Below are 288,358 nucleotides of genomic sequence, written 5' to 3' on the forward strand. Positions count from 1 at the left end.
CAGTGGCCATAGTTTCCATGGCAACTCCAGAAGGACATGTTGCAATGGCAACAGGGACATCTGCTCAGTTGTACTGGTGGCACCTCCAGCAGCTCAGTGGCAAGTGAAGGTGCATGGGTTCCTGCCCAAGGCAGTAGCCGCTGCCTGGTCGTTGGGTACCACTGCCTTACCCCTTTTGTCCTCTAGCCCTTCCAACACCTAGCAGCTTCCTGATCTCGGGGAAACACCTCCTTCCTTCAGCTCCTTCAATGTCACCTAAACCTTCTCTGGTTGAGATATCTAGAGTGGTTTATGTTTTTCTGACTGGACACTGACTGAAACAGAAATTATTTTAAAAAAAAATTTTTTTATACTTATACATATATCTATATCTGTGTCTATAGCTCTGTCATTTTTATTGGCTGCAATGTATGACTGTACTGTATTTAATTAACCCTAAAGATGCACATTTAGACTCCTTTTAATCTCTTGCTGTAAAGATAAATCTTACCCATGTCAGGCGTATCTGCAAGATAAATTTCTAGGAGAGGAGTTACTGCATCAAAGACTATGTGAATATTAAGTGTGGATACTTATTGTCAAATTACATTGGAAAGAGGGTGTGCTAATTTATATTCCCTTCAACAGTAAGAGAATGGCTATTTACCCATAACTTGGACAACAAAATCTATTACCAAAATTTTTATTTTGACCGTTTTATAGATTAAAATGGTACTATATTAATGTTTAGATGTATATTTAAAGTAAATTTGAATATCTTTTCAAATTTCTAAAAGCCATTTGTATTTCCTTTTCTGTAAACTACCTATCATGCCTTTTTCTATCCTGTAGTTATTTGTTTTTGACTTATAAAAATTCCTTATATACTTAAGGATATTAGTCTTCTGTCTGTCACCTATCCTGCATAATTTCCCCTAGTTTGCCATTTTCTTTGGAATTTTTTCCTTGAAGAAAACTTTAATATTTATGTAGTCAGTCTTTTCTTTACATAATGGATATTTTCTTTTATAACTCTGAGTTTTGTGTTTGCTTTAGAAAGACCCTTCAACTCTGAGATTCTCAGGTATGTTTTTCTTCATGTTTGTTATTAGGCTTTTTATGGCTTAATTTTTTCAAAATATGAATGCCTTTGATCCATCTGGGATTTATCTGGTTTGAGGGTGGGGAGTAGTGTCTGACTTTATTCTCTTTTCCAAGTAGTTAGCAACTTGTGCTAACATAATTCACTGAGTATCCAATATATTTCTTCACTGATCTGAAATACTACCTTCATCATAAGCTAAATCTGAGAACACATTTGAATATATAGCTCTCCACTGTGTTCTGCCATTTGTCAGTTTGTCGTACTGTTGTGGCTTGCATGATGCTGTGATGCTAGAAGTTTTTGCCACCAATATTTCAAATACCAGCAGGGTTACCCATGGTAGACAGGTTTCAGCAGAGCTTCCCAAAACAGGCTAGGAAGAAAATCCTGGTGATCTCCTTGTGCAAATTAGCCAATGAAAACCTTACGGATCCAAAAGAATAATTGCCTGATACAGTGGTAGATGATGAGCCCCCTAAGTTGAAAGACACTACACAATACTTGCAACAATGGCTCAGACATACCAACAATTATGAAGCTAGACAACATTTTGTCCACTTACATGTAGGGCTGCCGTGAATCAGCTGAGTCAACGGCAACTAACAGCAACAATTCTGTCCCACGGAGTTGGCGAGTGATGTGCCAGTACCAAGCTACATACACTACTCTTTATACTATGCTTTAATATCTGATAGGTTTAGTCCCTCCTTTTGTTCTTCTTTTTAAAATTTTTCTTTTATTCTCAAATACTTATTTCTCTACGTAAAATTTAGGATCGCTTTAACTGGTTTTGTTTCATTCTTTAAAAATTGTTTTGGCATTCAATTTATCATCAGTTTGCAGAGAATAGAACAACTTTTGTATATTTCAAGGCAGAGATCTTAACAAAAGTTTTCTGATCACAAAGTCACCAGCTATTGCTACATAATGAAGCTATCATTGGTCAATCAGATGTAATAGCTAACATGGAATGAAAACTTAAAAATAGCTAAGTACCAGGCACTGAGCTCCGCATTTTACAAGCTGTATCTCAGTTACTCCTCATGACAGCTGTGAGTTCGCATTATTATTATTATTATTGTCTTCATTTTATAGATGAGGAGGCAAAAGCTTATAGCGTTCAAGCCTTTCTCTCGAATCCTGTACCTAGAAAGTGGCATAATGGCAGCTTCAGCCTATACCACAATCCTCGCCATTATTCAGTGCTGAAAACAATGCTGATGGGCAGTTGAGTGCCCATGTTAAAACAAAAAAAAATACAATTGTGACGGTAGTGACAGTACCGCCTTTACCCCTGTGGAGGTCATATTTAGGATGGAAGACATTTTTCTTTTCACTTATATTGTATACATAAGGAAAAAAACCTTAATTATAGGAAGATGAACTTAAAAAGGTGAAGCAAACTCCATATACAGGCGCCTAATTCTACTGTCTTGGGTTGGGTTCATTGTGCAGAAAGAGATTTGTCCGGGTCACTCAGTAAACTCATGGCAGAGTTGAAACTAAAGTCTGTTCTTCCTGACGTTCATTTTACTGCTTATTCTACGGTTACATTGCTTCTCTCTAGCATTGTAGTTACATGCCTTAACCTCGAGAATGGACTTGATATGAGTACAGAGTTTGTGTTCCTTGACTTGGTGCGATTTGAGGTTTCACAGGTTTGTCATGGTGGCAGAAAGCTCATTGTTAAAAAATCAGCCTTTTATATGAATGAGCACCCAAGAATTTCGTTTTAAGATGTAAATGCTCCCAAAAAGGCAGCATTTGACTACCTTTCCTGTAAGTCAAAGGGAGAGGTATTAGATAACATTATTAGGCAGGCATTAGGGAGCCCCGGTGATGCAGTGGTTAAGAGTTTGGCTGCTAACCAAAAGGTTGGCAGTTTGAATCCACCAACTGTTCCTTAAAAACCCTATGGGACAGTTCTACTCTGTCCTATAGGGTTGCTATGAGTCAGAATCAACTCAAAGGCAACAGGTTTGGTTTTTTGTTTCAGGGACCATCGAAGGCATTAACTTCCTTACCTGCTGGCTCTGAGGGAAAGAGAAGCAAGGCCACTAGGAAATTTCTTAAAAACCTGAAGCAAAGGTTGATTGTGCCCTTTCTGGATGGCTGCATTCCTAAGAATGGGGATGGGGGTCTGAACATACATGACTCCTTTTTTCTGGGTAGCTAGGACTCAACACAGGAACTCTTGATTCAAGAGCTGGAAAGAGAAGTAGTAGAGTCTCAGAGAGAAGCTTCCAGAAGTTAAAAATTTTGACTTGAGAACATGTTCTGTTGTTTGTTATAGGCATCCTCAGGCTCCTTGTTAAAACAGAGAGAGTTAAACTACTAAGTGTCTTTTCGCTTGGATATTACTGTGAAGGGTCTTTGATGTTTCTGTGCACTTGCTTTTCAGTGTTGTAGACAGCGTGAATATTTCATAAGATAGCCCCGGATATTAATAGCATTTGGGATGCTTACATAATATGACATTTCAGTGAAAAGTATTATTTTCTATGTGGCACCATTGTTCCCATATTTTGTTATATTTATGGAAGGCAGAGGAAAACGAATGGCATCCAAGAGAAACTGCCTTACCTAGGGAACACTGAGATTTCTGTATGTATTTTCTTTTCCTCTTAAGCATAAGCGTTTGAAGTATAAAAGGCTGAAGAGCACGAGGCACAGAGGAGTGACATCAGTAACTAAGGGTAGTTAATGGTCTGCTAGAACCAGCACAGGGCTCCTGATGGTGCAATTGGTAAGGGCTAAACGGAAAGTTCTCAAACTTTAATGGGCATTAGAATTGCCTAGGGCGCATGTTTAAATGCTGCTTCCAAGGTTCTTCCCCAAGAAGGCCTGAGTTAGCAGCCCTTGGAGTGAGCCAAAAATCTGCATCTTAAATACTTGCTTAAGGTAACCCTAATGTCGGCCATCCAAATCACACTTCAGCCAACAGTGAAGCACCGCTAAATTTTTCTCTCCAGCAAGAAATTTTATAGAATCACAACTTAAAGAATCTCAAAAATAGAAGGAGCCTTATGGGTCATCTCCCTAGCCCAGCTATACTCTTGTTCAATTTCCGTGATGAACATCTCAGTTGTACAGCTGTTATATTTTACAAAGTCCCTTCTTGTATTGAACCCAAATCCTTTTCCTTGTGCTGTTCAGCCACTGTCCTTGTGCTTTCAGGACTGTGCATAAGTTCAGTTCCTGTTTCATAAGTTAGAAAAGAATCTTCCTGACATCCTTGACACTCCCATCCTCTGTGCAAACATCCTGAGTTGTAAAGCATTCAGAGTTTTTCCCACAATGGTGAATTCCAGGACATGAGAAATAGTTTGTGCAGGTCTTTCCTCTGGCCACTCCTGGCCTGCACATCCAGTTGGGGTGCAAGATAATAAAATGCACTGATTGTTCAGTGACTGTAACCTTGCTAGTTGAATTGCTCCCAAACTGCCCTAGTCCAAGTCCTTCCCTGCAGTTCAAGGTGGGAAATATAATCACAAGGTGTAGTTGACTAACACCCATTTCACCCATTTCCTCTCAGGTCTGTATTCCTGAGCTGTCTGGCTGTGATGTGACAGGCAGTATGCTTGGTGTTGCTGATACAGCATCAGTTACAGCGGTGGGACAATCAAGATTGCTCACTCACTTGCATTCACCATGGAATGGTCTTTTTAACTACTTCCCCTTCCCTCTCTGAAAGGCAGAGGGAGGGGTAGCAAGGATATGGAACACCTTTATTTGCAGTACTTCTAAGAAGCACCTCTCTCACTTGTTCCAGGTAACTAGTGCCCCCAGATTAAAAAAAAAAAAAGACTGTTTGGGTTTGTTATGAGGCTTCACCAAAAGAATTCTCAAAAGGGGTGGGACATGATAAGCATGACCAGAGGAACAGGTGGAATGCAGATGGGGGAAAGAAGACGGGAGGTCTTGTCAGATAAAGGATGTAGAAAAAAGAGAAAAATCACAGAGCTAGCCTATGTGATCATGTGCTGGGATGTGTATATGTGTCTGAGGAGGGTAGAGGGAGGGTACTTCAAAGACTGCAACCTAGAAAACTGCATTTAGTTAGGAAACTCCTGTTCCTGTTACCATGGAGTTGATTTTGACTCATAGTGACCCTATAGGACAGAATAGAACTGTCCCATAGGGTTTCTAAGGAGCAGCTGGTGGGTTTGAACTGCCAACCTTTTGGTTAGCAGGCGTAGCTCTTACCCACTACCCCACCAGGGTTTCTGTAAACTCAGACTAAAAAAAAAAAAAAAAATAGATGTTATTCAGTCTTTATTGTAGCATAAGTTCCTGTGACTTGCGTATGAGTGAGTATATGTGTAAAAAAGCTGTAAAATATGTGTACATTGCTTTCTACAGTAGACTTTCTCCTATAAAGAAGTATATTTTTATAGACTGATGCAATCTTTAAATAATATTTAAACTAATGAGGGATCTTTAATGATATTCTGTGAGCCAGCACGATTAGTGGTACAAGATTAAAAAAAAAAAAAATCAGAAACTGCATTAAACCAAGTGGAGTTTCCAGATCAAGGAAGGTGATAGATCCAGTGAGTTCTGTACTTTTCTGGTCACATCGTTTTAAATTCTAATTACCCCTTTAAGATGGATATAGGTGATCATGCATTCATATGTGAGAGAGCTTTAAAAACGATTTTACATGCAGGGTTTTTAGTCCCAGAAGATTTGAGTAAAAAAAAAAAAAAAAAAAAAAAGAGTAGGAAGGATAATTATTTTGAAACATTTAAATAGCCGTGACATGATAGGGTATCTTCATTTTCGTGTTTTCCTGAGGCTACATCTAAGGCTGAAGAGTGACAGTTACAGAGTAGAAATAATTTTACAAAAATCAAAGCTTTCTAACAATAGATTAATCCAAAATAATGGTTGGATGATTATATGCCTCGTATTTTTATCTTACAGAAAAAATTCTTATGCAAATTTTGATGGGTGGTGAAAGTAGAAACCTTCTATGGCCTTTCCTATTACATACTGTTATTATTCTATAATATTCATAACATAGTAATTTAAATCTTTTAATAAAAGTGATACATTTTCAGAGTAAAATGTATTTCTGTTTTTACCTCTGAAGTTATATATACATTTGATATTCCCTTGTTTTTTATATGTGACATGTAACCATATAGAGATATATTTCTAAACTATAGTAATCAAATATTTATAAGTAGAGTTCAATACTTGAGCAATGCCATTATGAAAACAATATAATATTAAATTCCAAAATCAAACTTGCCTAGCCAGTATTTATTTACTTTTTTGTGTGATTCAGCAACAAAAGCTTTTCTGTGATTCAAATTAAAAAAAAACAAAAAAGGTTGAAGATTTAGAACAAACCTTAGATCTTTAAAAGATACTGTGGATTTTTTTTTGTACAGTTAATCATATGTTACCAGAAAATTTTGGTTTGTTGAACTGGAGCCAGATAAAATCTCCTTCCTCCTTTTCCCAGTGTCTGCTTATATCAGTCAATAACATGGAAACTTTGGGGGCATGGAAGAACCCAGGGACCAGCATGACATTCATCCTCCAAAGAGCTACTTGGACTGAGTTTAAAACAGTAGAATAGCAAATACATGGACTCTGGAGCCACAATACCTGAGTCAAAATTCTGATTTTGTTTCTTCAAAGCTATGTGAACCTGGGCAAGTAATTCAAGCTTTTATAGTCTCAGTTTTCTTATTTATAATTAAAAAAAATCTAAAATCTATCTAAGAATTATTTCAAGATAATAATAACACTAGTAGTGAACAGCTATTGAGTGACCACTGTGTCCTTGGCACAATTCTAAATTCATTGAGTATATTAACTCATTTAACCCCCATTACAACACTATAAAGTCAGTCATCCCTGATACCTTCTCCCCTCATATCTACCCTCTGTTTTCCAGGTGGGAAACTGAAGCACAAAGAGGTTAAGCAACTTACACAAAGTAGTAGTATTAACCTAAGCAATCTGGTTTCAGAGATCACATTCTTAAATAGCAGTCTCTAACAATATGAAGTAGGCCCTACGTTGCAGCAAAGAACTCTGTAAGTAATAGATTTATTTTTATTTTTATTATTGGAGTGAAGACTTAAGTTTTGCATGGAAGATTTGGTAAAAGTCTGGGCAAAGAGATGATGGCTGGAAGCTGGAAAAACTGATTTAATGATATCCTTTGTGAGATGCTAGACCCAAATGGAGCTGCTTTGGATTTCAAGTAAAAAGAGGGAAAGGTCATCTTCCTGTCTGTTAGGGCGACATGATAGGCAGTGGCAGTGGTGAGGCTTCACCAAGAGACTTTGTGAGCATACACAGTGAAGAATAGGGTGGAAAGTGCATGGCAATGGTGGATGACAGACTGGTTTGTAGTTATGCTTAAGGTACCACTTTTAAGACTTCTTATTATAGCCAAAAAGAGTCCCTGGGTGGTTCAAATGGCTAACACTGTCAGCTGCTAACTAAAATGTTGGTGGTTTGAGTCCACCCAGAGATGCCTCAGAAGAAAGACCTGGTAATTATTTTCAAAAAATCAGCCACTGAAAACCCTATGCAGCATAGTTCTACTCTGACACACATAGGGTGCTGTGAGTCAGAACGGACTAGCAGCAGCTGGTTTATTATAGCTACAAGATATATTAAGGTAAACTAGTTTTCATCAGATATGCCAGTGACATCTCAAGCTATTATAACTTGATTATGAAAAAATATATGTGGATTCTACCTCCAATGAGAGCTCAGGAACCTCCGGTCACATGGACTCTCCCTCAGATAACAAATATAAAATTTGGACAAAACATAAAGAACAACTACCTGAAGGCACTGGAGATTGATAAAAAGTAGGCTGATTTTAGAGGCAAGTTGACATTGGAGGGAATGCACTGTGTGAATTTCCCACTTCCGTTGTTGCTAGTCTGAAGGTAGGCTCCAGTCTGTACCATGTGGGATAGTAAAACATTGCAAGAAAATGTGCTGTTGTTTTGGCTTACAGAAACAGAGGACAGAGTTCTAGGCAACTATGGCTACAGGAAAATAGGGCAGGAATCCTGGGAAGAGAGTTTTAGATAGAAGGTCCTAAATGCAGTGTATAAGCTCTTTCTAATTATCTAGAGGACCCCCAAACTGTGCCTTTGTGTAGCAAACTGCAAGTAGCACTAACAAAGCTAAAAGGACTGAATTGAGATCTAAACTGTTACTCAGGAGACAGAGCTTTCAGTTTCAGGTTAACCAGGGTAATCACCTGCCGAAACAAATAAATGGCTCAGAAGGGGCAACATATGAGAACCCAGAGTCTCTACAACATTAAATTTATATGCCAGAATACAATCGAAAATTTCTCAACGTGAGAAACAGGAAAACGTGAATCATTCTCAGGAGAGAAGACCAGCAAGTCAAAAATTTTAAAGGAGGTATTATAATGATACTCAAAAGCATAAAGGAAAATATGCTTATAATGAGTGAAAAAGTAAAATGTTTCAGTTGAGAAATAGAAAATATTAAAAATGGAAATTTAGAACTAGAGAATACAATACCAGAAATAAATTCACTGAATGGGCTTGACAGCAAAATGGAGATGATAAAGGAAAAGGTCAGTGAATTTGATGATAGAACAGGAAAGATTATTCAATCTGAAAATTGGAAGAAAAAATATTGAAAAAAATGAACAGAGGCTCAAAGAAATAAAATTTGTTTAAAAATATATGGCATTTGAGTTGCAGGAAGAAGAGAGAAAAATATTTGAAGAAATAATCACCCAAAATTCCAAAATTTGGCAAAGACATAAATTTATAGATTTGAAAAGTTATAAAGTTCCAAGCAGAATAAATGCAAACAAAACTCTGCCTAGGCAAATTATAACTATATTTCTAAAAAAAAAAAAGATAATCTTGAATGCAGCTAGAAAAATTACACATTACATACGGGGGAACAAAATATTATACTTTGTGAAAGAAGCCAGAACGAAAGAGTATACACTGTATAATTTTAATGTGAAATTCAGGAAGGAAAAAAACTAATTTATAGTGACAGTGACAGGAAGCAGAACAGTATTTGCCTGGGACCAAGGGTAGGGATGACCTCAAAGGGACATGAAGAACTTTTTGAGATGACAGACATTTTATATCTTGATAGTAGTGGTATTTAAGTGGTTGTGTTGCTGGGTAGAAACCACAGGTTCTGCTCGGCGTGACTTATTATAGCCAATAAATAAGAGGTGAAGGTAGAAGAAAGGCACCTTTATTTCACTGAGCAAGGAAAGGAGCAATCAGGGCTATTGCCTCCAAGAGTGCTCACAGGCAGCTTGGGGAGGTGGGCTTTTACAGGGAACAGACAAAAAAATGCAAATTCACCATGAATATAGAGGATTGACCTTCACGTAGGTGCTTCGGGCTTGGGGATGGCTACGCATTTTCTCTAGACAAGGGTTCAATTCTCCAGGATGGAGGAAGAGGTTGATTTTCCTTTATTAGTATGTTAAATATCCACCCAGAAACAGGGTGCTTGTATGTATTTTTCACTTAATAAGCTGATAGGTCACTTGAAGTATTAATATGGTATAGAAAACCTGCTAAAACTGGTTGAAGACCTCTATGGCTGTTCTATAGTTATCTTGTCAAGGACAATTGCAGGAGAATGTGCAGCTTATTCTGTTCAGTGTAGAAGGATAAACCAGAGCAGGTGTCTCTTAGAAGGGTTGGGCTATGAGGCTGTCTGCTTCAGTTGCATCCATTTAGAAAAACTAATCAAACCGCACACTTAAATCAATAAAGATTTAAATAAAAGCAGTGTTTAGAAAAGTATCATCCTAAAATACAGTTGTACATCAAAGATCCTAATGGCTGACCTATGCTATTGCATTCCAAGGAGAAGTTTAGGCTAGGATAAGAAAATACACCTGTTAGCCAATATAGATTTAGAGGATGATAAGTCAAATGAAATGTCTATAGGAGTACAGAAACAGTTTCAGAGAACACAAGTTTGGCAGAGCAGGAAATTTTCTGATTTGGCTTCTATCAGCTTGTTCAGACATTTAGAAAATGTTTTTTTTTTTTTTTTTTGCTTTTCAACCTTCTAAATGTTTATAATTTGTATCAAATATACCTTCTTGAAATCACCCAGTATTGAGTTACAAGTCTTTTTCATATCTATAGCAGAATCTGTCCAAAAACATAAAATCCTGAGAGTTTATGTACCAAAATACCCAGGATAATATTTGTGGTTTTTCAGTATCTTACAGAATTAATATCCTAGGAACTATGAATAACACTTTGAGTCTGATTTCATTTTTATTGCTTCAGTCATATGAAATACTGAAAGCAGGATCTATGTGGCATTTTACCTGCTCACTGTAACTTTACATTTGAACTAGAATGTATTAGGATTTGCAGAATCATCCAGTTTGCTGGATTTTAACAAGTCTCATAATGTAATGTCTTTCTATAAAGCTTTGTCTTATTTTGGCCTATTAACAAAACCTCCATTTTGGAGGAAAATTAAAATTATCAGGTTAAGGGTTTATGTAAAATTTACACTGTACAGAAGCACTTTTCCTTTGTTTCTCCAGGGCAAATTAAAAAAAAAAAAAAAGCTATACAGCTAATTCCATGTTTGCATTTGGGGGTATAACTTAATAGGGAGGACATGAAAAATAAATTGAAAGGGGGCCATTAAGTATTACTAGCAAAATTTTTATTTTGCCATGTGAAAAACATACAGAATTACTGGTTAGCTTTTTCCATGTAAAAAGCACCCCAAACTTTACGGCTTAAAACACTAAGTATTTATTTAGTTCATGATTCTCGTGCTTAGGCTAGTCGACTCTTTGGGCTGGGCTCAGCTGGATGAATCTTCGGATCTGGGTTTGGAATCACTTCTGGGAGTTGGCTGCCAGTCAGCTGTAATAACTGAGACAACTGAGCCATGTGAATCTCAGTATTCAGCAGACCAGCCCAGGCTTCTTCACATGTGGTTAAGTAGGTTTTCTAGAGAGAAGGTAGAAGCAGGCAAGACCTTTATGCCTAGTTTCAGAACTGGCACAACATAACTTCTGTTATATTCTCTTGGCCAAAGTGTGTTCAAAGGCTAGCCCATACTGAAAGGTAGTAGATAAGTAGACTCTATCTCTTGATGAAAGATTTCAAGGAACATCTTTGTACAGATATCTTTATATAATTATTCATGCATGATAAATTCTTCAAAGTGGAAGTAAGTACATATTTCGGCACTCAGTATATGTTAGTGTCCCTATTATAGATGCTTGTAGTGGTTAAATGCTATGGCTGTTAACCAAAGGGTTGGCAGTCTGAACCCACCAGGTGCTCCTTGGAAACTCTATGGGGCAGTTCTACTCTGTCCCATAGGGTAGGACTCGACGGCACTAGGTGGTTTGGTTAGTGAGTAAGAGAGTCTCTGTCTGATCTCAAGAAGCATATAGTTTTATAAGGAGAATAAATGAAGTACACAAGTGATCATGGCACCAAGTAGGATTTGATAAATGCCACAAGAGATGGTGTTATGCCACTCGACATACTTTCTAATGCTTACTGAGGCACTTGAGCACATAATCATGGTGCCAGTGATGGTTGTTTTTGTTAGGTGCCCTTGAGTCGGTTTTGATTCATAGCAACCCCTCTGTACAACAGAACAAAACATTGCCTGGCCCTGTCCCATCCTCACAATCCTGTTTGAGCCCGTTGTTGCAGCCACTGTGTCAGTCCATCTTGTTGAGGGTCTTTCTTTTTTTCCACTGATCCTCTACTTTACCAAATGTGATGTTCTTCTCCAGGGACAAGTCCCTCCTCATAACGTCCAAAGTACGTGAGGCCATCCTTGCTTCTAAGGAGCATCCTGGCTGTACTATTTCAAAGATATATTTGTTCATTTTTCTGGAAGCCCATGGTATATTCAGTGTTCTTTACCAACACCATAATTCAAATGTGTTAATCTTTCTTTGGTCTTCTTTAATCACCGTCCAGCTTTCACACGCATATGAGGCTACTGAAAATACTATGGCTTGGGTTAGGTGAACTTTAGCCCTCAAAGGGACATTTTTGCTTTTTAACACTTTAAAGAGGTCTTTTGCAGCAGATTTGCCCAATGCAGTACATCATTTGATTTCGTGACTGCTGCTTCCTTGGGCATTGATTGTGGATTCAAATAAAATGAAACTCTTGAGAAGGCCAATATTTTCTCTGTTTTTCATGATGTTGCTCATTGGTGCAGTTGTGAGGAATTCTGTTTTCTTTAGGTCAAGGTGTAATCCTTAGTGGAGGCTGTAGTTTTTTTTAACCTTCATCAGTAAGTGCTTGAACTCCTTATCACTCTCAGCAAGCATGGTTGTGTTGTTTGCATACTGCAGGTTGTTAATGAGTCTTACTCCAATCCTGTATCCATGTTCTTCTTCATATAGTCTGGCTTCTTGGATATATGCTCAGCACACAGATTGAGTAAGTGTGGTCAAAGGATACAACCCTGATGCACACCTTCCCTGATTTTAAACCACACTGCACCCCCTTGTTCTGTTTGAATGACTGCCTCATGGTATATGTACAGGTTCTCCATAAGCACAGTTAAGTGCTCTGGAATTCCCATTCTTAGCAATGTTATCCATAATTTGTTATGATCCACACAGTCAAAGGCCTTTGTGTAGCCAGTAAAACATAGGCAAACATCTTTCTGGTATTCTCTGCTTTGAGCTAAGATCCTTCTGATATCAACAATGATATCCTTCATTCCACATCCTCTTCTGAATACAGCTTGAATTTCTGGCAGTTCACTGTGGTGCACTGCTGCAACCATTTATAAAGTATCTTCAGCAAAATTTAACTTGTGTGATACTAATGATATTGTTTAGTAATTTCTGCATTCTGTTAGATCACCTTTCTTTGAAATGGGCACAGATATGGATCTCGTCCAGTCAGTTGGCAAGGTAGCTGTCTTCAAATTTCTTGACGTAGATGAGCGAATGCTTCCAGCATTGTATCCATTTGTTGAAATTGTCAGTTTGTTGAACTGTGGTGGCTTGCATTTTGCTGTGATTCTGGAAGCTATGCCAGTGATATTTCAAATACCAGCAGGGTGACCCATGGTTGACAGATTTCCACGGAGCTTCCAGACTAAGACAAACTAGGAAGAAGGACCTGGTGATCTAATTCTAAAAAAATTGGCCAGTGAAAACCTTATGAATAGGACCAGAACCTTATCTGATATACAGCCAGAAGATGGGCCCCTCAAATTGGAAGGGATTGAAAATATGACTGGAGAAGAGCTGCCCCCTCAAAGTACAGTCAAGCTTAATGGCATGGGTAGAGTAGAGCTTTCAGGACCTTCATTTTCTGCTGTGGCACAACTTAAAATGAGAATAAACAGCTGCAAATACCCATTAATAATTGCCATATGGAATGTATGAAGTATGAATCTAGGAAAACTGGAGGTTTTCAAAAATGAAATGAAGTGCTAGAAGATAGATACCCTAGGCATTAGTGAGCTGAAATGGACTGGTATTAGTCATTTTGCTTCAGATAATCATATGTCCTACTAGGCTGGGAATGACAAATTGAAGAGGAACGCATTCATATTCATTTTCAGAAAGAACATTTCAAGATCTATCCTGAAGTACAACAGTGATAGCATGATAACCATACCCCTACAAGGAAGACCAGTTAATATGACTATTATTCAAATTTACACACCAACCACTAGGGCCAAAGATGAAGAAATAGAAGATTTTTATCAGCTGCTACAGTCTGAAATTGATCAAATGTGCAATCAAGGTGCATTGATAATTACTGGTGATTGGAATGCAAAAGTTGGAAACAAAGAAGAAGGACCAGTAGTTGGAAAGTATGGCCTTAGTGATAGAAACAATGCCAGAGATCAAATGATAGAATTTTGCAAGGCCAATGACCTATTCTTTGGAAATACTTTTTTTCAGCAGACTAAACAGCAACTATACACATGGACCTCACTGGATGTAATACACAGGGATCAAATCGACGATATCTATGCAAAGAAACATTGGAGAAGCTCAACATTATCAGTTAGAGCAAGGCCAGGGGCCAAGATGGGACAGACCACCAATTACTCATACGCAAGTTCAATTTGAAGCTGAAGACAATTAAAATAAGTCCACAAGAGCCAAAGTATGACCTTGAGTATGTCTCAACTGAATTTAGAGACCATCTCTAGAATAGATTTGACTCATTGAACACTACTGATTAAGGACCAGACGAGTTGTAGGATGCCATCAAGGCCATCACACATGAAAAAAGCAAAAGGTCATTAAAAAGACAAGAAAGAAAGAAAAAACCAAAATAGATGTCGAAAGAGATCTGAAACTTGGTCTTGAAACTAGAGAAGCTAAAGTGAAAAAAAGAAATGATGACATGAAAGAGATGAACAGAAAATTTCAAAGGGTGACTCGAGAAGACAAAGTAAAGACTTATAATGAAATATGCAAAGACCTGGAGTTAGAAAACCAAAACAGAAGAACATGCTTGGCAATTCTCAAGCTGAAAAAACTGAAGAAAAAATATTCAAGCCTGAAGTTGCAATATTCAAGGATTCTATGGGCAAAATATTGAACAACACAGCAAACATCAACAGAAGATGCAAGGACTACACAGAGTCACTGTACAAAAAAGAATTGATTGACAGACATTTCAGAAAGTAGCATATGATTAAGAGCTGATCGTGTTGAAGGAAGAAGTCCAAGCTGCACTGAAGGCATTGGTGAAAAACCAATGATTAAGTCTTTGATTTCTAATGTATTCATCTATCTTCCTCATAGGTATTGTCAATCCTGAATTACCTCTCAACCCTTCAGCTTTGCCTGGTGCTCTTTTATATAAAGTATATACAAAAGGAATAAGAATACAACAGACACTTTTTCCATTAAAGTTTAAAGTAAAGAGAACAGGAATGCCTTGACATCTGGGGTCTTAAACGCTAGCAAATGGCCACCTAAGATACATCAATTGGCCTCAACTCACCTGGAGCAAAGGAGAACGAAGAACACCAAAGACACAAGGTAAATATGAACTTGAGAAACAGAAAGGGCCACATAAACCAGAGACTCCATCAGCCTGAGACTGAAGAACTAGATGGTGCCTGACTACCACCGATGACTGCCCTGATAGGGAACACAACAGAGAATCCCCAATGAAGCAGAAGAACATTGGGATGCAGACCTCAAATTCTAGTAAAAAGACCAGACTTAATGGTCTGACTGAGAACTAGAGGGACCCCAGAGGTCATGGTCTCTGGAGCCTCTGTTAGTCCAAGACTGGAACCATTCCCGAAGCCAACTCTTCTAACAGGGATTGGACTAGACTATAAGACACTAGTTATAAGACAGAAAATGATACTGGTGAGGAGTGAACTTCTTGGCTCAAGTAGGCACATGAGACTATGTGGGCAGCTCCTGCCTGTAGATGAGATGACAAGGCAGAGGGGGACAGAGCCTGGTTGAATGGACTTGGGGAATACAGGGTAGAGAGCAGGAGTGTGCTGTCTCATGAGGCGGAGAGCAGCTAGGGTTACATAGCAAGGCGTGTATAAATTTTTGTATGAGAGACTGACTTGTATTGTAAACTTTCACTTAAAACACAATAAATAAATATTAAAAAAAAAAAAAAGAGGAATGCCTTGAACAGGAAGCTCCGTAACATGGATATGATTTAGTTCAAATCAGTGACTCACCCAGAAATGCTTTCTTGCTATTGCCGCTGTTTGTTTAAGTTTCTTTGAGCTGGCTTTTATAAATTATCCCTTAATATATGGCATTTTTTTTTTTATTTATTCTGGACAGTTTGCTCTAAGGAGGATGCTCACTTTTCCCAAGGAGCTAATGAAAATTCAGTGTTTGCCTTGCCTGTACCTCATCACAAAAATCAATGTCTGAAATACAATAGCTGCGTAGTGATGATGTGTGGCTTGTGGTGCCTTCGCAGAGCTGAAAATTATAGCTCACAAGGCAATCTTTCCTTCTCCCCTTTGAAAACCTTAGATCCACATGTCTGCTGCCTTCTTGACCCTAAGCTTTCTATCTTCTTACCAGAGAAGAGTGTTTTCTTCTTTCTTTTGTGGAGGGTGCTGGCTTTTTCTGGAAGCGAGGCCCTGGGGTGGGGGTGGGGGGGTTGCTTACCACACAGCTATAGCTAGATTTGAAATCTCCACAGTATCCCAGACCAAAGAACTGTACAGACTGAAAATTACAGAATAGCTTTCTGGCTTTTTAGCAATAGATTCTACATGCTGGTGTGAAAACACACAGCAGCAATATATTCTAGGCCAACGAAAACCAAGAGATTTGTTTCTTCTACTGGAGTTTGTGAAATCTTATCATGTTTGCTGAGGAAGGATGGAGAATGGCACTGGGGGAAGCAGGATAGAATAGAATTTGGACCCCATCTATTTTAATTTTTTAACAAAATAGTTTTGAACTGGAGGTCCAGGTAGGATTGCTGTGTTAGGGGCAAGACCTGAGACCAGAGATGGAATCCAAACAAAACAAAACAAACAAAAAAACAATTGCTGTTGAGTTAATTCCAACTCATGGTAACCCCAGGCATGTCAGAATAGAACTATGCTCCATAAGGTTTTCAATGGCTTATTTTTAAGAAGTAGATCTCCAGGCATTTTTTCTGAAGCACCTCTGGGTGCACGTGAACCTTCAACCTTTTGGTTAGCAGCCAGGGTATTAACCATTTGTACTACCCAGGGATTCCAGAGACGGGATTTAAGAGGTGCTTAATCCTGTACGCTAACTTTGGGTGTATGAGTTTATGAATTTGGGAAGACATTGATTTCATCAAATTTCAAAAACACTACCACAATGCTTAAGGTCACAGTCTCATTTTCTTTAAAAGATAGCTATAACTATGCGATCTGAAATAAGCCACTTACCTCAGCCTGTTTAACAAGTCCACAAAAGGAGTAATAAATGTACCCCATAAAAGTGCAAAAATGCTTGTAAGCATGAGGTTGACAGTGATGTTAGTGATAACTATTTTATTCTGTATAGAATAACCCTCAGGACAACCAATAATATGTAACCTGGAGAAAGGAAGATTACAAAGGACCCCGGTATTTATCTTCCAATATTTTAATAACTATATGGATAAGGATAAGCATTGTTTTGAAATCACCAAGAGGGAGAAGCTGAACTTTTTATGAATTTTAATGAGTAAAATTATTTCAAGAGGACCTTTTAAAATCAAACTTCCTGGTATTCTAGTGTCCAAAGATGGGATAGCTTGTTTCAGTTAAAATGGGTTTCTTGTCACTGGAGGTGTAAAAACAATTATTGAATAACTCAGAAATTATTGATAAACCTGCCCAACTCCATAGAGCTAATGAAAATCTAGGGTTATAACTTCAGTGTGACTGCTAAGCCCTTACCAGATTAGCAGGCTTCCACATAGTGGTGAGTCTCCCCTTACGTACTTCCCATCATGCCATGAAAGAGGTGTGTGTTTGCCTATAGGTGGCACTGTTGAACAGTTTGTTAAATAACATAATTGCTAAATTATTAAATATATTTATTCTCTCAACGTCATCAGATTTGTCTTAGATTCTAAGCACTCGGACTGTAATTTATTTGGACATGTCCAGGACAATGAATAATACTCCTTAAAGGAAAGGACCAAAAATTATTCTTATTCTTATCGTGGTTACTTTTGGATTGGCTGGTTCAACTCCTGTGTTTTAAACAAACAGAAGCATAAAGATCCATTGCCAATTCCCTCATTAATTGGTGAAGAAATGCTGCAGGTTCCCCTTCATGAAGGACATTGTTTCCTCCTCACAGCCTTCCATCTCTCCCTGTGGTGTTTGGGAACAGATAGCAGCATATCTAATCACCTGTTGTGTTGACCAAATTACCCTTATGTCCTGGTTGCCTGCTTATCTGCCAATTGAGTTCTATTTGAAGGAGACTCTTTTATCGTCAAGTAGAGGTGGGTGGATTGTTTTCTTCCAATTCTCAAGGAATCGTTCACCTTTGGGATGCTAAGCAATTACAGCATCTAATTCTAATGTATGTAACAAACCTCCTGTTCACCTCAGCAAAGGCTCATTATGTCTTGCAAGAGTGCTACATGTTGAATTTGCACCTTCAGTAATTAGTGCAGCTACTCTGCCAGCCCTCCTTCCCGCCTTTGCCAGCATTTCCAGGGTTAGCAAACAAGCATCAATCAACAACCTGATGAGCAAAATTAAGTCCTCTCAGTGTAGCTCAGTTCACAGACGGGACTGTAATTCCAGGCTTAAGAACTCACCTTTACAGACATTGCAACTAAACCGAAAAACCAAACCCACTGCCGTTGAGTTGATTTCCACTCATAAGAACCCTATAGGACAGGGTAGAACTGCCCCATAGGGTTTCTGAGGAGCACCTGGGGAATTTACACTGCTGACCTTTTGGATAGTAGCCATAGCTCTTAACCACTATACCACAAAAGTTTCTGACATTGCAACAGTGTATATAAAAAAACAACAATTAAAAAAAGTACCCATTGTCTGGGGACCATGGTTTCAGGGGACATCTAAGTCAATTGGCATAACAAAATCTGTTAAGAAAACATTCTGCATCCCACTTTGAAGAGTGGCATCTGGGGTCTTAAATGATAGCAAGCTGCCATCTAAGATGCATCAATTGATCTCAACCCACCTGGACCAAAGGAGAATGAAGAACACCAAGGACACAAGGTGATTACGAGCCCAAGAGACAGAAAGGGCCACATGAACCAGAGACTACATCATTCTGAGACCAGAAGAACTAGATGGTGCCCGGGTAGAACCGATGATTGCCCTGACAGGGAGCACAACAGAGAACCCCTGAGGGAGCAGGAGAGCAGTGGGATGCAGACCCCAAATTCTCATAAAAAGACCAGACTTAATGGTCTGACTGAGACTGGATGGACCCCAGTGGTCATGGTCCCCAGACCTTCTGTTGCCCCAGGACAGGAACCATTCCCGAAGCCAACTCTTCACACATGGATTGGACTGGACAATGGGTTGGAGAGAGATGCTGGTGAGGAGTGAGCTTCTTGGATCAGGTGGACACTTGAGACCTATGTTGGCATCTCCTGCCTGGAGGGGAGATGAGAGGGTGGAGGGGGTTAGAAGCTGGCGAAATGGACATGAAAAGAGAGAGTGGAGGGAGAGAGCAGGCTGTCTCATTAGGGGGATAGTAATTGGGAGTGTGTAGCAAGGTGTATACGGGTTTTTGTGTGACAGACTGACTTGATTTGTAAACTTTCACTTAAAGCACAATAAAAATTATATTAAAAAAAGTACCCACTGCTATTGAGTCGATGCCAACTCATAGCCAACATAATAATAGCTAACTTTTGTTGAGTACTTACTATGTGCCAGGCACTGTGCTAATTGCTTCACAAAGATTATTTCGTATAATCCTAACAAGAAGCCTAAGAAGCAGTGGTAGTGTTTTGTCCGTTTTAGAAATAAAAAATCAAAGAACAGAGAGAAAAATAACATGCCCAAGGCCATAGAAGTATAAAGTTTTGGAGCCATAATGAGATGACAAGCATCATCTGCCCACTCAGCATGAGAAAGTTCACTGTAACCCTTAGGAATCATAGCTCAGATCCACTGACTCAAAGCTGGCCAAGTCACCACTGAATCAGAAACAAAAAATTCAGAAAAGGAGTGAGGTGATTACATTTGTTAAATCAGTTGTCCTCCAGTCCATTCCGACTCATGGCGACCCCACATGTGTAGAGTAGAACTGTGCTCTGCAGGGTTTTCAATGGCTGATTTTTCTGAAGTAGACTGCAAGGCTTTTCTTCCGAAGTGCCTCTGGGTAGACTCAAACTTTCAACCTTTTGGTTAGCAGCTTAGTGTATTAATAATTTGCGCCACCCAGGGGCTCCAAGGAAAGTATAGTACCAGATCATATGCTATCAGAGCTAGAGGGTATCATGCCCCGCCCCATCCCTAGCCCTAATTAAGCATTTAGTAGTATGCGCGGTCTATCCATTGGGAGGTTGCCTCACTCATATCTAGAACCAATTCATCCCAGCAGGCAGGAAGCCCTATCTCCTGACTTGATAGCTTGTCAGGATGAAGAGGATATACACCAAATTGCAAATTAACATTGGTTGCCTTGAGGTATTGGTGTGATACCAGAGGGTTGCAGAAGAGATTATTATTTTTAATATATCTTTTTGTTGTTTTTCTATTTGACCCCTTTTCTGTCCGGGTGTCTTAGGAACGGGCTTCCCCTGCTCTGGGAAAGGTCCTGCCATGAACCCAACATCACCACATGGGTGGCACTTTTCTACGCTGTGACAGAGAGCTAGGATTTGGCAATAACAATGTTAATGCAAATGTTTTAAAGGCCTCAAACTGAGAATCTGTCAATGACCAAAACATGAAAAGTCTCCTAACATCACTGGTAGTCAGAGAAATGAAAATTGAAGCATCACTTTGGCAAAAGTTAAAAAGATTGGTTGTATCCAGCACTCATCAATTTGTAGTGAAAGGGACATTCTTGTATATTACTGATAGGAATGTAAATTGCTGTAAGAGTGATCTGGGTGTGCTAAGTTTTATATGTATATATCCTCTGCCTAATATTTCAAAAAGCTTCGGTACATAGGAAAATATGTATTAGCATATTTTGGGCACTCTTATTTGTACTTTCTGTCCTCCCTGCCTGTAACAGGCTTTCCCCAGATAGACCAGTGGCTCCTGCTCCCTTCCTTTGGGTCTTGGCTCACATGTAACTTCATAAGGGAGGATGGAGGCCTTCTCTGACCATCTTTGAAAAACACTAACCCTTCCTGTGTATTCCCTTCTTCCAGACTCCTGGGTCTTGCTCTTTGTTCTCCCTAATGCTCAACACCACCTGACATGCTGTTATTTTACTTGTTTATGCCTTTATTCAACCACTTGTCTGTTTGTCATACTGTGGTGACGTGTGTGTTGCTGTGTTGCTGGAAGCAATGCCATAGGTATTTCAAATACCAGCAGGGTCACCCATGGTGGATAGGTTTCAGCAGAGCTTCCAGACTACGACAGGCTGGGAAGATGGACCTGGTGGTCTACTTCTGAAAAAATTGGCCAGGAAAATCTTATGAATAGCGACACATTATCTGATATAGTGCCCTAAGGTTGGAAGTCACTCAAAATACGAATGGGGAAGAGCTGCCTCCTCAAAGTAGAGTTGACCTTAATGACATGGATGGAGTAAAGCTTTTGGGACCTTCATTTACTGATGTGGCATGACTCAAAATGAGAAGAAACAACTACAAATATCCATGAATAATCAGAACATGGAATGAAAATTGGAAGTTTTCAAAAATTAAATGGAACAGTTGAAAATAGATATCCTAGGTATTGTTGTTGTTAGGTGCCATCCAGAGATTCTGACTCATAGCAACCCTATAGAATGGAGTAGAACTGCCCTGTAGGGTTTCCAAGGAGCACCTGGTGGATTCAAACTGCTGACCTTTTGGTTAGCAGCCAAGCCCTTAACCACTGTGCCATCAGGGCTCTGTCCTAGGTATTAGTGAGCTGAAATGGACTGGCGTTGGCCATTTTGAATCAGACATATCGCTTACTATGCCAGGAGTGACAAATTGAAGAGGGATGGCATTGCATTCATTGTCAAGAATAACAACTCAAGATCTATCCTGAAATACAATGCTATCGGTTATAGGATAATATCCATGCACCTACAAGGAAAAGGCCAGTTAATATGAATATTATTCAAATTTACACACCAACCACTAATGCCAAAATGAAAAAAATTGAAGATTTTTACCAACTTCTGCAGCGTGAAGTGGATCAAACATGCAATCAAGATGCATTGCTAATTACCAGAGATTGGAATATGAAACTTGGAAACAAAGAAGGGTCAGTAGTTGGAAAATATGGCCTTGGTGATAGAAATTACTTCAGGAATTACATGATAGAATTTTTGCAAGATCAGTGACCTATTCACTGCAAATACCTTTTTTCAACAACATAAACTACGACTATACACATGGATCTCTCCAGACAGAATGCACAGGAATCAAATCGACTACATCTGTGAAAACAGACAACGAAGAGGCTGAATATCATCAGTCAGAACAAGGCCAAGGGAAGACTATGAAACAGACCACCAATTTCACCATACTATGTTGAGTCGACTGCTTCACCATAGTGTATGCAAAAACTTGTATGAGAAAGGGAAAGTTGCAGAAATCAAAAGGTGAATAACTTGGAGGCAGGGCCAAGATGGCTGACTAGGTAGAAGCTACCTCGGACCCCTCTTGCAACAAAGACTCGGAAAAACAAGTGAATCGATCACATACATGACAATCTATGAACCCTGACCATCAAACACAGATCTAAAGAATTGACCTGAGTGACAGGGGAGTGAAAAGCTACACTCTGAAGCAGTGACCGCCTCTGGAACCGGCGACCCGCTCCACAGCCTTGAGCCCTCGCAGTTCCCTGGTGCCGAGAGGTGGGCCTGATTGCTGCTTGCTCAGGCGGGGCAGACACGGGACACAGCCCTAACCCCTAACCCCCTGGGATAACCTCGGTAGAGACCCAGGCAACGCAAGCAGGCTGCACACTGACGTGGTTAACGAGAGAACGAGCAACCATGGGGAAGGAGCAACTGTTTTTGGAGCCTGGACCCAGTGTCCCAGTCAGAAAACCTTGGCGCCGGGCTTTGGTCTGGGAGCAGGGGAGCTGAGCACGGCTTCCTGAGATGGCACAAACACGGGATGCAGCCCTAGCCCCCTGAACTGACCTCAGGGGAAGCCCAGCCAGTGCAGGCAGGCAGCACAACAACACGGCTGACAGGAGAAGTCACTGGGAGGCAGCAACTGGTTTTGGAACCTGGAGTGCGGTGTCCCAGCCAGGGAACCTTGGTGCTGGGCTTTGGATTGGGAGCAGAGGAGCTGACCATGGCTGCTGAGACAGCAAAAGCACGGGACGTGGGTCTGACCCTCAGGGGCAATCTTGACCCAGCCAGCGCACACAAGCTACACGCCCACCGCCCCCCCCCCCCCCGGTGTGAATCTCAGATAAAACTGTCATCACCAAGCAAGATAAGTAACTTTGTCTATATTGCTGGGTGCTATGCTCTCCTATCTATCTGATCCCTCCCCTCCCTGCCCCATGTGGCTTCATTAACATTGGAATTTCCTGGGCAGGGAATGAAGTGCTCTGCAGTTTGTTTGCTCTGTGTTTTTTTTTTTTTTTTTTCCTAACCCATTCTCCTGGGCTGAAAGAAGCAGCTACTAAAAACCCAGGGACAAAAAATACTTCCCTGACTTCCCTAAATCATAATAAAAATACAGAACCAGCTCCAGACAAGCATATGAGATCCACAGTCTTTGGCTTTCATCCCTGCAGGGAACAAGGTGGCTATTATAATGCAAAGGAAGTTCTGATAGAGATCTGACTGTAAATGTCTGGAAAGAAAAAGTTTTCTAGGTCTGATATCTCTACCTATTAAACAGAGCCCTCACTGATCCACAGTGGGGAACTGAGGGCTGAAGCTCCACCCAAACCACCTAGCCACCTGCCAAAGAGGTCTGAGGATACTGACACCTACCAGTCTTTAGAGGTACATGCATTGGGTGCCTAAGGTACAGCTACAGAACCCACCCACCAAAGTGCTTTAGGAATAGAGACACACCTACCTCACTGGCAGGTGGGGGAAGGCTGTCAGCATCCTGCCCCACCTGGAGTGTGACCACCTGCTGTTACTAGAATCTGGTGCACAAAACTATAACCACTACTCCTCCAAGTTAATAGGTGACAGTCTACACCACACACTTGGTGACCCAAAATCAGAACACCTAAGCTGATTCTATTCAAGAATAGTGAACAGATGCTTAGGCTTATATATCTGGTAACAGCCCAAACCAGCTGGTGATAGGACATAAGTGATTCAAAGGCTACAACAATCAAGACAGCACAATCTAGTAGCCCGTCTGTGTATATTGAAAGAAAACAAAACAAGATAAAACTCAGTGAGCAAATATAAAATAAATCACTACAATGTCTTATACATGGCTTGGAGACAGCAGTTGATATCAAACCACATAAAGAAGCAGACCATGATTGCTTCTACAACTCCCCAAATTAAAGAATCAAAATCTTTCTCAAATGAAGGTACAATCCTGGAATTGCCAGATGCAGAATATAAAAAAACTAATTTACAGAATGCTTCAAGACATCAGGGATGACCTCAGAAATGAAATAAGGCAATCTACAGAAAAAGCCAAGGAACACACTGATAAAGCAGTTGAAGAAATCAAAAAGATTATTCAAGAACATAGTGGAAAAATTAATAAGCTGCAAGAATCCTTAGAGAGGCAGCATTCAGAAATCCAAAAGATTAACAGTAAAATGTCAGAATTAGACAACTCAATAGGAAGTCAGAGGAGAAGACTCGAGCAATTGGAATGCAGAGTGGGGGAGGTGGAGGGTAAGGCAATTGATACCAATATAGTTGAAGAAAAATCAGATAAAAGAATAAAAAAAAAAAAAAAAAGAAAGAAACCCTAAGAATCATGTGGGGCTCTATCAAGAAGAACAACTTGCGTGTGATTGGAGTTCCAGAACAGGGAGGGATAACAGAAAACACAGAGAGAATAGTTGAAGATCTGTTGGCAGAAAACTTCAGTGGCATCATGAAAGATGAAAGGATATCTATCCAAGATGCTTATTGAACTCCATATAAGATTGATCCAAAAAGAATATCACCAAGGCATATTATCATCAAACTTGCCAAAACCAAAGATAAAGAGAAAATTTTAAAAGCAGCCAGGGATAAAAGAATAGTCTCCTACCAATGAGAATCAATAAGTTCAGACTACTCAGCAGAAACCATGCAGTCAAGAAGGCAATGGGATGACGTATATAGAGCACTGAAGGAGAAAAACTGCCAGCCAAGGATCATATATCCAGCAAAACTCTCTCTCAAATATGAAGGTGAAATTAAAACATTTACAGATAAACACAACTTAGAGAATTTGCAAAAACCAAACCAAAGCTACAAGAATTACTAAAGGAAATTGTTTGGTCAGAAAATCAATAATATCAGATACCAACACAACACAAGGTCACAGAACAGAATATCCTGATATCAACTCAAATAGGGAAATCACAAAAACAAATTAAGATTAATTTTAAAAAGAAAAAAATGTGGAGGCGGGGCCAAGATGGCTGACTAGGTAGACGCTACCTCGGATCCCTCTTGCAACAAAGACTCGGAAAAACAAGTGAATTGATCATATACATAACAATCTACGAACCCTGAACAACAAACACAGATTTAAAGAGTTGAGCTGAATGACAGAGACGGAGAACGAACAAATATGGGGAAGCAGCGACTGTTTTTGGAGCCTGGAGCCAGCGTCCCAGTCAGGTAACCTTGGTGCTGGGCTTAGGACTGGACCCAGGAGAGCTGAACACAAAATCTTGTGACGGCGCAAACAAGGGGTGCAGTCCTACCCCCCTGAACTGACCCCGGGAGGGGGCCCAGCTGGTCCGCGAGGGCAGCGTAGTGACGCGGCTGGTGGGAGAAGTCCCCGGGAGGCAGTGACTGGTTTTGGAGCCGGGAGTGCAGTGTCCCAGCTGGGGAACCTTGGCGCCAGGCTTTGGACTGGGTGCAGGGGAGCTGAACACGGCATCTACTCACGGCACAAACACGGGGCGAAGCTCTACTCCCCTAAACTAACCCCGGGAGGGGGCCCAGATGGTCCGCGGAGGTGGCGCGGCGACACGGCTGGCGGGACGAGAAGTCTCCAGGAGGCAGTGACTGGTTTTGGAGCCGGGAGTGCAGCGTCCCAGCAGGGGAACCTTGACGCTGGGCTTTGGACTGGCAGCAGAGGATCTGACCGTGGTTTTAGTGGGCCAGACCCTCGGGGGCAATCTCCACACAGCTAGCACACATAGGCGACAGATAAAATAGTCATCCCAAGCAAGATAAGCAACTTTGGCTATGTTCCGGGGTGCTACTCTCCTGTTTTTCTGAATCCCCCCCCTTCGCAGGCAGCTTCATTAACATTGGAATTTCCTGAGCCAGAAGGAGAATGGCTCCGGCTCCGCGGCGGCTTTGCTTTTCCCTTTTTTTTGGGGTCTTTTCCTAACCCATTCTTCCGGCCTGAGAGAAGCAACCACAAAAAACCCAGATACCAAAAATCTTTCCCTAATTGGACTAAAAACACAGAACCAGCTCCAGCCAAGCATACATGATCCAAATCTCAGGCTTTCATCCTTACAGGGAACAAGGTGGTGGTTATAATCCAAAGGCAGTTCTGATAGGGATCTGACTGCATTTTTTTTAGCGGATTTACTGGAAAAACAAGCTTCCCAGGTCTGATATCTCTGCTTATTCAACAGAGTCCTAACTGACCCACAACAGGGAACTGAGGGCTGAAGCTCCCCTGAGACCACCTAGCCTCTTGCCTTAGGGGTCTAAGGAGGATGACACCTACTAATCAGTAGAGGTACTTACATTGGAGACCTAAGGTACATCTGCAGTGCCCTCCCACCAAGGTGCTATAGGAATAGAGACACACCTACCTCACTGACACTTGGGGGAAGCCTGTCAGCATCCTGCCCCCCCGGAGTGTGAAACCCAGCTGCTAATAGAATCTGGTGCACACAGCTATCACCACTACTTCTTGAGGTGGATAGGTGTTAGGGTGCAGCACACACTTGAGGACCCAAAATCAGATTCTACTCAAGAATAGTGAATAGACTCAGGCATATATATCTGGCAACAGCCCAAATCAGCTGGTAATAGGTTATAAGTAAGTCAAGGGCTACAATAAACAAGACAGCACAATCTAGTAGCCCATCCACGTATATTGAAAGAAAATAAAACAAGATAAGATTCAGTGAGCAATTACAGAATAAACCACTACTATATTTTTTTATATCTTAGTGATGGCTCGGAGACAGCAGTCGATATCAAACCACGTAAAGAAGCAGACCATGACAGCTTCTACAACCCCCCAGACAAAAGAATCAAAATCTTTCCCAAATGAAGATACAATCCTGGAATTATCAGATACAGAATATAAAAAAACTAATTTACAGAATGCTTCAAGACATCAGGGATGACCTCAGAAATGAAATCGGCAAACCGCAGAAAAAGCCAAGGAACACACTGATAAAACTGTTGAAGAACTCAAAAAGATTATTCAAGAACATAGTGGAAAAATTAATAAGTTGCAAGAATCCATAGAGAGACAGCATGCAGAAATCCAAAAGATTAACAATAAAATTACAGAATTAGACAACGCAATAGGAAGTCAGAGGAGCAGACTCGAGCAATTAGAATGCAGAGTGGGAAATCTGGAGGACCAGGGAATTAACACCAATATAGCTGAAAAAAATCAGATAAAAAAATTAAAAAAAATGAAGAAACCCTAAGAATCACGTGGGACTCTATCAAGAAGGATAACTTGCGAGTGATTGGAGTCCCAGACCAGGGAGGGAGGACAGAAAACACAGAGAAAATAGTTGAAGATCTGCTGACAGAAAACTTCCCTGACATCATGAAAGACGAAAGGATATCTATCCAAGATGCTCATCGAGCCCCATTTAAGATTGATCCAAAAAGAAAAACACCAAGACATATCATCATCAAACTTGCCAAAACCAAAGATAAAGAGAAAATTTTAAAAGCAGCCAGGGATAAAAGAAAGGTCTCCTTCAAGGGAGAATCAATAAGTTCAGACTACTCAGCAGAAACAATGCAGGCAACAAGGCAATGGGATGACATATACAGAACACTGAAGGAGAAAAACTGCCAGCCAAGGATCATATATCCAGCAAAACTCTCTCTGACATATGAAGGCAAAATTAAGATATTTAAAGATAAACACAAGCTTAGAGAATTTGCAAAAACCAAACCAAAGCTACAAGAAATACTAAAGGAAATTGTTTGGTCAGAAAACCAATAATATCAGATACCAGCACAACACAAGGTCACAAAACAGAACATCCTGATATCAACTCAAATAGGGAGATCACAAAAACAAATTAAGATTAATTAAAAAAAAAAAGAAGCCCATAACAGGGAATCATTGAAGTCAATACGTAAAAGATCACAATAATCAAAAAGAGGGACTAAATACACGTGGCATAGAACTGCCATATGGAGAGGGATACAAGGTGATATAGGACAATACAAGTTAGGTTTTTACTTAGAAAAATAGGGGTAAATATTAAGGTAACCACAAAGAGGTATAACAACTCCATAACTCAAAATGAAAGCCAAGAAAAACGTAACGACTCAACAAACATAAAGTCAAATACTATGAAAATGAGGATCTCACAATTTACAAAGAAAAACGTCTCAGCACAAAAAAGTAAGTGGAAAAATGAAATTGTCAACAACACACATAAAAAGGCATCAAAATGAAAACACTAAACACTTATTTATCTATAATTATGCTGAATGTAAATGGACTAAATGCACCAATAAAGAAACAGAGAGTCTCGGACTGGATAAAGAAACACGATCCGTCTATATGCTGCCTACAAGAGACACACCTTAGACTTAGAGACACAAACAAACTAAAACTCAAAGGATGGAAAAAAAATATATCAAGCAAACAATAAGCAAAAAAGAAGAGGAGTAGCAATATTAATTTCTGACAAAATAGACTTTAGGCTTAAATCCACCACAAAGGATAAAGAAGGACACTACATAATGATAAAAGGGACAATTGATCAGGAAGACATAACCATATTAAATATTTATGCACCCAATGACAGGGCTGCAAGATACATAAATCAAATTTTAAGAGAACTGAAAAGTGAGATACACACCTCCACAATTATAGTAGAAGACTTCAACGCACCACTTTCGGAGAAGGACAGGACATCCAGTAAGAAGCTCAATAGAGACACAGAAGACCTAGTTACAACAATCAACCAACTTGACCTCATTGACTTGTACAGAACTCTCCACCCAACGGCTGCAAAGTATACTTTTTTTTCTAGCGCACATGGAACATTCTCTAGAATAGACCACATATTAGGTCATAAAACAAACCTTTGCAGAGTCCAAAACATCGAAATATTACAAAGCATCTTCTCAGACCACAAGGCCATAAAAGTGGAAATCAATAACAGAAAAATCAGGGAAAAGAAATCAAATAACTTGGAAACTGAACAATACCCTCCTCAAAAAAGACTGGGTTATAGAAGACATCAAGGAGGGAATAAGGAAATTCTTAGAAAGCAACGAGAATGAAAATACTTCCTATCAAAACCTCTGGGACACAGCAAAAGCAGTGCTCAGAGGCCAATTTATATCGATAAATGCACACATACAAAAAGAAGAAAGAGCCAAAATCAGAGAACTGTCCCGACAACTTGAACAAATAGAAAGTGAGCAACAAAAGAATCCATCAGGCACCAGAAGAAAACAAATAATAAAAATTAGAGCTGAACTAAATGAATTAAAAAAAAAAATGAACAGAAAAACAATTGAAAGAATTAACAAAGCTAAAAGGTGGTTCTTTGAAAAAATTCACAAAATTGATAAACCATTGGCTAGACTGACTAAAGAAATACAGGAAAGGAAACAAATAACCCGAATAAGAAACGAGAAGGGCCACATCACAACAGACCCAACTGAAATTAAAAGAATCATATCAGATTATTATGAAAAATTGTACTCTAACAAATTTGCAAACCTAGAAGAAATGGATGAATTCCTGGAAAAACACTACCTACCTAAACTAACACATTCAGAAGTAGAACAACTAAATAGACCCATAACAAAAAAAGAGATTGAAACGGTAATCAAAAAACTCCCAACAAAAAAAAGCCCTGGCCCGGACAGCTTCACTGCAGAGTTCTACCAAACTTTCAGAGAAGAGTTTACACCACTACTGCTAAAGGTACTTCAAAGCATAGAAAATGAAGGAATACCACCCAACTCGTTCTATGAAGCCACCATCTCCCTGATACCAAAACCAGGTAAAGACATTACAAAAAAAAGAAACTTACAGACCTATATCCCTCATGAACATTGATGCAAAAATCCTCAACAAAATTCTAGCCAATAGAATTCAACAACATATCAAAAAAATAATTCACCACGACCAAGTGGAATTTATACCAGGTATGCAAGGCTGGTTTAATATTAGAAAAACCATTAATGTAATCCACCATATTAATAAAACAAAAGACAAAAACCACATGATCTTATCAATTGATGCAGAAAAGGCATTTGACAAAGTCCAACACCCATTTATGATAAAAACTCTCACCAAAATAGGAATTGAAGGAAAATTCCTCAACATAATAAAGGGCATCTATGCAAAGCCAACAGCCAACATCACTCTAAATGGAGAGAACCTGAAAGCATTTCCCTTGAGAATGGGAACCAGACAAGGATGCCCTTTATCACCACTCTTATTCAACATTGTGCTAGAAGTCCTAACCAGAGCAATTAGGCTAGACAAAGAAATAAAGGGCATCTGGATTGGCAAAGAGGAAGTAAAATTATCTCTATTTGCAGATGACATGATCTTATACACAGAAAACCCTAAGGAATCCTCCAGAAAACTACTGAAACTAATAGAAGAGTTTGGCAGAGTCTCAGGTTATAAGTCAAACATACAAAAATCACTTGGATTCCTCTACATCAACAAAAAGAGCATCGAAGAGGAAATCACCAAATCAATACCACTCACAGTAGTCCCCAAGAAGATAAAATACTTAGGAATAAATCTTACCAAGGATGTAAAAGACCTATACAAAGAAAACTACAAAGCTCTACTACAAGAAATTCAAAAGAGTTCTTCCTTAAAGCCCATTCTGAGCCGGGGCCAAGATGGCGGACTAGGTGGACGCTACCGCGGATCCCTCTTGCAACAAAGACTCGGAAAAACAAGGGAATCGATCACGTACATAACAATCTACGAACTCTGAACAACAAGCACAGACTTAGAGACGGAAAACGAACAAATACGGGCAGACAGCGACTGTTTTCAGAACTAGGAGCCAGCGCACCAGGCAGGTGACCTTCGGAGCCCGATCTGGGGCAGAGTCCAGGGGGGCAGACGGCACAGAAAGGGGGCCCACCCCTTCCCCCCCGAACCCATCCCGGGAGGAAGTTTAGCAGGTTGGCGCGGGCGGAGTAGGGGCGCAGCCAGAGGGAGAAGCACCCGGAAGGCAGTGACTGATCTGGGAGGGGGGAGAACAGCGTCCCAGCTGGGGTGCCGTCCCGCCGGGAGTTAGGCGAGAAGCCGACGGGGCGCGAGCGGGGGGGGTCAACTATATTTCCCTAAAGTGACCCCAGGGTGGGGCCCACACGTTCGTGCGGGAGAACGCACACCCAGTCCACGCGTGTGGCGCACCACACCAGAGGGAGAAATCCCTGGAAGTGTCTGATCTCAAAGCAGGGAAAGCAGCATCCCAGACGGGGAGCCATTCCGCTGGGATCTGGGCGCGCGCGTGTGCGCGCGCGGGCGGGGCATGAGCGCGGGGTCCATTTTCATTACCCTGAATTGACCGAGGTGGCGGGCCCACCTGGTCCTGCGAGTGACGCCCTCCCAGTTTGTGCGAGAGGTGTGGCACACCGGAAGGAGAAGTCCCCGGGAGGAAGTGATTGGTCCCGAAGCGCGGAAAGTAGCGTCCCAGACAGGGTGCCATCCTGCTGGGACTTGGGCGCGCGCACGAGCGGGGCATGAGCGCGGGGTCCATTTTTATTACCCTGAATTGACCCAGGGGGCGGGCCCACCTGGCCGTGCAGGTGACGCCAACCCAGTTCGCGCGAGAGGTGTGGCGCTCCGGAAGGAGAAGTCCCCGGGAGGAAGTGACTGGTTCCGGAACGGGGAAAGCAGCGTCTCAACCCGGAAGTCTTCCCGCTGGGATTTGGGCGCGCGCACGGGCGGGGCGTGACCGCGGGACCCAATTATAATCGCCTGAATAGACCCTGGGGGTGGGCCCACCCATTCGTGTGGGAAATGCCCACCCAGTGCCCACGAGCGGTGCCGCGCACCGGAGGAAGTCCCCAGGAGGAAGTGACTGGTTTCCGAGCAAGGAAAGCAGTGTCCTAGCCAGGGACTCGTCCAGCCCGGATTTTGGCGAACTGGGGCGGAGCGTGAACGTGGTGTTCAGCTCTATATTCTGTGGTGCTACACTCCTAGCTCTCAGATCCCTCCCCCACCCTCCCCAGGCGACCCCGTTAACATCCGAATACCCGGAGCCAGAGAGAGAATTCAGATAGGGATCTGACTGCATTTTTTTTTAGCCGACTACTTGGAAAATCTAGTTTCCCAGTGATGGCTCGGAGACAGCAGTCCATATCAAACCACATAAAGAAACAGACCATGACAGCTTCTCCAACCCCCCAAACAAAAGAATCAAAATCTTTCCCAAATGAAGATACAATCCTGGAATTATCAGATACAGAATATAAAAAACTAATTTACAGAATGCTTAAAGATATCACAAATGAAATTCGGATAAATGCAGAAAAAGCCAAGGAACACACTGATAAAACTGTTGAAGAACTCAAAAAGATTATTCAAGAACATAGTGGAAAAATTAACAAGTTGCAAGAATCCATAGAGAGACAGCATGTAGAAATCCAAAAGATTAACAATAAAATTACAGAATTTGACAACGCAATAGAAAGTCAGAGGAGCAGACTCGAGCAATTAGAATGTAGACTGGGACTTCTGGAGGACCAGGGAAACAACACCAACATAGCTGAAAAAAAATCAGATAAAAGAATTAAAAAAAATGAAGAAACCCTAAGAATCACGTGGGACTCTATCAAGAAGGATAACTTGTGAGTGATTGGAGTCCCAGAACAGGGAGGGGGGACAGAAAACACAGAGAAAATAGTTGAAGAACTCCTGACACAAAACTTCCCTGACATCATGAAAGACGAAAGGATATCTATCCAAGATGCTCATCGAACCCCATTTAAGATTGATCCAAAAAGAAAAACACCAAGACATATCATCATCAAACTTGCCAAAACCAAAGATAAAGAGAAAATTTTAAAAGCAGCCAGGGAGAAAAGAAAGGTTTCCTTCAAGGGAGAATCAATAAGAATAACTTCAGACTACTCAGCAGAAACCATGCAGGCAAAAAGGGAATGGGACGACATATACAGAGCACTGAACGAGAAAAACTGCCAACCAAGGATCATATATCCAGCAAAACTCTCTCTGAAATATGAAGGAGAAATTAAGATATTTACAGATAAATATAAGTTTAGAGAATTTGCAAAAACTAAACCAAGACTGCAAGAAATGCTAAAGGAGATTGTTTGGCCGGATGACCAATAATATCAGGTACCAGCACAATACAAGGTCACAAAACAGAACGTCCTGATATCAACGCAACTCAAACAGGGAAAGCACAAAAACAAACAAATTAAGACTAATTCTAAAAAATAAATAAATAAACAAAATCATACACACAACAGGAAATCATGGAAATCAATAGATAAACGATCAAAATAATCAAAAAGAGGCACTAAATATAGGAGGCATTGAACTGCCAGATGGAGAGTGATACAAGGCGAAATAGAAGGATACAAGTTAGGGTTTTACTTAGAAAAATAGGGGTAAATAAAAAGGTAACCACAAAAAGGAATATCAATCCCATAACTCAAGAAAAAAGCCAAGAAAAACGTAACGACTCAATAAACACAAAGTTAAACATTATGAAAATGAGGATCTCACAAGCTACTAAGAAAAACATCTCAGCACAAAAAAGCATGTGGAAAAATGAAATGGCCAACAACACACATGAAAAGGCATCAAAATGACAGCACTAAAAACTTACTTATCTATAATTACGCTGAATGTAAATGGACTAAATGCACCAATAAAGAGACAGAGAGTCACGGACTGGATAAAAAAACACGATCCATCTATATGCTGCCTACAAGAGACACACCTTAGACTTAGAGACACAAACAAACTAAAACTCAAAGGATGGAAAAAAATATATCAAGCAAACAATAAGCAAAAAAGAAGAGGAGTAGCAATATTAATTTCTGACAAAATAGAGTTTAGACTTAAATCCGCCACAAAGGATAAAGAAGGACACTATATAATGATAAAAGGGACAATTGATCAGGAAGACATAACCATATTAAATATTTACACACCTAATGACAGGGCTGCAAGATACATAAATCAAATTTTAACAGAATTGAAAAGTGAGATAGACACCTCCACATATATAGTAGGAGACTTCAACACACCACTTTCGGAGAAGGACAGGACATCCAGTAAGAAGCTCAATAGAGACACGGAAGACCTACTTACAACAATCAACCAACTTGACCTCATTGACTTATACAGAACTCTCCACCCAACTGCTGCAAAATATACTTTTTTTTCTAGCGCACATGGAACATTCTCTAGAATAGACCACATATTAGGGCATAAAACAAATCTTTCCAGAATCCAAAACATCGAAATATTACAAAGCATCTTCTCAGACCACAAGGCAATGAAGCTAGAAATCAATAACAGAAAAACTAGGGAAAAGAAATCAAATACTTGGAAAATGAACAATACCCTCCTAAAAAAGACTGGGTTATAGAAGACATCAAGGAGGGAATAAGGAAATTCTTAGAAAGCAACGAGAATGAAAATACTTCCTATCAAAACCTCTGGGACACAGCAAAAGCAGTGCTCAGAGGCCAACTTATATTGATAAATGCACACATACAAAAAGAAGAAAGAGCCAAAATCAGAGAACTGTCCCTACAACTTGAACAAATAGAAACTGAGCAACAAAAGAATCCATCAGGCACCCAAAGAAAACAAATAATAAAAATTAGAGCTGAACTAAATGAATTAGAGAACAGAAAAACAATTGAAAGAATTAACAAAGCCAAAAGCTGGTTCTTTGAAAAAATTAACAAAATTGATAAACCATTGGCTAGACTGACTAAAGAAAAACAGGAAAGGAAACTAATAACCCGAATAAGAAACGAGAAGGACCACATCACAACAGAACCAAATGAAATCAAAAGAATCATATCAGATTACTACATAAAATTGTACTCTAACAAATTTGAAAACCTAGAAGAAATGGATAAATTCTTGGAACAATACTACTTACCTAAACTAACACATTCAGAAGTAGAACAACTAAATAGACCCATAACAAAAAAAGAGATTGAAACGGTAATCAAAAACCTCCCAACAAAAAAAAGTCCTGGCCCAGATGGCTTCACTGCAGAGTTCTACCAAACCTTCAGAGAAGACTTAACACCATTACTATTGAAGGTATTTCAAAGTATAGAAAAAGACGGAATACTACCCAACTCATTCTATGAAGCTACCATCTCCCTGATACCAAAACCAGGTAAAGACATTACAAAAAAAGAAAATTTTAGACCTATATCCCTCATGAACATAGATGCAAAAATCCTTAACAAAATTCTAGCCAATAGAATCCAACAACACATCAAAAAAATAATACACCCTGATCAAGTGGGATTTATACCGGGTATGCAAGGCTGGTTTAATATCAGAAAAACCATTAATGTAATCCATCACATAAATAAAACAAAAGATAAAAACCACATGATCTTATCAATAGATGCAGAAAAGGCATTTGACAAAGTTCAACACCCATTTATGATAAAAACTCTAACCAAAATAGGAATTGAAGGAAAATTCCTCAACATAATAAAGGGCATCTATGCAAAGCCAACGGCCAATATCACTCTAAATGGAGAGAACCTGAAAGCATTTCCCTTGAGAACGGGAACCAGACAAGGATGCCCTTTATCACCGCTCTTATTCAACATCGTACTTGAAGTCCTAGCCAGGGCAATTAGGCTAGACAAAGAAATAAAGGGTATCCAGATTGGTAAGGAGGAAGTAAAGCTATCACTATTTGCAGATGACATGATCGTATACATGGAAAACCCTAACGAATCCTCCAGAAAACTACTGAAACTAATAGAAGAGTTTGGAAGAGTCTCAGGATATAAAATAAACGTACAAAAATCACTTGGATTCCTCTACATCAACAAAAAGAACACCGAAGAGGAAATAACCAAATCAATACCATTCACAGTAGCCCCCAAGAAGATAAAATACTTAGGAATAAATCTTACCAAGGATGTAAAAGACCTATACAAAGAAAACTATAAAACTCTGCTACAAGAAATTCAAAAGGACACACTTAAGTGGAAAAACATACCCTGCTCATGGATAGGAAGACTTAACATAGTAAAAATGTCTATTCTACCAAAAGCCATTTATACATACAACGCACTTCCAATCCAAATACCAATGTCATACTTTAAGGGAATAGAGAAACAAATCACTAATTTCATATGGAAAGGAAAGAACCCCCGGATAAGCAAAACATTACTGAAAAAGAAGAAGAAAGTGGGAGGCCTCACTCTACCTGATTTCAGAACCTATTATATAGCTACAGTAGTCAAAACAGCCTGGTACTGGTACAACAACAGGCACATAGACCAATGGAACAGAATTGAGAATCCAGATATAAATCCATCCATGTATGAGCAGCTGATATTTGACAAAGGACCAGTGTCAGTCAATTGGGGAAATAATAGTCTTTTTAACATATGGTGCTGGCATACCTGGATATCCATTTGCAAAAGAATGAAACAGGACCCATACCTCACACCATGCACAAAAACTAACTCCAAGTGGATCAAAGACCTAAACATAAAGACTAAAACGATAAAAATCATGGAAGAAAAAATAGGATCTACCCTAGGAGCCCTAATACAGGGCATAAACAGAATACAAAACATTACCAAAAATGATGAAGAGAAACCAGATAACTGGGAGCTCCTAAAAATCAAACACCTATGCTCATCTAAAGACTTCACCAAAAGAGTAAAAAGACCACCTACAGACTGGGAAAGAATATTCAGCTATGACATCTCAGACCAGCGCCTGATCTCTAAAATCTACATGACTCTGTCAAAACTCAACCACAAAAAGACAAACAACCCAATCAAGAAGTGGGCAAAGGATATGAACACACATTTCACTAAGGAAGATATTCAGGCAGCCAACAGATACATGAGAAAATGCTCTCGATCATTAGCCATTAGAGAAATGCAAATTAAAACTATGATGAGATTCCATCTGACACCAACTAGGCTGGCATTAATTCAAAAAACACAAAATAATAAATGTTGGAGAGGCTGCGGAGAGATTGGAACTCTCATACACTGCTGGTGGGATTGTAAAATGGTACAACCACTTTGGAAATCCATCTGGCGTTATCTTAAACAGTTAGAAATAGAACTACCATACAACCCAGAAATCCCACTCCTCGGAATATACCCTAAAGATACAAGACCCTTCACACAAACAGATATATGCACACCCATGTTTATTGCAGCTCTGTTTACAATAGCAAAAAGCTGGAAGAAACCAAGATGTCCATCAACGGACGAATGGTTAAATAAATTGTGGTATATTCACACAATGGAATACTACGCATCGATAAAGAACAGTGACGAATCTGTGAAACATTTCATAACATGGAGGAATCTGGAAGGCATTATGCTGAGCGAAATGAGTCAGTTGCAAAAGGACAAATATTGTATAAGACCACTATTATAAGATCTTGAGAAATAGAAAAAATGGAGAAGAACACATACTTATGTGGTTACAAAGGGGGGAGGGAGGGAGGGAGGGAGAGGGCTTTTTATTGATCAATCTGTAGATGGGAACTGCTTTGGGTGAAGGGAAAGACAACACTCAAAACAAGGAAGGTCAGCCTAATTGGACTGGATTAAAAGTAAAGAGGTTTCCGAGATAAAATGAAAGCTTCAAAGGTCAGCGAAGCAGGGGCTGGGGTCTGGGGAACTTGGTTTGAGGGGACTTCTAAGTCAATGCGCAAAACAATTCTATTATGAAAACACTCTGCATCCCACTTTGAATTGTGGCGCCTGGGGTCCTAAATGCCAACAAGCGGCCATCTAAAATACATTAATTGGTCTCAACCCACCGGGAGCAAAGGCAAAGGAAGAACACTAAGGTCACACGACAACTAAGAACCCAAGAGACAGAAAGGGCCACTTGAACCAGAGACCTACATTATCCTGAGACCAGAAGAACTAGTTGGTGCCCAGCCACAATCGATGTCTGCCCTGTCAGGGAACACAACAGACAACTCCTGAGGGAGCAGGAGACCAATGGGATGCAGACCCCAAATTCTCATTAAAAGACCACACCTAATGGTATGATTGCGACTAGAGGAATCCCAGAGACAATGCTCCCCAGAACTTCTGATGGCACAGGACAGGAACCATCCCCGAAGACAAATCATCAGGCATGAAAAGGACTGGTCAGTGGGGGGGAGAGAGACACTGATGAAGAGTGAGCTAATTAAATCAGGTGGACACTGGAGAGTGTGTTGGCAACTGTTGACTGGAGGGGGGATGGGAGGATAGAGAGAGAGGGAAGATGGCAAAATTGGCACGAAACGAGAGACTGAAAGGGCTGACTCAATAGAGGGAGAGCAAGTGGGAGAAGGGAGTAAGATGTATGTAAACCTACATGTGACAGACTGATTGGAATGGTAAATGTTCACTTGAAGCTTAATAAAAATTTAAAAAAAAAAAAAAGAAATTCAAAAGGACATACTTAAGTGGAATACCTTGCTCATGGATAGGAAGACTTAAGATAGTAAAAATGTCTGTTCTACCAAAAGCCATTATATATACAATGCACTTCCCATCCAAATTCCAATGTCATTTTCTAAGGTGATAGAGAAACAAATCACCAACTTCATATGGAAGGGAAAGAAGCCTTGGAAAAGCAAAGCATTACTGAAAAAGAAGAAGAAAGTGGGAGGCTTCACTCTACCTGATTTCAGAACCTATTACACAGCTACAGTAGTCAAAACAGCCTGGTACTGGTACAAAACAGGCACATAGACCAATGGAACAGAATTGAGAACCCAGATATAAATCCATCCACGTATGAGCAGCTGATATTTGACAAAGGCCCAGTGTCAGTTAATTGGGGAAAAGATAGTCTTTTTACAAATGGTGCTGGCGTAACTGGATATCCATTTGCAAAAAAATGAAACAGGACCCATACCTCATACCATGCACAAAAACTAACTCCAAGTGGATCAAAGACCTAAACATAAAGACTAAAACGATAAAGATCATGGAAGAAAAAATAGGGACAACCTTAGGAGCCCTAATACAAGGTATAAACAGAATACAAAACATTACCAAAAATAACGAAGAGAAACCTGATAACTGGGAGCTCCTAAAAATCAAACACCTATGCTCATCTAAAGATTTCACCAAACGAGTAAAAAGACCACCTACAGACTGGGAAAGAATTTTCAGCTACGACATCTCCGAGCAGCGCCTGATCTCTAAAATCTATATGATTCTGTTAAAAGTCAACCACGAAAAGACAAACAACCCTATCAAGAAGTGGGCAAAGGATATGAACACACACTTCACTAAAGAAGATGTTCAGGCAGCTAAGAGATACATGAGAAAATGCTCTCGATCCTTAGCCATTAGAGAAATGCAAATTAAAACTACGATGAGATTCCATCTCACACCAACAAGGCTGGCATTAATTTAAAAAACACAAAATAATAAATTTTGGAGAGGCTGCAGAGAGATTGGAACTCTTATACACTGCTGGTGGGAATGTAAAATGGTACAACCACTTTGGAAATCTATCTGGCATTTCCTTAAAAAGTTAGAAATAGAACTACCATACAACCCAGAAATCCCTCTCCTTGGAATATACCCTAGAGAAATAAGAGCCTTTACACGAACAGATATATGCACACCCATGTTTATTGCAGCACTGTTTACAATAGCAAAAAGCTGGAAGTAACCAAGGTGTCCATCAATGAATGAATGGATAAATAAATTATGGTATATTCACACAATGGAATACTACGCATCGATAAAGAACAGTGATGAATCTGTGAAACATTTCATAACATGGAGGAACCTGGAAGGCATTATGCTGAGTGAAATTAGTCAGATGCAAAAGGACATATATTGTATAAGACCACTATTATAAGATCTTGAGGAATAGTTTAAACGGAGAAGAACACATGCTTTTTTGGTTAGGATAGGGGGAGGGAGGGAGGGTGGGAGAGGGTTATTTACTGATTACATAGTAGATAAAAACTACTTTAGGTGAAGAGAAGGACAATACTTAATACAGGGAAGGTCAGCTCAACTGGACTGGACCAAAAGCAAAGAAGTTTCCTGGATAAACTGAATGCTTTGAAGGTCAGTGGAGCAAGGGCGGGGGTTTGGGGACTATGGCTTCAGGGGACTTCTAAGTCAATTGGCAAAATAAATTCTATTAAGAAAACATTCTGCATCCCACCTTGAAGTGTGGCATCTGGGGTCTTAAATGCTAACAAGCAGCCATCTAAGATGCATCAATTGGTCTCAACCCACCTGGAGCAAAGGAGAATGAAGAACACCAAGGTCACAAGATAATTATGAACCCAAGAGACAGAAAGGGCCACATGAACCAGAGACTTACATCATCCTGAGACCAGAAGAACTAGTTGCTGCCTGGCCACAACCCATGACTGCCCTGACAGGGAGCATAATAGAGAACCCCTGATGGAGCAGGAGAACAGTGGGATGCAGATCCCAAATTCTCATAAAAAGTGTAGACTTAATGGTCAGACTGAGACTAGAAGAATCCCAACGGTCATGGTCCCCAAACCTTCTGTTGGCCCAGGACAGGATCCATTCCCAAAGACAACTCATCAGACATGGAAGGGACTGGACAATGGGTTGGAGAGAGATGCCGATGAAGAGTGAGCTACTTGTATCAGGTGGACACTTGAGACTGTGTTGGCATCTCCTGTCTGGAGGGGAGATGGGGGGGTAGAGAGGGTTAGAAGCTAGCAAAACAGTCACGAAAGGAGAGACTGGAAGGAGGGAGCGGGCTAACTCATTAGGGGGAGAGTAAATGGGAGTATGTAGTAAGGTGTATATAAGTTTATATGTGAGAGACTGACTTGATTTGTAAACTTTCACTTAAAGCACAATAAAAATTATTTAAAAAAATAGGTGAATAACTCAAGAAAGGCTTGGTTATATTGAGGCAATAAGCAACTCCCACATCACAGTGCCTGAAACCCACAAAATGTCATTAAAATTCTAAATTATATGTCTAGCGTGAGTTGATGGGGGTGTACTTCTCATTGTAGATAATCAGGGATGATACTTTCATTGTAGATAATCAGGGATGATACTTTCAAAGGGGCTTCATTTGGACGCATCTTCCTTCATCATTGTGGCAGTTAGTTAGAGAGAAATGACGTGAATTCATGATGGCTCTTAAAATTTCTGCCCAGAGTGAAGGCTAATTTTCACCCAGGTTGCGTTGGTCAAAGCAAGTCACAGAGAAAGGGGGTGGAAAAGTGCAAGCCTACTATGTCCAGAAGGAGGAAAGCCAGAAATACTTGGTGTTTAGCAGTAATGACTATTCTGAGGCTATCACGCTCAAAGATATCATGGGTTTGAGCTTTTCAGCTTTACATGCTACTGTCAGATGACTTTATTTCCGTCGTTATTCTAGTGTGTTAGCTAGGCAATGGGCGATTTGTTATTATTAAATCTGAATGTTCTTGTAGTAAATCTTAGTATGAGTTAATGAAACATCAAGAGGATTGTTTATATATCGTCAAAAGGCAGTCAGAAAATCTGAGAATGCAGCATTAGTTTTGTTCTCTATACTGATACAAGAATGTGGGGCGTTATTCTTCAGCCCTACTACTGCTCCCATTCTTGTCACTCTACACACCCCAATAGACTTGTTCTGTAAATTAATAATTTAGTTTGAAGGGAATCACCAAGAAGCTTGACGTCCCCAGGATCATGATTGCATAAGAATAGATGTGTGGCTGAACATCTTTATAAAACAGGTAGTTTTAGAGCAGAATTATTCTGACCAATAGACGAGATTTGAGAGGCTGTGCGGAAAAGGGAAAAGGGAAAGAAAAAAATTGAAGAGATTCTGGCAGCTTGAGAGAAACTTGAGGAAAGAATATTTAATATGAAATTTTAAATATTGCTTCACTATTTGTCATCCATTTCTTTCCATAGGTTTTACAGAATACCTGTAATACTAACTTTGTAAGTGAAACATTTGTTTGTTTTAACTTTTCTTTTTTGAGGGGTGGTTTACCAAATGTGAGTATAGCCTCAAGGTGGATGTACAATGAGAACTCAGGCTGACTTGTAAGATATCTGCTAAAACGGGTGACACCTAGAATGATAAGAATGGGAGGAGAAATCTTTTAAGCAAGACCCAAAACCAACCAGTCAAGCAGATATTTGCATCTCCCAAAAGGGAATTCAATGGTTTACACATCCCTTAGGTCCCTCTAGTTATTAGTCTGTATCCGATCTCTGAGTGACATCTGCGATCACTCACACCTAGCAGGGAATGCACTTAGCCTTTCAGTTTTCCAGGGCCAGAGCAGCAGTCACTGCGTAAGAGGTCAGAGGGTCAGTACCAGAATCCAAGAGAGGTCATCAAGTTCAAGTTGGCAGGTAGGTCTACAATAAATCTCCTAAATCAGAGGCATTGGAGGAGAAAATAAAGATCAAGCACAGAGATCGAGTGGTGAAGTCACCAAGTAATTCAGAACAGGAAAAATGGGAGAGGGTCTGAGTTTATTCTGGAAACAGGACTCAGTGCATCTGTGTTGGTCAGCTCAGTCCCTCTAAAGTTTCTGGAACAGACACTAGATATATACTGGTCTTTGGGATTTCACTCATCATTAACTTTTCAACAGGTTTTTAATTTACAAAGCATCTGGGTTTGTATAATTGCTTACCTAATAGTGTCTATTACATGGTTGGATGGTAACCAGGACAGAGATAAACTAGGGAAACATAGAATGCCCTTTAAGCCATCTGAAGTATTGGAGTAGAAAATGTAGTTTAGTAAAAATGTTCAAACAGCCATCTCATGGCTTCAGGTCCCAGCCCTGCCAGTTAACAGCTGCATGACCCAAAGCAAGTCACTTCTCTGAGCAGCACGTTCCTCACACGTAAAAGGGATAAAACAAAACAAAACTCCTTACGTACATCAGATGGTTGTTGGATATTGTACCAAATAAAATCATCTAAGTTATTTATAAAATGTAAGCTATTACACAAATGTTATAGTTTCCTACTTTCACACCTTTGCATGGCTGTTTTCTTTGCAGACTTCACCCCAACACTCTGCCACATGTGTTAACTCCTAATGGCTCTTCAAGCCTAAACCCCAGTAGTCTAGCTGGCTGTTGCCTTCCTTCCCAGTTAGGTAAGAAGCCTCTTGTCTATCCATTAGAGCGCACATCATATTCCATTGCATTGTTTCCTAATGTCATTTTCATTATGGTAAATCAGTCTCTAAAAATGTCTTTTAATAATTAAGTATACTTGCATTCTTGTAAAACACTTGGTGTTTATAATGGTTAAAAAGTCAATATGAGGACAAGGATGGATGTTGGCTGGTTATTGCCATTCTGACACTAGGTTATGCCTTCTTAACAGCTAGATGCTTGCCAGTTTAGTCAAGGTCAAATTAAAACCTGCGCCTAGGCTGATCATGGGCATAGATGAAAGCGTGGACACATTAATCGTGGACCCGTACTTGTAAATTTGTCATCTAGACAATCAAGACTATGCTTTTATTTAATATTTAAAAGATAATCATCAAAGTGGACACACGATTCTTGTATAGATTTTCGTAAAATATCTTGGACCTTCAAGGGTCTAAAGACTCAATTGAGAAGCAGTGTCCTAGAGTTTGGATGAAACAGTGTGAACAATAGAAGAGGGAGACAAGTAACTTACCTACAGCCTAATGTTGTCACAGAATACTGAACTGACTCTATGAAGATAGGATAGTTGACAGAAAAACTGAAAATATCCTAGACATGAAGAGATTTATCCTGGGATATAAGTAGATGCCAATCAGACAGTCAAGGCAGATGGAATTAACGCAAACTGAGGAAGATCAAGAGAAAGAAAAGCAATTTTTATTTTTTGGTAAAGGATTTTCTCTTGAAATTTCTTAACTGCTAGGCAACACTGGGCACTGATTTGATTTTTATTTCAATGCAGTAATAATGAAGTCACAGATCATTAAGTTTCCACAGAGCACAATGAAATGAAAAGCCTCTCTGTTTTAGATACTGTTACTAAAGCATTGGTCTTTAGCCTGGGTCAAGAGATTCCCTAGGCTGACGGCTGGCATACCTGAAGCAATCCTAATGGTCTGTGTAGGAAGTTCACATACACTGAAGGAGGCAGAGGAATATGTCTTGACAGTGCTAACCTATGTGACTTCCTTAAAAATAGAAGGCTTTTTGTTTAAAAAGAAGAGTGGTCATCCCTTGGCAGTACATGAGGTGGGCATGGAGCATGGGCATGTCTGGTGAGTCCCTCTCACCCTTTACTTGTTAAGTTTCTGTTACGGATTAAATTATGTCTCCCCAAAATATGTGTCGGAATCCTGATTCCTATACCTTGGATGTAATAACTTCTGAGTTATAAAAAGAGCATATTAGACACAGAGACATGCACACAAGGGGGAAGACAGATGATGTGAGTGTCCCCTACAAACAAAGGAACCAAGCAACGGCAGTGATTACCTACGAGGAAGGAATCGACATGGTCAAGACTCCAATTTGGACTTTTAGCCTCTAGAACTGTGAGAAAATGAATTTCTCTTCTTTAAAGTCACCACTTGTGGTATTTCTGTTACAGCAGCACTAGAAAACTTTTATCTAGTTTATTCTTTAAAAATACACCACACGTGTAGTACATTATAATTAAAGCAAAAACATAAAGGAAGGGTTCCTGCAAAGCAATTCTAAAACCTCATGATGTCCTCTATTCTCTCCTTGAATGGTAGTATTCCTTGAAATGAAGCAATGGCCTTGTTTAATACCTCATTGAGTAAGCAGCCCCCTTGCCTGTAAAGGGCCATATCTCCATAATTTCAAAATCAGCCACTGTTTGACCAGTGGCGCAGATTACTTTTAATACATTTTTTCCCCCCAAGAGGACTTCTCATTACAATAACTCTGCCTCAAGAGGTAATGTAGAAACCCATTTCACTCATTAATTAATTACTTCATGGGTAAGAAATTGCTTCTTAAGCATTTCTTAGAATCAGTTTTTTTCTCCCTTCTTTAATTTCCTTTCCTTCACCAGGTTCAATTGCCTGTGATAAATACAAAGAAGAAAAAACAGTCAGTCTGCCATCCAAGTTCTCCAGCAACAAAAATTGTATTTCTCAATTAGGTCTGTTATTAGCCACCTTTTCTACTCTGTGTAAGGATTTGTAACCCATCTGGAAACTGCAGATCTTTTATTTTTTCTCTGAACCTGAACCTTGTTTGACCTATTTTAAATACAATGGCTGGTAGTGTCTCTGCTCTCAGTAATGCAGTTGAGCAAAATAATCTATGAGAGGTGAAATAGAAATGTATTCAGGTTGACCTGATCCTATCAGATCTCATCATCATAAATACCGCGATGTTATAGCTCGTCTTTCCCAGTTCGTACCCTAGAGAAATTTATGTTGCATTGGTTGCTCAGTTTTGCTACCTATCGTTAAGAAAAGTCAGATGGAGTGCTAACTTGGTGGAGAGTTCAGTATCTGCCACTCCCCTCCCTCTTTGGGGAAGAATAGATACTGTTTTTCAGAATAGCTATGGGCGTGGACTCATGGTACAAACAGATCTCCCAACCTTGTCTTGACTTCGAATTTTGACTTAGCACCAGCTAGATGAAAGAAGCCTTGATCCCAACAATTGATCTTAGAGAAAAGAGAAAGTATAACTTATTCAGATGGAGGGAGAGCCAAGCAACAGAGGGAGTGGAGATTTCTTTAAGAAATTTCCCCGTTGAGTAGTGCTCTTTATCAAATGCATAAATACATCAATGTTAATTGAAATGAGCAAGAATTTATGTGCACAAAAACTTTATTAGCTCTAAATTTTATGCACGAATCACTTACCACATGATAATACAACTCAATTTGAGTGTATATTTAGGTATAAAACATTACATTTTGCAAATAGTATGTTGATGATGATTGAATTATGAATGTTATCTTTCCAATAAATATCTTGCCTTTGAAGTTCATTAAATTTATTACATTAGCTTCATAAGTAATGTCACTGTAAATTATTACATTAGAGGAGGTATCATTTTATATTTATAAAACAAACCAATAAATTTCTTCAGAAAAATACATATGGCTAATAAGAAAAAAAAAAAAAAAACAGTGCGATTGGGTCAATTATGGCTAATACATCTATAAAGATACTTGACTCCATTTGTAACCAAAGAAATGGAAATCACATCAACAGTAGACATTCTGCATTTAATTAACCCACCTGATTAATCCCCTCCATTTCCATTGTAAAACGCATGATTAATTAATGGGAAGGACAACTGAACACTATGGACAGTGGCAGTGCACTTCTGCTCTTATCAGTTGAGACCATACTTATTATGAATCAATTGTGTTTGTTCTCAAACCATTTTGTTCCAGTAATACTTGTCTTTATAATCACAAAACTGATCACACACAACTAAAGAAAAAATGTGTTATTTGTATGAAAGCCAGTTGAAGGCTCCAGAAAGACGCACTAAAAATGAGTTGCTAAAAAAAAATGATTGCAATTGGATTAGGTATGGATGAGATAACTGTAAAAGAAAGGGAAACGATAAGAATCTAGAAGGACTGTGCATTCGGAGTACTTTAGGTTTTTTCCCCACCTGAATGAAATAGAAAACGAAAATCAGAGAAAATAGCTTATAGCAGCAGTTTGTGCAAGAAAAGGGAGCCCTGGTGGCTCAACAGTTAAGCACTCAGCTGCTAACCAAAATGTCGGCTGTTTGAACCCACCAACGGCTCCAGTGGTGAAAGACCTCTTGATCTGCTTCTGTAAAGACTACAGCCGAGAAAACTTTATGGGACAGTTTCTACTCTGTCACATGGGATCGCTATGAGTCGAATTCCACTCAATGGCACACGATTGCAGCATGCAAGAAAATCCAATCAGTGTTCCTTCAAATAAATAAATAAAGTTTTCAATCTTAATGTAAGCTAAAATGTCATCTAGCATTTATAATAACATCAACAATTTGTTTAGCCCGTTTAAAGCAGTACCTTGTTGTTTGATGTTTGTACCAATTTGTAGTATATCTAATTAATGACCCATCTTTGACGTTAGCTGAAAGTAAGTATAGCTGATTGTGTTAAGTTCAGCAATTATCTACTGACTCCCCCCGCCCCCATAGAAAAGAATATGACATAGGGCTTGCCCAGTTGATTTGTTTTGGATAATGGAGAATAGGCGGAAGTGACAATGTGCCAATTCTTAGCAAAGGCTTAGCTGGTTCCTGCAAATCCTCCTGATCCTCTGACCACCACCACGAAAGGCGCATACCCTATACTGAAGCTATTCCTTCAGCCTGAATCCACAGTGAGGGACACATGGAGGAAAGCTGACTCTGACCAGCAGCCTGGAATCTGGAAATAAGCCCAACTAACCTGGGCAAGTTGATACTAAGTTGCAGAACCCATAGAACTGGGATGTGTGAGAATTAAATAGGTATTGTAGAAGCCACTGAGTTTTGGAGTTGTATGTTCCACATCATTATTAAGAAAAAGCTGACTAATCCAGCTTCTAACAAGCTTTGTGACTAGCCTTATACTCTTTAATTAGACATTTCTCTCTTATACTTTGTCTAGAAATTGTATCTAGACAGTCCTTTTTCCAAATAAGATAACCCTTGTCCTTAATGAATACTTGAACTGAACATTATTTAGAGCTACTGCTTTGAAATGTCTTTGTATTTATCTGAGAAATTGTGCCTTAACAGTCGCATGCCCATAATAGACATATGATTTCCACATTCTGTTGGATCAGCTTTTTTTTGGAATAGGCACAAATACGGATCTTTTCCAGTTGGTTGGCCAGGTAGCTGTCTTCAAATTTCTTGGTACAGATGAATGAGCGCTTCCAGCGTTGCATCCATTTGTTGAAACATTTCAGTTGGTAGTCTGTCAATTCCTGGAGGCTTGTTTTTCGCCAATGCCTTTAGTGCAGCTTGGACTCCTTCAATTCCATTGGTTCTTGGTCATATGATACCTTATGAAATGGTTGAACGTTGACCAATTCTTTTTGGTACAGTGACTCTGTGAATTCCTTCCATTATCTTTTGATGTTTCTTGTGTCGTTCAGTATTTTGCTCATAGAATCCTTCAGTGTTGTAACTTGAGGCTTGAATTTTTTCCTCAGTTCTTTCAGCTTGAGAAATAGCAAGCATATTCTTCCCATTTGGTTTTCTAACTCCAGGTCTTTGCACATTTCATTATAATATTTTGTCTTCTTGAGCCACCCTTTGAAATCTTCTGTTCAGCTCTTTCACTTGATCATTTCTTCCTTTCACTTTAGCTACTCTACGTTCAAGAGCAAGTATCAGAGTCTCTTCTGAAATCCATTTTGGTGTTTTATTTCTTTCCTGTCTTTTTAATGACCTTTTGCTTTCTTCATGTATAATGTCTTTGGTGTCATCCCACAATTCATCTGGTCTGCAGTAATTAGTGTTCAATATGTCAAATCTGTTCTTGAAGTGGTCTCTAAATTCAGGTGGGATATACGCAAGGTTGTACTTTGGCTCTTATGGATTTGTTTTAATTTTTTTAATCTTTAACTTGAACTTGCATGTGAGCAACTGATGGTCTGTTCTGCAGTTGGCCCCTGGTCTTGTTCTGACTGATGATACCGATTTTCTCCATCGTCCCTTTCCAGAGATGTAGTTGATTTGATTCCTGTGAGGTCCACATGTATAATTGACATTTATTTTGTTGAAAAAAAGGGGTATTTCCAATGAATAGGTCATTGGCCTTGTAAAATTCTCCCATGTGATCTCTGGCATCATTTCTATTTTACCAAGGCTATGTTTTCTAACTACTGATCCTTCTTCTTTGTTTCCAACTTTTGCATTCTGATCATTAGCAGAGAATACCAGAAAGATGTTTATCTGTGTTTTATTGACTATGCAAAGGTATTCGACTGTATGGATCATAAAAAAAAAAAATTATGGATAACATTGAGAAGAATGGGAATTCTAGAACACTTGACTGTGCTTAGGGGGAACCTGTACATAGACCAAGAGGCAGTTGTTCAAAAAGAACAAGAGAATACTGCATGGTTTTAAAATCAGGAAAGGTGTGTGTCAGGATTGTTTCCTTTCACCGTACTTATTCAAGCTGTATGCTGAACAAATAACCTGAGAACCTTAACTATATGAAGAAGAATGTGGCATCAGGATTGTAGGGGAGACTCATTAACAAGCAACTGTATGCAGATGACAAAACCTTGCTTGCTGAAAGTGAAGAGGACTTGAAGCACTTGCTGATGAAGATCAAAGACCACAGCCTCCGTTATGGATTACACCTCAACATAAAGAAAACAAAAATCTTCACAACTGGACCAATAAGCAATACCATTAAAAACAGAAAATATTGAAGTTATCAAGGACTTCATTTTATTTGGATCCACAATCAACACCCATGGAAGTAGCAGTCAAGAAATCAAACAACATATTGCTTTGGACAAATCTACTGCAAAAGACCTCTCTAATGTGTTAAAAAGCAAAGATGTCACCTTGAGGACTAAGGTACACCTGACCCAAGCCATGGCATTTTTAAACATATATCATACATGCAAAAGCTGGACAATGAATAAAAAAGATCAAAGGAGAATTGATGCCTTTGAATTAGGGTGTTGGTGAAGAATATTGAATATCTGTGAACTGCCAGAAGAATGAACCAATCTGTCTTGGAAGAAATACAGCCAGAATGCTCCTTAAAGAATGGCAAAACTTTGTCTTACGTACTTTTAACATGTTATCAGAAGGGACCAGTCCCTGGAGAAGGACATCATGCTTGGTAAAGCAGAGGGTTAGTGAAAAGGAGGAAGACGCTTAACGAGATGGATTGACACAGTGGCTACACCAATGGGCTCAATTATATCATCGATCTTGAGGATGGTGCAGGACCAGGCAATGTTTCGTTCTGTTTTATGTGGGGTTGCAGTGAGTTGGAACCAACTCGATGGCACCTAATGACAACACCCGAGGCCATAATAGAAAAGGCTTTGGGATCAAAATTTTGGAAATAAATGTACGCTAACTTTTTTTTTTTTAACATATTTTAAATCAGTTTAAATTTTGGGGAAATATGGATTGAATTGTGCCCTCTAAAAATATGTGTAAACTTGGCTAGGCCGTGATTCCCAGTATTGTGTGGTTGTCTTCCATTTTGTAATCTGATATAATTATCCCATGTGTAAATCCTAGCCTCTATGTTGTTAATGAGTCAGGATTAGAGGCAGTTATGTTAATGAGGCAGAACAGAATCTATAGGATTAGGTTGTATCTTGAGTCAATCTTTTTTGGGGATATAAAGGAGAGAATTGAGCAAAAAAGGAACAGGACCTCATACCACTGAGAAAGAAGTGCTAGTAGCGGAGCACATCCTTTGGACCCAGGTCTCTGTGCTGATAATCTCCTAAACCAGGCCTTCAATGACAAGGACCTTCCTCCAGAACCGACAGAGAGAGAAAGCCTTTCCCAGAAGCTGGCACCCTGAATTCAGACTTCTAGCCTCCTAAACTGTGAGAGAATAAATTTCTGTTTGTTAAAGTCATCCACTTGTGGTATTTCTGTTATAGCACCACTAGATAATGAAGACAAGAATCGTGTTATTTTTATGATTTCTTGTTTTATCCCAAATTTTAAGTTAACCTACACCCACTAGTTACAGTAGCATTTTATAAGAGTACTATTTATAAGAATACTGTTATTGAGTTTAAATGGCAAGGATTCATACCTGGTGTTACAGTGTGAAGAAATCGGAATTCTCCGTATACTGTAATTGTTGGGGTAGAGAATTATTGGAAGTTCTAAGCAAAATGTCTCTGGTCTCATTGTGATGTATTTTGAAGCAGTGAGTCTATTTTCATTGTATTCCACACCCAGAATAGGGCTTGGCACATTCATGGCATTTACTAAATTTTTGGTGAATGAAAGAGTATATATACCTAAATGCTGGCATGATACAACCCTCTGAGACTGGTTTTATTGACTTTTTCTCATTCTTACTCACTTGCCTTCTCATGGAAGTATAATTGTACCTATCAATACACTAGGGGCAGAAACAGGTGTCAGGAAGAATGAAAAGGAGAAGTCTGCATGCTTCACTGATTGACTAGTCTCGTCACAGACTATTGACTGAGTATCCAATGATATGCATCAAATTGGAAATGGGCATGCAATTTGCCCTTGTACAATCAGAAAATTTTCAAGGATGTTGGTTCTTATGTGTCTGAAGGCCTCTGCTTCCATCATTTGAGTTGTAGGCTTACAGGGATGTTTGTTGCAGGCTTGATTATACTAGTGAATAATTATAAACAACATAAAATGCCTGACTATAGAGAATTGGTTAAATCTATAATGGCATATACATGCAGTGAAATACAGCATGTCTTTCATTTAGTAGGAGCTCAATAAATATTGTTGACTGCAGCCATTAAAAACAAGGGTGTAAATGTGCATTTATCGACAATGAAAAAAGTACACAATATATTAAGTAAAATGAATAGGTTACCAAGCAGCATATATAAGTGTATTTTTGTTGGGGGAAAAACACCGTATATATTCCTATCTACCTGTCTGTCTGTCTTTATCTGTAGACACAGAGAAAGTTTAAGGATTTTTATGCAAATATTAAGAGTTGCTATCTCAGAGGATAGGAATTTATGTTGTCCTCTTTTATCAATGTTTTCCATTATTTTCTTATTTTTTATGGGAATCATATACTGTTTTATAATTATTAAAAAGAAAAAGGGCAACATAATTTTGGGGAAAAAAAAGTCATGCATGTAAAGCATTTGGGGATGGGCCACCAGCAAAGATGAGGGAAGGGGTATTTCCCAAGTTTCAGGTGTGTTATGATGTTTATGAGTGAATTGTAAGTGTCATTCATGGGTGAGGGGCTGGAAAACATAGGCTACCACGTTTTGTGTTGAATTCTACCTTCACACATTCTCCCAGCCATAAAAAAAAAAAAAAAAAATTTTAACTGATCACTTATTTTATAGAATATGGTGAGGAGAAGAAGAGAGTACTTTTGGGCATTATGTCTCAGTTACCTTGTTGTTGTTATTAGGTGCTGTCGAGTTGGTTCCGACTCATAGTGACCCTATGCACAACAGAATGAAACACTGCCCGGTCCTGCGCCATCCTTGCAATCGTTGTTATGCTTGAGCTCATTGTTGCAGCCACTGTGTCAACCCACCTCATTGAGGGTCTTCCTCTTTTCCGCTGACCCTGTACTTTACCAAGCATGATGTCCTTCTCTGGGGACTGATACCTCCTGCCAGAAAGTCCAAAGTATATAAGACGCAGTCTCACCATCCTTCCTTCTAAGGAGCATTCTGGTTGTACTTCTTCCAAGACAGGTTTGTTTGTTCTTTTGGCAGCCCATGGTATATTTAACATTCTTCGTCAACACCACAATTCAAAGGCGTCAATTCTTCGGTCTTCCTTATTCATTGTCCAGCTTTCACATGCATATGATGTCATTGAAAATACCATGGCTTGAGTCAGGCACACCTTAGTCTTCAAGGTGACATCTTTGCTTTTCAATACTTTAAAAAGGTCCTTTGCAGCAGATTTACCCAATGCAATGTGTCTTTTGATTTCTTGGTTTCTGCTTCCATGGCTGTTGATTGTGGATCCAAGTAAAATGAAATCCTTGACAACTTCTATCTTTTCTCCATTTATCATGATGTTGCTCATTGGTCCAGTTGGGAGGATTTTTGTTTTCTTTATGTTGAGGTATAATCCATACTGAAGGCTGTAGTCTTTGATCTTCATTAGTTAGTGCTTCAAGTCCTCTTCACTTTCAGCAACCAAGGTTGTGTCATCTGCATAACTCGGGTTGTTGATGAGTCTTCCTCCAATCCTGATGCCATGTTCTTCATATAGTCCAGCTTCTCAGATTATTTGCTGGGCATACAGATTGAATAGGTATGGTGAAAGGATACAACCCTGGCACATACCTTTCCTGACTTTAAACCAATCAGTATCCCCTTGTTCTGTCCAAACAACTGCCACTTGATCTATGTATAGGTTTCTCATGAGCACAATTAAGTGTTCAGGAATTCCCACTCTTTGCAATGTTATCCATAATTTGTTATTATCCACACAGTTGAATGCCTTTGCATAGTCAATAAAACACAGGTAAACATCCTTCTGCTATTCTCTGCTTTCAGCCAGGATCCATCTAACATTAGCAATGATATTCCTGGTTCCATGTCCTCTTCTGAAACCAGCCTGAATTTCTGGCAGTTCCCTGTAGATATACTGTGACCGCCGTTTTTGAATGATCTTCAGCAAAATTTTGCTTGCATGTGATGTTAATGATATTGCTCTATAATTTCCCCATTCAGTTGGATCACCTTTCTTGGGAATAGGCATAAATATGGATATCTTCCAATCATTTGGCCAGGGAGCTGTCTTCCATATTTCTTGGCATAGACAAGTGATCACCTCCAGTGCTGCATCCATTTGTTGAAACATCTCAATTGATATTCCGTCAATTCCTAGAGCCTTGATGTTCACCAATGCTTTGAGAGCAGCTTGGACTTCTTCCTTCAGTACCATTGGTTCCAGATCATATGCTACCTCTTGAAATGGTTGAACATTGACTAATTCTTTTTGGTGTAATGACTCTGTCTATTCCTTCCATCTAGTGCTGCTGTAACAGAAATCCCACAAGTAGGCGCCTTTAAAGAACAGAAATTTATTTTCTCATAATTCTGGAGGCTAAAAGTCCAAATCAGGCTCTTCACCATGTCAATTCCTTCCTTGCTGTAGCCCCAGGCATTCCTCGGTTCCTTAGTGTTGCTAAGTTTACGGAGGATCCTCACTTAGCATTTGTCTTCCCTTGCGTGCGTATCTCCACGTCTATTCTGATTTTTTTTATAACTCAGACATAATTAGGTTTAGGATCCACCCTACACTGTTGCGACCTAATTAACATAACAAAAGAAAATTACATACAAACAAGTTCATATCTGCAGGTACAAGAGCCACGAATTCAACACATATGTGGGGTTGGGGGAGCACAATTCAATACATAACAAACAGTAACCGTAAAATGAATACAGAAAGAGCTCAGTTTAAAACTAAATCAGTTCTCCACTCCCAAAATCCTTTTTTCCAGAAGTCTCAAGGCATGGAAAATTCATGTTGTATTCAGTGCTTGCCTCAGAAGCATCATACTTCAGAAATACCTGGGCTAAGGGGATCCCTGTCTTGGGCTGATCATCTTAGGGGTGCTTCTCTGGCACTCTCCAGCCGTACTCTACCCTTGTTCAAGGAAGCTGGGGCCAAAGGGATGCACCCATCTGAGCTTACATCTTCCTTTTAGACCAGTCTCTGGAGACTTAGACTCCTGTATCCCCTGCTCACTTGTAGGCCCTAAGTGTGTCTCCTCCCTGGGCCTGTCCTCCTGTTGGTGGACTATGCCATGGTGTATGCAGTTCTAGGCAAAGAAATGGCCTATGAGTGGCTGTTTTCAGGGAGGTAGACAGAGGTCAAACATACATGCTGGGGCTTCCTCAAACATGTATACAAAGCATCTCAAAGTATAAAATAGAGCAGGGAGTGGAAGAGAAGTGGGGAACAGCTCTTGCCTTTTTTGCATGCTAAGCTGTGGAACTCTGAGGAATCTGAAAGTTCTAATTTCAAATCTGGCTTTTCAGGTCACAATGAAGACATATTATCAAGTTGGGAAGATGGAACATATTTTCTTTAATAGTTTCCTGGCATGATTGATAACTTTCAGATATTTATACATATGGCTTTTCAGTAGGGTTGCCAGATTTAGCAAACAAACATGGGATGCCCAGATAAATTTGAATTTCAGATGAACTATGAATAATATTTTAGTATAAATATTACCCCATGCAATATTTGGGATTATATATTCTAAAATATTATTCTTATTTTATCTAAAATTCAAATTTAACTTGGCATTCTATATTTTATCTAGCAACCCTAGGTATAAGGGTTCTGTATGCACTCTCTTAGGCCCTGCAAATGTTGGTGTGGGCCTTTGAAGGTACCACCAATTGCAAAATGACAATACTGATAGGTATAAAATCCCAGGACTTCAGATGAAACTTTGCAGCAGTAAGCCCTTGTCCACGAACACATTTCTACTTCCATAGTTAACATTTTCTTAATTCCTGCTGGCATTGGTCTTGGATTTGTATGATGCATTTTTAACTTACATGTTTCACTCAGATTTATATACCTGTTATGCTACCCAGTTATTAGACCCTGAGCAAGCCTTCCTTAACACATCATAGACTAGATTTGGACAGTTTACCCACATAGTGTGGTATCACAAAGCATCTAATCAGGTCAACCTGAGTTTGATGCCAGCTGAAAAATTTAATGACTAAGCTATTAAACTGACCTAATTTCCATGTTTAATAGGAAATAATAAAATCTTCCTGCAGGGTTATTGTGACTGTTGGAGGTAATGCCTCTTTCTTTTACTTCTGTCAGCTCTTGGCCTTCACCTTGGCCCTGACTCTGTCCTGGCTCATCCAGTCTTAGTATGGACAGCTACTAATGACTATGCTTTCCTACAATGCAGATAAGGTCCAGTAAGGTCATTCTTATTCCATGCACAGAGGAATAAATATGGAAGAGCTATGGCTGCTAACCAAAAGATCAGCAGTTCGAATCTACCAGGTGCTCCTTGGCAACCCATGGGGCAGTTCTACTCTGTCCTTTAGGGTTGCTATGAGTCGGAACTGACTCGATGGCAATAGGTTTTGTTTTGTTTTGGTTTTACCATTTAGAACAAGAAGATTCCTCTATTTTTTTTTCTTTTTCTCCACCTCCTACTATGCCCACCGACAAGTCACTAAGAATATGGTTCTCATAATCCCCCATTATTTTCTTCTAGTATGAAATGTTGCTTATTATAGGATATAAGGTATATACTGCCACAAAATAATGTATAAAAAGCCATCCAAAAAATTAATGATTTAAAGTGACTTATTATTGACTTATTAATGACTTAATAAATTTTATTTAGCTTATAAGTCTGTAGGCTGGTGATTGAGGCTGAGCTTGGCTGGACAGTTCTTCTGGTCTCATCTGGCCGTGCACATCTCTGACATTTGGCTAGATGTTGGTGGGGGCAACAGGGGCCATTGGCCTATGTATTTCTCATCCTTAAGCAGCCTATCCTGGGCTTGTTCTTGCGATAGTGACAAAGATGCAAGAACACAAGTGGAACTATGCAAGCACTTCTTAAAATTAAGCTTCAGTTTGTATCTTACCTGCTAACATCTCTTTGTTAAAGCCAGTCACATGGTTGAATTCAGAATCAAGGGCCTGGAAAGCCCATTTCACTTTTTCGTGGTGTGGTGTGTGTAGTAGAAGCTATGAAATCACATGGCAAAGAGTGTGGATACAGCAAAGGGTGAAGGGGTCATTAATACAATCAATATACCACATAGAGTCCAATGTGGTAATAATTATAATTAATAATGCTGACTAGCCTTTACTAAATACTTGAACTCCGGTTTCTTTGACGCTGCCTTCCAATATTAAATGAGTATGTTCTCTTTACCGATGCTGAAAGAACCACTTGACTCAACATGAGATGCTTAAACCAAAAAAACCAAACACATTGCTGTCAAGTCAATTGTGACTCATAGCGGCACTATAGGACAGAGTAGAACTGCCCCAGTAGAGTTTTCAAGGAGTGGCTGGTGGATTCGAACTGAGGACCTTTTGGTTAACAGCCGAGCTCTTAACCGCTTGGCTCAATATGAGATGCTTAGATCTGTTGATATTCTAGGAACAACATTCTTCTTAGGCATTCTGGAGGCACCTGTGAAAGACGAGGCCAGCACCTCATTAAGGAAGGTCTAGCAGTATCTCTTACAGAAACTGAACACAGTTTGCATTGTAATACCCATAAATTGACTTTGAATCTGACCAGGCAACTGTGGCACTGTTTCTCACTGAGCCCATCAAAATTATAAATCTATTTAACCTTTTTTCCCTAAACTTCTATTAAATACCCACTATGCACTGCACTGCATAGATAATGTAACACAGAATGAAATTGGAAAATAAGGTCTTCATCCATTCCTAATCTAATTGTAGCAACTTGCTGATAACTAATGAAAAGACCAGAAAGTAATCATTTCCTCTTCTGAATGAAAAACAATTTTGCAGCTTGACTGCAAGTGTCTGAATTTCAAGCTCCATTTGTTGAAACTAACATGAAAACAGTATATTTGACTCTTTTGGAATCACTATGCAAAATTGTTTGGAGGCTATTGTAGAAATTTATAGTCATTTCACCTTCTCATATTCATTATCTTCTATCATACTTTATAACAAAACAAGTAAACATCCTGGATTTCATCAAATTAAGGCAGAATAAAATTGAATTATAAAAGATTTTCTCTGATGTTTCTAGCAATTAACATTTAAATGCAGATTTCAATTATCCATAGCACAACATGGACGAAAACAATTACATTTAATTAAAGTTGTAAGTCACAATGATTAAAATAGAAATTTAAAGGGATTGACCACTAATTTCAGTCTTACAGATCAAAATATAATTTTAATATTTTTGTTATTCTGTATAGATATTATGTGACATATGATCACAACTAGAATCATAAATTAAAGAGAACTGACCATATTTTCTGAAATTACGTGCATAATCTTCAAGGAATATATTACCAAACATATATAATACAAGAAGTTTTGACTGAAATGCAATGTTGTCAATGAACGTGTTTATTATTGAACATTCAACCTAAATTCTGTAAATTGTGTATTTATACCAAATTTTTTTTTTTTTTTATAAATGTAGGGTACCTACATTAGAATACCTCCCCCCGCTCCTCCATTTTGGCCGTATAGATTGCACTCTAAATAGACCTTGTGAAGAAAGTCAATTGTGATAGAGTAAAAAAGAATCTTGGACTTAGTATCGTGTCCTGGCTTTGAATCTCCCGTAGTTATTACCTGTATGACCTTGGGCAAATCTCACCAGAGCTTTGTGTTTGTCTGCAAAGTTTCATGAAACGATTGAGGTAAAGCAATGGCACACTGCAAGAACTCAATAATTTCTTATTGAACAGCTAAAAAAAGAAGCACGAAGAAATAAAAGTTGTGGTTCCCACTTACATTTCGCTTTGGGAACACCCTCTGGTTTTCACTGTCAATTGACTTTTTGAATTCATGCGTAAAGAAAGTTGATAGTCTCTCAGTTGTCCATCAATATGGATAAGCAGTAAATATTATAAGGGTTAACTGTAAAAATTATTTTGTGAAACTATGTCTCTAAATATCAGATATCCCATCAATGTTCTCTCTTAAAATGTAAATGAGGGATTTTTCTTAAAACAACACATACAAATTCTTTGAATTATTAGAATCATTTTTACTACTGGTTCTGAAATTTTAGGATTTATGGACACTTTAATGATCTGCCAAAAGCTTTAGGATTAAAAAAAAATAAAAAACAATTCACTGCCATCGAGTCGATTCTGACTCATAGCGACTCTATACTCTACATTAAGATATATATGTATATATATATACACACACGCATACGTTTCTAAATACATATATATGTGTATGAAGATTTAGAAATCTTGCATAGGATTCGTTAGACCTTTTGGAACTACGTCAATCTCTGTCACAGTCATATATTGGCTTATCCCTACATTTTAAGCAACTTGTTGATTTGATATTAGGAGTAATTTAAATTTCAACTTTCCTCCCCTTCCTCGTTTATACTATGATGGAGTTGAAAACCAACCAAAACCTCATTAAAAATTATCATTTAAGGTTCTTATTTATGTAAGTTAAACAAAATATGCCTTTTAAAACCTAATGGAACCAAGAGAAGCATGGATACAATGTAAAATAAAAGTAAAATGCACAATGTGTTGTTCCCCAAACAGGGCTCAAAGCCCATACAAGAAGAAACCACATTCTTTCCTCTTCCTATTGGCAAACGCTGTTGGATACTTACCTGGTAGCCAGCTATCTTTCTTCCTTGGTCAACAGAGCCTCCATACCACTATGAAGGCTAACCATACTAGATACTTGGCTACCCAATCTTCCTTGAAACTCGAGCACAGGCATGTGATCCAATGCTGGTTAATGAGACTGAGAAGCAATTTATAGGGGATTTCTAAGAAATATTTATTACCCCTTAAGTAGAATGTTAGTAGAGAAGAAACTGCTGCCCCTCCCTCTCTGCTTTTGGATGTTGTCCCACGTAGTTAATATTTGAATACAGCAGTCATCTTGTGGCTCAAGGCCAAGAGAAGCTGACATGGAGTCATGACAACCAATATTGATGAGTCCCTTAATTGAACCCATACCGTTTATAAATCCACTTTATTTGAGCATTCTTTTACTCGAGGCCACAAACACCCTAATGAACTTCCATTTGCTAAAGTTTATAATTAGCTCACTGCTACCTACTGAGATGCAAAATACATTTTTATTTTATGGAAAACCGTAAACCTGTTGCTGTCGAGTCAATTCCGACCCACAGCGACCCTATAGGACAAAGTGAACTGCTCCATAGAGTTTCCAAGGCGCGGTTAGTGAATTAGAACTGCAGACCTTTTTGGTTAGCAGCTGAGTTCTCAACCACTGGGCCACCGGGGCTCCTTATTTTATGGAAGACAGTGAATAACAATGATATTTCTAAAATCACAAATGCCAGTTGCCAAGGTGGTGTTCTTGTTTTGAATAGTGAGTAGTGAAAGGGCTAGCCTATGATGGCAGTTTGTGTTAGTTCCAACATGGATGAATCTTAGAAACATTAAGCCCAGTGAAATAAATCAGAGTAGAACTGCAATCTATGGGGTTTTCAAGGTTGTGAGTTTTAGAAGCAGATTGCCAGGGTTTTCTTCCAAGGCACCTCTGGGTGGGTTTGAATCACTAATCTTTTGGTTAGTAGCCCAGAACTTAACCGTTTGTACCACTCAGGGCTCCTAGGTAATATATAGAGGACTTATAAATGATTTAAGAGAAAAAGGATAAAAATGTAGTGTTGTAGTGAACCCACACTATAGCACCCTAGGGAAAAAATTAAGACGTAGAGATACCAGGTACTTCGGATGACTCAGATGTAGAGGGCACTATAAACAGGAAAATTGGTTGAAAGTCCCCTCTTGGAACCCATGCTGCTAAATGACTTCTCATTCTTCATCAGAGGTTGGTTTATAGTGTTTCTAGACACTAGTGTCAGACCCAGGAGAAGGCGGGAATGAGGCACCATGCATAGACAAACGAATGAGGTGCAATCCACATTTGGGCAGCTGAGACTCCCAGCATTAATTTTAATTTATGGAAACAGGCTACTTTCCCTCAAATAGTTTGATAGTAATATAGTGAGAAGATATTAGAGTGTGTCCTCATTTAGGAAGTGGCTGTTGTGCACTAGAAATATTCAGGATTCTTTGCCTGCCCTTGACACAGTGATGGTAACGACTGCATTGAATGAAAAGGTAGTAAGCACACATGCCTAGCTTAGGGGTCTAGCTAAGGGTCTGTGCGGCTGCTTTTTCCTTTATGGAGCTAGTTCTTTCTTTCTAAATAAATTGTCAACTTTCTTAATTGGATAAATATATATGTTCATTTCCATCCCAAATTTCTCAGCAGGCTTAGTCTGAAGCATCCCAGAGGGGCTATTTTGATGAAATTTGGTTCCAGTTAGATGTTTATAACTTATCAAACTAAATTTTTCTGATATTCACCAATATCCAGAGACTTTTTAATGGTGCTGTTTGCTTCATCTACTTCACAAATATTTATCAACTGATTACTTCGCGTTAGACATGGCATTCAGAGAAATGGGCCAGCAAGAGTAGTATTTAGACTACAGCTACAGACATCAGATAAATTTGCTTAAAATTGTCTTCTTTGAATCAATTTATCAGTACAAATTTCAGAGTAAAGTTTCCTAAGTTAGTGACTAGAGCTTTTTATTAATTCATTTGAAATGCTTTATCTGTTTAACCTTTAATGAGATTTCAAGCAATCATACCAGCCAGATGATATTTTTTTTCCTTTTGTTATTACTTTATCAAAGAAACACAGCCCTCGTACTTTCTGTGTGGACTTCTGTGTTTCCACAACCTTCAGGATGAGAAAAACAGATGATGGGCCGGTTGTGATTTGACCCCAAGATTTCCTACTAAAGGAATTCATAACATGTTTCCCTGGAGATACCTTAATGGCGTGTTGAGTCTCGAAATTTTCTTCAGTTTCCTCGCTGACCTTTTCAGATTGTAATAAATTCTGATGGTTTATTTTGTTGTTGTTGTTGTTTATAAAGAGACATTTCTATTCTGAGAAAAATAAGCAAGAAGGAAGATAACTGATTCGCAGAGTGAGCGTTTCATCAAAACCTAGAAGTACGTTGTGGCAAGGATAACTCAGAAAAACTGACACGCCACAGGAAAGAGGTTATATCTCAGCTTCCAAACGCAAAACAAATGTCAGAAATTGCTGAGCCAAAATGTGAAACTGTCAAAAGGAAAGGTTTTGCTCTATGCATTTGACCATGGGGAAAGCAAATGCGTCAAAAATCGCTGAATGATAACATCATCTTTATACTGTTAATTAAAAGCTGCTGCAGAAAAGAAGTGTCAGCAGTTGATGGCTGGGGCATATATTATCATTTTGCTGTGGGCGTTGAAGGAGATTGGTTCTACCGTGAACCAGAATAATTTGAAGCTTCAATTTACTCTAAAAATTCCTACCACAAGATAGTTGTTAAATTATGCCAAATTCCTCCTTAGTTTTCCACCTCCCGCATCACAGAAACAAACACCTTAATCATTCATTTGAGGAAACGAAGCTTGCCTGGATCCAAAGAAATCTTGAATCCTTTCTCTAAGCTAGTGGTTCTCTTCGTGTGGTCCTCAGACATCTCCCGAGGCTTGTTATAGAAATTCCCAGCATCACCTGGGAACTCATCTCCATACCAGACCTTCTGAATCATAAACTTGGGGGTGGAGCCTAGTAATCTGTGCTTTAACAAGCCTTCCAGTTGATTCTGGTATGTACTAGAAGTTGACAACTACCAGCTAGGGATCATGAGAATGAGTGAAAATACAAAAACCAAAACCCATTGCTGTAGATTCAATTCTGACTTAGAGTGACCCATAGGACAGACTAGAACTGCCCCACAGGGTTTCCAAGGAGCGGCTGGTGAATTCGAACTGCCTGCCTTTTGGTTAGCAGCCAAGCTGTTAACTCCCACGCCACCAGGGCTTGAAAATACAAATGGAAAACACAATTCATCATTTTCACCTGAGACTGTCTCTGGGCCCGTGATCTTTGCAGCTTCCAGACTATCCATTTCCGTGGCCTGAATAAATTATAACTTATGCCTAATTAACTACATTGAGTATAGTTAAGCCCTCCTGGATAATTGACATTCATCTTTTTACTCAGGTTTTCATAGCACTATAAGAACTCAGACGTAAAAAAAATATGAATGAGCTTATTTAAGCTGTTGTTGTTACTCTGACTCATGGTAACCTTATGTCTAACAGAACAAAACATTGCCCAGCACTGTGTCCTCTCCGTAATCATCGGTATGGTAGAGTCCATTGTTGCAGCTGTTATGTAGTGCCTTCCAACCAAGGGGCCTTATCTTCCAACATCACGTTGTACAATATTCTGTCCTGATCCGTAAGGTTCTCACTGACTGATTTTTGGAAGTAGATCACCAGGCCTTTCGTCCTAGCCTGTCTTTGTCTCTGCTGAAACCTGTCCACCATGAGTGACCCTGCTGGTGTTTGAGCTTCCAGCATCACAGCAACATGCAAGGCACCCCAGTACAACAATCTGACAGGTGGTGGGCATTTAAGCTATCCCCTCCCATTTATTACCAGTTGTCATCTAGTCAGCTCCAACTCATGGCAACCCCATGTTTGTCAAGACAGAACTTTGCTCAGTAGGGTTTCCGGTGGCTGATATTTTGGAGTCAATTACCAGACTCTTCTTCTGAGGCATCTTTGGATGGACTCTAACCTTTTGGTTAGCAGCCTAGTGTGGTAACCATTTATACCACCCAGGTCTCCCCTTCCATTGATAGAGGTATTTTTATTCCTTTGTTTAGTAGCTGCAAGTATCCTTAGTAATAGTTGTACACAGGCTTTCATCCATTCAAGAGAAATTGCCTGTGTTTTATTTTACCTTTCCTGGTGCTGAATCTACATAGAAATTTGGCTCGAAAGTCACTATTAGGTTCTACGGTCATCCCTTAAAAAGAAAAATTAGACGTAAAACTGTAAATACCCCTTAGGAGGCACAGCAGTGGAATTCAATAGTCCACCTCAAAATATTCCCAGCACAGCCGGATTTTCCTCCAGCATTGGGAAAAAAGGTCTGCGGTTTTTTGGTTGGACTTCGGATGATGCATTTGGCTGGGAACCATGTTGTATAAAAAAATATGTAAATATTTGAATACAATTCAATGCAGCAAGATGCTTAGACTATGAGAGTACAAGGAAACTAACACACTAAGAAAAAAAAAGGAAAGAACACTTACATTTCCCATCATGTTTGTTTTTCAGGATATGTATTTATGAATGATCTAGTGCGGAGAATTGCCCACACTTCAAATTGTTATTTTTCTTTGTTTCTCTTCCCTTTTTAATTGAGTGTATGTTGTTTAATTGAAATAAGTTTAAGTGAGATGCCTATATGATGTAGTATTTTGGCCATATTTTGACTATAAACCTGTTGCCATTGAATTGATTCCGACTCATAGCGACTCTATAGGACAGAGTAGGACTGCCCCATAGGGTTTCTGAGGAGCAGTTGGTGGATTCGAACTGCCCACCTTTTGGTTAGCAAGCAAGCTCTTAATCACTACCACCTGGGCTCCAGATGCTGTGTTATAAAGAAAAAAAAAAAATTTTAATATGAACAGGTGAAAATCTGACATCTAGGGAATCCTACGTTATTCCCAATTCAAACAACATAACTAGCTCTGTGATTTGGGACAACTCTAGGTCTTGGTTTTCTCATTTATATTCTCCTACAAATGGATCTTAAGAATTGCGTTGGAGGTTATTAAAGGGCAGGTTGTGTGTGTGTGTGTGCGTGTGTGTGTAAAAGACCTTTATAACATAGAAAGGTAGTAGTAGTCATTCATGGAAATATTGTTTAACCACAGATGTGATGGCTAGCGGTGATTAGAGCTGGCATCAGGTCATCCTCATACAATTTGTTTTGCTTATTAAATGGAGAAGACACATGGTAGGGAAGATTTGATTAGATCATTTCTAGTATCTAACTTCCTATTTTTATGAAAACTGAAAAAGCAGATCACCACCTGTATAGTGTCAATTCATGGCATTAAATACTCTGATATTTGCAAATCTCTAAACAATTTGCTAAATATTTTTAACTGAATGTATTTGGTGTTCTGAAGATCTCCTTAAATTAATTTAAATCAGATTTTAATTTAAAACTTATTTCTTGAGCGCCTATGAAATAACAGATATTATACAGTTTTGAGATTTAAAGTGCTAAAAAAGACAGGAACAGGTTCTTCTTGGAACTTGAATTCTAGCAGCTCAAACAGTCATTAAATGAGTAACAATCAAGTGGGTTTATTTTTTAATTTATATAACTCTCTTTAAGGAATTATCCGGTTAACAATTTCAACTTTCCAGACATACAAGGTTGAGAGAGATGACCCTAATACATGTCCTCATGCACCCTATAATATGCCACTGTAATTTTTCCTTCTTTTCCTTTTTTTTGTTTTGTTAATGCCTGCCTAAATTTAATTCACTAATATTGCAAACAAAATTTTCAACTACACATTTCATAATTATAATTAGTCTATACTTTTCTTGCACTGCTTTTGATCAGTTATACTTTCAAGATTCTATTTGTTTCATTAAAAAGATTGAGTGGTATCCCCTCTTCCTTTATTCTCTGAAATGCATATGTATGTGATAGGGATTTTCTGTTTCTCAAATTTTTAGTAAAACACTTTTAAATCATCTACCATGATTTTACACAAATAACATGCCTTCTATGTTTGTTTGCCAGCTGCTCCCTCCCCCTGCTCCAAGGTATAAGCGTGCTGTGCTAATTTTTTTTTTTTTTAAAAAAGCAAAATTGGCATAGCAGCACTTATAAAAATAGCCCCTGGGGGGAGGGTGCTGTTCACCAACAAACATAGAAGGGGCGTGCTATTTGCATAAAAATGCAGTAGTCCTTCACCAGCAAAGTAAATGAAACCACTTTTTATGGGATGCAAGAATTGATTGTACGTGTAGATCTACAAAAAAAAAAAAAAATTTTTTTTTTTTTTTTTTGGGTAGATACAGGGATAGGAGAATTAATTAGCTTTCCTTTCTTTTTTTTTTTTTTTTAAATTTTTATTGAGCTTCAAGTGAACATTTACCATTCCAATCAGTCTGTCACATGTAGGTTTACATACATCTTACTCCCTTCTCCCACTTGCTCTCCCCCTATTGAGTCAGCCCTTATAGTCTCTCGTTTCGTGCCAATTTTACCTTCTTCCCTCTCTATCTTCCCATCCCCCCTCCAGTCAAGAGTTGCCAACACACTCTCCTGTGTCCACCTGATTTAATTAGCTCACTCTTCATCAGTATCTCTCTCCCCCCCACTGACCAGTCCTTTTCATGCCTGATGATTTGTCTTCGGGGATGGTTCCTGTCCTGTGCCATCAGAAGTTCTGGGGAGCATTGTCTCTGGGATTCCTCTAGTCGCAATCATACCATTAGGTGTGGTCTTTTAATGAGAATTTGGGGTCTGCATCCCATTGGTCTCCTGCTCCCTCAGGAGTTGTCTGTTGTGTTCCCTGACAGGGCAGACATCGATTGTGGCCGGGCACCAACTAGTTCTTCTGGTCTCAGGATATTGTAGGTCTCTGGTTCATGTGGCCCTTTCTGTCTCTTGGGTTCTTAGTTGTCGTGTGACCTTGGTGTTCTTCCTTTGCCTTTGCTCCCGGTGGGTTGAGACCAATTAATGTATTTTAGATGGCTGCTTGTTGGCATTTAGGACCCCAGGTGCCACAATTCAAAGTAGGATGCAGAGTGTTTTCATAATAGAATTGTTTTGCCCATTGATTTAGAAGTTCTTTTTTTTTTTTTTTATGTGTTCATGAATATATACTAGTATTCTCAGTAACTAACCAGTAACTACAATATGATCTGGAAAGAAAAGAATGAAAAGGAAAGAATAAATAGAACCCTGATTCTGCCTTCAAGCATATTCAGTTTTATAGACGAGACAGACATTCAAATAAATGGAATTTTAACACTCAGTGTTAATGTTATGGTGGCATATATATAGGGTACATGACGAGATGTATTAGGGTCACCCCGCTCAATCTTGTGTGTCTGGAAAGTTGAAATCGGTAAATTTATTTTGTAGACAACCTTATCATTTGAAAATAAGGAGAGAGAGTTGTATGTCTTTCTTTCCATCATCTCCATGTACCTTTTTGTTCTTATTGTATTGTCTAAAACTTTTAGTACAATAATGAATACTAGCAGTAATGGCTGATATATTTGTCTTATTCCTGAATAAATGAAAGTACTTCAAAGTTTCACCATTTAGTTTATATTTGCTGTCATCTTATTCTGCACAGAAATATTTTATTAGATGAAAAAAGTAAGCTTTCTTTCTTTTTTCCTATTCCCAGTTAGCAGTATTTATTAAATGATTTTTCTGTATTTACTTAGATAATCAAATTTTCTTTTACTTTCAACTGTTAATATGATGTTAATATAAAATACAATTTTAACAGTCAATGATCTTTATATTCCTTGGATAGATCCTCTTTGTACATAGGGTCACTCTGCCACGGTGAAGAGATGACAAAAAGTCATCTTGTGAAAACCCCTTTTATGTCATCCCCAAACTCCTCTGCTTTCAGCCTCTCTTCCCTCCAAATAATTCTAAACATAGCCATACTAATCTTCCTGAATTTGCTCTCTTTCCTTCTTGCAAACCCTCCACAAATTCCCCTGAATGACGGTAATGCCCAAACCACTAAATTGTAAACTCCTTGTGGGTGGAAACAGCCAAAATCTCTTTGTGTGTCCATCCCCTGAAAAGTTCTCCTACATAGTCTTACAGCACAATGGTTGACTAGCTCTTAAATGATTATTCTTTCTTGAATTATTCCATTTACAAGTATTTATAACAGTAAATCTAACTTTGCATTTTTTCAAATAATATCAAATGCTTTGGAGGAAAATTAAGGCTATATCTAACATTAATATTAGCAAGGTTAGATACCAGACATAGCGTAAGGCTGAAAGTACAATAAGATGTACCGTATGCTTGTATTAGTGTGTACTCTCACATAATGTGTTGTTCCAATAACGGACTAAAAGAGTAGTCAGTGAATGGCCTCAGGGAAATAAATAGAATGAAATGATGTTTGAATAGCTACAGCAGACCAAATGCATTAATCATAAGATCAATAAAAAATGCTCTGTCCTGGAAAGAATATCTTATCAACTTGGAAGAAACGTTTATTCTCCTCCAGCAGTCTCAAGTAATTTATACTTTATTAATGGGTTACAAAACTTTCTTCTCCAAATGAGTCTGACTTGTGGAAAGGTAGCCTAGGCCCTCCAGATAGGTGGAAATTCCATGCCCAAAGCCAGGAGCGTATTGGCTCTGCTCTCTTCAAATAAATACTCTTGTAATTCAGAATCATTCCCTGTCAATGAGGTGATGAACCCAGAACATTCTCTCCATGAGTGGGAGGAAAGAAAAGTACAGAGAACAATATCATAGATTAATATGTGAAAATATTATTCTTTTAAAATAGAAAGAACACAAGACAGATATGAATTCAATTACCAGGTCTAGTGACATGGACAACTTCCCATAGAGCAATGATTCTCAAAAATGACTACACATCCCCAAAAAACTCATTGCCATCAATCTAGTCAATTCAACTCATAGTGATCCTATAGGACAGAGTAGAACTGCCCCATAGGGTTTCCGAGGCTGAAGTCTTTATGGAAACAGAATGCCACATCTTTCTCCCATGGAGCGGCTAGTGGGTTCGAACTACCAACTTATCAGTTAGTAGACAAGTGCTTTAACCACTGTGCAACCAGGGCTTCTTTTGACATAGGGAGCTTTAAAAAAGTGCCAGTGTTTGACCCAGACCACTTAAATCACAATGTTTGGAGAGCTCAGAAAATGATTGTGCTCTAAACACTCCGGGTGATTCCAGTATGCATACGGGGGTTGACAACCACTGCCTTTGACCTGTGCTACTGAACTTATGGTCTACAGAGTAGCATCATTCCCTGGGAGCTTGTCAGAAATGCAGAATCTGGGACTATACCTTAGACCCACTGAATCAGAATCTCCATGCTTTAACAAGTTCTCCAAGTGATTCTTAGGCACATTCAAAATTGAGCAACTTGGCCATTGATGAAGTTGACAGAAGTCAAATACAGGGTTCTGATTTAAAGTCATGCATTAAGGTGGGATTAAAATGGAAAAAGAATGGGATCCACATAGTCTTGGGTGGTTGGAGATATTTTGTGGCACAAAAATGCTCCAGAGTCAGATAGACCTTAAAAGCTTTCTTGGATGCCACATCCCTCCTCAAAGATATGTTCCCATTGTGAATCTAATGTTCTGTCATTATCTAGCTATGAATTGCTACGAATGAACAGCATAGACAGCTGCGGCATCTAATGCTGGGATAAAATGGCTCCAATATCCCAAATGTCATTTAGTAATTACGCATTCTGTCTCATGATAATGATACCTCCTATTTCATAGCACGCTACAGTACAAATTGCTTTGTGTGCATTCTCTTTTAAGCCTTAACACATCACTTAATAGATGATGAAGCCAAGGTTCTGAGAATTTAGTGACTCAGATTCTCTAAGACCCAGTAATTAATTAAAGTAAAAATGGTATTTATGCTATGATTGTGAACATAAATAAGGGGCTACCTCCAATCCCCCCCCCAAAAAAAATTTATTTTTTTTATTCCAACCCTTAATATACCAAGGTATGTGTGAGTTTGGGTAATTTCAGTTGATTACTCATATATTGTTCTTTTTTATGAAATGAAAATGAAAAAATCCTAAGTAAAGCAAACAACCTTAGACTATAGTGATCATACAAAATACAGACATTTGGTGAAGTCTTAATGAAGCCTTGCTTGAGAAAACCAGTAAAAGTAAGTTTTTATTATATGAAGATACCTGGACAACACAGGCTTTTCTTTTTCTTCTTTTCTTTGTTCTTTTTTTTAATTTGAGAGGGGAGGATGTACAGGCACAGACGTACCTCATTTTATTGCACCTCCCTTTATAGTCCTTTGCAAATATTGTGTTTTTTACAAACAGAAGGTTTGTGGTAACCCTGTGTCAAACATGTCTATTGGTGCCATTTTTCCAATGTCATGAACTCACTTGTCTCTGTGTCACATTTTGGCAATTCTCAGAATATTTTAAACTTTTTCATTAATATTATATTTGTTATGGTGATCTGTGATCAGTGGTCTCTGATGTTACTATTGTAATTGTTTGGAGGTGCCACAAACTGCACCCATGTAGGATGGTGAACTTAATTGATAAATCTTGTGGGTGTTCTGACTGCTCCAGTGACCAGCTGTCCACCATTTCTCTCCCTTTCCTTGGGCCTCCCTATTCCCTGAGACACAACAATATTGAAATCAGGCCAATAAATAACCCTACAATGGCTTCCAAGTGTTCAAGTGAAAGGGAGAGCCACGCTTCTCTCACTTTAAATCAAAAGCTAGAAATGATTAAGCTTAGTGAGGAAGGCAAGCCAAAAGCCAAGTTAGGCCAAAAGCTAGGCCTCTTGGGGCAAACACTCAGCCAAGTTGTGAATGCAAAGGAAAAGTTCTTGAAGTAAATTAAAAGTGCTACTCCAGTGAACACACAGATGATAAGAAAGGAAAACAGCCTTATTGCTGATATGGAGAAAGTTTTAGTGGTCTGGATAGAAGATGAAACCAGCCACAATATTCCCTTAAGCCAAAGCCTAATCCAGAGCAAGGCCTTAATTCCCTTCAATTCTGTGAAGGCTGAGAGAGGTGAGGAAGTTGCAGAAGAAACGTTTGAAGCTAGCAAAAGTTGGTTCATGAGGTTTAAGTAAAGAAGCTGTCTCCATAACATAAAAATGCAGGGAGAAGCAATAAGTGCTCCTGTACAAGCTGCAGCAAGTTACCCAGATGACTCTAGCCGAGATAACTGATGAAGGTGGCTACACTAAACAGCAAATTTTCAATGCAGACAAAGCAGCCTTCTATCGGAAGAAGATCCCATCTAGGACTTGCATAGCTAGAGAGGAAAAGACAATGCCTGGCTTCAGAGCTTCAGAGGACAGGCTGACTCTTTAGTTAAGGGCACTTTCTCCCCAGTACAGCTAGTGACTTTAAGTTGAAGCCAGTGCTCATTTACCATTCCAAAAATCCTACAAGCCCTCAAGAATTATGCTAAATCTACTCTGTCTGTGCTCCATAAATGGAACAACAAAGCCTGGATGATAGCGGATCTGTTTACAACATGGTTTACTGAATATTTTAAGCCCACTGTTGAAACATACTGCTAAGGATAAAACATTCCTTTCAAAATATTAATGTTTGTTGACAATGATAATGCTGTAATGGAGATATACAAGGAGATTAATGCTGTCCTCATGCTTGCTAATACAACATCCTTTCTGCAACTCATGGATCAAGGAGTAATTTTGACTTTCAAGTCTTATTATTTAAAAAATACATTTCATAAGGCTATAGCTGCCATAGTGATTCCTCAGATGGATCTGGACAAAGTAAATTGAAAACCTTCTGGAAAGGATTTACCATTCTAGATGGCATTAAAGCCATTCATGATTCATTGGAGGAGGTCAAAATATCAGCATTAACAGTAGTTTGGAAGAAGTTGATTCCAACCCTCATGGATGACTTTGAGGGTTTCAGGACTTCAGTGGAGGAAGTAACTGCAGATGTGGTGAAAACAGCAAGAGCACTAGAATTAGAAATGGAGCCTGAAGATGTGACTGAATTTCTGCAATATCATGATAAAACTTTAATGGATGAGGAATTGCTTCTTATGGATGGGGAAAGAAAGTGGTTTCTTGAGACGGTATCTACTCCTGGTGAAGATGCTGTGAACATTGTTGAAATGACAACAAAGGATTTAGACTATTACATAAACTTAGTTGATAAAGCAGTGGCTGGGTTTGAGAGGATTGACTCCAGTTTTGAAAGAAGTTCTACTGTGGGTAACTGCTATCAAAAAGCATCACATGCTACAGAGAAATCTTCAGTGAAAGGAAGAGTCAATAGATTGACAAACTTCATTGTTTCTTATTTTAAGAAATTGCCATGGCCACCCCAGCCCTCAGCAACCACCATCCTGATCAGTCAGCAGCTGTCAACATCGAGGCAAGACCCTCCACCAGCAAAAAGATTATGACTCGCTGAAGGCTCAGATGCTGGCTAGCATTCTTTAGCAATAATTAATTTTTTAATTAAGGTATGTGCATTTTTTTAGGCATAAAGTTATTGCACACTTAATAGACTATATCTGTTGTCATCAAGTTGATTAACTTTTATATTCAGTAGGAAACCAAAAAATTTGTGTGACTCCCTTTATTGTGATATTCACTTTATTGCGGTGTTCTGGAAGTGAACCTGCAGTATCTCCAGGGTATGTCTGTATTGGGAAATATACAGGAAGCAATAGAAAATAACTAGACAATGTTTACACCTTGGAAGTACTTCACATTTGGGACGGAGATCTGAACAAAACTGTGTGGAAAGAAGACTTGAGAATATTTAAAAACAAAATATTAAACGGTGGCAATAAAAAAAATTTTTTTTTTTTTTTTTAATAAACACTACAGAGCAATGTCACTCAAATGTAATCGGCAACAGGACAGTAAGAATACTTGAAGGGTTTTGCCGATAGAAGTATCCACTCCCATACAAGTTACTTTTTTCCAGTAACTCAGTTACATTCACTAGCTCAGTACATTCTCCAAAATAGAAAAAAAAAAAAAATACATTGCCAGGTTTGGAAGTCATTAGAATGCCATTTGCTAAACTACATATAAATTATTAACCCTAGGCTACAGCTTTGAGTTTTCTCCATGCAGAATATTGTATGTCCAATGTTTTTTCAGTTTGTTCACTTAAATTATATATTCCTTTTCTTTTCAAATTCACTGTTTTTTTTGACAACTTTATATATCACTTGATTATTAAGCCAAGATAGAGCATGGAATGGAAAGAAATTGTGATCTGTATTATTTGTTAATTCCTACCATGCAGTTTGAATAAATGTAAATTAGTCTAGCCTCAGGAATCTTCTTGGTTCTTAGTGTTACAGAGGCACTTTAATAAAAACATAAAACCTTTTAGGTTGTGAGAAAGCAGGTGTGTCAGAAGGTAATATGCTGTCCAAAAGTGCCTTAAACCACCGTCATCTGAGCTTTTTAAATGTGCTATACTTTTGGAGCCTAGAATGTTTTATGATCTAAGATGGCAACTTTAATGTTTAAAATGTTACTTTTATTCTGGAAAGTCTAATCTAGTGCTGTGTGTTACTTCTCATTGCAGTGTTTCAAATTGTCTGTGCTCAGGGGACTAAATTTTCTGTTTTGATTTATCATCTTGAGAGTCAAGTACTTTTAATTGCTTTCCTATAAGATAAAGTTTTACTCGTTTCAATTTCACAAATAATTCATGAGGGCTTATGAATATGCATACCCTATCTTATGTAGCATAACATTATTAATCAGCTTTTTCCTCAGAGTAGAGTAATAGATTGAATAAAATTGGATTTAGAACGAATAACGGATTATAAACAAAAGGATTTAGAGAAAATAGCTTTTATCTTTCCTGGTTGTTTTAGCAAATACATTCTAATTGTCAAAAGAGAAGGTCAGTTCTCTAACATTTGGCACACTGTGTTATTAATTATTGTTGTTCCCAATAGTGTGTGTTATTTTGTGTGCATGATAGGACTAAAGATATAAAATGGACAAAGATGTGGTCCTAGAAGAAAATGAACACATTTGTTAAGTATGGTATCATTTATACTTCTATTTATTTTATCTGCAGTGACCTACTATAATCTTAGGCAATAGTATCCAGTATAAAATTAACAAATATTTGCATTTCTTAAATGCATATTTGGAGCTCAGTTGAGAATTGAATCTATAGTGACACCTGTAGTTATAGCTTGGAGCTTTTACTTAGGGTAAAAACTTGAATAACTTTTAGCAGAAAAAATATTCTACGTAGGAGGAAAAAAAAAACAAAAGTAATTTGATATTCTCTTATACCTTCATTAGCTGTTCAGAAGTAAGTGGTAGTAAAAGTTATTATAGTTATTTTGTTTACGTAGCCTTTGACACATAGTCTTAAATGTACATAAACTGGTTAACCAGTTGCCCTTGAGTTGATTCTGACTCATGGGGGTGCCATGTCTGTCAGAGCGGAACTGTGCACCATGGAGTTTTCAATGACTGATTTTTTTTGAAAGTAGATTTTCAGACCTTTCTTTTGAGGCACCCCTGGGTGAACTCAAACTGCCAAACTTTTGGTTACCAGCTGAGTGTGTTAATCATTTGCATCACCCAGGTATAATGATATATAAGCAGGTATACTCAACATCACTGTCATATTGTTGTCGTTAGTTTCCATTGAGTCAATTCTGACTCATGGTGATCCCATATGCATAGAGTAGATTTGCTCCATAGGATTTTCATGGCTGTGACCTTTTGAAAGCACATTGCCAGGCCTTTCTTTCAAGGCACCTCTGGGTGGGTTCAAACTGCCAACGTTTCAGCTAGTAGTTGAGCACTTAACTACACCACCCAGGGTTCTAATATAATACTTCAATAATTGGAAAAGTTTAAAAAATATTTCTTTGTTTTTTTTATTTATTTTTTTATTGTGTTTTAGATGAAGGTTTGTAGGATGTTGTCTGCTGTCTCGGGACACTCAGGAATTATTTTCTTTATTTATTGATTGTAGATTTATCTTTGTTTTGTCCTGTTTTTTTTTGTTTCACGTGCTTATGTCTGAGCAGGCGGGCTGGGCGTGCTTTGTTGCTTGCTCATCTGTGGCCACAATCCTCACCACCTGGTCTAGGTGGACAGGGCCAGTCACTCAACTGTGGTGCAGCTGGACCATTCCGGGGGGAGAGGAATGGGGATGTGTCATTTGTGGCATGTACTGGGGCTGACAGGGTAAGGTTGGGGGGCAGTGCAGGGGGGAGTCTGGTGGTCCTCACTGGTGCTGCTAGAGAGTGAGGCACTTGGTGTGTGGTGCAGATAGGCAGGAGGGAAGGGAGAGGGTGTGATGTGTGGAGCTAAGTGGGCGAGAGAAAGAAAAGAAAGAAGTGAGAAACAGAAGCAAAAAAGAAAAAATGAAGGAAAAAAGTATATAAAATGATGGAAAGGTAGGATTCAGCAAGTGGGGCCAAGGCAGACCCACTGAGGCAGTGTCCCAGTGGCTGTCTAGCCGAGCAGTGCAGTTTGGATTGTCAAGAAGAGCCGTGGGGGGCATATGGGGCTAGGTGGGCTGAAGAAAGGAAAGGAAGGAAGAGAGAGAGAGAAGAAACAAACAAACAAAAATTTTTTTTTAAAAAAACAACAACAAAAATGAGTAAATAAATACAGTGCTGGGAAGCTAGGTGTTGGGGATGGGGCAGAATTGGGGTGGTGGTGAGCTGATGTCTCTCTCTTTGGGTGGTGTGGCACAGCCTTTCAGAAGGTGGTGGAGGCAGTGCAGGGCCTAGATGGGAGGGAAAGGGAAAGAGGAAAGATAAAGAAAAATAAAAAAAAATACAGCACTGAGAGAGCCAGCTTGTGGGGGCTGTGCAGACCCCGGGAGCCCATGTGCCAGAGAGTCCCTAGCTGAGCGGTACAGCTCAGTCCATCGAGAACTGGGGGGAGGTGGCACATGGGGCTAGGCGAGTGGGAGAAAGGAAAAGAAAGAAGAGAGAGAAAAGAAACAGCAATTAAAAATAGAAGGAAAAAAAAGCAAATACAAACAAAAAACTGGTGCCAAGGGAGCCTGTTGGTGGGATGGTGCAGACCTGGGGAGACCATATGCTTCTGCCAAGAGGGGGCGGGGATGTCACACAAAGGTAGCTGGGTGGGAGAAAGGAAAGGAAGGAAGGGAAAGAGAAGAAATAAACAAACAAAAAAATAACAACAACAAAATAGCATTGAACGAGCTGGCATGTGGGGCCAGGGTGGACCTCGGTGGCAGTGAATTGGTGTGTCTCTGGCCGAGTGACCCTGGCACATTGGAAAGTGGCATAGGTTGCGTATAGGGAAGAAGGGTTGGGGGTGGGAAAGCATGTATCCCTGGTTACTGGTTGTTCTGTGTCCTGTTGGGAGCCGTGAAGTTGTCTTCCCATACACCCTGTCTGCCATTCTTGGTGGCTGAGGTCCAAGATGGGGAATCCATGCTGCATTAGCTAGTAGAGGACCTCCACTCCTTAGCTGTCCTCATTCTCTGTTCTTTGTCAGTTTCTTATTCCATCTGGTGCTTGATCGAGTTCTTTATACCTTCATTTTATGCTTAGGGTTCCAGGATTGATGTTGGTATCTGTTTTACTTAGTTTCTCGGGTCTTTGCTATAGAGTGATGGCATGGTGCTTCTGGTCCACCATGTTGGCTGCATCCCAGTTTAAAATAGATTTTAATTTCATTTCTTGAGTTAATAATCATATGAAGTTTATTTCATTTGTGTTGGTGACCTTGATTTATTACCTTCTTTAAAGAACACTACATTAATATCTTCTGGTCTGTAGTAGGATAATGTAATTGTATTATTTATAGGAAAACCCAATTCAAGTTTGAGACTTAGTTCATCTATTTTGCTAATTTGCAAAAATAGAATTATGCAACTTAGAGTAACTATGTCACGTGTATTCCAAAAATAAGAGAAATTTACCAACTAATATCCACCATTTGGCTCTTTTACTCATTTTCACCAGGCAAAGGAAATTTTCTTGATTATATACTTTCTCCCATCCTGCCACAATGGCTGATAAGTTTGAAGCAGAATTGCTGCCTGAGGATTTCACAAGGCTAAAATTCTCAGGGATCTTCAAAGAGTAAGATAAATAGGAGCATATAAATTTTGTTTACATAGCTAGTGAAATAAGGAACCTTTGGAGATAGGTGCACATACACAGCTTCCTTTCAATTTCTCCCTTCTTCCCTCCCTTTCAACCATTCTTTTGTAAATTTCTCAGGAAACCATCAAAGGATTACGCATAAAACTTTATTATAATGGTCCTTAGGATTCTTTTTTTAAAACATGGATTCTTTTCTAAACTTCTCTGGAATCCTCCATGACCTAAGATACAAGTAATGATCAGGCAAGTAACTGTCATTTTTAGAAAACCTTGAATACTTATGGCCTATCAGAGAGCTTTAACTATCTGTGCTGATTCCACATTCAATGCCCACTAGAATTCCTCAGAATGTAAGAGTAGATTTAAGATTCAAGAATATGTTTAAAAGACAAAAAGAATACACAAAAAATCTAGAATAAGAAGAGTTAACAAATCGAGGGGAGAAAATTGCAAAGCCATTATTGAACTCAGAATTGCATATAAAGAGAAATTTATTTTTATAGTCAAAGAGAATAGACGTATCATTAAATGCATGCAGTATTAGATTTTAGAACTAAATGGGAACTTACGAATTATCTAGACCTTAATTTTGTTCCTTGAAACATAAGTTCTTCAGAGCTTTGATATTCACTTTGAAAAATATTTGTTTTTAAAAAAGCTAAACAAAATGTGTTTTGTTTTGCTCAAACTACAGGACTTTTCAGAGGCTATAACTTGCTCACAAGCATTGTGGGTTAGCAGAGTAATTACCATTTTAGTTGAGAATGATCAACTCTTTTATGGCATATCACATTGGATTGGTCTTGTGAGGTTTATCTCCCACAGAGTACAGTATTGGTTAGTGTTAATCAAGTCTAAATTTTCCTTTTTCTAGATAATATGACCAAGTTGTGAATATATAAATAATAAGCCCAAGTTCACACCGAAACTTAATGCCAGAGCTGGGACTAGATACTAATACTCCTGAATAACAATCCCATACTCATTTTATTAATTGGTTAATATATGTATTACATGAGTTTGTTAAGAAACTAACATTAAAGATGACAGTGTTTCGTCACCCTTTTGGTTTGAGAAGATTTGCTTTATTCATTATTTCCTAAGATAATTCTGAGAGGTGGAGAGAGGGAAAGAGGGAGAAAGAGTGAGAGAGGTAGGTGGATGCTTTATTCATATACTCATTAGAAGTATTTTAGAACTCAGTGTTAGAGAGGTTCTCTCACTTCTTGTGCAATAGAAAAATGTTTCTTTCATTTTGTTTCCTAGTATATGGTGTGTTGAGAAATAGAAACAATTTTAAAGTAATCCTCCAATTAAAATCAGGAATGAACCCTGCAGGCATACATCCATACATTAGATTTCAATAAATGGTTTTCTCTAGTTTAACAAGCAACTTCAAGTTTCCTGCAGCTGTTTCCTTTTTATGACCTAATTTGTGTTGGACTACCTACTCAGATTCATTCTTCTTAAATCAGAGTTTAATTCTAAGCCCTGTTTGAGCATTCTAGCAATTTTCATGCAAGGACCTTAGACTTCTTCCTGAATGTATTGTTTTCTAAATTCAGAAGGCAAGAAAATTAAGGATCAGTGATCACTGGGAGCTTGTGATATGTCGTATAGTAACTCAAGGATATTTAAAATTAATAAATTTTGTCTTTTACTTTTATCATTATGATCTCAAAAAACCGTGTGATATTCTGCCCCTGGTTTATAAAGACTGAATTCTAGAAATTTAATAATTGGTCATTGATAGTGAAAAAAAAATTAGAAATTGGATTTCATCCTTTATCACATTCCAAGTACCTAATGTTGAGTATTTGATAATCATGTTATTATACTTACTATACTATGGCTTGTCTGGTACTTTACAATCAGTGGAATTTTGAAACATTCATAATCTATAAGACTGGACAGAATTTTATGTCTACTTTGTAGCTGAGGAAATAAGACTTCATAGAATTGAATCTCCTAGGTTATTCACTTAGTCAGAGGCATAGTTGTGATGCAACCTTCCAACTCAGTGCTTTCCATATTGAACTACTTCTCTTTGAAGCTCTACGCCAACTTAATAATGCAGTTCCATACATTATGGAAATTTTCTAAGAACCTTCTTCAAATTGTAAGACTGGGAAAAGAAGAATGGAATGGCTTATCTCATCAAAGGACTGTCTCATATGCATGCACTTATTTATTTAATCACTTAATAAACCTTTAATACCACTTAACATTTTGGAACATGAGTAGAATGGGAATTCATAGCAAAAAGAATAAAATGGAAATGGGAAACTCTTAGTGTGTGAGTGGGGAGGGAAGAAAAAATTTATACCTTCTGAGGTTTTATACTCCAGGATAAACAGGCAATAAGGCAGTAAATGAAAATTGTGATGGTTAATATTGTGTGTCAACTTGGCTAGGCCATGATTCTCAGTGTTTATATGTGATCACCCCCATGATGGGATCTGCTGTGAGTAGCCAACCAGTTGAAAGGGAATTTCCTTGGGTGTGTAGCCTGCATCTGAATATAAGTGGACGTTCTGGCTTTTGCCCTCTTTGGATCCTGCAGCTGCTTCCTGTTCATTTGACCACTGGTTCTTGGGACTTGAGCTAGTAACTTACCTACCAATCTTGAGATTTATCAGTTTTCACAGCCTGTGAGCAAGAGTCCTGTTCTTCGACCTGCTAATCTTGGGTTCACCAGCCCTTGCAGCTACTTGAATCAGGAGAAGCCTCTGTCCTGATCCATGGACTTGGGATGGTCCAGCCTCTACAATTGCACGAGATGTTTTCTTGATATGAATCTCTCTCTGTATATATATTTATACGCTTTGCTGATTTTGCTTCTCTAGAGAACCCAGCCTAAGACAGAAACACAGGCATACTAATAGGGAAGAAAGAACGAAATCTGTCCCTGTTTGCAGATGACATAGTTGTCTATGTAGAAAATCTCAAGGAATTCACACACACACACACACACACACACAAATCCTAGAGCTAATAAATGAGTTCAGTAAGGTCCCAGGATATAAGATTAATGTACAAAAATCAATTGTATTTCTGTATACTAGCAATTAGTACATGGATAATGAAATTAAAAATATAATGCTCTTTACAGTCTCAAAGAAAAATACTTAGGTGTATATCTAAAGTGTTTAGTTCTGTGGTGCATGGGGTTGCTATGGGTCAGAACCAACTCAACATCACCTAACAACTAACAATATACCTAACAAAACATGTGCAGGGCTTATATCCTGAAAATGACATAATGCTGATAAAAGAATTCAAACAAGAATTAAGTAAATGTGAAAACATACCATATCATGGATTGGAAGACTCAACATAGTAAAGATGCTCATTACTTACAAATTTATATATAGGTTTAACATAATTCCTATCAAAATCATAGGAAGTTTCTTTGTATGTGTATGTAGATATAGACAAGATTCTTCTAAAATTGATATAGAAAGTGGAACTATGTAAAACAATTTTAGAAAAAGGAAAATAAAGTGGGAAGAATCAGTGTACCTAATTTCAAGACTTATTAAATAGCTAAAGTAACCAAGACTCTATGATATTGGTGGAGGAATGGACACATAGATCAAAGGTATAAGACAAAGAACACAGAAATAGACCCATACAAATATGCCTGATTTTTTATAAAGGTGCAAAGGTAATTTAATGCAATAAAGATAGCCTTTTCTGTAGGCAAAAAATAGACTTCAAAATAAACGTCACACCTTATTAAAAAAAATCAACTCCCAAATGAATCATGAACTTCAAAGTAAAACATAAAAGTATAAAACTTTTGTAAAAAAGAAAAAACGTAGGAGAAAATATTCAAGGCCTAGGGCTGATCAAACAGTTTTAGACTTGGCACCAAAAGCATTATCCAAAAAAGAAAAAAAGATAAATTGCACTTCCTCAAAATTAAAAACATTGTCTCTGGAGTGACTCTGTAAAGAGAATGAAAAGTCAAGCTACAGACTGGGAGAAAATATTTGCAAACCACATATCTAACAAAGCGCTCATATCCAGAATATATAAGGAGCTCTCAATTCATCTGTAAAAAACCAAACCTTCCAATTAGAGAATATGCAAATTCACTGAAGAGACATTTCACTGAAAAAGATTTATAGAAGTCAAATAAGCATATGAAAATACGTTCAACATCACTAGCCATTAAAAAAACAAATAAATAAGCAAAACCCATTGCTGTCAAGTTGATTCCAACTCATAGCAACCCTACAGGACAGAGTAGAACTGCCCTATAGCGTTTCCACTAACCATAAACCAAAAAAAAAAAAAAAGTAATGCAAATTACCTTAATTAATTAAAAAATTAAACCTTAATTAATTAAAAAATTAGGTAATGCAAATTAGAGCCACAATGATCTCTGTTATTACTATAGACCTATCAGAATGGCTAAAAAAAAAAAGTCAACACCAAATTCTGACAAAGATGTGAAGAAATGGGATCATTCATGCACTGTTGGTAAGAATTCAAAATGGTGCAACCACTCTGGAAAATAGTTCAGCAGTGTCTTTAAAAAAGTGACACTTGTAACTACCTTACAATGAAGCAATTGTATTCCTGGGCATTTATCTCAGAGAAATGAAGAGTTATGTTTACACAAAAACCGGTGCATTAACGTTCATAGCAGCTTTACTTATAATACCCATAAACTGTAAACAACCTGACATAGTTCAATGAGTGGGTAATTAAACTATATATCCGTACCATTGATGTCTACTTAGCAGCTGGAAGAAGCAAACTATGGATACATGCAGCGACCTGGAAGAATCTCCAGAGAATTGGCCTGAGCAAAATAATACAGTCCCAAAAGCCTATATACTTTATGATTCCATATACTATATGACAGTCTTTAAATGAAAAAATTATAGAAATGCAGTACAAAATTAGTGATTGCTGAGGATTAAGGAGGAGAAAAGAGCAGGAGGGTAGTAGTGGCTACAAAAGAGCAACGTGAAGGATCCTTATGGTGATGGAACATTCCATATCTTTACTGTATCAATGTCAATAGCCTGGTTGTGGTAGTGTAATGTAGTTTTGCAAGATGTTACACTTTGGAGAAACTGGGCAAAGGTACATGGAATCTTTGTATTGTTTCTTGCAACTGCTTGTGAATCTACGTTTATCTCAAAAAGTTTAATTAAAAATAAAAAAATAATGATTTGGATTTCCACTTTATGAAACTAGGGGGAAAGGATAACACGTAACCAAAAGTAAGGAAGAGAATGAAAAAGTAATTATAAGAGAAGAAATTAGTGAAACAAATTATTTGTTGTGAAAAATCAATGAAAACAAATGCTTATTCTTTTAGAGATCAATAAATTAATAAACCTAGACCGATAAAGAAAAAAGGGAGAGACTTAGATAAGAGAGGAAGGGAGGGAAATAGAGATAGAGAATGAAGAGACAGCTGACCAATATCAAGAATGAATCATGGACTATCACTGAAGATCCTAAAGTATTTAAAAAGTTAAAGACTCTTGCCTCTATTCGAAGTTTGCTATGAGCTTTTATCATAAATGTATGTTGAATTTTATCAAACAATTTATTCCCATTTAATGGGATAATACAATATTTTTCTCAACTATTCTGTCAATGTGGTAAGTCATATTAATGGATTTTCTGATATTTTAACTACCTTTGCATTATGGATGGTACAGGTTGAGTTGTCAAGGGACCATACTGAGTGACAAAGTTTAGAGTGCATGATATTTATTAGGGAGTATCCTTTGTATCAACAACTATGGAAGGGAGAGGGAAGGAAGCAGGATTGGGCAGTAGGAGAAGTCAAGCTTCTGTGTAAACTGGTAGGTTCAACTGAGCCCCTAGCTGAAATGACTCACCAAAGTTGTCCTACATTGAGCTGAAAGAGCCAGAACCTTATAACTATGCATCTATCTGTCATGACCCCCACTAATCTGTCAGTTTGTCATACTGTGGGAGTTTGTGTGTTGCTGTGATGCTGGAAGTTATGCCACTGGTATTCGAATGCCAGCAGGGTAACCCATGGTGGGCAGATTTCAGCTGAGCTTCCAGACTAAGACAGACTAGAAAGAAGGCCCTGATGGTCTACTTCTGAAAGAAATTAGCCAGTGAAAACTGTATAAATAGCAGTGGAACATTGATACGGAGCTGGAAGATGAACCCCTCAGATTGGAAGGCACCCAAAATACTACTAAAAAAAAAAAGGTGCCTCCTCAAAGTAGAGCTGACCTTAATGACATGGATGGAGTAAAACTTTAAGGACCTTCATTTGCTGATGTGGCATGGCTCAAAAGGAGAAGAAATAGCTGGAGATATCCACTAATATTTGGAATTTGGAATGTACTAAGTATGAATTCAGAAAAATTGGAAATCATCAAAAAATGAGATGGAGCACATAAATATTGATATTCTAGGCATTAGTGAGCTGAAATGGACTGATACTGGCCTTTTTTAATCAGACTATCATATGGTCTACTATGCTGGGAAGGACAACTTGAAGAGGAATGGCACTGCGTTCATCGTCAAAAAGAATATTTCAAAATCTATACTGAAATACAACACTGTTAGTGATAGGATAACACCCATATGCCTATAAGGAAGGCCAGTTAATACAACTGTTACTGAAATTTACGCACCAACCACTAAGGCCAAAGACGAAGAAATTGATTTTTACCAACTTCTGCAGTCTGCAATTGATCAAACATGCAATCAGGATGCATTGATAATTACTGGTGATTGGAATTTGAAGGTTGGAAACAAAGAAGGATCGGTAGTTGGAAAATATGGCCTCGGTGATAGAAATGATGAGGGAGATCACATGATAGAATTTTGAAAGACTAATGGGTTCTTCATTGCAAATACATTTTTCAACAAAATAAACAGCAACTATATATACGGACAGAAACCCTGGTGGTGTAGTGGTTAAGTGCTACGACTGCTAATCAAGAGGTCGGCAGTTTGAATCCTCCTGGTGCTTCTTGGAAACTCTATCGGGCAGTTCTGTTCTGTCCAATAGGGTCGCTATGAGTCGGAATGGACTCAACAGCAGTGGGTTTGATATATATGGACCTCACTGGGTGGAATACACAGGAATCAAATTGACTACATCAGTGAAAAGAGACAATGGAAAAGCTCAATATCATCAGTCAGAACAAGGCCAGGGGCCAACTGCGGAACAGACCATCAATTACTCATATGCAAGTTCAAGTTGAAGCTGAAGAAAATTAAAACAAGTCCACAAGAGCCAAAGTACAAACTTGAGTATATCCCACCTGAATTTAGAGACCATCTCAAGAATAGATTTGATGCATTGAACACTAATGACCAAAGACCAGATGAGTTGTGGAATGACATCAAGGACATCATATGTGAAGAAAGCAAATGGTCATTAAAAAGACAAGAAAGAAGGAAAAGGCCAAAATGAATGTCAGAAGAGACTCTGAAACTTGCTTTTGAACGTTGAGTAGCTAAAACAAAAGGAAGAAATGATGAAGTAAAAGAGCTGAACAGAAGATTTCAAAGGGTGGCTCAAGAAGAAAAAAGTATTATAATGACATGTGCAAAGACCTGGAGGTAGAAAATCAAAAGAGAAGAACACACCCCGCATTTCTCAAGCTGAAAGAACTGAGAAAAAATTTCAAGCCTCAAGTTGCGAAATTGAAGGTTTCTACAGGGGAAATATTAAATGATGCAGGAAGCATCAAAAGAAGATGGAAAGAATACACAGAGTCACTGTACCAAAAATAATTGGTTGACATTCACCCAGTTCAGGAGGTAGCATATGATCAGGAACCAATGGTAATGAAGGAAGAAGTCCAAGCTGCACTGAAGGCATTGGTGAAAAACAAGGCTCCATGAATTGATGGAATATCGACTGAGATATTTCAGCAAATGGATGCAGTGCTGGACGTGCTCACTTGTCTATGCCAAGAAATTTAAAAGACAGCCAACCAACTGGAAGAGATCCATATTCATGCCTATTGCAAAAAATGAAATGTCTTCCAACTGAAAGCAGAAATTACTGAACAATATCATTATCACACACAAGTAAAATTTTGCTGAAAATCATTCAAAAGTGGCTACAGCATTATATCGATAGGGAACTGCCAGAAATTCGAGACGGATTCAGAAGAGGACATGGAACAGGGTTATCGTTGCTGATGTCAGATGAATCCTGGCTGAAAGTAGAGAACAACAACAAAAAAAGAGTTATTTACCTGTGTTTTCATTGACTATGTGAAGGCATTCAACTATGTGGATCATCACACATTATGGTTAACATTGCAAAGAATGGGAATTCCAGAGCACTTAATTGTGTTCATGAGGAACTTTTACATAGATCAAGAGGCAGTGGTTCAAACAGAACAAGGGAATACTGAGTGGCTTAAAGGCAGGAAAGGCGTGCATCAGGATTGTATCCTTTTACCATACTTATTCAATCTGTATGCTGAGCACGTAATTCAACAAGCTGGACTATATGAAAAAGACTGGCATCAGGATTGGAGGAAGACTCATTAGCAACCTACATTATGCAGATGACATAACCTTGCTTGCTGAAAGTGAAGAGGACTTGAAGCACTTACTGATGAAGATCAAATACCACAGCCTTCAGTATGGATTATACCTCAACATAAAGAAAACAAAAATCCTCACAACTGGACCTGTAAACAACATCGTGATAAACCGAGAAAAGATTGAATTTGTTGAGGATTTCATTTTACTTGGATCCACAATCAACATCCATGGAAGCAGCAGTTGAGAAATCAAAGGACTCATTGCATTGGGCAAATCTGCTGCAAAAGACCTCTTTAGAGTGTTGAAAAGCAAAGATGTCAACTTGAAGACTAAGGTGCTCATGACCCAAGCCACAGTGTTTTCAATCGCCTCATATGTGTGCAAAAGCTGGATGATGAATAAAGAAAACTGAAGAAGAACTGATGCTTTTGAACTGTTGTTTTGGTGAAGAATATTGAATATACCAGGGACCGACTGCCAAAAGAATGAAGAAATGTGTCTTCAAAGAAGTGCAACCAGAATGCTCTTTAGAAAGAAGGATGGTGAGACTATGTCTCACATATTTTGGACATGTTATCGGGAGAGATCAGTCCCTGGAGAAGGACAAGATGCTTGGTAAAGTAGAGGGTCAGCAAAAAAGAGGAAGACCCTCAATGAAATGGATTGACACAGTGGCTGCGACAATGGACTCTAGCCTAACAAATTGTAAGGATGGCCCAGGACCAGACAGTGTGTTTTATTCTGTTGTATGTAGGGTTACTATGAGTCAGAACCAACTTGATGGCATATAACAGTAGCAACTGTCTCCTGTTGGGAGCTGCATGAAGTTGCCTTTCCATACTCTCTGTCTGAGGTCATTGCTGACCTTGCTTCAAGATGGCGATGCTGTGCTGTGTTAGTAGGAGACCTTCACTCCATATTTCTCCTCGTTCTCTGTTTTCCATCAGTTTCTTCTTCCATTCGGTATTTGATCTAGTTCTTTATACTATCATTTGATGTATAGGGTGCCAGAATTGACATTTGTATCTGTTTCACTTAGTTTTTCAGGTCTTTGCTACAGAGGGACAGCATGGTACATCTGTCTAGGGTGCTATCTTAGTTATCTAGTGCTGCTATAACATAAATACTACTAGTAGATGGCTTTAACAAAGAGAAATTTATTCTTTCATGGTTTAGGAGGCTAGAAGTCCAAATTCATGGTGCCATCTCCAGGGGAAGGCTTTGTCTCTCTGTCAGCTCTGGGGGAAGGTCCTTGTCATCTATTTTCCCTTGGCCTAGGAGCTTCTCAGCTCACGGACCCCGGGTCTAAGGGACGCGCTATGCTCCTGGCTTTGCTGTCTTGGTGGTAGTAGGTCCCCTGTCTCTCTACTCACTTCTTCTTTTATATCTTAAAAGAGATCGACTCAAGATACAACCCAATCTTGTAGATTGAGTCCTGCCTTATTAACAAAACTGCTGATAATCCCAGCGCATTAACATCATAGAGGTAGGATTTACAACACATAGGCAAATCACATCAGATGACAAAATGGTGGACATTCAAACCACTCGGAATCATGTCCTAGCCAAGTTGACACATTTTGGGAGGTTCATAACTTTCCACCCTTTGGCCCCCAAATTCATGTTCTTGCCACATGTAAAACACCCCATCATATCATAGCAAAGTATTAAATCAACTCCAAGTCCAAAATGCAAAAATTCCTCTTCACCTGTGAATCAATCTAGAATACAAGTCATCTCCTTCCGAAGTACAATGGTGGAACAGGCACAAGCTATACATTTCCATTACAAATGAGTGAAATTGAAGGGAAAGAAGGGATAACAGGCACCAAGCAAGTTAGCGGAACACATTACATTAGCTCTCAAGGCTTAAAAATAATCCTCTGTTCTCTGAGACCATTTAGGCAACAATCCTGTCCTTCAGACTCTGGGCATTGGCCACACACCCCGGATTCTTGGTGGAGGCTCCTTGGCACTGGGCTTTAGCTTCACTTTCCAGGCCCACGGAATGGCAACACTGCTCCCTCACATTTGGGTGGCCCTATTCTCCTAGTGCATTCGTGTGGTGACCCTACCCCTCAGCTCTAGCAGGCCCCATTCTTCTGTTCCTTCGTCTTGGCACCCCTAGGCACTCAACTTTGGGTAGCAGATCTGGCCTCATCTCACTAGCACTCTTGAAAGAGAGCCTCACACTCTGGAACCAGTTTGGTGAAGATCTGACTTTTGGAACCTAGGAGGCTGTGGCCCCACTCTTTGAAACCCCAGAGGCCATGGCTCTACCCTTAGAGACCCCTGAGGTCATGCCCCTACCCTTTGAGACTGAGGCAGCTCTGCTTCCTGTGTTCTTTGTCTCTTCCACTTCTGATTCCTTGTTCCTTGGCCTCTCGGGGCTCTCTGACCACATTTGTCCTGCTGGGGCAAGCGTTCCAAAGCTCTGTAGCTTCACTGATAAGTTCCTGGAAGCACCCCACGCTGCCAGTAAACTTCAACCAGAAGGTACTCAGCTCTCTTGCTTCTGTGGGTCAGCAAGCCTAGCTTCGCTAACAAGTTCCTGGAGGCACCCCACTCTGCCAGGAAGCGTCCTGCACAAAGGCACTCAGCTCTGCCACTCCATAGGTTAGCTCCAGTGCTGTCTCACACTGGTCTCCTTGTTCGGTTCCTGCCGTTTCTCTACTGCTGCTTCTCGCTGCCTGCACCATCTTCAGCATAACAGCTTTCCTCAATTCCTTCTGAATTCTCACCAGTGTTGTCTTTGACCTCCATAATTCCACCAACATTTTCTTCAAGGCAATCCAGGCTTTTACTGTTAGGCACTTTAAAATTCTCCCAGCCTCTACTCCTTCACAGATTCAAAGCTGCTTCCACATTTTGGGTGTTTGTCTAGCAGCATCTCACTCCTGGTACCAAATTCTATCTTAGTTGTCTAGTGCTGCTGTAACAGACATACCATAAGTGGATGGCTATAACAAACAGAAATTTATTGTCTCACAGTTTAGGAGGCTGGAAGTCCAAATTCAGGGTGCCACCTCCAGCGGAAGGCTTTGTCTCTCTGTCGGCTCTGGGAGAAGGTCCTTGTCATCAATCTTCCCCTGATCTTAGGAGCTTCTCAGCAGAGGGATCCTGGGTCCAAAGGACACATTATGCTCCTGGCTTTGCTTTCTTTGTGGTAGGAGGTCCCTGTCTCTGCTTGCTTCTCTCTTTTATAGCTCTAAAGAGATTGACTCAAAATACAATCCAATCATATAGATTGAGCCCTGCCTCCTTCACACAACTGCCTCTAATCCTGCCTCATTAACATCATATAGGTAGGATTTACAACACATAGGAAAATCACATCAGATGACAAAATGGTGGACTATCACACAATACTGTGAATCATGGCCTAGCCGATTTGACCACATTTTGGGGGAACACAATTCAATCCATAACAGGCACCATGTTGGCTCTGCCTCCCATTTTTTATATTCTTGTGTACTTTGTTCATGTTTTATATCATTTTATTTTTATCAATATGAAATACGCTCACTTAATACTCTGTATCTGATAATTGTACTATCGTATTTCTAGAGGTCTCAATTTTTGTGTTTTTTTTTTTTCTTGCTAATTCTCAATTTTTAACTTGTTTCCTGTGTACAGGGTAATTGATTCTTGTGTTTGCCATTTGGTTGATCTTAAATTGGCTGCTAACCAAAAAGTTGGCAGTTTGAATCCACCAGCTGCTCCTCGAAAACCATATGGGGGAGTTCTACTCAGTCATTATAGGGTTGCTATGAGTTGGAATCAACTCGATGGCAACGGGTTAATACCTAGCAATCCTTAGAGTGAGTGTGTATTAACCCAGAGAGAATTGTCATTTACTTTACCAGTAGCTCTGAGCTGCTATCAACGTGAAAGCACTTGAAATGAATTTCTCACTTTGGACTTTCCTGGACCACTCAGGTAGTATAAATGTAAACCCCAAACCCACGTGACAAAAAGATCATGATTGTGAATTCTCAAAGAGATGGTTTCTCTCCTCACCTGAGCTGAAGTCTAACGTTGGCATATTTCATTGTTATCTCCTCTCTTAGTTTTCTAGTGCTGCTATTACAGAAATACCACAGGTTAATGGCTTTGACAAACAGAAATTTATTCTCTCACTGTTTAGGAGGCTAGAAGTCCAAATTCAGGGTGCCGGCTCTAAGGGAAATCTTTCTCTCTGTGTTGATTCCAGGGAAAGGACCTTGTCATCAATCTTCCACTGGTCTAGGAGCTTCTCAAGGCAGGGACCCGAAGTCCAAAGGATGTGTTTGCTCCCAGCTCTTTCTTGGTAGCATGAGGTCCACCCGTCTCTATTCTTGCATTTCTTTTTTGTATCTCAAAAGAAATGGACTTAAGATACAATCTAATCTTGTAGACTGAGTCCTGCCTTGTTAACATAACTGCCTCTAATCCTGTAGGATTGACAATACATAGGAAAATCACATCAGATGGCAGAACGGTGGACAATCACACAATACTGGGAATTATGGCCTAGCAAAGTTGACACACATTTTTGGGAGATACAGTGTAATCCATAAGACCTCCTTTGTCAGTAAACAGGTTTTATTTTTTCTCTAGTCCACCCTTTAACTTAGTATATATAGAAGTTAAGTTTTTCCTTTGTGGAAACAACTTCAGGTTTATGGGTCCTATTTCCAACTCCTGTCTTAATAAGAGCCTTGTTTTCTATTCTAACATGAGGTCATTAAAACCTTAAACTTCTAAGAAGTAACAGATATTCCCAGGGCAGCCCATGGCTTTGCTGGTGCCGCTTATATTTCAAATGTATTTCCCTTAATTTTGTGTAAGTTTAGCTTTGCATTTAAAAGGATGTTTCCAAAATTTCTGAGTGTTTGTAGCAGTTTGTTCTAGAATATATGACCTGTTACTGTTGAGTTGATTTCAACTCATAGCAACCCTGTAGAACAGAGTAGAACTGCCCCATAGAGTTTCCAAAGAGTGACTGGTGGATTCAAACTGCTAACCTTTTGGTTAGCAGCTGAGCTCTTAAGCACCGTGCCACCAGTCTGCCAAATTTACAGAAGTCATCAGTCTGCTTTAAATTCCCAGTCTGTGTGTTCTCATATCATCCTACATATTCTGTCATTGCATTTACTATATTTCTTTTCTTTTTGTTTTCTAATTTCTGGATTATATTTTCTCCTGTTAGACTGTGAAATATTTTAGAAAGATGGCATTTTCAATAAAGATAATTAGAAAGCTATGCAAACTCATGGTTCTCTTACATGACCTAACGGGTGGCTAAATAAACAAGTGTCCATAGAGTCATTTCTAACTCATAGCAACCCCATGTGTGTCAGAACAGAACTGTGCTCCATAAGGCTTTTAGTGGCTGATTTTTCAGAAGTAGATCACAAGGCTTTTCTTCCAAGGCACCACTGGGTGGACTTGAACTACCAACTTTTTGGTTACCAGCTGAGCACATTAACCATTTGCACCACACAGGGACTGCAAGGGATGCCTGGCATCTTTAATTCTAGCATCCTTCATATTACGAGGATGAATATAGATCCACATTAAGCCTGTTGTCTCTCATCTGCTTTCCAACTCTTCTAATAATATATATATATGCATGCCAGCTCCTGAAATATTACTATATTCAATGAGATACAACACACTGCAGAATGTAGAAAGAGTAGCAGAAGGTGTGTATTTCCCAGGTAAAGTTCATTTCTGCCTAACTTGTTCAGCATTTCCATGCTCCTTTTTTTTTTCCCCCCAAACAACTTTGTTTATTGTCTGTAAGTCTGGTGGCAAGAACTGTGAAAAAATATGAACACCAACCATCTGCATCCAACCAAATAATGAAACAATGTTTGCTCTGGCAGGTAACTAGTGTTTGTGAGGGCCTTTAAAAAGCCACTCCTAGGAATAGGGAGTATATTAATAGACCTGAGTTAGTCAGTCCTGGGGATTGTTGTGTACTCTTTGGTGTCTAACAAAGCCTTTCGATTATTAGTAAAAAAAAAAAAAAAATTAATTTTGTAAACTAACTTGGATCATCAGCCTTTCTCCATTCTTATGAATTGATTCTGAGTAGGTGCCACTGACTATCAAGAGGCAAAATTTGATTGAAATGGAAAGGAGAGGATTAACGTTTTTTTAGACCCTAGTATGTGCCCACACTCTACTAGGCATATTACATGCTTTACTTTAACATCTTCACAACCCTATTGGTTGTGATTGATTATTATATCCTTCAAAGGTGTAGAAAGTGAAAATCTGAGATGTTAAGTAACTTTCCAGGGTCCTACAGTTTGTATTTGAGACCATACATAATGCCTGGGATTTTTGATTCCCAAGACCGTTTCTCCGTATAGCATTGTGCAGAATCCTATTTGGTGGTTTATGAAAACACTCTAAGACAATTCTTTCTGAATCTTTCTAGTTGCCGTCATGTAGAAACTCATGGAAAATCAGTCAACAGAATTTACCATCCTCTTTTCTTCTTTTTGCTTGTCTTCTCTCTCTCTCCCTGTTTCTCTTTCTTTCATGACTCTTCCCTCATGCCTACTCCACCCCACCCTTAGAAAACCTATGATAACAACTTAATAATTGTCCTTATAAATGTGTATTAATATTCATATAAACAAATGCAGAATATACATATATGCATATGAAAGTTATTCTTTTCTTTCAAATATGAGATCCTGTACAAATTTTACTTCATCATTTCTTCCTTTGGAGTTAAGTCACACAATACTGGAAATCATGGCCTAACAAAGTTGACACATGTTTTGGGAGGACACAGTTCAGTCCGCAACGTTAGTGTTCCTTTAACTTGAGTTTCCCTAGCTACCAGTGAGCTTGAGCATGTATTTCCTGACCTTGTAATTTGCTTTTAAGAGATTTGTTTGAACATATCCCTTGCCTATTTTTTTCCTGTCTAGTTATTTGCCTTTTTCTTGTCAATATTTAAGAGTTTTGCATTGTGAAGAGAAAAAAAAAAAAAAAGAACTTCACCAACCGATTTCAGTATAGAAAAAGAAAGGAAGAAATACTTCTGAATTCATTCTATGAAGCCAGCATAATCCTGATACCAAAGACAGGCAAAGGAACACACACACACACACAAAATTACAGACAAGTATCTCTCAGGAATAAAATCAAACCAAACCAAACCCATTGCCGTCAAGTCAATTTCAACTCAAAGTGACCTGATAGGACAGAGTAGGACTGCCCCATAGGGTTTCCAAGGAGTGGCTGGTGAATTTGAACTGCCGACCTCTTGCTTAACAGCTGAGCTCTTAACTGCCGTGCCGCCAGGGCTCCATCTTATGAATATTGATGCAAAAATTCTTGACAAAATTCTAGCCAATAGGATTCAGCATCATATCTCAAAGATAATACACCAGGACCAAGTGAGATTCATACCAGATATTCAAGGATTTCAACATTATAAAATCAATCAATATAATCCACAACATAAATACAAAAAAAGAAAAGAGTCACGTGATCATCTCAAACAATGGAGAAAAGCCATTTGATAAAGTCCAATACCCATTCCTGAGTAAAAACTCTCAATAAAATAGAAACAGATGATTCAATTCCTCATCATAATAAAAGGCATCTATATAAAACCAAGAGCCAACATCATTCTCAATGGAGAGAGGCTGAAAGCATTCCACCTGAGAATGGGAACAAGACAAGTTTGCCTCTTATGACCACTCTTATTTAACCTTGTGCTGAAAGTTCTAGCTAGAGCAATAAGGAAGAAAAAGAAATAAAGGGCATCCAAACTGGAAAAGAAGTAAAACTATCCCTATTTGCAGATAATATGACACTATACATAGAGAACCCTAAAGTTTCCATAAGAAAACTATTGGAACTAATAGATTCAGGAGAGTAGCAGGATACAAGATCAACATACAAAAATAAGTTGGCATTACGAAAAGGAAATCAGGAAAACAATCCCATTTATAATAACACTTAATAAAATATTTAGGAATAAATCCAACCAGAGACATAAAAGACCTATACAAAGAAACCAAAAGAGACCTACATAAATGGAAGAACATATCATGCTCATGGATAGGAAGACTCAACATTGTAAAAATGTCATTCTTATCCAAGACGACCTACAGATACAATGCAGTTCTGATCCAGATACCAATCGCATTCTTTATTGAGATGGAAAAACTTATCACCAACTTATGGAAAGGAAAGAGACTCTGATAAGTAAAGCATTATTGAAGAAGAACAAAGTAGGAGGCCTCACACAACCTGATCTCAGAACCTGCTATACAGCCACAGTAGTCAAAACAGCTTGGTACTGGTACAACAATAGACACAAAGAACAACGAAACAGAATTAAGAATCCACATATAAATCCATCCACCTATGGTCAGCTGATCTGACAAAGGGCTAAAGTTGATTAAACGGAGAGAAGAGCCTTTTTATCAAATGTCACTGGCAAAACTGTGTGCCCAACAGTAAAAAAGTGAAACAGGACATACTCACACTATATACAAAAACTAATGCAAAAAAATTAAAGACCTGGATATAAAACCTAAAACTATGAAGATCGTAGAAGAAAAAATAGGGACAACATTAGGGGTCCCAATATATGGCACAAATAGGATACAAACCATAACTAACAATGCACAAACACCAGAAGATAAACTAGATAAATGAGATCTCCTAAAATTAAACACTTATGCTCACCAAAAGACTTTGGCAAAAGAGTAGGAAGAGAACCTATAGACTGGGAAAAAAAATTTAGCTACAACTTATCTGACAAGGCTCTAATCTCTAAAATCTGTAAGATATTGTAACACCATAACAATAAAAAGACAAATGATCCAATTAAAAATGGGCAAAGTATATGAACAGACACGTCACCAAAGAAGATATTCAGGCAGCTAACAGATACATGAGGGAATGCTTTCAATCACTAGTCATTAGAGAAATGCAAATCATGACTACATGAGGTACCATCTCACCCTGACATTACTAGCAGGAACAACAACAACAACAAAAAATAACAAATGTTGGAGAGGCTGTGAGGAGACTGGAACTCTTATGCACTGCTGGTGGGAATGTAAAATGGTACAACCATTTTGGAAAATGATATTGTGCTTCCTTATTAAAAAGCTAGAAATACCGTAAGGTCCAGCAATCCCACTCCTAGGAATATATCCTAGAGAAATAAGAGCCGTCACATGAATAGACATATGCACACCCATGTTCATTGCAGCGTTATCTACAATAGCAAAAGGATGGAAATAACCTAAGAGCCCATCAACAGATGACTAGATAAACAAATTATGGTAAATACACACAATGGAATACTATGCAACCATAAGGAACAATGATGAATCTGCAAAATACCTCACAATATGGATGAATCTAGAGGGCATTATGCTGAGTGAAATAAGTCAACCACAAAAGAACAAATACTGTATGAGACCACTATTGTAAAAAAAAGTCAAGAAAAGGTTTACACACAGAAAGAAGCCATCTTTGTTGGTTATGAGGCAGGGGAAGGTTGGGGAAGGGAAAATCACCAACTAGATAGTAAATAAGCAGTAACTTTGGTGAATGGAAAGATAGTACATATTATAGGGGAATTCATCACAATGTGACCAAGGCAAACTCATAGAAATTACATCGAAACACCCTGAGGGACCGAGTTACTGGGCTGAGGGCTGGGGACTATGGTCTCAGGGGACATCTAGGTCAATTGGCATAACATAGTTTATAAATAAAATGTTCTTCATCCAACTTAGGCAAGTAGCATCTGGGGTCTTAAAAGATTGCTAGTAGCCGTCTAAGATACACCTACTGGTCCCATGCCATCCAGAGTAAAAGAGAAAGAAGAAATCCAAAGACACATGGGAAATATTAGTCCAAAAAACTAATGGACCACAAGTAACCTGAGTGCAGAATGACTAGCTGGTGCCTAGCTACCACCACTGACCACTCTGACAGGGATCACAACAGAGGGCCCTGGACAGAGTGAGAGAAAAGTGTAGAACAAAATTCAAATATCCAAAAAAAAAATCAGACTTACTTGTCTGACAGAGACTGGAGAACCCCAAGATTTTGGCCTCCAGACACCCTTTTAACTCAGAACTGAAGTCATTCCCGAAGTTCACCCTTCAGCCAAAGATTCCACAAGTGCATGCATGCGAAAGCTGGACAATGAATAAAGAAGACTAAAGAAGAATCAAAGCCTTTGAATTATGGTGTTGGCAAAGAATATCGAATATACTATGGACTGCCAGAAGAACAAACAAATCTGTCTGGAAAAAAGAATGATGAAGTAAAAGAGCTGAACAGGAGATTTCAAAGGGCAGCTTGAGAAGCCAAACCACAGTATTATAATGAAATGTGCGAAGATCTGGAGATAGAAAACCAAAGGGGAAGAAAACCCTTGGCATTTATCAAATTGAAAGAACTGAAGGAAAAAATGCAAGCATTGAGTTGCAATACTGAAGGATTCTGCAGGGAAAAATATTGAACAACACAGGAAACATCAAAAGCAGATGGAAGGAATACACAGAGTCACGGTACCAAAAAGAATTGGTTAATGTTCAACCATTTCAGGAGGTAGCATATGATGAAGAACCGATGGTACTGAAGAAAGGAGCTCAAGATACATTGAAGGGAATGGCGAAAAACAAAGCTCTAGGATTTGACAGAATACCAGTTGAGATGTTTCAACAAATGGATGCAGCTCTGAAGGTGCTCATTTGTCTATCAAGAAAATTGGAAGACAGCCACTTGGCCAACTGAGTAGAAGAGTTCCACATTTGTGCCCATTCCCAAGAAAGGTGATCCAAGAGAATAAGGAAATTATCGAACAATATCATTAGTATCACACACAAGTAAAATTTTGGTGAAGATCATTCAAAAGCAGTGGTGGGAATATATTAATAGGAAGCTGCCAAAAGTTCAGGCCAGATTCAGAAGAGGACGTGGAACGAGGGATATCATTGCTGATATCAGATGGATCTTGGCTGAAAGCAGAGAATACCAGAAAGATGCTTACTTGTGTTTTATTGACTGTGTAAAGGAATTTGACTGTGTGGACCATAACCAATTGTGGATAACACTGTGAAGAATGGGAATTCCAGAACACTTGATTGTGCTCATGAGAAACCTGTACATAGACCAAGATGCAGTCCTTAGAACAGAACAAGGGGTTATTGTGCGGTTTCAAGTCAGGAAAGGTGTGTCAGGATTGTATCCTTTTGCCATACTTATTCAACCTGTATGTTGAGCAAATAATCTGAGAAGCTGGACTATGTGAAGAAGAACACCGCATCAGTGTTGGAGGAAGACTTGTTAACAACCTATGATATGCAGATGATACAACCTTGCTTGCTGAAAGTGGAGAGAATTTGAAGTGCTTATGTTGTTACTGATGAAGATCGAAGACTACAGTCTTCAGTATGGATTGTACCTCAATGTAAAGAAAACAAAAGTCCTCACAACTGAACCAATAAGTAACATCGTGATAAATGGAGAAAATATTGAAGTTGTCAAGGATTTCATTTTATTTGGCTCTTCAATCAATACTCATGGAAACAGTGGTCAAGAAATCAAAGGACTTTTTGCTTTGGGCAAATCTTCTGCAAAAGACCTCTTTAAAGTATTAAAAAGCAAAGGTGTCACTTTGAGGACTAAGGTATGTCTGGCCCAAGCCATGGCATTTTCAATGGCCTCATATGGATGTGAAAGCTGGACAATGAATAAGGAAGACTAAAGAAGAATTCACGCCTTTGAATTACGGTGTTAATGAAGAATATTGTATATGGACTGTCAGAAGAATAAACAAATTTGTCTTGAAAGAAGTACAGCCAGAATGCTCCTTAGAAGTAAGAATGGCAAGACTTTGTCTCATGTACTTTGGATATGTTATCAGAAGGGACCAGTCCCTGGAGATGGAGGTCAGGCTTAGTAAAGTAGAGGGTCAGTGATAAAAAGGAGAACCTTTGAGATGGATTGACACAGCGGCTGCAACAGTGGTCTCAAGCATAACAATGATTGTGAGGATGGTGCAGGACCTGGCAGTGTTTTGTTCTGTTGTACATGGAGTCAGTATGAGTCGGAACCGACCTGATGGAACTTAACAACAATAGCATTTCTTCTGCATCCCATCTCATCTAACCATGTATCTATTTTTATGCCAGTGGTACGATATATCGATCAGTTTAAGGGGATATATGTTAATTGTTAAGGCAAGTACCTCTTCTCAGTTTTCACAATTTAATTAATTAATTAATTTCTGTTCTGGCACATTTTTTTCTTCCATATGAACTTTAAGATCCGTTTACAAAGTTTGCCTTAAGTCCCTGTTAGTATTCCAATTGGAACTGCATTAAATTTTATATTAATTTAGAGAGAATAGGTGTTTTATGATAGTAAATCCTCCCTTAAAGAGCATGGTATGTTTCCATTTGTTCAGATTTTATTTTATATTTTACAGTAAGATTTTATTGTTTTTCTCATATAGTTCTTGTTTTTTTTCTTTTCACATTTATTTCTATGTGTTTTATAGTTTTCAGTGTTATAGTGAATGGAATATTTTCCCATTTCTATTTGTAGATTTGCATTTACTATGGTTCCAATATGGACATGTGTCTATTAGATGAGTTTATGGATATAATACATTTTCTCCTTTGTGAACCGTAAGATAGGGCAAAAGCAAAAACTAATGTGCTTTTTCTTTGAAAACTGGTTAAGGCATTCTTAAAAGCATGTTTTTATTTTTCCACTAAAGGGCAAACTTCACAATTTTAACTCGCCTGTGCAAGTATGACAATCTTTATGGTGTCTATCCTACGCAGATTTTTTTCTGTATACTCATGTACACACACAGAAGTACACATAGATATACCCCTATACAATTGTTATCTTAATGATTTGTAATATGTCATTTCCTTTAGAGATAAATTATGGACATTTTTCCTTGTCAATAGCTATAGCTCTCTATCATGATTTTTAAATGGTAGCCTATTTGAAATTCTTGATAATGTAAAGAACATTGCAAATAGGGGCTCAAGCAGACACCTGTAAACAAATGTTTATTGCAGCATTACGCCCAATAGCCAAAAGGTGAAAACAACCCAAGGCTCCATCAACAGACGAATGGATAATCAAAATGTATTATATAAATACAATGAAGCATTGTTCAACCACAAAGAGAAATAAAGTTTTGAAACATGTCACAACATGGATGAATCCTGCAAACTTATGCTCAGTGAAATAAGTCAGACACAAAAGGATATCAGCACAGGTGAACAAGGGAGAGTGCCTCAGAAATAAGAGGATATTAGCACACATCCAACCAGCAGTCTAAGTCAGGAAGTCTCTTCGTCAAATGTCACCAAAGTGAGCTAAACCAAAAAAAAAAACAAAAAACCCAAACCCAGTGCCTTCGAGTTGATTCCAACTCATAGCGACCCTATAGGACAGAATAGACCTGCCCCATAGAGTTTCTAAGGAGTGCCTGGTGGATTCGAACTGCTGACCCTTTGGTTAGCAGCCTTAGCACTTAACCACTACACCACCAGGGTTTCCAAAAGTGGGCTACTATGGGTTAAATTGTGTCCTCACAAAAGATATGTTGAAGTCCTAACCACTAGAAAAAAAAAAAAAAAAACTAGGCGATTCTGATTCATAGTGACCCTATAGGACAGAGTAGAGCTACCCCATACAGTTTCCAAGGAGCACCTGGTGGTTTTGAACTGTGGACCTTTTGGTTAGTAGCTGTAGCTCTTAACCACTATGCCACCAGGGTTTCCTCCTAACCACCAATAATTGTGAATGTCGTGGCCTTATTTGGAAACTGGGTCTTTGCAAATGTAATCAAGTTAAGATATGGTCTTATTGGATAAGGTGGATCCTAGTCCAGTATGACTGGTATCCTTGTAAAAAGAGAGGAGATACAATGACACTTAGGGAGAATGCTATGTGATAATGGAGGCAGAGATTGGAGTGATGTGTCTACAAGACAATGGATGCCAAGGATTGCCAGTAGCTACTAGAAGCTAGGAAGAGGCAAAGAAGAATCCTCCCCTAGAGCCTTCAGACAGAGCTTGGTCCTGCTGACACCTTGATTTCAGACTTCTAGCCTCCAGAACTGTAAGAGAGTAAATTTCCATTGTCTTAAGCCACCCAGTTTGTAGTAATTGCTGTGACAATCCTAGGAAATTAATGCATGGATCAACAAAATCCTCCCACACATACAAATAGATAACATTTTTGGAAGAGAAGCATAGGGACTGAGTAGTATCATCCAAAGTAGAGTTTGAGTGCTACCTAAAAGAATTGTTGAAATAGTTCAGAATATGTTTTAAATCATTTTTGAAACATTAAACTTAATTAAACATTTAATTAAAGGTCATATCTACTAACTAGAGGATGAAGCCTGAAGAGCAAGATCAGAGATACTACAAATTCCCTGAATATTTGAATATTATAGCTTCACAAAATGAATGCATGAGTGAATGAATGAGGTCAAATATTCTCTTCAAATAAGACAATGCAACAAGATCTAAGCAGAATGCAGGAAGCTCCTGTTTTAAGTTTCTATGGCCTTTCTGCCGTCTTCTTGAAGACCAAGCTGTTTTAGTTTACTCTTATCACTAGGTTGAGTCATGGACCGCTCTTCTCCACCTTTAGCTTCTTAATCTGGTGAGACTGGAAGCCCATATGTGGCTTTGGCTTATAGTGGGACAAAGTGAATATTAGATCTTCCTGATTTGGGGCTAGATTCCTGGTGCTCAGCCTCATTAGCTTATGGCAGAAAATGTTCCCTGAGTTTCTTGTTAATAAGTAGCTCCCTGTGAGATCCCTCCAGGGTATTTTTAGAATTCACTATCTGCTACTTTTAGATGGTGTTCCTGTTAGATATTTTGAAATGCTATATCGCTCTCCATTCTTAAATAAATTCATTTATCTAGTGGAGGCAAAGACTGAAATAATGAAGAACAGAATGCCTCCCCCGATTCCTGGTGAAATGCTTGTAATATTGCCTTTAATTGTTGGCAGGAGATCAGAAGCTTCTTTGTTAGGATTCTGCTTTGCACCTCCCGTGAGTAGACCGGGCACTCAAAACGCTGCCATAACTGACTCACCCGACTGGGAAAGCCCCGGCGACTAGGACCAGCAGAGACAAAGCAGGTCAGAGCTTCCTTTGAAGGCCTGTGTATTCTGCAGCGCTGCTAACCATGTCCGTCAAATGTTTCTGCAGCTCCGTAGGAGGAAGCCTCCTGCTGGGACTGAGTGGATTGCTTAATAAATGCAATTTGGATTTGTTTCCCTTAGAACTCTCTTGGAAGTTTTCTCTTCTTCTTTTTTTCTCCCCAAACATAATACATATTTTAAGGTATTAGGTAATTAGATCTCCACGTTGTTCAGGACTTGGGGGAGTTTGGCATCTTTCTTTTGACTAAAAAATCGACTACAGAGGCAGTAAGGTATGCAAAGGAGGGTGCAGTTGCCAAGCCACTCACCAACGTGGTTCAGTCTGTTAGATGCCCATAGTCATACAAACTAAAAAAAAAAATCCATTAAAGCAAAAGGACCAGAATACACAATGATGCTAAAAACAAATTTGTGCTGTAAATCACATCACAGCCATCAATTACAGTGGAAGAACAAAGTAATCCTAGAAAAATGCAAGGAAATAGTAAATTATAACAATATAACTGTGCCAGCCATTGCATTCCCTATTTCGACTGATACTAACACAAGGAGAACTACAAAATGTTCGTGTAACAGACACTCAACAAGGTGATCCAAGAACCCAAAGCAGGAAAGCAGTCACCTTTCTTCAGGTAGTTAAGGTGTCAGGGTCTTCGCATTCTAGGTGGTTTGATTCCCAGGGATCTGTGTCTGACATGTAATGACTGGGACACTGAATTAAGTCATGGTTAAGTTACTCTAAGGAATTCACTTACATGAAAGCACTAGCGAGCCATGAAAAATACTTTTCTCCTTCCTTCCTCCTCTCCCCCTCACTTCCTCCCTCCCTTCCTTCCTTTTACTTTCCTACCTTCCTTCCTTCCAGGTTCTCTAACCTATCCCATTTGATTTGCTTATCTATTCGTGAATCATTATTCCATAAGCAATGTGGATATTGACTGTTTTGCAAGAACGTACATCTCATCATAATCATTCCCTCTTTAGATATTAATATTCTCCCTAGGGCCCTCTTCGGCATGTTGCCACCAAGGTGTGTGATAAGGAGTTTTTTGATGATTCTTCTTCCACAGAGCCCAGTCTCGATGGCTCTTTTCTCCCTCTTGGATTTTTCATGAGAACCTTTGAATTCCTTTCCCTTTATTGAACTAAGTAGCATTTCCTGTTCCTCTTGCATCTTAGTATCAGGTTTCTTTCCATTATCGAATCACTTTCCCTTCAAAGGTGAATCTTTCTGCATAGTGAATTCTCAACAACAAAGAATATCACACCTGTCTCAGAAGATATATATATATATACATTAAGGGGTGGAGGATGGAGGAGGATTACAAAATTACAAAATACACTATTTACCTGTGGTCCCCTATCTTTATCTGATTCAAGGATCAACCCTTCTTACTCCCTCTGTCTCCTAAGGGATGAGGTGTCTGTCACTGGCCTTAAATTCTCCTTATGATGTTGATTTCTTCCTGTCACTGTACTGTTGCTTGGACAAAGAAAGAATTGTGTCCACCTTCCAGAGAAACTCTCTTCAGCCCCTTCTCACTGCCCTGATGGACCAAGACTTCTGTATCCTGAGGATCTTGGGAACTGTGCAGCTAGCATGAGTTTTCACACAGCAGCTCTAGAATTAGTAAGAGTAAGGTGGTAGAATTATTAGTCACTTTCTTTCCTTGGTACAGCCAGAAACTTCCTTATTGTTTCTGACTACCATCTACTAGAATAAATATTTTGTGTGGGTACTCAGCCAGTTTCACCCCCTCCCTCAAGCATCTCTGAAAGGCAAAGACGAAGATGGGTCTACTGAGCCCTTTTGCTTGTTATTGTTGTTTGTTGCCCTCCAGTTGGCTCCAACTCATGGCGACCTTATGTGTAACAGAATGAAACATTGCCCAGTCCTATGCCATTCTCATGATTGTTGGTATGTTTAAGTCAATTGCTGTGGTTATTGTGTCATTCCACCTAACTGAGGGTTTCCCTCATTTTCACAGACCCTCTACTTTACCAAACATGATGTCTTTTTCTAGGAATTAGTGTTTCCTGATGATATGTCTAAAGTAAGTGAGCCAAAGTCTTGCCATTTCTGCATTTAAGTAGCATTATAGTTGTATTTCTTCTAAGACTGATTCATGCATTCCCCTGGCAATCCACAGTATATTCAGTATTCTACACCAACACCATAATTCAAATGCATCAATTCTTCTGTCTTTTTTTATTGTTTAGCTTTCATATAGCGATGTAAGTAGTGTTCCCTTCTCAAACATCTACTATCCCCCTGTAATTCTCCAAGATGAGGGTCGTAGTGTTGTTGTTGCTGTTTTTCCTCTTGAGTGCAGTTATTTATAAAATGTCCATCCTCTCCACAGCCAGAACACAGAGCACGCCATTTCCCCTCCAGAGTTTCAGCTGAATGGTTATGTTCTCATGAATCTGGGGTAGCTAGGCAGAAAATGATGATTGTGGGTGATCTTTTCCTTTTTCTAAGTGCAACATCTGAGGCTCTCTGTTGCCTCTTACTACCTTATGTTTATATTTCCTAGCAGTGTTATTTATGTAGCTTTTTCTTCCTTACAGAACTTCTAAGAAAATGTGCCATATTTTTTATAACGTTCTAACACCTACAAAAATACTTTTCATGAAGTACACTATTTCATTGGTTCTGTCAAAGAGTAACTACCTGTACTACAATTAAAGTAAAATTGAGAGATTTATTGAAAATAAAGAAACAACTTGAGCAGGGAATAGATAGAATTTTATGCAATGAAGTCCAGCAATCTAAAATGGTGATACTGCAGTGACATTTTATAAGGGGGAACAGAGAACATGAAGTACATTACTTGACTGGTATTTGTAGACTTTTAGAAAGACATTTCTTGATTGGTAGTAGATCATTATAAGGAGAGATTTCCTGTGGAGGGAACTTGTAAGGTAGGACTTCCTATGGCAGAAACTCATAAGGCAGGACTTCCTGTAATGGGAACTCGTAAGGCGATTGGCTTAAAAGGACATATCTTTCTTAGATTGGTTACAGTGTGGTAATAATAATGTATGTGACGGGGCAGTTGGTTGCAGTGTAGTTATAACTCATCTGATCTTCAGACATTAGTGTTCAGTGTGTCAAATCTATTCTTGAGATGGTCTCTAAATTCAGGTGGGATATACTCAAGTTTGTACTTGGGTCCTGTGGACTTGTTTTAATTTTCTTCAGCTTCACCTTGAACTTGCATGTGAGCAGTTGGTGGTCTGTTCTGCAGCTGGCCTCTGGCCTTGTTCTGATTGATGATATTGAGCTTGACCATCATCTCTTTCCACATATATAGCTGGTTTGATTCTTGTGTATTCCATTAGGTGAGGTCCACACATATAGTTGCCATTTATGCTGTTGAAAAAAGATATTTCCAATGAATTGGTCATTGGCCTTGAAAAATTGTGTCATGTAATCTCCGGCGTCTTTCCTATCACCAAGGCTAAATTTTCCAACTACAGCTCCTTATTCTTTGTTTTCAGCTTTTACATTTTAATCACCAGCAATTATCAATGCAGTGTTTTTTTTTTGTAATTATCAATGCATCTTGCTTCCATGTTTGATCAATTTCAGACTGCAGAAGTTGGTAAAATTCTTCAATTTCTTCATCTTTGGCATTAGTGGTTGGTGTGACAATTTGAATGATAGTTATATTAATTGATATTCCTTGTAGGCATATGGACATTGTTCTGTCACTGACAGCGTTGTAATTCAGGATAGATCTTGAAATGTTCTTTTTGACCATGAATGCAATGGCATTCTTCTTCAAGTAGTCATTCCCAGCATAGTAGACCATATGATTATGTGATTCAAAATGGCCAGTACTGGTCCATTTCACCTCAGTAATGCCTAAGATATCAATCTTTATGAGTTCTGTTTCATTTTTATGACTTCCAATTTTCCTAGATTCATACTTCAATTTACAGGTGCTATATTTTTTTTTTTTTATATTTACAGGCATCCTAACTGTTCTACTATTATCTATTCCCTCCTTTTCATCATGATCACAATTTGCCTGCAAGGAGGCAAATTTATCATTTTTATTTCTTCTGGAAGTTTTCAAGTACCAATTACAAAATGCCTCCATTGCTTTAGTTTTATTCATAAGCCCTTGGCCTCTAATTTACTCTGCAGAAAGTTTAATTTATTTAAATCAAATGACCCCCACAATGGCCATTGGTCTTTTAAATTTCCCTCCATAAGTGCATGCCAGCATCTTAAACACAAGATTGAAGCAGAGCCATAATGCTTAGTCACATAAGCTGCAGGAGTTCCCTTAGGGAGTCCTGCTTCAGTCTTGGATGTGGCATTCCCCATCTTGCTGAGAAATTTGCAACTATTAAAGATCTAAATGCATGTGAAAACCTTACAGTGCACCAGAAAGAAAAGGGAGTTCAGTAAAATAAAATGGCCATGAAATGTCAGCCCCACCAAACTTAATTTGATAATGAACCCAGTGAGAGGCTCAGGAGATGAACAGAAAATGAAGGTATAGAGAAAAGGTAGATAGTGAATCTCAGTAAGCAGAGGCTTCACTCTGAGGTGCTTATCTCCAGTGAATCAGGAGAATTCGAGGAGCTGGTTCTAGGTACAAGGGGCCCTTGTTGGTACCAGAGTAGCTGGTTTCTCCACTTCTTAGGAATGCAGAAGATAATATTCCTTCAGATCCTGCAGATTGTACCCAAGAATGTCAACACGTAACCACTGGTACTCTGATTAAAGTAAAATTGAGATACTTTCTTTTGTTTGAGAAAAAATGGGTTCACCTTTTCAGTGTCACAGAAGGTGTGATATTAGGCTCATATTAGTTGAAGCCACACTCTAGAGGTAGTCAGTTGCCCAAATCAGAAATTCCCACACCCAGGATAGTCAGCTGACATCTAATCTTCAAGGATAGATTTGGCTACTTCAACTGTTGAACTGTCTTTATCCCTATCGATATTAGAAGATTTGCTAATTACCATCATGGATACTAGCAAAGGTGTTCTTATTGGTGAAATTAGTTGTATTCAAGACATATTCGTTATGAACACAGCATAAAAATCTAGCACACTTGGTAGCTTGGGTTGATGCTACATAGGTTTGTTCCCTAAATAGCCCTGGCAGAATATTGCTTTGAGGAGCTATTGGTCACCTGATTTGGATAAATGTTTAGCTAATTTTCTACTTCTGAATTACTTCTACTTAAAAAAAAGGGCATGCACATGTGGCAGAATTTGGCTTGAGAACTCCTTTCATTATAATCTGCCAGCAAGGGAATTGAGCAGTAGCTAATGCTCATCTAATTCTTACTGGTGGCTTCAGAGATCTAACAAAAATTAAAACTTGAGGATCCAAAATTGCTGTATCACAGTTCACAGAACATGATGCATATAGCTGTCTGTTCATCTCTCTTTATGCTTTTGCTTCAAGAGGACGGAGACGCAAAAGAAGCACAGGGGAACTGGAAATGAAACCTAATTGTATAGGTTTAATTTTTGTTCTTTCTTTGCACTGGTATCTAGGAGGAGAGAGAAGAGCAAAATTTGTAGCTTTGCTGTAATAATACAAAACTTGCTTGCAATTAACTGCAATTTGGTTGCTTAAAACACTGCAGTCCTACAGGCAGATGGCATGAATGTTGGCCATGGGTCTGAATATCCCATTCTTCAGTGGTTGCTTAGTAAGAGACCCCTTAGACAACCCACAGGAGACCATTCCCTTAAAAGTTGTTCTTGTACAAACCTCCAAATCAGTTATTCTCTACTTTAGAGTATCCAAGATTTGCCTTAGTGCTTATTAAAATATTGATCCCTGGATTTTAATTTCATGGAATTTACATTAGCGTGACTAAGGTAACACTTAGAAATCTTTATTTCAAATACCCAAGAAGTTAGGATGACAGTGGTCTGGGTCACACTTTGGGGAAGTATTGTCTTAACTCATTTGGTATAATTTTCTCTGATTAGTTAGGAAGTCAACATATGAAATGATTGATTCTCACTTGAGGAGTGCAACCAGTGGCCACAGAAGAAAATAAAACTGTGGGGCTTCGGTTCCTTTGAAACTTCGGATGAACCAAAGAGATAAAGAGGGGGCCAGAGGACTTTTGACCTGAAGGTGAGAAAAGTGGAGTAGGTTACAGAAGAGTGTTACAAAAGAGGTAGGTTCTGGAAGCATCTGAAAACGGGCATTTAGCAGAAAATAAGTATTAATTTTCTTCTTTTTGCTCAGAAATCACTAATGGCTCTTTATTTCTAAATGAGTTTATTTCAAACTATCAAATAAATAAGTTTCAAACCCTTTATCCTTGATTACTTTAGAGTAGACATGTCTCTATTTAGGGGTGCTGGTTGTTAGGGATGCTCATACTCTATCCCTTTGGGACATGCCCCTTCTCCCTGACATGGGATTCTGTGTCATCAGATTAGAAGCTAGTAGAGCTGGGAAAGGACTGAAAACAGTGTACAATGAAGAATTTTTTTTTAACCATATAAACTTGACGAAAACTCTATTTTCCAGGCATCATGAGGTTAATAAACTCTCATTAAATTTTTACTGAGTCAGACTGGCATCCTTTTTTCATCTTATCCAGAAAGTCCAGAAAAATCACAGCTAGTCCAGAAAAATCACAGCTACTAAGTAGGGCATGTTGGTGTTGATAAAAAGTATTTGATAGTAATAAAAATAATGAAAAAAAAGGAAATAAGAATCAATGATAATGGTGTCTCATCATACCTTGATTACTGTATTATGCTGAATCTATACCTGGTTTGTTTTGTCAAAGTTTTCGGTTATCATAAAAAGTGTACTTTTTATTTTTTGAAATGATTTATCTCATACCTGTTGCCGTTGAGTCGATTTCGACTCATAGTGACCCTAAAGGACAGAGTAGAACTGCCCCATAGGGTTTCCAAGGAGCATCTGGTGGATTTGAACTGCTAACCTTTTGGTTAGCAGCTATAGCTCTGAACTACTACGCCACCAGGGTTTCCATTTGTCTCGTATAAACTCTAAAGTTGTTGTGCTTCAGATTCACCTTTGGAATACACACACACGTGCACACATACAGACACACACACACACACGCCTGAATCCTACCAGCAACTGAACAAGGCACTGTGGGTGAAAAAAGGAAAAACAAAACAACAACAAAAAACAATGGTCCTGATTCCTGCTCTAAAGAAGCTAAAAACCTATCTGGAAGGCAAAATTATACAGAATAAGCTACAAGGCAGCATGAAAAATGTAACTAAAAAAAAAAAGCGAAGTGCTTTGGCAACACAGAAGAGATAAAAGGTGACTTTGGTTGGTGTATCAATGAAGGCTTCAATGAGAAGGTAACGTTCAACCAGAACTCTAAAGAATGAGAAGTATTTCATCAAACAGAAACAGGAGTAGAAGATGGAATTCTTGGAAGAGATAAATTCTTAGAAATAATTTTATTTTCCATTGTAAGCCCTGTTTTTTTTTTTTTTTTTTTTTAGGCCCTGGTGATGCAGTGGTTAAGAGCTTACCTGCAAACTAAAAGGTTGGCAGTTCGAATCCACCAGCTGCTCCTTGGAAACCCTGTGGGGCAGTTCTACTCTGTCCTATAGGATCTCTATGAGTTGAAATCAACTTGAGGGCAACAGGTTTGACCATTCCTTAAATGTGAAAGAGTAGCCATCTTGGAGAATTTTTTACTGTATAATGACAATTTTGTGTACCCAAAGCCTTCAATACACACTGATATGTTTATTTACAGATAAATCTCTACTGTTTTTATGCAGATTACCCACACAGCAAATTCTTTGAAACCCAACTGAATTTTCAGTTTGGCTTTATCTGTCCAGTACCTGGTCCACAAGTGCCAAATGCTCAACTAACATACTTTGAGGCTGTCTACAAGCTCACACAGTCAGTATGCTTTTGGACAGCAATTCTGAATTGGAGGACAGAATAGAAAGGGGATAGCAGATTATTGGGACTAGGAAGGGACATGTGTGATTTGAAAGAGAATGTTTCAACATTGTAACATAATTTTATATCTGAAAATGAAAAAGCTCTCCTTTTATAATGCAAGTTGCAAAGAGCATATCTCTCTCTGAGTAATCATAGCTGTTGGGCTTACTCAGAAGATAGAGTGAGAAAGAACTCAGACCGAGCAGTGTCAGATTCATGTTACCTGAAATGCTTTCCGTGTTTGTTCAATATAATTTATGCTGCCATTTCTATTACATATCTTGCATATATACTTTCTTTCTGAAAAAATACATTTATCTTATTTAAAAACAAAATACAAGTGTTGCTTATGAGTTAGATTGAGTGTACACAGTCCATTCTGTCTCTACCAATGAATCAGATGTAGAACATGGACAGATGCATGGGGCAGCTATCTGGTGACCCTGAAAAGCAAACAGTAGCAGTTTTACTGGGGAAGAATATCAGAATTCTAACTATCTTTGAACTGAAGGTAAGTTTAATACTTTTCTTTTTAAGTTTCTTGCTGCTTGTTCACAGACACAGCTACAGTTGCGGAGGTGGGAGGCCGAGTAGGGTAACTAAAGCCCAGACTTTCTGACCGTGTATTGAAAAAGGATCCCTGGGGAAATGGAGAGTACTGAGGAGATCACAGAGAGGGAGAAACTCAGGAATGTGACCCCATAATATTGTTTATGAACCCTTGGGCTCACCCCAGGCTGCACATGCGTGGGTCAAATTCTAACCAGCATATCAAAGACATTGAGAACTGAAATAAGAGACAAACCAGCTACCAGCTCCCAGAATGGATACAAGGTGGTACACACATGGGGTTTGTATCAGGAGTGCAAAGTAAAAGAAAAATCAGTTAATGTGATTCATCATATTAACCAATGAAAGGAGCCAGTGTAATTGGCAAGAAAAGATATACAAGGCACAGTTTACAAAACAAGAAATAAAACTTTCTGTATATTCAAATGACTTGCTTGTATACGATCAGTTGTTTTTAAAATACTGCGATGACTAATAGGAATTAAAAAAAAAATTAAACTACCATTTAAGATAGCAGCAACAACAAATAATACTTATTTTTAAATCTAACATAAAATATGGAATCTGTAAGTTGAAACTACAAAATAACAGGAAAAAAATCAAATGGAGAAAAATACTGTTCATGGATTAGAAGACTTATTATTGTTACGATGTCAGTTCTTTCCCAAATTTATCTATAAAGTCAATGCTATACCATTCAGAATTCTAGCAGTTTTTGTTTGTTTCTTTGTTTTATAAATTTTGGTAGAAAGCAGCACCTGATTCTAAAATACACATGGAAAGGAGAAAGGAAAATGAACAAGAAGAGCCAAAGTAATTTTGAAAAATGTGAACAAAGCTTGAGGGCTCACCTTATCTCATTTCAAGACTTACCGTATTTTTACCCAAGGTATTTTTTAAAATAGTATTTTAGATAAGGGTTTACAAAGCAAATTAGTTTCTCATTAAACAATTAATACATGTATTGTTTTGTGACATTGGTTACCATCCCCACAACATGTCAGCACTTTTCCATTCTTGACCTTGGCTTCCCCAATACCAGCTTTCCTGTCCTCTCTTGCCTTCTTGTCCTTGCCCCTGGCTGGTGTGCCCATTTAGTCTTGTTTTGTTTTATGGACCTGTCTAATCTTTGGCTAAAGGGCGAACCTCAGGAGTGACTTCAGTACTGAGTTAAAAGGGAGCCCAAGGGCCACACTCTCAGGGTTTCTCCAGTCTCTGTCAGAACAGTAAGTCTGTCTTTTTTTTTTTTTTTTGTGAGTTAGAATTTTGTTCTATATTTTTCTCTAGTTCTGTCTGAGACCTTCTATTGTGATCCCTGTCAGAGCAGTCAGAGGTGGTAGTCAGGCTACTGAACTCAGTGTGGTGAAGGCTCTGGTAGTTGTGGTCCATTAGTCCATGTGCAAGGTATTTTTGTAAGCACCACTATGCCAATATTTTTTACATGTTGTTATAGAAAATTAGCATACTGTGCTTACAAAAATACATTGAAAGGGGGAGAGCATGTTTGGCAAACAAATGTACAAGGCACATGTCATTTGCATAAAAATACATTACTATAAAGCTACATTAAACAAGATACTTAGCATTAGCAAAAGCACAGGCACATAAATAAAGGAGCAGGATAGAGAGTTCAGAAATAGACACAAAGAAATTTGTCAATTGTTGATAAAGGTGCTCAAGGGAGGAAGGATATAGTCTTTCAACAAATGTTCCTTGGACAATTGGACATCCAGATGGGGGAAAAATGAACCTAGAAATATACCTCCTATTATCTATAAAACAACAACAAAAAACTCAAAATGAATCATAGACCCAAATATAAGTCTTGTTGTTGTTGTTAGATGCTGTGAAGTCAGTGCCCACTCACAGGGACTGTGTGCAACAGAACTATACATTGCCTGGCCCTCTGCTATCTTCACAATCATTACTATGTTTGAATCCATTGTTGCAACCCCTGTGTCAATCCATCTCGTTGAGGGTCTTCCTCTTTTTCGCTGACTCTCTATTTTATGAGGCATGACGTCCGTCTCCAGGGACTAGTCCTTCCTGATAATGTGTCCTAAGTACTTCAGATGAAGTCTGGCCATCCTTGCTTCTAAAAGCATTCTTCCAAGTCAGATTTGTTCATTCTTCTGGCAAAAATAACCTGGCAGCCCATGTTATATTCAATATTCTTCACCAATACCGTAATTCAAAGGCATCAATTCTTCTTTGGTCTTCCTTATTCATTGTCCAGCTTTTACATGCATATGAGGCAATTGAAAATACCATGGGCATGGGTCAAGTTCGCCTTAGTCCTCAAAGTGACATCTTTGCTTTTTAACACTTTAAAGAGCTCTTTTGCAGCAGATTTGTCCAACACAAAAAGTCTCTTGATTTCTTGACTGCTGCTTCCATGGGCATTGATTGTGGAGCCAAGTAAAATGAAATTCTTGACAACTTCAATCTTTTCTGTTTGTCATAATGTTGCTTATTGGTCCAGTTGTGAGGATTTTTTTGGGGGGGTATGTGTTGAGGTGTAACTCCTACTGAAGTCTGTAGTTTTTGATCTTTATCGGTAAGTACTTCAAGTCCTCTTTGCTTTAAGCAAGCAAGGTTGTGTCATCTGCTTATTACAGGTTGTTAATGAGTACTCCTCCAGTCCTGATGCCATGTTTTTCTTCTTATAGTCCAGCTTCTTAGATTATTTGCTCGGCATACAAATTGAGTAAGTATGGTGAAAGATAAACCCTGACACATGCCTTTCCTAATTTTAAAACATGTAGTATCCTCTTGTTTTGTCTGAACAACTGCCTCTTATTCTATGTACTGTTCCCTCATGAGCACATTTAAGTGTTCTGGAATTTTCATTCTTCACAATGTTATCCATAATTTGATATGATCCACATAGCCGAATGCCTCTGCATAGTCAATAAACCATATGTAAATATCGTTCTGGTATTCTGTGCTTTTAGCCAAGATCTGTCTGACATCAAAAACGATATCCTTGTTCCAAGCCCTCTTCTGAATCTGGTTTGAATTTCTTACCATTTTACAATTATCTTCAGCATAATTTTACTTATGTGTGATATTAATGATGTTGTTCAATAATTTCTGCATACCATTGGATCAGCTTTCTTTGGAATGGACACAAGTATGAATTTCTTCTAGTAGGTTGACCAAGTGGCTGTCTTCCAAATTTCTTGGCATAGAAGAGTGAGTGTTTCCGATATTGCATCCATTTGTTGAAACAACTGGTATTCCGTCAATTCCTGGAGCCTTGTTTGTCACCAATGCATTCAGTAAAGCTTGAGTTTCTTCCTTCATGGATTCTTGGTCATATGCTACCTCCTGAAATGGTTCAATGTTGACCACTTCTTTTTGGTTCTGTGACTCTATGTATTCCTTCCATGTTTTGGCGCTTCCTGGGTTGTTCAGTTTTTTGCCTATAGAATCCTTCAGTATTGTAACTCAAGGCTCAGATTTTTTCTTCAGTTCTTTCATCTTGAGAAATGCTGGCCATGTTCTTCCCTTTTGGTTTTCTAACTCCAACTCTTTGTGACCTTGGGTTAGGTAGAGATTTCTTAGCTATGAGACCAGAAGCATGATCCCTAAAAGACAAATTAATGAAATTATCCTCATCAAAATGATAAATATCAGCTCTTTGAAAGACATTGCTTTGAGAATAAAAAGACAAACTGCAAACTGAGAAAAAAATATTTGCAAAACACATCTGATAAGGATTTGTTTCTAGAATATATAAACTACTTTCAAAACTCAATGATAGGAAACAAAAAACCTGATTTAAAAAAGAGCAAAAGATTTGAACAGACAAGGAATATGTATGAATATCAAAACGCACATGGAAAGATGACCAATATTATTACTCTTAAGGGAAATGAAAATTAAAACCATGATGAGAACTGCAACACCGAGTTCTGGCAAGGATGTGGGGCAATTGGAATGCTCATACATTGCACACAGGAATGTAAAATGCTACAACCACTTTGGAAAACTGTTTGGCACTTTCTTATAAAGTTAAATATACACTTACCGTATAACCCATCAATCCCACTCCTAGGTATGTACCCAAGAGACATGAAGCCATATGTTCATGCAAAAACCTTTAGGCAAGTGTGTATAGCACTTTTATAATTACCCCAAACCGGGAACAACTCAAATGCTCTTCAGCAAGTAAATGGGTAAACAAACTGGTACATCCTTACAAAAGAACACTGCTGAGAAATTGGAATGAAAAAAGTATTGATTCATGCACCAGCATGGATGGATATTAAATGCATTATAGTAAGTGAAAGAAATCATACTCAAAAGGCAACTTAACGTATGTGATTCAATTTACATGACATTCTTGAAAAAGCAGAACTATAGGAACACAAAACAATCCTATGGTTGACAGGTAGTGGGGATGGAGTGAGGGGTTGACTACAAAGGAGCCAGGGGAAATTTTGGGAGGCGATGGCAATAGTTTTATATTTGGATCATGGTGATAGTTATACAACAATAAGAGTTGGTCGAAGCTCAATGAACTATACACTAAAAAGAGTGCATGTTGCTATATATAAATTATACTTTAATAAACGTGCCTACAAAATTTTAGGAAAAACTGGTGTTTCATCTGAGATTGTATCAAACCCCCTAAAAACTGAGTCGAACTTAGGAAAGTGATATTGTAATACACATTTTGTAGTAATGCAGCAATGCTAAGCTCACAACCATCGTTTTTAGTAAAAATAAAGCAAAAAAGTTCACTGGGCAGGGGTAGGCAGGAGAATTTCTTGCCTCATGTATTTCTAAGCAGTAGCTTTCAAAACAGCCCAACAAGCTATACATGGGCATCAACCATATTATAAGAGAGTCAGTTAAGCAAAACCATTGTCTATACAGTAGATATTTGTGTGGTGACACAATGGGTGAAGCATGCAGCGACTAACGGAAAGCCTGCTGGTTCAAACTCACCAACAAGTCCATGGAAGAAAAATGTGGCAGTGAGCTTCCTTAATTAAAGATTATAGCCTTGGAAACCCTACGGAGCTGTTCTACTCTCTACTATATAGGCTCACAATGAGTTGGAATCGGACCGACAGCAACTGGTTTTTGGTTTTGGTAGATATTTGTCCTATTTTATCAAGATGTGAGTGCTATCATGAAGTTATTCTGTTCCATATTGAGGTTTCTCAGTAGCGAAAGATATGCTGGTTGGATTTAAAAGCTGAAGCACACCTTTTCCTGCTATTCTAAAGCCAGGCGTAAGACTAAGTGTTTCAAACTATCAAAAAACCAAGTTCTAACTTTCAGCAAAGCTTGGAATATTTGCTGATATATTGAAGCTTTGAATACATTGAATCTGAAACACCAACGTTATTTCTCTTTATGATTTACCTGTAACATTTAGAGCCAGAATCTAGCTATGGATTCAGCAAATTGTCTCTTAAAATGCCTCATCATTTTCTTGTCTTAATGAAGCTCACAATGACAAGGATCTTAAAAATGATTTCAAGGAAAATATCCAAATCCAATCTCTGCAGGATAAATTCCGGCAATATTTTCTTGATGTCCCTCCTGAAAATGTCATTTAGAAGGTTATGCGGAAGGCTTTTCTTACTAATGTTGAGTCACTGCCAGATTTCAAGAAGGATTTTAAAATTTAGATTTGAAGTAGCTGTCAAAAAGAATATATAGAATATCACTTTGGAGATTTTGGGGACAAAATATCTCTCTATCATAAGAGAAGAGGACATAGCTGTCATCTATTTTCATCACCATACTTTTGCAAAGATGTATTTTTTTCTTGTACTTTTGCCTTTGAAAGCAAATTAGTACAGTGTGCACAGTGGTATTCATTAGCGTTGATACCAAATATTTCTGGTTCTTCTCTCCGTGGTACATAATAGGATTGCACTTACTGGTTCCCTTTTGGGTGCATGGGACTGTTGGGGTAGTTTTAATTGATGAGTTGTGCATGCAAAGGAGGCCTGCCATTTGTAGGCTGAGCATTTAATGCTGATGTGAGACCCTCCAGAGCTGTTTCCCAACCCTTGGTCACCAACCATGGTCCAGATACTGATGCTCCATCAACCTGTAGTGCAGAGTGAAGACAGCACCAAGTAGAGTCTCAACCAAGCCACAGTGGACCTACAGCACGAGTGAGAAAGGAACCTGTGCCATTGGAAGCCACAGAGATGTTGGGGATGTTTTCTACCTTGACATATCCTAGTCTATTTTGACAGAAGCAGGTTTGATATTGAAAGTGACCCTTTTAGTGTTCAATTTCCCATCTTTCCTGGTGTGAAAATGTCTGTTGGAAGCAAACAGGCTTGGTGGTCACATTAATATCAAGTGATTAAAGTAAAAATGCATATTTTTGCAAAATAAAATATATATTTTTCTTCCGAGATTACTTTTGCTTTGATATTTTTGTCACAATATTTAATTTTTCATGTTTCACATTAAATCACACTTTAAGACAGGTTAGTTTATCTAAAGGAGACCCAGGTTATTTAAAAAAAAAAAATAAGTAGTACTAAAAGAAGATAATATTTTAACATCAGGAAAGTTAAAAGTACTTAAGGTAAATGTTATTAAGAGGTCAGTCTATCATTTTAATAAAATATTAGTCAAAATCAAAATAGTTTTTTTTTTTTTAATGTGAGAAAATGACACACAAATCTGTTAGGCAAGAAGTAGGCTAGCTGTGTGTCTTGGTTACCTAGTGCTGCTGCCATTTCTCTGCTGCTGCTTTTCACCATCTGCGAATCAACTCCCCTCGCTTCCTTCTGAGTCCTCACCAGAATTGTCTTTGATGTCCACCATTCCACCAACAGTATCTTCAAAGCAACATTAAAACTCTTCCAGCCTCTTCTCACTCACCGTTTCAAAACCCCTTCCACATCTTGGTATATGTTAGAGCAGCATCACACTCTCGGTACCAAATTCTGTCTTATATATCTAGTGCTGCTGTAACAGAAATACCAAAAGTGGATGGTTTTAACAAAGAGAAATTTATTCTCTCACAGTCTAGGAGGCTAAAAGTCCAAATTTACCGTGTCAGCTCCAGGGGAAGGCTTTCTCTCTCTGTCAGCTCTGGAGGGAGGTCCTTGTCATCAGTCTTCCCCTGGTCTAGGAACTTTTCAGCACAGGGACCCTGGGTCCAAAGGATGTAGGTTCCTGGGTCTGCTTTCTTGGTGGTATGAGTTTCCCATGTCTCTCTGTTCACTTCCCTCTTTTGTATCTCCAAAGAGATTGGCTCAAAATGCAACCTAATATTATAGATTGAGAATCCTGCCCCATTAACACAACTGCCTCATTAACAACATAGAAATTATAACACATAGGAAAATCATATCAGATGACAAAATGATGAATAATCATTCAATACTGGGAATCATGGACTAGCCAAGTTGGTACACGTATTTTGGGGGAGACACAAATAAAACTGTGACAGTTTATTCTTTTAAATATATACAAAAGTATGTATATATGTATGTGTGTGTGTGTTCTTTCAAATTATATATATTCTTCTAAATATGCCAATGTCATGTTAAGGATTTTGAACCTGTGCCTTAGGTTGGTCTGTAATGTTATTTTCCGAGTTGTCTTTTCAGATTTTGGTTTTGCTCTCCTCATTGAATAAATTAGGTATATTTCTTCAGTGTTCTGATATCGTTTCAACATTATAGGAGATATTTTCTTTGAAAGCTTGATGGACACCTTCTGAACCTCATCTGGGTAAGCTGTTTATTTCTCAATTTATGTTACATTGTTGATCTATTTGGATTTGTTTACCTTTTTAAGTCATTTTTGTAACATAGCACTTTCCTTGAAAATAGAACTTCTCAATACATATAGAAATTTATGTATAATACGTACATATTTTAATATGTACATGATGTTATATAATTATAATGAGTATAACTGAAATAGTTTCCTCATCATGCTCAAATACCCTTTCTTACCTCTAATGATGTAAATTCTTGTTTTTATTTATTTTAAAATTTTTATTATGGCTTCTTTTCTATCTCTACTGCACTGTTTTCTATTTTTTTCTTTCAATATATATATGACATGTATATGACATATATATCCTGGACGTATTCTGTATGTATTTTTTATTGTTGATCATTATGTAGGTCTTTATCATTAGCCTCTGAATTCTAGGGGAAATTCTCAAGGCAGTCATTTACTCACTGACTTGGCATTCTTCAACACCCAATAGGTTACTCCCTGCCTCTATTTCTCATTTCAGTTGGGCAGTTATATATTTTATCTGTAAGCAGTGTTCCTGATCTCAATTTGAACAGGGTCTATGGTTTGAATATCTTTCTGTGGGAGGGAGGAAGGCATTTCAGCCTCACCTCCAGCCTCTGTTGCCCCGATTTTGGTCGCATCACTGGCTTCTGGCAAGAGTCCCTTTCACACAATCACTGGATTGGTTGTCTGTTTGTTCCCAGTGACTTGGAGACTGGAAACCTTTCATTTCAATTCTGTGTTATTTGCACTAAAATTTGCAGGTTTCTGACAGTTTCTGGTTCATGCTACTGATAAGGTTTACTTATTAGCGGGAGGTGCCAGTGAAAGTAACAGAGGAGAGTTAAACACACAGGCTTAATTCAGCTGCCCTAACTCAGAATGCGCTCTCTTTTTGATTTCTGAATTATTTCTTTAAGTTTCTCATGGTACCATCCAAGTGCCTGAAGTGCCTGATGCATAGTAAGACCTTAATAAATACTGATTGATTTTTAACAGATTGACAAGAAGAGCTTTGTACGAGAGTTTGAATCTATTAGAATATAATGATAAGAGCTGAAATTTAAAGATTCTTTTTTATCATAGGCTTTTTCATTTCTCCTTATTTAACAAACGTTTATGAGGTGCACCTCCTTTCAGCCAATATATGGAACACAGAATAATACAATGAAGTGAGCCCTGTCATTGAGTTCCTTACACATTTTAAGCCTCTTCAGCTCCTGATGCTGTCCCTCTTCACATAATAAATACATGTACTCATCTCTTACAATTGTAAATCCGTAGAGAGTTTCCAAGGCACTTTCTCACATTATGGTATCTCTTTTGGCCTACACATAAACCTCATAGATTATTACGGTTTTATCGGTGATGAAAAAGAGGCCCCTGAAGTTCAAAAAAGTTTCCGAAGTTTATACAGACAGCAAGATGTGATGATGAAGAACCTAAGCTCAAGGTAACCAAAAGGGCCAAACATGATATCATTTCCCTCTTCAGTTAAGATCAAAAGTACCAAAGATGTCTTTAATTTGGAAAATTTACTGAGTGTCCAGACCTCTGTACACATAGGACAGCTGGGTTTACCCCCAAACTTAAAGGAAGAGCTCCGACTGAAGGTCAGCATTCATTATCTGTAAGGAAATATATTACAGTTTATTAATTGCTTAGATTCTCAACTAACTTTAAGTCATATAGAGAAAAGAGGCTTAAACTCTGGTGGAAGAGCAGGGAATGCTGTCATCCTGGAAAAAAAAAAAATTCAGTAAACCCAATGCCTGTTACCATAAATGCATCAGAAGGAAAAATCAGAAGAATGGAAGGGAGAAAATAAAGAGAAAAGATATAAAAATTGGAAGAAAAGTGAAATTTTTTTCAGCATTCAGCTCTTTGTACATTTTCATATGATTGGCACTTAGCAAATATCCAGATGGCCAGTTGAGGTGTTCACCTGTCACTAGGCTTTTTGGCATCAAACAGATAGGGGGCTACAAGTCATTTTGCAAAAAGAAGTTAAATTAGAGATGAACCATTCCTAACTGCCAGTATAATCAAGTAATATTTGCCACTAGACATAAAATGAAGCGTGGTCCTTGAAGATTTTTTTATTCAGTGACTGTGGTTTTAAGAAAATGCAAAATAAATTTCTGAGAAGATTCTAAATTTATTTGTAAATCTCTAAAAAACCATCTCCTTCTGCAGAGAGATAATGAAAAGATTAATTCCTGGTTACCTGAGAAACTCGAACACCTGGGCTTAGGCAACAAGGGAGTTTCCTTTGACTCCAGAGGACTAATTTATAATCCATCGAAGGATCTTGAAGCCTAATTGAGAAAGAATCAATTAAGTGGAATAGGGAATAATATGGAGGCGTAGGGAGTTCTAATCTTCACCCATTCAGTCATATGGGAAATGGGGAATCATGTAGTCTGATCACGTAGAGGAAAGGTTTTTAAAGGGAACCCACGTGAGGGAAATGAAAGCTGGGAAAGGGCTACTTCTTCCTCATCTCCTTTTGACAAGGGATTTTCAAAACCCCTCTCTAGTTCTTTGTCATCAATGAATAATAAAGAGATTAAAAATAAATCAATGTCTGTTCTGAATCTATATAGGAACTGATATATGTCTAGATTCCAAATATGAAGATTTTTTTCAAAGTACCAAAAATAAACTTGAGGAGAACTCATATTTATTAATTATGCCAAGTACTACTCTAAGCAAGTTATACGGATTATCTCATTTAATCATTTCCATAAATCAACCTCCCAGGTCCAGCTGGACCCTGCATCTTTCATTAGTCTTGGTTGGGATAATCAGTGTAAACAAATTGATGAGCAAGTGGTTCCCTAGTTCCTATTTTTTGTCTGGTGCTCTCACATACACTATTTGAATTTTCACAAGTCTCTGTAGAATGTACTATTTTTTCTCTCTTTCATAAATGAGAAAACTGAGGCTCAGGAAGATGAGGTAACTTGGCTATGGACTCATAGCAAGAAACTCTTGAACTCTGGATTTGAACCTGAGCAGTCTGGTCCAGAGCTGGTGCTCTTGAAAGGACACTAAACTGCTCTTATGCTAGCAAGGAGGATTTTTGCCTATATTCATTCTCAAAATTATCCACTACCACATCAAAGTGAGGCAAACAGAATATCCAGCCTAATGACTCCATTGAGCTCAGAATCAGTCACAAAAACATTAAGACAGCAGCCTCTGTTCTCACGCCTCATCTGCTTAACCATCCCTGAGGTTCCAACTGTCCACTCTCTAGCAGAGGTGGTATTTCACAGGGTGATATGTATTTAGCTGAGTTTTTTTTTTAAAGAAATTTCAGCTGGTTTATCCAAAGGAATAAAATAGCATTGTACTTGAAACAGAAAATATTGGTACATTTCACCAGCATAGGTATAACTGCTACACTATTGTGGGGTCAAAATGCTTTGAAAAATGTTATTATTAATCAGTCATACTGAAATTGACAGCCATACCTGACATTCAAGGTAAGGGTATAAATAAAAATCACTATTCCTGATAAGTCGTTCCTCTGGGCAAATCCTCTCTGGAGGCGAAAGGGCAGCAAACCCGGAGCTTGCACTTTAATGTTTCCCTCATTCCTCCTTGCCATGTCTTCAGTCAGACCTCCATAGAGACCAAGTGTCAAGTTCACTGTTGCAAAACTTGGAAACAACCACCAGAACATGTATGTTCTGCTGCTCAGTCCTACAGGGGAGTGCCTCATTTCAACCAGCATTGTATTACAGAAAGTCAACATAAGATCCAAAACTTGTTCGGTGCCATTGAGTCAGTTCTGACTCATACCAACCCTGTGTAACAACAGAGAGAAACACCGCCCAGCTATGTGCCATCCTCACAATCATCGCTAATGTTTCAGCCCATTGTTGCAGCCACTGTGTCAATCCATCTCAGTAAATCAATTGCATATACATTTATTTTGGAATTTTTTCAAATATGTATAACTTGACATTCTTTCCTTTATATATGTATTTCTTTTCTTTGAGTATAACTTACCTGTAGTATAGTAAAGTATGCAAATACTAAGTGTACAGAGTGATGACATTTTACATTTGTATATACCCACATAGCACGACCTAGATCAAGATATAGAACATTTCCAGCACACCAGACGGTTTTTTCACGCCAGTCAACCTCATTCCCATTCAGCCTCCCTGAGAAGTAACCAATGTTCTGACATCTATAACCTGAGGTTAATTTTGCCTCTTATCGAACTTCATATAAATTGAGTCAGACGGTATATGTATTTTATGCCTGGCTTCTTTTACTCAACATCATGCAAGCAAGATACATTCTTGTTTTTTCATGAATCAGGAGTTCTTTTCTATTGTGGTATGGTATATCATTGCATAAATATACCAAAATTTATCCATCTTCCTATTGATGGACATTTAGTTTGTTTTCAGTTTTTGCCTGGGATTAATAAAGCTGTTATGAATACTCTTAAGCATATTTTTCTTAATATAATTTATTTTATTTTTTTGTTGTTGTGGAGAATGTACACAGCAGAACATACCCCCTTTCAGTGGTTTCTACATGTACAGTTCAGTGACACTGATTATGTTCTTCAAGTTGTATAACCATTCTTACCCTTCTTTTCCAAGTTGTATCCTCCCTATTAATATAAACTCACTGCTTCCCTCAGTTTTCTATCTAATCTTTCAAGTTGCTGTTGTCAAAGGGCACAATGCTCAAGGCAGAGGTTTTTTACTAGTTAAGCTAAACTATGGAAATCCTGGTGGTGTAGTGGTTAAGTGCTACAGCTGCTAACCAAAGGGTCAGTAGTTCAAATCCACCAGGTGCTCCTTGGAAACTCTATGGGGCAGTTCGACTCTGTCCTATAGAGTTGCTGTGAGTCGGAATCGACTCGACGGCAGTGGGTTTGTCTTTTTTTAGTATTGTTTTTTGGTTTTAAGAAGACTTCAGGGGATATTTTTTGTTTTAAGGTTTAAAGATTATCTCAGGGAAGTGGTTTCTGAGGTTCATACCAGGTCCATGGCTCCAGAAGGTTGGGATTCCATGAGAATTTAAATTCTTTCTGCATTTTCCCTGTTTTAATGAAGATTCTTCTATAGAATCTTTGATCAAAATGTTCAGTAATGGTAGCCAGGCACCATTCAGTTCTTCTGGACTCATGGCAAAGGAGGCAGTTGTTCATGGAAGCAACTAGCCACATATTCCATTTCTTCCTTCTATTCATGACTCTTCTTCTTCGTCAACAAATAGAGAAAAATTGTTGTGCCTTGGATGGCTGCTTGGAAGCTGTTAGAACCCAGGCACTATGCAACCAACTGGAAGATGGAACAGAAGCACTCAGCATGTTATTACACCAATTAACTGGGATGTCCCATGAAACCATGATCCTAAACCTCCAAACCAAGGAGCCAAATCCTATGAGGTGTTTGGTTGTACATTGTGCATGCCTTTTGATGGATATATACTCCCATATCTTTTATATATATACCTAGGAGTAGAATTTCTATGTCTTAGGGCAGCATATCTTTAGCTTTAGAAGATATCACTAAATTGTTTTTCAAAGTGGCTTACTAATTTTCACTCCCACCAATGTATGAGAGTTCCAGTTACTCCATATTCTTGTAAAACTTGCTGTTGTCCACCTTTTACATTTTAGCCATTCTGCTGAATTTGTAGAGGTAGGTGTCTCATTATTATTTTAAAATGCATGTCATGGATTGAATTACATCCCCCCATAAATGTGTATATTAACTTGGTTAGCTCATGATTCCCAGTATTTTATGGTTGTCTTCTCTTTTGTGATTGTAATTTTATGTTGAGAGGATTAGGGTGGGATTATAATACCACCCTGGCTCAGGTCCTCCCTGATCCAAGGTAAAGGGAGTTTCCCTGGGGTGTGGCCTGCACCACCTTTTATCTCTCAAGAGATAAAAGGAAAGGGAAGCAAGCAGAGAGTTGGGGACCTCATACCACCAAAAAAGACACCAGGAGCAGAGCATGTTCTTTAGACCCGGGATCCCTGTGTGAAGAAGCTCCTCATCCAGGGGAGCACTGATGAGAAGGCTGACAGAGAGAGAAAGCCTTCCCCTGGAGCCGACACCTTGAATTTGGACCTATAAACTACTAGACTGTGAGCAAATACATTTGTCTTTGTTAAAGCCATCCACTCGTGGTATTTCTGTTATGGTAGCACTAAATGAATAAGACAACCCATTTTCATAATAACTAATAATGTTGCACAATCTTTTCATATGTCTGTTGGTTAAATGAACAGAAAATCTCTTCTCAGGTTAAGTTTTTTAAAAGACCCAACTATATGCTGTTTAAGGAGCCCTGGTGGCTCAATGGTTAACCGCTTGGCTGCTAACCAAATGGTTGGCAGTTTGAACCCACTCCACAGGATAAAGACCTGGCAGTCTACTTCCCTAAAGGTTACAGCTAAGAAAACCCTATAGGGGCTGTTCTACTCTGTCATATGGGGTTGTTATGAGTCAGAATTGACTCAATGATACCCAGTAACAACGACAACAACATATGCTGTTTACATGAAACACACTTGATGTAAAAAGACAGATACATTGAAATAAAAGGATGAAAAAAGATATACAATATAAAAGGAGCCCTGATGGTGCAGTGATTAAGTGCTCAGCTGCTAACTGAAAAGTCTCCCACTCTGTGGGAGAAAGATGTGGCTGTTTGGTTCTGTAAAGGAACAGCCTTGGAAACCCTATGTAAACACTAAGTCAAGGAACACTGTTGTGGCTACAATAATATCGGACAAGCTATATCTTAAACAAGTAGTGTTATGACAGATAAAGATGGATATTTCAAAATTACAAAACAGTTCTACGACTGGAGGATATAACAATCTTAAATTTACAGGTACCTTATAATATGGTTTCAAAATACGTAAAGAAAAATTGAGAGAATCAAAAGAAGAAATAGGCAAATCCACAATCATAGTTGGAGATTTTGCTGCTTCTTTCTCAGTAACTTATGGAACAAGCAGATCAATCAACATAAAGAATATATATATATGGGTATATATATATATGTATAACTAACAAACAAAAAAAAAACAAACCCATTGCCGTCAAGTCGATTCCGACTCATAGCAAACCTGTAGGACAGAGTAGACTTCCGTGTAGAGTTCCCAAGGAGCTGTTGGTGGATTTGAACTGCCAACCTTTTGGTTAGTAGCCATAGCTCTTAACCACTACCCCACCAGGATTTCGGTATATATATATATATATATGTATATATATGGAAACCTGTTGTCATCGAGTCGTTTCTGACTCATGGTTACCCTATAGGACAAAGTAAAACTGTCCTATAGGGTTTTCAAGGAGCAGCTGGTGGATTCAAACTGACATCCTTTTGGTAAGCAGCCATAGCTCTTAAGCACTGCAACACCAGTGTGCGCTCTCTCTCTCTCTCTCTCTATTCCTACTTTTCCACATGTCACTGAGACTACGCAGTAACTATTCACAATATTTTACCAAATATTCAGGGATAGTGGGAGGGCAGCACAACACTAAAATAGTCTGGAGCCATCCTAGAACCTTTTCAAGGCTTGTTTGCTGTTTTTCTGATATGTTTCTGTAAGGCTTAACTACCTCTACTTGATCTGCTCTAGGATACTTTCTGACCCAGAGTTCAGCCCGTGTTGAACCTTGGCTCAAAGAAGTAAGAAAACCTTTCTGAACTCACATCTAAGCCTATTCATCTATACCTTCAATTCTTGACCCAAGATTAACTTTTTCCAAGGATAATATATGCATTCAAAAAACATATATTTAACACCTACTAAATATATGCATTCAAAAAACATATATTTAACACCTACTAGTTTTTTAGTTTTTTAGTTAGCCATTTGACTGCTAACCCAAATGTTGGCAGTTCGAACCTACTCAGAGGCACCTCCGAAGTGAGTTTTGGAGATCTGCTTTCTGATAGGTCACAACCTTGGAAACTATAGAGTGCAGTTCTACTCTCTGTATACAGAGTTGCCAGAAATCAAAATCCATCGACTTGACGACAACAGGTTTGGATTTTTGGCTTACTAACATATTGCTCCCCCATGTGTCTGTCAGTTTGTCATACTGTGGGGGCTTGTGATGCTGGGAGCTATGCCACCGGTATTCAGATAACAGCAGGGTCACCCATGGAGGACAGGTTTCAGCTGAGCTCCCAGACTAAGGCAGACTAGGAAGAAGGACCCGGCAGTCTACTTCTGAAAAGCATTAGCCAGTGAAAACCTTATGAATAGCGGTGGAACATTGTCTGATATAGTGCTGAAGGATGAGCCACCCAGGTTGGAAGGCACTCAAAAGATGACTGGGGAAGAGCTGCCTCCTGAAAGTAGAGTAGACCTTAATGACGTGGATGGAGTAAAGCTTTTGGGACCTTCATTTGCTGATGTGGCATGACTCAAAATGGGAAGAAACAGCTGCAAACATCCATTAATAATCAGAACATGGAATGTACGAAGTATGAATCTAGGAAAATTGGAAATCGTCAAAAATGAAATGGAACACATAAACATCGATATCCTAGGCATTAGTGAGCTGAAGTGGACTAGTATTGGCCATTTTGAATCGGGCAATCGTATAGTCTACTATGCTGGGAATGACAACTCGAAGAGGAATGGTGTCGCATTCATCATCAAAAAGAACGTTTCAAGATCTATCCTGAAGTACAAAGCTGTCAGTGATAGGATAATATCCATATGCGTACAAGGAAGACTAGTTAATACGACTATTATTCAAATTTACGCACCAACCACTAGGGCCAAAGATGAAGAAATAGCAGATTTTTATCAGCTGCTGCAGTCTGAAATTGATCAAACATGCAATCAAGATGCATTGATAATTACTGGTGAGTGGAATGCAAAAGTTGGAAACAAAGAAGAAGGACAAGTAGATGGAAAATATGGCCTTGGTGATAGAAACAATGCCAGAGATCAAATGACAGAATTTTGCAAGACTGCTGACTTCTTCATTGCAAATACCTTCTTTCACCAACATAAACGGCAACTATACACATGGACCTTGCCAGATGGAACTCACAGAAATCAAATTGACTACATCTCTGGAAAGAGACGTTGGGAAAGCTCAATATTATCAGTCAGAACAAGGCCAGGGGCCAACTGTGGAACAGACCATCAATTGCTCATATGCCAGTTCAAGATGAAACTGAAGAAAATCAGAGCAAGTCCATGAGAGCCAAAATATGACCTTGAGTATATCCCCCTGAATTTAGAGAACACCTCAAGAATAGATTTGACGCATTGAACACTAGTGACCCAAGACCAGATGAGTTGTGGAATGACATCAAGGACATCATCCATGAAGAAAACAAGAGGTCACTGAAAAGACAGGAAAGAAAGAAAAGACCAAGGCAGATGTCAGGGGAGACTCTGAAACTTGCTCTTGAGTGTCGAGCAGCTAAAGCAAAAGGAAGAATTGATGAAGTAAAAGAACTGAACAGAAGATTTCAAAGGGCCTCTTGAGAAGACAAAGTAAAGTATTATAATGACATGTGCAAAGAGCTGGAGATGGAAAACCTAAAGGGAAGAACATGCTTGGCGTTTCTCAAGCTGAAAGAGCTGAAGAAAAAATTCAAACCTCGAGTTGCAATAGTGAAGGATTCCATGGGGAAAATATTAAATGACGCAGGAAGCATCAAAAGAAGAAGGAAGGAATACACAGAGTCATTATACCAAAAAGAATTAGTTGATAATCAACCATTTCAAGAGGTGGCGTATGGTCAGGAACCAATGGTACTGAAGGAAGAAGTCCAAGCTGCTCTGAAGGCATTGGTGAAAAACAGGGCTCCAGGAATTGATGGAATATCAATTAAGATGTTTCAAGAAACAGATGCAACGCTGGAGGTGCTCACTCGTCTATGCCAAGAAATATGGAAGACAGCTTCCTGGCCAACTGACTGGAAAAGATTCATATTTATGCCTATTCCCAAGAAAGGTGCTCCAACTGAATGTGGAAATTATAGAACAATATCATTAATATCACATGCAAGCAAAATTCTGCTGAAGATCATTCAAAAACGGCTGTAGCAATGTATCGACAGGGAACTGCCAGAAATTCAGGCTGGATTCAGAAGAGGATGTGGAACCAGGGATATCATTGCTGATGTTTGACAGGTTCTGGCTGAAAGTAGAGAATAGGAGAAGGATGTTTACCTGTGTTTTATTGACTATGCAAAGGCATTTGACTGTGTGGATCATAACAAACTATGGATAATACTGCGAAGAATGGGAATTCCGGAACACTTAATTGTGCTCATGAGGAACCTTTACATAGATCAAGAGGCAGTTGTTCTGACAGAACAAGGGGATACCGATTGATTTAAAGTCAGGAAAGGTTTGAGTCAGGGTTGTATTTTTTCACCATACCTATTTAATCTATATGTTGAACAAATAATCCAAGAACCTAGACTATATGAAGAAGAACAAGGCATCAGGATTGGAGGAAGACTTATTAACAACCTGCATTATGCAGATGACACAACCTTGCTTACTGAAAGGGAAGAGGACTTGAAGCACTTACTAATGAAGATCAAAGACCACAGCCTTCAGTATGGATTACACCTCAACATAAAGAAAACAAAAATCCTCACAACTGGACCAATGAACAACATCATGATAAACGGAGAAAAGATTGAAGTTGTCAAGGATTTCATTTTACTTGGATCCACAATCAACAGCCATGGAAGCAGCAGTCAAGAAATCAAAAGGCGCATTGCATTGGGTAAATCTGCTGCAAAGGACCTCTTCAAAGTGTTGAAGAGCAAAGATGTCACCTTGAAGACTAAGGTGCGCCTGACCCAAGCCATGGTATTTTCAATCACATCATATGCATGTGAAAGCTGGACAATGAATAAGGAAGACTGAAGAAGAGTTGACGCCTTTGAATTGTGGTGTTGGCGAAGAATATTGAATATACTATGGACTGCCAAAAGAACGAACAGATCCGTCTTGGAAGAGTGCAACCAGAATGCTCCTTAGAGGCAAGGATGGCAAGACTGCGTCTTACGTACTTTGGACACGTTGTCAGAAGGGATCAGGCCCTGGAGAAGGTCATCATGCTTGGCAGAGTACAGGGTCAGAGGAAAAGAGGAAGACCCTCAATGAGGTGGTTTGACACAGTGGCTGCAACAATGAGCTGAAGCATAACAACGATTTTAAGGATGGCGCAGGACCGGGCAGTGTTTCGTTCTGTTGTGCATAGGGTCGCTATGAGTCAGAACCGACTCAACGGCACCTAACAACGACAACAACATATTCCTGTTGCTGTTAGGTGCCATCGAGTCATTTTCAACTTAGAGCAATCCCATGTGACAGAGTAGAGGTACCCTGTAGTGTTCTTTTGGCTGTAATCTTTACAGAAGTAGATCACTAGGTCTTTCTCCTGCAGAGCTGCTGGGCAGGTTCAAATTACCAACCTTTTTTTTTAGTAGCTGAGTCCTTAACCGTTTGCACCACTGAGGTGTACCAGATACTAAATTACACAGATGTCAAAGCATTCTCAAATAAAGACTTTTTACTTGGCTGTCGTAGTTATCTAGAGCTGTTATAACAGAAATACCACAAGTGGGTTCAGGGAGGAAATACCCAGTAAGCAATATACATACGAGCTTAATTGTGTGTATTTTAATCAGTAGTGCACTGTAGTGCAGAATTTCACATGGCTTTCACCACAAAAACTCTGTGAAATTGTGTACTACAGATTAAAATAAATGCAATGAAGCCTGTGCTTACCTTGCTTGGAAACCCTGGTGGTGATGTGGTTAAGTGCTACAGCTGCTAACCAAGAGTTCAGCAGTTCAAATCCGCCAGGCGCTCCTTGGAAACTCTATGGGGCAGTTCTACTCTGTTCTATAGGGTTGCTATGGGTCAGAATCGAATCGACACCAGTGGGTTTGGTTTGGTTTTGGTTTACCTTGCTTACTGTAAACCTGTGCATACCGTGCTTACTGGCTAATGCATCCCTGTGGTGGCTTTAACAAACAGAAATGTATTTTCTCACAGTTTAGGATGCCAGAATTCCAAATTCAGAGCATTGTCTCTAGAGGAAGGCTCCTTCCCTCTCTGCTCTGAGGAGAAATCCTTGTCTCTTTCAGCTTCTGTTCCTTGGCTCCTTTATGATTGTCATGTGGCATGGCATCTATCTTCATCTATCTCTGCTTGCTTCTCTGTGGCTTCTGTTATGTCTGAAAGGTGGCTTGGTCTGTATCTCAAAAGTGGTTGGCTTTCTACCAAACTTTCAGAGAAGAGTTAACACCATTATATTAAAGGTATTTCAAAGCATAGAAAATGATGAAATACTACCTAACTCATTCTATGAAGCCACCATATCCCTGATACCAAAACCAGGTAAAGACACCACAAAAAAAGAAAATCACAGACCTATATCCCTCATGAACATAGATGCAAAAATCCTCAACAAAATTCTAGCCAATAGAATTCAACAACATATCAAAAAAATAATCCACCATGACCAAGTGGGATTTATACCAGGTATGCAAGGTTGGTTTAATATTAGAAAAACCATTAATGTAATCCACCATATAAATAAAACAAAAGACAAAAACCACATGATCTTCTCAATTGATGCAGAAAAGGCATTTGACAAAGTCCAACACCCATTCATGATAAAAACTCTCAGCAAAATAGGAATTGAAGGAAAATTCCTCAACATAATAAAGGGCATCTATACAAAGCCAAAGCCAACATCACTCTAAATGGAGAGAGCCTGAAAGCATTTCCCTTGAGAACAGGAACCAGACAAGGATGCCCTTTATCACCACTCTTATTCAACATTGTGCTAGAGGTCCTAGCCAGAGCAATTAGGTTAGACAAAGAAATAAAGGGCATCCGGATTGGCAAGGAAGAAGTAAAATTATCTCTATTTGCAGATGACATGATCTTATACACAGAAAACCCTAAGGAATCCTTCAGAAAACTACTGAAACTAATAGAAGAGTTTGGCAGAGTCTCAGGTTATAAAATAAACATACAAAAATCACTTGGATTCCTCTACATCAACAAAAAGAACATTGAAGAGGAAATCACCAAATCAATATCATTCACAGTAGTCCCCAGGAAGATAAAATACTTAGGAACAAATCTTACCAAAGATGTAAAAGAGCTATACAAAGAAAACTACAAGGTGCTAGTGCAAGAAACTAAAAAGGACCTACATAAGTAGAAAAACATACCTTGTTCATGGATAGGAAGACTTAACATAGTAAAAATGTCTATTCTACCAAAAGCCATCTATATATACAATGCAGTTCCGATCCAAATTCCAAGGACATTTTGTAATGTGATGGAGAAGTGAATCACCAACTTCATATGGAAGAGAAAGAAGCCCCGGAAAAGTAAAGCATTACTGAAAAAGAAGAAGAAAGTGGGAGGCCTCACTCTACCTGATTTCAGAACCTATTATACAGCCACAGTAGTCAGAACAGCCTGGTACTGGTACAACAACAAACACATAGACCAATGGAACAGAATTGAGAACCCAGTTATAAATCCATCCACATATGAGCAGCTGATATTTGACAAAGGCCCAATGTCAGTTAATTGGGGAAAAGATAGTCTTTTTAACAAATGGTGCTGGCATACCTGGATATCCATTTGCAAAAAAATGAAACAGGACCCATACCTCACACCATGCACAAAAACTAACTCCAAGTGGATCAAAGACCTAAGCATAAAGACTAAAACGATAAAGATCATGAAAGAAAAAATAGGGACAGCATTAAACTAAAACGATAAAGATCATGAAAGAAAAAATAGGGACAGCATTAGGAGCCCTAATATAAGGCATAAACAGAATACAAAACATTACCAAAAATGACGAAGAGAAACCAGATAACTGGGAGCTCCTAAAAATCAAACACCTATGCTCATCTAAGGACTTCACCAAAAGAGTAAAAGGACCACCTACAGATTGGGAAAAAATTTCAGCTATGACATCTCCGACCAGCGCCTGATCTCTAAAATCTGTATGATTCTGTTAAAACTCAACCACAAAAAGACAAACAACCCAATCAAAAAGTGGGCAAAGGATATGAACACGCACTTCACTAAAGAAGGTATTCAGGCGGCTAACAGATACATGAGAAAATGCTCTTGATCATTAGCCATTAGAGAAATGCAAATTAAAACTACGATGAGATTCCATCTCACTCCAACAAGGCTGGCATTAATCCAAAAAGCACAAAATAATAAATGTTGGAGAGGCTGCAGAGAGATTGGAACTCTTATACACTGCTGGTGGGAATGTAAAATGGTACAACCACTTTGGAAATCTATCTGGCATTTCCTTAAAAAGTTAGAAATAGAACTACCATACAACCCAGAAATCCCACTCCTCGGAATATACCCTAGAGATGCAAGAGCCTTCACACAAACAGATATATGCACACCCATGTTTATTGCAGCACTGTTTAGAATAGCAAAAAGCTGCAAGCAACCAAGGTGTCCATCAACTGATGAATGGTTAAATAAATTGTGGTATATTCACACAATGGAATACTATGCATCGATAAAGAACAGTGACGAATCTGTGAAACATTTCATAACATGGAGGAACCTGGAAGGTATTATGCTGAGTGAAATTAGTCAGATGCAAAAGGACAAATATTGTATAAGACCACTATTATAAGATCTTGAGAAATAGTATAAACTGAGAAGAACACATTCTCTAGTGGTTACGAGGCGGGGAGGGAGGGTGGGAGAGGGTTATTTACTGATTAGTTAGTAGATAAGTACTACTTTAGGTGAAGGGAAGGAGAATACTCAATATAGGGGAGGTCAGCTCAACCGGACTGGACCAAAAGCAAAGAATTTTCTGGGATAAACTGAATGCTTCTAAGGTCAGCGGAGAAAGGGCGGGGGTTTGGGGACTATGGCTAAAGGGGACTTCTAAGTCAATTGGCAAAATAATTCTATTATGAAAACATTCTGCATCCCACTTTGAAGTGTGGTGTCTGAGGTCTTAAATGCTTACAAGTGGCCATCTAAGATGCATCAATTGGTCTCAACCCACCTGGATCAAAGGACAATGAAGAACACCAAGGTCACACTATAACTATGAGCCCAAGAGACAGAAAGGGCCACATGAACCACAGACTTACATCATCCTGAGACCAGAAGAAGTAGATGGTGCCTGGCCACAACCGATGTCTGCCCTGACAGGGAGCACAATAGAGAACCCTTGAGGGAGCAGGGGAACAGTGGGATGCAGACCGCAAATTCTCATAAAAAGACTAGACTTAATGGTCTGACTGAGACTAGAGGAATCCCGGTGGTCATGGTCCCCAAACATTCTGTTGACCCAGGACAGGAACCATTCCCGAAGACAGCTCATCAGACATGGAAGGGACTGAACAATGGGTTGGAGAGAGATGCTGATGAGGAGTGAGCTACTTGTATCAGTTGGACACTTGAGACTGTGTTGGCATCTCCTGTCTGGAGGGGAGATGGGAGGGTAGAGAGGGTTAGAAACTGGCAAAAGGGTCACTAAAGGAAAGACTGGAAGGAGGGAGCGGGCTGACTCATTAGGGGGAGAGTAAGTGGGAGTATGAAGTAAGGTGTATATAAGCTTATATGTGACAGACTGACTTGATTTGTAAACTTTCACTTAAAGCACAATAAAAATTATTTAAAAAAAAGTGACTGACTCATCAACATGACAAAGAAAACTCACTCCCAAAATGGATTATAACCCCATGTATAGGCCTTAGGGTTTACCACACATGTTTTGGGCGGGGAGGGAGGGAGACACAATTCGATCCATAAAAGTTGCTATGAAGTCAATTCCAACCCATGGTGACCCCACAGGTCACAACCTTTGGTGCAGAGTAGAACTGCAGTTCTACTCTGCACCAAAGATGTGACCTTTCAGAAGCAGATTGCCAGGTCTGTCTTCCAAGGCTCCTCTGGGTAGGTTTGAACCACCACCTTTTTGGCTAGTAATGGGGCGCTTAACGTTTACACGGCCTAAACAAAACCCATTGCTGTCAAGCTAATTTTGACTCATATCGACCCTATAGGACAAAGTAGAACTGCCCCATAGGGTTTCCAAGCAGCCGCTGGTGGACTGGAACTGCTGACCTTTTGGTTAGCAGCTGAGCTCTTAACCACTGTGCCACCAGGGCTCCAAATAAAAACTACTGAAGTAGAAAAGCAAATAAAAAGCCATTATTTACTGCTAGCCAGAGGGTTAGAATGAAAGGTGTTCTGCCCCTCTCTTGGTTTTATATGACACAAGTACTTACGTTTCTTAAGAGAAAAAAATGGGACAAGAAATAAGAATGTGAGGTGGAGGTGAGACAGAGATTAGTTCAAATTCTGAGAAGTAAATGACATAAAAGTGAGTAAGTTCAAAAAGTATACTATGTGGGTGTTTATCAAGGAAAAAAACAGTTTAAGCAATTCTGGGAGAGGACATTACAAGGTTTCAGAATCAACACAGCACAGCACACACACACACAAACACACAAAGAGTGTACTTTAAGCTAGAAGTTTGTGACTCTTGGTACGTTGTTGTTGTTAGGTGCCATCAAGTCAGTTCCAACTCATAGTGATCCTGTGTACAACAGAACAAAATACTGCCTGGTTCTGCACCATCCTCGCAATTGTTATGTTTGAGCCCATTGCTGCAGTCACTGTGTCAATCCATCTCATTCCGGGTTCTCCTCTTTTTTGCTGGCTCCCTTACTTTACCAAGCAGAAGGTCCTTCTCCAGGGACTGGTCCCTCCTAATAATATTCCCAAAGTATGTAAGTCAAAGTCTCACCATCTTCCCTTCTAAGGAGCATTTTGGCTGTACTTCTTACAGGACAGATTCTAGCTGTCCATGGTGTGTTTAATATTCTTGGCCAACACCATTATTCAAAGGTGTCAGTGTCACTTCTTCTTCGGTCTTCCTTATTCATTGTCCAGCTTTCACATGCATATGTGGCAATCGAAAATACCATGGCTTGGGTGAAGTGCACCTTAGCCCTCAAAGTGTTGTCTTTGCTTTTTAACACTTTAGAGAGGCCTCTTGCAGCAGATTTGCCCAATGCAATATGCCATTTGATTTCTTGACTGCTGCTCCAATGGGCGTTGATTGCAGATCCAAGTAAAATAAAACCCTTAACAACTTCAGTATTTTCTCCATTTACCATGATGTTGCTTATTCGTCCAGTTGTGAGGATTTTTGAGTAACCCATACAGTCTTTGATCTTTACCAGTAAGTGCTTCAAGTCCTCTTCACTTTCAGCAAACAAGGTTGTGTCATCTGCATATCACAGGTTGTTAATGTGTTCTTCTTCATATAGTCTAGCTTCTTGGATTATTTACTCAGCATACAGATTGAATAAGCATAGTGAAAGATACAACCCTGACACACACATTTCCTGACTTGAAACCACGCGGTATCCCCTTGTTCTGTTTGAACGACTACCTCTTGGTATATGTGCAGGTTCTGTCCACAAGTGTTCTGGAATTCCCATTCTTTGCAATGTTATCCATAATTTGTTATGATCCACACAGCCGAATGCCTTTGCATAGTCAATAAAACACAGGTAAACATCTTTCTAATATTTGCTTTCAGCCAAGATCCATCTGACACCAGCAATGATACCCGCATTCTATGTCCTCTTCTGAGTCTGGTTGGAATTTCTGGCAGTTCCCTGTCATGTACTGCTGTAACCACAGCAAAGTTTTAGTTATATGTGATATTAATGCTATTGTTGAATAGTTTCTGCATTCTGTTGGGTAACCTTTCTTTGGAATGGGCACAAATATGGATATCTTTCAGTCAATTGGCCAGGTAGCTGTCTTTCAAATTTCTTGGCATAGACAAGTAAGTACTTCCAGCATTATTTTTTATTTGTTTATTGAAACATCAATTCCCGGAGCCTTGTTTTTTGCCATTGCCTTCAGTGTAGGTTGGACTTTTTCCTTTAATACCATCAGTAAAAAAAAAAAAAAAATCAGTATAAGGTTGCAAAAAAGATCTTAACCATCAGTATAGACTAACTCTGTGTTTTCATGGGCTTTCATTCTATTGGAGATTACCAATGACAATTTCAGTACCCAGCAAGGGACCACAGAGTTGTGGTCTGACCCTGGTGTCCTGAGAAGAAAATCTCCAAATAATGCCAGAGTGGTGCATTTCCTCTAGTCTGTATTATTCAGTTTTACCCTGGTCACTTCAAGGCAGTGACAAGTGCTATAACAGACATTTTTAAGAGGACTATTAGAATTCAGACAAGAGAGACTAAATCTGCCTGAAGAAGTCAAGAGCGAATGCACAGAAAATGTAACAGTTGACTTAGGTCTTGACAGATGAGAAGACATTCACTGGGCAAGGAAGGGGAGAAAGGCTATTTGGGAACAGAGAAATGACATTATCAGATCTGTATTTTAGAAAGTCAGTGTGAGGAATGATTTGATAAAGGAAGGGACAGGATGTGGGAAGATAAATGAGACAGCTACTAGATGACTCCAGGAAGAAGAGAGAAAAAAAGGGGGGGGGGGGGGGTTGAATGAAGGCATTAGCAATGGAGATAGAGAAGCAGACAGATTTGAATGACACTTAAGGGATAGGCTTGGCAGTTTCTAGTTTGATCTGGGGCTTAGGATACGGTAAAGAACGAAGAATGGCTCTGAAATGTCTTTTAGGAGGAAAATGGAGAAGAAAAGCAGATTTGGATGGTCAAAAGAAAGTGATTCTGTTTTTAACCCTGAGGTACCTGTGGGTTCCCCAGGTAGAGAGATTCAATGGCATATATCAGCTGGCATCATAGAAGAAAAGTCAAGGCTAGAGATAAAAATTTTGGGCACATAGAGAGGTAGTTGAGAACAGCCCCGGTAGTGCAGTGATTAAGCATTCGGATGCTAACTGAAATGTCAGCGGTTCAGACTTGCCACCCCCTATGCTCCAGGAGAATAGAGCTGGCAGTCTGCTCCTGTAAAGATTCTAAAACCAAACCAAACTCTATTGGTTGGAGTACAACTGCTCCATAGGGTTTCCAAGGCTATGAGTATTTTTGGAAGCAGACTGCCACATCTTTCTCCTGCACAGCAGCTGGTGGGTTCAAACCTCCTTCTTCTCGGTTAGCAGCTGGGCACTTAACTGCTGTGCCACCAGGGCTCTCCCTTGTAAAGATCCAAAAGAAAAAAAAACCAAACCCAGTGCCATTGAGTCGATTCCGACTCATAGTGACCCTACAGGACAGAGTAGAACTGCCGCATAGAGTTTCCAAGGAGCGCCTGTTGGATTCAAACTGCCAACCCTTTGGTTAGCAGCCATAGCACTTAACCACTATGCCACCAGGGATCACAGCCCAGGAAATGCTATAAGGCAGTTCTACTCTGTCATATAGGTTCTCTAAGAGTCGGGATCAACTTCATGGCATACAACAATAATAGGGGTAGTTGAAGTCACATCAGTAGGAGATATTGCATGAGAATAACTTACTGACTGAGAGAACAAGAAGAGTAAGGTTGCAACTAAAGAAGAAAATTGAAATGCATAAATTTTAAAAAGAAAAACAATGACCACGTGGAAGAGATCCTTTGGTCCAAGATTTGTACCTTTTTTTTTTTTTTTTAATCCCCAGTGGGTTAATTCATAGGAGGTGATTTGAATACTGCATCAAAATTCATCGGTTAATTCAGACTCTCAGGAGGTTGGATCTGGCTTTCTAATACAGGATTTATCTGTGTTTGTCAATTAGCAACAGACCGTCACCACATAATGGAGCTTAATAGCCGTATGTTGATGTTATCAGTCTGCCTGATGATGCTGGCTTGGATTTAAGTGGTAGCTCAAATACAAATGATTGCCAGTTAACAACTGACCTGAATGCCACAACAGCATTTAGCACACCTGAAAGAAGGGAAAAAAAAATCTAAAACAAAAATGTGGAAAGATGCAGAGCAATCTGTAAATAAACAATGGATAAAAGTGTGTTCTTGAAGTCTGTGACCATCAACACACCTTTATTTTATGGCAAATGACCAATTCCTGTCAGAGAAAACACCACCTGCTGTTCAATTTATATGAAATGAAAAGAAAGCCATAGGAGATGAAGCTATATACACTGATAGAGGGTCCTAAGTCCATACGAAATCTATAAACCTGTACATCTTTACAAATGTCTGTCATCCTCTTGTTTAAGCATTTTCTCTTCTCAGAGAAGTAACGTGGTATAACAAAAATAGCAAATGAGTGAACAAACATCAGTGTTGGAGTCAGAAAACCTGGGATCAAAATGTCAACTCAGCCACTTTGATATTATTAACTGCTTCTTAACCAGAGTGCCACAAATCCCTCACAGGTGTGCCACCACATTTTGATCAATATTAAAATTAATTTTCTCCAATGTTGTACACATGGTAAGATTGTGATCTCTGTCAATTGAGCTGTTGAGTAGAGTGTGTTCTGCAGTGCTATGCAGACAGAAGTCAACTTGCTGGAGGCAAGAAGCAGAAGACTATATCCAGTTAACACCAAAAAGGTTGTGAATTATCCCACCATGGTTAGATTGTAACTTAGGTTTGTATTCCACCTGTTGTCTACACATTTATGAATACCTGTGTTTGCCTTAGCTGTGATGTGATGGGTAAAAACTGAACCTGGAGTCACGTGATTTGACTTCTTTGCCTGTTTCTGACATGTACCTAGTATGTGTCCTTGGAAAGTAATTTAATTCCTCTCAACCCAAACAAAAGAAAAACCAAACCCACTGCAGTCAAGTTTATTCCGACTCATAGCCACCCTATTCCCCCCTCCCCCGCCATTTTGCTGTCAAGTCGATTATGACTCATAGAGACCCTGTAGGACAAAGTAGAACCACCTCATAGAGATTCCAAGGAGTGCCTGGTGGATTTGAACTGCCAACCTCTTGGTTAGTAGCCCTTGCTCTTAACCACTGTGTCACCAGGGTTTCCAATAGGACAGAGTAAAACTGCTCCATAGAGTTCCCAGAGAGCACCTGATTCAAACTGCTGACCTTTAGCAGCCTTAGCACTTAACCACTACGCCACCAGGGTTTCTCACCCCAGTTTCTCTGTATGCAGTATAGGGAGGGTAGACCCCCTTACAGAATGGTAAGGATTCAATGAAATCTTCCTGGTGGAATTTTGCAGTATTAAAGTGCTTCACAATGGAAAAGTGCTCTACTAATGTGTTTTTGTCATTATAAATCCACATTTCAGAGACATCTGATTAATCTTAGTGATTCACATAATGACTAAAACAATAGCCAAAGCCAGTGCCGTCGAACAGCTAACACAAATATGGTGGCTACTACGTGTTTGACATTGTTGCAAGTGATTTATATGTAATTATCATTTATGAACTTACAAATCACTTAAAAATCACTGATTTAATTCTTACAGCAACCCTATGATCCGAGTACTATTATTCTCACCACTTTACAGATATGCAGACTAAGGTGATAGATCGGGAATTGAACAACAAAAGGCTGGTGCCAAAAATTGTGCTCTGGGCTCTACTGCCTGTCAGAAGTCCATATGTGAGTAATTGCATGGATTTTACTTGTTATATGTGAACTCTGATGTGAATTAGGAACAATAATGTTTTGTGTCGGCTGATTAAAAAACAATGTACTTCAAAGGCATAAATTGCTTTTAGAGCGAAATTTCAGGTGAAGCAAAGTTAATTTGGGCTTGGTCTAGAATGCACAGAAGAAAATGGATCTTTCAACTTCAATGCAAACTAAAAAACAATAGCTTGCAATATCTGAAGTTAGTTTGTATCAAAATCCCTACCATACTGTTGCAATGATTTAGGAAGAAGATTCCAAGAGCAAAAATAACTGCTTGCAAATGTTTCCTTAAGAAATGATTGAGGTTAGTAGTGTACTGACATGATGGGAGGAAAGAACTAATATACAGTGAATGAACACAAAATGCCAGCTCTATGATAGGTTCTTCATGTATCAGACAATTTAGACCTCAGCAAGAAGTGAGATAAGTATTTTACAGATCAAGAAAATGGGAGAGAGATTCAGTTTGGAAAGGGGACAGGTTGCTTATTACCAAGGAATGAAGGATAGAAAATCTTACAAGACAAAAAAGGAGCTCCACTTTAATCCACATTCATCCATTCAACCTTCATTCAACAAATATTCACCAAGCATTCTTTGAGGGGCTCATGTAAACTGGGCACTGCGACCGTAACTCTAACAACAGTGCATACAGTGTTTCTCCTCAGGAGGTTACAGAGAAATGGAGGAGACAGAGAAATAAAAAGCCCACGCTGTCTTGCTGTATGGATAAGCCTGGGTGCTGGAGAGCATGTAGGAGGGAAACTTTTTCCAGCTTTAGGGGGTGCGGAAACTTTTCTGGTGGATGTAATGCCTAATTTGGGGAGGAAGACATGGGCCAGCATGCCATCTTCTGATGAAGATTGATTCTGAGTTTGCTGAAACCTCATGGCTGTTGGGGAGAGGAGATGGAGATGGAGGCTTTTGAGCAAATCACAACATACCTTTGGGAAGCTCTGATTTATAAACTATGTTGTGAGATTTGACACTGAGAGTTCCTTTGGAGCTATGCCTCTTTATTTTTTTGCATCTCTTTCCCCAGACACATATTGTCTTATTCCTCCCCATCCCTCTTACACACCCTGTTCTTGTTCACTGCGTGCTGACTGGGTTCCAGCTGTGTTTTCTATTGCAGGTGATGGACTCCCAATTAGATAGTCCCCTGCTGGTGATAAGAATGCAGCCTGTTCTTTTAAATCCACAGAACTATGCTCAAGATATTAGGTTGCTCATTTTAAAAATTAAAACTCTGGCACTTTTATAGGGTATCTTTCTCCGTGGAATTTATTTAGACAATATATTCTCCAAATTTTCCCTGGAGACTTTTTGACCCATTTTGAAAGTAGCTCAGAATGTTTCAGCCAAATTCACTTACTTAATTTACATATTCTCTTTGATAATATGTAGGAAGGAAGGAAAATCCCATTTATTGAGTGGCTCGTCTGTACCAGGTCACTTTGTACACATTTTTCATTGATTCTATGAGGCCGAGATTTGGTGGGAGAGGAGAAGCAACTTGTCCCAGGCCACTCTGCTGAGAGTGTTAGAGCTAGGCCTGGAATCTGCATCTGTTTGCGTAAAGGCCATTGGTCTTTCCATTGATGAACTAACACAGGGCTCAGACAGTTGCCTGTTTGAATGTGTGCAGTAACTATGCATATAACAAAACATTTGCCATTTCAGTATTCTTCCCACGCACAGTTTAGTAACATTAATTGTGTTCATCATGTTGTATGACCATTATTTGCTTCTGACATTTCCCATCTTAAGAGAAGCTCAGTGGGTCCTAAGCAGTGAGTCCCCTTTTCCCCCTCCCTCCACCTTTCTAGGAACCACTGATAACCTTAGGTCTCTGGACATTTGCCTGTTCTAGATCTTTCATATAAGTGGGATCATGTAATAGCTGTCCTTTTTTGACTGACTTATTTCACTCAGTGTGATGTTTTCAAGGTTCATTCATGTCGTACTATTTGCCAGTCCTTCATTTCTCTTTATGGCTGAATAATATTCTGTTGTAGGCATGTACCAAATTCTGTTTATCCGTTTATTTTTTAATAAACATTTAGATTGTTTCCATCTTTGGCCTATTGTGAGTAGTGCTGCAACAAATGTTGGTGGACAGGATTCTGTGTGCATTTCTGCTTCCAATTCTTTTGGGTATATACCTAGGATTAGGATCACTGTTTTTGTAAATAAAATTTTGTTGGAACACAGCCATGCCCATTTGTTTACATATTACCTATGGCTGCTCTAGGGCTACAATGGCAGCGTTGAGCTGTTAAGAGATCGTATGGCTCACAGAACCTAAAATACTTGCTGTCTCGTCATTTACATAAAAAGTCTGCCAACCCCTGAATATATAAAAATAACTTCAAATAATCAGTGGGAACTTCTTACTTGCAGAATCTTCTTGACTTTAATTCCCAAGCTGTTAAAGCTAAGAATTTCCTGACTAATTTATGGTATTAGATTAGTTTTGCTTTTTAAAAGCACACTGCAAAGAGCTGTTCTATTACAGCAGAGTTTCTGGGAATTTTGTTAAATTAGATTATTTTCTTAGATTCTGATTAGTGAATGTTCTCTCATACATAAAAAACATTGGATTTCTTTATTATCGGTCTAATATGATTGCCAGCTCATATTAATAGTCTTAACTTGTGTCTTCTTTGTTGCAGTTCCACTTCAGGGGGTGTTTACGTCACACACTACTTATATTAAACACTTCAACTGGGAATGTTATCTTCTAAAATGTTGTAACTTCGGCAGCTATGGTGAATATGATTGTTCCAGATTGAATTGTGTCCTTCCCAAAATGATTTGTTGTAAATCCTCACCCTTAAACCTGTGGGCGTAATCCCAATTGGTGAGTAGGGATTTCATTGTTAAAGTAATGAAGCTATGTAGGGTAGGGTATGTCTCAAACCAATCACTTTTGGAGATAAAAGAGTATATCAGGCACAGAAGGAAGCACAGTGGGGAAAGGATGATGTCATGTGGAGATCACCAAGGATCCAAGGAAGTAAAGCTGAAAGAGACAGGATTTTCCCTTAGAGCAGACAGAGAAAGCCTTTCCCTAAACCCTGTGCCCTGAATTCAGACTTCTAGCCACGTGAACTGTGAGGAAAATGAATTGTTGTTTGTTCAAGTCACCCGCTTGTGGCTTCTCTGTAACAGCCACACTAGATAACTAAAACGATGATGTAGCATGTGAACTATGAGTTATTGAACCTATCAATAGTTAAAATTGAATGGGAGTATCTCATTAGTTTTCACGTGTTTGTGATTATACATGGTATCAACCATTGTTTTCTCTTCTGAAACACATTCTTTGAGTGATTTTGAAATTCAAAGGCTTTAATATTTCTATAATTATTTATAAGTTTGCCTGTATTTTATGTGTAAAGATTTGAGGGCCTTTGGATAGAAAAACAATAATTGTTACCAACTTGAGCTGACATTTTCCATTTCTCTTTGCATGTAATTTGCTTAGAAAATTTTTCCCCTCTTGTCTACATGAAAAATCTTTCCTTCTTTTGTGAATCAGTCTCAAACTTACAGAAATGTTGCAAGTACAAAAAAACTTTTTTTTCCTGAAGCATTTTTTACATTAGGCCCCACTATTTATATTTATCCCTGAATACTTTAATGTATATTTCATAAAACAAGTACATTGTTCTACACACTAACAATCTTACCATGCCTATTGCCGTCAAGTCACTTCCGACTCTGTGACCAAATAGGACAGAGTAGAACTGTCCCCGAGGGTTTCCAAGGCTGTAATCTTTACGGAAACAGACTGCCACATCTTTCTCCCACGGAGCAGCTGGTGGGTTGAAACCACCAATCTTTTGTTTAACAGTGGAGTACTTAACCCTTGTGCCACCATGGCTCCTTAGATTAGTATTACCTGTTGCCATCTAGTTGATTCCAACTTGTACCAACCCTATAGGAAGGACAGAGTAGAACTGCCATACAGAGTTTCCAAGGCTGTAATCTTTATGAAGCAGACTGTCACATCTTTCTCCCGCAGAGTAACTGGAGGGTTTGAACCACCAACCTTTTGGTTAGCATCAGAGCACTTAATCATTGCTCCACGAGGGCTTCTTAATTTGACTATAAACTCAGAAAATTTACAATGATACGTTAGATTCAATCTTTGGATCGTATTCAGATTTGGACAGTTCATCCCAATAACTTCCTTTATAGAAAAAGGATTCAATTTGGATTCGCAAATTTCCATCAGTTGTCTTGTCTCTTCATTCTCCGTCACTCTGGCATAATTTCTTAGACCTTCCTTGACTTTCATGTCCTTGACATTTTTGAAGAGTATAGTGACTCATTTTGTAGATTATTCCTCAAATTGCATTTTTCCAGTGTTTACTTATAATTGTACTTAGGTTACGCACCTTTGGCAGAATTATCATAGAAGTGATGCTAAGCTGTGCTCTTCTCATTGCATCCTATAGGTGGAGTATGATTTCTCTCTGTCCCATTTCTGATCATGTTAACTTAGATCATTTGATTAAAGTGATGTCTGCCAGGCTTCTCCTCTGTAATGTTACTCTTCTTTTTTTTTTTAGCTTTGTAATTAGTATTTTGTGGGGAGGAATTTTTCCCCCCTAACTTTTTTTTAATTGAAGTGAAATTCACATAATGTAAAATTAACCATTTTAAAGTGAAAATTTTAGTGGCATTTAGTATATTTACAATGTTGTCACACCACCTGGGGGAAGATTTTTTGAGACTATAATTATCCCATTCATCATCATACTTTCAATTTGCTCTTTTATTAATTTATATCAAAATGACTCATGGATTTCCATTTTATTCAATGGGCATGGAGTAGTCCCTCTGTATCTGCGGGAGACTGATTCCAGGACACCCCTCCACATACAGATACCAAAATTCATGGATGCTGAAGTCCCTTACATAAAATGGTGTAGTATTTGCATATAACCTATGGACATCCTCCCAAATCAAAAAAACCCACCGCCATCGAGTCGATTCTGACTCACAGCAACCCTTTAGGACACAGTAGAACTGCCCCATAGAGTTTCCAATGAGGCCCTGGCAGATTTGAACTGCCGACCTCTTGGTTAGCAGCCATAATACTTAACCACGATGCCACTAGTGTTTCCGGACATCCTCTGGTATACTTTAAATGATCTCTAGATTACTTATAATACCAAATGCAATGTAAATGCTATGTAGATAATTGTTAATGTTTACACTGAACACTTAATGCTCTCTCAGTCTTTGCAAGCTCAACCAATGAGTGCAGGAGAGAGACTGAGGAGCTGTGAAGTAGAGGGAGGCTACAGCAGGGGATGCCTACACATGACTTCACTGTTATTACGAGTATCCCCTTGCCTGGCCAGATATTTTCCTTACCCTACCCTGACTTCAACATCCAGGCCTAATCGCTTTGCCCACGCTCTAATCCCCAACTCTGGGTCATGCTGCTGCTCTACACGGAGCCCCTTCTCACTCCACCTGGTCTTCCTGAATCCACCTAAGTTGTACTGTCCCCTTGTGTGGATGATTTCTCCCTTTTTCTCAGGTCCTAAAATCTTTCACTAGGCTTGCCCCCTTTGCAGAAGCCCTCTTCACCCAACTAAGGTTCCTCTATGTGGTGTTCGGCCACCTTGTCACCCCTATACATGCCCTCCTTGCCTTGCTTGGGCTCTGACAACTCACAGTGGGCCACCATGGCTCCCCCACCCTGGAAGGGATACCTACCATGCTCATCGTCACCTAATAGGCTTTTGGACTGAACTGTTAGAAAGGAGTAAGAATAGCTGTATCATCTTTTAATTCAACTTCTCCATCACTTCCCTTGCAAAAATTATCCTGCCTTTAACAGACTTGTTCTTTCACAGATCACTCACTTGTCCTCTATACTTCTGTTTCTTATAGAGACTCCAATAGTTACAGTACAGGGCGGTGGTGGCTCAGCGATAGAATTCTTGCCTTCCATGTGGAAGACCCTGTTCAGTTCTCAGGCAATGCACCGTATGCACAGCTACCATCCGTCAGTGGGGGCTTGCTTGTTGCTATGATGCTGAAGAGATTTCAGTGGAGCTTGCAGACTAAAATAGAGTAGGAAAAAAGGCCTGGTGATCTACTTCCAAAAATCGGCCAGTGAAAACCTATGAATCACAACCGTTCCAGGGTTTCAAACTGATTTGTTCTGGTTTGAACCCCTACATTTCCACCCCAGATATACTGAATCGGCATTTAGGTTTTAACAAAATCCTCAGGTAGAAATACAAATTCTCAGCAGGAGTTTCAACTAGAATAAACTGGTTTGGAGCCCCGAATGGTTTGATACACAAGCAATCATGTGGATGATGCAGGACTGGGCAGCATTTCCTTCTGTTGTGCATGGGTCACCATGAGTCAGGGGGCTAACTACACAACAACACATGAAGATGAAATTCAGAATTTTTTTTTTTTTAAGGCATAATTCAAAAAGGAAGCTGTTCTGCTAACAACAGTAATCAAAGTGAGGGGATCCCACAGATGTCAGAGGCCTTTTCACAGATGGGGAACATGCGGATCAATAAATCTTAGGAATGGAAAGAATCTCAAGACGTTGATATCTGTCAATACTTAACAGAAACTGTAGCTAAAATCAAACCTATTCGTCTAACCTCATTAAAATTGTCCAATGGTTTGGCGTCACCTACATAGTGTCACGATGAGCCGGAATCGACTCAACAGCAATGGGTTTCATCATTTTTGGTTATAGCTATTCGGTAGCTGTAGGAAGACAGTGACATGGGGTCACCATAAGTTAGAATTGAGTCCAGGTCAACCAACAACAACCTTATGTACTATCACACTGTTTCTCAAACTTGTGTCCATCAGAATCACAAGAAGGGCTTGTTAAAACAGACTTCTGGGTCCCAACACCAGAGTTGCTGATTAAGTTATGGGTGGGGGGAGCTCAATAATTTGCATTTCTAAAAAGACCCCAAGGGCTGCTCATTCGTCTGGCCCACAAACACACATTAAGAACCTTTGTTCACAGAAAGATAATAAACTATTAAGGACAAACCCATTGTTGTGGAGTTGGTTCTGACTCATATGACACTGTAGGACAGAGTAGAACTGCCTGGTGGGGCAGTGGTGAAAAGCTCAGGCTGCTAGCCAAAAGGTTGGCAGTTCAATTCACCAGCCGCTCCTTGGAAACCCACTGGGACAGTTCTACTCTGTCCTGTAGGGTTGCTGTGAATTGGAATCGACTGGACATCAATGGGTTGAGGTTATAGCTTTTCTGAGGCTGTAATCTTTTACAGAAGCAGACTGCCACATTTTTCTCTCATGGAGCATCTGGTGAGTTCAAACCACTAACCTTTCAGTTAGCAGCTGAGCACTTAACCTTTGTGCCACCAGGGCTCCTTCCAAGGATAAGTTACCAAAACCAAACCAAACCCACTGCCTTCGAGTCAATTCCAACTCACAGAGACCCTATAGGACAGAGTAGAACTGCTCTATAGGGCTTCCAAGGTCATCGAAAGCCAGTCATGCAAGCTAGAGGGCCTCTTTGGTTGCATACAAAGAAACTCTAATTTGCTATAGCCTGAGGGCAGCAAAAGCCAAGGCTCAAACCCAGGATTTGATAGTTTAAAAAAAAAAAAAAGACAAACAAGAAGAAAACACTTGCCTTCCAGTCAGTTCCAACAATCCCTTGGGTCATCAGTAGAACTGTGCTCCACTGGGTTTTCAATGGCTGATTTTTTGGGAAGTAGATCACCAGGCCTTTCTTCCAGGGTACCTGTGGGTGGTCTTGAACCTCCAACTTTTCAGTTACTACCTGAGGTCATTAGATATTTGCACCACCCAGGGACAAGTAACTATACTTCGAAGATGGCTAAACACCCAACCAAGGCAGGTCTGGCTTCTAGCTGGAAAAACCTGAAATCGTTACACCCAGAATGGAAATATCTGATACTCTGGAAGATTTTGACTCTCTAGACTCCTTTGAACCTTCTGAATCTGCAGTAGTACCCACCTCTTAAGAGTTAGCCTTGTCTACCCCTATTCTCACCCTCACTGAAGTATACTACAGAAGCCCTTCCCCCAAAGCAATATGTGGCCCTCTCTTGACATTCCCCACTGCACAACCATCCAGGCTATAAGATTTTAAGCCCTATTCATTGTCTTTGAGCTATTTTCACTTCTTTGTAAATTTCAGATAACTGAATGATATGAAAACTGTCTTGTCTGGTAGGGATTTAACTAACTTTCTCCCCTCAGCCCCTCCCAACCTCCCCCCATGCAAAGAATAAAAGTTTTGGTACCTACCTGGTAAATCTTGTTACCTTGCCCAAATTGTCAATCATTACCAAATTTCCCCAATTCTTTCAGTTTTCTTTGCTATCTGGCTATAATTCTCCAAACTATTCCAATTATTCATCCTCCTGTCTATTCCAATTATTCATCCTCCTATCTGACCTTGCATTACTGAAAACTACAATCTGGCTGCCCATATCCCTATAACTTGTTGCAGTAGCGACCCTATGGGGACTCTCAATTGCCTTGCACCTGGCCCTTTCTGAAGGTGCCGAAGAAGCCCTATGGCTTGATATAAACTTTGAAGGATTCACCACCACAGCAGAAGATGCGTGGGCCAGAATTCTCTCTGGATAATCCACTGTCTGGACTATTGTTGACGAGGACAATTAAGAACAGACATCTCACATTGGTGTCCCAAGAGTCCTGGAAAGTGTATTGCTTAGACCAGGCTCTGTACCACTCAAAAGGTTAATTATGGCCTCCAAGCTGTTCAGCGATGAATGCTATTTATTCATCTTGAATAAAAGGAGGGTGCTGGCAATGTTAAACTCTATCTGAGCCTTGTGCTCATGGGAAAGAGTAACAGTTAAGAAATATCCCCATTCTTTTGTTTTTCAGAATCCCCCCAACCTTTTTGTGTGCTGGGAAATGGCTAACTGCAAAATACATTACACTCTGCCACACTCTGGGATAAGCCCCAACGCCATCCTTTCTCGATGGTTCCTTTGTTTTATAAAACCAGGTTTTCTCCCTCTTCTTTGAACTGTTTCTCATTAATGAACGTTCTCGCTATTGAAATAGCCTGAATAAAATGATCTTAACTGTCTGGTGCTTTTTGTCTTTGATGCCTGCTTCCTTCTCCTCCTTCCTTTCACAGTTGTAGATCCCTAATAAACATTTGTGCCCTGATCTCTGTTTCCACAACTGCTCTTGAAGGAGCCAACGGTGACATTATTTTCTCACGTATAAAATAGGCATAATAGTAGTACTTGTATCTACCTCTTTGGTTTGTTCTGAGAATTTCCGAAGTTAATACATGTAAAGTGCTTAAAGTTGTATCTAGCCCATAAAAACTGAGCACAAAATCTATGATAGCCATTAATGTTATTGAGGGACACACGGCGGAGCAGAGGGAAGGTGTATAAAGGCTTTTTTGAAACTACAAAAATGTCCTCTACAGCCTCTTGTCACCCTGCACCATTAACTAACCGCTTGGACCCTTTGACCAACTGCAGAAAGTGTAGTCTTGTTAGCTTGGCATGTGGCCCTCTCCATGATACAGCTGCTGTCTGCTTCTCCAGTTTTTCACTTTCTGTCTCTGTCCCTCCTGCAGGCTACCCTCTCATAATTACAAAGATCTTTCAGTTTGTTGTATACAGGTCAAGGCCGTGGTACATGTCTTTGTGATGCTAGAGATGACTCTCTGCCTACCTTCAGGGGTTCACCAAATTCTACTTTCTTTCAAGATTCAGTTTGTAACATTTTTCCACCCCACCTTTGTGCAGACATAAACACACACACGCATACACACTAGGCAAAAAACCAAAATATTTCTTTTTTTATGATTCCTCGGCACCAACATTGCACTTGGCACATCGTATGTAGTATTGAAATTACTTATGTATGTAGTGTATCTCTTCCTCACTACACCCTAGTTTTCTAGAGAACAGGAACCCTATTGCATTTTCAGTGCTCTGTATAGAGTAAGTGCTCAGTAAATATGTATATTCAATTATTGCACTAAAAAGTACTGCAGTCTATGCACTTCTAAATAGATGAAAATTTCATAGACCTTGCAGTTCTTTTATTATTCCAAAGCTACTGATGGTGAGATCAAGAACACATGCACACATACAAATGTGCATTACGCACAGGCACACGCATGTGTGTGCGTGCACGCACACACACACATATATACTCCTATCCTTTTGGGAATCAGAATCATTAGCAAAGCCATTAAGACTTTATACACTTTTTCATTATTTATTTTCAGGGATGTTTCTTGAATTTTTGTTAAAAAATCATGCACAAAAATGCCACATTACAACTCTTTACTTTTTAGCTATTAAAAATCTCTGTAAGCTCCTTTAGTACTATACATTCTCTCAAAATTAAGCATTTCAGCAGTTTAAATAGAGATGTCTAAATGTTGAAAGAATGATGTTCGGAAGGTATGATTTTAATAATTACGTAGGTTTAATTTGCAGATTTGATACCATTGTATTAATGGCCTAAGAAAAAAAAAGAAAGATTGCTTCCTTTTTCTTCTGAAATGAAATTTCAGAGGCCAAACATTGCAGAAAATTTTCCAAAGATAAAATGTTGATATTATCCTAAGAGGATGCATCCTTAAGCCATATGCCACAATTTAATCCCTTGACTTTCACAATGAATATGATTGACACAACAAACAACATCTATTCTGTTATTCAGCGTTTAATGATTGAGCTCCTACTCTGTGTCAGATACTGTTCCGGGGGTGGGTTACAACCTAGAAACCAGTTTGGAGCTTAAAGCCTAGTGAAGAAGACAGCCAAGTGACGATTAATTAGAGCTTAGGGTGACAAGTGATAAGAGATAGTGGTAGTACAGGGTGCTGCTGGTACACATTAGAAGGCTACTTCCACTAGCGATGGGGACAAGGAATGGCCTTAGTCAGGGAAAGGATGGGTGGAGAAAATGACACTTTGCTAGTTCCCCTCTTCTGCCTCAGCGTTGCTGCTTAATAGCTTATACTTGCTGGCAACCTGCTCTTTCTTAGTTTTTAACTCATTTTCTTTTCATATACAGATGTTCTAAAACTTCATTTAAGCTGCAAACTCCCCCAAAGTCATGGGACAAACTTTCATTTCAATTGCTGGCAGTCCTCCAAGCTCTGCACACAGTGGCTGCTCAATAAAGGCCATCAACCAGCAGCCTGGCCAGTAGTTGCCTTTTGCCCATGTTTTCTCAGAACTTTGCTACGCAACTAACCAGGTGACATCCCTCTGGCTTACACTCAAAGCTGACTAGAGAAGTACAGGGGGATGCTAAGGGAGCCATTCCCGAGCTTCATGGCAGATTAGCAGCGCAACTCCCATCACCGTTAATAAGATTTACAGAGGTAATCCACCTGGTACGGTAGAGAAAGCATGCCATTAAAATAAAAAGGGCAACACCTTCAGAACAGAACAAAGTCAACTGTTTTACCTTCTAAGACATTAACATAATAATGTCACTGTTCCTCCAAGGTGTCTGGCTTGCTAATAAATATGTGGATGCCATTCAGAAAGACACAAATGGGCAGACTATTAGGGCGAAATGTTTATATTCTATTGCCTGAGGAAAAATTAAGCTTTCTCCCTTGACTGTTTTTTCCAGAATCATATTCTCTTTTATAAATCTAAGGCCAGGACTCTGGAAGTTCAATAAGGCATGGAGGTAGGAAATATGGGGCATAAACCAAACCCATTTCCATAGAGTCCATTCTGACTCATAGTGACCCTATAGGACAGAGTTAAACTGCCCCATAGGGTTTCCAAGGATATGGGGCATGACTAGATAATAATGAGCAGTTTCAGGGAAAAAAAAAAAAAAAAATTAGGATCGCTATAAAGGAATAATGATGTACTGTTAGAAATGAAAACGATGGCCAGATAACAGAGGAAATTGTATACTTTACCAGAAAAATCTGGATTTCTTTTCTTTTTTTTTTTTATAGTTAGTGTAGATGAGACAGAGCCCTCAGGTGTTGCATTAAAAATCCTGTTTTCTTTGCTGGGCTTGCTCCCCACCACCCCAGCTCTGCATTTAAATTCTGCTTTTGCTTGGAAGTTATATGTAAACCCCATTGCGCCCGTGTGGTATGATTAACAGCATTGCTGATATAACTTGTATGAACTCCCTACTTGTAAACCACTTAAAAGTAACTTTTCTCCTCGCCCTTGGTGAGCAGCCTTGGTGGCAGCAGCTCCAACTGACTCCTTTTCCTTTCGCAGTGAAATAAAGATGTCTTTTCTGTTCTCCCACCTCAGTCTCGCATTTATTGGCGAATACGACTTATGCCGAGGAAGAACCTGGGGCTTCCACCCAGTAACATGGAGATTTTGGGATAATTTTAAGCAGGTATGGTCATGGACAGAGATGTACTTCAGGAACGTTAACTTAGAAAGAACGTGTTGGAATAGATCGTAGATTCTCATCATTACTCTAATAATTTTTTAATTCAATTTTTCCCTCATATGTTAAGATGTTTACTGGTCTTGCACTTCTACAATTCATTCTACACAGTATATGCACAACTCAGGTCATATTAATCATTTCTCGAAGTTTTTCATTGCTGTATCAGAGATGTATGGTGGCCAGCAATAGAATTAACTATAACAATGTGCCGAAAGAAAAGTTGAAAGATCAGACCCTTAGGGAGGGAAAGAGTAAGGGCAGCTATAAACCCCCCAAAACCAAACCCATTGCTGTTAAGTCAACTCTGTCTCATGGCTACCCCATGTGTTATAGAATAGAACTGCTCCACAGGGCTTTCTTGGCTCTAACCTTTATGGAAGCAGATCACCAGGCCTTTTTTCCATGTCATTGCTGGGTAGGTTTGAGCTGCCAACCTTTAGATTAGTAGTCAAGTACAAGGGATCTGAGAATCAGGACTTTTCTAGAACTCTGCCTTTGAATTACTCAGCTCCAGTCAGCATCAGTTCTTGTAAGGCTCTATTTAAGATGTAAATGTCTAGGCCAGGTGATACGGACCTAGCTTGAGTTGCATGACCACCTTGGGGTTAGCAGGTGAGGTCTCATGGTGGAAAACCCCACTAGAATCACATGACATAGGGGAAGCATGCTAACTGGACAAAGCTTAAACAGAGAACAGTGACGTAAACAAACACATATCTATTATAAGAACATCCTTACAGAAGAAAGTTCACATTCTTTAGCATGCCAATGCAGGCTCTAATGAAGGGTCCTTTTCTACCTTTTAAATCTCATTTCTTAGTACAACCATCCCAGCATAAAATACTTCAGACTCATCAAATCACTTATACTTTCTTTAACTGACCACATAATCTCATGTTGGTTGCCTTGCATTTGCTTGAGTACTTTCGCACTCTTCATTGACTACTTTCCCCTCCCCAAACACCAAGATTCTACTCATACTTAGCAGCTAAGCTGTACTCACACATCAATTTACTTGTATCTCAATTGTGTCACTTATTTTCCTTTGCTTTATAATAATTTATTTTACCATTGAAAAGTAGGAAACAAAGAAGGATCAGTAGTTGGAAAATATGGCCTTGGTGATAGAAACAATGCCAGAGACCGAATGATAGAATTTTGTAAGACCAATGACTTCTTCTTTGCAAATACCTTCTTTCACGAACATAAACGGCAACTATACACATGGACCTCACCAGATGGAACACACAGAAATCAAATCGACTACATCTCTGGAAAGAGACAATGGAAAAGCTCAATATCATCAGTCAGAACAAGGTCAGGGGCCGACTGTGGAACAGACCATCAATTGCTCATATGCAAGTTCAAGCTGAAACTGAAGAAAATCAGAGCAAGTCCACGAGAGCCAAAATATGACCTTGAGTACATCCCACCTGAATTTAGAGACCATCTGAAGAATAGATTTGATGCATTGAACACTAGTGACCCAAGACCAGTTGAGTTGTGGAATGACATCAAGGATATCATCCATGAAGAAAGCAAGAGGTCACTGAAAAGACAGGAAAGAAAGAAAAGACCAAGATGAATGTCAGAGGAGACTCTGAAGCTTGCTCTTGAGTGTCGAGCAGCTAAAGCAAAAGGAAGAATTGATGAAGTAAAAGAACTGAACAGAAGATTTCAAAGGGCCTCTTGAGAAGACAAAGTAAAGTATTATAATGACATGTGAAAAGAGCTGGAGATGGAAAACCAAAAGGGAAGAACACACTCTGCGTTTCTCAAGCTGAAAGAACTGAAGAAGAAATTCAAACCTCGAGTTGCAATAGCGAAGGATTCTATGGGGAAAATATTAAAAAATGCAGGAAGTATCAAAAGAAGATGGAAGGAAATCAGAGTCATTGAACCAAAAAGAATTAATCAGTGTCCAACCATTTCAAGAAGTGACATATGATCAGGAACTGATGGTACTGAAGGAAGAAGTCCAAGCTGCACAGAAGGCATTGGTGAAAAACAAGGCTCCAGGAATTGACGGAATTTCAATTGAGATGTTTCAGTAAATGGATGCAGCACTGCAGGTGCTCAGTCGTCTATGTCAAGAAATATGGAAGACAGCTTCCTGGCCAACTGACTGGAAGAGATCCATATTTATGCATTTTCCCAAGAAAGATGATCCAACCAAATGTGGAAATTATGGAACAACATCATTAATATCACATGCAAGCAAAATTTTGCTGAAAGATCATTAAAAAACGGCTGCAGCAGTATATCAACAGGAATTCAGGCCAGATTCAAAAGAGGACGTGGAACCAGGGATATCATTGCTGATGTCAGGTAGATTCTGGCTGAAAGCAAAGAATACCAGAAGGATGTTTACCTGTATTTTATTAATTATGCAAAGGCATTCAGCTCTGTGGATCACAACAAATTATGGATAACATTGTGAAGAAGGGGAATTCCAGAACACTTAATTGTACTCATGAGGAACCATTACATAGATCAAGAGGCAGTTGTTCAGACAGAGCAAAGGGATACTGAGTGGTTTAAAGTCAGGAAAGGTGTGCATCAGGGTTGTATCCTTTCACCATACCTATTCAATCCGTATGCTGAGCAATTAATCCAATAAACTGGACTATAGAAAGAAGAACGGGGCATCAGGATTAGAGGAAGACTCATTAACAACCTGTGTTATGCAGATGACACACCCTCGCTTGCTGAAAAGTGAAAAGGATTTGAAGCACTTACTAATGAAGATCAAAGACCACAGCCTTCAGTAAGGATTGCTCTTCAAAATAAAGAAAACAAAAATCGTCACAACTGGACCAATGAGCAACCTTATGATAAATGGAGAAAAGATTGAAGTTATCAAGGATTTCATTTTACTTGGATCCACAATCAACAGCCATGGAAGCAGCAGTCAAGAAATCAAATGACACATTACATTGGGCAAATCTGCTGCAAAGGACCTCTTTAAAGTGTCGAAAAGCAAAGATGTCACCTTGAAGACTAAGGCACACTTGACCCAAGCCATGGTATTTTCAATTGGATCATATGCTTGTGGAAGCTGGACAATGCATAAGGAAGGCCGAAGAAGAGCTGATGCCTTTGTGTTGTGTTGGCAAAGAATGTTGAATATACCATGGACTGCCAGAAGAATGAACAAATCTATCTTGGAACAAGTACAACCAGAATGCTCCTTAGAAGCAAGGATGGTGAGACTGCGTCTTACATACTTTGGACATGTTGTCAGGAGGGATCAGTCCCTGGAGAAGGATATCATGGTTGGCAAAGTACAGGGTCAGCGGAAAAGAGGAAGACCCTCAGTGAGGTGGGCTGACACAGTGGCTGCAACAATGAGCTCAAGGGTAACAATGATTGCAAGGATGGAGCTGGACCAGGTAGTGTTTCATTCTGTTGTGCATAGGGTCGCTATGAGTTGGAATCGACTCAATGGCGCCTAACAACAACAACATTTGAAAGAATATCATATATTGTATAATTTATTAATTTACCATTTAAAAGAATATCATATATTCTATAATTTATTAATTTACCATTTAAAAGAATACCATATATTCTTTTAAATGGTAAATTAATAAATGCACAGAAATTTACCATTTAAGAGAATATTGTATATGTTATTTCATTTGACCCTTGTGGCAATCAAAGTGCTTTCTCTTTTATCATTCTGTACATTTTATAGGTCAGGAAATGTTAGACAAAAAGACAGTCTAAGTTTATTCAGCTAGTTACTGGCAAGTCTGAACCAAAACCCAAGCTCTTTAGCCCATGCTTCCCTAGGTTACTTGTATGTAGCCTCCTCAACTGAATTTCAAGTTCCACAGCCAGGGCCCTTTGTCTGTGTGTCTCCCACAGGGCTTCCTAAAGTTTTGCAATAATAAAAGTAGGCAGTCAATAAATGTGTGTCAAATAAAAGAATGAAAGAATAAAATGTTTATATTGACAATGAACATACTGTCAAAATATAAGTAGTTTCAGATTCAGAAAAAGAAAGATCAATGAAGCCTAGACAGTGGAAGGCGCCTTCTCTTGAAGGTAAGATTTGAGCTGAACCTTGAAAGTTAAAATTTGGAAAGGCAAAGAGACAGTAAAGGGCTTTCATGGTGGGAGAAATCTGTATATTGAGGCTTTTTCACTATCAGGGTTGATATATTTTCTTTGACATTTAATTTACAAGGACAAAACAAACAAATAAACAACAGTCCTTCCAAATGAGTGTTGAATTGTTTAGGGCACGGGGGGCGTGTGAGGCAAGGATGTATTAAACTGATTTTTCATCCACTCCTCTATCCCCCTTGTAGGGGCCTATCTATGGAAAATAGCACCTAGGGCAATTAGTATTAATTTGTTGAATGATCTCTCACAGCTGGCGATGGAAGCTGCAAAGGCCAATAGAAACTGCTCATTGGCACCTGGCTTCAAGTGGTGCCCAGGGCACACGCCTTACCGCTATACCTTAGTTAGGCCTCTGCTTATAAGGTTGCTTCATCAGGCTGCTGTCATATCTAACTTGGTGATCTGTGATAGACTTTGAGCTTCAGACTTCCTCAGGCAAATTACATTTGACATTCATTTTGAAATCTGGGATATTGTATGGCCAACTCTAATGGTAAGAGCAATAGAGCAATGGGCATTCCGTTTAACATGGAGTTTTCTACAGCTCTCTGGGTCTTCCCCACAATAATTGTTGTTGTTGTTATTTTCTGTCAAGCCAATTTCAACTCATGGCAACCCCACAAGTATAGAGCATTTAATTCATATCTCACAGAATAATAACCTTTTAGAATTAGAAGAAGTCTCAGAAATGCTTGAGGGCAGGGGGTATCTTGCAATTCTTCTATCATGCATAGCAAGGAGCATTTGCCCTGGGAAATTGTGTGCCTAATAGGATTTTGAGTCAGACTGGTTTGTGTTTCATTCCTAGCTCTGCTACTGAATTCCTAGGTAAAACTGGGCAAAATTCCTAACCTACTTAAGTCTCAGGCTCCTTATCTGTAAAATGAGACTAATGTATATCTCATAGGTTATTTTAAGTATTCACTGAGCATAATATAATATGCTCTGTACGTGGTAATCCATCAAAACATGTTAGACCCACTCCATTTATACATAGTAGGTGCTCAATGAACACTAAGTGAATTGGGCTAAAACGATTTACCCAATGGTATAGAAATTTAGTCCTGCAGTAGTATGACACCTGAGTCCTCCAGGAAGCAGATATCGGGATGACGTTAGGAGTATAAGAAGTTTACTGAGCAGGAAAAGCCTTACGATCATAAGACCTGAAACCTGTGAAAGGAAAGGAGAAAAGAAGTAAGATTCTGCAGGAAGAGCCTCAGCCTCAAATGCAGTCCTGACAACGTGTTGACCAATCCACTGAAGCATTCTGGATTGAAGACTACCTGTTAGAGGATTCCCATTTGGACAAAAACGGTGCTAAGTCATTGGTTGAGGACTGCCTGGGAAGAGCACACAGGCTTGGCTCTAAAGCTGAGGTGCTTTCTGAAGCTGCTAAGAGCTGAAGGCTGTCAGCTGACTACATTCTTTGCTGCTGAATGACAAGCTCTTTCTTGAAAGGAGATCTAAGTAGCACATCCCATGGCTGCCACAACTCATAACATAGTGTTCTATTAGATCAAAAAGCAGTTATGACCTTTAAAGGTTCGTATAATTCAAAGCTAAAGAAGACTTGGTAGCTGAAAGATAAAATTTTTAAAATAGAATGAAAAACTGATGTATGTGTTCGAACCACATTCAGAACTGTATGAAACTAGACGAGGCAAAACCCTATATTCCAAGTCTCAAATAGATCTGGAAAATCAATAAAACACATATGTGAAGGTTGATAGGTAGGCAGAAATACAACAAGAAGAAAAAAAGAAAAAATAATAACTCTCTTTTTGTAATGGGAATAACATGATTCTAGGAGTTAAACTGTGAGTTGACTCCTGGTTCTGGTAACTGGCAGGTTTTCTACTATGAACAATTTATTTAGCCTCTCTGAACAAATTTAGTTTATTCACCCATTCAACCAGTCATTTATTAAATGTTTATCGAACGTCTACTATACCTGACACTATAGACAACGTACTTAAACAGAGCAGATATGGTCCCTCATATTAAGCACATAATTATACAAATAAAATTCTGGTAATTCTAATGAAAAAGACAAAGTACATGATATTATGAGAGCACACACTTGAGATAAGACACTAACATACACTGAGAGGTGAGGGAAGGAATTTTGGGGCAATGATATTTAAGCTGAGGCATGGATGTTTAAGTCAGATAAAAATTGGAGAGGAGTTACTTTTCCAGACAGAGCCAACAGCATGTTGGAAGATCTTATCCATAAAAAGGGGAAACTATGTTTCAGGAAATGAAAATAGAAAAGCAGGGCTAGGAGTAGAGTGATATCAGATGAGATATGAGACACGAGGGTGAGAAGATGGCGGCAGTTCTTGATAGGTTGTATTTTCTCTGTGAAGGTCAAGGCAAGTTTACCAGCTGACAGGTTTTTGGTGGCTAGAGAAGAAATGAAATTAGTAACGAAGGGAGTACAAGCTTACTGAGGAAACAGTAAAATTGCTGGGAGCTCTTTTGTAGCTATTGGAATCGACAATTATGAATTTATAGTGATACTGAGTGCCCAGTTGTATAGTTTTTTCCTCAATACTGAGCTGCTTAATTGTAGCATAGAGAAGTCTAGCAGCTGAATTCAGTCCAGTAAGAATTAAAACATGCTTTCCTGTTTCTGTGTTAATCAATTATGTGATAAAGCATACTTTCTGTTGCCTATATTAAACAAAGGAATCCTGGTGGTATAGTGTTTAAGTGCTTGGCTGCTAACCAAAAGGTCTGTGCTTCAAATCCGCCATAAGCTCCGAGGGAGAAAGATATGGCAGTCAGCTTCCGTGAAGATACAGTCTTGGAAACCCATGGGGCAGTTCTACTCTGTCTTATAGGGTCACTATGAGTCGAAATTTACTCGATGGCAGTGAGTTTAGTTTGGTTTTGGTTTATGCTAAACAATACCAGGGCCAGGCAAAAATAACTTAGGTCTTTTTTCTGAGAAATACTTGCTCTTGGGAGATAAGACTGTGAACCAACTAAAATGAATTAGTTATTAAGACTAGCAGCTTGCTCATCAGAACTCACTGGAAATTCTTCCTCTCACTGCATCCACCAACTCCAAGTCAGCATGTCATAAATTCTGTCATGTCTAACCAGTTCCTTGCCTGCCTTAAAATTATCCATCCCAAACCTAAAACCTCATAAATATATTTTACTCATCTCTCCTTCTGAGATACTAATAAAACCTTGTTAAGGTGGTATTCTTATTTACTTCAATAATCTAATAAACTCAACTTTGGTCAATCAACAGGTGTTTCTGGTGGTCTTTTTAGCCAACGCAAGATTGGGATTTTTCCAAAGAGTGGTGAAAGAAGGAGATATAATCAAAAGAATTGAGGATATTTACAAAAGACTGATCTAGTGATGGGAAGAAAGTAAAGGCAGTAGAGGACTAAATGCAGGTTTTCTCAACCTGGGCACTATGATGATTGAGGTTGGGTAATTTTTTGTTGTGGAACCTGTCCTTCGAAGCATATTTAGCAGGATCCCTGGCCTCTTCCCACTAGATGTCAGTGGTATATTCCCAGTGGTGACAACCAAAAATGTATTCCGATATTGCCAAATGTTTTCTGGTTGCAAAATCACCCCAATTTGAAAACTACTGCACTAGAGAGAAAATAGAGTGGTTAATTTATTGTCTACCTACATGAAGTCAAAGAAAAATTTTGGTGGGTTTACTTGAGTATGTAAGTGGATAGAAAAGGTAAGTATGATCGGGGAGGAGAGTGTCTGAGTTTGTGATTTCCAAAGTAGGACAATTTCAGGTTGTATCATATTCCAGGGTGTGAGCATGGGATGGGTGAATAATAAGTAGCGGAGTAGAAGAATGATATATATATACAAAACCCAGGCTTGATGAGAACATTAAATGTACTAACATGTGTGAAGTAATTAGTTCAGAAGCTGCCACAGGCTAGATAATAAAAAAAATCTGGTTACCTTTGTAAGGGGCAGGCCGAGAGCTTGCACTCGACAGGAAGAAGAGACAGAAGGCAGTGACATTCCTCAGTAAGATACTCCCTACAGAGGAAGAGAGAGGGAGTGGTGACATTCCTTGATAAGATGGTCCCTACGTAGTTAAACGTTAAGCCAAGGAAATGGTCCCTATAGGGGTCCCTAACCTGAAAAGGTCTGTAACTTGATAAGATCCCTAACTTGGTAATTAAACGTTAAACCAAGGAAATAATCTCTATAGGGGTACCTGACTTGGCTGTTAAATGTTAACAGGGAGAGATAAGAGAAAAAGGGTATAAAAACCCTAGGAAAACAACTATTGGGGCTCTCAGACTCTCTCTATATCTGAGGCGCCCACTGGAAGCTCCCTAGTCAAGTGTACTTTTGCTACTAACACTCTGCTGGCTAATAAACCTCTGCTTGCTTGGCACTATTTGTCTCAGTGTTTGAATTCTTTCCGACACTGAAGACAAGAACCGAGGCTATTCTCCGGTAACACCTTCACAGTTTGATTGTTTGGTGGTTAAAAGGTAGAAAAGAAGCTGAAGCTTTACAAATGAGATACCCTTGATTGTGTAAAAAAAAGAAGTGATATTAATACTGTGAGTCCCCAATTAATAACCACAGGAATTCATTTTACAGCATTGATATTTTCCTTCTTTTAAAAGAAAATATTTAATAGGAGCTAAGGCATGTTGAAAGAAAACAGCTCCTTTATTTTAGTGAGACCATACGCAGAACTCAGGAATATGTTTGTTCAGGATGAGATTCAAGAATGAACCTAATGGGTCTCAGTTACTCAGTAATTTATATATATATTTTTTTATTATAAATTATAACAAATTCACTTTAAAAAATCAGATCAAGCCCAGCTGAAGAGAAGAATAGGTAGTGTGAACTTCTGTGTGAAATATGATTGGAATCCAACAATCATTTACGGGAAGATTTTATTCCATGGAGGCCATTATTTTACTCTTAAAACATACATTAATGTTAATCCATAGCCGAGAGTCAAAGATTACATAAAGTGCTTGATTGGGAAATTCACCACTGAAGACTGATCTTTAGGAAGACTTAGTTAAGCTCAAATCTCATTTGTGTGTGTGTATTGTTGTTGTTGTTGTTGAAGCAATTGATGCTGTTTAAGAATCCAGTTGATCTTGGCACTTGCCAAAAATCTCCAATTTCTTCTTTCTCGCCCAGGACTCACCCTTAATTTTAGCCTTTCTTTCTTTCACTCCCTGATTTAGAGTTCTAGACCATATTATGCTAATTATGTTACAAGGGCATTTTGTCTTTTTTGGAAATACATTTAAATAAATCCCCACTACCATTTTAAAGCCACAATTTCAATTACAAATGCAGATTTAAATAAATGTAATCTGGAATTGGACCACGGTGATTGAAAGAAAAGCTTTTAACCCTCAAGGACTTCTCTAGAGACTAATTCCTTTATGGGAAGGGATCAAGCAAGCCCCTGAAGGTAACAATGTGGCAGGAAGTATAAACCTTCTCACTATGTCTGCTGGTGGCTGCCTTTTTGCTGCTGAAGTGGGAGTCTTACCGAGGAATGTGCGTTGTGTCCCATAACAGATATCTTTCCTTAATGATACCAAACAAACCAAACTTGTTGCTGTCGAGTCGATTCCGACTCATACAGGGGATACTTTTTCCTGCCCTTGAGCCCTCACTAATGCTAGTAGAATTACACATTTTGGGTTGTGGCATCACAGAGGTGGGCAACTATTTTCTGCCAGAACGTTTGCCTTCTGTTCCAGAGAAAAGATGGTAAAAAGACTTTAATGGTGCTGTTCCTTATATAGAATTAAGAAGAGAAAAAATCTTGGAAAAAGACTTACTTCTCTGGTTGTACTTTGCTTAATACTACTACATGGAATTCTCTCTCTTCTGAAAAGCACATTCTCCTGTTAGTCAAAGGGTACTTATTTATAAAGAATTCTTTTGACAAAGAAAGGGTGTCTAAGGTCTAAAAAATTATCCCAATTTACCCAACATCTGTGAAATATGTTCAGAGGCTGAAATTCAGACATGGAGATTTGGAAAGAACAGGTTGAGCCTCTTCTGTGCGTTTTTATAAGTGCCTGCTTGAAGTGGATTTTTTGATTACAGCTATAGTTTTCCACACGATTTGAAGTAAGCCAAAGCAAGGATAATTGAATACAACAGACTCTTTCCATAGTTGATCCCAACCTGAAATATCCTGACTCTCTAATTTCTTCATCTACCCATTTATTACTTTTGATTTTATAGAGAAAGTCAATAAAGGGAATAAAAGAAGTATAGAGAACATCTTGATTCATTCATATAGTGGTACAAATCTGAGACCATAAGCTCGGGTGTCGAAGAAATGTGACTATTCTTGTTTCTCTGATTTCTGGTTCAAGCCACCATTTGACTCAACATTAGAAACTTAATGTCAGTTGATTTAGAGTGGTCTCAATCATTTCAGAGTTCTGGTCTTAGAGGTTGAGTTCAAAGTCTTGTGGGGCTTACGGAATGTCAAAGTATGAATATTGGTACTGGTCCCTTATCATCATCATCCACACCGACCCTTGGCCTTCGGCCATCACATATGTTGGTCACTGTGGTGTCTGCCCCATATGTTACAATTAGGTCTTTACAGATCAGGATCCTTAGCTAGTCTTGTGCCACTTTCGAGTGCATGGCTGACAGTAGTAAGTTAGTCTGCCTAAAAAGCCACGCAGACATCTTTATTCTATTCTTCATGGCGTATCAAACAAAACCTAAGAGGCTTTCCATTTTGTGAAGTTCTTCCTGAAAAGCAAAGAAGAATTCTGCTCTGCTTTTTGATCCCCTAAACCTACTCATACATCCTGTTGTGTTTGCCCCATCTCCTTTCCTATCGGCAGTGTTAAGCAGTCTGTGACTGGAATGATTAAATTTTTTATTTTTTAACTTTTTATTTTGAAATAATTATAGATTAACAAGAAGTAGCAAGAATAGAACAGAAAGTTCCACCCACTCTTCCCACAGCTTTACCCAATGATAACATTTTACACAACCATTATATATTATCAAAACCAAGAAATTGACATTATTACAATGCTACTAACTAAACTAAGGACCTTATTTGGAGTTGACCAGTTGTAACATTCACTCTTTTTTTTTTGTGTGTGTGTGTATCATTCCACAATATTATCACATGTATAGATTTGTATAACCTCCACTACAATCAAAATGAAGAACTGTGTCATCACCACAAAGGAATTCCCTGGTACTGTTGTTGCTGTGTGCCACCGAGCTGATCCAGACTCATAAGGACCCTGTATGACAGAGTAGAACTGCCCCATAGGGCAATTTGCCAGGTCTTTTCTTCCACGGAGCCACTGGTAGGTCCAAACCACTGACCTTTTCGTTAGCAGCCGAGTGCTAACGGAATTTTTAAGGAGACCCATTGTGCTACCAGGGTTCTCCTTTAAAATTATACTCTCCCTTTTATAACAGTAAAACTAAAAAAAAAAAACTAGCTAATATAAATTTATTGACTGTTTATGAAATGACTTTGCTGTATCTTAAACACTTTGTATGCATCACCAAATTTAAATCTAGAAGGAAACTTGTAGGTCTTAACATAAATTCATTTCGGCAACAAAAGATTTCCATGGCATGTTAAATTAAAATGGCAAGTTGCAGAGCAGCATGTATAATATATATCATTTACCTAAATCCATGCACACTTCACACAACATAAAATTCGACTTGTCTATAGATACATATATGTCTGTAAATGCCCAGAAAATGGTCTAACTTATAAGAGTGCTTTGCTCCTGGGAGGGGAGAATTGGTAGTGGTGTTCAAAGGGAAATTTAATTTCATCTGCATTTTTAATATTTTAAGCCAGAATATGCATTGTAATATTGAAACAAATAAAAATTAAAAAAACTCAGTTATACTAATATTATTTTTATATTTTCATATTTGAACATTCTAACTTAAAAGTTTACTTACAAAGGGAGCAGGATCCATTTTCTGTATTGCCACTCCTTCTTTGGGTAAAAAAAAAAAACACCCCAAATCATGGAACCTGATGTAATTTTTAAAATATAAGTATAGGAAGTTAGCTTCTTGTTGTTAGGTGCCATCCAGTCAGTTTTGCCTCACAGTGACCCTATGATGCAGTAGAATGCCAGATTGCAGGTTTTTTCCCCCATGGAGCCACTGGGTAGATTTGAACCTCCATCCTTTTGGTTAAAAAATACATGAAATAAGTTGCAATACATTCCCCCCAACCAAACTACTCTCAGAAAGCTAGACTATAAGGCAGTATCTTATTTTATGCCTTTATTTTTTAAATAGTTAATTAGCACCTCTTTTTTTTGTTTTTTATATGTAAGGCACTGGGGATACCATGTTGAAAGTCCTCTTCCCTTTCCTCTGTGTAGTAGGCAGCCTCTAAAATGGCCTCCAGTTATCCACAATTCCTGTTATTCACACTATTGTGTAGTTTCCTTCCCTTGATATGGGAAGTAGGACTTATTGACTTGTTTCTAAAGCAAAAGTGATGAGATACCACTTCTAAAAGTAGATTATAAAAGGACTGTGGCTTCCATTTGGGCAGCCTCTCTTGATGTTCTCTTTTGGATTGCTCATTCTGGAGGAAGCCGGCTAGTATGTCATGAAGCAGTTCTGTGGAGAGGCCTAAGTGGTGAAGGACTGATGCCTGCCAACAACCACATCAATGAGCTTGGAAGTGGATCACCTCTCACTCTACCTCACCAAGTTGCATCATCAGCTGAGACCACAGTGCCCCAGCCAAAAGCTTGACCTCAATATCTTGAGACACTTTGGTCCAGACTCATAGGGTTAAGCCATGCCCAGATTCCTGACAAATAAAAATTTTGAGATGATTTTTCTGTTTAAGCTGAAAATTTGCAAAATTAACATTCTTTCTCCTGTACTCTTGAGATACCTTGTTCACTGCAGCTATTAAAACCCTGAACAGAAATCATGGTGCTGACCACATTGCAGACATTATTCTAAGCATTTACATATATTAATTTACTTAATCCTTACCACAACCGGAAGACATAAGTACTATTACTGTTATTCTCACTTTAAATGAAGAGTGTAAGTAACTGTCAACATTAAATAGTAGGTGCCAGAGGGAAGATTTGAACCCAGGCAAGCTGGCTCCAAAAACCTGTGTGGATAGTCACTCCTTTATACTGCCTATTTATTTATTTTATATATATTTGTTATATTTTGTTTTCCCTAAGAAGCAGCTATTTGGCAAATCATAGCACCTGATATATGCTTAAGAAATATGTGTTGAATTTAAACTTCAGTTGTCTTTGAGATGGGTTTTAAATGACAGTTGTTCTTTGTCACATGGAAAAGGTAAAGGACCTTCATTCAAGTTCTTACTTGAGTGGAATTTGAATAGAAGCCTAGGGCTGAAAATTTACACATGTTATAATAAATACATCTTCAATATCATATATTTCTTAAAGCACTTTGGTCACGGTATGATGCGTAATAGCTTCCTTTGAGGTTATTTGACTGGCAAACAAATCCAAATAGAAAACAACTTTAAAAGGATCAAAACAAAAAGCAAGCAAGACATTTTGAAACTTATACTGCCTAGATTAGTTCTTTTGCTGAGCCCCAGCACGACAGAGGGTTGTATTGCTTTGCCCGATCATGCTCAGGATGGCTGATGAGCAAGCGCTAAAGTGGAGCCTTACAAGTTTACGCAAATGATGCCTGAAGTCCATAAAAGGTAAGTCAATTCAGGTTTCCCTGAAACAGCACTGTTGTTTTTCAATCGTAGGTACATTAGCCGGTTCCCTTTAGAGTGCAGGTTATTAAACAATTAAATAAATGTTGCCCATCTGTGCACCAGCAATTTAAATGACTTATTGTACAGTTAATCCGTAATGTTTAATCAGCATGGCAATGGTTACCCACTTGGCTTACAGACATTTTATTTGTGCTGGGAATTGAAGAAATAAAGTTGGATGAAATAATTTCACCATGCGAGGAGACAAAGCCAGAGATAGGGAATTTTTTTTTTTTTTTTTTTTAGGGAATGGGGAAAATTAAAGCATTTTGTTGTCTTGGTTAATGTGAAGATTATGTACTTTTTTGTGGGGTAATATTTGCCTCAAGCAAGGCCATAACATTAGAAATATGCATAACAAACATCTGGCCATTTTCTCTATTATGTTGTCAAAAATTCTCTTCGCATTCCATTTGATTCTGTAAAAACACTATTTATATTATACCTTTACCTAACGATATCAAGGAAGCAAATATAATAATAATTATGTCAACCTGGGAAGTAATAGAAATTCTTATGCACATCTGTAACACTAAAAGGAAAGCATCATTAACGTTGAATGGTTGTCTGAAATTCCATTTTCATTGAACTAATAACTTAAGGGATTTACTGACAGTAATAACATTTTGCAGCCCTTCTTTTCTCAAAGGTGCCAGAATATTTGTGTTTCAGTACGCTGTCTTAGTTACCTAGTGCTGCTATAACAGAAATACCGCAAGCAGATGGCTTTAACAAAGAGAAATTTATTCTCTCAGAGTTTAGGAGGCTAGAAGTCTAAATTCAGGGTGCCAGCTCTAGAGGAAGGCTTTTTCTCTCTCTCTTGGTTCTGGGGGAGTCCTTGTCATCAATCTTCCCCTGGTCTAGGAGCCTCTCAGCACAGAAACCCTGAGGTCCCAAAGGACATGCTCTGCTCCCAGTGTTGCTTTCTTGGTGGTATGAGATCACCCTGTCTCTCTGTTCGCTTCTCTCTTTTGTATCTCAAAAGAGATTGACTCAAGATATAACCTAATCTTGTAGATTGAGTCCTGCCTCATTAATGTAATTGCCTCTAATCCTACCTCATTAATATCATGCAGGTAGGATTTACAAAAGATAGGAAAAGTCACATCAGATGACAAAAAGGTAGACAATCACACAATACTAGGAACCCTGGCCAAGCCAAGTTGACACACATTTTTTGGGGACACAGTTCATAACATGCACTGATGATAATCTAGAAGGCAACATATTCTCCCCCCTTTACTACAAGGATGCTTAGGAAGATAAACTAGATGCTCTTTCAGTATGATGGAAGTATTGAATCAAAACAGCTATTCCCTTCATCAGATATTTCAATCATCAAGGAATTGATGTTAAAAATACAGTTATTAAAAAGAAAAGGAAAAGAGGGAGGGTAAAGATTAAAAAAATAGGAAGGAAGAAAAATGGACGAAAGAGCCTGAGTTTGTTTCTAATAAAAGAAATATATATGTGTTAGGATTAAGTTTGATGCCATGTGCAGAAAACCTGAAATAACTTTGGCGTAAACAAAAGATAGAATTTATCTCTCTTTGATGTAAAATCTTGGAGTTATAAAGTCAAGGGTTCATAAACCAGTTCTGCTCCAGTAAGTTCTCAGAGACACAGGTTACTGTCTAGCTCTGCTTTCTCCAGCATCTGGCTTTCATTCTTACGTTCCAAGGTGGCATCCATGACCCAGACCAAAAGAAAGAGGAGTATATGTAATGAAAAGGGACAAAAGGTATATACTCAGTATCTCTTAATGATGATTCCTGAAAGCAGCCTCACATTCCAACGCATACCCTCTTGACCAGACCCTCAGCACATGACCACATCTAAATGTAAGGGAAACTGGAAAGTGTAGTCTATTTTGAATGGCCATGTGCTCTACGAAATATTAGAGAATCTATGCTCATAGAGATAATATTTTAAAGATATAAACCCAAACCAAACCCACTGCCATCGAGTCAATTTCGACTCACAGCAAACCTGGACTAAAAAAAAATCTCCATGACTCTCATTCCATTCCACAGAGATAATTATTTCTGACCATTTCTGCTTCGGTTTTTTTGGAAGTTATTTGCATAATTCTGAGATATTTCTTAGTTCTTTTGTTTTTTGATTTATGAATCATAGATTCTTCCCTGAGTGGGAGATATTATGAACTCTGTCAGGATTAATTTTATTCAAAAATATTTAGATAGGGAGAAGACAAATAGTCTGAGTATCTACCAAAATGTAAAAATGAGGAGAGCCCTACTCTGGGGACCAACCTACTCAATAGGAACTGAATTCAGAAGGTCTCCAAAAGCACCCTCCGATTCAGTCATTCTCTAGAAGGAGTCACAGAACCAGTAAAACTGTTACATTTATGATTATGGCTTATTACAGCAAAAGGATGCAGATTAAAATCAACTAGGAAAAGGCACATAGGGCAGGATCCAGGAGAGACCAAGCACTGCGTTTGCAGTTGTCCTCTCAGAGTGGAGTCATGTAGACAGTGCTAATTTCTTCCAGAAATGACGTGTGACAATATACATGGAGTATTGCCAAACAGGTAAGCTCAATGAAGCCTTGGTGTTCAGAGTTTTTGGAGGGGGTTGGCCATGCAGACATGACTGACCGCCTGTGTGTCTGACCTTAGTCTCCAGTCCCTCCAGAGCTGGAATTGATATTGGGTAGCCCAAGGTCCCTACCATAAATCAGATTGTTAGCATAAATTATCTGGTGTGTCCCTAGGGCCTCAGACCCTCTTATCAGGCAGGATATTCCAAGGGATTAGAAGTTATCTCCCAGGAGCCAGGGGCAGACAGATCAGTCAACTTCTTTAGAGAGCAGTTGTTTAGTTCATTCTGGGACAAACAATGCACCTATGCATGCAGAAATGAAGGAGTGCACTCTTCAGTCTCCGCTCCCTTTCTCCTGTTTTCTTTGACTTTCTTCTGTGAGCCTGGAGCCCTTCTGCAGGCTCCACCTGCAACATTTCATTTGCATCCTCTGTACTGATTCTCTTTATGGTCTATTTGTCCATCAACATGATGCCATACACCTCCCATCATTCAGAATTGCATCAACTTATCTCTAAGGATCCTTCTTCCTTTCTGTGCACTTTTATGAATATATTCCCTTTTGAACTTCTTTACCATCATTTGAATTGGATTTTGGAAGGAATGTAAGATTAAGTACCTCAGAGCTCAGTTCACTGTGTTAAAATGAGCATTCAGTCATGAATTTGGTGGAGATCAAATAAATCTCTTTCTCAAAAAAAAAAAAAAAATCTGCCAAAACATTCTATTGCTTGGAACTGCATTTCTGACTCTTTGTGGGAGGTGGGGGACTTCCATGTAAATGAGAGCCCATATGAAGTCATGTCACAGAATTCTGATAATATATTCCAGGTTCTGGTAAATCATCATGGTGGATATAAAGTTATATAGGAGGTTGAAGATGGCTACACATTCTTTGATACCCCTCCCATTGATAGACGTGGCCTATATCCCTTATACTTGAACCCGGTCATATTTTGATCAATAAAATATGGTAGAACTTTGCTGTGCTGGTCTCCTAGTCTAGGCCTTAAAGACTGGGAGCTCCCTTATTCTGTTTCTTGGAAATGTTCACTCTGGGAGAGGCAAGTCACTATGTAAGAAATCCTACTACCTAAGATTATCATGCTGTGAGGAAGCCCTAAATTAGCCATGTGGTAAGGTTACCTGGAGAAAAAGAGAGATGCTTAGCCAGTCCCAGGTTTTCCAATCATCCTGGCCTCATTGCAAAGCGTGAGAGTAAAGAAGCCAGCTTGGACATTCCATCTCCAGCAGGTGCAACATGGAGAAGGACCAGGGAACTCAGCTGACAGCCAGAACTGAAACCACAGACATACGGGCTTCATCAAACTCTCCCAGCCACCTCCAGCCATTCAAGTCACCCCAGCTGAGGTCTCAGTCACCTTGGAGAAGAGGTGAGCATTTATCTCTGTGCCCTTCTCAAATTCCTGACCCACAAAATTGCAAACATAAAATGTTGGTTTTTTCTACTCCAAAAAAAATTATAGTTGCTTATTATACAGATGCAGTTAACTAGAACAGGTCTATAAGCCAGTTTTCTTTTCTTTTTTGATAAGTACTCTGACTATGTTCTCGGTGATACAACTCTAAATATGTTCCTATTTTTTCCCTATATCTCTAGAGAAAAGTACTAGAGGCTGGAGCTAATAAAGGCGTCTTCCAGATGTATAACTTTATTCCTTTTCATCTGCAGAAGCTTATTATACTTGTAGCTCAATAAATAGTTTATGTTATAAGATTTATATTTAGTTTCTCAATAAATGGATTATGATAATTACTTCATTTATAACATGTTAAATGATGCATAAATGTAATACAATACAAATGAAACATGATAAACTGTAAAAACGTATATACAGATTTGATTCAATATGTTCGCAGTTTCTTCTGCCCTCTGTCAGTGTGATTGCCTTTGCATAATCCATGTCTCTAATTATGCCTTCCTCCGCTTTGCATATAAATAGCTAATTAGATAGTGTCCCTGTCAGCTATGAAGTAGATAATATCCAAAGACATACTCCTTTAGAAATTTAATTTGGGATAACAGATTGTGGTAACCAATTGAAAAACCTCAAGAATTCAAGTTTTGTTGAATCATTCGATGATTTAATCTGAAGTCAGAAATGTCACAGGTGAATCAAAATGTTGGTCCAAATAATTTACGTGTTTTGGAAAACCCTATTTTGTGCCAAAGACTTTCCATTTCCTCTTTTGGCTTTATGTCAACTCAATGTGTGGTAACAAAACAATGTGACTAAAGGCTAAAATTTCTTTTCTTTAAGGCAATTGATTTAAGAAAACAACTGAGTGGAGAAAAAGAGAATAACTAAGCCCTGCTTCTCATGTGTAAGAACCAGCAGCTTGTTTGTTAGGGGTACTGAATAACAAGTATAATATGGGAAATATTTTGCTGAACACTGTTTTTTATAGACAAGAATTACTACTTTTAAGAAATAGCCATTGAATAGGAATGGGTATAATAGGTGCTTGGGATAGAAGAGAATGTCAGGAGTTGAGGGTGAGTGGAAGTTGGGGGAGAAAGGAGATGCGTAGATCACATGCGATTTAGAGTTAGGAGATGAGATGTCAGAGGTTGTGCTGGCTGATATAAAATGACAATAAAGGAATAAAGGGAAAAGTAAGATTATTTCTGGAATTCTCAAGGAAGGTTGTGGTGGTGAGGCTGAAAATACAGGGAGGGGGAGACGGTCATGTCTGGGGCTCTCATATGACCTTGTCAACAGTGGGATGAAGGTCTGAGAGGGTGTAGTGTTAGTTCCAGTATCTGTCAGTGTTAGTTTCAGTATCATGTCAGTGGCAGCCATGGGAAAGCCCTAAGGCTTCTAAAAATAAGAACACATAGCATCTTTCCTTGTAGAAAGGACCAGAGTGAGCTTGTTTAATAAAAAAAACACAAGACTGGAAGTCAGGTAGATCTTGTTCATATCCAAGGGTACTAGCTGTATTCTTGGCTGTAGATATCAGGCCTTATTTTGGTTTATTCAAGTAAAGCAGGGATTTTGAAGGCTTTGTGGGTAGTGCTCATAACTAATGAAAGTTTGGTGAATATGGCTTAAGTAGGAGCCAAGGAAGGGCAAGCACAGTCAAATTCCAAAAGTCTGCCTAGGACACTGCTGCAGGAACAGTTACCACTGGGCTTTCATTTCCTCCTTCTAAAACTGACTACCCTGATAATTCAGTACCATACTTGTGATTTTGTGATTGAATTGTTTGACCCTGAGACTTCGGATCGCTACTGCAGTATTCAAAATCAGTGGTAAGAGTGAACAGTTGCACGTAAGTCACTTGACCAAATTCTAAATACCAGGCAGGGAGGGGATATTTGTTCTTCTCTCCTCAGCTTCCTTGCTGGAGGTCAGGCTGCTCCCAGCCATTAGAACTCCCCAACTCCTTAAACAGAGCTCAGGCAGGGGCTCTGGGCACTCAGACTTAATGATCCTCTTACTGTACCTGGTTAAGAGAGAGTCCACAACGTGGGAATAGGACTCATGTCTTCCTTCTCCTGCCACTCTCCATTGATTGGAGGTAAGAGTAACACTTGGCTTCCCCCAGGAGAATTCACTTTCATCAGCTTGGTTAAGCAGGAGTGCTGAGCTCCAAGTAGGTTTGTTAATCTCAAACCAGATACTGGAACTAACACTACACACTCTCAGACCTTCAACCCACTGTTGACAAGGTCATATGAGAGCCCCAGATGTGACCATCTCCCTCTCCCTGTACTTTCAGCCTCACCACCACAATCTTCCTTGAGAATTCCAGAAATAATCTTACTTTTCCTTTTATTCCTTTATTGTCATTTTATATCAGCCAGCACAACCTCAGACATCTCATCTCCTAACTCTAAATCGTATATAATCTACACATCTCCTTTCTCCCCCAACTTCCACTCACCCTCAACTCCTGAAATTTTTCCACTACGGCCCGTGCAAATCAAAGTTCATTACCAATGAAATTCTCTAAGTTTTCAATCTTTTTTCTTGATTGTTCCCTTTCCTTTTCCCTCTAATCGAAACCTGGATCCTCTCTGGGATGCTGGTTTCCCTAAAGCCCTCATATAAGTGGTAATTTTGTCCTCCTATACATTATTGCTCATACCACTGAGCCTGAATATCTGATGAGTGTCATCCTTGTTCCTGTTTGCTATTTTCAGAGTCTTCTCTCTACCTTTTCCCTAAAAAACTTCAGCTTAAAAATTCAACCCCTTTAGATTATGCCCCCTTATTGATGTAATTTACCTACCCTATGTCATCTCCTCTGCTCTGTGTTTTATCTCCTCCTCCCCAGAAGTTTGCCTATGTTAGTTCTCATTGATTTCAATATATACATAGATGACCTTTGCAGTACTGATGCCTCTTAGTTACTTCATCTCCTCTTCTCTGATTATCTTGTCCATTACCCTATCTTTAAAGTCGTTACTTTCATGGCCACACCCTAAATTAGATGGGCTGGCAGAGTGGCTACAACAATGGGCTCAAAACATACCAATGATTGTGAGGATGGCACAGGACTGGGCAATGTTTCGTTCTGTTATACATAAGATCACTTGCTATGAGTCGGAGCTGATTCAATGGCAACTAACAACAACTATATAGAATTGAAATACATAATTCCCGTCTTGTTTCGTTTTTCCTTGTATTTTGAGAAAATTCCTTGTCTTGACTTTCTGGTTCATTAATTTCCTTTTCAGCAGGAGTCATTCTACTATCTGAGCTTCAATCAAGTTCCCAACTACACTGCCACCCCCTCAACCCACCCATATGACTTGTATATTGCTCCATAACAAGTTACTCCAAAATATTTAGTGTGTGTTTCTGTGTGTCTTGAATCCAGGCATGACTTAGCTGGGCTTCTTTGCCTCAAGGCCTCTCAGAAGACTGCGGTGATGATGTTGGCCAGTGCTAAAATCTTGCCTGAAACTGGATTGAGGGAGAATCCACTTCCAAGCTCACTCATGTGGTTGTTGGCAAGACTCAATTCTTCAAGGGCTGTGTGGGACAGAGGGTCTCAGTTCCTCACTAACTTTTGGCCAGAGGACTCCCTCAGTTCTTTGTTACGTGGGTATCTCCATAGGGCAGCTCACAACATGGCAGCTGGTTTCCATCAGAATGAGCAAAGGAGAGAGCAAAAGAGGGAATACAAGATAGAAGCCAAAACCTTTTTGAATCCTAAACCTGGAAGTGACATCCATCACTTTTGCTATGTTCTATTTGTTAGAAGTGAGTCACTAGGTCCAGTCTACACTCAAAGGTAGAGAATTACACAAAGGCGTTGAATATTAGGAGATAGAGATCATTGGGAGCCATCTTAGAGGCACACGTTCCGTACTCATCTAGACGATTTTAACAGCAAACAATTCTGATTGCTTTTTTCATAGTGACCAGTTAATCTTTCATGAATATGAAATCCTTCTGAATCTCTCAGAGGATAGTGTTGTTGTTGTTGTTACATGCAATGGAGTCAGTTCCAACTCATAGCGACCCTATAGGACAGAGTAGAACTGCCCCATAGGGTTTCCAAGGAGTGGCTGGTAGATTCGAACTGCCGACCTTTTGGTTAGCAGCAGAGCTCTTAGTCCTTGCACCACCAGGGCTCCCAGAGGGTACTAGTTATAATAAATTTAAGCATTTCTTCTTATTCCGGCAACAACTGTTTTGTTCAGTGCTCAGTTCTGATTGGTTTGTATTGCTATTTAGTGATTATTGCATAGATTTTCGTATTTATAACGAAAAGACTAGTTTGATCAATAGTTCATGTCATCAACATGAAAACAATTTGTATTCTGCTAGTAGTGAATACAGATTCTGATTTTAAGCAGGGCTTCGACCAGTTCCTCCTGGTTCACATCCCTACTGAAACACTGAGTTTGTAACAGGGTACTGGCTGATGCTAATGCTGCTGCTTAGGGAGTAGGGATCAATTCTGAGAACCATTAGTAGAGCAGTGGTTCTCAAAATCTATTATACATAAGAATCGTCTAGGGATTAGACTGAATCAGAATCTACATTTTGACAAGAGTCCTCAGACGATTCTTATGTATGATAAATTTTAAGAACTGTTGCTCTACTAGTGGTTCTCAGACTTCATCCCCACTCCCTAAAAAGCATCTGTTAGTATGCCTGGTACCTTGTTAGAAATGCAAATTCTCAGCAGGGGTGTGAGCCAGAATGAACCAGTTTGAAGCCCTGATTTTAAGACTCTGTCTTGTGTAGTCTTGCAGAGAGGGGCTGGGGGAAAACAGAACCTGGGAGATCCACATAGCATTTGTCTTCTGAGCCCAGTTGAAAAGTTATTTGAGACACTGCTCTCTTTTTCTCTCTAGAACCAAAACTCATGCTGGGTCTTTTCTGTCTTTAAATAGAGGAGACTGTTTGAGATTTAACCTGAGGGCAGCTACTCTCAGAAAAAGGCCTCATACGGCTGTTTCTGTGGTCTTTAATTAATGACACTAGTACCTGCCCCTAGCTCACTGCTTTTTTCAACCCTGGCTGGCTGGGATTTGAAGTTAGTCCATGGCTATTCCAGGAAAAACTTACTTTATGAGTGCCTCTTCTTACTACTGAGATTTTCAGGCTGCCCTCCCTGTTAAGCTTTATTGCAAGCCTTAATGTATCTCCTTTTGTCATCCAGAATTTCTTTAAATCTTGATCTTCTAATGAAAGGCTTTCTGGCTTTTTGGAGCTGCTCTAGATTGATACCTATTTTTAATTTATTTTATCATTTCACTAGGATTTTGGATGAATCAGACGTGTGTGCTTTGTGAGTTTTCTGAAATTGGCAATGCTAGTCCAATTATTTTAAGAATTCATTTGTCATCAATTAATTCATTGCTAATCTTTCCATATCATATAGCTCCCCAATTGTATCAATTTACTCCTCCTCTAATCATAGTACTTTATTTTTTTCAGAGGAACAGTTGGTAATATTTATTACAAAGCATGCATTTTATAGGCTATTTTTAGTTTGCCTTCAGAATTCAGAAAATCAATACATAAAAATACCTAAAACTATGTTGTATGTGATACAGTCTTCTATGAGCCTGCACACTTTCTGTCAAAAATATATGAATATGACATGAAAAGCATGGAGCTCTGAAGATTTCTGCTTAAAAATTTCAAATAAGTAGTCTAGGTCTTCATGCCAATTTGAAACTGGGCCCTCTAGTGGTAGCAGATCTATGTGTAGTGTGGTACTGATGTATATTTGGCTTAAGTCCTCTATCCTACATCCTGTGTGAACTCAAATTTTCTTGCCTAAATGTTTGCAAATTCCTGGGTGCTTAAGTTCTCATGTGGACTTCAGTTCTGAGTTTCAGCTTCTTTGCATCTTACCTCCCACTGGGATGTTCTCCCACAGCCACCCATTAACTGAAGAGTTTGTTGTGTGCCATCCAGTTGGTTCTAACTCATAGTGACCCGGTATGACAGAATAGAACTGCCCAATAGGGTTTCCTAGGCTATAATCTTAATGGGACCAGATTACCAGGTCTTTTCTCTCCATAGAGCTGCTGGTGGGTTCTAACCTCCAACCTTTCAGTTAGCAGCCGAGTGCTTAACCATTTCGCTACCAGGGCTCCTTAACTCAAAGGTTGTTGTTGTTAGGTGCCATTGAGTTGGTTCTGACTCATAAAAACCCTGTGTATGACAGAAGGAAATGTTGCCTGATCCTTCACCATCCTCACAATAGTAGGTATATTTGAGCTCGTTGTTGGAGTCACTATGTCAGCCCATCTGGCAGAGGGTCCTCCTCTTTTTCCCTGACCCTCTACTTTACCAAGCATGATGTCCTTCTCCAGGGATTGATCTCTACTGATGACGTGTCCAAAGTACACAAGATACAATTCTAAGGAGCATTCTGGCTGTACTTTCTCCAAGACAGATTTGTTCGTTCTCCTAGCAGTCCATGGTGTATTCAATATTCTTTGCCAACACCATAATTCAAGTGCATCAATTCTTCTTCAGTCTTCCTTTTACATTTCCAGCTTTCACATGCATACGAGGCGATTGAAAATTTTTTTGTGTCGTGACATCTTTGCTTTTAAATAGGTATGGATTAACAAGTAAGCATGTTATGCACCAGCTAAAAATTAGCAAGGTACCACAGGCTTAATTGCGCTTACTTACTAATCTGTAGGAAACCCTGGTGACATAGTAGTTAAGTGCTACAGCTGCTAACCAAAGGGTCGGCAGTTCAAATCCACCAGGCGCTCCTTGGAAACTCTATGGGGCAGTTTTACTCTGTACTATACAGTAGCTATGAGTTGGAATCGACGGCACTGGGTTTGGTTATTTATTTATTTATTTAGGTACTAATCTGTAGTGCACAATTTCACTTTGTGTACCTTGCTTATTGGGTAATCTGTCCCTGCTTTTTAGGATTTTAAAGAGATTTTTGCAGCAGATTTGCCCAGTGCAACATGTCTTTTGATTTCTTGACTGCTGCTTCCATAGGCATTGATTGCAAATCCATGTAAAATTAAATCCTTGACAACTTCAGTATTTCCTCCATTTATCATGATGCTGCTAATTGGTCCAGTTGTGAGAATTTTTGTTTTCTTTATGTTGAGATGTAATCCATACTTCAGACTGTAGATCAGTGAGTGCTTTAAGTCTTCCTTGCTTCCTGTAAGGTTGTGTCATCTGCATATCTAGGATCGTTAATGAGACTTCTGCTAACCCTTAAGCCGAGTTTTTCCTCATGTAGTGCAGCTTGTAGGATCATTAGATCAACATACAGATTAAATAAGTGTGGTGAAAAAATACAAACCCGATGCACAACTCTTCCAATTTTAAATGACGTGGTATCTCCTTATTCTGTTTGAACAACTGCCTCTGGATCTATGTACTAATTCCAGAGGAGAACAATTAGGTGTTTTGGAATTTCCATTCTTAGCAGTGTTATCCATAATTTGTTATGATCCACACAGTTCAACGCCTTTGCATAGTCAAAAAAACACAGGTAAACATCTTTATCTGCTTTCAGCCAAGATTCATCTGTCATCAGCAGTGATAGCCCTCATTCCATGTCCTCTTCTGAATCCTGCTTGAATTTCTGGCAGTTCCCTGTCGATGGTCTGCCACAACTGTTTTTGAATGATCTTCAGCAAAATTTTGCTTGCGTGTGGTATTAATGATATTGTTCAATAATTTCCGCATTCCTTTGGATTACCTCCTTTGGACTGGGCACGAATATCGACCTCTTCTAGTTGGGTGGCCAGATGTATCTTGACATAACTGAGCAAACATTTCCAGCGTTGCACCCATTTGTTGAAGAATTTTTTTTTTTATCCCCTCCTCCCCCTAAACTGCACACAAGATATTTGTGTGTTTATCAGGCATCACTAAAGATTTCCGTGAAATCACATTAAAGGAAGTCGAATACATTAAAATTGATTGCTGTACATTTCCATAAAACTCTTAAGGCTCCTCACCAATCAGAATTTTTTATCATACCTTAATTTGTGGGCTTCAGCTTTCTGCTGTTTTGTTCCACCCCACCGTGTCCCACAATGTCATTCATATGATTTTTGTTTTTCTAGGTTTTCCATCCTTTCTAGTCAGGGGCTTTCTCAACACCCTTCCAGAGAAACTTAGCTTTCAACTCATTGTAAAGTTCCAGAACCAAGTTTGCATAGGCAAAGACTATATGCTTGGCAAACAGAACTTTTATGGATTCTGAGTCTCTCCCTTCAGTAGTACAAAAGAGCTGATAGAGACTACGAAATTCTGACTTTTCATTCAACTTTTAGAAAGAAATAGTTACAGTCATCTTGGATTATAAATATTTTTTCATTATGCTACAATTAAATTTGTTTTAAAATTTTTATGTGATCATTTCTTAAATGCCTGGGACCATAGTTAAAGACCAGAGAATATTTCAGCTTTAATTTTTCTGTCAGTTATTCTGTTATAAATACGATATGTTGTGATAGAATCAATATAACAGAAGAGTTTAGCAAATCCCATTTTTCTCTCATGGATTTTCTCTGTTCTTATTTTTATATGAATATAACCACTATGATTGGTTAAGTCACTTGCATATATTTTTTTAAAAGAAAAAATACGTTAAATATTTTTTAGAAATCAATTTATTTTTGTTATATCGTAATATAAATGGAGAAGAAATTAGTACCTAAAAATAAATGAAACAAAAACCCTATCATTTGGAAAGTAAAAGACTGAAAATACATTAACAAAGAGTTTATATCAGGAATTCAGGAGGAAAAGAGATAACAAAGGAAACCTAAGGAAAGGGAAGAAAGTAAAGATAAAAACTGAAACGTGTAAAATTTATAAAATCGTCAGAAAAAAGAAGAACAAGAGATATCCAAAGGAAATAGAAGCAAGTTTTTTAAAGATAAAAGCCGAAACTAGTAAAAGACAAAGGAGAAAGAGAGTAGGGTTTTTTGTCTGTTTGTTTGTTTTAATGTTATTTTATTTTCACAGGTAAGAAGATCAGTGGGAAACTGCAGATAATTTTTAGAGGCACGTAAGAAGGGAATTGTTTTCTGTATTTTGGAGCTCTGTCATTGGGTGTGTAGATGTTTATTATGATTAAGTCTTCAGGATGGATCGTCCCTTTAATCATTATATTGTGCCTTTCTTTGTCTTTTATGGCGGATTTTGTTTTAAAGTCTGTTTTATCTGAGATTAGTATTTACCACTCCTGCTCTTTTTTGGTAGTTATTTGCTTGATATATATTTTTTCCATCCTTTGACTTTTAATAAATTTATGTTTGTTTTTAAGTTGTATCTCCTGTAGACAGCATATTGATGGATCCTATTTTTTAACCCATTGTGTCACTCTGTGTCTCTTTATGGGTGCATTTAGGCCATTTACATTCAGTGTAATTATTGATAAGTGTGAGTTTATTGCTGTCATTTTGTAGTGCTTTTTTTTTTTTTTTTTTTTGTGGTGCTAACATTTTCTTTGTTCCTGTTACTCTCCTGTGCTGAGTTCCTTTTGTGTTTCTTTTGTTTTCGTAGATTTTGTTTTTGTTGAGACTTTGTTTTTCTTCTTCATTTTGATGAGTAGGTTTGTTAAATTTCTTTGTGGTTACCTTGAAATTTACCCTTATCTTCCTAGGTTTGAGCCAGTCTATTATTACTTGGTATCACCTTGCCTTCCTCTCCAGTAGAAAGTTCTATACCTACATCATTTATTCCCTCTTTTATTGTTCTGACATTGTTGCCATTTACAGATTAACTTCTCTGGCTCCCTGTTGCAGTTCTTTTGGTTTTGGATAGTCCTTGAATGTTCATTTCCTATGTTAGTATCTGGCTGGTACAATCTTGTGTCTTAGATTCAGGCCTTGGCCTGATGTTGTTTGTTCTCAGACAGAAGGAATCCCTTTAATAATTCCTGTAAGTTTGGTTTGGTTTTCACATGTTTCCTTAATTTCTGTTTATCTGGAAATGTCCTAATTTCACCATCATATGTGAATGAAAGTTTTGCAGGGTATATCATTTGTGGTTGATGATTTTTTTCTTTCAAGGTTTTATATGTGTTATCCCATTGCCTTCTTGCCTGCATGGTTTCTGCCAGATAATCAGAGTTTAGTCTTATTGTTTCTCCTCTGTATGTCACTTTGTTTTTCTCCAGCTGCTCTCAGAATTTTTTCCTTGTCTTTGATTTTAGCGAGCGTGATTATGATATGCCTTAGTGTTTTTCTTTTGGGGCCTACCCTATATGGGGTTCATTGAGCTTCTGGGATGGTTAGCTTTTCATCATTCATGATATTAGGGAAGTTTTCTGTCAGCAATTCTTCAGTGATCCTGTCTGTGTTTTCTGTTTTCTCTCCCTGTCCTGGAACTCCAGTCACTAGTAAATTTTTTGTTTTTGATTTTATCCCAAATAATTCTCAGGGTTTCTTCATTTTTCTTCATTCTTTTTTTCTGATTTTTCCTCAAATAGAGTTGTAGCCAAGTGTGTCTCTTCAGTTTCACTGATCCTGTCTTCCATCATTTCAAACCTGCTCCTCAGCCCTTCTGTGACACTGTCCATTTCTAAAATCTTCTGATGTACCTTTCGGATTTCTAATTGTTGTTTTTGTATGACTTCTGGTTGTGTATTTATTTTGGCATTTTTTTCATGTATTATTTTCTTGAATTCTTCCATTTTTTTGTCTGTATTTTCCATGAATTTGTCTGCCTTTTCTATAAATTGTCTATTTTTTCCTCTTTTTTGTCTGCTTTTTGCTTTAACTCTTGGATAACTCTGAATATTAGAGATTTGAATTCCTGTCAGGTAGTTCTAGTGCCTTTTATTCTACTGGAAACTCATCTGGTATTTTATTTTTGATGCCTACTGGAACTATCTTGTCCTTTTTTTTTTTTTTAATATGTTTTGATATTGTCTGCTGTCTTCAGAAATTCAGTAATTCAGTAGTTGTTATCTTCATTTCTTGATTGTAGATTTGTTTGTTTCATACTGTTTTTTTCTTTTATTTGGTTATGTTTGAGCAGGCAGGCTGTGCATTCTTTGTTGTTTGCTCAACTATAGTCAGGATACTTTTCACCTCCTTGTCCAATGGGTGGGGCCAGTCACTCAGCTATGGTGCAGCATGGCAGGTCCAGCTGAAGGGGAAGGGCTGGGATGGGTTGTTTGTAGCCTGTACTAGGGCTGACAGGGCAGGCCAGGAATCAGTGCCAGGGGGGGTTCTGGTAGGCTGTGCCTGTGTTGCTCGGAGGTGTGATGTTCAGTGCATGGTGAAGGTAGGCAGGATGGAGGGAGGTTGTGATGTAAGGAGCCAATATGGGTATGGGAAAGGGGAGAGCAAAACAGGAGCCAACAACAAACAAAGGAAAAAAAAAAAAGTGTGCAAAGGGAGCTTGCCATTGGAGTGAAGAGATGAGAAACCAAGAAATGGAGAAAAGCAAAAATGAAAAAAAGAAAAAAATAACTAGATAAAAATTTGGAAAAAAAAAAAATGAAGAAAAGAAAAGCCCCCAGGGGTTCCACTGGTGCAGCCTCAAAGACCGGGGAAGTCTCCCAAGCTGCACAGTATAGCCTGGCTAGAGGGGGTGTGGATGTCACATAGCACCAGGTATTCAGGAAACAGGAAAAGAAGGTAAGTATAGGTAGATGAGAACTGAGAAGTGAAAAGACAGAACGGGAAAAAGAGAGAAGAAAAAGAAAGAAAGAAAAAAAGGTGCCCCCAGGGATTCTGCCTATGGGGCTGCCCATATTAGGGAAGTGGCTCCTAAGCTGTGCAATGCAGCCTGGCTAGAAACGGCTCCCAATTGCAAAAAGAGAAAACAAAACAAAACAAGCAGAAAAAAATAAAAGCCCCAGGGATCCCACCAGCACGGTGTTGTGGGCTGGTGAATGTTTCCCCAGTTGAATGGGGCTCCACAGGCTTTCAAGAAGAAGCAAAGATGGCACATAGAGCCAGGTGACTGAGAGAAAGGAGGGGGAGGTGGTAGGAGGCACGGAAGAAACCAAAAGAGACAGAAGCAGCAGCTCAGGGACCCAGCCAGGGTGGCAAGGTGAACCTAAGTGGCCTGGGGCGGAAGCAAGACACTGCACCTGGCGGGAAGCAGAAGAAGCCAAAGAGGGTGGGGAAGAAGGGTGGGGATTAGGAAAGCATATATTGCTAGTTACTGAGTGCTCTGTCTCCTGCTGGGAACTTTGTGAAGCTGCTTTCCTGTACTCCCTGTCTGCCAATTTGAGATGTGGATGCGGTGAATCCAAGAGGCACAGACACCATACATCATGCTCTAAGGTACAGCAGTGAGAAGAAGATGGGGGGTGGGAAAGCGTGTATCACTGGTTACCGGCTGTTCTGTCTCCTAGTGGTAGCTCTGCGAAGCTGCTTTCCTGTGTTCCCTGTCAGCCAATTTCCAACTGGAGTCCAAGATGGTGAATTTCTGCTGCATTAGCTGATAAGGAACTTCTGCACTTATCTCTCTTCACTCTCTGTCCTCTGTCAGTTTCTTATTCCATTCTGTGTTTGGCTGAGGTTCTTTATCTCTTTGTTTGACACTTCGGGTTCCAGGAATGATGTTTGTCTCTGTTTTACTTAGTTTTTCGGGTCTTTGCTGTGGAGGGACAGCATGGTGCTTCTGTCTATGGTGCCGTATTTACTGGAAGTCTCCCAAGAGGAGATTAATAAGCCCACGAGATAGTTCTTTTGGGGAAAAAAATGCAATTGATAAATGACCAGTTATTTTAACCAAGAAAAAAAGAAGAGAAAGCACAGAAACATAGAATGAAAAGTAGAAATAAGAATTTAACCATAGATTGTATGATGATGGTTTGCTCTAATATGTGCAAATTAGTTGAAAACCTTTATGCAATTAATGATTTTCTAGAAAAATACATTTTTTTTAATACTTTTGGTGTGGGAAGACCCTTCTCAGAAAAAAAATAAACCTCAAAAGCAAAAATATTGATATGCTTATCTATTTATAGTTTTTTTAAGATTTTGAACAGCAGAAAAAAAATACAGCATAAAGAAATTTAAAAGACTAATAACCAACAGGGGAAAAATACTTTCAACCAACTGCAAAAATATACTTCCTTTAATATATGAAAATTTACATAATCAGTGAGAAAAAGAACGTCGCCCAATAGAGCAATGGGCAAAGAACACAAACTAGCAATATACCGCCCCCACAAAGAAAAAGGCCAGTAAAAATAGAACCAACCTGACTATGAATTAAATAAATGCAATCCATTTTTTATCTATCACATTGACAGATAAGAAAAATCACTTAACAAATTACAACTTGGAGAGGGTTTTGGAGAGAAAAACTTTAGTGAAATATGTGGGGGCCTATAAATTCCCAACCTTTCACTGCAATTTGGCAATATTTATCAAAATTGAAAAGACACATGTCCTTTGACCCAAGCAACTTTACTTCTAATGATCTAAATAATCTTCAGAGATGTTGATGCATTTGAGCAAAAGTACATGTACTGAAAAGTTCAGTGCAGCATCATAACAGAAGACAGGTAGCAGCTTAAATGTCTGTTATTATGGGATTGATTAAATAAAGAATGATATCTTTGCAGAATGGAACACTGTACAGTAATTATGAATAGATAGATATGTATACTGATATGGAACAGCATTGAATTCAAAATGATAATTAATGTTTGCTTCATTTTCCCATATTTGTGGAAAATATGTATGCAAAAATATATATGTTTGTATAAACAGAATATTTCTGGAAGGGTACAGACGGAACTGGCAACACAAGTTACCTCTAGAGAGGCAGTTTTGAGGTGGGGGCAAGATTTAATTTGCACTATAATTACTTTTGTTCTTTTTGAATTTGTTTTCCATTTGCTTATATGGATTTTAAATAAAAACTGATTAATAAAACAAAACCAAAAATCATGACATGATATAAAATATATGGAACAGATTTTTTTTCAAATTCTTGTGCAATGTTTAATGCTATTGATTCTATATTCCTAAGAACATTAGCTAAGAACTTGTTTTTCAGCCCCTATTCCTGTCTTTAGTTGGGTACTCAATAGAAATCCAACTAAATTCCTCTTAAACTGGCTCAGGGAGTTGAATAGCTTGAATATCTTAAAAGAGAAATCCTGTGACCAGTCATTTAATTTTATCACTTAGTGTTAAACTTACTGTACTAGTACATTTTGCTTGGGGCATGTGCAAGGGTTGGTATGTCATATTTTTAGTCAGGTTCAATCTATGTGGTCACATTTATTAATTAAAATTAAATTTTAGGTCTGTTACCATCCAACAAGTATAAAATTTATGAAAATATTTTAGTTCATAAGAAACTTTCTAATGAGGGATCTTTTGGGCTAGAATAATTGCCTTGAATTTGAGTGTAAATGGTGATTTGTCCCTGTGGCAGATACATTGATCGTATCAGTGTATGTGAGTTCTAAGTACACTCTGTGTTGTCCTTATGCAAAATTGTGAAGTATGGAGCTTGTCTTCCTCATGTTGTTCATTTGAGTTTTCCATTCTTAGTTACACTCCCACCACATTTTACGCTATTGAAACTTCTCCAACTGCTCTAGCTATTCTCTGAAACTCTGTCCTTCCATCAAGTCAAAGCACTTGAAAATCACTCATTTTTAGATCCCTGTAGTAATAATACCTAACATTTATTGAGCACTTTAGTATATGTAAGGGCTGCACTGGATACTTTTATATATGTTACCTTATTTAACTATTGCAAATATTTCACTGCTGAGTATGTGTTAAAAGTAAAAATGTCTAGTTTATTTTGAAGTGACTTTTCTTTGATTTTACTCTAGAAAAACCTTTTTATATTTGCATATTGAGGCATGTTCAAGAAAATTTGTTACAGCTTTGTTTACAACAGCTAAAACGAAAAGAAGAATCTTAATGTTCACCAGTAGGGCAATGGTGGACTTGGACATATTATGCAGCAATTAAGAAGAATAATTTTTCTCTATGTATACTATTTTTATACTAAATATGAACGTAGCTCCAAGAAATATGCTGAGTGAAAAAAAAAAAAGTTAAAGAGCATTATATACAGTATAATACCACTTACATAAAAGATAAGAAATATATAAGACAAGACTATTCGTAAAACCGGTTATAATTGCATAGCAAAAGTTCTGGAATAATGTACACAAAATGAATCAAAATTGTTACCACTCAGATCAGAACCAGAACTGGAGGTGATAAGCAAAGGGGATCCTTATCTCTGATGGTTGGATTTTTGCTAAACATGTTTATATATTTCAAAAAATTTTTAAATATATTTTTGAGAGTTGCTTTCACTGAATTATGGAAGAGTCATAAAAAAAAGAAACTTTTTAAAAACCTATGTTGAAGTACATAATTTCCTTCTTTTGTCTTAGCTGCTTGGGACCTTCATTTGTAGGCATAAGTAGCTAAGTACAAAAAGCATGGAGCAAATCTATATACCAAATCTTTTTCATCACTAAGGTCATTTACTCTGGATAGCAAAACTGCCAGTAAGGTATGATTATTACTAATTTTATAGGTAAATAAACTTAGGATCAGAAAGTTTAAATAATTTGCTCAAGATCGCATTGCCTGTTAGTCTAAATACATGAGAGTATAATATGGGTGAGAATAAACCTACTAGCATGCTGTACAGGCTTATACTATCAACAGAAAGCTATAAATTTTCAGGGACAACAGGCAGGTGTGTTGCTAGCCTCTCTTCCTCAAACGTTCCTCCTGCTCATTGTCTATTACCATAATTAACTACTTGGGCTATGTTGTTAGTAATTTTAATCCATTGATTTATGTTCAAAAGCACATATGCTTAGAAAAGGTATTACTTAAAGACATGATCATTGTTGCGGAGAGACTCTAAGGTGGCCATCTATGATCTCTTCCTCCTATTGTTCATGCCTTTATGAAATCTCCTTTCCTTGAGTGTAGGCAGGACCTTTGATTTGCTTCTCACCAACTCTGATGTTGTTAGGTGCCTTCAAGTTGGTTCTGACTCATAGCGACCCTATGTACCACAGAGCAAAACACTGCCTGGTCCTGCACCATCCTTTCACTGTTTGCTACGCCCAAGCCCATTGTTGCAGCCACTGTGTCAGTCCATCTCATTGAGGGTCTTTCTCTTTTCCCCTCACCCTATACTTTACCAAGCATGATGTCCTTCCCCAGGGAATGATCTCTCCTGACAACATGCCCAGAGTATGTATATAAGACGTAGTCTCGCCATCCTTGCTTTGAAGGAGCATTCTGGTTGTACTTCCAAGACAGATTTGTTCCTTCTTTTGACAGTCCATAGTGTATTCAATATTCTTTGCTAATACCACAATTCAAAGGCATCAGTTCTTTTTCCGTCTTCCTTATTCATTGTCCAGCTTTCCCATGCATATGATGCAATTGAAAATACCATGGCTGGGGTCAGGTGCACCTTAGTCTTCAAGGTGACATCTTTGCTTTTCAACACTTTAAAGAGGTCCTTTGCAGCAGATTTTCCCAATGCAATGTATCTTTTCATTTCTTGACTGCTGCTTCCATGGGTGTTAATTGTGGATCCAAGTAAAATGAAATCCTTGGCAACTTCAATCTTTTCTGTTTATCATGATGTGGCTTATTGGTCCAGCTGTGAGGATTTTTGTTTTATGTTGAGGTGTAATCCATACTGAAGGCTGTGGTCTTTGATTTTCATCAGTAAATGTTTCAAGTCTTCTTCACTTACAGCAAGAAAGGTTGTGTCATCTGCATGATGCAGATTGTTAATGAGTCTTCCTCCAACCCTGATGTCCCATTCTTCTTCATATAGTCTAGCTTCTCAGATTATTTGTTCAGCATACAGATTAAATAGGTATGGTGAAAGAATACAACCCTGACTCACACCTTTTCTGACTTTAAACCAATCAGTATCCCATTGTTCTGTCTGAACAACTGCCTCTTGGTCTATGTAAAGGTTCCTCATGAGCACAATTAAGTGTTCTGGAGTTGCCATTCTTCTCAGTGTTATCCATAGTTTGGTATGATCCACACAGTCAAATGCTTTTGCATAGTCAATAAAACACAGGTAAACATCCTTCTGGTATTCTCTGCTTTCAGCCAGGATCCATCTGACATCAGCAATGATACACCTGGTTCCATGTCCCCTTCTGAACCCAGCCTGAATTTCTGGCAGTTCCTTGTCAATATACTGCTGCAGATGTTTTTGAATGATCTTCAGCAAAATTTTGCTTGCGTGTGATATTAATGATATTGTTCTATAATTTCCACATTCAGTTGGAGCACCTTTATTGGGAATAGGCATAAATATGGATCTCTTCCAGTCAGTTGGCCAGGAAGCTGTCTCTCATATTTCTTGGCATAGACGAGTGAGCACCTCCAGCCCTGCATCTGTTTGTTGAAACATCTCAATTGATATTCTGTCGATTCCTGGAGGTTTGTTTTTCTCCAATGCCTTCAGAACAGCTTGGACTTCTTCCTTCAGTACCATCATTTCCTGTTCATACACTACCTCTTGAAATGGTTGAACATTGACTAATTCTTTTTGGTATAATGACTCTGTGCTTTCCTTCCATCTTCTTTTGATGCTTCCTGCGTCATTTAATATTTTCCCCAGAGAATCCTTCACTATTTCAACTTGAGGCTTGAGTTTTCTCTTCAGTTCTTTCAGCCTGAGAAACACCAAGCCAATAGAATATGGCAAGAATGATAAGCTATCACTCCTGTAATTACCTGCCTATATAAGACTCCTTCTTGCTAGCAAATTCATTCCAGAGACTGTCCTTTCTGTCTTGTAAGTGATCTTGTTATAACTGGCCATGTTATAATCATCCATGTTGTAATGCAAATGGCTATGTTGGAGAAGTCTATAAGACAAGGAACTGTGGGCAGACTCTAGAAGCTTGGGAGGCCTCTGACCAACAGCAGGCAAAAAAAAAAAAAAAAAATGAAGCTATCAGTCTTACAGCAACAAGGAAATGAATTCTACCAACAACCTGAGCGAGCTTGGAAGTAGATTTGTCTCCAAGGAGAATGCAGCCTGGCCAACACACTGATTAAAGTCTTGTTAGGCCCTAAGCGGAGTACCAAGTTAAGCCATACCTGGAATCCTGATGCATAGAAGCTGTGAGATAGTAAATGTGTGTTGTTTTAAGCCACTAAGTTTGTGGTAATTTGTTACACATTAATAGATAACTGAATAGAATCAATCAGGTATAAATTAGCTTGACTGAGTTTCAAATCACCTGAAAATTAGCCTTAGCAATCGAAAAGCAGAGGGAGAAGGTAGAAATGAGTCCATTGGATATCTAAGAGTATGAAGAAAGCTGCCCTAAGAGGATAAAATGTGTGGAAAGAAGAGATTGACCAAAGGTTTCTGATGATATTTGTTAGCATCACGATTTCCATGTGGTAGATATTTATTGATTGTTTTATTCTTGAATAAGAATGGAAGCCTCCATGAAATGCTTTTTCTAGAAAAGTATGAAACCTCTTGGCTCGTTCAAGTCATCTGAGTAGAAAAGGACAGCTAAAGGTTATAGAACCATTTTCTTTTGAACCTGCTGTCAAGATATTACAGATATGATATGAGTTATAATCACCAAGAGGTACCATGACCTAATGGTCAAAAAAACTTTAATTATTTTCTGGTAACATCCTGACCCTGATTATTTTATTCTATCTCTCCTGAAGTGGTGATGTCTCTGCTCTGAGATAATTATCTGCCAGTGTGCGTTTCAGAACCACTTCATTGAATCTCATTGTAGGTGATGATAAGAAAATTATATTTCTCTTAAGCATTCTCCTCTTTTCTTTCACAGTGCACTGCTACTGGCAAGTGTTTCCAGATCCTATTAAATGTCAGATAATCCTATTAAATGTCTGATAATACTATTAAATGTCTGATAATCCTATTAAATGTCTCATCTTAACAAGAATCTCGAGGTTTAGGCCTTCAGGTTTCATGGTTCCAGTTCTCTGCCCTATTCCTTCGATTATTAAGAAACACAAAAATAATTACTCTTGGATATGGTGCAAGGATGTTTATGTATTATTTGCATGTAACAAATGCGTGAAGTGAAAAATGAAGAAAATAACTCTCACCTGAGTAAATCTGTGTCTCTTGGCCTAGTGTGTTGTGATGTGGAAAAAGTATAAACCAGGAATTGAATCTTGGTTTTGTCATTTGCTCTCTGCCTATGATCTCCTTAGAACTAGTTTCCTGGCCTATAAGATGATGATGATAATATGTACCTCTTATGTTGTGAGTGAGAATCAATTAATGCATAACTATTAATATTATAGGTGACTAGTTGTAATTCAAAAAAGGCCTAAAAGTCAAACAAATTGGATGGAACTGCACTGAAGGGTAAGAGCTTCTGAATTATTTTCCTTTCATTTTTTTTCCTAAACCCTAAACTGTAATCTACACAAGGAGTTAATTTGATTCAAGTCTTGATAGATGCTGTCACCTTCTGACATCTATTTAAAATCCTTTATGGTACAGGATAATTTCTTCCACATACTACTTTTTTTTTTTTTTTTATCTTAAAGAAAGTGTCTGAAAGCCTCCCTTGTTGGCTCTGAACTTGTTACTCTAAGGATAGCAGAGGGTAGAAAGTACATATTTCTTTTACCTTATATAAAAATCTACATGACTTCAACATTTTTGATGTATATGTGGTGTATGATGGGAGAACTCAAGGACATAAAATATTGCAGTGGGGAAACAGAAATTTAGAATAGTTTGAGATTATAAAATTAGTTGAAGTTGTTTTTATCATGGAGTGGAAAGTCTAAAGGACAGAAAGAAAAGATAAAACCTTGGAAGGCAAATGTAACAAGCACTGCTCCTACCTCTTTTGTTGAAGGCTCTAGCTGTTCCAAATAGAATGTAGGATGTTATAGTGACTGGGGTGGAGAAAGGTGCATGAAATTATAGATGGTAGATTGAATGTGTTGGAGCTGATTTATAAGTCTCTGCTGATTACTCTCTCTTTGCCCTCAGATCCATTTCCTGCCCTTCTCTGCCCTTTTTGTGAACTAGAAGCTGATGTCTAAGTTTATTAAGTTTCACGTGCTTAATAAATGCTATTCCCTTTCCTCTTCTCTCCCTGGTCTAATCTTTTCAACATCAAAAAAAAAAAAAGTATATATTTTTAATAAATTCCTGAGAATATAAAACTAAGAGTTCGTCCACCAGCTTCTACATATGGAGTGTTGCACATGCATTTCAGGGTTAGTGAACATCTATTTTGTGGTTTAATAATAGTCTGTCATTCAAGCTTTAATGAGTTCTGCCATGTTTTGATTTCAGGAGTACCCTACTAGCCTCTGTCTAGGAAAAAGTTAATAGGAAGTAACATAGCATATCTGGAGCCATGAGGCAGAACAAAACATTCTTTCATAAAAGTTTGTCATGATGCTTTGTTATCACGTGAAGCTACGTTCTACTGTCCTCGTTTTTAATGTCAAATTTTTTGATACATCAGTTCTATTCATGCCTATCAGATAATGAGAGAGGATGCTTTAATTAACACATAGACAAAGACTCAGATCCAAATGCACTCATACACAAACATTCAAGCACATAAAATTACAGTGAAGTCAAATCTAGATGAAGATCGTTATAGAACATCTTGGTGTCCAAGACATCATTTAAATTGTATTGAGTGAGACCTGGGAAAACAGAAAGATAAAGAAGACTTCATGTTGCATAATATTAACCAGGTTTTAATTAGAGATTATAATCTTGTGGTTAGGGGATGTGTTCTTTTTACCATTGTGCCTCCAGTAGGTACCTTATAAATATTTGTTGGATGAATAAAACCCATTTGACAAGGCAAGTAAGTGTTTCACTGGGGGCGGGGGGGGGGGAACTAGAAGGACCGATATAATTTTCCCAAGAGAAAAATTTTAGAATGCTCTTACAAGCCCTGGAAACATTGCAAATGAAGGCACAAAAGCATCAACACGCATGACCTTTTTGAGAAACGTGGAGCAGCCATTATGCTTAGAGCTTCCTGTGCTTGGGAAGTGGTAGGAACTGATGCTGAAGAGATAAACTGGGTCAGACTAAATTTGGAGCTAATCAGGCGTGTCTAATTATTAGAGCTACAGAACCACCGAGCCCTGGTAGTGCAGTGGTTAAAAGGTTCAGCTGCTAACTGAGAGGTCAGTGGTTTAAACCCACCAGCCAATCCTGGGGATGAAGATGTGGCAACTTGCCTCAGTAAAGATTACAGCTTTGGAAACCCTATGCGGCAGCTATACTCTGTCCTATAGGGTTGCTATGAGTCAGAACTGACTGAGTTTGATTTGGATTTGGTATAGAACCACCAAAGTCATAAAGCAAGATGTAGCATGAGAAGGAAGGGGAACATGGTCCAGTTGATAACTCTTGCAGACTGCAGCAATTCTCTTTGGAATGGGGAAAGGAGAAGGCTTAAAATAGAAAACGGTTGATGTATCTTTTGGCATATATTCCAAGATTTGCTATTCTCTGCTATGTGCTAAATAAAAAAGACATAAAAATAGTGACATCTTTCAAGACCTCAGAGACAACCAAAAAGGAATAAAATTCATGTAACAAATCAGCTGCCCCTCAGTGCTAGGGTTTTGAGCTGAAATAGTCATAATCATATCAGTTTCTTCCTGGAGATGCCTGAGTAGTTGGGTCTGGGGACAACGTTCAAATAGAATACAATATGAGTGGTATCTCCTGAAGTTGCAAACTTAGTATCCCTGGTTCTCACAAAGCCAGGATTCTAGCATTTAATTAGCTTTCTTTAGGATGTGTCACTGTAACATAAATATTAACCAGGCCTAACCTTTCTGTTTGTTGCTTGCCAGCTACCATGAAAATTATGGTATTTTGACAACTGTAGAGCTCTGAGACAAATTCCGATAACAAGCCTGCATTCAAGAGAGAGCCATTTGGAAACTTTAATAAAGTCAGATTTTCTCTATTTAAGGCATTAATCTGTGACTTTTTTTTTTTCAATGAACTGTTTCAGGGTGTCCTATTTATGAGATAGGAATAGTAAATATGTGAAAATTCCTATAGATTTCAATCTATTGAAATTTAATTTTGGAAGAGTCCATTTCATGGTCTGTTTAACTGTGTCACAGGAACAATCTAACAAGATAGAAAGTGAGAAAAATTGCTATGTTCACTTCTTGCTTTGTAACCTAAAATGTGACATTTAAAGCCAGGGGACCTTCAGGATTTTCCAATTAATATTAAATGCTGTCATTGGGGAAAGGACATCTGTTCTTAATCAGCATTTTGGATTTTTTTGGAGGTGCACGAGGACAAAGAAGATCTTTGAACTTGTAAAAATGTTTGTTATTATAGCAATAAATAGACAACAGGGTATGAATTACTAGGTTATTAATGCAGCCTTCTTGAATAAAGTCAATTTGATTCTATCATTACGACTTATCGCATGCCTGAGGCATGCATTAAAGACTTCAAATCACACATGCCTGGACTTGTTTTATTGTTTAATTATTTATAACTACTCTTGCTTGTTATAACAAAGAAATCTTAATAAAATTTAATAGAAATGTCCCCTTTTCTTACTATAAAATTGCCCTTTGAATACTTAACCTGAACAGCTATAACTAAAGGCTGATCCTTGAAAAACATATGGGGCAGTTCTGCTCTGTCCTATAGGGTTGGTATGAGTCAGAATTGATTTGACGGCAACATGTTTAGGTTTTTTTTTGGTTACCCAGGCCCAAGACAGAGAACAATGGTGAGATTTGCCTAAGACAGTTTAGGTGACTAAAGGATGGAAATGCAAGACCTAGGATATACATACGTTGGTTTGAGAACATAAAAGGATAGAAACTTCTCTCTTAATTAAATCATGGAAAAATGCTATCTTCTGAGCATTGTGAGTGATCTTCTGTTTAAAAATGGTTTGTTCAAACTGCAACTGGTTTTTTAGAGACTCCTGGTTGGTATTTATACTAACAGAGTGTCAACAAATTTTGATAGCCAACTGCTATTCACAAGGGAAATTATTTACCTCCTAGGCCAGCAGTCTACTTCTGAAAAGAATTAGCCAGTGAAAAACTTATGAATAACAGCAGAACACTGTCTGATACGCTGCCGGAAGATGAGCTCCTCAGGTTGGAAGGCACTCAAAAAATGACTGGGGAAGAGCTGCCTCTTCAAAGTAGAGTTGACCTTAATGACGTGTTCGGGACCTTCATTTGCTGATGTGGCAAGACTCAAAATGAGAAAAAACAGCTGCGAACATCTATTAATAATTGGAGCCTGGAATGTACGAAGTATGAATCTAGGAAAATTGGAAATTGTCAAAAATGAAATGGAACGCATAAACATCGATATCCTAGGCATTAGTGAGCTGAAATGGACTGGTTTGCCCATTCTGAATCGGACAATCATATAGTCTACTATGCTGGGAATGACAACTCGAAGAGGAATGGTGTTGCATTCATCATCAAAAAGAACATTTCAAGATCTTTCCTGAAGTACAACGCTGTCAGTGATAGGATAATATCCATACACCTACAAGGAAGACCAGTTAATACAAGTGTTATTCAAATATATGCACCAACCACTAAGACCAAAGATGAAGAAATAGAAGATTTTTATCAGCTTCTGCAGTCTGAAATTGACTGAACATGCAATCAAGATGCATTGATAACTACTGGTGATTGGAATGTGAAAGTTGGAAACAAAGAAGAAGGATTGGTAGTTGGAAAATATGGCCTTGGTGAAAAAAACTATGCTGGAGATCAAATGATAGAATTTTGCAAGGCCAGTGACTTCTTCACTGCAAATGCCTTTTTTCATCAACATAAACGGCAACTATACACATGGACGTCGCCAGATAAAATACACAGGAATCAAGTCGACTACATCTGTGGAAAGAGACAATGGAAAAGCTTGATATCATCAGTTAGAACAAGGCCAGAGGCTGACTGTGGAACAGACCATCAGTTGCTCACATGCAAGTTTAAGCTGAAACTGAAGAAAACCAGAGCAAGTCCATGGGAGCCAAAATATGACCTTGAGTATATCCCGCCTGAATTTAAAGACCATCTCAAGAATAGATACGACTCATCGAACACTAATGACTGAAGACCAGACAAGTTGTGGAAGGTCATCATATTGAAGAACGCAAGAGGTCACTGAAAAGACAGGAAAGAAAGAAAAGACCAAGATGTTTGTCGAGGAGACTCTGAAACTTGCTCATGAATGCCGAGCAACTAGAGCAAAAGAAAGAAGTGATGAAGTAAAAGAACTGAACAGAAGATTTCAAAGGGCGTCTTGAGAAGACAAAGTATTATAACGACATGTGCAAAGAGCTGGAGATGGAAAACCAAAAGGAAAGAACGTGCCTGGCGTTTCTCAAGCTGAAAGAACTGAAGAAAAAATTCAAGTCTTGAGTTGCAATAGTGAAGGATTTTATGGTAAAAATATTAAACAATGCAAGAAGCATCAAAAGAAGATGGAAGGAATACACAGAGTCATTACACCAAAAAGAATTAGTCAATGTTCAACCATTTCAAAAGGTAACACTTGATCAGAAACCAATGATACTGATGGAAAAAGTCCAAGCTGCTCTGAAGGCATTGATGAAAAACAAGTCTCCAGGAATTGATGGAATATCAATTGAGATGTTTCAACAAATGGATGCAGCTCTGGAAGTGCTCACTTGTCTGTGCCAAGAAATATGGAAGACAGCTACCTGGTGGCCAGCCGACTGGAAGAGATCCATATTTATGCCTATTCCCAAGAAAGGTGATCCCAATGAATGTGGAAATTATCAAAAAATTATCAATATCACATGCAAGCAAAATTTTGCTGAAGATCATTCAAAAGTGGCTGCAACAATATATCCACAGGGAACTGCCAGAAATTCAGGCCAGATTCATAAGAGGATGTGGAACCAGGGATATCATTGCTAATGTCAGCAGGATACTGGCTGAAAGCAGAGAATACCAGAAGGATGTTTACCTGTGTTTTATTGACTATGCAAAGGCATTTGGCTGTGTGGATCATAACAAATTATGGAGAACATTGCAAAGAATGGGAATTCCAGAACACTTAATTGTGCTCATGAGGAAGCTTTACATAGACCAAGAGGCAGTTGTTCAGACAGAACAAGGGGATACTGAGTGGTTTAAAGTCAGGAAAGGTGTGTGTTAGGGTTGTATCTTTTCACCATACCTATTCAACCTGTATGCTCAGCAAATAATCTGATAAACTGGACTATATGAAGAAGAACAGGGCATCAGGAGGATTGGAGGAATACTCATTAACAACCTATGTTATGCAGATGACACATCCTTGCTTCCTGAAAGTGAAGAGGACTTGAAACACTGATGAAGATCAAAGACCACAGACTTCAGTACAGATTGCACTTCAACATAAAGAAAGCAAAAATCCTCAGAAATGGACCAATAAGCCACATCACGATAAATGGAGAAAAGATTGAAGTTGTCAAGGATTTCCTTTTACTTGGATCCACAATTAACACCCACGGAAGCAGCAGTCAAGAAATCAAAAGATGCATTGCACTGGGCAAATCTGCTGCAGAGGAACTCTCTATAGTGTTGAAAAGAAAGATGTCACCTTGAAGACTGAGGTGCACCTGACCCAAGCCATGGTATTTTCAATTGCATCATATGCATATGAAAGCTGGACAACGAATAAGGATGACCTAAGAAGAATTGATGCCTTTGAATTGTGGTGTTGGCAAAGAATATTGAATGTACCATGGACTGCCAAAAGAACGAACAAACCTGTTTTGGAAGAAGTACAACCAGAATGCTCCTTCAAAGCAAGGATGGTGAGACTGCATGTTACATAGTTTGGACATCTTGTCAGGAGAGATCAGTCCCTCGAGAAGGACATCATGCTTGGTAAAGTACAGGGTCAATGGAAAAGAGGAAGACCCTCAATAGGAAATGGATTGACACAGTGGCTGCAACAATGGGCTCAAGCATAACAACAATCGTAAGGATGGTGCAGGACCGGGCGATATTTCCCTCAGTTGTGCATAGGGTCGCTATGTGTCAGAACCGACTCGAAAGCACCTAACAACAACAGACCAGAATTATAAAAAGAGAGATTTAAAACCTGAATGAAATGTAGTCATTTCTACTTTCTGAAGTGGTGATCTAGGGTGAGCACTGCACTTTATCATAGTGACCTCCCACTCAGAGAGACTTTTGTGGGAGGAAGGATGGATAGTTTCCCAAAAGGGAAACCCAGATTAGGTAACCTTTATTTTGACCAAACACATTAGAGAGTCCTTGGATATGCAAAATTAGATAGAATAATAGATGCAAAGAAAAATTGTTCTGCAGCTTTGTTATGAAATTGAGCTGTGGGGAGGGGAAGTGGGGGTCCAAGAGAAAAATGACCAATTAAGTGGCCGCTGAGAAATTCCCTGGTGGGGGGTGATTAAACAGGTATTGCTAGTATTTTAAGTAATTTGCTTTTCTGATACATAAACCTTTCCAATCACACAATGCCTTCCTTACAGTGTGCTGCTCACTGGTGTTTTGCATAAGTGTATTTTTGCGAAATTAAGGAAAAAAGAATGAGGTGTTCTATCTGGGTTGGTGCAGAGCAGATGGAAGAGAATGGCTGCTGGAGGTGATACCAAAAACCAAACCTGTTGCTGTAGAGTTGATTCCAACTGAAATCAGTAGTTGAGAGAGAACAGAAAATCAAGCTATGAAAACTAAGCCCCTGGCAAGGTGTAGAAATGTTGGGGAATGCATTGGACATTCCAGAGAGTATGTCTCGTAGACTATGCATCCAGAACAATTTTCTTCCAGTTACAAAGAACAGGGTGATTACAGTTGATGTCTGGGTAGATACAGAACACTAAGTTGTGTGTGTTTGTGTGTGTTAGGTTTGCATGTGTTGGTTGAGGCTGGGAATTTGGGGCCAGGACGAAGATAGTGATCCTTCTCCAACACTGAGGCAGCACAGTATGAATAGTCATGACATGTGATGCCTGACCTGGGAGTTAGGATAACAGGGTTTTCATCTCAGTTAATTAACTGAAGGAGCTATTTTTGGTAAGTCCTTCACTGCTGGGGGCATAAGTTTCTTCAGTTGGATAATTGTGAAACTGGAGCTTGTTAAGTGATACATAAGAATTTATGTAAGTCAAATCCTGTGACTTACTATTTAAGCTATTTTGACACAAATCTTGCCCCTGAGTAAGCATCCCAGAAACCCAGTGCTGTCGAGTCGATTCCGACTCATAGCGACTCTATAGGACAGCATAGAACTGCCCCATAGAACTTCCAAGGAACGCGTGGCGGATTCGAACTGCTGACCCTTTGGTTAGCAGCCATAGCACTTAACCACTACGCCACCAGGGTTTCTGAGTTAAAATCGATAATTTTAATTTTGGTTGTGGAAGATTTTACAACTGTGATGCATTACGTGCATGTAAAGGTTATTAGGATTTCACTTGCTCCCACCCGATAGAAGCCCTTCCTGGATTTCATTGATCCTATAACAATATTTTTGTGTAAAAAAAAAAAAAAAAAGCCCCAAAACAAGACGGATGGTTCTGTATCCTGGTTAGACACAGCCTGACTCTAACTGACTCTGAGAGCTCACAAATCAGAATTGTGATTGTTCTGAAAGTCTTTCAACTAGTGTCAAGAGGTTTGGACCAGGAGTCAGAAGACATGCTTTGAGTCCTAGTTTTGTTGTTTAACAAGCTGAGAGACATTAGACAATTTTTTTTCCCCTTTAACTTTATGAGCCTTGGTTTTCTCATCCATAAAGAAGTTGGAAAATACCTGCATACTTATCTCACAAGTTTGTAGTGACCTTCAAACTAGGATAATGAGTATGAAACCACGTTGTAAACTAGACAGCACTGTGTAAATGTAAGAAATTATTACAGTATTTCTGCTTTAATCACTGGCTTATTTTCCTCTAGTAACTATCCTCTGCTCTCTTTTGATTGGTGATATAACAATATTGCTAAATATGAAGATGACTTAGAACAAGATGGGTGTATCTATATGTAAACGAGATTTATTGCATTCCTTGATTTCGTAATGCTAATAAGTACAGCCCTTCGCAGTTGTGGTTTTCCTAGTGGCATCTTTATATGGCTTGACTGACTCTTTTACCAAGATTTATGTCTGCTGGAACAGGCTCTCTGAACCACAATCATAGTCCCCATAAATCTCCAGCATATTTTCTATGACAGTAGCCACGTCTCTTGCCTCCTTAAGAGACTGCAGAGGGTGTCTTAGATGCCATGTTTCCTGTGGTTGGCAGTGATTTCTCTGAGTTTTGCTGTGTTTGCAGGGCAAGCACAGGTTTTGGGGGAATACTGAGTGGCACTAAATTAAGGTCAATCCCAGTGCAAATGCTGATAAAAGCCAGATGGTCCTTCATCATGATTCCTTGCACAGTTGGGGCCTGAAAAAAGTCAGAACTGTCAGATGCTGCCTCCCCTTCTTCTCTATGACTTCAGGTCCCTGATGCAGAATTAAAAGGTAAAAGTCACTTAGCTCTTGCTGTATGAACAGGGTTATGGCCTCAACAGCAGCCATTGCAATAAGAAAACCATTCAACAGTGTGGATAAACAAGGGGAAAAGTAGTTACATACTCAACTCTGGGGTTGTGCTTTGGAAAAAAATCACGAGTAGGCCCTTTGACTTATATATCTGACCATTTAAAACCAGGTGTACATCATGTATTTGTGTGTGTGTACTCACATGCTCACACACAAACAGAAAGAAGGTAAAATGTACTGAGAGGTGTGATTTGATTATTTAGTCACAGAATCTAAACGTTTTGGTTTTATCTTTTTCTTTCAAGAGGAGAAATTGCTTTGAAGCCTTTGCAGCCTTGGCCAGAAATGGGCAGCTGGATCATACGCGGTTCAAGTGCTTCCCAAAGCCCGTGGTGAACTTACAGCAGCCGGGTGCTCTCCCATGACTACCTCGCTGAGGTCCTTGCACTACCGAGATTGAGCCTCTTAGCAGAAAACTCTCACCTCTTCTGTGAGGCTTCTCCCATTTCTCTCAGCCAGAAAGAACTCATTTTGCTTTGGTTTTGGAGCACTCAGAGTATAACTGTGTTCGTTTGCTAGTTCTGCCGTAACAAACCACCTCAAATGGGTGACTTTGAAGAACAGACCTTTATTTTTTCACAGTTCAGTAGACTAGAAGTCCAGATTCAGGGCATCAGCTCTACGGGAAGGTCCTTCTTTGCCTCTTTCAGCATCTAGTGGTGTTCCTGGCTTGTAGATATACCCGCCTCTGTCGTCACATGTCATTTCCCCATGTGTGTGTCTGTGTCTATTCTACTGTTCTTCTAGATGCCATTCAAAGTGAATTAGGTTTTGGACCCATCCTACTCTGGTATGACCTCATTAATACAAAAAAAGAAAACCCCTATTTTTCAAGACAGGGTCATGTTCACAGATACAAGGGCTAAAACTTCCACATAACTTAATTTTTTAAATTTAATTACTATTATTATTATTATCTGATACAAGTATACACAGCCAAAGGTATACCATTTCTACGTGTACAATTCAGTGACATTGGTTAATTCTTTAAGATGTGCTACCATTTTTGCTACCCTTTCCACATGACTCCACCGCTGTTATCCTAAACTGACTGTCCCCTAAGCTTTACATTCAACCTTTCAAATTGCGGTTGTCAATCTGATCTCGCATAGATAATTCTTTAAAAGAGGACAATGCTCAAAGTGGATATACCTTGCTAATTAAAGTAAGCTATTTTTTTTTGTTGTTGTTTTCAAAGAAGACTTCAGGGTATACTTTGAGTTTAAGGTTTAAAGTTTAAAAGATTACCTCAGGACAATAGTTTCAGGGGCTTATCCAGCTTTGATAGCTCCAGAAACTCTGGATTCTAGTTAGAATTTGAAATTCTGTTCTGCAGTTTTCCTCTTTTGATCAGGATTTGTCTATAGAATCTTTAATCAAAGTGTTCAGTAATAGTGATGGGCACCAACCAGTTCTTCCGGTCTCATGGCAAAGGAGGCAATTGTTCATGGAGGCAATTAGCCATGCATTCCATATCCTCCTCCTATTCCTGACTCTCCTTCCTCTTCAACATAACTTTCTGGGGGACACAATTCAATCCATAATGGTACCTTTATTATATTTATATTATTATTGCTATATTAATATCTTACCATTTATATAATTTTCTTTTAATTAGCCTAGTTGCATAGTAGCACTTTCCCAAAGGAAAAAAAATTCCAATGTGATATTTTAGTACGTACTAATTGTGCTTTTTGTAGATTTTTCAAACCTGTGTTAATTTGAGACAAGAAATACAGGTATCAGAGCCACTCAGAATTTGAATGCATTTTTCATTATTATCATTTAGCGGTCACTGTGTTCTCTCTGATTGCCTCAAGAAGTGTGGGAAAAAAACCATCTCCATACTCAACCTGATCACCAAGTATTGAAACTACCTATTACCCATAGACCCTTACTGTCCATATTAACATGACTTTGTTATTCCACTCTCTTTATTAGGATGACTTAATTTTTCTGAAGAAGCCCTGGTGGTGCAATGTTTAAAGCTCTCGACTGCTAACCAAAAGGTCAGCAGTTCGAAACCACCAGCCACTCTGTGGGAGAAAGATGTGACAGCCTGTTTCTGTAAAGATTTACAGCCTTGGAAACACTATGGGGAAGTTCTGCTCTGTCCTAAAGGTTGCTATGAGGTGAAATCAGCTCAACAGCAGTGGGTTTGGTTTTTATTTTTCAGAATTTTCTTAACCAGGCAAATGTCCTGATTGTTTGTTACAGGATCCTCCTGAAAAATCCACTGACTCTTCCATGGAAAGCATCAGCAGTTTGTGCCCCACAATCCTTTGAACCCTTCTCCTCAAATCCTTATTTTGCTGTTGCCACAAAGCCTGGGCCATTTAATTGTGATCCTTACCCAATCCTAATCAAGTCCTCTCATTGAAAGATCTACCTTAAACCAAGCTTCCAGTTCTCATCAAATTCCTGCCTTGCTTCTCCCTTCCCAGACACTACCAAACTTCTGTAACGGTGGTGTTTTTCCTTATTTCAATAAGAATAAACTCAGCTTTATTTTATCAACAGGTTGTGTTGGTGATATTTCGGAAGACAACATCAGTCAGGTGAGATGGACTTTGGCAGTCTCCTGGTTTCTAATTATTTCTTTAGCAGTTATTGATTATCCAGTCATATTTATGCCAAGTTTCATGAAATATTTCATTTCATCTTTGTGATATGTGTATCGCAAGTTGGTGCTCATAAAATATTATGCTGTAATATTGCTTACCACGTACTGTGACAAATAATTAGTGTAAAACTGAATGGGCTCCTCTTATATAAATGCATCAAAAATGGCCTCTGTGTATTGGTCTCAGGTTGTTTACTTCCTCATAGCAAGCTGAGATCCAGTAGCCCAAAAGAGCCTATTGATGCCAAACTAAAATTTCTATGTATTCAATTGTTTTAAAAAATAGCCCAAAGAAGCAGATTTTTGGTCACTTAGAGCCTGCCTGCTTTACATACCCTGCAAAATTGCACCCAACGTCTACTAGCTATAGATAAGATAAAACCCTAGTTATAAGGTCCATAGGATGCTGTTGTTTGTTGGAGCTCTCTGACCGAGAGACTCCCTACCTTGCTGCAGAAGGATATTTAACAGGAACACTTAAACTGTCCCACCCTATCTCCTCTTCCCTGGGCATTTCTGGCTCTTTCCCTTGCTGATGGTTCCCTGCACCACTTGCCTCTGGAAGATCTCCTGCAGTCAGGGACCACCCCCCCTGCATGCTACTCTCAGTATATCACACCAGGAAATAACTACACCGTGATATTATCTTTTTCCTTGCTCAGCCCAGAGCTCTCTCAACTCACTACCAAATGAGTTGCCATCAGTGGCAACCGCATGTGTGTCAGAGTAAAACTGCACTCCGTAAGCTTTACAGTAGCTGATTTTTTGAGACGCCTCTGAGAGGACTTGAACCACCAACCTTTCAGTTAGCAGCCGAGTCCATTAACCATTTGGACCAGCCAGAGACTCTTCATACATCCCCTTAAATATTTGAGGAGTGCCGTTGCCAAGAGAGTAGGACGAATGATGTCAACAGAAGATTATAACAATTTTAAATAAGCTTTATTATTTTTTGAACTTTAGATAATACAAAAATAGTTATGAGGCTTTTCATGAATGACTCATGTCCACATTTATCTTATATTTCATAGCCATGAATTTCCCTAAAATGGGGCTATTCAGAAATGAAAACATTGCAGTTGGAAGAGAAATTCACCTGCTTCATTTCCTAGTAAGTCATGAGCTATGGAGGGCTGGGACTGTGCCTATATATCTGTGTATTTTCTACGTGACCTGACTGAATTTATTTCCACATAGAGAAGATAGAATAAATAACTTTGGATTTTGAATTTCAGAGTGACTGCTAATGTCTTTTCCACTTGTAGGTAGTTAGTAGACCTCAAAAAAAAGTATCACTAGTTATTTTACACATTCTCATTTTATACTTTCACTGTATAGCATTATTTTCATTTTATATTTGCATGAATATTTAACCAAAGTTGATTTTCTGTACTTATTTTATGCTGCACAAGAGGAGAAATTACTTTTATTTGCTTATTTTATACCCTGTTCTGAAACAATTCTGGGCACACTTTAGGCACTTAATAAATATTTTTAAATCAATGAACAGATGAATAAATGAAGAGATTCTTAGGAGCAGTTAGAAAGGTCATGGGGTGATGATACTCTTCATTAAAATTAAGGAAAAGCACCAGTTTGGGTATGGAAAACTTACAAAACAGCGTTTCACAAAACATGCCTTATAGGAGGTATGTAACTATGATCAAATAAATTGAGAAATGCTGATGAACAAAATAAACTTGACGGCACAGAGACTTCTTGACAGTAGCAACGTTCAAAGACTTTATCATCTAAAGAACATTGTGAATTTCTGAGAATATTGTGCTTACCAGACTTAACAGTCAATTTTTTTTTTTTTTTCTTTAAATGAAAGTTCTCCCTGGACTTGGGTTTCACAGAACATACTTTCTCTTTGGGAAGCAACACCATTTAAAAATCTCCCTGTGGACTCAAGTTTTAGTCTCAGACTATATAACATTGTCCTACTCAGGATCTGAAATCAAGGACACAGAAGCTGCTTTATGGATTTGGAGTGTGATGAGTGTAATAAAGGAACTTAAAAGCTTACATCTGTGTCGTGCCAACTGTCTGTAAAATTGGACTAGTTTCTTTTTCTTATTTCCAATCAGTTTCAGTCCTGTATTTATGTAAAATATAATAAAAATATTGTGAAACATCAACTTGCTATACAGCTCTCTAAATGTTTATTCTCACATTCTGTGTTTGGCTTGTTGCAGATCAATAAAATAGAGTTTAAGACCACACTTAGAACAATTCTTGTGCCTTTTACGGCTTATTGTGTGGCTCCTGTAATGAGAGGAATAACAAATAGGACCATGGTAATAGGTCTTTTCAGGAAAAAAAAGTGAAATTAGAAAACAAGAGAAAGTCCATTATTCCATATGCATTCTTTGGCTTATTATTAATAACCTCCCCCTCCCCCAATTTGGTAACCAGATATTTATGAGGTATTTTAATCCCTTACATATTTTGTTTGCTCTCACAGTAATTCTGTAAATTTGTAGGGTGTTCTTTTATTACTTGGATTTTGTAAAACAAAACTGGGCCTAAGGTGAGTAAAATGACTTAGCCAAGTCTCATGGATACTAAATGGAATGGCTAATAGGACAAGCTAAATATTCATAGTCCTGGATTGTTATTTTTTCTCTCATTAAAAAAAAATTAAAACACGATACCATTTCCACCAACAGCAGGCTTTTTAAATTAAACTGTGAAATCACTTACAACTATTACCTAAGTATTCTAAAGCTCCTGCCATCCTTCGAATTTCTATATAATTTCTAACAATCAGGATTTATTGAACAGTCACAAAATGCCTTTCGTTAAGACTCCAGTGATCTCCTAATTTACAAACCCAGTGATCTGTTTTTAGGAGCTATCTTTCTTGGTCTCCGTAAAACTCTGGATCACGTTCAGTTTTCCTTCCTTCTTGTCGTTCTCTCTCTCTCTTTTGAATTCCAGCAAACACTCTCTCTGTAAGGCAATGGCCCTGCCCTACAGACTCCGGTTGTTGGCCACACTCTCTAGATTCTGGGTGGAGGCCCCTCAGTCCTGGGCTTCAGCTTCACCTTCCAAGCCCACTGGGATGGCAACTCTGTTCCCTCTGTTTCCATCTGAATGGTAACCCTACCCCTTCAGCCTTGGCAGGCCTCATTCTCCTTCCTGTTCAGCATGGCAGCTCTGCCTCCTCAGCTTTGGGTAGCAGCCCATCCTCTTGACCAAACTGAATGGCAACCCCACACTCTTGAACGGAGATGGTGAAGATCTGACTGTTTGAAACCTAGGAGGTGGTGGCTCTACCGTTTGCCACCACAGAGAATGTGGTCCCACCCTTTGAGATTCCAGAGGCTGCGGCCCCACTCATTGAGACCAAGGCAGCTCTGTTTTCTCTGCTCCTTCCAACAGTTCCACTGATCTACAAGCTGCTCCAGGGATAGTTCTTTTTTTTTTTTTTAAGACAACAGATACAGCTCCTTTGGCCTGTTTCCTCTCTGTAGAATTCCAAGAGGCAGACTGCATTACCTCCTTTCCTTTTTTCTCTCTCCCCTTCAGACTAAGCTGATGGGTTTTCTGCTGTGGTAGCTGGTTATATCTATCGGTCATAGGCTTAGTCTCTTTAACAAAAGATTGTGTAGCCACATCCTTGGTGAAAATTCTAGGACCCGTGTCCTTAGTTTGTACAACAGAATTTTCTAAATCTTTAAATTTTGTTTTCATTTTGCACAGTTTAAGTTCATCACTTTCTTCTCACATTTTACTACAAGCAAAAAGGAGAAACCATGTGGCCCCTTTAAGGTCTAACTTAGAAATTTCCTCAGACAGATATCCAAGTTCATCACTTACAAGTCCTACCTTCTACCAAACATTTGAGTATAATCCAGACAAGTTCTTTGCCACTGCATAAAAACCATCACCCTTCCTCTATTGCCTGATCACATGTCCATCATTTTAAAGCCTCACCAGAAGCATGTTTTATGTCCACATTTCTAGCTACATTCTGTTGATGATGCCATATATATTCTTTAAAATGATGCTTTCTCTATAGTTCTCCTCACTTCCTTCTGAGCCCTCACCAGAATTGCCTTTGACATCCATGATTCTACCAATGATCTCTTCAAGGAAACCTAAGCTTTTACTATAAAAAAACAAAACAACAACAACAACAAAACTCGTTGCCATCAGGTCGATTCTGACTCATAGCAACCCTATAGTAGGCACCTTAAAACTCTTCCAGCCTCTACCCATTACTCAGTTCCAAAGCCACTTCTACATTTTTGGTATTTGTTAGAGCAGCACCTCCACTTATGGGTACCCCCACTTCTCTCTCTCTCTCTTTCTCTCTCTATATATGTGTGTGTATGTGTGTGTAGTTTTATTTAATCACTGTATCTGTAAGCAGTCCCACACAGGGTTTCCAAGGAGCAGCCAGTAGATTCAAACTGCTGATCTTTTGGTTAGCATCCAGAGCTCTTAAACATTGCATCACCAGGGCCCCCTTTAAGCAGTAGGAATCATTATTACTGTATTTAAAGATGAAGGAACCAGGGCTCAGAAATGTTATTGCCCTTAAATCATATAATTCACAAGTAACAGACAAGATTTCAATGGTTGGGATCATTCTACCATAATACACTGCATACTTACATCTATAGTTAACAATCACATTAATGATTTCCTCATGTACAGCTCTGATTCCAACTACTCTATGAACTCCAGACTCATAATTCTAATTGACAATTGAAAAACCTCCTTTGGTTGCCCCAAATGTAGCATTTTTAAGTTAAGCTCATTGTCTTTTTTTCTGGGATGTTTCTCCTTCTTAGGGTAACTGGTATTGTTATATCCAATTTCTCAAATTGCACTTGTCCTTGAATCCTCTCCTTTAAAGCCATCTTCCAATCAGTCACTGTAGCCATATTCTTTTTCTGTTTTCCATTCATACTGTCATTGGCTAGGGTAAGAATGTCACAGATTATCACTTGAATAATTGATACAATTGCCTAAGTTACTTCTTTTTTTGAAGAACTATGAATATTAATTTATATATATATGAATATATATATATACATATGTGTGTATATATATAAATTTAATTTTAACATTTCATGCCTTAAAAATATCTATTCATTACTTATGGGTTAAACTCCAAACTCATTAACAATATAATTCTAACCAACCTTTCCAGTCTAATTTTAAGCCAGTCACTTCACATACCCTACATATTAGCAACGTTTAACTACTTGATACTTGATAAACATACCATGTAATTTTATGGCTTCATTCCTTTTTACATGCTGTTCCGTCTACCTGGAATATCTTTCCTTCTTATCCTCCTGCGAAATTCTTACCCATTTTTTAAAATCCAGCTTAAATACTTTGTTAGTCAGCTTTGCTGCACAAAATACAATCTAAAAATCTGGTTTGCAACAAGGATTTATTCTTAAATTCGTGGATCTGCAGTTTGACTGTAGTGTGAGTGACCCAGACTGGTCTTAGCTTATTGGCTCTGCTTAGGCTCTAGGCAACCTGGGCTTGGCTCTAGGCTGCTGATTTGTTCTGGGTCCCCAGCTGAAGCAACAACAGCTCTCAAGGGTATATTCTTCTGGAGTACAAGGGTTAGCTCACATCTGTAATCACTTTTCAAGCATCTGCTACCCTTATATCCACTAACATATTCCACTGCTCGAAGGAAATGACATGGCCAAGGTCAAAGTTAAGGAATTCTATCACGGCGAAGTCAAGAATTGAGTCCTAGTGCAAGTGTGCAAATGTGAAGCTTTTCTTAGCCTCATAGAGTTATCTATTCCTTCTTTAGTGTTTCCTAAATACGTTGTGTAATGCTTACCTCACTGAATTGGTCTTATTTATTAACATGATTATGTCTTGAAAATAGTACATGGCCAAACATAAAGAGTCTTCCAGTTGTTATTTTTTGTCAGTACACGACGGCACTGGGTTTACTGCGTAACACAGTACATTGCTTATAATAGAAGAACAATAAATATTTATTTGAATAGGTAAATGAACGATCCACATCCCAAGCTCCCCCATATGAATCCTTTCTACAGACTTTCCTCTATTGGTTTCAAACAAATTTCATTCCTTCTAGGCAATACCAGACAAACCAAATGTGAAAGTCTCATATTACATTAGCTTTCTCTTTATTCAGTAGGTTGCTGACCTCCCAATGAACAATTAAGTCCAGAGAGTCTGAGATCTTTGTAAGTGGGACTAGGTGACATCATTTCTCAAACTTAAGCTTAAGTAGTTTTAACTGAGCAATAAGTTTACTTTATTGCTGTAGTCTCCTAGGTGTGTGTTCTGGCTGTTAAGTGTAGTAGTTTGCAAGATTGATATTTAGTCACATACTTCATGTCTGATCCCATAAAATATAATACTCACTGGTTGGTTTTAAGCCAATGAGAAATGCTGACGTGGGATAAGACTCCCTTTTCTATGGCAATTTAAAGCAAGTTAACAGTGACAGTAATGCCATTTTGGTTGGCAAAACTCTTCTTCATTCTCTTTGTCAACAGCTTTCTAAGATTTTGAAGTTTAAACTGATTTTGAATATTTCGTAGGTCAAGGGAGGTGGATAAATGCATTTTTCATCTGCATGTTTTTAACTTTAGTGGAAGTATAAAAGAAAAAAAATACATTTTACTTAAAAGCCCTACTTTTACAAAGCTCTCAATGAAAAATGACAGGATATATATACTATATCTCTATTAAAGCTAGAACTATTTACCTTCAATAAAGCAAGGAAACCAATTTATAATGGAAACCTGCTTCTAATGCCTTTGGAGAAGCAAGCTTGGAAAAAAAAAGGCTCCAATTCATGGTTTTCTAACAAGATTAGAAGCTAAAAAGCAAGGCAGCTGCTATATTAATTAATCTAATGTTGAGAAATTACTGTTACAACATGGGTTTTGTGAAAGCACATGTCTGATATAATTTTGGAGTACCAAGTGATCTTAATTCCGGTGTTGCTTAAATGAACATGAGTTATGCTTTACGAACAAGATATTCTTTTTTATTCCCAATACTCTCCTCTTTAACTCTACCCATTCTTCTTCTGCATATTGCAATCCATCTAATTTGCACTCTTCCTTGTTTATCTTGTAATCATACCAAATCACTTGCTGGTTCCAAACAGTGTCTCCATGCCTTTGCAAAGGTTCTTTCTGCCCGAAAACCCATTCCCTCACTCCTGTACTCATTCTTCCTATCACAATTCTAACTTTACTGAGTAGATTTAGATACCCTCTGCTTCCTGCTGTTGTTGGCCTTTGTAAGTACCTTCATCACAGTACTCATAACGAAGTATTATAGCAGTCTGTCTGCATGCTGGAGTCCCCGGGAGGTACAAAACAGTTGATGTGCTTGGCTGTTAACTAAAGGTTAGAGGTTCAAGTCTACTCATAGGTACCTTGGAAGAAAGACTTGGTAAACTACTTCCAAAAGATCATAGCTGTTGAAAACCCTTTAGAACACAGGTCTATACTGACACACATGGGGTCACCATGAGTCAGAGTCAACTCAATGGCAAGTGATGGGTGGTTTGTTTGGCTGTTGCCCCAAATAGATTCTTATATCCCTTCTGCCTCACTCAATCTTTGGCCCCATATATATATGTATATATGTATGTATGTATGTATGTATGTATGTATGTATGTATATGTATATGTATACACACATACATAATACAAATATGTATATGTGTATGTGTGTGTATGTATGTGTGTATGGATGGATGGATATGTATGTATATATATATGTATGTATGTATATGTATACATGGGCAGTTCTACTCTGTCTTCTGTCCCTATGAGTCGGAATCAACACAACAGCATTGGGTTTACCGGGTATATACATAATATATATATATGTTTCCTTGGAAACCCTATGGGTTATATATACATATATGTGTGTATATATGTATGTATATTTAAACAAATAAAAATGTATTAGGAAAACATGATTTATTATTCCTAGGATAAATTTCATAGTTTTATGATTGTAATGACCTAGAAAGAGAAGCCTATGATTTTTTATGACATTAGCTGGCTGTTTTTAGTCCTAATTTTCTCTCAGTGTTCTTCAGAATGGTGAATTTTCTCCATTCTATTTACCAACCTAAAATAGGATCTGTGCTATGGTCTCTGCTTGTCTTAGTTAAGCATGGTGAGATTCTCAGTAATTAGTGCTTGTAAAACACCGCAAGGTTCTCAGATGAATTAAAGTGTGAAATCTTATTACAAGCAGTATATTGCTGGAGTAGCAAACAGGCATGGCAAATTAGACCATTTCCTTGTCTCTATTGCTTTTAAAGAACAACACAATCCATAATTATCCCCGAGCATTGACTCGACTCCCTCCTGCTGTCACTACTAACAGACTATCTCTCCTCCCTGCACTTAGTTGGCTTCAGGGCATGTATGAAAGTTTCTTCCTCAAAATACTTTGTTTGGCATACTCAGAAGTTCTTGTCCCTAGTAAAAGCTTTATACACAAGCGCAAAGAAATGATTGTGCCTGTCAGAGACAAAATATTTTAAAATTAGGCAGAATCTCTTTAATTGCCCTCAGTGAGTCAGTAGCTGTGGGCTCCCAACAGCCGTAGATATTTTGGGTTGCCTCCTCACCTCCAAAGGGAGGGAGGTCCTAGGAATTTTTGCTTCCAAAAGGCAATTTGTCATATTAAAACTATATACCATCCAAAACACTCTGCAAATTAGTAACACAGAAATTAGCCATGAACTGAGTTTTGCTGTTAGACTGGGTTCGGGGAGTGAGTGGATAAAGGGTTGTGGAGCAGATCAGCTTGACCTTGTATGCCAACCAACCCAAATGCTGAAACTAGCTACATGAAGATTTAGTTTGTTTCTCATGCTGTGAAGGGGGGGAAAAAAAAGAAATACCTAAAAGCCAACAAACCAAAAACCCATTACCGTCAAGTTGATTCTGACTCATAGCAACCCTACAGGACAGAGCAGAACTGTCCTGTAGGGCTTCCAACTGTAAATCTTTACAGAAACGGACTGTCACATCTTTCTCCTAAAGAAGTGGCTGATGGGTTCAAACTGTTGACTTTTCGGTTAGAAGCCCACTGCTTAACCGCTGTGCCACCAGGGCTCTTAAAAGCCAGCAAAAATGGATTAACTAATTTAGTAATTACTATAAAAGAAGCCCTGATGGGACAATGATTAGAGTTCTCAGCCGCTAACTGAAAGGTGGGCGGTTCAAACCCCCTCACTGCTCCGAAGGAGAAAAGACCTGGTGATCTGCTCCCATAACGATTACAGCTTCTTAAACCCAATGGGACAGTTCTATTTTGTCCTAAACGGTTTCTGTGAGTCAGAATCAACTTGACAGCACACAACAACAACAATTACTGCAAAGCACATGAAGTTCGCCACGATTAATAGTTGTAAAGGCTTTTGTTTCCCTTCGTGCAAATAACCACCTATGTCAACAAATCTGGTAACAGCTATTTTATCAAAGAGTGGAATTTCTTGGATTTCTTTTGCTTTCTTTGACTCCCAGTGGTCATAATTAATATAATAAAACTCCCATTATAAAATCATTAGTGTAAATGCAAATAAGGTCGTGCATTTTTAATGCCCCCACCAGGCCCTTAATCACTTGAAATGTCACGCTGTATTAAGTATAGCATCCATTACGTATGATAAAAACATGCAATGCAAAAAATATTAAAGTGGCGTTTTTCAAGTTGTTATCTAGAGCAGAAGGGCTTTAAAAAATTAATTTCTTTTTGGAGCTTTGAATGTTTTGAAGGCTAAAGACCTCATTAGTTTATCAGTAAAAGCCTTGAGTCCCAAAAAGACCTTTTGGCCTTTCCTCATTTTGTTCATTTAATCTCCCACCTCCCGTCCTGTCACTTTTCTTTCCTTTTTAAACGTTGTTGTCATTAAATGATAAATGTTTGGAGGGAAATTTCAACAATCTTTTAAAGATACTAACGTATCTTATTCTTGAAGATTAATTCCAAATGAATATTCTCTTTTTTAAAAGGGTGGATAAAAGTGTATTTGGGATGATTTGAATATATTGCAAATGACTCTGGTCCATAGAAATGAGTATGAATTGTGTCTGTTGGAATGCAATTGACCGTATCCATTATACTTCTATTTGTAAATTCATTTCTGCATACATAGGCGTATGTCTGTATGGTACTTTGAATTCTCCTTTGAGCCCATTTTAACACCATCCTGGTTCCTTCATTAATTAATGAGTTAAATAAAATGCTTGACACTGATTAATTTTATATTAGTATGAGAGTCATAAATATACATAAAAAAATCACCCTTTAATGTCTTATTCGTAGTGGAAGACACACCTAAGAAACACCCTAACGAAATTGAAAGGTGGATTTAAATTCCCATCCCATAACCTACCCTGGCCCCATATTCACTTGCTTTTCACTGGTGAATTGCACCCCCCATCATCCCCTTAGTATTTTTCTGTAAAAGTCATGAGACACCAGATAACCCAAAGAAATGCTTAGAAGACCATGGTGCAGCTGCTGTCAGGAATTTAGAGGTTTGCTGTTAGGGATTTAAAGATTCTGCTTTACTAAAAAGCCCATTACTTGCCTTCCTACATCTTCAGTACCCAGAGATGTGCTTAGGCTTAGTGACTGACAGCAGTGATAACAAAATGCCAGAAGGTAGATTCAGGTGACCTTCTGCTTGACGCCTCTTTTTGTTTCCTTTGTTTTATAAAATTTAAGCCTATGCCATTTGACCTGGAATTATCTAAAATTCTTGAAGCTCTTCCGTTGAAATCATAAAGGCAGGAACAGAGAATAGATTAAAAACTCAGTTCCTCCAAAAATGGGGAGAGAGAGTTTTCAAAGCATTTTCAAGGGAAAAGAAAAATACCAGGATTGGAGCCTCAACTTCCTCTCAAGGAAATAGTCCTAAACTAGCTTTCTGGACACAGAGGCAGCCCCTTTTTGTGAGCCTTTGTAAGGAATGGGCCACCATTTTATGTATAGATAGAATGTTTCTCACACAAATATGAAGCTGAATTAAGGTATTGGAAAACTGTAAGGCCTATACGGGGAATAAGATCATATGTCTGTTATCTAAAAGAGAGGAACCATCTCAAAGGTGACATCATTCCTTGTATCCGTTTCACAAAGACCCTTGACTAGAAATCAGAAGTGAAAGTACTAGATGGATAGAAGAGAGCTCTTAGCCTGTATTTTGGTTCTTGTTTGAAGAGGGGTCAAAATGTTGAAGAGTATCTTCTTAGTGGTGAGTTAAAAGTAACTAATCAAGTTGGGAAACAACTAGACAAGAGAGGACCTAGTAAGACTCTCTTTCCTGGATATTATAGGGTCACGATGAGTCGGAATCGGCTTGATGGCAATGGGTTTGGTTTTTGGATCTAGCTAAGACAAGATATAATTTGTAAACCAAGTTTTTTAGAGCTCTCAGGTTCATTGTTTATTTCATTGTTGTTATCCCTTTGTGTTTAGAAAAGTCCTTTAGACAGCTACAGCCTGTATTAGCTGTACTGAGAGGAATCAAGAAAAGAGATTTGGTTCGGGTTCAATCAAAGCATTAAAGGGATTCAAGTAAACCCTGGGGCAATTATGCAATGGTAGCAGGAGAGTAAAATAGAAAGATCTCAAGGGAAAGAGAAACTCAAGATTATAGGGTAAATGCTTTTTTGTTGGCCATTTCTCTCTACTAAGATTTTCTCCTACTGCTTAAAATATCTGAAATCATTGTATTAAGGAAGTTGTTATTAACTATAGCATCCCCAATGCATCAAAATTAAAAAGTGTGGGGGGGGGGGTGGGCAGAGAAATGTGGAATGGACTGGAAATGTATTATATGTTTGTACCATAATAATTTTTTTAAAAAGAAAAAACCAAAGAAAAAATTGATAATGCATTTTTTCACACATTGAACATTTTCCCTTTGCAACATACTTTTAATTAGGCACGAGTCAGAGAACACACAGTTTAGCCAAGGTACTGCTAATGGTCAATAGATGTTGGTGTTACAACACAGAATATGCCGAAGGGGAGCTGTGGACTGCTGGATGAGGAAGAGTCTTTCAAGACACAAGTGACTCTCTTCTGAACATCCTCTTCTTCATAAAAGAAAGAAAGAAGGAAGGGAAGGAAGGGAGGAAAGGAAGGAAAAAGAAGAAGGAGAAAAATAAAATATTGCTTGGAGGGAGAAAATATTCCTGCGTAAAGTGGATGTTCCTTCAATTTTTTTGAGTTCCCCAACTTTCAGACTCTGTGATAATGAGGAGCTTGTTGCATAGTATCCAGGGAACAAAGGACACTACTCAGAATAATGCCAGACTGAGAAGACACCAGGGTAGCAGAGTCCACTGTGGGTGCTAAGGAAACTACCAGTGAAGAATCTCACCAAGACCTAGTGGGTTAGAAAGATGGCCCAACTTTCCAGCCACCACAACCAAGGTAAAGGAAATTAAAAAAATCTGCAATGTGGTGGCCCAGGGATTTCCAGCTTTCACATGTATTTTACCAAGCTATTTATTTTATGTCCTTTAACAATACTTTTCAGTAGTGGTGCATTTACTCTGAGCAAAAGATTTGAACGTGTCTTATGTCAGATATTTGTGTAAGTGAGAAGTCACAAATAAAGATAATATTTTAAGAGGTGAAGTAGCAGGAGAACACTTAGAAGGGTGCATGACACCCAACATTCACTGCTTTGGGTTTGACATAATTATGTGCTTATCATTATGCCCGCCTAGACTGTGAACCCTTGGAGAAAACAGACTGCTTTATTCTAGCACCTTTTAACAGCATTGTTGACAGTACTATTAACAGTACTGTGCATGGAAATCTTAGTAAATTTTTATTAAACACACACAAAAACCACTATTTTACACCAACTTTATTGTGGTGTAATTTATATACAATAAAAGACAGCCATTTTATGGTCAGATGGGTTTTGAAAAGTGCATGTGCCCCATGACCATCACAACAATCAAGATATAGAATATTTCCTTTACACTAGAAAATTTTCTTATCCCCCATTGCGGTCAATCAGCCATGCCCATCGTGGTCCCAGGGAACTGTCGAATTACTTTCTGTCACTTTAGAAGTGATTTCATTTTCTAGACTTACAAATAAATGGAAACAAAGTATGCACTCATTTATGTCTAGCTTCTTTTCCTTTTTGTTTTTGTTAGGTGCTGTTGAGTCGGTTCTGACTCATAGCAACGCTATGTACAACAGAATGAAACACGGCCCAGTCCTGCACCAACTTCACAATTATTGTTATGCTTGAGCCCATTGTTGCAGCCACTATGCCAATCTATCTCATTGAGGGTCTTCCTCTTTTTCAATAACCCTCTACTTTACCAAGCACATCCTTCTTCAGGGACTGATCCCTCCTGATTACATGTCCAAACTATGTGAGACGTAGTCTTGCCATCCTTACTTCTAAGAAGCATTCTGGCTGTATTTCTTCCAAGAAGGATTTCTTTGTTCTTTTGGCAGTCCATGGTATATTCAGCATTCTTTGCCAACACCGTAATTCAGAAGTGCCAAATCTTCGGTCTTCCTTATTCATTGTCCAGCTTTTGCATGCATATGAGGTGACTGAAAACACTATGCCTTGGGTCAGATGCACCTTAGTCTTCAAGGTGACATTTTTGCTTTTTAACACTTGAAAGAGGTTTTTTGCAGCAGATTTGCCCAATGCAATGCATCATTTACTTTCTTGACTGCTGCTTCCATGGGTGTTGGTTGTGGCTCCAAGTAAAATGAAATCCTTGACAACTTCAGTCTTTTCTCTGTTTATCATGCTGTTCCTTATTGGTCCAGTTGTGAGGACTTTTGTTTTCTTCATGTTGAGGCGTAATTCCTACTGAAGGCTGTAGTCTTTGATCTTCATCAGTAAGTGCTTCAAGTCCTCTTCACTTTCAGCAAGCAAGGTTGTGTCATCTGCATAATGCAGGTTGTTAATGAGTCTTCCTCCAATCCTGATGCCCCATTCCTCTTCATATAGTCCAGCTTCTCAGATTATTCGCTCAGCATACAGACTGAATAAGTGTGGTGAAGGAATACAACACTGACACACACCTTTCCTGATTTTAAACCACACAGTATCCCTTTGTTCTGTTCCGACGACTGCCTCTTGGTCTATGTACAGGTTTCACATGAGCACAATTAGGTGTTCTGGAATTCTCATTCTTTGCAGTGTTATCCATAATTTGTTATGATCCACACAGTCAGGTGCCTTTGTATAGTCAATAAAACACAGGTGAACATCTTTCTGGTATTCTCTGCTTTCAGCCAAGATCCATCTGTCATCAGCAATGAGGTGTCTGGACCAACTTTCTCTTAAGCGTGTTGGATTTTGTTCTAGTAGGCAATTAAATTACTTGCAGATCAGGTTGATCCATTCAAGACCCATTTTAAGCTTTGTTAGGGGAAGTCTACACTTGGTTTTGTCTAGAAATGCTAACTCTTCTACCATGGTGTGATATGTCTGCAGTGTCACCTGAATATCCTGAGTATTAAAAGAATTTCTGAGAATTAAATGAGTATGATCCTCTCTGGCTGGTCAGAGCTAAACTGTCTCCTTGCTCTGTGTATGCTTTGGAAATTGGTCAGTTTATAATCCCCAGCTGTTCTTTGCTCAGCCTCAAGCAGTTTCACTCTGTGCATTCATAGCTTATTATTTAGCAAACAGGCAAAGAAATCACAATGGAGATTTTTGGGACTCTTTCTTTTTTTCCTGTGTGAAGCCTTTCTCTCTAGAACTCTGCCTTGCAACTTCCCACTGTCTCGTCCTTCTGCCTCCTAAAGAAAGTGAGCCTACTGTGTCCTGCTAGGGATTCCACTCCCCGCATTTTATTCTGGAATGTGCCTCCAGGTAGAGAGCAGAGGAATAGGGCTCACTTAGCTTGTTTCCCTTTTCCAAGAATCTGAAAATTTTGTTTCATGTATTTTTTCCAGCTTTCTAATTGTTTAAAGTGTGATGATGAGTTTGTTTTTTGTTATTCCGTCATGGATGTAACACATTTTGTTTTTAATAATAAGAAAATATGATGATTACTTGAGCGTATTAATAGACTGTTGTTGGGTGGTTGTCATTAATATTTTAGTTTTCCTATCCCGAATATGACTGGGGATGGTCTTGAAGCAATTAACTGATAGTAAAAATGGAACTTCTGCAGAAGGCAACAACATATTTCTCTGTTGTTTTTCAGCAGAATTTCAATTTAAATAGCTTTCTAGTTTGAGGGTGGGGTTAGTAGAAGGAACAGGGCAGTGATACCTTAATTCCTGGATAATAGGTACAATTAAGATACGAGGAAAGAGTGGCAAGATCAGCTCTAGTGTCAGATAGGCATGATTTAGATGTCACCTTAGTTGTTTATTAGCCATGAAATTTCACTAAGCCTCAGTTTACTTCCATGTAAGATGGACATAATAATACTTGGATCATATATTTGTTGTCAGGTCTGCTTGAGAAGTTGTATAAACTCAAGTTCTTTGCAGTGTTGTGAAAATGCTCGCTTCTTCCACGTGGCTATAATGGAAGAGTTGCATTGAGATTTATTAGATTTGTTGAACTTTATAGAGGCAATTTCTTTCAAGATAGAGAAAACTGAAATTTAAGAAAAAGAAATATGTTCACATGCGGTGTTTCAAAACTCACTGACTGTTAGAATGAACAGTTCTTAGAAATAATTTGTCAGAGATTTTTAAGCTTTTTCTTTTTCCCAGTAGATCCCTTCTTAAAACTAAACCTTGTTTGGCACCTCTGCTGATGAGGTTATTCACCATTTAACCTATCCCATCCACTTTCCACCCTTCTTTGCCTTGTTTTATCCCCAAAAGCTCTGACCCCTATGAAATGTAGCACTCAGGTTTCCTTGCTCTCTGCTTCTGGTTGGATTTGGACAATGGGAGACACTACTGAGAGGCTGGATGACCAGGAGGAGAGAGGTGGGCCCCTTTTCTGTATTTCTACTTTAGCTTCACCCCTGCATTCACCCTGGATTTCTTGTAACATGTGTTCCCCTACAGCTTGGTTGGGTGCTTCCTCCTCCCAAGCCCCAGCTCTCAGTTACCTCCTATAGAGATAACACTGTTTCCTCTTGTGTCCCTTCAGAACTAACTACAGGTGGCAAACTCCTGGTCACTGTCGCTAGGCCCTGGTTGCCTATACCTCTTTTGAAAATTTCTACTTGAAATTCTCTTCATTGTAGACATACTGTGGGATTTTGATACCTATGGGACTCTGACTTGGGCCAAGCCCCTAGAAATTAAAATAGAGAAGAGTTAACCTGCTCCAATTGAAAAAATAAGGGATGGTAACTAGGACCACATCAGCTGAATTTCCCCTCACTTATTTTATATGTAACGAAATAGAAGGCCAGAGATCAGAGGTAATTTATCTAATATCACAAACTGAGCTAGTTGAACTCATAGACAGGGGCTTTTTCCCCATAAAACCTTCCTATTCCTGGTATTCAGAGGTGGATTAACCAGTAAGCATGGTACAAACCAGCTTACAGAAAGCAAGGTACACACTGGCTTACATTAAGCAAGGTATGCACAGACTTGTGTTTACTTTCTAATCTGTAGTGAACAATTTTCACGAACAATTTCACACGGGTTTCACCACATCTTTGACTTTTTTTTTTTTTTGACGTGGTAAAAAACAGGTGAAATTGTTCACTACAGATTAGTAAGTAAGCACAAGTAAGACCGCGGGTACCTTGATCATTGGGTAATCCAGCCCTGCTGGTATTTGGATACCTGGTTCTACATCTACCTGTTCAAGCCTCTGTTTTTGATTTGCTGAATAATATCTATAGGAGCCTCAGAAGTTACTAGAGCTGACCTGGCGTGAGAGATGATGGGTTTCTATGTGAATATGCAGTGAGGTATCCTTCATACAGGTCTTTGCTAGAGGCTAACATTATTTACTATGCTAGAGAGGCAATTAGGCACTCATGGACAAGGTCAGTTCCTGTTTTCCAGGTGTTTCTGTTTACTAGTGGGACCATTATATTCAATGCCTCTAACCTATTGTTCTTTTTAAGCCATGACTAAAGTAAAGACATATGGAAGACTTCCTTGAGCTGAATTACAATCAAATGAAGATATCTGAGCACATGAGTTTCCCCTCATAGTTCTGTAAATTAAGGGAAAACTGAAGAATGTCAAAGCAACTTCTAAATTTGTTTTGGCAACAGACATCAGGGCTTCTGAAGTTAAATGAAAGGAATACCCTTTCCTTGTTTGATGAAGTGATTCTTAACATATGGTGTTTGCTATTTCTAGGGGGATTTCCAAAACTTAAAATCAGAAAACGAGGCAGTTTTTTAGACTGTCAAGTTGGCTCAGGTATGAAAAAGAAGTGTTTTCACATCTGGCACAATGGTTCTGAAGCAGGAAGGTGAGGGGAGGGTGGAAAATTCCTATTAGTCTTTCCTCAGTTTGGTTTCAAGCAGTGTTGCTTGTGGTTTATCTATCCCAAAATGTTTGAATCAACTTTCTGGATCATGGTCTAGTAATCTGGGCAAAAACAAATATGCTTGTTTGCCCTGAGGAATTATCAAATAGCTTGGGTAGAACTCATAGGACTTTATATCCTCCTCATTATGTTTCCAAGTCTGCCAGGCTAGTGTCTCTTGATCTTCAATGCCTTTTTTTTTTAATATGCTTTAGCTCAAAAATATGTTCTATCAGGCAGTGCAGATGGAAACTCCTTAGTTAAAATATTCAGGAGAGAAGAGAAAGTCTACAATAGCATTTTCTAAGCAGGCTAGAAAATGCTAAGAAAAAGATTTCTTTGTGGTTTTGCTCCTGGTAATTTTGTTCATGATTTATGGGGAAATTTGACTTACTGAATGCCTGCTCTGTACTGGTCATTGTTTTAGGCACTCTACTGTTATTCATTCACACACCTGCTCTCTACCAAGCAATGTTCTAGGTTTTGGGGTTCATGTGGTAATTGAGAGAGGCCTAGCCCCTGCTCTCAGGGATATTACTTTGTAGATGTGAGAAAAATAAAATAAACAATAACTAAGCAAGAGAGAGGAAAATATAACATGTTACACAGCAGGTTAGCAGGTTATTTATGCCTGGGAGGCTTGAGTGTACCAGGTGAGTCCTTAAAAACAAGCACTTGTGGTTCTTTGGGGCAGGCTTTGCAAATAGGCGAACCTCTCAATGCTTGATGCATAGCAGGTGTGCTACAACCTGATGGCTGAAATTCAGATCCTCCCTCAACAACAAAAGGAAGGACCCAGCTTCTCTGGGAATCTACAAGCTGTTGCGTTAAAAGACTGTGTGGCATGTATCTTATTCCATGTGTGGTGAAAATGGTACCTCTTTATCCTATCTTTTATCCCTTTCTTCTTCACTAAGTCTTGGGAGGACATTGTTGTCGTTAGTTACTGTTGAGTCAGCTCCAGCTCATGGCAACCTCATGTACAACAGAACAAAATATTGCCGGGTCTTGTGCCATTTCCCTGACTGTTGGTATGTTTGGGTTCATCTTCCAGCAATATATTGGCCAAAATTCTGTTGTGATCTATATAGTGTTTTCATTAGCCAATTTTCAGAAGTATATCGCCAGACCTTTCTCCCTAGCCTGTCTTTGTTTGGAAGCTCCACCGAAATCTGTCCTCCATGGGTGACCCTGCTTGTCCTTAGGATACCAGCGGAATAGCTTCCAGGATCATAGCAACACACTAACCACCACAGTACAACAAACTGACCTGGAGGTGGTAGCTTGGGGACATAGGAAGTAGCGTTAAAGCTTGGCTTTGTTTCACCCATATGTTCTCAGTCTGTCCTTTGTCCTTAGGTCAGGTGAGTCTTTAAAGTATTTGCCACATGCTTATTTACCTTTTTTCCCAGTTGTGTGTGTGTGTGTGTGTTTTTTCTCATTACAATTTGAAAGTAGAAAGTTTGTCTTTAATTGGACAATTATGCCATGCACCCTAAAAACGACCCCCCTAAAACAATTGCAACGATTGAGCTGATGCAATCAGCCTGGTCCTATAAATGTGCATCTTCACATTGATGAATGCTCTCAATTTAATTAAAATATATTGATCATGGCACATCTGTCTTTATCAGAGCGGCCATGCATGGTTGTTTGAGGAAATATTGTTTATTGGTTTGAGAAACAAATAGGCAGCTTTAAAAGAATACGTATGTTTTCAAATTTATTTTCTGTCTTCTAAGTAGTTACATATTGCTCTTAGTTAAAATATGCTGCCTTGTCTGCTTAAAGCTTCTCTTGGAAGATATGTAGGTTGTAATAAACACTAATTAGTTCATGTGACCATTCGGCAAACTGCTCTGGAAGAATCCAATGATTTGCCGAACAAATATCAGCTCTTTAATGGAATGTCTGATGGGAAGTGATTACAGATTTATAAAGGATGTAGACTTAATTAAGTCTCTTGTGATCAACTCACCTGATGTCAGGGGAAAACGATTTAAGGGGAAGTTGTCCTAAATTAATATGTTAGCAGAGGTTATACTTACCGGAATTTGCAATTGTCCTTGAGGTATAGTTCATTCTTTAAGTAGAAACTGGCTAATAAGAAGGAAATTATAGTTCACTTTTGGAAATAATTCTGAAAAAACTGTTTACGTAACTTATTTTCTGAACAAATTACCATCCAGTTGGAATGGTCAAATATCAAAACATTTCCCAAGTACACTAAGTCATATAAAGTAAACTATATTTTAGGGCATATTAAACATGCATAAACAAACAAACAAAAAATCCAGTTGCCTTTGAGTCAGTTCTGACTCATGGTGACCCTATGCGTGGCAGAGTAGAACACTCCGCAGGGTTTTCAGGGCTGTGACCTTTCAGAAGCAGGTTGCCAGACCCTTCTTCCATAGGGTCTCTGGGTAAGTTTGAACCGGTCAACCTTTGGGTTAGTAGTGGAGCACTTAACCCTTTGTGACACCCATGGATACCTAGACATGCACAAAAACCTGTAAAAAGTCCAGACTTCTTAACACATGACCATGTTTTAGTAGTCTTCCCAAAGCACTATTTTTAAGACATTCCTTCTTAAAAAAAAAAAAAAAAATAGTAAGTATAAATTATAATCCGTGATTAGGGCTACAGAAAGCAGTCCAAGGTGCTGTTAGAACAGATGACAGGGGAACCTACCATGGCCTGGGATGTCAGGGAAGGTGTCCCTAAGGAAGTGACAAGGAAGTGATTTGGGAAATGACGCATCTCAACACCCCTGCCAAGCAACTCTCCACCTTATGCTTATATAGCAGGACTACCCAAAAGCCATTTGGAACCCCTCTCCTTTGTTCCCTCTCTTTTAGTGAAAGGTGGCTATGTCGCTCACCTTTGGCCTATATGACAAGAAGAAAGATCTTCTGGAAAGATTGATTTGCTTTCCTAGTATAAATAATAAGATGCAGTTGGCAAAGCTCTCCCTCCTTCCTCTGTCTTCCTACTTTTCACATGGATGTAGCATCTGCAGCTAGGGCAGCCATCTGAGTGTTAGGAAGTAACATGGAGGAGGAAATGGCCAAGGAAACCACAGAGGTATTGGCTGAAAGATGGCCATGCCATGGAAATAAGAACAGGATCTGCCTGCTGACAAACTTCAGGTAATTGAGATTTATTTTCCTATTTATGTAAGCCTCTGTGTCAGGTTTTCTGTCACTTGCAGCAGACAGCATTTCTAAATGTTACAGCTACAAACCCAGTGTAAGCAACAGTAGGATTAGCTCTAATGATCCGATGCAATCTTAGACTGCATTACTGGAGATAAAAATGGCTACAAAGCAGATGTTAATATGCTCATAGTTACCAATATTCCAGTCAACATTGCAGGAAGGAAAAAAGGTGCTAGAATGTGGGGAAGGGCCAGGAGAGGGAGGTACTATGAAATCAAGAGCTTCTGTTGAGCTTCCAGATAGTTTTCTTTTTTGAAAATATTTTTTAGAATGGAGCTTGCATATAACTTCTGTTTTAGAATTATAGGTATAATGTACTTTTTTTTCCTTCAAACAACAACAGGAGGTGGTTTATAGTTTGTATGTCTCTAAGTTTCCTGTGTGTTGAGGCATTACAGTATCTCTGCAGTTAGACTAGTCTGGATTGCTTCCTGATTCCATCATTCATTATGTAACTTGTACAAGTCACTTAGCCTCTTTCACCCTTAAGTGTTCTCATTTGTAAAACTGGAAGAATAATAGCATTTAACTCTGATCATTGCTGTGAGGCTCCTAAGATTAATTTAACAGAGTGCCTACCACACTGTAAATGGTTACCTATCTCAGCTGTGAGATGTGACACTGCTACTGATTGGCCACTGCTCTGATACCTGTACAGGTAGTACATTTTTTTTTTAATTAATTTTTATTAAGCTTCAAGTGAACATTTACAAATCCAATCAGTCTGTCACACGTAAGTTTACATACATCTTACTCCCTTCTCCCACTTGCTCTCCCCCTATTGAGTCAGCCCTTTCAGTCTCTCGTTTCGTGACAATTTTGCCAGCTTCCCTCTCCCTCTATCTTCCCATCCCCCCTCCAGACAAGAGTTGCCAACACACTCTCAAGTGTCCACCTGATTTAATTAGCTCACTCTTCATCAGCATCTCTCTCCCCCCTGCTGACCAGTCCCTTTCATGTCTGATGAGTTGTCTTCGGGGATGGTTCCTGTCCTGTGCCAACAGAAGGTCTGGGGAGCATTGCCGCCGGGATTGCTCCAGTCCCAGTCAGACCCTTAAGTATGGTCTTTTTATGAGAATTTGGGGTCTTCATCCCACTGATCTCCTGTTCCCTCAGGAGTTGTCTGTTGTGCTCCCTGACAGGGCAGTCATCGATTGTGGCCGGGCACCAACTAGTTCTTCTGGTCTCAGGATGATGTAGGTCTCTGGTTCATGTGGCCCTTTCTGTCTCTTGGGCTCTTAGTTGTCGTGTGACTTTGGTGTTCTTCATTTTCCTTTGATCCAGGTGGGTTGAGACCAATTGATGCATCTTAGATGGCCGCTTGTTAGCATTTAGGACCCCAGACACCACATTTCAAAGTGGGATTCAGAATGTTTTCATAATAGAATTATTTTACCAATTGTCTTAGAAGTCCCCTCAAACCATGTTCCCCAGACCCCCGCCCCTGCTCCGCTGACCTTGGAAGTATTTATTTTATCCCGGAAACTTCTTTGCTTTTGGTCCAGTCCAATTGAGCTGACCTTCCATGTATTGAGTGTTGTCTTTCCCTTCACCCAAAGCAGTTCTTATCTACTGCTTAATCAATAAAAACCCTGTCCCTCCCTCCCTCCCTCCGCCCTTCGTAACCACAAAAGTATGTGTTCTTCTCAGTTTTTACTATTTCTCAAGATCTTATAATAGTGGTCTTATACAATATTTGTCCTTTTGCCTCTGACTAATTTCGCTCAGCATAATGCCTTCCAGGTTCCTCCATGTTATGAAATGTTTCAGAGATTCGTCACTGTTCTTTATCGATGCGTAGTATTCCATTGTGTGAATATACCACAATTTATTTAACCATTCATCCATTGACGGACACCTTGGTTGCTTCCAGCTTTTTGCTGTTGTAAACAGAGCTGCCATAAACATGGGTGTGCATATATCTGTTTGTGTGAAGGCTCTTGTATCTCTAGGGTATATTCCTAGGAGTGGGATTTCTGGGTTGTATGGTAGTTCTATTTCTAACTGTTTACGATAATGCCAGATAGATTTCCAAAGTGGTTGTACCATTTTACGTTCCCACCAGCAGTGTATAAGAGTTCCAATCTCTCCGCAGCCTCTCCAACATCTATTCTTTTGTATTTTTTGGATTAATGCCAGCCTAGTTGGTGTGAGATGGAATCTCATCGTAGTTTTAATTTGCATTTCTCTAATGGCTAATGATCGGGAGCATTTTCTCATGTATCTGTTGGCTGCCTGAATATCTTCTTTAGTGAAATGTGTGTTCATCTCCTTTGCCCACTTCTTGATTGGGTTGTTTGTCTTTTGTGGTTGAGTTTTGACAGAATCATGTAGATTTTAGAGATCAGGCGCTGGTCGGAGATGTCATAGCTGAAAATTCTTTCCCAATCTGTAGGTGGTCTTTTTACTCTTTTGGTGAAGTCTTTAGATGAGCATAGGTGTTTGATTTTTAGGAGCTCCCAGTTATCTGGTTTCTCTTCATCATTTTTGGTAATGTTTTGTATTCTGTTTATGCCTTGTATTAGGGCTCCTAGGGTTGTCCCAATTTTTTCTTCCATGATCTTTATCGTTTTAGTCTTTATGTTTAGGTCTTTGATCCACTTGGAGTTAGTTTTTGTGCATGGTGTGAGGTATGGGTCGTGTTTCATTCTTTTGCAAATGGATATCCAGTTATGCCAGCACCATTTGTTAAAAAGACTATCTTTTCCCCAATTCACTGACACTGGCCTTTGTCAAATATCAGCTGCTCATATGTGGATGGATTTATATCTGGGTTCTCAATTCTATTCCATTGGTCTATGTGCCTGTTGTTGTACCAGTACCAGGCTGTTTTGACTACTGTGGCTGTATAGTAGGTTCTGAAATCAGGTAGAGTGAGGCCTCCCACTTTCTTCTTCTTTTTCAGTAGTGCTTTGCTTATCCGGGGCTTCTTTCCCTTCCACATGAAATTGGTGATTTGTTTCTCTATCCCCTTAAAATATGACATTGGAATTTGGATCAGAAGTGCGTTATATGTATAGATGGCTTTTGGTAGAATAGACATTTTTACTATGTTAAGTCTTCCTATCCATGAGCAAGGTATGTTTTTCCACTTAAGTATGTCCTTTTGAATTTCTTGTAGTAGAGCTTTGTAGTTTTCTTTGTATAGGTCTTTTACATCCTTGATAAGATTTATTCCTAAGTATTTTATCTTCTTGGGGGCTACTGTGAATGGTATTGATTTGGTTATTTCCTCTTCGGTGTTCTTTTTGTTGATGTAGAGGAATCCAAGTGATTTTTGTATGTTTATTTTATAACCTGAGACTCTGCCAAACTCTTCTATTAGTTTCAGTAGTTTTCTGGAGGATTCCTTTGGGTTTTCTGTGTATAAGATCATGTCATCTGCAAATAGTGATAACTTTACTTCCTCCTTGCCAATCCGGATACCCTTTATTTCTTTGTCTAGCCTAATTGCCCTGGCTAGGACTTCAAGTATGATGTTGAATAAGAGCGGTGATAAAGGGCATCCTTGTCTGGTCCCCGTTCTCAAGGGAAATGCTTTCAGGTTCTCTCCATTTAGAGTGATATTGGCTGTTGGCTTTGCATAGATGCCCTTTATTATGTTGAGGAATTTTCCTTCAATTCCTATTTTGGTAAGGGTTTTTATCATAAATGGGTGTTGAACTTTGTCAAATGCCTTTTCTGCATCAATTGATAAGATCATGTGGTTTTTATCTTTTGTTTTATTTATGTGATGGATTACATTAATGGTTTTTCTGATATTAAACCAGCCTTGCATACCTGGTATAAATCCCACTTGATTAGGGTGAATTATTTTTTTGATGTGTGGCTGGATTCTATTGGCTAGAATTTTGTTGAGGATTTTTGTATCTATGTTCATGAGGGATATAGGTCTATAATTTTCCTTTTTTGTAATATCTTTACCTGGTTTTGGTATCAGGGAGATGGTAGCTTCATAGAATGAGTTGGGTAGTATTCCGTCATTTTCTATGCTTTGAAATACCTTCAGTAGTAGTGGTGTTAAGTCTTCTCTGAAGGTTTGGTAGAACTCTGCAATGAAGCCGTCTGGGCCAGGGCTTTTTTTTGTTGGAAATTTTTTGATTACCGTTTCAATCTCTTTTTTTGTTATGGGTCTATTTAGTTGTTCTACTTCTGAATGTGTTAGTTTAGGTAGGTAGTGTTTTTCCAGTAATTCATCCATTTCTTCTAGGTTTGCAAATTTGTTAGAGTACAATTTTTCGTAATAATCTGATATGATTCTTTTAATTTCAGTTGGGTCTGTTGTGATGTGGCCCTTCTCGTTTCTTATTCGGGTTATTTGTTTCCTTTCCTGTATTTCTTTAGTCAGTCTAGCCAATGGTTTATCAATTTTGTTAATTTTTTCAAAGAACCAGCTTTTGGCTTTGTTAATTCTTTCGATTGTTTTTCTGTTCTTTTTTTCTAATTCATTTAGTTCAGCTCTAATTTTTATTATTTGTTTTCTTCTGGTGCCTGATGGGTTCTTTTGTTGCTCACTTTCTATGTGTTCAAGTTGTTGGGACAGTTCTCTGATTTGGGCTCTTTCTTCTTTTTGTATGTGTGCATTTATCGATATAAATTGGCCTCTGAGCACTGCTTTTGCTGTGTCCCAGAGGTTTTGATAGGAAGTATTTTCATTCTCGTTGCATTCTATGAATTTCTTTATTCCCTCCTTGATGTCTTCTATAACCCAGTCTTTTTTCAGGAGGGTATTTTTTTTATTGTTCAGTTTCCAAGTATTTGATTTCTTTTCCCTAGTTTTTCTGTTATTGATTTCTAGTTTCATTGCCTTGTGGTCTGAGAAGATGCTTTGTAATATTTCAGTGTTTTGGACTCTGCAAAGGTTTGTTTTATGACCTAATATGTGGTCTATTCTAGAGAATGTTCCATGTGCGCTAGAAAAAAAAGTATACTTTGGAGCAGTTGGGTGGAGAGTTCTGTATAAGTCAATGAGGTCAAGTTGGTTGATTGTTGTAAGTAGGTCTTCCGTGTCTCTGTTGAGCTTCTTACTGGATGTCCTGTCCTTCTCCGAAAGTGGTGTGTTGAAGTCTCCTACTATAATTGTGGAGGTGTCTATCTCACTTTTTAGTTCTGTTAAAATTTGATTTATGTATCTTGTAGTCCTGTCATTGGGTGCATAAATATTTAATATGGTTATGTCTTCCTGATCAATTGTCCCTTTTATCATTATATAGTGTCCTTCTTTATCCTTTGTGGTGGATTTAAGTCTAAAGTCTATTTTGTCAGAAATTAATATTGCTACTCCTCTTCTTTTTTGCTTATTGTTTGCTTGATATATATTTTTTCCATCCTTTGAGTTTTAGTTTGTTTTTGTCTCTAAGTCTAAGGTGTGTCTCTTGTAGGCAGCATATAGATGGATCATGTTTCTTTATCCAGTCCGTGACTCTCTGTCTCTTTATTGGTGCATTTAGTCCATTTACATTCAGGGTAATTATAGATAAATAAGTTTTTAGTGCTGTCATTTTGATGCCTTTTCATGTGTGTTGTTGGCTATTTCATTTTTCCACATACTTTTCTGTGCTGAGACGTTTTTCTTAGTAAATTGTGAGATCCTCATTTTCATAGTGTTTGACTTTATGTTAGTTGAGTCATTACATTTTTCTTGGCTTTTATCCTGAGTTATGGAGTTGATATTCCTTTTTGTGGTTACCTTATTATTTACCCCTATTTTTCTAAGTAAAAACCTAACTTGTATCGTTCTATATCGCCTTGTATCACTCTCCATCTGGCAGTTCAATGCCTCCTGTATTTAGTCCCTCTTTTTGATTATTGTGATCTTTTACCTATTGACTTCCATGATTCCCTGTTACGTGTATTTTTTTTTTTAATTAATCTTAATTTGTTTTTGTGATTTCCCTATTTGAGTTGATATCAGGACGTTCTGTTTTGTGACCTTGTGTTGTGCTGATATCTGATATTTTTGGTTCTCTGACCAAACAATATCCTTTAGTATTTCTTGTAGCTTTGGTTTGGTTTTTGCAAATTCTCTAAACTTGTGTTTATCTGTAAATATCTTAGTTTCGCCTTCATATTTCAGAGAGAGTTTTGCTGGATAGATGATCCTTGGCTGGCAGTTTTTCTCCTTCAGTGTTCTGTATATGTCGTCCCATTCCCTTCTTGCCTGCATGGTTTCTGCTGAGTAGTCTGAACTTATTCTTATTGATTGTCCCTTGAAGGAAACCTTTCTTTTCTCCCTGGCTGCTTTTAAAATTTTCTGTTTATCTTGGTTTTGGCGAGTTTGATGATAATATGTCTTGGTGTTTTTCTTTTTGGAGCAATCTTAAATGGGGTTCGATGAGCATCTTGGATAGATATCCTTTCGTCTTTCATGATGTCAGGGAAGTTTTGTGTCAGGAGTTCTTCAACTATTTTCTCTGTGTTTTCTGTCCCCCCTCCCTGTTCTGGGACTCCAATCACTCGCAAGTTATCCTTCTTGATAGAGTCCCACATGATTCCTAGGGTTTCTTCATTTTTTTTAATTCTTTTATCTGATTTTTTTTCAGCTATGTTGATGTTGATTCCCTGGTCCTCCAGATGTCCCAGTCTGCATTCTAATTGCTCGAGTCTGCTCCTCTGACTTCCTAGTGCGTTGTCTAATTCTGTAATTTTATTGTTAATCTTTTGGATTTCTACATGCTGTCTCTCTATGGATTCTTGCAACTTATTAATTTTTCCACTATGTTCTTGAATAATCTTTTTGAGTTCTTCAACAGTTTTATCAATGTGTTCCTTGGCTTTTCCTGCAGTTTGCCTTATTTCATTTGTGATGTCTTGAAGCATTCTGTAAATTAGTTTTTTATATTTTGTATCTGATAATTCCAGGATTGTATCTTCGTTTGGGAAAGATTTTGATTCTTTTGTTTGGGGGGTTGGAGAAGCTGTCATGGTCTGCTTCTTTATGTGGTTTGATATGGACTGCTGTCTCCGAGCCATCACTGGGAAACTAGTTTTTCCAGAAAATCCACTGACTGGTACGCTGGCTCCAGGCTCTGAAAACAATCGCTGCCTCCCCGTATTTGTTCGTTCTCCATCTCTAAATCTGTGTTTGTTGTTCAGAGTTCGTAGATTGTTATGTATGTGATTGATTCACTTGTTTTTCCGAGTCTTTGTTGCAAGAGGGATCTGCGGTGGCGTCCACCTAGTCCGCCATCTTGGCCCCGCCTCCCAGGTAGTACATTTTTGCTGGTCTTCTTCTTTTTGGAGCCCTGGTGGAACAGCAGTTAAGAGCTTGGCAGCTAACCAAAAAGCTGGCAGTTGTACTCTGTTGTGTAGGGTCACTATGAGTCAGAATTGACTTGACAGCAGTGGGTTTGGCACACTGGTTAAGAGTTCACTGTTAACCAAAAAGAATGGCAGTTCAAATCCACCAGCCGCTCCTTGGAAACCTCATGGGGTAGTTCTACTCTGTCCTATAGGGTCTCTATGAGTCAGAATCAACTTGATGGCAACAGGTTTGATTTTGGTTTGTTCTTTTTTGATGTTGTTGCTATTATAATACTTTTTTTTTTTTCAGACTTACATCCATGAATAGTTTTCTAAATTTTAATAATATAATAAATGTAATTTACTAACATATAAGCATTTTTTTTTTTTTTTTATGGAAACTCCAGTGGCGTAGTGGTTAAGTGCTATGGCTGCTAACCAAAAGGTCGGCAGTTTGAATCTGCCAGGTGCTCCTTGGAAACTCTGTGGGGCAGCTCTACTCTGTCCTATAGGGTCACTATGCATCGGAATCAATTAGATGGCAGTGGTTTTTTTTTTTTTGGTAAGCATTTTTAACATTACTACAAACTTCGTAAACTTTATTATTATTGATCTTTTCCTAACTTCTTGAGTTAAACACTTAAATAATTTGTTTTGGGTTTTTATTATTTAGTAATGTAAATATTTAAGCAATGCCTTTTCCTCTGGGAAAAGTCTGCTTGATCAATGGATATACTTTTATTAACAGTATTTTCTGGATTTCTGTGGTCTCAATTTATATCTCAAATTTGACTTAGAAGTTTTAAAAAATTTTTTTTTTAATTCTAAATGATGGATTTTTTTATTTGTTAAAAATCATTTAAAATGGCTGCTACTCAAATTAGTAGATATATTATTCCTCTTTACTGTGCATTTTAAATTATTACCTATTTAATTAATGTTGTATTTTTAATCTCTTTTTTAAAAATTTCACTTTGTTGTGGTTGAGAATGTACATAGCAAAAATACACCGATTCAACCATTTCTACATGTACAATTCATTGACACTGATAACAGTCTTCGAGTTTACAAACATTCTCACCCTCCTTTTCTGATTTGTTCCTCCTCCATTAACATAAACTCACTGCTGCCTATCTAATCTTTCAAGTTGCTGTTGTCTCTTTGATCTTAATGGCCTTTGTTTGGTGCTCAGGGTCACTAACTACCTCTGTCTAGCTGATCTCGTATATCTAATATTACAGAGGTGTTTTTTTAAAAGTATGGGGTCAATAACCAAGGGCTCAAGTTATGAAAATTATAATTTCAAAACAATCAGCCATGTATCATCTGTATTGTAATAATTCAAAAAAAATTCTTTTTTCTCAATAAATAGATTCAATATTTTAATCTTTTTCTACAATATTTTTCTCTTCCAGGTTCTTCATCCTGTTTGGTGAGCACACGTTATGTAAATGAATCTTCTAGATACTCAGAGGGATAAATAAGGAAAAGATGTCCTTGCCTCTCTGGAGTTTACAGATTACTAAGAGACATGAGAGAGGTACAATAATAACTTCAGTATAAAAAAAAAAAAAATGCTGTGAATCAATTCTGACTCATAGCAGCCCTGTAGGACAGAATAAAACTGCCCTGTAGGGTTTCCAAGGCTATAATCTTTACAGAAGTATACTGCCATACAGAGGCAGATTAAACAGTAAGCAAGGTATGCACAGGTTTACATTCAGCAAGGTACACACAGGCTTACTTGTGCTTACTTACTAATCTGTACTGCACAATTTCACCTCTTTTCCACCACATCCCCTGTGAAATTGTGCAGTACAGATTAGTAAGTAAGCACAAGTAAGCCTGTGTGTACCTTACTTATTGGGTAATCTGTCCCTGCACATCTTTCTCCCTTAGAGTGGTTTGTGGGTTTGAACTGCCGACCTTCTGGTTAGCATCCCAGTGCTTTAATCACCACACCACCAGGGCTTCTATAACTCCAGTATACCAAAACCAAACCTGTTGCCGTAGGGTCACTTCCAACTCATAGTGACCCTATAATACAGAGTAGAACTGCCCCATAGGGTTTCCAAGGAGCGCCAGGTGGATTTGAACTGCTGATCTTTTGGTTAGCAGCCAAACTCTTAACCACTACGCCACCAGGGTTCCAACTCCAGTATAAGTAAGGGTAAATACTATATGCTTGACCCCAAGAAAAAAAAATGGTATAGGAAGCCAGAGGAGAGCGAGATTGTTACAAGCAGAACTGGTCTTGGAGAACTTGACAGAGAAGGTACATTACAATGGAATCAAATACAGTGATTAGAGCTTCAATAGGCACACATAGAATTGGAATACCATTTTTGGCAGAGTAAATAGGAGAAGAGGGATGGAGAAAAGAGAGAAAAAATTAAGGCAACTGCCTTACAGTACAATAGTGGGAATTAAGGTTCTCCCTTGGGGCTTCCTAAAGCATTGGTTGGTACGTGAAGAAAAGAAGATACATGTTACCCCCCTCGTGGTATCTGAGGCTTTTCTTTGAGCAGATGAATCTTTCAAAGAGCTTGCCACGTGCTTATTTACCTCTTTTCCCAGGCATATTTTTTTCTCCATTGCTATTTGCCATTATAAAGCAAGAGAAAGTTGATGAGGCCATTTAGCTTGTCAAAAACAAAAACAAAAAAGTCTAAAAAGTAGATTGAAAACACATCTGCTGAAAATGCAAATAGAGAGTTTAATTAAGGTAATTATTGTGTGATGAATCCTTTACATTTCAGTGGAGAAAGAGTCTAATATTGAGATTGGTTCTATCTCAGTATGAATTACCCACAGATTTCACTTCTGAGGCTTCATCTATAAAGGAAAGTCAAATCAATCATTTATACTTTTAATTTTTAACGGTATCTTTTTCTTCTGGGAGCATTTATCCATTTAGTGCCTAATATGCAGTACACAAGTCTCTGTTGATACATGAATAATTAAAGTCAAATACTCCACCCTCAAGAAGCTCAACTCACCTTCAAGTGGAAACAATAACTAGAACAATTACTTTCCAATAATAAAAATTTTAATGGGGCAGGGCGAAGATGGCAGAATAGCCAGATGCTTCCTGTGATCCCTCTTACAACAAAGACCCAAAAAAACAAGTGAAACAATTATATTTTTGACAAGCTAAGAGTCCTGAACATCAAAGGCAAAGTTGGAGAATGGACTGAGTGTCAGGGGGAGAGAGAGAGATGGTTCAGAAATAGAGAGGAGTTGCTGGACCTGAATCACCAGGATCCCTTGGGCAACATTTCCAGGAGTGGCTGTGGCAGGCTAGTACTAATGTTCAGCTGCAGTTTCCTCAGGGGGAAGCAGCCAGCCACACAGCCTACTCACACCTCCGGGACCAGAGAAGAATGGCACTCTCAGCAAAAGCTAAGTACTTGCATATATTTTAACATGCCCCCAACCCCCAAGCTGGCCTCAGTGGCTGTTGATTTTCCTGGGCCTGAGATAGGCCCTATTAAGCATGCTGAGCCATCCTCCCAGCCCTGGAGTAGGAATAAATTCACAATTGGGGGAAAAGATAATTTTCCCACTCCACTAACCAGGGGAGGCTCAGGACAGAAGTGGCTCCTGTCCAGGCATAAATAGTCTGTGGACTTTGAATACCTTTCCCCCCTGCATGGTCCTGTGTGGGCCTATTTCAGGAGAATAGGCCCTTGTTGGCAGACTGCAACTGTTTCATCTATGCAGTGAAGAGGTGGGTGTTTGATATTTGACACTGCTTTGCCTGTTAAACAGGGCCTTCACCTACCCACATCAGGAGCATAAGGACTGGTGGCTCCACTCAAGTCACCCAGCCACCCATGACAGGGGCCCAAGGATAACTGGTACATCCCAGTCCTTACAACCAAAAGCATTGGGTGCCAAAGGACAGTCTGCAGAACCCACCCACCTGTACTCTCTACAGAACAGGGATACGCTTTCCTCACAGACACTTGGGGGACAGTTCTCAGCCCCCTGCCTTGTTCAGAGCATGACCCCCTGCTGCAACCAGATACCAGTACCTACACCAGTCCCCCCGCCCCTCTAAGACTGTAGGACAGAGCCTGTACGACACACCTGATGATCAGCTTCCTGGACACCTGAGCTGAATTCATATAAGAAAAGTGAATGGACTCCTAGACTGATATACCTGATAACAACTCTAGACATCTGGTGACAGGATGTCAGAGCTTCAAGGCAAAAATAATCAGGTTAGCTCACTCAAGCAACTCATTTGGGCATATAAAAAAAAAAAAAAGCAATAAGCCAGGATACAGTAGGCAAACATAAAATAAACTAATTCAATAACTTATAGATGACTCGGAGACAACAGTCAATTTCATGTCATGTAAAGAAACAGACCAGGATTGCATCAACAAGCTCTTGAAACATGTAATTAATGAATCTTCTGGATGAAGGTGACTTCCTGGAATTACCAGGTGCAGAATTCAAAAGATTAATATACAGAACTCTTCAAGACATCAGGAACCAGATTAGGAAGGAAATCTGCCAATACACAAAACAAGCCAAGGAACACACAGATAAAGTAGCTGAAGAAATTAAAAAGGTTATTCAAGAACATAATGAAAAATTTAATAAGCTGCAAGAATCCATAGACAGCAATCAGAAATTCAGAAGATTAACAATGAAATTACAGAATTAGACAACTCAATAGAAAGTCAGAGGAGCAGAATTGAGCAAGTGGAAGGCAGAATTGGTGAGATTGAAGATAAAGAACTTGGGACCAATATATTTGAAGAAAAATCAGATAAAAGAATTAAAAAAAAATGAAGAAACCTTAAGAATCATGTGCGACTCTATCAAGAAAAATAACCTACAAGTGATTGAAGTACCAGAACAGGAAAGAACAACAGAAGACACAGAGAGAATTGTTGAAAATTTGTTGGCAGAAAACTTCCCTGATACCATGAAAGATGTGAAGATATCTATCCAAGATACTTATCGAACTCCACATAAGGTAGATGTTAAAAGAAAGTCACCAAGACATATTGTAATCAAACTTGCCAAAATCAAAGATAAAGAGAGGATTTGAAGAGCACCTAGGGATAAATGAAAACTCACATGCAAAGGAGAGTCAATAAAAATAAGCTCAGAGTACTCGGCAGAAACCACGCAGGCAAGAAGGCAATGGGACGACTTGTATAAAGAATTAAAGGAAAAAAAATTGCCAGCCAAGAATCATATAACCAGCAAAACTGTCTCTCAAATATGAAGGTGAAATTGGGACATTTCCAGATAAACAGAGTTTTTGGGAATTCATAAAAACCAAACCCAAACTACAAGAAATACTAAACGGAGTTCTTTGGTTAGGAGATCAATAATATCAGGTATCAGCCCAAGACTAGAACACTGGACAGAGCAATCAGAGGCTAACCCAGATAGGGAAATCACAAAAATAAATCAAGATAAAAAAATGCTCAAAACAGGGAAACAGCAATGTTATTATGTAAAAGAACACAACATTAAAACCATAAGAAGGACTAAGAAATGTAGTCATAGATCTTTCGAATGCAGAGGAAGACAAGGCAATATAAAGAAATAAAAACTAGGTTTAAACTTAGAAAAATAGGGGTAAATGTTAAGATAACCACAAAGGAAACTTACTATTCTACTCATCAAAATAAAATACAAGAAAAAAAATAGAGACTCAGCAGAAACAAAATCAAAAGCAAAGAATAAGAGGAAAAGACAATATATAAAGATAAACTTCTCAGCACAAGAAATTAAGTGGGAAAAAGAAACTGCCAACAACACACAAAAAAAGACATCAAAATGACAGCACTAAACTCATAATAAAAAATACCTACCTATAATTACGCTGAGTGTAAATGTATGAAATGCACGAATAAAGAGACAGAGAGTGGCCGAATGGATAAAAATAAAACATGATCTGTCTATATGCCATCTAGACTTAGAGACAAAAACAAACTAAAACTCAAGGGATGGAAAAAAATATATCAAGCAAACAACAATCAAAACAGAGCAGGAGTGGTAGTATTTCTGACAAAATAGACTTTAAAGTTAAATCCACCACAAAGGACAAGAAAGAACACTATATATTGACTAGAGGAGCAATATACCAGGAGGATATAACCATGTTAAATATTTATGCACCCAATGACAGGGCTGCAAGATACATAAAACAAACTCTAACAGCACTGAAAAGTGAGATAGCTCCACAATTATAGTGGGAGACTTCAATGCACCACTTTCAGTGAAGGACAGGACATCCAGTAAGAAGCTCAATAAAGACAGAGCTCTAAATGCCACAGTCAACCAACTTGACCTCACAGACATATACAGAACACTCGACCCGACAGCAGTCAAGTATACTTTCTTTTCTAGTGCACATGGAATATTCTCTAGAATAAACCACATATTAGGTCACAAAGCAAGCCTTAGCAGAATCCAAAACATTGAAATATTGCAAAGCATCTTCTCTGACCATAAGGCCATGAAAGTAGAAATCAATAACAGAAAAAGCAGGGAAAAATCAAACATTCAGAAACTGAACAATACTCAGCTCAGAAAAGACTGGGTTATAGAAGGCATTAAGGATGGAATAAAGAAATTCATAGAATCCAATGAGAATGAAATCATTTCCTATCAGAACCTTTGGGACACAGTGAAAGCAGTGCTCAGAGGTCAATTTATATCAGTAAATGCACACATACAAAAAGAAGAAATGGTCAAAATCAAGGAATTACAGCTTGAACAAATAGAGAGCAACAAAAGGAATCCTCAGGCACCAGAAGACAGCAAATAATAAAAATTAGAATAGAATTGAATGAAATAGAAAACAGAAAAAACAACTGAAAAAGTTAAAAAGACAAAAATTGGTTCTTTGAAATAATTACCAAAATTGATAAACCATTGGCCAAACTGACAAAAGAAAAACGGGAATCAAATAGCCCAAATAAGAAATGAGATGGGCCATTTTATAACAGACCAAACAGAAATTAAAAGAATCATATCAGATTACTATAAAAAATTGTACTCTAACAAATTTGAAAACCCAGAAGAAATGAATGAATTCCTAGAAACACATTACCTACCTAAACTAACACATAGGTAGAACAACTAAATAAACCCATAACAAAAGAAGAGATTGAAAAGGTAATCAAAAAACTCCCAACAAAAAAAAATCCCTGGCCCTGATGGCTTTACCGCAGAGTTCTACGAAACTTTCAGAGAAGAGTTAACATCACTACTACTAAAGGTATTTCAGAGCATAGAAAAGGATGGAATACTCCCAAATTCATTCTATGAAGCCAGCATATCCCTTATCCCAAAACCAGGTAAAGACTCCACAAAAAAAGAAAATTACAGACCTAGACCCCTCATGAACTTAGATGCAAAAATCTTCAACAAAATTCTAGCCAATAGAATTCAACAACATATCAAAAATATGATTCACCGTGACCAAGTGGGATTCATACCAGGTATGTAGGGATGGTTGAACATTAGAAAACAATTAATGTAATCCATCATATACATAAAACAAAAGAGAAGAACCACATGATTTTATCAATTGATGCAGAAAAGGCATTTGACAAAGTCCAACACGCATTCATGATAAAAACTCTCAGCAAAATAGGAATAGAAGGAAAAGTCCTCAACATAATAAAGGGCATTTATACAAAGCCAATGGCCAACATCTTCCTAAATGGAGAGATTCTGAAAGCGTTCCTCTTGAGATCAGGAACCAGACACGGATACCCTTCATCACCGCTTTTATTCAACATTGTGCTGGAGGTCCTAGCCAGAGCAATTAGGCTAGATAAAGAAATAAAGGGCATCCAGATTGGTAAGGAAGAAGTAAAAGTATCTCTATGTGCAGATGACATGATCTTATACACAGAAAACCCTAAGGAATCCTCAAGAAAACTTCTGAAACTAATAGAAGAGTTCAGCAGAGTATCAGGATACAAGATAAACATACAAAAATCAGTTGGATTCCTCTACATCAACAAAAAGAACATCAAAGAGGAAATCACCAAATCAATACCATTTACAGTAGCTCCCAAGAAGATAAAATACTTAGGAATAAATCTTACCAGAGATATAAAAGACTTATACAAAGAAAACTATAATACGCTACTGCAAGAAACCAAAAGGGACCTACGTAAGTGGAAAAACATACCTTGCTCATGGATAGGAAGACTTAACATTGTAAAAATGTCTGTTCTACCAAATTCCAATGATATTTTTTAATGAGATAGAGAAACAAATCACCAACTTCATAGGGAAGAGAAAGAGGCCCGGGATAAGTAAAGCATTACTGAAAAAGAAGAACAAAGTGGGTGGCCTCACTCTACCTGATTTTAGAGCCTATTATACTGCCACACTAGTCAAAACAGCCTGGTACTGGTACAACAACAGATACATGGACCAGTGGAACAGAATTGAGAATCCAGACATAAATCCATCCACATATGAGCAGTTGATATTTGACAAAGGTCCAAAATCAGTTAAATGGTGCTGGCATAACTGGATATCCATCTGCAAAACAATGAAACAAGACCTATACCTCACATCATGTACTAAAAGGAACTCACAATGGATCAAAGACCTAAATAAAAAATCTAAAACGATAAAGATCATGGAAGAAAAAATAAAGACAACATTAGGAGCCCTAATACATGGCATAAACAGTATACAAAACACTACTAAAAATGCAGAAGAGAAACTAGATAACTGGGAGGTCCTGAAAATCAAACACCTGTGCTCATCCAAAGACTTCACCAACGGAGTAAAAAGATTACCTACAGACTGGGAAAAAGTTTTTAGCTATTACATTTCCAATCAGCACCTGATCTCTAAAATCTACCTGCGACTGCAATAACAAGAGCCAAAATATGACCTTGAGTATATCCCACCTGAATTCAGAGACCATCTCAAGAATGGATTTGACGCATTGAACACTAGTGACCGAAGACCAGACGAGTTGTGGAATGACATCAAGGACATAATCCATGAAGAAAGTCACTGAAAAGACAGGAAAGAAAGAAAAGACCAAGATGGATGTCAGAGGAGTCTCTGAAACTTGCTCTTGAGTGTCGAGCAGCTAAAGCAAAAAGAAGAATTGATGAGGCAAAAGAACTGAACAGAAGATTTCAAAGGGCCTCTCGAGAAGACGAAGTAAAGTATTATAATGACATGTGAAAAGAGCTGGAGATGGAAAACCAAAAGGGAAGAACACACTCGGCGTTTCTCAAGCTGAAAGAACTGAAGAAAAATGCAAGCCTCGAGTTGCAATAGCGAAGGGTTCCATGGGGAAAATATTAAATGATGCAGGAAGCACCAAAAAAAGATGGAAGGAATACAGAGTCATTATACCAAAAAGAATTAGTTGATATTCAACCATTTTGAGAGGTGGCATGTGATCAGGAACCGATGGTACTGAAGGAAGAAGTCCAAGCTGCTCTGAAGGCATTGGCGAAAAACAAGCCTCCAGGAATTGATGGAATATCAATTGAGATGTTTCAACAAACAGATGCAACGCTGGAGGAGCTCACTTGTCTATGCCAAGAAATATGGAAGACAGTTTCCTGGCCAACTGACTGGAAGAGATCCATATTTATGCCTGTTCCCAAGAAGGGTGACCCAACCGAATGTGGAAATTATAGAACAATATCGTTACTATCACACACAAGCAAAATTTTGCTGAAGATCATTCAAAAACGGCTGCAGTAGTATATCAACAGGGAACTACCAGAAATTCAGGCTGGTTTCAGAAGAGGATGTGGAACCAGGGATATCATTGCTGATGTCAGATGGATCCTGGCTGAAAGCAGAGAATAGCAGAAGGATGTTTACCTGTGTTTTATCGACTATGCAAAAGCATTCGACTGTGTGGATCATACCAAACTATGGATAACACTGAGAAGAATGGGAATTCCAGAACACTTAATTGTGCTCATGAGGAGCCTTTACATGGATCAAGAGGCAGTTGTTCAGACAGAGCAAGGGGATACGGATTGTTTTAAAGTCAGGAAAGGTGTGGGTCAGGGTTGTATTCTCTCACCATACCTATTTAATCTGTATGCTGAACAAATAATCCGAGAAACTGGACTATAGGAAGAAGAACGGGGCAGCGGGATTGGAGTGATACTCATTAACAACCTGCGTTATGCAGATGATACAACCTTGCTTGCTGAAAGTGAAGAGGACCTGAAGCACTTACTAATGAAGATCAAAGACCACAGCCTTCAGTATGGATTACACCTCAACATAAAGAAAACAAAAATCCTCATAGCTGGACCAATGAACAACATCATGATAAACGGAGAAAAAAATTGAAGTTGTCAAGGATTTCATTTTATTGGATCCACAATCAACAGCCACGGAAGCAGCAGTCAAGAAATCAAAAGATGCATTGCATTGGGCAAATCTGCTGCAAAGGACCTCTTCAAAGTGTTGAAGAGCAAAGATGTCACCCTGAAGACTAAGGTGTGCCTGACCCAAGCCATGGTATTTTCAATCGCATCATATGTATGTGAAAGCTGGACAATAAATAAGGAAGAGTTGACGTCTTTGAATTGTGGTGTTGGCGAAGAATATTGAATATACCGTGGACTGCCAAAAGAACGAACAGATCTATCTTGGAGGAAGTGCGGCCAGAATACTCCTTAGAGGCAAGGATGGCGAGACTGCGACTTACACACTTTGGACATGTTGTCAGGAGTGATGAGTTCCTGGAGGAGGGCATCATGCTTGGCAGAGTACAGAGTCAGAGGAAAAGAGGAAGACCCTCAACAAGGTGGATTGACACAGTGGCTGCAACAATGAGCTCAAGCATAACAAGGATTGTGAGGATGGCGCAGGACCAGGCAGTGTTTCGTTCTGTTGTGCATAGGGTCGCTATGAGTCGGAACCGACTCAACGGCACCTAACAACAACAACAACTGCAATAACTCAACTACAAAAAGACACATAACCCAATTAAAAAATAGGTGAAAGATATGAAGAGGCACTTCACTGAAGAAGACATTCAGGTAGCTCACAGATACATGAGGAAATGCTCATGGTCATTAGCCATAAGAGAAATGCAAATCAAAACTACAATGAGATTTCATCTCCCTCCAACAAGGCTGGCATTAATCCAAAAAACACAAAATAATAAATGTTGGAGAGGTTGTGGAGAGACTGGAACATTTACACACTGCTGGTGGGAATGTAAAATGGTGCAACCACTTTGGAAATCAATTTGGTGCTTCCTTAAAAGCTTCAAGTAGAACTACCATATGATCCAGCAATCCCACTCCTTGGAATATATCCTAGAGAAATAAGAGCCTTTACACGAACAGAAAAATGCACACCCATGTTCTTTTCAGCACTGTTTACAATAGCAAAAAAGATGGAAGCAAACAAGGTACCCATTAGCAGATGAATGGATAAATTATGGTGTATTCACACAATGGAATACTACGCATCGATGAAGAGCAATGATGAATCCATGAAACAGCTCATAACATGGAGGAACCTGCAAGGCATTATGCTGAGTGAAATTAGTCAGTTGCAAAAGGACAAATATTGTATCCAAAAACCCCTATTATAAGAACTCGAGAAATAGTTTAAACAGAGAAGAATATATTCTTTGATGGTTACAGGAGAGGGGAGGGAGGGAGAGTGGGAGAGGGGTTTTCACTAATTAGATAGCAGATAAGAACTACTTTAGGTAAAGGGAAAGACAACAGACAATACAGGAGAGGTCAGCACAATGGGAATAAGAAAAAAGCAAAGAAGTTTCCTAAATAAACTGAATGCTTCCATGGCCAGCCTAGCAGGGTTGGGGGTGTGGGGACCAAGATTTCAGGGGTCATCTAAGTCGATTAGCATAATAAAATCTATTAAGAAAACATTCTGCAGCCCACTTTGGCGAGTGGCGTCTGGGGTCTTAAACACTAACAAGCGGCCATCTAAGATGTGTCAATTGGTCTCAACCCACCTGGAGCAAAGGAGAATGAAGAACACCAAAGACACAAGGTAGTTATGAGCCCAAAAACAGAAAGGGCCACATAAACCAGAGACTACATTGGCTTGAGATCAGAAGAACTAGATGGTGCCTCGCTACAACTGATGACTGCCCTGACAGGGAACATGACTGAGAACCCCTGAGGGAGCAGAAGAGCAGTGGGATGCAGACCCCACATTTTCGTAAAGAGACCAGACTTAATGGTCTGACTGAGACTGGAAGGACCCCAGAGGTCATGGTCCCAGACCTTCTGTTAGCCCAAGACAGGAGCCATTCCCAAAGCCAACTCTTCAGACAGGGATTGGACTGGGCTATGGGATAGAAAATGATAACTGGTGAAGAACAAGTTTCTTGGATCAAGTAGACACAGGAGACTATGTTGGCATCTCCTGTCTAGAGGGGAGATGAGCGAGCAGAGGGGGTCAGAAGCTGGCCGAATGGACACAAAAATAGAGACTTGGGGGAAGGAGTGTTCTGTCTCATTAAGGGAAGAGCTGTTAGGAGTACATAACAAGGTGTATATAAATATTTGTATGAGAGACTGACTTGATTTGTAAACTTTCACTTAAAGCACAATAAAAAAAGTTTTAATGGCGCAAAAGGAACACACGTTTGAAGGGAATAATCAAATCATTGGAAGTGGGTAGGATGGCATGTTAGGGGATCTTGAAAACTGATCTTAAAGGAGCTGCTAGATGAGAAAGGTTTTAGTAGGTGAGATTTTCTAGACAGGTGAGGTTGGGCGAAGAGCAGTGAGTGAGCATATGCCAGTTCACAGAGAACTAAATTACAGCACATATTTACAAAACCATAAGCAGTTCAGAGCTTGGAAACAAAAAAAAATAAGGACAAACAATGAAAGCAAATGAGGCTGAAGAGTTAGGTGGCGGCCTCAAGAATGGGTAAACAGTTTTGTGGGCAGATTCTTCTATATACTTAAAATGGACAGGGCTATGAAGTCAGCTCTGTTGCACTTTGGGCTCCGAGTGACATGCTAACTCTGGAAAAGGTGCTTCTGGAATACTCAGGTGTAAGTTTTTGATTGTTGAAACCCAAATGAGCTCTTAGAATGTGCACTTCTATAGATTTTATTTCATTAAGAATGACTCCTGAGTAACTATTGTTGTTGTAAATGTATATCTGCCTCAACTTATATAACAGCTACATGGTGTTCCATTGTATGGATATACCATAATTTACTTAAAAAAACCTCCATTGCTGAACGTGAAGGTTACTCCTATTTCTGTTATAAATGATGATGTGATGTGTGTTTTCCCGCTTGCATCATTATTTTTTTAAGATACATTTTTAGAAGTGGATTGCTGGATTTGAATATTAAGATTTTAATTACAATGAAAAATTGCCATTCATTTATGTTATATAGAAAATTATACATCCAACAGAAATATATCTCGTAGAATTTATGGGATTTCTTTTCCCTTTCCAAAATTAATTGTTACTTTATGTATCTCCTTACACTGTAATTGTGTAATTACATTGCACAGTGCACAGTGTAATTTATTTTCCTACTTTACTGCATAAATAACAATCTTTCCTACAAAATCTATTAGTAAAAAAAGTGTCATGAAAAAGACCATTTAAACTTGATCTTCTTTAAACGTCAAACACAATTTCATAACAACAAAAAGATAAAAATTATGCAGGGGAGATTTTGGAGAATACAACTAAATATTTTTAAAAGTAAACGTGTTTGAAACAGTATTTAACTAAAATATATTTCAGTTGCAATTATGCAGTCACTATTAGACTGAACCAAACTATTTACATCTTGGCATTCAAAAATATACTATAGTACAGTGCAATACCTCTCAACTAAAATTTGACTTTTTCAAGAAATTCATTTACAATGCAAGACAGTCGTACACAATGCAATAATTGTTTTCTCAAAGTCGTCTCTATTATTTTTCAATTTCATTCCTTTTTGAAGTGTCTATCTTTCAAAATTTTGTTGAGTTTCTCTTTTAGTCATTATCTTTTCAGATCCTTATTTATTAGAAAATTTGCAGTTACTTCCAGCAGTTCTCCAATATCACTCTTCATTGCTTTTATGAAATCTTGTATTTTGAAACATACGCAGTTTAACTTGGCTATTTTTATTGTTTGATATTGTGGATGCAACATCTGGCAGCCTTCAAGGGACTTTTCCAGGGAGACATGGAATGAATTGGTGGTTATACACACGAGAGTGAAGAGTGGAATATTTGAGTAGAACTGGGGGACCAATTAAAGTGGCAAATTTATTAATAAAGAGTTTCATGTTATGAAAACTTGGTTTCGTTATAAAGCAATCACTGGGCCATCTGGCACACTGGACAGATTGAAAAAGAAAAAGCTACCTATTTTAAGTGGATACAACCTTGTTTGCATGTCTCGGATTCACCCCTTGTCAAGGCACCCTCGTGCAGAGTACAACCTGCCAATCACACATGCAAGCTATTTGATATAATTCTAAAATTTCACTCTATGGTAATATGAACAGGCAACAAATAAAGTTAATAGAGAAATGATAATAATAACAAAATTTGTCAATTCATTAGGAAAAGAATCTTCAAAGTAGGTTATAGCAAATAGACAAAACCCTCAGCTGACAAAATTCCGCTTTAACCACTAATGCAGGTGATCCCAATAGTGAAGTGTCGCCTTCATTGACACAAAAAAGTCTCACGTCTGTCTTCATGCAGATAAGGCTCTATGCTTTTTCCTCTATCTGAAATGCCTTCTCTTTTCTATCCACCCTCGAATTTCTGTCTTCCTCAAGACAAGTTCAAATGTCATCTCTAGAATGAGCCTTCGCTTGTCCCCTGACGTGATTTTCTCTTCACTGAACGTCTGTAGCTTTAAATTAGACCTTCGTTACAGCACTTACATAGTTCTGGCTTGTATTAAAATCGTAAGTACCTCATCCCTTCCTACTAAAGTAGCGATGGTGCTTTACTTAACACTTCTCTCTTTATCTTTCGTACTTCATACTTTTAGCTTTGTTGAATTAATATTGAATAAACAAATGAGGGAAAAAAAGAATTCAAGTAGACTGATATGAGGGATTTTAAATTTTATTTTTATATTATTTTACCTTGAGTAAATAATACTTGCCCATGGCATAAAATTCAAAAAGTACAAGGATGTGGAAGATGACAAATATCTCTCACACTCTTGTTCCCTGAGTCATTCAGTTCCCCTCCCAAGAGGCAAGAGTGTTGCTGTAACTTGTGCGTTGTTCCAGAAATAGTCTTTATAAATAGAAACAAATATGTGTATTTAGTCATCCTTATAAGTCCAGGCTTTAGTAGCATATTATAAATATTTTTCCGTGCCTTGCTTTATTCTATTAAAATATACCTTGAAGATATAGCAAGATCCGATGAGTTTTATCATTCTCTTTAAAACCAGCTCTATACTGAAAGACACTTAAGATATCTTGAATCTTGTTGTTATAAAACGCGTTACAGTTAGTAACTTAGAGATATATCATTCTACACACATGCAAGTATATTGATACGATCTCTAGACATGGAATTTCCAAGTCAAAGGGTATGTGCCAAATTGCCCCTCACAGGAGTTGTAACAGTTATGACCCCCAAACCATACAATTAAAAAAATGTTTGTTTCCAAGCCCTCCCCACTCCTGTATGTTACCTTTATTTTTGCCATTCTCAAAGGTGAAAAATAGTATCTCAATATGCTTTTGACTTCCATCATTAAGACTAAGACTGAACATCTCTATATGTTTCAGAACATTTTTTTTTCCTTTCTGTTAACTTTGTATTCAGAGACTCTATTTAAATATTGGGCTACTGCTCTTTTCTTACTGACTTGTAAGAGCTTTTCATATGTTAACAAAAGACCCTTCACCTCTGATATAAGTTCCAAATATTTCATCTCAGCTTTCCCTTTGTCTTTCTATGGTTTATCATTTTCTCCATGTCAAAATTAATATTTTATGTAGTTAGTTCATCAATATTAGAAAATAATCATGAATTACAAATACAAGAAATTTGAATTAGATATGAAAATGCTTTAATGAGAGGGGTTGTCATTTGAACTGGTTTTGTAGAAGATTTTTGAGTATCTTTTAACAGAGATCATTTAGACTATGGTAAAATAAATGTCATAGTCTTTGAATATATCCCATTGGAAATTAGCTAGATTAGATGACATCTGGGAATCACATTTGGCTCTATGGACGTGAATGTTACTTAAAGAAATATTGACTAATATAGCAACCTCCAAAATACAACAGAGATTATTTACTCTGCTTCCCCCCATGTGCCAATTAGGAAAAGAGGGACCGCGAGGTGAAGCAACTTGTCACACCTCACACAATGAATAAATGACAGCATTAGATCAGGTTCCCCAAGACATGGCTGTGTTGTCAATGTCACCAGCCACATCTTCACTACATCCCCCACTCCGGGTGCTTTCTCCCAAGCTGAAAACAACACTGAACAGGATGAATGAAACAAGATCACTTACGCTGAAGCCCAACTGATTGGGAACTCTCGCCTCTTAAAGCTTCTTGTGATTTGGTCTTTCACAACATTTAAATCAACAACAGCAAAATATATGTATACAATAAACTTGAGAAGTGTGCTTTTGAAATGAGGGTGTCTAAGCAACGTATTGGTGTTGATACAGCTTTGTTCTGTCCTTTTTTAGCTAATTAGCTGACTTGGATAAGAAAGCACTTCTAATAAAAATGTGTGAATGGAAAATAAAAAGGAGAAAAAAGTTAACACACTTCAGGACTTCTTTCACCTATGGGATATGAACAAATAATATCTTAAAAACTTCTTGGATTGAAAGTCCTAAAATAAACACATAAACACATGTATGAACTTATATCTGGTGGTACATATCTTTAAAAATATCCATAAAATCTATAATTTGATCTGAATTAGAACAAAGACACTAACACTGCTTTAGGAGAGGAACTACCTTTAAGAAGCAAGGATTCAGACTCTAATATGTATTTTTTTTTTAATTGTGTTGAAAATATACACACGAAAACATTTGACAATATAGAGGATTGACCTGGTGGCACTTGTGAGGGTGCCTCACAGGCAGGGAGGGGAGAGTGCATCTGGCAACCAAATGCAGAAGGCGCACTTTATTTGCGTAAAAATACAGTAAAATGTAAGTACCATGTTTACATGTATCAGCAAACAAGTTGCATTGTATATATATCGAGATGAGATGATGGAAATGATGAAATTAGGCAAATGAACACAGTGAGAGATAACCTGAAAATAAAAGCATAAAGTTACCTGTGAAAGAAGAGGGTTTTGGGGTCATGTGCAAAATTGGGGGGATGTGTGTGGGAAAAGCAATAGGCAGCTTATGTTTAGCTGGGAGAACTTCAACATCATTTTCTGCCAAGCAGCTTACATATCCCAGGTGGATAGCTTTGGACCCATGCAACCAAAACCCATTGCCATCGAGTCAATTCTGACTCATAGTGACCCTATAGGACGCAGTAGAATTGCCGCCTAAGGTTTCCAAGGAGTGGCTAGTGGATTCAAGCTGCTGACCTTTTGGTTAGCAGATGAGCTCTTAACCACTGAGCCACCAGGGCTCCTTGGACCCACGCAGAAGTGTTTAACACAGCCTTCCTTCTAAGTAGAGGCAGAGTGTGGTGGCAACTTCCAATCTCACAGGCTTCTGGACAGCATGTCCCATAATAATCAGTTATATTTGTCAATAACATGAAGATAACTTTGTATTAAGTTACTTGAAATACACTGACTGGAACATTCGGGGACCATATTCAAAATATCAATCAAATTCCTCTTCTTCCTTTCCCTTTTATTATTAAATAATTGCACCCTAAAGGCAATGGGTGGAACAGAATAAGGTAGGTATCCATGTTAGGTGGGGAGGAGCCATAGTGGCCTAGGACAGGTTATTGGAGCCCAAGGTGGGACAAGAGAGGCATCTTTACAGGTTGGCTGCCTGACACGAATTTCAGAACCCAATGAGGTTGTCCCCTGAAAGGAGCAATCTGATGTTAGGGGTCAGAATGCAAAGAGGATGAGGAAGGCATCCCCAAGGAGGGGTGGCTGAGTATGACATCTGAATCCAGACAGAATGAGGCAAGTGAACATACGGGGGAGAGGGTGGCCAAGTGTGTTATGTCAGAGTCTGAGCAGCTTGAAAAAGAGTGTCTCAATAAATCTTACAAAAACAGATGAACCCAAATCAAGGAATATACTACAAAATAACTGGCCTGTACTGTTGAGAGTACTGAGGACATGCAAGTTAAGGAAAGACTGAGGAACCATTCCAAACGGAAGGATACTAACATCACATGACAACTAAAGGGAACGGGTGATTTTGAGCCTTATCCTGTTGTTATAAAGGACGGTATTGGGGCATTTGGGGGTCTGAGGATGAGATGTCAATATATCAACTTTAATTGCCTGCTTTTGATGGCTATTTTGTAGTCATATTGGAGACTTTATTTGTATGAAATACACAGTAATGTACGGGGAGGGGGGTAGGGGAACATCAGTCAAGCACTTGTGCCGCTGAAGGGACTCAGCTCAGGTAGGTTAAATAATTACACAGCTAGTGAGTGAGCTGAGATTTGAACCTACATCTTTTTGACTCTTTCCATTAGCTCTCCCCTTGCTTCTCTTGCATTGAATAGCTGAACACATTGAAACCACTCTGCATCTCAGTTTCTCCAACTGGGAATACTCACTGTAGAGAAAAGGTGAAACTGAAATGTGACAGGACTATAGGAACATTTAGAAAATGGCACTCCTCGTAGTGGTTACTGAGTCTCAGCTCAAATGTGGCCACCTCAGAGAGACCTTCCTGATGTGTTTCCCCTGCTGAATGTAAGCTCCATGATAGCAGACACATTATCAGTTCTGTTTAATTATATCTTCCATAGCCAGCACAGGGCTTCGCACAGGGAAGGTCTTCAATTAAACTTGTTGGGTGAAGATAAAAGGGATAGAATACAGTTGACTGCAAGTTCTACTCCATAATTCTGCAGACAACCCCATTTAGAAGTCATACAATGTCAAATGATCATTTACCAGTGGTCTTTATGGAGTGACTTGAGTTTTGTGCACCTTCCCAGTTGGAAGCTCCTGACAAGCCTGCCATTGCCTCTGTCATTTCATAGCCTTGAATCGGGGAAATTGTCTTGCCCTGGCTCTTCTTCAAACTGGTGCAAGCATAAAGCTAAATATGTCATCACATGCATTTTCCGTGATAGCAGCTGTCCTTGGTCCTGGCTGACCTACATTATGCTTCAACACAGAGGTGGGAAGGGTAGAGGTGGAAGTCAGACAGATAGAGAAGGCCAGCTATTAACATTCCCTTTCTGCCAGGTTAACAGTGTTCTCATTTCAGACTGAAGAAAAGAGGCAGAATTTTGTCTCCCATTTAGCTAGATTCACAGAGAAGAAGTTGCATGACTGCATTTTGTGAGAGCATAGTCATCCCCATGGCAACAGACCTCTCTCACTGATGGCGATTTCTATATTGCATCAAAGAGATGCATATGGTTTTTATTTAGTTTTGGGGAGGTGACAGATCCTTATTCCAATATTCCATATTGGCATCAAATCAAAGAAAAACCCAAAAGTTAGTGACAAGGTAACAGACCTTTTAAACTCAATGTTCTCTCTTGTTAGTCAGCTCCGGTGAGAAAGTGCCTCTCTTTTAAGGTTTAATTTTGAAGCTTTCCTTTCCTCCCATTCCGATGTGGTAAATGGCTGTATTCTTTTTCTATCAGGCTGACACAATCAGTCAGCCTTCAGATCTCAAACGTGTTTGCAAACCATCTGTTAAATTTACTAACAGAGTGAAACAAAAGACCTGGCACTTGACAATCTTTCAGATATTAACTTTGAAGCCTCATGAATTTGCTTAAATCTGTTGGTATGTTACAAATCAACTATCTACATTCCAGAAACTCAGCACAGAACCTCTACCAAAAGCTCTGTCATTACTTTCCTAAATGCTGTCATTAGAATGCAGAAGGCAATCTGCAACAGCCCATCGCCTTTTACATAGGATGGTGTATTGCTCCTGGAAAGGGGAACTGGATTTATAAATATTTTATTATGTTCTTCTTGAACATAAACATACAATTATCTACATCCACCCCCTTTGCTTGTACACTTGAACTGTGCTAGTTGCCAGAGAGCCATAAAGTGATGGCAGGTGAATAGAATTAGGGGATTAGAGGATAAATAGCATTTAGCTCTAATTAGGGGGTAGATGATACTTCGTGCTTAGCTAACAGGATCTCTGGAGTATGGCTGAAAATATTGTTCCGGATGGGAAGAGATGAGCAATTGGGCAAAGCTTTTCATCATTTTATGACTATTTCTTTGCCAGAGTGTCTGATTGAGTACAGCATGGGACAGATACATTGTTAGCATGGGGCGGCTGTGAGTTATGATGGTACCAAACCCATGTATTTGTACAGTGTTCTACTGTTTACCATGCATTCTGCTTACAGTAAGTATCAGACTTTCTCTTTCAATGTTACTGTGAAGGGGCAGAGCGGTGCCTCTCTCCTCCCCACAGATGAGGAATTAGACAAGTAATAAAAAACCTAGTGCCGTCGAGTCAATTCCGACTCATAGCAACCCTATGACCCTGAGACAAGTAACAGACTTCATTTAAAATCCTACAGGTATTAAGAAGGAAAGTTGGTTTGTCCCAGACTGACAAAATTTTCAGTTTTAAAACTAGGACTTTCCCAGGATATGGGACTCTCCTTGTTACAACTGGGCAAGTCCCAGGCAAATTGGGACAAGTTGGTCACATGAGGTGGAGGAACTTAACTCAAAGGAGCCTAATCCCAATCCTCTGGTCCTTTCTATAGCCCTTTAAAATTTCCCTGATGGGTTTCAATGATTAAGTTTACTCAATATACCTTTGATCTCTCAGGCTGGGAAACTTGAGAGCTAGAAGGTGGAAGTATCTTGCCACAGGTGTCACAGGTTTTAGACTGTGTACAACAAACCAGAATCTATCCTCAAGATATTTCAATATTTGGAATGCATCCTTCCCTTTGTCCAAGGACTCAGATGCGCCAGGGAAATATTGCACCTTGGAACCTACAGCAAAATTCTGCAATTAACCAGAGAAAAGCCACGATCTGTAACATGCAGCTTTCATCTGGAAACAAACCACGTTAACTATGCATTGTTCAGACTGAATGAAATATTTGTGCTGCTGCAAGGCCATCACGTATTGATAGCTCACACTGGGAGCTGCAAATTAATTCCAATAGCAACCCTGATGTCTGGATTCTCATTCTTCACTGTCATGTACACTTTTGGTGTCGAAAGCTCTGCATCCAAACCCTGACTTTCCATCAGAATGCTGTGCTAGCACAAGGTGACATAGTCAAGAGCTTTGAAAAATACTGAGATCTGACTTTGCATATAAGTGTTGGTCTCAGAATACTACATATTGTCACAACATTTTGCACATTACTAATACTGCTAGAAGGCACCCTCTGATGAGATATAACAGAAAGGGATGAAACTTGTCCAACCTGGTTAATTTTCAGCCTTTGGTTTCCCTGATTGCTTCAGTGATCTTGGCAACTTTTGACATGTTCTTCTCTGAAGATGTTTCTAAACAGTAAACAGATGATTTTTTTAGATTTTTAACAAAAAGCTCAGGTAAGAAACACTGAGTTTATGGAAGCATAGGGACAATAATGATTAAAGTCATGCATCCTCAAGGAATGAGTAACAATTTTTATTCCATTCTGTTTTTTAAAAAGAATGCCAGGTATAAATCTAATGAAACCTGTGTGCTTCAACTACAAAATGTTGATGAAAGAAGTTGAAGATGTAAATAAATGGAGAGGCAAGCCATATTTATGGAATGGAGACTTAATATAGTTAAAGACGTCAATTCTTCTGGTGTTTATATACAGGTTAAAAACTATTTCTATAGAAATTCAAGCTTTTTTTTTTTTTTTTTTTTTTTTAGATATAGACACTATTGTCCTAAAATTTATACAGAAATACTAAGGAACTAGAATAGCTAAAATAATTTTGAAAAAGAAGAATAAAGTGGGAGGAATCACTCTACCCCCTTTAAAGAATTATTGTATAGCAATAGTAATAAATGCACTGGGTTTTTATAGTAATAAAGGCAATGTAGTGTTGGTGGGGAAATCCTGGTGGCGTAGTGGTTAAGTGCTACTGCTGCTAACCAAAAGGTCAGCAGTTCAAATCCACCAGGTGCTCCCTGGAAACTCTATGGGACAGTTCTACTCTGTCCTATAGGGTCGCTATTAGTTGGAATTGACTCTACGGCAAAAGTTTTTTTTTTTTTTACAGTGTTGGTGGAGGGAAAGACACATAGATCAATGGAGCAGAACAGAAAACCCAGAAACAGATCCACACAAAAATGCTCAACTGACTTTTGGCAAAGGTACTAAAACAATGCAGTGGAGGAATGGCAACTTTTTCAGCAAATGATGCTGGAGCAATAGGACATCCATATGCAACAAACAAACAAAACAAAACTCAACCTCAACCTAAGCCTCATACCTTAGCAAAACAAAACATACAAAATGAACAACAACAACAAACTCAAAGTAGATCTGGACTTAAAAGTAAGACGTAAAACAACCTTATAAAAAATAGGAGAAAATCTTTGTGATATGGGCTAGATCTTAGACTTAACATCAAAAACATGACGCATAAAGGAAAAATATAAATTGGACTTCATAAACAACAACAAATTGCTTTGCAAATGACCCAGTTAAGAGGGTAAAAGACAAGCTGTAGTCTGGGAGAATATATTTATAAACTCCGTATCTGACAAAGGAATAGTATGTAGAGTATATAAAGAACTGTCAAAATGCAACAGTAAAAACACAAGCAATCTCATTAGAAAATAGGTAAAAGACTTGAGACATTTCAAAAAAGATCTACAGAGGGCAAAAAAGTACATGAAAAGATGTTCAACATCATCCATCATTAGGAAAATACAAACTGAAACTACAATGAGATATTGCTACACACCTTTCAGAATGGCTGAAATAAAGAATAGTGAGAACACCAAATGCTGCCAAAGATACAGAGAAGCTGGATCACTCATACATGCTAGAGAGATTGTAAAATGGTACAGCAACTCTGGAAAACAGTTTGTCAGTTTCTTAGCAAGCTAAACATGCAGCTACCGTATGGCCCAGCAGTTGCACACATGCACCTTTATCTCAGAAAAACAAAAATATGTCTTCACACAAAAACTCATACACAAATATTCATAGCAGCTTATTTGTAATCTCCAGAACAGGAAACAACACAGACGTCCTTCTAAGTGTGAATGGTAAACGAGCTGTGATAAATCCATACCACATAATACTACTTAGCAATAAAAAGAAGCAAACTATTGATACATGCAACAACTTAGATGAATCTCCAGAGAATTTTATTGTGTGGAAAAAAAATCAATCCCAATGGTTATATAACATGATTCCATTTATATAACATACTTGAAATGACAAAATCGTAAATGGAGAACAGATCTGTGGCTTTTAGGGACTAAGTTGGGGGTAGAGGCAGGAATGAAGTATGTAATTATAAATGGGAAATGAGTGGTTCTTGTGGTGATGGAAATGTTCTATATCATGACTGCATCAATACCAATATCCTGATTGTGATACTGGACTTTAGTTTTTCATGATGTTGCCATTGGGCAAAACTAGGTAAAGTGTACATGGAATCCCTCTGTATTATTTTTTACAACTTCATGTGAATCTATAATTCTCTCAAAAACTGTAATTACAAAACAAAACAAAAAGTAGTCCAGTCATAATCTCATGTTGAGTAGCATAGCCTGAGTGTTTGAGTCTCAGTGATGTCAGTCACTTAGAGCATCCCAGGTAGGTGCTTAGCCTTCTATCTGAGGTTCTGCTTACTTCCTAATAATAATGAGAAAAGAGGAGCAGTGATGACTGGGAAGTCTAAGGGGAATTTTATGAAAATAAATGCCCTGAACCTCCTGGAGTCCACCCGTGATCACATTGACTGCCATTTTTTCTGAGCCTATCCCGTCCCCTAGCACAAATCCTCATTTGCAAGTAAATTCATTTGGGTCAGAGACCAATCTGAAGGGTTTGGTCATCCACAGCTGACACTTCCATAATGGAGAAATGGGAAAGGCCAGTTATTCTCAAGACTTACCGACCTTTTTGTCAGCTTTTTCTAAACAGCTGTCTGAGTTCAGTGAATTTTCTTTATGGAGGGAGCAAATCCTCTAAATAATCAAAGTTACAGAAATGATTACTTTGACAGGATACATGTCATAGAGGTAGAATGGGAAGAATTGCTGGCAAACCAGCAGGGGGAAAAAAAAATCAGAACACCCACCTTACATGCGTTTCCTTTAAAACACATGAAAGTGTATGTCCTCGTGAGTTTGTGTGCATATGCACAAGTACACATACAAAGTAGTGGGGACCCAGAAGGACATGCTATCCAATTAGTTATGGCTCAGAATAAGAACTATTGTTACAGTGAAGGACACTCCTTCCTGAAAGAAAAACACACAGAACTGTATGGAAACTAAAAACCAAGAGCTCCAGTAAGTATATGTCATTGAAATGCTGAGGATCTCTCTTCTCTAGTAGGTGGCAGTAAAGGTTATGTTTTTATCTATATAAACAAACTGTTGCTAAGAAACATCTTGTTTTCAGAACATCTTGGCAGTTGATTCTGAAAAAAAAAAAATCAGGCAGCTCTAGAAGAGTGGGCAAGAGAACACAAACAATAGGAAGTCTATCCACGAAGTAATGTGATTCTTATAAACACGCATTATAGAACTTATACATCCATATGCATATTGTCCTTCAAGTTGTTGCCTTGTGTGTGGGTATGAGGGATAGGTGCATAAACTGTTTTATACAAAACATGTTTTGGCTCCTTTTTGGGAAACCCATCTAGAGATAGTTTGCAAACCACACCAGAATAGTGGCCATGTTATTTCTTCAGTGGTATACACACAGTCTTTAGAAATTATATAATCTGTCTGGATCTTTGTTTCTTCATCAATAAAATGGGTCAAATTTTTTTTTTTTTTTAATAATAGCTAGCCTCATGGCTTTACTATGAGAGTCATAGATAATAATATCGGCTACCATTTTTGAGTGCTTATATCAGCTAACTATTCTCAGCACCACACACATCTTGTTGAACCTCACAACAACACCATGCAGTAGGTGTTTTTAATAATCCCCACTTAACAATGGAAGAAACTGAGGCTTTGAGAGGGTATGTTGTTCAAGGTCACAATTCAGTAATTGGAAGAGCCAGGAATTGACTCCATGTATCTCTGACTTCAAAATCCATTCTTTCAAGCATGATACCATAATACCTCTATATAAAATTCAATTGATCAAAAGAGTTAAGTGCCTGTTACACTGTGTACATGCAGTAGATATTTCAAAGTTTACAATACTGGACTCTACCTCCACTCTCTTTTAGAAGCCAAATGATGGTTGAGTTGATTTATGAAATGTTCCTTTCAAATGTGAAAATGACTGGAAGCCTTAGGTGAATTTCTAGGTGATTGACTCTGAAAACAATGTTTCAGGCAATTGAGGCAATCCAAACCACACAAAGCAAAAATAAACAGGCAAGTCCACTTGGCTTTATGCTTACGTGCCTTTGTAGGCAAATGGAAAGGTCGTCTTTCTCTTCAGCTCCTCTCCGATGGATTTGGCAAGTGAAATAAGCCTCTACTCTCAGGGGGTCTATCTACCTACTAGAGCACGTAATTGGTTCCCTTTATGCGTCAGGACTGGTGCCCAGTGTTATGCATTTGTAACTTCGATTACCTGGAGATGACCTCCTGTGTGTCACTCTGAGTGAAGAGAAGGAAGACTCTGAAGTTACATCTTTCAAAAACTGAAGGCACCACTTCATCTGTGACAGAAGATAAGGATGGAGGGTGTTTACGTTTTAGAATCTGGGTTGACTTCATTATTATTCAAAGACATTACACAAGTCAGTTCTGAGAGTGTTGAAGTGATTTGTCTGAGAAATCTGGAGTACTTACTTGGGGAATCGATACCTCATTACATGGAAAAGAGATCAGGTTAGTGTGGCTCCATTCACTTTACATGTAGGACTGATAGTCAACAGGTAATGCAGGTATGGTTGTACCAGATGTTTATGGTCAGTAGCTCCCTGATTGGTCAGTCCCTGCGCCTACCAGTTGTTAAATGTATTGAATATGAATGAATACTAATCATGCCTCTATTGCCAAAGGTAGAATTAAGCTTGGATGAGAGTGGGTTGCTGGCTTTGAAGAGGTGGTTAAGCTGTAAAATAGGTAGAGGACTTCCAAGGGGAAGACAATTCCATTTGACTTGTTTTTCTTCTGTTCTGCTACATGAGATGGCGTCCCTGATACGATCAGAAAAATAACTCTCAAAGTTCCCTTGTTTTTCCTTACAGCACAGAGAGAAGGTTGTTGCTACTTACAGTCAACTGAAAGAAGAGACCAGTTCAGGGAACAGTAGCCATTAGCATAACAGCCAACCAAGCAGGGTAGGGGGCCTGACCAGGGGACAAGGGAGGCAACAAAAACAAGCTTTGTTTATTTTTTTGGCAATATGTGAACAGCCATGTAGTTGTGATTCCTGCAAACAGTGATTCCTGTAATTTTCTTCCAACCAAAGACATAAAGTGGCATTGAAGTTATTTTGTAGTTTGGGGCTGTATATGCTGGATTATTGCTGACATGTACTGGGTTTGTTGCTGCTGCTGTTGTTTTTGGTAATAAAAATAATTTTAAACCAATATGGTTTAAAGTGGGGAGTTAATAGCCAGCATACTGGCCTGTCCACTAAGATTACACTCTAGAGTTTCCTGGATGGGTATTCAAAACCAAATATAGCATATTATTTCATAAACTAATCTGGGAAATGGACATGTTTGACTCAATAAATACATATTATACCAAAATCCTGCATGGGAAATGTAGCCCAACATATTTAAAACCATGAAGCACATGGCCAGGATAAACTGATATTGATATATCAGCCTTCATCTCAGAATTGTCCAGGGTATCACTGTATTCTCTCGTGAATTTGCTTCTCTCTTTTCTATTTTCTTTTTCAGTTCCACTGCTGCCTTTTATGTTTATCAGTTTACCATTAAACGCTTTTAATTCCATAATGAAAATATAAGATTTCATTTGGAATAATATTAAATCATTTACTGGAAATGGAGTTCCTACTCTATACTTCAAATTGTGCTAGATGGTGGGACTGAAAAAGATGCTTAAAAGTGGCAGAAGCAGCCTAGAGGAATAGATGGGTTTGGGCTTTGAAGTCAGAACTGGTTCTGTGCTTCGCATTTTTCTTTGGCTACATTTTTAAAAAATTGTTAAGAAAATTGTAAGGTTATCTTGAAGATTAAATAAGATGCATGCATGTGAGGGAAGAGTGTCTGGCACATAGTAGATGGTTAATAAGTGAGATAAATTTAGACATGATTACTTATTGAAGAACCATGAAACATTTATTTCAGCTTAATTCTTTAAAGATTATTATTATACCCTTAGCATGTCACTTTATATCCCTGAGGATTAATTTCCTCATCTGTAAAAATGTGGTTCAATTAGCCACTTACAAGAGTTTATGATTCTAGTGACTGTAACTATGAACTGTTTCCCTCTGGGAAATGCAGAAACAATATCAAAGTGAACTTGGAACACCAGAGAATTCTCAGATGATTGACAGAATCTAGAAATGGGACCAACCAGATTAAGTTGCTGGGGTATTTTGAAGCCAGTAACATAAAGCTTTAACACAAAGGTGCCTGTGATTGGAAAGCTGAACCGAGAAGGCAGTGAAGAGTAACCAGCTTGCATGTAGATCGAGCTTTTACTACTTTTCTGTCTACTCTCTACTGTATATTTTGATTTGGATGCCAAGATTTTTAGCTATGGTCCTTAACAAAATCCTTAACAAGGTGTACCATATTTTTAAGCAAATAACATGAGCCTTCAGCTTCTATGTTGGGTTCACCTTCTATGTTTGTTTGCCAACTGTGCCCTCCCCCCTTACCCCCAGGTATTTTCGTAAATGCACTATGGTAATTTTTTTTTACAGCAACATGTAGGAAAAAAATTACATAGTGGTTCTTATGAAAATACCTCAGAAGGGTGGGAATGGTTGGCAAACAAAGGTAGAAGGTGAAGGTGTACATTATTTGCATAAAAATACAGTAATCACAACAAAAAAACAAAACCATCATAAAAAGTTCCTTGGGAGGGTTCCATCACCTATTCAGACCCTACAAGATAAACAGTCAATGTATTCATTTATTTATTCATTTCAACAAATACCTGTTGATTAACTACTATGTGCCAGATACTATGCCAGGTGCTACGGACCTAGGAATCAACCAGATAGCTATTGCTCCTAATCCATGAATCCTGGCCCAGTTTGGGCTACAGGGGAGCCCCTAAACAATTACAGTAAGTGCCATGAACGGAGAGGTCAAGGATGGCATGAGCACATAAAGAAAAAGCTAATTTTCCAGATCACTAGTTCTCAACTAGGGGGCAATTTTGCCTCCCAGAGAACATTTGGCAATGTATGGAGACATTTTTGATATCACAACTGGTGGGTGGTAGATGCTACACGCACCTAGTTGGTAGAGGCTAGGGATGCTGCTTAATATCCTCCAGTGCACAGGACAGTGCCCCAAATCAAGAATTATCCATCCCACCATGTCAATAGTGCTGAAGTGGAGCAATTCTATTGAAGATGTAAGGGGCTAAGGTAGACTTCTTACAGGAAGTGATGTATAATCTGAGAGCTGAAGAATGAGTAAACCAAAAAAAAAAAAAGAGCCAAACCTGTTGCCATAGAGTAGATTCCAACTCATAGTGACCCTATAGTGACTCTATGAGTAAAAAAAAAAAAAATTTTTTGTAGACGTTAGCAATTCATTGAATTTAGCAAGAAGGAGGTTGTCAGTGATCTTGGCAGGGAACAGTTAGAAAAAGTTTGAGAAGTGAGTGGGAAGTGAGAGTGTGTAGATCCAGAAATAAACTCTTTTAAAAAGCTTGGCTGGGGAGGAAACAGTAGCTGGGGCTGGGGGTAGAAGTGGGGATGGGATGCTAATGCATAATTATGTTTTGTTTTGTTTGGTTTTAAAGACGCACAAGAGTTGAACCCGTTGTATGCAGATGGGAAAGAACAAATAAAGGAGGAGATATTAAAAATCTAGAGGGGTAAAAGGAAAAGAAATAGAGTGAGGTCTCCACATATTATATTATTCCATTTACATGAAATGTAAAGAATAGGCAAGTCTACAGAGAACAGGAACTAGATTAGTGGTTTCTCAGGACTGCGGGTGGTAGGGCGGGTAGTTTGGGGATAAGGGGAAGTGATTACTAATGGATATGATTTTTGGGGGGAGTGAGGAAAATGTTCTAAAATTGATGGTGGTGATGGTTGTACAAGTCAGTGAATATGCTAAATACCATTGAATCGTACACTTTAAGTAAGTTAATGGTATAGCATGTGAATTATATTTTAATAAAGCTGTTATGAAAAAAAAAGAGTGAGATCTCTGAGAAGGTGGGGATGGGAGAAGGGGAGTCATCACAGAAAGGAAGTGATTTTTTTTTTAAGAAAGAGTAAGGACAGCTTTTTAAATGATACTGAAGAGAAGGAGGACTGAGGGGTCCAAGTGAGGATTAAGTTTAAGGTGACAGGAAGTCGAGGGAATATTACAGGTTCATTTTTACTTGTGAAGTAAATGTATATACTGGATGATCAGCTGAGCGTGAATGAAGAGGTAGTGAGGTAGGAGATTTGAGAAGAATACACAGGTTTGGAAATAGTTGCCAAAAAGAGTAGCGAGTGATGAATAAGAGTCAAAAGTCTTGCCGGGGAACACCAAGAGACTAATTCAGTTTGGAGACCATGACCTCATAGTGGCACCAATCTGCCAGGGCATTTGACTTTCACGACCCAGGCTTACAAACCTGGAAGTCAGAGAACAGGCAGTAGCTATGAATAACTCAGACGTAAGGTTTCATTAGGCCAGTGTCATGGAAGGATGTGGTGTGCTGAGGATAATGGTAGCAGAGGGGTTGAAGTGATAATCCACAAAATCTAAACTGCAGAGGGAAGAAATGGTGATGTGAGAAGGCTGAAGTTCCATTTGTGGTCTAGGCCCATTTGTTATGGCATCTTTCCTAATTATATCAGGTAGAGTTATAGGCTCTTGGGATGGTAGGACACACAGACACTTGGATAGATGAAACAGATTCATTGTTACTTACAGCTCTAAAGGAGAGAAGGCTGCCACACAGGGGCACCTGAAGGCAGGGTGATGGCAAACTGGAGTTGTAGGAGGTGGCTTAAGTATGGTAAGAAAGTTGGTTTAGCTAGGTTTCCTGGCCTTCCTCGGGGTTAGCTAATGTGAATAATTTATTGGCTCCAGGGTATAGGATCTATCCCTAGATGTTTGGCACTTGGCCTCAGGGTGATTAGGGCGTGTGAATAGTGGCCCCTGAGTGTGAGAGCCAAATAAGGAAAGGGTTAGGGCATATTTGCACTTAAGAAATGGAACTGACCAGCCTCTAGTCAGTGTTTCAAAACTGGGTCAAGATAGCATTAAAAAAAAAAAATGTATTACGCAGCATGTTGTAATGTAGCACTTAGAATCGTAATAGTTCAAATTTATATAATGCAAAAAAAAAAAACATTTTTTATTTTTATTACATTTTATAGAGCATGTTTGCATACTGTTTGCATTTTGTTTTACCCTAATAGTAATGTCTGTTAGGTTTCATGTCATCGTGTCTGTACTCTCAACTTTATGAAATACGGAAAAGAGCTCTGTCTGTTTGCCCCTTTATATTCAATCCCCCTAACATAACTTTCATATACCATCACAGAGGGCCTTGTCCACAGCAGGAATTTAATCAGTGAAGTATGACCATTTTACTGAGTGGAGATGCCTTCAGTGAGCTCAGAATTTGCTATAAATGACCAACATTCCAGTACTGGTTATATCTCTTCATTTTGTGTGATTTAGGGCCAGGTATTTAATCTCTCTTGGCCTTGAGATCTTAATGTATGTGATTATTGTGTCGCCTGTTCTAACATTCATTTATTCATAGATGTTTCCTACAAGGAGTGTTGTTTGGAAACATAAGCTACTCTGCTATCATTCTCCTAGCTGCTCTCTTACCTTGTGATTGAGTCCTCCCCTTCAGAACACATTTGATCCCTTTTCTTCTTCATGCTTTTTTTTCTAAAAGCAAAATTACTCCTGTCATCTGTTATTTAAACAAAGGAGATGCATAATTATTAGCTAAAAGGAATTGCTGAGCAGTATTAAGATTCACATCAAGTAAACAAATCCCAGCCTAGAGCTTGCTAGTTCATCAGGCTCCCCCTGAAGGTCTTGCTGTCTCTGGAGTATTTGATGCACAGCTGTCCTTGGTCCAAGACCAGCAAGCAGCCAAGAAGAGGAAATCAGAAGCTGGTTCCCAGGTGGTGGAGTCATACATAAAGCTGTGTACTTTGCCACTGACTTCTTGGACCTGTTTGTCACAGTTTTATGGTGTCTGTAGAATGAGAAGGTGCTCATTCAATATGGATCAGAGTCTTATTCATTGGCGAATTCAAGCATGTAATGTCCTGCCCTTTCAATCAAGGGAAGGCAAGGTAAAGGCAGTGAATTCAGCTATGGGGAGAACTTTGGAAAGCAAGGCAAGGAAGGGGTTAGCTGAGGCCATGGTGACACTGGTTGACATTCTAAGCAGGCAGGCTTGATCTCTAACAGAGAACCAAGAGGATATGTAGCAGGCAAAGAGAGCAGAGTGGACAAGAATAGTATGTCATCATTTGTTGTCTTTCACTGAGGCTCCTTTCCAAAATTGTATGCACAAAAACCTAGGACTATTTTCCTGCTTTCCGAAAGCCCATTTTTGGAACAGCAGAGCAGATGTGTCTTCTTAGGCATTTAATATGACTAATGACAACTTTTTGTGTCTGTGTGTGGGTGTGGCTATGCATTAAGAATTTGAAAGAATCCTCGTGAAATGAAGTACATGAAAGCTCTTGGTAAAAGGCAAAGCACTGTGAACTTGTAAGGGATGATTATTATTATTATTGTTTGTTGCTGTTGTTAGGTGCCGTAGAATCGATTCCGACTCATGGCTTATTTTTTTAATTGAATTGAATCTTCCATATATCCTCTTCATTTTCTATACATGATCCTTACCATCCTTGTGCTCAGCTAATTGTCATAATCTTCTCTAATGTGTTAAGTAGTAATAGCTAGAGGTATTATCGCTCCCTGGAGTGCCTGGATATTTCTTCCTATATTTATTTAATTATAATTGTTATTCTCTTAAAATAATGAAAGCAATATATGCTCGTTATAAAAATTGGAAAATACATAAAAAGCATGAGAAAGAAAGTTACCTGTAACCCCTCCTCATCAGGATAATTACTTTTATGTCATTCCTTTCAGTTTTTTACTGTAGAGAGTAGGGTATAAAAACATATATTTTATATATTGTGAACACCCTGTACGTTAGTTCTGAATGTTGGTTTTTCATTTAAGATTTCATGGAGAGCACTTTACCTTATGATTACAATTGTTAAAAAATATTTTAATGGTCTCATTAGAGTTCATCATATGAATATAAATTATTTTTAAATGAATTCTCCTATTGCTAGACATGTTTATTATTTCAGATTTTCATTATTTTTAAAGCTTATTTGCATATTTTGTCATCAAGCTTTTTAGTTTTATTTTCTGAAATTTTTATTTATCTTTTAAGGATCATGCCCCAAAATTGTATTTCCAGCTCACGGGCAGTCAATGTGTGCCTATTTGAAAGTGTCCTCCTGAAGGCAGAAACGACTTAATCTAGAATGTAAAATTTTAGACATTTGTCAAGAGCAGCAGTGGAGAGAATGGGTGCAAATGAAGGTCTCTCATACTGGTTTAATCACATCCTACCCACCAACGGAAGTAGTCTACTCATCCTTAGCATAGACCAAGTGTATCTGACTTAATTGATAAAACTTTTGTATACACTCTGCAACATCCCTGTTTTTCCTTGGTACAGCTTCAAGCCTCCTCAAATACTAGTTCACTTTGGATAAATGATTATAAGTCCTGGCTTATACATCAACGCACAAATTGTAACATCTTCTCCTTTCTAAGACTTCCAATCCCTCCGCAGGCAGGGGCATATGAATTTGTATTATTTACTCTTCATAGTTTGTACTATATGCCCTCAGACTTACAGCTCCTAAAGGTGATAGAATACTTTTCTTATTTATTATAATTGCCTCTGGCTAGGTTTAGAAGCTGCATATCAACAGAGTAAATATTATTTAGAAAATATCCCTTTAAGTATTATATCTATATTTTGGTATTATATTGATGGTTTTTAAACGTTCAAGGTTAAAGAGCTTAACCTCTCCTCCCTCAGTGCACTCCTGAGCTCCCCAACCTTTCTCAACACACACTGTTTGATATAGCATATGTCTAAATAAGTAAAGATTGGGGAAAATGAGGATACTGATTTTCTGGGCTGGCCATTTGTTTTAAGATAACTCTACCCAGAAAACTTTCAGGGTCCAGCTGCTAAGGCTTGTTGGCCCTTAGCTAAACTAACCCTTTGGCTGACATTTTTCCTTTTCTCAGGCTGATTCTGCTACTGAACTTAGCAACTGAAACATATTTTACATATTCACGTGTGGCTGTGCATGATTAAAATGATTGGTGGAGTGTGGTAAGCATGCATCAAAACATGGCTGTAGTGGTGGTCTCGCTGTGAAATATGTTGCTGCCAACCAGAATTTTTGATATCTTTTCTCTATGGCCTCACAAATAGAACCTTGACTTTTGTTTCACATTTGGCTAGCTCATTACACATACCTTTGACAGTTACTTCTAATTTTCTTCAGTTACAATTCCTTTTCCCTGCTGGGCCATTGAATTGCTGCATGAGGATGTTCAATGTATGAAACTGGGAAAGCAAAAGACCTAGATGGACCAGCAGCTCATTCTACTTTTATGGATACAGAGCAGCTTTTTTGTGTGTTTTCCTGGCCATTGGAACTCTGCTGTTTGGTGATCTCTCCAAAACTGATTCTGTGGTCCAAGATGTATATTCCTGCTCTGGTTTGATAGCCCAGTGCCTGATATTTTTTGTCATTGTCCTCAGAATATGGCAGGATCAAAAAGACCAGTCATACTGAGGTGAGTTCAATATCAAAGCTTCATCTCAGATTAGTAACACAAGGATGTTAGAGAAGTATTAAGCCTTGTCCATGGCATGAGGCAAAGTTGGGCTTGGGTCATATTCAGATATTATATCAAAGTGTAGGAAGTGAACAATCTGAGCAAGGTCACGTATGAGATTGAGTGTCCTTGGGGAAATCTGAGATCTAAACTTGCAGAGGTTGACAAGGAAGTAAATACGCTGAAACCAAGGAGAGTCCATGCAGTTGTAAAACACTGTTCTTAAACTGTATCTTCCTGTGGTAAAGCAACAGCAAATCTTTTCATCCCTTGTTCTGTCCCTAAGGCCCACATTTTTAATTTTTTTTTTTTTGGTGCGTGTGCTTTTTAGGCGAAAGTTTACAGAACAAATTAGTTTCTTATTAAACAGCTAATACGCATATTGTTTTGTGACATTGGTTGCCAACCACATGATGTGTCTGTCACATTCTCCCCTTCCCCATTTCCATTCGTCCTGTTCTCCTGTCCCTTCCTGCCTTCTCATCTTTGCTTTTGGGCTAGTTGCCCATTTAGTCTCATATACGTGGTTGAACTACCTGTGTTACTGTTTGTTTTATAGGCCTGTTTAATCTTTGGCTGAAGTGTGAACCTCAGGAGTGACTTCAGTACTGAGTTAAAAGGGTGTCCAGAGACCAAAATCTCAGGCTTTCTCTAATCTCTTTTAGAACAGTAAATCTGGTCTTTTTTTATGAGTTTGAATTTTGTTCTACATTTTTCTCCCTCTCTGTCCAAGACACTTTATTGTGATTCTTGTCAGAGTGGTCAGTGATGGTAGCGGGTACCATCTAGTTGTTCTGGACTCAGCCTGGTGGAGGCTGTGGTAGTTGTGGTCCATTAGTCCTTTGGACTAATCCTTCCCTTCAGTTTTTGATTTTTTTCATTTTCCATCGCTCCAGACAGGGTGGGACCAGTAGGTGTATCTTAGATGGACACTCACAAGCTTTTAAGGCCCCAGATGCTACTCACCAAAGTAGGATATAGAATATTTTCTTTATAACTATGTTATTAAGGCCCACATTTTGAAGCCAGGCCCACATTTTGAAGCTAGTGCTGGTCTTTGACTTTGATTCGGGGTTTTGAACCAGTTCATTCTTGTTTGACCCCGTGCTAAGAATTTCCATTTCCACCCTAGATATATACACTGAATCAGAATCTACATTTTAACAAAATCCCCAGGCAATTCTTACGTGTTCTTATGTATACATAAGAATCACCTGGGGACCTGTAAGTATCACCTGAGGATCCTATTAAGCTGTAGATCCTGATTCAGTATATCTGGGGTAGAAAATGCAAATTCTCATCAGGCAGTCAAACTGGAAAGAACCAGTTTGAAGCCGTGCTTTGATTTATAACAGACTCAAGCTAGTTACATGATTTGGTTTGAGTAGCAGATGGAAGGCTGTGGTGGCCTCCATCTTCCAGACTGGTCTTGCTAAAGCTTTGCTTCCAATGCTTTATCCGTCTAAATAGGAAGGTAAAGTATGGAGGAAGTAAAACAAGTGAAGATGACCTAAATGAGAACAAACAAAGACTATTTACTCAGAACTTGCTATTGCAGGGGGGTCAGCCACCATCACTTGTGTTTGGCAGAAACTCAAAGGCAGGCAGGGTAGTGTGGAAGCTTTATAGTGGGAAAAAGGGAAGGCCTCACATATGCTGTGATTAGAGGTGGGCTAACTAGAAATGGGCCATCCTATGTGATTGGTTTGGGGAATCATATTCGGCTTTCTCTGGTTACATCCTGAGTTGGAAGTGGGAGCAAAAAATTGGAGAGGCTGGCAGTCAGTTACCAAGTTCTGACTGTTCTGGATCAACTGTTGCAGAGGTTGTAGTTTGGATTCCTGGAGTGGTTGCTGCAGTGGTTTTAAGTCAGAGTTCTATTGTCATATATGATCTGGCCATTGTCCATTCATATATTCAGTCCCTCAAAATTCATTGCTTTTGAGTCAATTCCTACTCCCTACTCTCTACTTCCAGCCCTAAGCACAGCTCTCTCACACCTGGACTCCTGAAATAGCCTTCTAATGATTCTTACTACTTCCATTCTTGCCTGGTTCTGATCTCCTCACATAGTGGTTAGGATATTTTTTAAATCATAAAACAGACCATTGTAATGGCCTACTTAAAATCGTTAAGAGCTTCCAATTGTGTTCAGGCAGACAGGTAACTTTCAGTTCTTCAAAACTATTGTAGTTTTTCCTGCCTGGAGCCTTCGAATGAGTTCTTCCTTCTGTTTGAAACACTTTTATCCTCACTCTTTGCAGGGTTGATTCTTATGCATCTTTCAGGGTTCAGCATAATTTTCGACTCTTTAGGGACTCTCCTAACTACGCTGTCTAAGTAGACTACCCCTCCCTCCTATTTCTGTCACTGTGTCCTGTTTTTTCATGGATTTTATAACAGTATGTACTGCCTGGCTGTTCTCTTAGCCAGAGAGCCTCTGAAGGCAAAAAATGCTGTTCTGTTCTCTGGATATCCAGGTATTCAGGTACCTAGTTCACTGCCGGGATCTCTTTGTGGCACAGATGGTTAAGTGCTGGCTACTAACTGGAAGGATGGCCGATTGAACCCACCCAGAGACACATTGGAAGAAAGAACTGGCGATCTGCTTTTGAAAGGTCACTGCCAAGAAACCTTATGGAGGGCAGTTCTACTCTGAAAAACATGGAGTCCCATGAGCTGGAGTTCACTCAATGGCAATTGTTTTGGTTGTTTGTTTTGATTTTATTACAGTGGTTGACACTTCCAAAAAACCCCAGTGCCATCAAGTCGATTCCGAGTCATAGCGACCCTACAGGACAGGGTGGAACTGCCCCATAGGATTTCCAAGGAGCAGCTGGTGGATTCGAACTGCTGACCTTTTGGTTAGCAGCCAAATGCTTAACCAATGTGCCATCAGAGCTCTGGCTGACACTTAAAAAAAAAATAGATATTAATTCTAATTGTTACTTCAGAACCGTTTCTTCAGAACATCCAAGACAGTTGCAAATGCAGTTTAGGGGTATGAGCTATTGAAGAGGGATAAATGTAAACTCGACAGTCACTTACGTAATGGTGATTGAGAGTTGAGACTATAAAATAGATAAGATCGTCAAAGGAGATGAGAAAAAGCTTGTCAGACAACTTAGCGTGCTTTGGACGAATTTGAGGGAGTTGTTTAACCTCTTTGTTCTTCTGTTTCTCTCCAATGTTGGTATAATGTATACCTTGTAGGCTTGATCCATAAGGCTTGAACTAAAGATTAAATTAGACAAATACCCTCACAGAACTTGACATATTACCATATTTTTTTCAAATAATGTGCCTACACATATAGCGCTCAGCATAGCAAGCTTATGAAAATAGCCCGGGATGGGGGGTTTCATGGTTGGCAAAAACAGTATAACGCGCACATTATTTGCATAAAATTACAGTAGTAAGACAACAACAAATGTTATTTCCTGTTCTCTTCTCATTTTAATTACTACATTTCCATGCAATGTAAAAGAAGCTAAATATAAGATTTCAGTTAGTTCATTTAAGTATAATGGAATCCCCATCTATAAACATTCATTCCACAAATGCTAATTTACCATCTAATATGAATATCATATTATGCCAGTAGCAGAAGATATAAAAAATAAAGAAGTTTATGGCCCTTGGTATGGGGACTTTGGGGAGAAATAAAACAGGTTGTTAAAATATAATACGATGAGCATAAGGGTATGAGTGAATATGAACACACACGAAAATGTTTTGCTCTTTTAAGAATTAGGATATTCCAGTGGGGTTCAGCATGATCTTGTCAGGAACTTGAGTGTCGCGTTAGGTATTCACTAGGAGGTGGCCTGAGAATTTACTTAATTCCTCTGAACTTCATTTGACTCTTCTGACGATAATAAAAATCACAGTCTTTCAGAGTTGGTGTTGGGTATCAAATAGGCTAAGGCAGATGGTTTTGTATATGCTACAGGGCATTAAAAGGTGAGGGCTTACCACCATGAGTCAAATGAAGTTCTCCAAAATAAACCAAGTGCAACTGGTAAAAACAAACCAAACCCACTGCCGTCAAGTTGATTCCTGCTCATAGCAACCCTAGAACAGAGTAGATCTGCCCCATAGAGCTTCCAAGGCTGTAAATCTTTACGGAAGCAGACTGCCATGTCTTTCTCCCAAGGACTAGCTGGTGGGTTCCAATGGCTGACCTTTTGGTTAGCAGTTGAGAGCTTTACCTACCTTACTACCAGGGCTCCTTGAAATTGGTAAAGGACTTATCAAATAGTATCAGCTCAACTGAGGAGTTATAGCTATATAGAACTATCCTTGAACACTCACATTGCCTAAGGCTCCTGCCATCATGAAAATGCTTGTTTATAAAGAAGATAATAGCTTGATGAACTAGAACCCTCAATTAATGGATTTTTAGGCATGCTACTCTGAAGAGATGAAGAAAGCGAGAAGAAAACAAACTAATACCAGGATTCAACAAGAAATATAACACCAGGCTATGTTCTGCAGATAGTACATGTTCAGCTCAATCTCTCTTACCATTTTTATTGAGTTTCTATGCTATAATAGAAAGCATATTTAGAATGGTGACCCTTCCAAACCAAAACCAAACCTGTTGCCGTTGAGTCAATTCCAACTCATAGAGACCCTATAGGACAGAGTAGAACTGCCCCATAGAGTTTCCAAGGAGCGCCTGGTGGATTTGAACTGCTGGCCTTTTGGTTAGCAGCTGTAGCATTTAACCACTACGCCACCAGGGTTTCCTGGTGGCCCTTAGGCAGCATAAAAGTGTCCTCAAAGAGCATGCCTTTCATGTTCGCTATATATACACTATAGCACCGCCAGGAAAGTGGGTAACTATATTTAGCCCAGGCTTTTGAACAATGCAATCTGGGGGGAAAAAGTCTATATTAATCATCTTTTGGCTAAAACCTGTGATTTATCAGCAGTCAGGATCATAATCAGTTTTAACAGAAGTTGATTGTAGGCAAGAATTTTAGGAAAAAAACCCTGCATCACTGATCCCAAATTAGATTTTATGTGATGCATATAATGCCAGCAGGTTTTAAAAAATACATTTTAGTATTAATGAAAATATTATCATTTGAATAAATTGCCGTTTAAGTATAGTATCTGAGTAAAATAATTGTTAGGTTGGACATCCTTGACAAATTACAGATAAAGCGGCCTTGAAGCAATAGCTAACCTCATTTTAAAAATCTGATTAATGTCACTGGGACTTCTCTGTTAACTCGCATTTTCACTTTTCAATCAGGTGTTAATGTTCGTTCAACACTTCTTTTCCTACTTCAGGCTTCTGCTGTCCTTTGTCATAATGATGTCTTTGTCATTGCCAAATCTAGTTTTAAAGTTTTTGTGAAAAGACATGTGTTTAGTGCATAGAATCCTGAATTTGAGGAGTCCATCATTGAATTAATATTAAGTGAACTTACACTTTGTAGAAACCTGGTAGCATAATCCAGCCAGTTTTTCCAGCAGGTGGCTCCCTAGCACTGCCTACTGATTTATGACTTTGTGTTTAAAAGATTGTCAGCATCAGTAATAAAAATTCAAATGCAGAATTTTACGTTTTTGAGTTCCCTTGCCTCTCAGTTTCTAATGAACTGCAGCCCCAGTGCCAGTTTGCCACGTGGTTTCAGGGTGGATACAGCCTCTTCTCTTAAGAAGCAAGCCATACATACAAAGAAGTCTGCTAACAAGTCAACAAAATTACAACTAAATAGCTAGCTTTAGGATTGTTTGGGGGGACTCAAATGACATTACATGTTGCATAAATAGGGATAATAAATTGCCTGGGGATTATTCCTCTCCTGGTTGTTTATTCAAGGAGCAAAAAAATTATTTCAATACTTTACATAGTTACGAATCATTAAGAGGAAAAAAGAGTGAGGAAATCAGGATTGGAGACTCTGCGTGTTTTTCTTTCTATATTACCTCTGATGAGTAATTTTCTGTCTCTGCCTCAAATCCTTTAACAAAGAAATTTGGAGATAATAGTCTGTACTTGTACTTTTTTTTTTTTACTTGTACTTTGATAATATCCTCATTTTTTCATGAAAGATAACACGGTTGGGTGGGAAGAGCCAGGGGAACACAGACAAGGAGTTCGTCTCAGGTCTGACAAGTATTAGCTGTATTACCTGGGGTAACCTACTGAACTTGATTTTTCACGTGTGAAATGGATGAGCTTATAAATACCAACCTGGAAGACTGTTTGAAAGATCAGAGACAATTTCTGTAAAATGCTTGGGTGATGTTAGATGCTCAAAAGTACAGTTATTATTCTCCTAAGCAATTATTTAATCCTCACCACAATCCTATTTTTCCTGCAATTTATCGTTATTCCAACTAGTTTTGAAATATGCAGAGCCAGGCATTGTTAATTCCATTTACTGATGGAGAAAAATAAGATAAAGAGAGTTGAAGAGACTCACTTCGAGTCACACAGCTAGTTGTCTATGATTCTTTATTAGGTCACTGCCAAACAGAAATCAGCAAATCCGGAGATAAACACTGGGTCGATTCCTTTGTTTTCAATCTAAGAGCTTGTTTTTTGTTTTTTTCTCTCAACAGTCAATAGCAGTTAAAGGGACATTTAAGAAAATAAACAGTAGCTTTAAGGACAAAGAAATTAACACAATTTCTCAGACTGGCAAGTTTCTAGAATGCCCACTTTTGATTTGCTAACGTGTCTTAGTAAGGATAACATTCTTTGTTGAAACAGCTTAGGCATGAGCTATGCCACTGCAGCATTATACAACCTTGGTAGAAGATCTTGTCCCATACATTTTATTCAAAGCAGCAGTTCCTTCGTAAAGAAACCCATAAACATGTAAGTCAGCCACTTTTTCCCCCATTTGACATTCATGTGTCTGAAGAGAGTTTCCTCCGTCACCTTTCTGACGACTGAAGTGTTTTCATTTCTATCCTTTTCCTCTTTAACTTTTTCACTTTTTAAAATACCTTTAAATAATAAGTTTATCATTGGAAAATTAAAGCAAATGGTCTTAGGGGCTGACACAGAACATTTTCTTTTCTTTTTTAACATTTTATTATGAAATATTTCCATCAGAAGCAAAAGTAGAGAGAATAGTATAATGATTTCATGTACCCTGCATGCATCTTTAATGCTTATCAATAATTTATCAATCGTGTTTCTTTATCTGTGATAGTTTAATTGAGTCTTATATATACATATTTCTTACGTGAAAGAGTATTTGAATGTACATGTTAGTACATGATCAATTATAACGAGAAAATAGAAAGATAGGTCTTGTATTCACAGACTCAAAACCCATTGCCATTGAGTCCATTCCAACTTATAGTGACCCCACAGGATAGAGTAGAACTGCCCTCACAGGGTTTCTAAGGAGTGGCTGGTAGATTCAAACTGTGGACCTTTTGTTTAGCAGCCAAGCTCTTAACTACTGTGCCACCAGGGCTCCATTCACAGACTATCCATACTAAATCCTTTGACTCCATTGAGAACCTTCTTCATAGTATTGTTGTTGTGCTTTAAGTGAACGTTTACAAAACAAGTCAGCCTCTCATATAAAAATTTATGTGTACCTTGCTATGTACTCCTAGTTGTTCTCCCCCAATGAGATAGCATACTCTTCCTCTCCACTCTGTATTCCCTGTGTCCATTCAGCCAGCTCCTGATCCCCTGTGCCTTCTCATCTCGCCTCCAGGCAGGAGCTGCCCACATAGTCTCACGTGTCTACTTGAGCCAAAAAGCTCACTCCTCACCATTTTCTGTCTTATAGTCCAGTCCAGTCCTTGTCTGAAGAGTTGGCTTGGAGAATGGTTCCAGTCTTCGGCTAACAGAAGGTCCAGGGACTATGGCCTCTGGGGTCCTTCTAGTCTCAGTCAGACCATTAAGTCTGGTCTTTTTACCAGAATTTGAGGTCTTCATCCCACTGTTCTCCTGCTCCATCAGGGATTCTCTGTTGTGTTCCTTGTCAGGGCAGTTATCGGTTGTAGCTGGGCACCGTCTAGTTCTTCTGGTCCCAGGCTATGTAGGCTCTGATTTCTGTGGCCCTTTCTGTCTCTTGGGCTCATAATTTCCTTGCGTCTCTGGTGTTCTTCATTCCCCTTTGCTTCTTTTCATAGTATTTTGTCTCCGGTCTTAGATAACTCACCTGGAAGAGAGTCAGACACTGTTTTCAATTACACTGATTAAGCTGTGCCTCACTCGGTTAATCCTAATGTGTACTTTTTTCTTCAAGTGTCACAAGCTTCTTAGATTTAGTCTTCTTTCAAACAGAAGGATTATATTGTTAATTCAGAGTAATACTGTGTTTTCAGAAGGTTTGATACTTTTCCAGGAAACATCCCTGAGCCGTTAGTCCTTACTTGACAAAAGCTGCTTCTTATGCATGAAACTAATGCTATGTGGATGTGAATAATATATATTTTTACCGCTCTTAACAGCAGCACATTTCTCTTATACCGAATGCTATGGATAAAAATGTTTCTCTTTCCTGCTTTCTGGTACATGAGGGAAAACCAAAAAGACTGGTTGCTGCACCTTTGTATTTCTAGTTGTGATAATACTCTTTTTTACTTATCTTGAGGCAGAGTAGTTTTAAATTGAATTTTGGATTAGAGTTAGAAAACCTAAATTTGAATCTAAGCTCTGATATTTGTTTACTACTTTGGCTAACGTCTTCAGTCTGCTGCATCATATTTTGTCTCTCCATAAATGGGGATATATCTCCTACTGTATGCCCCTCACAGCTAGTCTACAAAGGAAAAACAAAATGTGTAAAAGCTGTTAGGCCTAAACTGATGTGGTGAATTGTCAGCATGCGACTTAGGGAACTTAAAAAAAAAGAAAAAAAAACCATTGCCTTTGAGTCGATTTCAACTCATGACAACCCTATAGGACAGAGTAGAGCTGCTCTATAGGGATTTCAAGGCTGTCACCTTTCAGAAGCAGATCGCCAGGCCTATCTTCTGACATTCCTCTGGGTGGGTTTGAAATGCCAGCCTTTTCGCTAGTTGTCAAGCACTTAACAATTTGCACCACCCAGGGACTCCTATTTAGTGCTTACTTTGAGGCAAACAATGTGTTAAAAAAAAAAAAACCCAAACCAAACCCTGTGCCGTCCAGTAGATTCCGACTCATAGCGGCCCTATAGGACAGAGTAGAACTGCCCAGCAGAGTTTCCAAGGAGTGTCTGGTGGATTTGGACTGCCAACCCTTTGGTTCACAGCCGTAGCACTTAACCACTACGCCACCAGGGTTTCCAGCAATGTCTTAGGAGTTAGAAAACCTTTACTGTAACATAGTATAGTAAGAACATGGGTTTGGAAGTCATAAAAAAATTCATGGCAAAATCCATAACTATGTAATTTGATGTTAACTTGACCTTGGTGAGCCTCAGTTTTCCCATGCACAATATTGACATTAATAGGACATGAAAAACTTTTGGAAATAGATAGTGGTGATAGTGGCATAACATAGTGAGTGTAATTAATGTCATTGAATTGAATACTTACATTTGGTAAAATCTCAAATTATTTTGTATATGTTCTGCCACTATAAAAAAAGAAAGTCAATTCCACAAGTGGAATGCCAAACAAATTACTCCAAGTAGACAGTATGTAAAGTGATCCAGAGTTCCATTACACTTTCTCTATAACACTATTGTAGCATTTTTTTCATGCCGTATGGTGCGTTTCATACTGTTATCTATCTCTTCTCATATCTGTTTACCTCCTTAAAGGAAGAATTCTGGCTCATTTGTTTTTGTATTTCCAGCATACGATGTAGTATATGGCACATAGCATATATTGTTAAATATTTTGCTGGAGCGATAGCTATACAGGCACAGGGCTCTGAAGATAGAGGCTGCATTCAGGAACCAGTGATGAAGCCAAGGCTAAGAGTTTGTAATCAGAGGCCAAGCCGTGAAGGGCCTTCAGTGCCACACTAAGAATTGAAAATCAATCTTGTAGCTGACGAGGGATTGATAATTCCTAACCAGGGAGGAATGAAAAGTTTATTGAACAAAGAAAGTAGAAAACATATTTCCTTATTCTATTAAATTGCTACCTTATTGAAATTAAGGATATACTGGCTCAATTTTATTATAAAGCTCTGCTTTTTGTTTTTTAATAACTCAGTGTTGTTTGCCTAAATCATGCCTGGTTGCTTTAATTTTGATCAGAATCTAGGGTGGCTGGCTTAGACTAAATTGTTGGTATGTAAATATGGTATTCATTTTTTATATAGCACAGGTATAACTGATGAAAGAACACAAGTCCAAATTGGAGCCTAATTAGGAGGCAAGGAACAAAGGGACAAAATGTACTTTTTTGGTTATATCCAAGGTGTGCTTTAATTACACCTTTTGCTCATATGAGAGCACCAAACCTTACCAAACCCATTGTCGTTGAGAACATTCCGACTCACTGCAACCCTATAGGGCAGAGTAGAACTGCCCCATAGGGTTTCAAGGCTGTAATCTTTATGAAAGCAGACTGCCACATCTTTCTCCTGCAGAGTGGTCTGTGGGTTCAAACCACTAACCTTTCAGTTAGCAGCTGAGTGGTTTAACCACTGCGCCGCTAGGTCTTCTTTATCAGAGCACAGTGCTGATAATTTGCCTCGGGGTTCCTGTCATTAACGAAAAAAAAAAAATCCATGAAAGAGCTATTGCAGCCCTTCTGAATCCAAAAGAGAGTTTTGCAACAACACATCATTTTGTTTTTCTTTCATGGCAAAAATTTGGTGAAATTCACCTTTTTTGCAAATATATTTGTGACAGAATATATAAATAATTATTATTTTGATGGTAGAATCCTTGCAGCTGTTACTAACTTGTAGAATCTCTGACATTGTAAAACATGTACAAATTGACAGTGAATAGAACAGTTTTGTAGGTGTTAGGATCCTACTTAGAAATAGTGACGTATGAAACTTGGCGTGTTTATTTACTTATAACCAGATTACTTACAGAGAATAACTCAGTGTCACTGAAAACAACTGGTGTCAACACACTCTGAAAACAGGGTGTTCGTAATACTATAACTTCTTTTCTATGACTAGTCACTTGCAGGATTTTAAAAGAATGAGGCTGTTAGTAGCTAGTGTAAAATGGTTTCTAGAACTGAGAGTCTTGAAAGACAATGAAAGAGAGTAGAGCTAGATGTTGCATAGAGATATTTTTGTTTTATTTAAGTAAGATCTAATAGCCCCAAGAGTTTGAGCTCTAAAGAGTCGTTCCAATTTGAGAATGGTAAAATGGACAAAATATACATATTTACAAACGTAGATAAATATAATTACATAATGTAGACTTGGAAGAAATATTTGAGATCCAGTTCAAACTCCTCTTATAAGCATTCATTTACATGTCAAGATGTTGTCAAGACTTGAAATTGTCATAATTTAAACTTATCTCTCAGACACCTCTTTGGGATCAAACAATTTTCTTAAGGTATCAGTGTCCCTAAATGCCACTCTCAACTGTCTGAGTTTTAATTTTATTCTGGATTTTGGCTAGGCAGTTCCTCACTATTCTTCTGGTTCATTGATGCGCTTAAGAATATGTTTTTGATTTTAATATTTTACCCATCACTTGTAGTTATTAATGGGAGGGTTGGTCAGAAGAAGGAGTTTTACGGTCACTTTTCTGACCTCACCTTACTGTAATTCTCAGTGATATTTGATCTGGACAATCACCATTTCATCCTTCCCTTGCCCTCCTGTCTTTATTAATTTTTATGTTCCTTTTCAGACAGTCTTGCTTTCCCGTATGGCCTTGCTTGACCTCAAAATATCAGAATGCCACAGATCTCAGTCCTGTTTCCTCCATTTTTTTTACTTCTGTAGCTTCTCATTAGTAGTTTAATTTATTCTCCATGGCATTAAGTATCATCTCTTTGTTGACATCTCAAAAATTTGTTTCTCTAGATCTGACCTCTCTAATAATCTTCATTTGTTCGGAATACACAAATATTGAGTAATCTGTTGAAAATCTATGCTGGAATACCTAATGGGTAAGAAATTTAACTTAACCATCCTCCAGGCTCCCCCAATTTCAGTAAATTCAGTAAATTCCCCAACAATTTAGCCTGTTCTTTAATTCGTATACCTAAGAGTCATACTTCACTCTTCTCTGTATTCCCATATCCAATTTCTCATTCATTCTCTTTCACCTCCAGATTATATCCTGAATCCATCCACTTCTCCATGTTTCCACTGGTACCATCCTAATCTATGCCGTAATCATCTTTCCGCTGGCTTACTCTTTTTTTAAAAAAAAAAAATCATTAAAATTTATTTCTATTGTATATATAGATTTGGCCTTGTTAACTTAATTAATTGGTTGGAGCAGGAATGAACAAGTTTTTACAATAGTGAACCATGTGATCCAAAATCCAATCAAGTGAATGCTACATTCATTTACAATTTTTTAACTTCCCCTTTGTCATTTCTTGTTTTGCAGAATTACGCTTTCTTTCTTTAATAAATAATACATGAATGAATGAATGATTAAAATCTGTAAATGAACCAAATCCCCTAGATCTTTTTTCATAGACTGTTCTACCCAACCACATTTTCCATAACCTACTATGTGTTTCTCAGATTATATTTATACATGAAACCTATGAAAGCCAGAACCTATATAAAGTGGAAACTTGTCAGAGAAGGAAACTCAAATATTTTCCACTAAAACAAATGATAGAAAAGTGGTAAGACTGCACTCTGTCAAAGGCAGAAAACTCACAAGACCCAGGGAAACAAGACAGTCCTGCTGAATTCTGGCTCTCACAAGTTTCACTGTATATTTTTAATGGTTACCTTGTTGATTTTTATAGAGGTATTTTAGCCATTCAAGAATATCACTGTAACAAATCTTTCCAGCTGATATACGATTCAAAGTTCATTTTTTCTCATCCAATCAATAACTAAGTAGTACAAAACAAACAAACAAAAAAAAAAACCAAACCCACTGCCGTCGAGTCAATTCCAACTCATAGCAACCCTATAGGACAGAGTAGAACTGCTCCATAGAGTTTCCAAGGAGCGCCTGGTGGATTTGAACTCCCTACCTCTTGATTAGCACCGGGGTTTCCAAGTAGTACAAAAAGAGGGAAAACTGCAGTGCTATAGTAGACACTTTCTGTAGTATGATACCCAGTGCAGCTAGGCATTAATTACAACTTGAGTAATCTTCCTCATAGTACTATTACTCAATTAATATTTATTACTTTATTTGTAAGGGTATCATAGGATAATGTTGGCAGTATTTTGCTGATAAGTACCATTAAGAACATATCAGAAAAAAGGACATTATGTTACCTTGGAATCATTTCCCCCAAGGAAAGGTATGTTGATTCTCAGTAAGCCTCACTTTTTATCCTACGTGTTCATTGACCATCACTTTAATAATCCCTTCTAGAATTTTTTTTTTTCTAGAATTTACTAACAATATAAATATACAGTACCTGTTCTTTTGGAAATGGAAATATGTACCTATCTTTGGTCATAGAACATGATTCCCCTTTACATCATCTCTCAAGGAATACTGAAATTGGCCATGAAATTCTACCGTTGAGTTCCTTCATCATTCTGAAAAGCAGTTTGTCAAGACTGCAGTGCACGGACTCATTTAAAGCAAGCAGGTAATTCCTTACAAATTCCCAACTGACTTTGAGCTAGAGTTCCCTCTTTCTGATGTTACTCTTTTCATTTCTGTTGAAAAAAAGCTAGGCAGTAGCATGTCATAAATCTTCAAAGTGACACTATTGACAGGGATACTATACAGCTCTTATTTAGAACTTTGTTTTAAATTAGATTTCAGGTTTCATTGTAGGCACAGGATTTGAGGAAATGGAAAGCATTAAAGAGAAGCATATTTTGATGTGAATTATCTTCAACTTTAAATATCACAAGACAATTAAGAAGGATGTTGAGAGCAGTGAAACAAGATTAGCTGTTTGTTTTGATAAGTAGTTCTGAAATCAGGGAAGAGGCACTAAGAACTTAGAAATAGAGAATAATGTTAAGGGATTAACCAGCAGTGCTGTTGATTCATTGATCAGGGAATTCATTGACTAAGTTGGCAAGAAAAATCAAGAATGAATTACCTAAAGAGGTTTTTTCCCAAGTTAAAAATTTCTTTTGGACTTTGGAAAATGTTCTCATAAATGAGAGTTTTAAACTATTCATGAGGAATTTGTGTCTACAAAGAAATAAAATTCACGTGAACATCTTAGTTAACCCCCAAACAAATTCAAGTACAATGACCTTAGGCAATACTAGATTATGAATGACTAACACACCATGAACAACTGAGAAGTGTTTTCTTTAAAATAAATGATTTTATGCAGTTCAATATTCTTTTGACTATTCTTTACCCTAGGCATATACAATGAGCTGAAACTTTTTCCTTGGTTACCCAATATGATGGTTAAGTTTGTGTGTCAACTTGGCTGGACTATGGTTCTCGGTGGTTTGATAGTCATGTGATGTTGTGATCACTTTATGATGAGATTTGATATCATGTGATCACCTCCATGATGAAAGGGAGTTTCCTTGGGCTTGTGGCCTGCATTGAATATAAGTGGATATTATGGCAAAGCTTGTGGTCTTTTGCTTGTTCTGGGTCCTGCAGCTGATTTCTGTTCATCTGACCTCCAGTTCTTGGGACCTGAGCTAGCAGCTTACCTGCAGTCTTGCTTGTTGATCTTGGGATTTGTTGATATTCATAGCCTGTAAGCAAGAGCCCTACGCTCTGACCTGCTGATCATGGGCTCGCCAGTCCCTGTGACTAGGTGAATCAGGAGAAGCCTCCATCCTGACCCACGGACTTGGGACATTCCATCCTCTACAACCATGTGCGCCATTTCCTTGATATAAATCTCTCTCTCTCTATATATATATATTTATATGCTTTACTGCTTTTGCTTCTCTAGAGAACCCAGCCTAAGACACCCAAGCACTAGCCATCATGATATTTCCTTCTCTCTTTGTGTTTATGAACAAAATTTACTCATTAAATGTATAATGCACATTAGAATTCACCTGTGTATACCAGCAAAGCCTGGAAGGGTAGATCGAAGCATGGTAAATGAGTAGAGGATATTCTAAAACAAATCCTAAGGAGTATTTTCATTTGTTAGAATTTATTATCAACTATATTTTAGGAAGTGTTTATTTTCCTTATATCTGCTTTGCAGTATTATGCACGAGGGATTTATGTAAAATTTAAAAATGTTTAGTCGAAATCAACTCGATGGCTGTGAGTTTGGGTTTTTTTTGTTATATTATGTCATCTGTTTATAAAAATTTCCATGTTTATCTCTAAGTAAATTTGGAGTAGCTGAAGATATCATATATAAAACTGCCAAATCAATCATAGATTATTAAAAAAATGTGGAGAAAGAAAAGCAAACATAACTACGGTAAACTTCAGTTGAAGATTCAAACAAATTATTGGTATCCTAGAAGTCTTATGGAACATCTGTCCAATTTTGTTCAAATATCAAGATGTTTAAAACATTTTGGTGTTTAGTGTTGAGATTTGGCTTACATAGGCCAACTGTAATAAACTGGAGCAGGTAATCCCTGCAAAAATTCCTACCATAAAGACAGAGAGGATGTTTTGTTTAGAATCATCTGCATTGATTATGTACACTGATGGACTTCATGAGATAATTATCCTTCTACTTTTCCTGGCATTGAAAGGGTCATACTTTTTCTCTGTTTATTATTAAGCCTTCCTGCTGTGAAGGCTCCCTCTTCCACTTCTGACCCTTGGGCTGCCACTTTAATGGAAAGGTTGACAAGGCTAAATCTCTTAAAGAGAAACAGGAGAAGCAGAACTTAACTTCATGAATTCAATATTGAGAATTCAATTTGAAGCTTGAGAGAGTAATTTGACAAGGTCTTTTTAAAGAATAACCAGTTAGCATTCGAAAAAAAAAAAGAACTGCAGTCCTGAATTTTCCAATTCTATTCATAACAGAGATGCAGAGAATGACATACAAGTTAGAAAGAAAGCTTGCACTATGACCATCAGCATTCTAATATTTTTTCTGAGCTGCCCTATACAGCTTGTCATATTGTGACAGATTTTCATTATAGAGTGAACAATAAATGCTATCAACAGGGAAAGATAAAAAAAAAAAAAAAAAACCACAAGACACAAGAAAGTTGGCAGTTCTGCATGTTAATATCTTCCACTTGTATAGCATTTTATTTACAAAATGCTTCTACATTAAAAAAAAAAAAATTCCCTCTGGTACTCAGGCTGTAAGAAGCTTTACATAACATCTTCTGTACCTGAACCACGGCTGTGAGAAGCCACTAAAAAGCCACAGCTATCACAGCCCAAAAAGATGACAGTATTTTTCTTTAGATCAAGAATTTCTTTAGGTTCTACTTTCTATCCTTTATTTGAATCATTTTGCCATAAAATGTATCTTTTTTTTTTTTTTATCATATGTCAATGGGAAGATATAAAGCAACTCTAGGTAAGGGAGCAACATGATCTAGCTCAGAGTGATTACAAGGTACCACAAGATCCAGCCTCTAGTGACACTGCTTTTCCTTTTGCTTATTATACTCCAGATACTCTAGGCTGCTGCTTCTTTTCCGTGAATACCTGATGCTTGTTCCCACCTCAGTGTCTTTGCATCAGCTGCCCCATCTGCCTGGAAAGACCTTCCCCCAGATCTTTGCTTAGCTGGCTCTCTGATATTTCTCTTTTAGCTGTAAATCATTTCCCAGAGAGTCCTTTTCTGGCCACTCCATCTAATGCAGCTTTCTGTAGCTGCCCTCATCCTCAACCACATTACCCTTTTAATTTTTTAAGTAACATTACTCTACATTTATCTAATTTATTTGTTTCCTAATTTTCTCTCTGCTCCTTCTTGAAATCATGGCTCATGCGAGCAACAACCTCAACTATTTGTTTCATAGTTGTATCCCTACTCATTAGTTTTCTATTGCTGTGTAACAAATTACCATAAATGTAGTAGCTTAAAGCAACACAGTTTTATTAGCTCGCAGTTCTGTGGGTTAGAAGTTTAACATGGCTTCACTGGGCTCTGTACTTAGGATCTCACAAGGATAAAATCAAGGTGTTGGGTGACTGGACTCATACCTGGAGGCTCAAGGAAGAATCTGCTTTAAGTTCATTCAGACTGTAGGTTGAATATGGTTCCTTGTTGTTGTAGGTGTGAAGTCCCAATTTTCTTGCTGGTCCTTAGCTGAGGTCTGCTCTCAGCTACTCTAGGCTATCCATGTTCCTTTTCATGTGGCCCCTTCCATCTTCAAAAAAATCAATGGTGCATCAAATCTTTCTGATTTCCTTTTGTGCTACCGGCCATAAAACTGTCTTTGCTTTTAAAGGAACTCATGTGATTAAATTGGAGCCACCCAGATAATCTCCCTATCTTAAGAGGTCAACTATGCCATGTAAAATATTCACAGGAATGATATCTCCTTATAGTCACAGGCTCCAGGGATTAAGGTGTAGATTCTTGGAGATTCTTGAGTAGTATGTGGCACATGGTAGTGGAATGAATGACTACATGGATGAATGAATGGATATGCTCTTGTTTTAATCTACTGTTCTGATTTCCATGGCATGGCCTTGTATCTAGATTGTCCCTCTCTTACTAGGTCATTTGGTATGATGACTTCAAATCAAGGTATTACTGCAACTTACGAAAACTCCTTTTTTTTCTGTTGCCTTCTGCTTATTACCATATGATTCTCTGCTCTCAAGCCCAGCTCAGGATTTCCTATATCATCAGCCAATACAGTTACAGTCCCTTGCTTCCTCTTGTCTGGGAAGAGCATCTGGTAACCTCTTAATACAATTGGAAGTATGACGAACCAAGATGAGGGAGGGACAGGAATGGAAGCCTAATGTCCCTGGAGAAGCTATATATAGGGAATTGCAGTTTGGTGTTACTGGATGGAAACTCCAGGTTCTTGCTCGGCATGACTCGTATTGGCCAATAAATGAGAGACTGAGGTGGGAGAACAGGAAAGCCACCTTTATTGTGTTGTACAAGGAAAAAGGAGTCAGTTGGAGCTGCTGCTGCTAAGACTGCTCTCCAAAGGCTAGAAGACAAGTTAGTTTTTAAAGGTTTACAGGTAGGGAGTTCATACAAGTTACAACAGCAAGATTCTTAATCATACTATGCAGGGGCAATGGAGTTTGCATATAACCTCCAAGCAAAAGCAGGATTCAGACACAAACCTGGGGAGCAGGAAGCCCAGCAGAGGAGACAGAAATTTTAATCCAACACTGTGGGGGAGGAAACCAAGCAAAGAAAATAGAAGTTTTAATGCAAAACTGTGGGGAGGAGGCCGAACAAAGAAAACAAGATTTTTAATGCAACACTGTGGGGCTCTGTCTCGCTGGGATGGGAGGGCTGGAAACTTAAACCTTGACAAATGGGCAATCTGGGTAGATCTAGGGAGATACAGGGCCAGTGTCAGAGCTATGGGGCATGAGGATAGATTTCTTAGCCAAAGATGGGCCATAAACTGGAGAAAGTGTGGCTGACCCTGAAGTTAGCCAGAAATGTGTAGAAACATAAGGTATATCCAAGGCACATAGGTCCAAATAGTGTCTTTTGTCTGAACATTCTCTGTCTGTCCTATGGTTCCTAATTGTAATGAGTATAACTCTGACATCCATGAAGAAAGTACATTACTAAATTTAACATTTCCATGTTCAGGTGAAATGTAAAGTCTTGCTCAGAGTGAATTCACTTCCATTTATCCTTGTATAGATCTTATTTTTCTCAGAGACATTAGGAAGAGCACAACCATTACTTCTTAGAAGAGTACATTGCATACATGTATTATACCAGCCTGAAACCTTTTGTCTTAAAGAGTTCTGGAATTTAGGATAGTTTTAAGTGAAATAAGGTAAAGCTATACCTGGGGTATTGCTTAATTCAAATACAATGAAAACTTCTCTCAGATAATCTTCTACTTCTTCCAGATCCACTGGATATTCTATGCAGAAGTATTACCGTAATACCTGAAATAGCTCCCACCTCTCCATTTTAGGGCAGCTGCTCTAATGCTCTTGAATGTGAAAAGAAGTAACCTTGAGTGTCCTCTCCTTTCTTTCCACTTAGCTCTTCTCTTTTGAGTCAAAACTCCTTTCGTGCTGAAAGTGCCCTCTGCTTAATGCCGTCAAAACTGGATCTTTAATTGGTTTACCTTTCTTTAGGGTTTATGTCATCACTTGCTGCTATATTAATCTACGGGTGTTACAGATTAAGCCGTAAATGACTGATATATGTAGTTATTTTATCGGCTTATTCTGTGATAGCTATGTAATTGCATGCTATAGCGAAAAGAGAGCTGGCTTTGGATTCAGAATTATCTGGAATTGAGTCTTCTCAATTAAGAAGGCAAATGACTTATCCTGAACCTTGTACTCTCATCTGCATGAAGGCCAAGTAGTGTATGGGATCATGGGATGAAAAAGTCAAGATGGTGTAACCAAATCTCAGCTTCACCCTTCACGAGTTGTGTCACTTTGACCAGCTAACTTAATCTTTCTGAGCCTCAATTTTTCATCTGTGAAATGGGTATCATAATAGTGCCTTCCTTATAGGGTTGCTGTGAGGCTTAAATGAGATACTGGATGCTAAGAGTATAGCACATTTTGTCATTTGTTAAGACTGCTATTATTGTACGTAAAGAGGGAATTCTAATAGCTGTCTTAAATGGTTGTTATAATGAGTAAGTGTGGTTGGATATCTAAGCCACCAATTCTGGCTGATAATATTAGGCATTTGAATGTTCCTTTTAAAACTATCCCTTCCTTTCTCATACTCAACACAGAGAGAGAGAGAGAGAGAGAGAAACACACACAGGCACATACTCATTTCTTTAAAACAACAACTGAACGCCATTGACCCAGCAGTGTATTTTCTTTACCTCCTTAGTGGAATTCTACATGAACATAAGAGTAGACCTTTTTCTTCATAATAAAAGCATATTGTTTTAAATGCACAGTTGCTTAAATCTATGGCAGGAAGTCCTATTTTTATATATCCCAATTTTATATCCTTTTATCCCAAAAGTGTTATGGCAAATTGTGGATTCGAGCCGCCTGCCCCAAGCCAATAGTGAGACAGGAGGAGGCAAGCAGCCAGAGGGCTTTATTGAACACCGTGTACGAGAGACAGAGGGGGCAAAGTTTCCCTCAGATTCTGTCTGCCCCAAGAGGGCTACAAAAGGGTTTTATGGGGAGAGGGTCAGGGTTTAGAAATTCCCAGGAATGTTGATTCTTCTTTGAGGGGGACATAATGATGAAGTGACTTATTGTTGACACCTTGCAGGCCCTTTATGCCATCCTGGTTTCGGTCACTGGATGGGTCTGGGTTTTGCTCAATTATCTTGGGTGCTGATGGTATCACTCGTTGTTTTTGCCACCTCGGAGAGAAACGTGGTTTAATCAACAACAAAAATCTTGATTACCTTGTTTTTCTATAACGGAATTTGTTTTTCTACAATGGAACAATCGTGAGACAGATTCCAGAGCAAATAATTGACATTTTTAAAGACTAAAGATTTTAATCACAGCTTATATGGCTAAACTAAAAAATATATTCTCTTTTATTTTAGTACTAAAACACTGCAGAAAATGCATTTTCTCTACTTCAAAAGCCTCTCATACAACAGTGTTATTTATGGCATAAAAATGTAGTCAACAGTTGGACACACACCAACTTTATGATTACCACCCTAGATTTCCTAAACCGACACATGGGATTTGTTCAAAAGGAGTGCTGGAGGCAGGTGCTCTAAGCAAGCCACCACTGGTAACTTGTTCCCTCAATGGCAGGGAAATCCTTTTGTGGTCCCCAGGCTCTGGAGGCTGTGGGAGACCTATGGCTAGATCTCTTGCTGCCTTAGGAGCTGAAAATTTCCCTTTTAGAGACTTTCTGATCTGCTTGAGGGGATTGTCGTGTTTTCCCTGAAGCCAATGAAAAGGAAGATACCTGAATATCATTTGTTATGGTCTGATGAACAAGGTCTAGTAATACAAAATTCAAACTATGCTTTTAACAAAAGATATAAAAATATAGTTTATAAACACACTAATTGCCTTTCAAAGCCATAGCCTGGAAAGCATGTCAAAATTTCTTCTCAGGAGCTTATCAGATTACCAGGGGGGTTTCTAGTGTTACCCAGGAGCCTACAATCAAACAACTCATATGATCCCACAAACTAATTTCATTGACTTTCCCCAGGCCTGGTATGCCTGTTACACACAGGCACATAAAATTAGATGCCGTTAGGTGCCATCAAGCTGATTCCAACTCATAGCGACCTTTTGTGACAGAGTCAACTGCCCTGTAGGGTTTTCTAGGCTGTAATCTTTATGGCAGCAGATCGCCAGGTCTTTTCTGACTCGCAGCCACTGAATGGGTTTGAACTGCCTACCCGTCGGTTCGTAGCACAGCACCTAACCATAATCCGTATAATTCTATCTAAACCAAGCCAAACCCACTGCCATGCAGTCGATTCCAACTCAGAGCAACCCCACAGGGTTCCCAAGGCTGTAAATCTATACAGAAGGAGACTGCCACATCTTTCTCCCACAGAGCCGCCCACTGGTGGTTTCGAACCACTGACCTTTCCATTAACAGTCGACCACTTTAACCACTGCGCCAGACAGCACGTGTGAAATAATAGACCAGAGGGCCTAATCATTTATGCACTACTTACTGTATGTAACCTGACTGTGACTAGTGTTCTGGTTAATAGGGTTGGCTTGTTTGATAATTATCAGTTGATAATTTTAACAGAAGGGAAATTATATTAAACATATGCCATAGCATTACCGTTAATAATAGGTTAACTCTGTGGGTTTTGGTGTCATACCTGTGACCAAGGCATCATTTTGCACTTAATAACTCTGTGACCTTGTGTAAATTACCCAACCTCTCTGAACTATAAATGGAAAATAATAATTCCTTTGCAGGGGGTTGTTGTAAAGTTTAAAAAATATTACAAGGTAAATGCTTGGTAAGTGTTCACAGTTGTTATTATTAATGATTGTAGTATTTACAGCTAAAATTACATTAGGAAATTAAAGCATTGTAAAGGATTGTTTATAAAAGCAAAATAGGACTATAGACACATCCAAACTCCCTGAGGGACCGAATTGCTGGGCTGAGGGCTGTGGGGACCATGGTCTCAGGGAACATCTAGCTCAACTGACATAATACAGTTTATGAAGAAAATGTTCTATATTCTACTTTGGTGAGTAGTGTCTGAGGTCTTAAAACCCTGTGAGTGGCCGTCTAAGATACTCCACTGGTCTCACTTCTTCAAAAGCAAGGAAAAATGAAGAAAACTAAAGATACGGGAAAGATTAGTCCAAAGGACTAATAGGCCACATCTACCATGGTTTCCACCAGACTGAGTCCAGTAAAACCAGACGATGCCTACCTAACATCATTGACTGCTCTGACAGGGATCACAATAGAGGGCCCCAGACAGAGCTGGAGAAAAATGTAGAACAAAATCCTAACTCACAAAAAAAGACAGACTTACTGGCCTGACAGAGACTGGAGAAACCCTGAGAGTATGGCCCCTGGACACCCTTTTAGCTCAGTAATGAAGTCACTCCTCAGGCGCACCCTTCATCGAAAGATTAGACAGGCCCATAAAACCAAATGAGACTAGAGAGGCACAACAGCCCAGGGGCAAGGACTGGAAGGCAGGAGGGGACAGGAAAACTGGTAATACGGAACCTAAGGTTGAAGAGTGTTGACATGTCATGAGGTTGTTAACCAATGTCATAAAATAATATATGTACTGTTTAATGAGAAACTAGTTTGTCCTGTAAACCTTCATCTAAAATATACAAGAGGAAACCGGATTATTTTGTAATGATCTTAAAGCAAAGATGCTATTAAAGACTAAAAGACTGCTGTGGTTCTATTAAAAGGACTCATGAGCCCTAGAGAATGTGAGATCTCGATCAATTAGTTAATTCTTTTTTAAATATGTGTTAGAATTCACGAATGAAGCCACCTGATTCTAGATTTTTGTTGGGGAGAGGGGTTTGATTACTGGTTCAATATCTTCACTTCTTGTGGGCCCATTGAAATTTTCTATTTCTCCTTGAGTCAATTTAAGTAGTTTGTATGTTTCTAGGAGTTTGTCCATTTCATCTAGATTATTTAATTTGTTGGTGTATGATTGTTTATAGTACAGTATTTTTATACAAATAATGTGCACACCTTCTATGTTTGTTTGCAACCATACCCTCCTGTGGGAGGTATTTTTGTAAGTGCTGCTATGTCAATTTTTTTTGACCTATGGCTGTAAAAAATTTGCATAGTAAAGCTTATGAAAATACCTTGCAGGGGGAGGACATGGTTGGCAAACGTAGAAGGAGTGTACGTTATTTGTGTAAAAATATGGTATTCTCTTTTAATTTTCCCACTCACCCCTTTTTTTTTGATAAGGTCAGGAATAAGTTCCCCATTTTCATTTCTGATTTCAGTTATTTGTATCTTCTCTCTTTTTTTCCTTGTCAGTCTAACAAAAAGTTTGTTGATTTTATTAATGCTTTCAAAGAACTGACTTTGTTTTCCTTGTTTTTCAATTCTCTACTTCATTTATCTCTGGTCTAATCTTTATTATTTCCTTCCTTCTGGTAACTTTGGCTCAGTTTGCTCTTTTTTTCTAGTTCCTCAGATTGTACTGTTAGATGATTGATTTGAGATTTTCCTTTATTTTTAAGGTAGGCATGTGCCACTACATATTTTTCTCTGAGTGCTTCCTTTGCTGCAGCTAATAAGCTTTGGTGCTTTGTGCTTTCATTTTCATTTATCTTGAAGTATCCTCTAATTTTCCTTCTGGTTTCTTCTTTGACTTATTGATATTTGATAATGTATTGTTTAATTTTCACATATTTGTGAAATTTTCAGTTTTCCTTTTGGTATTGATTTCTAGTTTCATTCCATTGTGGTCAAAAAAGATACTTCGTATGATCTTAGTCTTTTAAAATTTACCAGACTTGTTTTATAACCTAACATGTGGTCTATCCTGGGTAATTACCCATGTGCACTGGAGAAGAATGCATATCGTACTATTTTTGAGTATAGTGTCCTGTATATGTCTGTTAGGTCTGGTTGGTTTATAGTGTTATTTAAATATATTTTTGGAATAATAATAATAAAAAATTATTAAGCTTCTTTTAAATATGGGACCAGCTATGAGCTCTTGTGTCTGGAATTGAAACAATTTTTGTCAATCCTATTTATGGCTTTCATAAACTAGACTATGAGCTCCTCAAGGGCAAGGGATGTGGCTGATTACTGCTACATACAAAATGGCTAGAATAATGCTGGTTTATAGTAGGTGTTGGAATATTTATTTGAACTGATGTGAAACTGAACTATGTATTGATCATGTTATCACAGACAAAGATTCTCCCACACAAGTGAAGTGGCACTAATGTTTCCTATTTACTTGCCTGTGTGACCGGAGGATACATTAAAGCATTGATGCTGCTAATCCATTCCCCTCTAGCTACTTCTTCTATAAATAGGGTTTCTGTGGAATACTCTCCTTTCACAATAACCGCAACAAAGCAAGCTCTGACCCACTACTCACTTATCCTCAGAAACAAACTGCTGTATTTAAAGTGAATTAGGGATGGCTCATAAAAAAAATTTTTTTTTTTCATAGGACTAAGGTGCACCTGATCCAAACCATGGTGTTTTCAATCACCTTGCATGCATGAGAAAGCTGGACAATGAATAAAGAAGACTAAAGAAGAATTGATCTTTGAATTGTGTTGTTGGTGAAAAATATCGAACATACCATGAACTACCTAAAGAATGAACAAATCTGTCTTGGAAAAAGTACAACCAGAATGCTCCTTAGAAGCAAGAATGGCAAGACTACATCTCACATACTTTGGACATGTTATTGGGAGGGATCAGTTCCTGGAAAAGGACATCGTGCTTGGTAAAATAGAGGGTCAGTGAAAAAGAGGAAGACCCTGAATGGGATGGATTGACACAGTGGCTGCCACGATGGGCTCAAGCATAGCAACAATTGTGAGAATGGCACAGGACCAGGCAGTGTTTCATTGTGTTGTGCATGGGGTTACTCTGAGTTGGAACTGACTTGATGGCACCTAGCAACAACAACATAGGCTCATGAAGAAGCAACACATTTCATTTTTTTCCCTAAAGTTATTTTCTGATTTTGACGAGTATTTATAAAAGGAGGCATCTTAAACTAGTATCCTCACTAAGACTCTTTGAGCTACTAGGGAGATGTGGCCCTTTGCCAAATTTAAGGACATTGGTTGTCCTGCCTATGCACAAAATGTAAACATCATAAAAGGAGGAACACTTCCATATGTCACATGTTTTGGAAACAAATTGTAATGTTTTTCATTCTAAATGGTACAAGATTCAAAGAAGGTTGATTTCTTTTTCAGCAGTTAATCATTTTTAATTTGAGGTATATTTTCTGATAGAAAGTTAAACCAATCATGTAAGCTTTACTACAAAGAAATTTATTTCAGCAGTGTGATTGGATCATGCTTAATTTTCACACCTTGCATATTTTTAAAGACAAGGAAAAGAAAGGGAACTAAAATTTACTGAATGTTTGTGCCAAGCCCTTTGTATATAAATTAATATCATTTAATTCTCATTACAACCAGATGTAGTACATGAGATTTTATCTTTTTTTTTTTTTTTTTTTTTTTACAGTGGAGAAAGTGGTGGAGGTTATTAATGAAGTGAATATACTTATCAAACTTTGCTCAAAAGTTGTGGAGTAGGATTCTTGTTGGTTTGCCTGACTTCAGTTCCTGTATATGCTCCTTTCATTATAGTAAAAGGCGCATTTTGGGAGAACAAAGTAGATTACAAATGTGGGTTAGGGGCTAGCCAACAAGAATCTGTTAGCAGAGCCTTCCATGCCAAATTAGATATCTATGCATGACACAGCGCTCAGGAGGACTTGGGAGCTCTTCAAAGGAAACCTCCCCAAATAGAAGGTGGAAGTGACTCTATATTCAGATGATTTATAACCATGGTAGGCCATGACATTGTCTTTTCTGAAATAATTTTTAAAGCTATGAAACAAATAAGATTAGAAATATGCACATAAGGTCTTTCACAGATGGAAGAAAGTGGACATCTTGCTCTCCTAAGATCAGCTCTTTCATGAGTGAGTTGGAAATATCATCTCAGAGAGGAGCTTATATTGAAAAGCTTATGTTTTCTAGCAAATACCTGACCAATTCACAGCTTAGCCAACATTCTCCGTTAAACAGAATTCTCTAGCTAATCATCTCGTCACTTAGCAGTTTAACTTCTACTTTGCTTTGCTTCCAGAGAGTTTCTGAATGCCTTTATTAAATTCTGCAGTACTCTTTCTATGGAACATAAAATGGTTTGTGGTGTCAT

This window comes from Elephas maximus, chromosome 19, assembly GCF_024166365.1.
Source record: "Elephas maximus indicus isolate mEleMax1 chromosome 19, mEleMax1 primary haplotype, whole genome shotgun sequence".
Taxonomy (NCBI): Eukaryota; Metazoa; Chordata; class Mammalia; order Proboscidea; family Elephantidae; genus Elephas; species Elephas maximus.